Source organism: Saccopteryx bilineata, chromosome 4 (assembly GCF_036850765.1).
Source record: "Saccopteryx bilineata isolate mSacBil1 chromosome 4, mSacBil1_pri_phased_curated, whole genome shotgun sequence".
NCBI lineage: Eukaryota > Metazoa > Chordata > Mammalia > Chiroptera > Emballonuridae > Saccopteryx > Saccopteryx bilineata.
The window spans coordinates 45,092,992-45,323,175 of NC_089493.1; the positions used below are offsets into that span (position 1 = coordinate 45,092,992).

The 230,184-nt window shown below is 41.0% G+C and overlaps 5 protein-coding genes, 1 non-coding gene and 4 pseudogenes across 17 annotated transcripts; 3 read left to right on the forward strand and 7 right to left on the reverse strand.

Moving 5' to 3' along the window:
* Positions 1 to 18,176: 18,176 nt before the first annotated feature.
* TRNAV-AAC (transfer RNA valine (anticodon AAC)) lies at positions 18,177 to 18,252 on the reverse strand. The gene has a single exon. It is a non-coding gene; the product is annotated as a tRNA-Val (tRNA).
* A 10,046-nt stretch (positions 18,253 to 28,298) lies between these two features.
* Positions 28,299 to 41,527, reverse strand: MAPK1IP1L (mitogen-activated protein kinase 1 interacting protein 1 like). The gene is made up of 4 exons (XM_066272128.1): positions 41,345 to 41,527; positions 32,633 to 32,654; positions 31,306 to 32,010; positions 28,299 to 29,582 (listed from the first exon to the last, which is right to left on the reverse strand). The coding sequence occupies exons 2-4, from the start codon at positions 32,648 to 32,650 to the stop codon at positions 29,571 to 29,573; spliced, it is 735 nt and encodes a 244-aa protein (XP_066128225.1). The 5' UTR covers positions 32,651 to 32,654; positions 41,345 to 41,527; the 3' UTR covers positions 28,299 to 29,570.
* Positions 41,528 to 53,486: 11,959 nt separating this feature from the next.
* Positions 53,487 to 94,573, reverse strand: LOC136335213 (suppressor of cytokine signaling 4-like). Of its 9 annotated transcripts, XM_066276335.1 has the most exons (7): positions 93,603 to 93,741; positions 85,108 to 86,806; positions 84,352 to 84,412; positions 82,789 to 83,035; positions 80,906 to 80,952; positions 74,602 to 74,710; positions 55,852 to 56,032 (listed from the first exon to the last, which is right to left on the reverse strand). In XM_066276335.1, exons 2-7 carry the CDS (start codon positions 86,457 to 86,459, stop codon positions 55,986 to 55,988), a joined length of 1,863 nt encoding a protein of 620 aa, XP_066132432.1. In that variant the 5' UTR covers positions 86,460 to 86,806; positions 93,603 to 93,741; the 3' UTR covers positions 55,852 to 55,985. The 9 variants fall into 9 exon arrangements, 8 of the variants coding, with proteins under 8 accessions (XP_066132440.1, XP_066132436.1, XP_066132432.1 ...); XM_066276339.1 differs by lacking the exon at positions 80,906 to 80,952 and having other exon boundaries at positions 55,827 to 56,032; XM_066276344.1 differs by lacking the exon at positions 85,108 to 86,806 and having other exon boundaries at positions 93,603 to 94,573.
* Positions 71,307 to 72,570, reverse strand: LOC136333870 (cyclic AMP-dependent transcription factor ATF-4 pseudogene; annotated as a pseudogene).
* Positions 94,574 to 97,132: 2,559 nt separating the features above from the next.
* SOCS4 (suppressor of cytokine signaling 4) lies at positions 97,133 to 128,487 on the reverse strand. Of its 3 annotated transcripts, none has more exons than XM_066277875.1 (3): positions 128,196 to 128,487; positions 104,181 to 104,287; positions 97,133 to 102,347 (listed from the first exon to the last, which is right to left on the reverse strand). In XM_066277875.1, exon 3 carries the CDS (start codon positions 102,253 to 102,255, stop codon positions 100,930 to 100,932), a length of 1,326 nt encoding a protein of 441 aa, XP_066133972.1. In that variant the 5' UTR covers positions 102,256 to 102,347; positions 104,181 to 104,287; positions 128,196 to 128,487; the 3' UTR covers positions 97,133 to 100,929. The 3 variants fall into 3 exon arrangements, with proteins under 3 accessions (XP_066133972.1, XP_066133973.1, XP_066133971.1); XM_066277876.1 differs by lacking the exon at positions 104,181 to 104,287 and adding an exon at positions 118,027 to 118,162; XM_066277874.1 differs by lacking the exon at positions 104,181 to 104,287.
* LOC136335270 (ubiquitin-conjugating enzyme E2 L3-like) lies at positions 107,787 to 108,251 on the forward strand. Of its 2 annotated transcripts, XM_066276465.1 has the most exons (2): positions 107,787 to 107,813; positions 107,910 to 108,251. In XM_066276465.1, exons 1-2 carry the CDS (start codon positions 107,787 to 107,789, stop codon positions 108,249 to 108,251), a joined length of 369 nt encoding a protein of 122 aa, XP_066132562.1. The 2 variants fall into 2 exon arrangements, with proteins under 2 accessions (XP_066132562.1, XP_066132561.1); XM_066276464.1 differs by having other exon boundaries at positions 107,787 to 108,251.
* LOC136335420 (cyclic AMP-dependent transcription factor ATF-4 pseudogene) lies at positions 109,166 to 110,424 on the reverse strand (annotated as a pseudogene).
* WDHD1 (WD repeat and HMG-box DNA binding protein 1) lies at positions 127,983 to 196,697 on the forward strand. Its single transcript, XM_066277873.1, has 27 exons — positions 127,983 to 128,140; positions 128,478 to 128,642; positions 128,852 to 128,944; positions 140,525 to 140,636; positions 145,232 to 145,383; positions 146,082 to 146,193; positions 146,365 to 146,415; positions 148,142 to 148,237; positions 153,042 to 153,134; positions 154,340 to 154,446; positions 155,658 to 155,799; positions 157,556 to 157,763; positions 160,893 to 161,080; positions 163,879 to 164,063; positions 164,172 to 164,413; positions 167,166 to 167,303; positions 169,188 to 169,344; positions 175,561 to 175,675; positions 176,923 to 177,054; positions 179,625 to 179,842; positions 179,942 to 180,060; positions 181,176 to 181,232; positions 183,918 to 183,961; positions 184,376 to 184,543; positions 185,146 to 185,276; positions 187,830 to 187,968; positions 195,939 to 196,697. Exons 3-27 carry the CDS (start codon positions 128,868 to 128,870, stop codon positions 196,134 to 196,136), a joined length of 3,381 nt encoding a protein of 1,126 aa, XP_066133970.1. The 5' UTR covers positions 127,983 to 128,140; positions 128,478 to 128,642; positions 128,852 to 128,867; the 3' UTR covers positions 196,137 to 196,697.
* Positions 196,698 to 211,272: 14,575 nt separating this feature from the next.
* On the reverse strand, positions 211,273 to 212,304 carry LOC136335194 (GTP-binding nuclear protein Ran-like; annotated as a pseudogene).
* A 12,071-nt stretch (positions 212,305 to 224,375) lies between these two features.
* LOC136334963 (WW domain-binding protein 11-like) lies at positions 224,376 to 226,815 on the forward strand (annotated as a pseudogene).
* Positions 226,816 to 230,184: the final 3,369 nt, after the last annotated feature.

A 230,184-nucleotide genomic window follows, 5' to 3' on the forward strand; every position in this document is an offset into this window, starting at 1 on the left:
AGCATACCTTAAGGCTCAGCTGCCACTTCTCCGATGACCCTACCACAACATAGAAAGGTACAAAAAGGACAGCTATTGTCCCTCTGTCTATTTGGAAGAAAGAAAGAAAGAAAGAAAGAAAGAAAGAAAGAAAGAAAGAAAGAAAGAAAGAAAGAAAGCCACTGCCTTCAAATGCAATTCAGGTGGAGAAAGCATGAGAGCGGGAGTCCATCAAAGTGGTTTCCAAGGTTCTCTTTTGCTCCTGGGATGGAGTGAGAGGCTGTAAGGGCGGTGAATCACTGACATAGAAGATACTGAAGTGGTGGTAGAAGCTCTCCAAAGCAGCAGAGGGAGCAAAAGGAGTGGTGTGTATGTGAGTGTGAGTGTGTGTGTGTGAGCAAGCACATGCATGTGTGTGTTTAGCCCTGAACCAAATGTCCTTGGCCCATGGATGGAGAGAACCAAACCTGGATCTAATGTGTTGTACGTTTTGTCCCTTAAGATTTTTAAGCACCCTGGTCCTGCAAGAAGCAATAAGGGCTAATGAGAAGCAGGCCGTACTCCGGCAAACAGGATATCTGGTTCCATTTATGACTTCACCAGGGCCTGCCGTGGAATGTTCAGCAGCTTCAGTTTGCTGCCCCATGCTTCCGGTCTCTCTTGTCAAAAGGTGCCGTCTGCACCTTCGGGATACAGGAGTTAGGTTTCTTGTTTTTCCTGCAAAGTAGTGCTAGTGACATTGGCTGTTTAAAATGGGACCAGTCCTTTGGACAAGACGTTTGCTATGCTTGGCATCCTTCTTCCTTACTTTCTGGACGCACAGAAAGAACATATGTTTGTGGTCTTGGAGGCAGGGGGTGAACCTCCTGTGTGGCAGCCCTCCTGAAATGTATTCTTGCACACACAAATGCAAAGGCAGATGTTGACTCGCTTTCTCAACCCTTCAGAAATTCTTTCAGGGAATTATAGTGTGGTCACTGTCAGAGTAAAACAATAAACAAACCCGCTTTAATCAGGGATAAGCTACATTTGGGCAGTTTAAGCAAAATGAAAGTTTGCTCATGGAAAAGTAATTTATTTAGACGAATCAGGATTGTAAAACTTTTTATTGAAGTGTAACATACATTTAGAAAAATGCATGCATCATAAATGTACAGATTGGTGAATCTGTACAAAGTGAACACTCCTATGTTATCCAGGTAACCACTACCTGGGTCAAGAAGTAGAACATTAACGGCACCCTGAAGACCCTCGTACCCCCATCCCAGTTACTAGTTCTCTGAAGTATAACCACAACCTGATTTTCCACACCTTTTATTAATTATACCTATTCTTTTTTTAATGGTTTGTTATACTATTTATTTAGTTATTAAATGGACAGTCTATTTTATGCAACATTACAGGTAGCTTTCAAAACTATAATAAAATAGAGTCCACTATTCAGCTCAGGAGAAAACAATAAGATCATTCTTCCAGTAAGTGTCACATAAGCACTCATAGTAACAGTCCCTTTCTTGGTCCTCAAAGGGAATAATCAATCAGAGAGTTCTTTACCTCCATTGGTTTCTTTTTAATTGATTAATTTTAGAGAGACAGGAAGGCAGAGAGTATGTGTGTGTGAAAGAGAGGGAGAGAGGGAGAGAGAGAGAGAGAGAGAGAGAGAGAGAGAGAGAAGCATTGATTTGTTCAACACATTTATGTGTTCATTGGTTGACTCAAGTATATTCCCTGACTGGGGATTGATCCCGTAACCTTGGTGTATCAGGATGACACTCTAACCAACTGAGTTACCTGGCCAGGGCCTCCAACTTTTTAAAAACTTTGATTTATTGATTTTTAGATAGAGGGCAAAAAGAGAGAGAAGAAGAAGAAGTGGGAAGCATCAACTTGTAGTAGTGGCTTCTCATATATGCCTTGACCAGGCAAGCCCATGGTGACCTCAGCATTCCAGGTCAACACTTTATCCACTGCGCCACCACAGGTCAGGCTCCATTAGGATTTTAACATTCTTGAACTATAGCTGTTTCAAAATCAAAAGTCTAACTTCAATCACCCTAGAGATGTACACTAATTATGCCTGTTCTTGAACTTTATATATATGAAATTTATTCACGTTTTGTGCATTCTTGCTCATTTATTCTCATTACTACATGGTATTCCATGAAGAACTATATCACATTTATTTATCCACTCTATGCTAGTGGAATTTGGGGCTGTTTTTGGCTAGTTCATACAATGCTGCTATAGACAGTTTTGCACATTTCCCTTGGTGCTTACGTGCAGACACTTTTGTTGTGGACATTCCTACAAGTGGAACTGTTGGGTCACAGTATCTGCATACAGTCAGCTTTAATGGACCTTGGAAAGAGCAGTGAATGGGAGTTAGGAATGTATTTTTGACAGGTGAAAAATCACAGAGCCATGATCAGGCCCTCAGGCCTCTGGTCCCTTCCCAGGCTTGGATTACAGGGCAGCCAGAGCAAACCAGTTATCCTCTGTGTTTCCTCAACTGTAAACTGGAAATAATTAGCACCTGCTCTATTACTTGCTGGGGATGGGAAAGCCCATGGTAAAGTCTCAGGCTGCACGGATGTAAGCTGTTATTAAAAGGGAGGTTTTTAATTATTAATGAGAACTAAAGACAAACTATACTTATGTGCTCTTCCATTTCGAATTAAGAATCTAGAGATTAGATTAACTGCTCCGTGGGGCGCCCAGCTGCAATGAGTAACCTCCCAAGGCTGTCCTCTGCATCTCACCAGAAGATTCCTCTACTGCCTGGAGCTCCCAGGGGTCCTCCCAGTTCTTTCTCTCAATCGCCAGCTGCCCCAGCTTTCCCTCCAGCCCCAACAGCCTGAGTTGGCTGAATCTGGAAAAACTGGTTGGACGCAATCATTTCATGTCTGCGTTATTGAACGTAAAGTTTGAGTATTGTCAATGAGATGCTTTGATCTCACAGCGCAAAAGTTCATAGGCACTTATGAGCTTATTCTACCAAAGTTGAAACCAGGGACTGTAAAAAATAATTAAGAGAAGTGTCAAAATCTCTTTCATCTTATTGGCTCCCATGCGTTACACAAGAAGAAGACAGCGCCCTCTTCTGGCTAATGTCACACTTGCATGGCTTGCCAACACTGGACTGTTTTTTCACTTGGGAGCGGGCTTATCTTGGGGTGAGTACTGAGTAAACCATGTTTGGGCATACACTTCCTTCAAAAGAGAAAAATCAAAGCTGTGATGCTTATAATTGTATTAAGAAGTACTAATTGGTACTTTCAAAATGGGCAGGGGGGTATAAGGTAAAGTTTAGAGAATATAGTCAACAATGTTATAATAGTGCCAGGTGGGCACTTGACATATAGAGAAGGGACCCCTTTATAACCTATATGACTGTCTTCTTCATGTGCTGTACACCTAAAATTAATACAAAATAGTGTTGAATGCAAACTGTAATCAAAAAATGAAATAAGCCTGACCAGGCAGTGGTGCAGTGGATAGAGCGTCAGACTGGGATGAGGAAGACCCAAGTTCGAGACCCCGAGGTTGCCAGCTTGAGCGTGGGCTCATCTGGTTTGAGCAAAAAATTCACCAGCTTGGACCCCAGGTCTCTGGCTCTAGCAAGGGGTTACTCAGTCTGCTGAAGGCTCACGGTCAAGGCACATATGAGAAAGCAATCAATGAACAACTAAGATGTCGCAATGCACAACGAAAAACTAATGATTGATGCTTCTCATCTCTCCTTTCCTGTCTGTCTGTCCCTGTCTATCCCTCACTCTGACTCTCTCTCTGTCTCTGTAAAAAAATAAAATAAAATAAAATAAATAAAAATAATTTTTTAAAAAAGTGAAATAATAATAAAAAATCTGTGATGGTTCATTTTATATGCAATTAACATTTAAATATAATAGGTACTTTTCTTTTAGCTTCTGTAATGGGGTTGGGCCTTATCTAAGGATAAGAGTAAAAACTGAGGTTTCCCAAAAAAAGATATTCTGCTTCAAACTGCAACATCAACTCTCCCCTGAATTTCTAGCCTGCTAGCCTGGCTTACAAATTCTAGACTTGTCAGTTCCCACAACTGCAAGAGTCAGTTCCTCAAAATAAGTCTTAAAAGAACACACACACACCCTATCGGTTCTGTTTCCTTGGAGAACCCTAACTAATACAAAACCTAACTCCAGAACCCATTTTATATCAGTGACATCTCCTTTGAAAGAACATGAAGTATAGCAGATGATTATTTATTTATTTAGACAATTAAATTTAACAGGGCGACATTGGTCAACTAGAGTACATAGATTTAGAGAAAACATCCCCACATCATTTGGACAGTCGATTATGCTGTATACCCATCACTCAAAGTGAAATCACCTTCTGTCACTGTATATTTTTGTTTCTCTTTAAGCCCCTCCCCTTCCCCCCACTTCCCTCCGGCGCCTCCCACAGTTGAATTTTTGAGTTCAGGTTTAAGTCTTAGTCCCTAGCTACTTAATCATACTCAACTTTGGTTTCTTCATTTGTAGAAAGAATAAAATAGTAATATTTACTGGAATAGGGTTCTATAAAGATGAAATAAGAGAAAACATGCTCAGAACAGTGTCGGGCTCCAAGTAAGTACTTGATAAATGCAAGTAGTTACTGTTATTATTAAAGTCACTGAGGGAAGCTGTCAAGGAAGAGAGAAGGGCACCTGGAGGGGTAGCTGGTCTTGTTCACTCCCTGCCCCTTGTCTCCCAAAGCTCTCCTGTACAGGCCATCTCTGCTTTTCACCACCTGTTCCTGGGGACATTATAAAGCAATTTCTTGTTAAGTGTTAGATGCCTTCCCATTGGAAGATTAAAAGTTAGATTCCAAATTAAGGACTAAGTCATAGAAGAAACCATTCTTGTCACAAAAGCCAATTGCGGTAAATCTTGGTAATCATTGAAAACAGTAAAATTATTCTTTTAACACTTACCATGGGCCCTCTATAAAATTTAATCTTTTCTCCATAATATAATTTATTAAATTAATTAGAAGTTTTGTTTGCTTCTCATAATTTTTTTTTTAACAGAGACAGGGAGAGAGTCAGAGAAAGGGATAGACAGGAACAGAGAGAGCTGAGAAGCATCAATCATCAGTTCTTCATTGCGACACCTTAGTTGTTCATTGATTGCTTTCTCATATGTACCTTGACTGTGGGACTTCAGCAGTCTGAGTAACCCCTTGCTCGAGCCAGCTACCTTGGGTCCAAGCTGGTGAGCTTTGCTCAAACCAGATGAACCTGTGCTCAAGCTGGCGACCTTGGGGTCTCGAACCTGGTCCTTCTGTATCCCAGTCCTACACTCTATCCACTGCGCCACTGCCTGGTCAGGCTGCTTCTCATAATTTAAAGGACTTTGGCAAGATGATTTGGTTGGGAAAAACCTGTTTTTAAAGCTAGCCAGTGATCTCTAAGTGGATGAATTTTGGCTCATTTATATTTTCTTTGTTATATATATATATATTTGTGTGTGTTTCATGAAGTGATTCATGAGAGGACTCATAAACGTAAACAGCAGGTTATAGACTCCTGAGATTTAGTATAATAAAAGATACATAGCAAAAAACAGTAGAAAATGGTATGCATTAATGGAATCCAGAGAGATTCAACACAGACTTCCAAGATCATTTCTTGTCTGAGGCCACACAAGGTCCTCTTTCTCTCGCCGCCAACGATAGGCACATGTGCGGAACTTATTTGTCCATGGAAGCCTGTTCGAGTCTCAGAGTCCAAGGCTTTTATGGGAACCTGGTCACATATGTATATTTTGCTATGCAACCAACTCTGGCAAACAAAGCTCAGGAGCCTAACAATGAAACCAGGTGCACAGTGTCGAGCTTGATGTTTGTACAAAGAAACCTGACAAGCAGGTATGCCCATTGCTCTGGGAGTATATATCCGACCCACCAATCACTAACATAAAGAACACTCTGGGGCCCACATTCCCAGTGGTTGGCTAAGGGTTAATCACAAGTCCCTTAGAGCAATGCAAGGAGTAAGCAACCAGACCTGCTGCGTTAACTCTTTCCTCAGTCTGTATTTTCTCAAGTGCCTGTAATTAACCCATATTACCTTTATAATCAGAGAAGTAACTATTACTATAAAGGCCTCCAAAGTTAATGATTTTCTTTTTGAGCGATTTAATGATGCTGCTTTGTAATCTCAGTACATTTCCCTGCACCAGCGGAGCTGCTGAGAGAAGTAAAGTCACCCTACTGGACGTTTCATTGATGCACATAGCCCTTTATGGAAAATCATAAAAATAGGCGGGACAGGGCATGTGAGGCCAAGGAGGAAGCACAGCAACGCCCAGTCAACCTCCCCAGCTTAGAGATGAAAAAGTTGGAACAGGAGCAGTGAAAGGACTCACTCAATCTTAGGAGTTTTCTGTTTAAAATTTCTCTCAGAACTCCTGAAGTGGAAGAAGGCAATGTGTGTTTAGTTGCTTCAGATTGTCTTTTACACGGGCAGAGACTGGAGGAGTCCTGGCTGGCGGAGCTGCCGGAACCAAGTGCCCATGGTCTCCCGTCTCCTCTAGCCTCGGCTCTAAGCCTCCCATCCCTCCCCGGGACTCTGGGGCCAGGGCATTGCCCGTGCTCATGCTACTGTGTCAATGGTCCAGTTTGGAACCGAGCAAGACACTAGTTCATCTTCACTGAAATTTCCCCTTCTCTCCCCTTCACTGACTCTCCTATTGGCTGGGGTGGTATCTGTCTCCCATGGGACTATATGCACCTTGAAGGCCTCCTGGGGCCAGGTGATACAGTGGCTATGATGGCGGGTAGTGAAATAAGTTCTGGTTTAGTGTCTCACTGACTGTGTGATTTGAGTTACTTAATGGAAATAATAGTACCTCTGTCAGAAGGTACTATTGAGGGTATGGGAGGGAGTAATAATTCTTAACTAGCATAGAGTTTGGCATATAAAAATTGTTCAGTAGCCTGACCAGGTGGTGGCGCAGTGGATAGAGCGTCGGACTGGGATGTGTAGGACTCAGGTTTGAGATCCCCAGGGCGCTAGCTTGAGCGCGGGCTCATCTGGTTTGAGCAAAAAGCCCACCAGCTTGGACCCAAGGTCGCTGGCTCGAGCAAGGGGTTACTTGGTCTGCTGAAGGCCCATGGTCAAGGCACATATGAGAAAGCAATCAATGAACAACTAAGGTGTCGCAACGAAAAACTGATGATTGATGCTTCTCATCTCTCCGTTCCTGTCTGTCTATCCCTCTCTCTGATTCTCTCTCTTTCTCTGTAAAAAAATAAAATAAAAAAAAATTGTTCAGTAAATATTAGCTATTTAGCTATTATTTTCAAAATAAGTACTCCATTTATTTTGGAAAACTCTATTCTCTGATCTTCTTTAACAGTTTATTGAAGTAATTGACATACAATATACACTGTACATGTTTAAAGTATACATTGTCAGCCTGGCTTGTGGTAGTGCTGTGGATAGAGTGTTGACCTGGAACACTGAGGCCACTGGTTTGAGACCCTGGGCTTGCCCAGTCAAGGCACATACGACAAGCAATCAGTGAACAACTAAAGTGAAACAACTATGAGTTGATACTTCTCGTCCCCCCTCCCCTGTAAAATCAATAAATAAAATATTTAAACAAATGAAGTGTATATTGTCATAAGTTTTGACATGTGCATACCTGTGAAAACATCACCACACTCAAGTTAATGAACACACGCACAATGTCCAGAAGTTTCCTTATATCCTCTGTCATCCTTTTCCCTGTCCTCAGGCAGCCACTGTTAACTGTCTGTCTCTACACATTAGCGTACACTTTCTCAAATACTATACGAATGGAATCATATAGTATGCACTCCTTTTTGGCTTCTTCCGTTCAGTGTTACTTTGAGATTCATCCATGTTGCTGAGTCTATCAGTTGCTCAGTAGACATACCACAATTTGTTTATTCATTCACCAATTGATGGCCATTTGGGTTGTTTCCAGTTTTGAGGTCTTAGAAATAAAAATTATATGAAGATATGTGTACAAGTCTTTGTATAGACATGTACTTACATTTCTCCTGGGAGTACAATGGGTGAGTCATAAGCATGTATCTGTTTAAATTTTTAAGAAACTGCCAACTTGTTTTCCAAGTGTTTGTATTATATTATTTTGCATTCCCACTAGTATAGGAGAGGTCCAGATGTTCCACACCCTTGAAAACAGGAAGACCCAAAGGTAGTCTTGCTGTAGAAATGTAGTTATTTAGACAAAGAGTTCCTGTAGTTAAATACATGAGGGAAATATTGGTTTTCTTTGCAATAGGACTTCTTAATGCCTTACTGTACGAATGTGTTGGTACCTTTCCACCAGTGGACACATGCACTCTCCTCAAACTTACTGATCCACGGAAACTTTTATTTGAGGTATACCTCTAGCAATTAGCATTCTACAGAGCGCATCTTGGGAACTGTGTCTTGGGAGTTGCTTTGTGCAAAGGTTGGCAAATGTAGATATTACTATAGCCGCCACAGACCAAGCAGTTGATCTGAAATCCCCTTGTGCATCTTTTAAAGCAGGGGTCCCCAAACTACGGCCCGTGGGGCACATGTGGCCCCCTGAGGCCATTTATCCAGCCCCCACCACACTTCCGGAAGGGACACCTCTTTCATTGGTGGTCAGTGAGAGGAGCATAGTTCCCATTGAAATACTGGTCAGTTTGTTGATTTAAATTTACTTGTTCTTTATTTTAAATATTGTATTTGTTCCCGTTTTGTTTTTTTACTTTAAGATATGTGCAGTGTGCATAGGAATTTGCTCATAGTTTTTTTTATAGTCTGGCCCTCCAATGGTCTGAGGGACAGTGAACTGGACCCCTGTGTAAAAATTTTGGGGACCCCTGTTTTAAAGTATAAACATTCTGCTTTTCTGGCTTAGAAAGAAAAGTATGACAAGAAGCCAGATAGGGATATTGAAGTTACTTGGGGGGGTGAGCTGACCAAATTATTCAATCGAGTGTTTCTCTAATATCTCTTTTGAAGTAAGTTCAGGGGTGAAACCCCATCCTCCAATCAGCACAGTGCTGACATTTTTCCACAAGTGGCTTATAGATTGCTACATAATCAGGCACTTTGAAAGATACTAAGATTAGCCTGACCAGGCGGTGGCGCAGTGGATAGAGCATCAGACTGGGATGCGGAAGGACCCAGGTTCAAGACCCCGAGGTCTCCAGCTTGAGCGTGAGCTCATCTGATTTGATCATAACTCACCAGCTTGCACTCAAGGTCGCTGGCTCGAGCAAGGGGTTACTCGGTCTGCTGAAGGCCCACGGTCAAGGCACATATGAGAAAGCAATCAATGAACAACTAAGGTGTCGCAACGAAAAACTGATGATTGATGCTTCTCATCTCTTTCTGTTCTTGTCGGTCTGTCCCTATCTATCCTGTAAGGTATTTTTCCCCGCCGAGAAGGAAGGAACGGGCCGGAGCTGCAAAGTGTGGAATAAGTAAATGGCTTTATTGAGTACAGAGCGCACATCCCGCCCGGCAAGGTTCCCTGGCCCTGAGGAAAGAAAGATGGAGGAGAGATGGAGGTCAGGGAAGTTGCATGGATTAAACCGCGTGGGAGATATTTAAAGGGTCCCTCTAGGGAAGTGGAGCTACTATGACGTGGTGAAATTTCACTGGCTGGCGGATGATCGCTTCTTTCCAAATGGTTCCTGGGAAGCTTCCTTTGGCGGGCTTGATTGTGGGCAGTCCTAGCCAAAGTGGGCGGGTCTGAGTTCCCCACATGACCATCCCTCATCCACCGACCTTACATATCCCTCTCTCTGAATCTCTCTCTCTGTCCCTGAAAAAAAAAAAGAAAAAAAGAAAGAAAGATATATATATATATATAAAGAGACTTTATATATATATATACTCTTTATATATATATATAAAGAGACTTTCTTTTCCAGCAGTCTGGGTAAATATGTCTAATGAGACTTCAAGAAACCCAGGTCTTTATGCAAAAGATCTCCCTGATGCAGTTACCCTGAGGATCAAGGGATTTCAAAGAGTTATAAGTGGGTTTACTGGAGCCCTCTGCCTTTGTTGATGGGAAGAAGCTAACTTAACCTAGTAGACAAAACAGAGGAAAAGAAGCAGAGCTGATGGTAGTTTTCCTACCCTACTGCATTCCATTCTACCTCTTCTGTCTCAACAACAACTTGCAGGCAGGTTCCGCGCTCCTGGCCCATTCCTTCCTGCACACAAGGGACACCTTTTTCTTGCTCCTCTTGCATCCTCTGCCTGGCCCCCTCCCCACAGTTTGTCACATGTGCTTTCTCTGGTGAGCTTTACTCGACTCCTATATACTGGGTTATTCTTTTTGCCCACCATTTATCATAAGTGTAATTAATGTTATTTAATGATTGTCTCTTCCACTCGCTTGTTAGCTGCATGAAGGCAGAAACAGTTGGAGAAGTTCACTACCAAATTACCAGCACCTGGCACTGAGTAAAGTACCAGTTAACTGATTGAAACATCTAGGTGCTGATAGATTTTTGCTCATTTAATTTAGGGCTGTCTTGTCTTCCTTTGTCCTAGGTCAAAGTCTTCGCAATTCCCTTGTTCCAAAGTTCAGCTCCTCCCATACTCATTCCAGGAAATGCCCCTGTTATCTATTCCCTCATCAGAATAGATGACGTCAGTGAATACGGGCTAAAGTCTCTCCTGTCATCTGGAGCCAAGGAGCCTGAGAAAAGCAGTGCTCTCCTTGTAAATATGATGTGTTCAAGGGGCTGGGGGAGGGTAAAGTGGGTAAACATGGTGACAGAAGGAAACTAGACTTCAGGTGCTGAACAGGCAATGGAGTAGAAAGATGTCAAATTATAATGTTGTATACTTGATATTTATATAATGTTCCTAACCAAGTTACAGCAAAAAATTTAAATTATTTTTTTTAATTTAGGTTTTCAGAGTTCTTAGTGAGTCTGAGACTCTAATAAATGGCTCATGTGTACTCCCAAACCCAGCAAAAAGGAATGGTGCAGCCTGACCAGGTGGTGGTGCAGTGGATAGAGCATCGTATTGGGATGCGGAGGACCCAGGTTTGAGACCCCAAAGTCACCAGCTTGAGTGCGGACTCATCTGGTTTGAGCAAAGCTCACCAGCTTGGACCCAAGGTTGCTGGCTTGAGCAAGGGGTTACTTGATCTACTGAAGGCCCACGGTCAAGGCACGTATGAGAAAGCAATCAATGAACAACTAATGATTGATGCTTCTCATCTCTCTCCATTCCTGTCTGTCTGTCCCTATCTATACCTCTCTCTGACTCTCTGAAGGAGTGGTGAAGCCGTGGGCAGTGTAAAGCCAGAAGGCACGGCCACCATCACAGCAGCCTGGCCCATGCAGGTTTGCATTGGATTCGGACAGTCGGTAAAGAAACAACGGAGCCAAAAACTGATGGGCCATCTTCTTTAATCCTAGCTTGCACCCAGTGGGCAAGTAAAAACACACACTGGGCTCCAAAACCCACTCACATTCAGTGCTCACAAAGCTACTGACTTATCCGAGTTTCCTAGATGTAGAGCCAGAAGCCAGGGCCAGGGCCACTATCACAGCAACCTTCTGGCCCATGCAGGTTCGCATTGGATTCGGACAGTCGGTAAAGAAACCATGGAGCCAAAAACTGGTGGGCCATAGCCTTTAATCCTAGCTTGCACCCGGCGGGCAAGTAAAAATACACACTGGGCTCCAAAACCCAGTCACACTCAGTGCTCACAAAGCCACTGATTTATCCGAGTTTCCTAGAATCAAAGGTTTCTAGCTCACCAGCCTTATTCTCCTCAGTTCCCCATCTCCTTCCTTATCACAGATACAAACTCTGCACAAACTGGCATCTCACTCAGCACTCCGCCATCTTGGCTGCTTCTCCTGGCCTACTCCACGTGGCCTCCTTCTGCGGCTGGCTCTACTCTCTCCTCTAATCATCCCAGGAACCAAGAGTGCAAGCTCCCGCTCCTATTTTATAGTGTAGAAATCCAAACTCTTAATCCAATATACAAAATAGGGAAGTCTCTAATACAAAGTCACTTCTCTGAGGCATGATTGGATTGTACCAACCCACATCAAAAAAGGGTGGGAAAGGCTTAATCCCAAAACCAAGCCCCAGGCTACAAGGAGTCTCAACACACATTAATATCACTTGGGCAACGGCCTCACATGGGCAGCGCCTATTTTTAACAAAGTGAGCATAATACATTTTATCTGCCCAACACTAGAACAAAGGTTTCTAGCTCACCGGACTTTATTCACCTCTGTTCCCCATCTCCTTTCTTCTCCCTATACAAACTCTGCACAAACTGGCTTCTCTCTCAACACTCCGCCATCTTGGCTGCTTCTCCTGGCCACATGGCCTCTTTCTGCTCTCCTCTCTTCTCTTTCCTCTAATGATAATCTCAGGAACCAAGAGAGCAAGCTCCCATTCTGCCCCATTTTATAGTGTAGAAATCCAAACCTTTAATCCAATATACAAAATAGGGAAGTCTCTAATACAAAGTCACTTATCTGGGGCATGATGGGATTGTACCACCCCACATCAAAAAGGGTGGGAAAGGCTTAATCCCAAAGCCAAGCCCCAGGCTACAAGGATTCTGCCTTCCCACAGCCAGCCCCCAACACACATTAATATCACCTAGGCAACAGCCTCCACGTGGGTAGCGCCATCTTTAACAAAGTGAGCATAATATATTTCATCTGCTCAACAGGCAGCCATGAGGCAAGTTATGTTGGTATACTGCTGACGTCACTGGGGACAATATGTGGAAAGCTGTTCAGTGCCTTGGCTGAGTGGCTCAGTTGGTTAGAGTGTCTTCCCAATATGCCAAGGTTGTGGGTTTGATCCTGAGTCAGGGCACAAACAAGAAGGCTGTTCAGAGTGCGCCATTCTCTGCAATGTTGGGAACGTGGCTACTCAGAGGAAGAACAGTTACACTCAACCACCACAATCAGTTCCTTCCCCGAGTACTTACTTGCCTCCCATCTCTCCCCCAAACTCACTCACATACCCATGCCTGGGGCTTGAGATTTCCTTAGTCCATCTCCAAAGTCAATTCCTTTCAAACAGGATATGGATGTGATTGGGAAAATATGGCGAGGGTCAAAGTAGCTGGAGATGCGGGCAGGCTCCCTCTTGTCCACTCTCTGGGATGGCAGTTTCTACTCAAGGTACTTTGAAGCAGCAATGGAGACCTGTATCCTAATGGAGGAGGAAGGGGCGCTGCTTCTGACAACTGGGTTTCACCCCCCGCTTGAAGTTGTTGCAAAGACTCAATGAAAGAATGTCATTAAATCCCTTAGGACACCGCATGGTATGTCGTCAGTGCTTAGAACATGGCAGCTGGTGAACTGGGAGGTGCTCCCTGGTGTTCACGGAGCAGCTGGGCCTCCCATGCCAGCAGCCTCCCACGGGGTGAAAACGGCTGCTCACTGTCCTCTTTCCTCTGCTGGACTAGCACCCTTGCCTGCCCAACACCTAGAAAAACACCTTCCAGGTCTCATAGCTCACACCTGTTGAGTGCTTTATGTCGATTACTTCATTTAATTCTCAAAACCCTATGAAGTTAGGAATTATTGTTATCCCCATTTTACAGAGAAAGAAATGAAGGCACGAAAAGGTTAAGTACCTCCCCAATGTGTTGTACAGCGTGGGGCAAATGTAGGGTTACAGTTGTGAGTACGTAAAACAGTTTGCTCTTGCATTATTATTTATTAATTATTAGATTGCTTTCCATATGAACAACTGTAAACCTACCAGTACTTTTGCCCCAGCCCATATCCAGTAAGCGGAGGAGCCGGTATTTCAACACCGCCTGGCAGGTCCCAGAACTTCCAGAACCCATGCTCTGCACCGCCGCCCCACTCCATCGCCAGCTGCACTCTGGTGATGGCCTCCTCATTTCTCTTGGCTTGCCTAATACCACCTTAGAACAGATCATCCCTACTGTCTCCTCCTGTGTTTTTTGTGGGGCTCAATTTCTTCCGTGATTTCTCACTGTGTTGGCCCAACACAATGCCTTACACCAGGGGTCCCCAAACTTTTTACACAGGGGGCCAGTTCACTGTCCCTCAGACCGTTGGAGGGCCAGACTATAAAAAAAAACTATGAACAAATCCCTATGCACACTGCACATATTTTATTTAAAGTAAAAAACCAAAACAGGAACAAATATTTATACAATATTTAAAATAAAGAACAAGTAAATTTAAATCAACAAACTGACCAGTATTTCAATGGGGGCCATGCTCCTCTCACTGACCCCCAATGAAAGAGGTGCCCCTTCCGGAAGTGCGGCGGGGGCTGGATAAATGGCCTCAGGGGGCCGCATGCAGCCCGTGGGCCGTAGTTTGGGGACCCCTGCCTTACACAAAGGAAGGCTGTACAGTAGCCTCCGCATCGGTCTAGCGCTGGGTTTGGCAGGCTAGGTTTATGTTGCAATAATGCTCTTTCACAAAAAGTCTCTTGGTGCCATTGTTAGACTCTACAGAGGCTCAACGGCCCACTGCACAGACCCTTTGTGCTTTGTGCTCTTAATGACAACCATCTGCTTCCTAAAACAACTGTGACTTCAATTTTACCCTCAAGGAAATACCTGGCTGCAGGGTGACCTCATGCTCCCGTGCGTGCCTGGGGACCAGTCACCACTGAAGTTCAGCCTGTCTACCTGCCTCAGAGACAGTCTGGGTGCAACAGTAGCTGCTCAGATTCCATATACTTTTCAAAAATAGGCAAATTATACCTACAAGAGAGTATTACATATTTTTGGAGTTAAGTAAATATAACGAATACTCATCTATAGCCAGCGCCGCCCTGGACAGAATATTTGCGGACTCCGTCCGGTCCTCCATGGCGGCTCTCCGGCTGCGTCCCTCTCACAGCCCTCCCCTGGTGATGCTAGTGCGCTTCTCATTAGACAAAAGCATGTGAGTTGTTTGAGAGGTGATTTGCTGATGAATAAGTCAGATGTGATTCCTGACTCCTTTGTTATGCAAGGTGCTAACAGCGAATGAATATTCAAACTTGGGGTATTTTGAGGTTTGCCTTCTATTCGGAATGATGTTTTTCAGCAAGCTGTTTCCAGTTGTAACTTCATGATCACTGCAGCATACTAGTGTTCTGAGAACAGATGTGCCACAAAATTGTGGTCAACGTGCAAAATTAATTTTTCCACAGTTGGGGACATGTACTTTCATGGCCATGGCTGTCAGAATGCTAAGCTGAGAGGCCGCTACAGATGGTGGAAATCGGGATTCAAACTGCAGGCAGGAAGAGGGAGTTGCCCAGAAAGCCAGCAGCAAAGTAACAGTGTTTCCTGCAACATGAAAGAAATTTGTGGTGTACCTACGCGAAAGAACTTGGTCCTGGTAGTAGGTGATCTACTCAAACAGCCTGATGAGGACCGGTGTGCTAACCCATGAAGCATTAAGCCCTAGAAGAGAGCTATAGGTTCTAGTATATGGAAAAGATGTGCCCCAGACACCAAAAAAACAGAGAACTGTTACTTCAGCCCATAGATATTTCTGAAGTGGTTCAACAAGTTTTCATCGCTTACTTCCTGTCACTAATGAACCCTGTGAAATCATTTCACTGTATCCTCCCCACCGCCCTTACTGTGATTTAGAAACTCATGTCAACCCAGGTCTGGAGGAAACAAAATGCAATTCAACCATAGATTTGGTAATGAATGTATGCAGCAGTTAACCACTGCCTCCCCCCCAAAAAACTGGACATAATTTCAGTGCTACTCTGTTTATGAGAGGATTAAGATAGGAAAAAGCTTGAAACTTTTAAGGGAATTGTTTTCAGAATTGGGGAGAAAAAGACATGAGCCATGAGACAGAAACTGTTGGAGAGAAGCCCAGAAAAGTAGGAAACCTTATTTCCATCACTCTTTTTCTATCTAGCTTCTCTTTTCTAAAAAAGGCCTAGCCCTGGCCGGTTGGCTCAACAGTAGAGCGTCGGCCTGGCGTGTGGGGGACCCGGGTTCGATTCCCAGCCAGGGCACATAGGAGAAGTGCCCATTTGCTTCTCTACTCCCCACCCCCTCCTTCCTCTCTGTCTCTCTCTTCCCCTCCCGCAGCCGAGGCTCCATTGGAGCAAGGATGGCCCGGGCGCTGGGGATGGCTCCTTGGCCTCTGCCCCAGGCGCTAGAGTGGCTCTGGTCGCGGCAGAGCGACGCCCCGGAGGGGCAAGAGCATCGCCCCCTGGTGGGCGTGCTGGGTGGATCTCGGTCGGGCGCATGCGGGAGTCTGTCTGACTGTCTCTCCCCGTTTCCAGCTTCAGAAAAATACAAAAAATAAAAATAAAAAAGGCCTAGCTTCCCGTCCTCTGACTGGAATGTGCTCTCTTCTTGTTTGGGGGATTTGCTAAAGATAATGTGGCTGCAGTAATTTTTCTTCCCCTTTAAAAAGATGAAGTATTATGATAGCATCCTAAATAATATATGTGAATCAAAGGTTAACTTCTATGCTAAAACATGATTTTTAGGATGAGTTTCTTATTTCAGAAAATAAACCCAGAAAATCTTCATTTGTATTCTTTTGTTGTTGTTGTTATCATTATAATAACCATATAATGAAGCCTTAAAACCAGGACATTTTTGAGAATGCATGGAGTGTGCTATTGATAATTATACCTGGACAACATAAATCAGAATTGTCCAGGCAAAATGGAATATATGACCACTTACAGTGCAAGCTTGACATTCAATAAATATTAATATATTATGACATTGTGTAACTTTTAGCCCTTAAACTTGATAATCTGGGGGGGGGGAAGGCACATTCATGTAGATACTATTATTAGATGTATATTTTTTTAGTTATGCTAATACACCAAATAGACCCTTTTGTCTAGAGGGAAGGAAGAATGTTTCATTTTCCTGCACTGGTACTTTGAGCAATATTATCTGTCTTACAGATATGGTGAGTGAGCACAGGACGCTAGTCAATTGCACCAAATCACGCTGCAGAGCTAAACTCAAAGCTAAAAACTCTGCCCCCTAAACTCCAGCAATTGCGTTGCTCACTGAGCCATGAAGGGCTGCTTGATAGAATTTGATGGGGTTCTTACTACGGATTCACCAGAGATGGAGACTGGTTACTACCTTTCCGATTAAGAAATCTACCATCGCCTTGACCAGGCGGTGGTGCAGTGGATACAGCATCAACCTGTATCCAGCCTGGGAAGCAGAGGAACCAGGTTCAAAACCCTGAGGTCATCAGCTTGAGTGCAGGTTCATCCGGCGTGAGCATGGGATCATAGAGCCCCAAGGTCGCTGGCTTAAGCAAGGGATCACTGGCTCCGCTGTAGCGCCCCCCCCCCCAAACCAGTCAAGGCACGTATGAGAAAGCAATCAATGAACAACCAAGGTGCCGCAGCTATGAGTTGATGCTTCTTATCTCTCTCCCGTCCTGTCTGTACCTGACTGTCTGTCTTTCTTTCTCTCTCTCTCTCTTTGGAAAAAAACCCATCTACATCTGACCAGTTGTGGTGCAATGGATGGAGCATCGACCTGGGATACTGAGGTCCCAAGTTTGAAACTCCAAGGTCACTGGCTTGAACATGGGATCATTGATATGATGGTTGCTAGCTTGAGTCCAAGGTAGCTGGCTTGAGCAAGGGGTCACTGGCTCAGCTGGAGTGGTCAAGGCACTTGTGAGAAGCAATCAATGAACAACTAAAGTGCTATAACTATGAGTTGATGTTTCTCATCTCTCTCCCTTCCTGTCTGCCTCTTTCTCTCTCTCAGAAAAAAAAAAAAAAGGTTCTTCCTAGTAATCCTTCTCATACCACTTCTATAAAAAACCCTAGTATGAGTCCTGATCATTAGTCATGTAGTTTGTTCTTTAAAAAAAAATTATTTTTTTTTTTGCATTTTTCTGAAGCTGGAAACAGGGAGAGACAGTCAGACAGACTCCCGCATGCGCCCGACCGGGATCCACCCGGCACGCCCACCAGGGGCGACGCTCTGCCCACCAGGGGGCGATGCTCTGCCCATCCTGGGCGTTGCCATGTTGCGACCAGAGCCACTCTAGCGCCTGAGGCAGAGGCCACAAAGCCATCCCCAGCGCCCGGGCCATCTTTGCTCCAATGGAGCCTCGGCTGCGGGAGAGGAAGAGAGAGACAGAGAGGAAAGAAAGGGGGAGGGGTGGAGAAGCAGATGGGCGCTTCTCCTATGTGCCCTGGCCGGCAATCGAACCCGGGTCTTCTGCACGTTAGTCCGACGCTCTACCGCTGAGCCAACCGGCCAGGGCTAAAAAAATTTTTTTTAAAGATTTCTTTGGGTATTCAAGGGATCCAGGTATTCATTAAGTATAGTACTTAGATTTTATGTGTTGCGGTAACTAAGCAACAGTTGAGATGTTTTAACTTAGCGTGTCCTGTATTGGCAAGTTTAAAAAAGAACTGTCAAGCCACACTTGGCAGAACCTCCCTTGGACTCCCCCACTCTCTGTCCAGTTCCTGTACATTTTGGCTGCTCATCCACAGCTAAAAGAGACCCCTTCTGCCTCAGCGCCTCTGACAGCCTTGTCTATGCTGTCCCCACTGCAAGGCAGCTGGACCCAAAGTGTCTTCAATAATTGGTAGGACTGGAACTAGTGATCTGATCATTTGGTAGCTTTTACAATTCTCACATCCATATCTTAAAACCTACTCTCAACTGCTACCCCCCCCCCTTTTTTTTTTCTGAAGCTGGAAACGGGGAGAGACAGTCAGACTTCCGTATGCGCCCGACCGGGATCCACCCGGCACGCCCACCAGGGGTGACGCTCTGCCCACCAGGGGGCGATGCTCTGCCCATCCTGGGCGTTGCCATGTTGCGACCAGAGCCACTCTAGTGCCTGGGGCAGAGGCCAAGGAGCCATCCCCAGCGCCCGGGCCATCTTTGCTCCAATGGAGCCTTGGCTGCGGGAGGGGAAGAGAGAGACAGAGAGGAAGGCGCGGCGGAGGGGTGGAGAAGCAAATGGGCGCTTCTCCTATGTGCCCTGGCCGGGAATCGAACCCGGGTCCCCCGCCTGCCAGGCCGACGCTCTACCGCTGAGCCAACTGGCCAGGGCCTCAACTGCTACCCCTTTGAATTTTATTTGCTTTTGTTTATGAAAATATCACTAAGTTCTTAGTTTAAGAACTGTGATGAGTTGGCCCTGGCTGGTTAGCTCAGTAGGTTAGAGTGTTGTCCCAAATCGACAAGGTTGCAGGTTTGATCCCCAGTCAGGGCACACACAGGAAGCAAGCAATGAATGCATAGCTGAGTGGAACAACAAATGAATGCTTCCTTCCCCAACCCCCTTCCTCTCTCTGTCTCTCTAAAAATCAATCAATCAATCAATCAATCAAAAATTAAGTCCTGGCCAATAGCTCGGTTGGTTGGAGCATTATCCTGAAGCACAGAGGTTGCCGGTTCAAACCCTGGTCAGGGCACATACAGGAACAGATGGATGTTCCTTTCTCTCTGTCTCTCTCTCCCTGCCTCTAAAGGAACGGTGCTGATTCACTAAACTATAAGGATATGCACTTCAAATACAAACACTACCTTTTAAAAATGAATATTCAATGATATTTGTAAGAGTTGAGATTTTTTATATTTTATTTATTCATTTTTAGAGAGAGAGGAGAGGAGAGGAGAGGAGAGAGAGAGAGAGAAGGGGGGAGGAGCAGGAAGCATCAACTCCCATATCTGCCTTGACCAGGAAAGCCCAGGGTTTTGAATCCACGACCTCAGCATTCCAGGTCGACACTTTATTCACTGCGCAGGTCAATGATATTCATTCAGAGAAAAATGTTTGAAAATGTCTGCTATAAAACGTTTGATAAATGTTAAATGAATTTGCCTTCCAGGTATACAATTTTAGAAGCAGAACTACAGCACTAAAGCAACCATGGCAGGCACATGTAATACAGAGAACATGTTCTTAGGAAAGCAGCATTCTGTAGTGTAGTTTAGAGCAAAAGCTCCAATACCTGTCGCACCTAAGATTCTGTTCCACAACATATGACCTGTGTGATCTCTATAACTTCCTAACCTTAGTTTCATCATCCACAAAATGAGAATAAGAACTGTCCTTGTCTTAGAGGTTTGTTGGGAGGGTTAACTGAGTCTCTCTCTGTTTAGTGTCAGCAAGATTTATTTCTGTCTCCTCCTAGATTGTACCACAAAGGCAGGAGCATTAAGAATTGAATGAAGATCCTGGCCAGTTAGTTCAGTTGGTTAGAGCGTCATCCTGAAACATCAAATTTATGAGTTTGATCCTGGGTCAGGACACATATAGGCAATGACCAATAAATACACAACCAAGTGAAACAACAAATGAATGCTTCCCTCTTTCTATCCCTCCCTTCCTCTCTCTCTAAAATCAATCAATCAATCAATCAATCAATCAATCAAAAAAAACTAAATAAAGAGTGTAAGGTATACCTAAGAACTCTCATTAGCTGCCAGGAGATGAAGCTGTGTAAGAATTAAAAACAATGCATGAAGCTCAGCTTAACTCAGCCTCTTTTATTTTTAATTCAGTGAGAGGAAGGGAGGCAGAGACAGACTCCCGCATGTGCCCCAACCAGATCCACCCAGCAAGGCCACCAGGGGGCACTGCTCTGTTGCTCAGCAACCAAGCTCTTCTTAGCTCCTGAGGCAGAGGCCATGGAGCCATCCTCAGCACCCAGGGCCAACTAGCTCCAATCGAGCTGTGGCTGCAGGAGGAAAGGGAGAGAGAGAGAGAGAGAGAGAGAGAGAGAGAGAGAGAGAGAGAGAGGAATGAGAGGGGGAGGGGTGGAGAAGCAGATGGGTGCTTCTCCTGTGTGCTCTGACTGGGAATTGAATCTGGGACATCCACAGACCAGGCCAATGCTCTACCACTGAGCCAACCGGCCAGGGCCTTAATTCAGCCTCTTTAAGAATTTAACTAGTTATCTTCAGAAAGTTTTCCAAAGCTTTGGAAACTACTCAGTGGTCTCTTAAGAGGACAAGAACAAATCAGGATGTCTTGTGGAAGGAATACCAGTCTACCAAAAGTCTAGACTGGTATTCAAGGAACTGCTTAAAAATGGTATTGGCTTGAGCAAAATATAACGTAGTGGAAAAACCTTAAATACTTCTGATTAAAGAGTTGGTGCCGCCTGACCTGTGGTGGCACAGTGGATAAAGCGTCGACCTGGAATGCTGAGGTCGCCGGTTCAAAACCCTGGGCTTGCCTGGTCAAGGCACATATGGGAGTTGATGCTTCCTGCTTCTCCCCCTGTTCTATCTATCCCTTTCTCTCTCTCTCTCCCCTCTCTCTCTAATAAAAATGAATAAATAAAATCTAAAAAAACAAAAAAAAGTATATTTAAAAAAAAAAAGAGTTGGTGCCCTCATTTATGTAGTATGACCATGGGAATTTACTTAGCTTCTTTAAAGGTTTTCTTTTTTTTTCTTTTAGGGTAAAGAGAATATCTTTTTAATCTAAGCTTTAAGGAATGTGTAGTCTAAACGATCATTTAAAAATATCTAACTTAAGGCCCTGGCTGGTTGGCTCAGTGGTAGAGCGTCAGCCTGGCGTGCAGGAGTCCCGGGTTCAGCTCCCGGCCAAGTCACACAGAAGTGCCCATCTGCTTCTCCACCCCTCCCCCTCTCCTTCCTCTCTGTCTCTCTCTTCCCCTCCCACAGCCAAGGCTCCATTGGAGCAAAGTTGGCACGGGCGCTGAGGATGGCTCCATGGCCTCTGCCTCAGGCACTAGAATGGCTCTGATTGCAGTGGAGCAATGCCCCAGAAGGGCCGAGCATCACCCCCTGGTGGGCATGCCAGGTGGATCCCAGTCGGGCACATGTGGGAGTCTGTCTGCCTCTCCCCAGTTTCTCACTTCAAAAAAATACAAAAACAAAACAAAAAATAAACTCAACAAAAATATCTAACTTAAGACATGACCACAGCCAAAAGTAACAAAATGTTAAATTTCCTCTGCAAGCCAGAAAGTGCCCTCACTGGGGTATCAAATCCGCCAGTGCCTATCTGGGACTTCCCAGTCTCCAGAACTTTGAGAAATTAAATTGTTCTTATTTAAACCACCCAGACTGTTATTTTGTTATGGCAGCCTAGTGGGTAAATTACATAAAATATATAAGGAATGGAATTGATCTAGTGAAAGCAGGGAACAGTGACAAAATAATCTCTACCTGCTTGGTCTCTTCCTCGGCTGGAGCCGCAGAGCACCACAAAACATAGTATGAGAATAGGTTAACGCACCAACAAAAAAACCTGCCCAAACAATAAGACTAAATGTTCAAATGCTATAGGAACAAACTGTGGAATGGCCCAAATTCTCTCCTGGTATTGAAATTCTATTGCGTTGTCTTATTTAAAATAATGAAGCTAAGACTTCTACCCCAGATTACTTGGTAGTCTGGTCAGTTGGAGGTCCTTGTCGCTGTCCCCTCACCTTCTCTAGCACCGTAGAGCCCTACAAGTTGCAGTTATACGTAAGTGCATCTCCATCCATGCTGTCCAGGCTAATGTCCAGATTGGCAATGCCTGCTGGGAGCTCTACTACCTAGTACACAGCACCTGACCTAATGGCCAGGCGCCAAGTCACAAGACTATTGGTGGGGGAATGACTCCTTCAACACCTTCAGTGAGGCAGGCGCTGGCTTGTGTCTAGGGCAGTGTTTGTATACCTGGATTCGTCATTGATGAGCCACTGGTACCTACTGCCAGCTCTCCCACCCTGAGCAGCTCATCACAGGCAAGAAAGATGCTGCCAGTAACTGTCCGAGGACACACCACTGGCAAGGAGATCATTGACCTCATCTTGGACTGAATTTGGAAACTGGCCAACCAGTGAGGTCTTCAGAGATTCTTGGTTTTCCACAGCTTTGGTGGAAGAACTGGTTCTGTTCACCTCCCTGCTGACAGAATGACTCTTTTGTCAATTACAGAAAGAAGTCCAAGTTGGAGTTCTCTATTTACCCAGCCCCCACCCCATCTCAACAGCTGTAATTGAGTCCTGCAACTCCATTCACACCAACCACACCACCCCAGAGCACTGATTGTCTCCATGGTTGACAACAAAACAATCTAGGACATCTGCTGTAGAAACCTCAGTATTGAGCGCCCAACCTACACTAACCTTAACAGTCTCATTTGCCAGATTGTATCCTCAGGTTTGATGGAGCTCTGAATTGATCTGACCAAATTCTAGACCAACCTGTTGCCCTATCGCTGCTGAGAAAGCCAATGTGCGCTTTGAGCCAGCCGACCAGGTGGTGAAATGCGATCCTTGCCACAGTAAATACATGGCTGCTGCCTGTTGTACTGTGGTGATGTGGTTCACCAAGATGTCAGTGCTGCCATTGCCACCATCAAGCCCAAGTGCAGTAGTTTGTGGCTTCAAAGTTGGCATTACCAGCCTTCCACTGTGGTACCTGGTGGAGACTTGGCCATCCTACAGCGAACTGTGTGCATGCTGAACAAAACCACTGCTGCTGCCGTCTGAGCTCTACTGAACCACAAGTTTGACCTGACATATATCAAGCGTACCTTTGTTTACTGGTATGTGGGTGAAGGAAGGTAAGAAAGAATGAGGCCCGTGAGACATGGCTGCCTTTGAGAATTATGAGAAAGTTGGAGCAGATAGTGCTGAGGGATAGGGTGAGGGTGAAGAGTATTAATCTGTCGGCTGCAATGTTACACTCTGGTCTCTTGGGAATGTCTTTGCGCTGTTCCGAGTTTATTTTATCCCAAACTTGTCAATAGTGACCTTTTTACTTTAAGTGCAAAAAATAAATAAAGTTGAGGTAATAGGTAGGGTTCTTTATTGCTTTAGAGATCTGTTGCAAAAGGGTTGGTGCTAAGTTTTAGTGTGGTGGTAAAAAAAAGGATATGATTGAGTTATGTACCCAGGGAAGAACGTTTATTAAAGCAATGCCATTTCACAATGGGAGAAGAGAACTGCTCTGCTCTAGAATGGTCTTATATTTCATGACTCCATTTTAGGTGGCTCCTTTAAGTCAGTGGTCCCCAACCTTTTTTGGGCCATGGATCGGTTTAATGTCAGAAAAATTTTTTTTCCTGAAGTTGGAAACGGGGAGGCAGTCAGACTCCCGCATGCCCACCAGGGGGCAATGCTCTGCCCCTCTGGGGCGTCGCTCTGTTGCAACCAGAGCCATTCTAGCGCCTGAGGCAGAGGCCACGGAGCCATCCTCAGCGCCCAGGCCAACTTTGCTCCAATGGAGCCTTGGCTGTGGGAGGGGAAGAGAGAGACAGAGGAAGGAGAGGGGGAGGGGTGGAGAAGCAGATGGGTGCTTCTCCTGTGTGCCCTGGCTGGGAATCGAACCCGGGACTCCTGCACACCAGGCTGACGCTCTACCACTGAGCCAACCGGCCAGGGTTAATGTCAGAAAATATTTTCACGGATTGGCCTTTAGGGTGGGACAGATAAATGTATCACGTGACCAAGACAAGCGTCAAGAGTGAGTCTTAGATGGATGTAACAGGGAATCTGGTCATTTTTAAAAAATAAGACATTGTTCAGACTTAAATATAAATAAAACGGAAATAATGTGTTATTCTTTCTCTGCAGACCGGTACCAAATGGCCCACGGCCCGGGGGTTGGGGACCACTGCTTTAAGGGATATAAGACATATCAAGTGCAATGAAAAAATTTAGAGTTGCCTTACAGTCCAACTATAAGGCAAAAGGAAATCTTTTGAAAGTACGGTAGAATGTACTACAAATTATCCATTCAGTCACAGCCCCCTCCACACTGGGTTGAAGGCTAGTACCTCCCCCCTTTCTGGGGAAAGGAAATGGCAAACTATAACAAGTTTAATAATGATCATAACAGCACGGTGGTTTTATGGCAACAGCAAAACTGTGTTTCATAAAAGAAAGTGGGAGTAGTGGCAGCAGGGGCATATATATAGGGAAGGTCCCCCAACTGTATTTACAGATAACCTGGTTACGAAGAATAGTTTGGCCTTGAAGAAGAGGAGGAAATCCTCACACTGGATACCATGTTGCTGAAAGAGGGTTTGTGGAAGAAGGGGTGCTCCTAGATAGCTTACATAAATGCCATAGTGAATGCAGGTCACATACAGAAAGGCATTTCAGGCCCTTTGTCTTTATGTTAACAAATTTTCAGTTAATTAAGCTTTGGACTTGCTCAGGAAGCTCAGAATTGGGCCTGAAGGATAAAATACACGGAAAAACTGTGAAAGCATAAAAACACATTAAAAAAGTTTTCAGATAGAATACACAAAAGCAAACAAGTTTATCTTTAAAAATATCAAGTATCACATCCATACACTATTCTTAATTATAATTACTTCTTAAAGCAACATTTGTCTTTGTTTACAAATACAGCAGCAGGTGATAAAACCTAACATCTCAAACAGATTGCTTACAGTTCATAACACAAACAAATGTATATGTCTCAAATCACATTTTAGGCAGTTTAACTTAAAATGCATAGACAATTACATACATTAAATTTGTCATTATGTCAATGAAAAAACAGTATCAAGAAAAAAAATACAAAAAACCTTTATAGAGCACAAAGAAATCAAGTTTACTTAATGGCAACAAATCAGTTTCTGCTAATTAGTGACAGGCAGTGAAAGTGCCTTTATCCAGGGGAGAAATCGAGAGTAACATCCCATTACTTTGCATGCTTGAAAAGTTACACTGACAAGACTGCAATCTTGTAAAATAATTTCTTATATATATAAAAAAAGCATAGCATACTTTGCTTTTCAAGACTATAATCTTGGAAAACACTAATTTACTAAAAAAAAAAAAAAGGTATAGCACACTTTGCTCTTTAAATGCCCAAAGGCTAGTCTGAAATTTCCACCAGTGGGAATACCAAAATAGTCTATTGAGGCTAAACTAATAATGGTATATTAATGAATTATGTAGTGCCACCCCTAGACTGTGAACTCCTAAAGGACAGGCATTCTCTTTCATCTGGCAAAGCACCTGGATCAGACATTTAAGTGTCTGCTGAATCAATACAGTTCCCAGAAATATTTTACAGCCAGAAGCTTGCATGGCATTTCTTTAATACTGATCATTTTATTGGCAGTTGTTTTACTTGGCAGAATTCTGAAAATATGAAGTGTCTTCATACTAAATATTGCTCTATTAGGAGTAAATTATAGTCTTCCCTGAAAGCCACCCACCACTTTCTATGCAAAGCACAGTGTATCGGTGTGAGTCATCTGAATTTAGCCTTTTGCTCAAAAACATCAACACTGGAAGGTCTGTGCTTGAGTTCCCAGGGTTTATACCCACGGCATTTTAATAAAGCTAGCACTAGATTATCAGGGTGAGGAAAGAAGACGTGGCACTCATCATTTAAACGTGTAAGCAACTGATTGACAGGCAACTTAGGCACAGTATTTTTATTGAAACTTTGAGCAGAGCTATGTTCATCTACACAGTTTCATAAGCTGTACATCTGAGTACAATAGGTAGCACTAATTATTTATGAGGTAAAATATCATGGGCACAACTGATTTCTTTCCTAGAAAATATTCCAATACTCCACTGTAATGGTGTGACAGACCAAAGCCAAAAATTCACCCCTTTTCTTCTCTGCCCTATTACTATTCTCTACTGAAAACAATACACAGTAAAATGAACAAAGGAGGAAGGAGGCCCTTGGGTAATTAAAAGCTGTCTTGTCTGTTTCTGAATCATCAATATACAACTTTAAACAGAACAGGGCTGTGTAGTTAGAGCTGTAAACAGCCATCCTTGGGCATGAAGAGGGATCAGGCTGAGTCCAGACAGACAAGCCAAGGTATTTTTAAAATCCTTTTAGGGAACCTTCATTCTTGAGAACTGAGTGTGTGAATATAAAGTCTATATTCTAATTTTTCATTATCTTTTTTAGATTCAACATTGCAAAGTCTAACATTCCAACTCCAGAAACACTATTCAACATATCTCAATTATCTCCAAATTTATTTTAAAATTTTTGCTCTTAAAGTCCAAATGCTAGCACATTCCATACCTCACAGTCCCTTAAGACCAAACATACTTGATAATTAGTCTTCCATAAACTCGTTTTAGCATAACATTTTTGAAAGTAAATTATTCCCTTGTAAAAAAGACAGAGAAATCTTCCTTAGATGCTTCCATTGAAGCTTCTGATTTTAACTCCACCCTGAACCTGAAATACTTTCAGCTCAGAGTACTGTTGAGAATTGAGACACTTTTCCCGACTTGAGAACTGATGCTCTAAAGAATTACAAATATAAATCTTCCCTAAAAAAAAAAACACACAAAAAGAAAAAACCAACAACCACTAAATATCAGTTGGAAAGTCACTGAACTGCCTAGGGCAGTGATTTCAGCCACCTGTCACCTCACCTTCATAAAATATTAGCATGGTTAACTCTTCAGGGACTGGTCCACAGGCTGGCGGTTGGAAAACCACTGGTCGAGGGCACAATTACAATTAGCAGTATGAGTCACTAGCAAAGTTAATATACTCACTGGGAACAGTCATTTCAAATCTTGTGTTCATGGTCCTTCAAATCCTTTAACAAAATATTTTCTCTGATAATAAAAGGGCTCCTTAATTACAGACTCGCAAACTTACATCAAATACCACATCTAAAGCCAGATTTGCCAACTTATTCTAATGCAGGAGAACCAAAATAGACAGAGAGAGATCTTTGCTGCCATGTCACTTTCCCTATTATCTATGCCTCCAGAGTTAGCTGACATGATACTAATAATTTAAGATAGGTCACCTTCTAAGGCTACCCGCCTTGTAAATTGGAGACTACTTTGGCAACAGAGTCCAAGTGCTGTAGATAGCTGCCACTTGGCCTTGCAAAGAAGTGAAAGATAAAAAGACCACTTGTGCCACTATGTTAGAACTGTCTAACAACATTCACCAGCGATACCTAACGATATTAGTTTCAATTCTGGAAGCTTGAATGTCATCTACTTAAAAAGGAGGTATAAAATATTCCTCCCAAAGGTGACCATCTTGTTTTCTTAGAAAGAGGTAGCTATCAAACCATTAAATTGGCAGCATTTGGCATTTTTGACATTTTAACTATAAGAGAAATAAACTACCAAATGTTTTATTTCTAAGCAAAAATAAGAGCTATAGCATAAACCTGTCCTATACTGAAGAAACTCACAATACATTTTAGCAACCCAATGGCTACATTAAATTCCAAAATGTTATTTCACAAATAACATGGGTTGGCTGGACCCTAAAATTAAGAATCTTGATTTGAATAAGGTGCTGAGAAACTACTTGCAACTATTTCGGTGGTTACAAACACTTGTAATACAATCACACTTCTTGAAACTCAACTGCACAGATCTACACTTTATTTTCAGTGTCAGAGGATAATTTTTAAGGATGGCACTTATTTCTACCTATTTACCTGTCAGTAAATACAGAACTGAACCGTCAGCCTAAAACAGATCCAGGTCACTATGCAAGAGACAATGACATAGCTTAACCAGACTCTGAAAGACATACATATTCCAATCTCACTTGTACAAAGGAACAGTCATGCCTGTGATTAAGGTTTCAGAACATAACTGCTATATGTGTTTATGACAGACCTCTAGAGTGTGCCAGTTTTCCGTATCAGGGAGGAATTAAGGGTTGTGCTCAAGAACCGAGGGAAAAGGGGGTACAAGAAATGGTCTGGGGCAGAGTGTTCTGTGGGAATGCAAACTGTTTGTCACTATGAAGCAACTCCCAAGGTTTCCTTTAATTTGAGGTTCAGGACAAAGGAGAGAATTATTTTCTTCCTTGAGCTCTTCCTAAAGCAATATGGACATTTTAATCTATTCTAAAGTGATATGGAAATCATCAATTCTTGAAGAGCATAATTTACATACACGTTGGCCTGTATTAGAAAGAAAATGTTCCAAAAATGGCAGATTTTAGAGCTGTTTGACCCATTTGGCTAAAAGTAAAAATCAAGTGGAACTCAAAATGAAAGTTTTTACTAAAAATCTCAAGGATAAAAATGAATACTGCCTAATAAACTCAACAGCTGACAGTAATCACTGCCAGTTTTAAAATGTATATTCAAAACATAACCTCAAGAGGACTAGGTTTATTTATTCTACAGATGGAGCTGCTCAAGATGTTGAGAGGCATCATTTGTTTAAATTATGACAATGTGAATATTTTCAAAGTGTGTTTATTTAGGGAAAAAGTGATTATAAAAAATACTTGAAATAACTTGCCAATGAGGTTGCAGAGTCTAATAATCTACATCATCTTAGATTTTTAAGTGTAGTTTCATAATTTAAACAAATCCAAAACTTGTTTTAAACAAATTATATCAGAGCTATTCAATATACTTATTTTAACTTCCCATAGAAACTGAATAAAAATCACATTTGAATGATTTACTTTTACATTTTTATCTGATTGTATCCATCTGATATATTATACATCCAAGTACAGGAGGCAGGTATCTTCTGAGGGGTGCAAGAGTTGTTCTTTCATGAATGCCCTCTAATAGTGAAACCAGCAATTTTTATATATGCATTCATGTGCATATATATGTACTTCAAAAAGCAAAGCATCATCTCTTCATCCATTAACTTAATGGTAAGACTGCAATAGAAAAAGAAAAAGTAAACCTCTAGATTTGTAAACGGAGTTTATTAACTCCTGGCTGTGGTTTAAACTTATTGCTTAATAAATTTAAACAGTAAATTGTCTCATGTATTTTGGCATAACGTTTATAATTTTTACAGAGAATATATATAGTAAGTTACATTAATAAAAGGAAACTTTGGGGGCAGTGAAGATTTTCTTACAGTTGACGTGGATGTTTGGTTAATCTAACTGGAAATCTGACTGGTTATTTTGTTAAGAGTAAAGAGGTATTTTCCCTTCAAGGATAATCTTGACTGTGTCTGAGTATTTACTTGGCTTACTTCATGGGAGAAAAGGGGTGCTTTTCTATTTGGCTATATGCCCAAGACAGGCTCCTCAACTAAGGTGTCAACCCTATTCTAGTTTGGCTAACAAACAGTAAAGCATAAAGAGTTATATACATAATTGATCATTTAGAACAGTGGTAGAATCTTGAGCTGAATGTTGCTAAGAATCTAATAACCCCTTAGCTGAAAAACACTATGAAGTGCTGCTTGAAAGTTGGGCAATACATATTCACTGCCCTGGATGCTCTGAAAATCTACCTCTGGTAAGCATCTCTTTGGTCTGTTTCTTTCAAACTCTGTATTTTATGGTATAAAGCCTATATATATATTTTTGTATTTAAAATTTTTTTCCTTTTTATTGACTTACTTGGGTTGATACTGGTTAATTAAAATATAAAGGTTTTGGCCCTGGCCAAAACACAGCAGTAGAGTGTCAGCCTGGCATGTGGAAGTTCTGGGTTTGATTCTGAGTCAGGGCACACAGGAGAAGTGCCCATCTGCTTCTCCACCCCTCCCTTTCCTCTCTCTCTTCCAAGCCATCGCTCCAACAGTCCGAGCAATTTGGCCCCAAGCACTGAGGATGGCTCCATGGACTCACCTCAGGCACTAAAATAGCTCAGTTGCTGAGCAACAGAACACTACCCTGTAGGGGGCTTGCCAGGTGGATCCTGGTTGGGGCACACGCAGGAGTCCGTCTCTGCTTCCCTGCCTCTCAATTTAAAAAAATTAAAAAAAAAAAAAATATATATATATATATATAGATATAGATATATATGTTTCAGATACACAATTTTATAATACATTATCTGTAATGTATTGTGTGTCAATCACCCCAGGTCTCTGTTTCTAATAGAATTAAATTTTGTGTATAAATGTTACACAAAAATAAGCTGTAAAACACTGATTCATCATCTATGCTTCCTAAAAAAAAAAAAGAGTGACCCTGGACCCATTTGAAGCTTTCGTTATACTTTTGAATGTCTACTATAACTGGAAAAAAATCTATCACTAGATTAAGCCAGAGATTGTTTTATTGAACTCTGCTTTGGTGTGATGCTATAAAACACTATCGAAAAATGTTTTTAAAAAGTCTAATATAATGCATCTCTGAGTTGACCACCTCAAGGATGCTGTTGAGGACACAGCTTACTGAATTACAAAGTCTTCGGCTGGAAAGTTTTTCTATTTTTAGTACCAGGAATACATAACTTGTGTTTTCATTATTTTAAATACTTTACCTGAAATTTGAAATTTACTCTTTATACACACCCACCCACCTTATTTTGGTAAGTTTTAAAAGCTTTCTAATCTCTCCCAAACTGGAGACAAATAATTTTCAGTTGTGCTTATGTGACTATTAGTGCATGTTAAGTAACAAATTAAACACTCACATGGGGGCCACCAGGCATTGGTGGAGCACCGGAAGGTCCTGAAGGCACTTGAAAAGGATTACTGGGAGTGGGGTAGAGTCCTGGGGTGGGATAGGATCCTGCAGGGGCAGGGTATGGTGCTGGTGGTCCCCAGGCTCCTGGCGGAACAGTGCCCCACGGAACAGGTGGCGCTGCCCCTGGTGCTTGGGGAGGAGGTGCAGGATATGGCCCTGGAGATGGATATGGCATATTAGGGGTAGGATACTGCCCTCCCATTCCTGGTGCCCAAGGTCCAGAAGACATGGATCCCCATGGACCTAATGGACCAGCTGCAGCTGGATCAGTGGGTGCACCATATGGTCGTGGAAGCTCTGGAAAGGGCATATTTGGTGTAGAATATGGCCCTGTGGGGCCAGGACCTGGCACAGTTGGGGCTGGATAAGGACCACCAGGTGGGGGGCACGATGGTCCAGAAGGAGGAAAGGGTGCTGGGGGTCCTGGAGGTGGTCCAGTGGGAGGCACAGAGGGATACATTCCTGTTGGTGCTGGTCCGAAAGGCACAGAAGGGGGTGTTGCACTTGGTGGGAGTCCAGATGGCACAGAAGGTGGAGCACTTGGGTTATTCCAAGGGTTGGAGCCTGGCCAGCCTTGATGAGGTTGGCCAGGTTTTGTATTGCTCACAGCAGAGGTTTTGGCAGGGGAGTGGTCAGGTAGCGCATCTGCCAACTGGAATACAAAAAAGGCATGTTTTACTGATCTTATTTGGGAATAAGTTACACCAAACATGACTATAAACCTCTATAACATCTTCAAAAGCCAAGCTGTTCAGTTAAAAACAATTAATTCATTTAATAAAAAACTTGTGTGGTTACCTTAACTATCAACTTTACAATGCAAATTCCTCAGAGAAGCTCAAGGTTTCTAAATACAGCTAATAAATACACTGTGGATTTAAATTGCTTTACCTTCTCTGAGCTTTAGCTTTCTCATTTTCAAATAACAGTTTTAGGGATAAGCTTAAATGGGATAATTTATGTAATGCAGTTAACACAGTGCCTGGTATTTAATTTTCAATGAATACTGGCTATTACTAATATGAAGTTAAAAGAGAACACAATACTTAGAAAACTTTTAACTTAAGGATTCATACTGAAATATTTTAAAATGTATTTTCAATGTTATATATAAGTAAATTAAGGCAAATAACCTAACAAAACACATACCCCCATAACCACCAAGAATCACAGAAAGCATTTCTTTTAAATTGAAAGACTTATGGCCTACTACTGTTAGGACTATGTTTTCTTAAGAGCTAAAACATTTATAAAGAATAAATGCATCAACTTACCGAAAATTCATCAGACATTTTCCTAAAAACAAACGGAAAGAAAGGAAAAAAGAAAAAGAAAGGAAGAAGGAATATTTCAAAACCAGTGTTTACTATTTCTTATATAGTCTTTAAGGAACTTTCTATGCATATATTATTTTTACTTAAATGGAATCTTAATCACTCGTGTGAAGTGTTTTTTTCCTTATATAGGAAACATTTCCGTAACAGTTCATATAGCTCTATCAATTTCATCCTTTTTTACTGGTTGCACAAGTGATCCATAATTTAGTTTACACACTGATTTGGGTTTCCATTTAGGTTTGTTTGCATTTTGCGTTTGAAACAATGATAGAGTTAACATGTCTAACCATAACATATCTTTGCTTGTGAGTTTATCACCAGGAAAAAGTACTAGAAGTAAAATTTCCATGAAACAGGTAGTTATCTAAATTCCATCTCAAAAGTCCATGCCAATCTAAAAATCCCTTGCCAATTTACACTGCCTATCTTCCTTCTAACTTCTCTTCACCACTGGATATTGCTAAATATACAAATCAGTTTCAATTATAGTAGATTAAAACTGGCATCTTGTTTTAACTTAGATGTCTTTAAGTAGAAAGTAGAGCATCTTTAATACTTATTTTCTGTAAATTTGCTCATGTCCTTGGACCACTTTTATCAATTTTTTTAAACTGGAGTATATATTAACACAATAAAATGCAAGGATCTTAAGTGTTCAGACAATTAGCTCTGACAAGCGTCTGTGTCCAAGAGAGAGGTTTACTCATGCTCCTTAACAATCAACTCCCCTTCCCATCCAGCAATCTTTCTTAGTTTTTGCTTGTTCTTTGACTTCATATAAACCAGGGGTCCCCAAACTTTTTACACAGGGGGCCAGTTCACTGTCCCTCAGACCGTTGGAGGGCCGGACTATAAAAAAACTATGAACAGATCCCTATGCACACTGCACATATCTTAAAGTAAAAAAAACAAAACGGAAACAAATACAATATTTAAAATAAAGAATAAGTAAATTTAGCCCTGGCTGGTTGGCTCAGCGGTAGAGCGTCGGCCTAGCGTGCGGAGGACCCGGGTTCGATTCCCGGCCAGGGCACACAGGAGAAGCGCCCATTTGCTTCTCCACCCCTCCGCCGCGCTTTCCTCTCTGTCTCTCTCTTCCCCTCCCGCAGCCAAGGCTCCATTGGAGCAAAGATGGCCCGGGCGCTGGGGATGGCTCTGTGGCCTCTGCCTCAGGCGCTAGAGTGGCTCTGGTCGCAACATGGCGACGCCCAGGATGGGCAGAGCATCGCCCCCTGGTGGGCAGAGCCTCGCCCCTGGTGGGCGTGCCGGGTGGATCCCGGTCGGGCGCATGCGGGAGTCTGTCTGACTGTCTCTCCCTGTTTCCAGCTTCAGAAAAAAAAAAAAAAAAGAATAAGCAAATTTAAATCAACAAACTGACCAGTATTTCTTTTTTTTTTTTTTTTATTTTAGTTGTTAATTCTCAGTATATCAGAGAATTTGCATTTCCCTTTTATTTATTCATTTTTAGAGAGGAGAGAGAGACAGAGAGGGAGAGAGAGGATAGAGAGAGACAGAGAGAGAGAAGGGGGGAGGAGCTGGAAGCATCAACTCCCATATGTGCCTTGACCAAGCAAGCCCAGGGTTTTGAACTGGCAACCTCAGCATTTCCAGGTCGACGCTTTATCCACTGCGCCACCACAGGTCAGGCCAAACTGACCAGTATTTCGATGGAAACTATGCTCCTCTCACTGACCACCAATGAAAGAGGTGCCCCTTCCGGAAGTGCGGAGGGGGCCAGATAACTGGCCTCAGGGGGCCACATGCGGCTGTGGGCCGTAGTTTGGGGACCCCTGATATAAACAGAGTAAGACAGTATTGTACTCTTTTGCCCTTGATAATTTTACTACTTAGTAATACACATATTTCTAAAAACAAAAAGCTTTGTAAGTCAGAGACAAAAAAACAAAAAAAAATTATCCCAAGTTCCTTCTACAGGATACAAATGTTTTAAATTCTGTGTAACCAAACATCAATCTTTCCAAACTACATGGGGCTTCTGTTTTATAAATGCCTTGTCTACTCTGAGTTTACAAAAAAATTAACCTATGCTTTCTTATAGTATATTTTTATGGTTGAATTTGTTTAAACTTTCTGTTCTTCCAAACAAAATTACTGAATAATCTATCCTTTCTCAACCCATCTGACAAGCTACCTTTATACCTTGAACACATACATTCTACCGCTATTAACAACTAGTATTTATTGAACATCGATGGAACAGGCACCATGCTAAGTGCATAATCTCATTTAATAGCCCCAGAACCCTACAAATGCAAGTTCTACCACCACAGCCAGTTTACAGGTGAAGAAAGGCTTACTAAATTAAGCTGTTCAAGGTCACAGAGCAGGGGTTTGAACCCAGAAGCAGTCCCACTCCAGAACTAAGCCTCTTTACCAGCAGGCCTCCATCATTTCCCTCAGTATTTTGGACTATTCTTTTCTACTGATCTGCAACGTATAATTCTATTTTAATTATGTCAACTTTAATTTTTGATAAATTTTAACACCAGCTGCCCTACGATTACAGTTCTTTTTTTTCAGATTTTCTCGAATATTCTCATGTTTTCCAGGTCATTTTGTAAAAAAAAATCTAAAAAAATATGTTGCTGTTTTGGTTGGAATTGCATTATATTTACCAATTAATTTAGAGGACATATGATAGATTTAAAATATCAAACCTCATTCAAGAACAAGGTATGTAGTCTTAGTTTTTATAACTGTCTTACCACTCAGTAGTTTTTAAAAATCATGTTGCCTACACATTTCTTGTGAGACAGATTTCTAACTGATAAAGCTTTTCTTGTGTTTATAATATTGGCTCTTTTCTTTCGCTGTATTTTTTTTTTCAGAGACAGAGAGTCAGAGAGAGGGACAGACAGGAATGGAGAGAGATGAGAAGTATCTAATCATCAGTTTTTCATTGCGACACGTTAGTTGTTCATTGATCACTTTCTCATATGTGCCTTGACCGTGGGCCTTCAGCGGACCGAGTAAACCCTTGCTCAAGCCAGCGACCTTGGGTCCAAGCTGATGAGCCATGCTCAAACCAGATGAGCCAGTGCTCAAGCTGGAGAGCTCAGAGTCTCGAACCTGGGTCCTCCACATCCCAGTCCGACACTCCATCCACTGCGCCACTGCCTGGTCAGGCTCGCTGTATTTTCTAATGGGTTGATCATATATGAGAAAGGCTTTTTAAATTTTTAGTGTATTACTTTTGTAAGCAGAGAATTACTGAATTATTTTATTCTTGAAAGTTTCTCAGATAATTCCCTGTGATTCCCGGGAAAGAATTAAGGTATTTGCAAAAAATAATTTTACCTTCTCTTTTCCATATTTTTATCTTTCTCTTTTGCATCAACTAGGACTTAAACAATAAAAAAAAGTTAAATAGTGAGAGTACACAGAACTCTCCTGGGAATGGCTTCTAATGTTTAAGTTGATTCCGATTTTTAGTTTGAGATTCAAACAATTACATTAAAGAAGTTTCTCTTTATGTTTATATTGCTATATTTATTTATTCCTATTTTGCGAATTACAAGAAAATGAAAAAGACATTAAATTTCTTCAGATCTTTTGGCTTCTAATGAGCTGCTCTTAGTTTTTCTCATTTGACTCTATCAACAGTTAATTACATATATATCTCTTAATGTTGATCCATCCTTGCAATTGTTATCATAAATAATGTTAAAGAAACAGAACACGAGACCTACTAAGTCACAACTGTTATAACCTTGCTTTTTAAGAATAGAAAGAGGCCCTGGCCGGTTGGCTCAGTGGTAGAGCATCGGCCTGGCATGCAGGAGTCCCGGGTTCAATTCCCAGCCAGGGCACACAGGAAAAGCACCCATCTGCTTCTCCACTCCTCCCCCTCTCCTTCCTCTCTGTCTCTCTCTTCCCCTCCCGCAGCCAAGGTTCCACTGGAGCAAAGTTGGCCCGGGCACTGAAGATGGCTCTATGGCCTCTGCCTCAGATGCTAGAATGGCTCTGGTTGCAACAGAGCAACGCCCCAGATGGGCATGCCGGGTGGATCCCCGTAGGGCGCATGCAGGAGTCTGTCTGATTGCCTCCCCATTTCCAACTTCGGAAAAATACAAAAAAAAAAGAAAAAAAGAAAGAGCCTGACCAAGTGGTGGCGCAGTGGACAGAGCATCGGACTGGGATGCAGAGGACCAGGTTCAAGACCCCAAGGTCACCAGCTTGAGGGCGGGCTCATCTGGTTTGAGCAAAGCTCACCAGCTTGGACCCAAGGTCGCTGGCTCAAGCAAGGGGTTACTTGGTGTGCTGTAGCCCCAGGGTCAAGGCACGTGAGAAAGCAATCAATGAACAACTAAAATGCCACAACAAAAAACTAATGATTGATGCTTCTCATCTCTCTGCGTTCCTGTCTGTCTGTTCCTATCTATCCCTCTCTCTAACTCTCGCTCTGTCTCTGTAAAAAAAAAAAAGAAAGAAAAAGAATAAAAAGAAAGCCCCCACATCTTGAATGTACAGCAAACACAATTATCCATTCATTCCTAAGTTAAGGTCTGTATTATACTAAAATGTCACTCACACAATAGTAAATTCTTAGGACTAACACCTGAAGAAACTTTACCAGTGAATGACAAGTTTAAAGTCCATATAAGACTACAACATGTTTTTCAAATAGTGAGCCTTTCTGAAATAGAAAATGGTTTTCTATCAAAGTTCATATTAATTCTGGAGCAAAAAAAAGGGAGAACAAAGCAATCAATTCAATTTCATGTTGTCTTGATGTTCAGATTTTCAGAATTATTCTTTTACCTCTTAGCTTTTGAAAACCATACATGTGTGTGATATAAAGTTAACTAGTCACAGAATTTCATAAAAATACGTTATCCCATAAGTTAACAGTATTAAACAGATTTATAATTCTTTCAAATTTTAAAATTCAAAATAAAATCCTGGCAATTAGAGGAAGTACTAGAATCTTATCATTAAAACAATGAAGCTTTGATCAAAGGAACTAGAAATAGGTCACTTCCTGTTTTACATCGCTCCACAATAAAGTGACCTGCCCTCCAAGCCTAGAATGAACAGTGCTCAAGCTCTAGTTAATTGGAAACATTCCAATTTACATTTTGGGGAATACGTTCATCATAAAGAGGTAAAAAATCAAGCAGGACAGTGTCTCAATACAAGAAGAGTTGCAGAATGTTAAAATGAAATTTAGATTCTCTGAACAACCATTTCAAAGCATCTGGATTCTACTAATTATTAAGAAGCAGCCAAAGTAACCCTAAACTGGTAAAAAAAAAAAAAAAAAGTGTAATCAAGAAAGACCCCCCCTTCTTGAAATAATCTGAAGCTTTTCCTTCCAAAATTTTCACCATCATCTGAAGAATTATTTTATGAGCAGCAAGAATAGTAATTTAAAAGAGAGCATAAAATTTCTTTTAACATACACTAAAAAAGTTAACACATTTCTGTAACTTCTGTGGCCTTTAGAGTAAAAAATGGTAATTCAATTACAGGAAGGTTTAAGAAAGCTGAACTCCATAAATTACTAGTTGACTATTAGACAAAAAATATTTCAAAAGGCCACCAAATTGTGTAGGGCGTAATAAACAGCTTGCGACAACTTAGTTAAGAAACTTGGACATCCTTCCTTTTAAATGAGTCTTTTGAGAAAGGCAAGCGTTACCAGAGACATTTTCATCTGCCAATCAGTTATAATTCCTATTACTTCACAGAGAGAGTAACATTTCATAATCTATAAAGTACTACAGACATGTAAGATGTTTATTAAGAGAAATCAGCATTTTTACTTGAATATGTTTAGTTGGGGTAGATGATGGTAATATTGTATTGAAGATATAAATTTTGAATTAAAATGTCTGAGTTTTTACTATTGGCTCTTTTATCTATTCTATATTCGGGTAACTCAAGAAATTGGAGATTTGAAAGTTTTGAACATTTTAAATGTCTTTAAAATGTAATTTTAAAAATAATTTTTTCATCAACCTCCTGTCAGCCATATTGTCTACGTTTATTCAGCTATTTCTTAGAACCTAGGTGCTAAGCACTGTGCTGGGCTTTGGAAAAATGAATAGCATTGCATGCAGTCAACATTTCAGGAGTTCAGTCTTGTGGAGTTTAAATTTTACATGGGGTAAGCACAGCGTACCAAAGGGAATACTTCAAGAGTTCCTAAAGGAATTAAGGAAGGGAGTGTCATGGAAGGAATCCTGAGAAGTGGTGCCTCTGCAATCTGGACCAACGGTGGATAGGAGATGGTGGGATAGGCCTAGGGAAAGAAGAGCAGTATTCTGCAAAAATCCAAGAGGGAGGATAAAAAGGATCTGTGGGTAGGGAGTGTTAGCAGGCCAGGTGGGTGAGAATATAGAAAGGGGATGGATAAAAAAGGCTCAGCAGAGAGACTTTAGACCAGGGGTCCCCAAACTGCGGCCCCCTGAGGCCGTTTATCCGCCCCCCGCCGCACTTCTGGAAGGGGCACCTCTTTCACTGGTGGTCAGTGAGAGGAGCATAGTTCCCATTGAAATATTGGTCAGTTTGTTGATTTAAATTTACTTGTTCTTTATTTTAAATACTGTATTTGTTCCCGTTTTGTTTTTTTACTTTAAATTTTTTTTAATTTATTTAATTTTATTTATTCATTTTAGAAAGGAGAGAGAGAGAGAGAGAAGAGAGATAGAGAGAGAAGGGGGAGGAGCAGGAAGCATCAACTCCCATATGTGCCTTAACCAGGCAAGCCCAGTTTTGAACCGGTGACCTCAGCATTTCCAGGTTGACACTTTATCCACTGCGCCACCGCAGGTCAGGCTTGTTTTTTTTACTTTAAAATAAGATATGTGCAGTGTGCATAGGGATTTGTTCATAGTTTTTTTTATAGTCTGGTCCTCCAACGGTTTGAGGGACAGTGAACTGGCCCCTGTGTAAAAAGTTTGGGGACCCCTGCTTTAGACCAAGGTCTGAACAGCTCAGTCAGTCTCAGCTCACCTGAATGAACCTGTTTCTTCAATTATATCAATGGACTAGAAATGTGAGACAAAACAGGACTCATAAATCAAGAGCCTGTAACAGCAGTGCTAGGAAAATAGCGGGTGGGCAACAGATATATTCTTTTGACTTCCTTTGTATATGGGCATACAATATGTGGTTAAAAGAGTGAATGCTGAAAGTATGACTGGCCAGATAAAGCTGCAGCTCCTCTTTGGCTGGCTCTGGATAAGCTGAGCTCCCCAAACCTCAGAGGTAAAAGGAGACAGGAACAGTATCCACCTCACGGATTTGCAAACAAATCTCTTGGGCACAGCCTGGCATATCGGAAAACCTGAACAAATGTTAGCGCTTGCCATCGCTATGACAGATCCATAAACCTTTATCAGAAATTGAAAAAAAAAAATCGGCTAAGTTTGGCATAAAACTTATTTGGTGTCAAAACCTGACCTGAAGCTATTTATATAATACTTTCCATTAATTCACACATACGGCTGCATAAATATTTATATTAATGCTGTGTTAAGGGATGCTGCCCCAACACTACCAGGGGTGTTATGACCACACTTTATCCTCCTCCTAAAATCGGAAGATAAAACCCAAAGACTTCTGAACTTCAAAACACACTGGGCCCCAGGATTTTGGTTAAGAGACAGATCTGTGTTTCTCCAGGATAGAGGAAAAGAACACGCCAATATTCGCAGCTCAACTTACGTTCTGAGACCTCCTAGTGTTGACCAAGAGGTTCAGAGACGCCTGCAGCAAGAACAGTGTTCTTCCTGCCCAGTGAACACTACCGAACAAAGAACTGAAAGATTTCTGAAGACTACCTTCGCCTATAATGGGGGTTCGCTTTCAAAACAGGCCTTTAAAAATCACCAGGTTTAAAAGTATTTTAGTCATAAGGGTTCAAAAACACTTTTCGGCCTGGGCAGTATGGTTTGATGCTTCAACATTAAGATCTTGATACAGTAAAAGTACTACTCTTAAGTTTCCAAGAGGAAAACGGCTCAGCTATTTATAAGCTAACCACGCATAATATGCGCTCCTAATGCTAAAATACAGTCTAGCAGAACTCAATAGTGTTTCTAGACGAATGGGTATTCGTCTAATATGCTTTATTTGCGAGCAAGACCTCTAGTAAGAATGACCGGAACACTGTCACACTGCGTCTCAGGACCGCGTCCTTAAACAAGGGGCTAAGATTCCTAGAAGAATCTCTTCAGGCCTAGCTGTTCTCTTTTATTAGAAATTAATGAATGGGGGGAAGTCGGGGCTGACGCCGCGCGGATGGCGGCCGTTTAGGGCCAAATGAACAAAGGGAGCCGGGAGCAACCGGAGCGAACCGGCCTCGGAGCGAGTCGCGCCCGCACGCACGCACGCACGCCAGGCAAGGTGTGGGGGAAGGGCCGGGCCCGCTCCCCGCCCCGCCCCCCACCAGGCCTGACGTCATGCGCGGAGGAACGCGTCAGGCGCGACCTCACCCGCCGCCGCCTTCTGCAGGGGCCGGAGGTGGGGTCGAGACACGGCTCGCAGCCCCGAGAAAGACGGGAAAGGCACGTTTAGCTTCCGAAGAGCGACCCGAGGGTCCTCCGTTAGCGCGCCCGCCTCCCGCTCGGGCACGTTCCCTCGTCCCCCGCCGCGACCCCTATTACGCCGAAGCAGCCTCACCCGCCAAGATCCGAGCACGCAGCAAGGTGTAGAAGCAGCGATGCGTCCGAGGAAACCGAAAGCTGAAGAACCAAGCGCAGCCTGACTGACAGCAGCGACGACGATGGCACCAGCAGCGGAAGCAGCAGCACCAGAAGCAGCACCAACAGCGCGCACCTCCTCCTGGCGCCGGAACAGGAAGCGCCAGCGCCGAGCGCACCGCCCCTACGGGCGCTCCTCCCTGCCCTCGGGGCTGGCCCGCGCGCGCCCCCGGCAGGCCCTCGGTGGGACTGCGGCCGACCGGCGCTCCAGCGCGGTGGCTCCTCGCGCTCGCCCCCGGGCGGCTGTTTTCTCCCGAGGACGATAGGAAAGCTCCTGTTTTCCCGAGTTCTGAGCCCTTAGGTGAAACTCCTGTGGTTAGTGACGTTGGTAGCAGCCAGCCTGATGGAAATCTCCAAATTGTTTTCTGTAATGGCTCGAGGGCAGGTTCTAGATTCCCTACGCGGGGCCGTTTTTAAAGCCGAAGCCTTGAAGCTCGCTGTGTAGGTGGCCCAACTGGGGGACTCGGACCTCCAGCCCGTCTTGGGGAAAGAAAGCTAAAGGAAAAATACAGGAAAGGGAAGACGTTTGCAAATGGCTTGACAAATTGATATTAACTAAATAACAGCCGTCTTTGCAGACATTTCCTGATCAATACTTTAACCACGTTTTTTGGTTTTTTTTTTTTTGTTTTTTGTTTACTGATAGAGAGAGGGATGTACAGGGACAGACAGGAGCAGAGGTGAGAAGCACCAATCTGGCCCTGGCTGGTTGGCTCAGTGGTAGAGTGTAGGCCTGGCGTGCAGGAGTCCCGGGTTCATTCCCGGCCAGGGCACACAGGAGAAGCGCCCATCTACTTCTCCACCCCTCCCCCTCTCCTTCCTCTCTGTCTCTCTTCCCCTCCCGCAGCTAAGGCTCCATTGGAGTAGAGTTGGCACGGGCCCTGAGGATGGCTCCTTGGCCTCTGCCCCAGGCGCTAGAATGGCTCTGGTCGCAACAGAGCAATAACACCCCAGATGGGCAGAGCACCGCCCCCCTGGTGAGCATGCGGGAGTCTGTCTGACTGCCTCCTGGTTTCCAGCTTCAGAAAAATACAAAAAAAAAAAAAAGCATCAATTATTAGTTTTTCATTGTGCATTGTGACACCTTAGTTCATTGATTGCTTTCTCATATGTACCATGACGTGGGCCTTCAGGAGACCTAGTAACCCCTTGCATGAGCCAGAGACCTTGAGTCCAAGCTGGTGAGCTTTGCTCAAACCAGATGAGCCATCGCTCAAGCTGGTGAACTCAGGGTCTCGAATCTGGGTCCTCTGCATCCCAGTCCCACGCTCTATCCATTGCGCCACCGCCTGGTCAGGCCCACATTCATTTTTGAATAAACCTTTAAGTACATATTTTGTTAGCCCTGAACAATTGACCCATGGCCCCAGACATCAAAGACCCTGCTTCAGGCATCCCCAAACTATGTCCTGCAGGCTGCATGCGACCCCCCTGAGGCCATTTATCCGCCCCCCCCCCCCCCGCACCTCCTTGAAGGGGTACCTCTTTCATTGGTGGTCAGTGGGAGGAGCACTTTATGTGGTGGCCCTCCAACTGTCTGAGGGACAGTGAACTGGCCCCCTATGTAAAAAGTTTGGGGACCCCTGTATGATGCCGTAATTATATGGTGTGCAAAATATATACGAAAAATGTTTTATATACAAAAGTATGCAATATTCTTACAGCACTTTCCTTCTTTGTGTAAGCTGATAGTGGGTCAGTGGATGGGCACTTTAATGTAGACTACTTAAACGAAGACTTACCTCTGGATCTGTGGCACAGCACACATAATTTTTATACCGAAAAATGAGCTACAGAGGAAGTTCAACAACACAAGCCTGGGGAAGGCATATTTTCGGTTAAGGGCAGTGGTCTTTGAAAAAAGGTATCACTAGTATAAACAACCTAACCAACCCTCATAGGAGGCAGTGAAACAGCAGTTTCTTGTGGAGCAATAAGGAAGCCTGAGGCTATATAACACAAGTCAGTGACTATTATCTTTAAAATCTTTTACTCATCAAAGTGTTTTGTTGTTGTTGTTGTAGTTTTGTTTGTTTTTTTGCATTCTGATTTTAAAATGTTGCACCAAATTATTTTTTTTCGTTACTGAGTTTCTTTGGTCGAAATAAATTTTGTGTAACTCACATAACATCACCCTAATCTTGATTGTGAGTATCAGAGTTACACCTTCCAGCCTCTCCCATTCTCCCAGCCAATTATTTGAGCAGGATGGTAATTCTAGCCCTAGGTCATTCCTGTCCGTTGTTGGCTTGTACAGGCAACATTTGCTTGGGAACTAAATCACCATCTAGCTAGCTCTTTTAAAACTGCACAAAGTCTGAAGCCCAAACAATTAAATCCTTCCATTTCTTTCACAGATGTAAGACCTGTAATATGGTATGAAGACTTCACCTTCTCCAGCTACATTCACCTTTATCCTTCCTAGATATCCCTACCCACCCTCACCCCAATAAATCTCTTGCACTTTTATTTTTTGTATTTTTCTGAAGTTCGAAACAGGGAGGCAGTCAGACAGACTCCTGCATGCGCCCGACCGGGATTCACCCAGCACACCCACCAGGGGGCAATGCTCTGCCCATCTGGGGCGTCGCTCAGTTGCAACCAGAGCCATTCTAATGCCCGAGGCAGAGGCCACAGAGCCATCCTCAGTGCCCGGGCCAACTTTGCTCCAATGGAGCCTTGGCTGCGGGAGGGGACGACAGAGACAGAGAGGAAGGAGAGGGGGAGGGGTGGAGAAGCAGATGGGCACCTCTCCTGTGTGCCCTGGCCAGGAATCGAACTCGGGACTTCTGCATGCCAGGCCGAAGCTCTACCACTGAGCCACTGGCCAGGGCCAATCTCTTGCACTTTTAATCACATCTCGACATCTGATTCTGGAAGACCCAGAATGACACACTAAAAACTGAAAAGTATATAAATTAGAAAATGTGTAAGAATATGTAACTTTTGGCCTGACCTGTGGTGGCGCAGTGGGATACAGCGTTGACCTGGAACACTGAGGTCGCCGGTTCGAAACCTTGGGCTTGCCTGGTCAAGGCACATATGGGAGTCGAAGCTTCCTGCTCCTCCCCCTTCTCTCTCTCTCTGTCTCTCTCACTCCTCTCTCTCTAAAAAATCAATTAATAAATAAAAAGAATATGTAATTTTTAAACTTCTTTTTCAGATTCTAAGGACTGTGAGGTAAAGGTCTACACTGTTTTTAAAACAAAATACAAAGACTTTAGTTTTTTTTGTTTGGTTTTGTTTTGAGACAGAGAGAGGGATAGATAGGGATAGACAGGAACTGAGAGAGATGAGAAGCATCAATCATCAGTTTTTTGTTGTGGCACCTTAGTTGTTCATTGATTGCTTTCTCATATGTGCCTTGACCGTAGGCCTTCAGCAGACCGAGTAACCCCTTGCTCGAACCAGCGACCTTGGGTTCAAGCTGATGAGTTTTGCTCAAACCCGATGAGCCCCCGCTCAAGCTGGAAACCTCGTGGTATCGAACCTGGGTCCTCCACATTCCAGTCCGATGCTCTATCCACTGCACCACCGCCTGGTCAGGCAAAGACTTTAGTTTTTATATATGAAGTTTTAATTAAGAGGAAATAAAAATTTATTAAGATCAATTTATTTGAACTCACATCCAAGAAACAATCATCTTCAGATTTGAAATAAAAATGGCAACAGTCTTCTTTTTGGTAAGGGGTGGATCACACAAGCCTCACTGACAAAGGTATTAATATCTTTGTGAAGTCATTACTTAAACTCTGTATATTCAAGTGTATATCAAGTTGATACTTGGCTTATACAGAATTTATCCAATTATAGCAAAGTTAGCACAATTTAAGTAACCTTCCTTGAGTTTTACACTCTCTCAAGTCTAGAAGTTTCAATTTGTTTATAACCACTGCACAGTGATTACAGGCATACCGTGGAGATATTGTAGGTTCAATTCCAGACCACTGCAATAACGCGAATATTGAAATAAAGCAGTCACATGAATTTTTTGTGTTCCCAGTCATATAAAAGTTGGTTTATAATATGCTGTATTAAGTGTGCAATAGCATAAGGTCTAAGAAGTATATACCTTAATTAAAAAATATTTATTGCTAAAAAATGCTAACCATTGGCTGAGCCTTGACAAAGATCACATCACAAATCATCATAACAAATATAATAAAGTTTGAAATACTAAATCACAAGATATGACATAGAGACACAAAATATGCGTATGCTGTTAGAAAAAAGGTGCCAGTAGACTTGCTCGACACAGGGTTGTCACAAATCTTGAATTGAAAAAAAAAAAACAAAAAACAAGGCCCTAGCCGGTTGGCTCAGTGGTAGAGCGTCGGCCTGGCGTGCAGGAATCCTGGGTTCAATTCCCGGGTTCGATTCCCGGCCAGGGCACACAGGAGAAGCGCCCATTTGCTTCTCCACCCCTCCCCCTCTCCTTCCTCTCTGTCTCTCTCTTCCCCTCCCATAGCCGAGGCTCCATTGGAGCAAAGATGGCCCGGGCACTGGGGATGGCTCCTTGGCCTCTGCCCGAGGCGCTAGAGTGGCTCTGGTCGCAGCAGAGCGACGCCCCGGAGGGGCAGAGCATCGCCCCTGGTGGGCGTGCTGGGTGGATCCCGGTCGGGCACATGCGGGAGTCTGTCTGACTGTCTCTCCCCGTTTCCAGCTTCAGAAAAATACAACAAACAAACAAACAAACAAAAACAATACTTGTGAAGAATAATAAAGCAAAGAATAATAAAATGAAGTATGCCTGTCTTTACTTTCTGCAAATGTAATCAAGTTTTAAAATAACTTAGGCAGACATCAATTTTACTTAAACCATATTAAGAGGTGGAAATTGCAACTCTTCAACTAAATTGCATAGTTTAGACTTGTTCTTTTATCTCTACTGTCATATCAAGCCAAGGAAACTTATTAGACTAAAAGAAGTGAATGTGAATTTGCAGGGTCTGCTAAGGGAAACTTTGAAAACCTATTATCACATTAGCACTTAACAGCTGTACAAAAATTACAAGTATGCTCCAAGGGTCACCTATTTTTTTTTTTTTTTTTTTTTTTTTGTATTTTTCCGAAGCCGGAAACGGGGAGGCAGTCAGACAGACTGCATGTGCCCAACCAGGATCCACACAGCATGCCCATGAGGGGGCGATGCTCTGCCTATCTGGGGCGTCCCTCTGTTGTGACCAGAGACACTCTAGAGCCTGAGGCAGGGGCCACAGAGCCATCCCCAGCGCCGGGGCCATCTTTGCTCCAATGGAGCCTCGGCTGTGGGAGGGGAAGAGAGAGACAGAGAGGAAGGGGGGGGGTGGAGAAGCAGACGGGCGCTTCTCCTGTGTGCCCTGGCCGGGACCCGGGACTCCTGCACACCAGGCCAACACTCTACCACTGAGCAAACCGGCCAGGGTCCAAGGGTCACCTCTTTTTTTATATATATATATTTTTCTGAAGCTGGAAACGAGGAGACAGTCAGACAGACTCCCGCATGCGCCCCACCGGGATCCACCTGGCACGCCCACCAGGGGGCGATACTCTGCCCACCAGGGGGCGATACTCTGCCCCTCTGGGGGCGTCGCTCTGCTGTGACCAGAGCCACTCTAGCGCCTGGGGCAGAGGCCATCTTTGCTCTAATGGAGCCTTGGCTGCAGGAGGGGAAGAGAGAGACAGAGAGGAAGGAGGGGAGGGGGTGGAGAAGCAAATGGGCGCTTCTCCTTTGTGCCCTGGCCGGGAATCGAACCTGGGTCCCTCGCACGCCAGTCCAACGCTCTACCGCTGAGCCAACCGGCCAGGGCCAAGGGTCACCTCTTAATTGAAGAATTAACCTCCAGAAGTCAAGTGACAGGCATTATTATCTACATTTTATATGCTAGGAAATGATGACAGGTTTAGCATTGAGTAACCTATTCACAATTTAAAAATTAAAGAAGATATATGTGCCCCAAATGCCTTTCCATTGGGTTATATCAATTGGTCTACATTTCTACTTTGAAACCAATGCATTTGAAAAAGTTACTTCCATTTTGTGTCCAATATCTTAATGTATTACAATAGTATAGACAGATTCCTGTAGTGTTGCTCATTCTCTAGTAGGCCATAAAAAACAAACTTTGTGCTGTTTAATCTTCAGAAATAAAAATGAATGTAAAGCTGATTATATTAAAACCAAACTTGTAAAGACTTTCTTCCCAAAGTAGAAACAATCTGTTTGACTTAAAATCTTTTATTCATTTGGGCATTAAATTACCTAACACCAGGCTATTTTAAATTTCAGCAGTTTTCCTTGTGTCATCTCCAGGAATCTTATAATTATTATAAGTCTACTTCCCTATGAAATTTGCTCTACCAAAATCAATACATAAGTGATTTGACTACAGCTAAAAGTGACAAAAAATACTTTTAATGAAAACTAAGCATATATTCATGAGTTAGGTCTCAAGGTTTCTGTTTCATTGGAAGGAAGCTCTCTATTATGTGGATCTATAAAATGATCCAAACTTCAAAAGCAGGAAGCTGATAACTTGATTTATCTTAATGGCTTTGGCTCATGAATAAATGATAATGGATTGTGTTTTTCTTATAAAAAGAAATGGAATTTGTACAATAGTATGAGTCTTAATTGACATATTTGCTCTACTTTTTTAAAGGATTCTAATTTCTAAGACATTCTTTGTATTATTTATAATGAGCAGTCAAAACTTTAACGGAAAGCCATTCTTTGACCACAGTTTGCCATCAGCCGAAACTGAGGAAAGAACACAGGTCTGATCACCAAATCAATAAATCTAGCCACAGGCTGATTAAAAGCTTCCTTTAATCTTCTTTCTATTAGGTCTTCCTTTAAATTAAACCATTCCCTTTATGAATTTTTTTTTAAATTTTATTTATTTATTTATGTATTTTTTACAGAGCCAGAGAGTGAGTCAGACAAGAGGGACAGACAGGGACAGACAGGAACGGAGAGAGATGAGAAGCATCAATCATTAGTTTTTCATTTTGCGTTGCAACACCTTAGTTGTTCATTGATTGCTTTCTCATATGTGCCTTGACCGCAGGCCTTCAGCAGACCGAGTAACCCCTTGTTGGACCCAGCGACCTTGGGTTCAAGCTGGTAGGCTTTGGCTCAAACCAGATGAGCCTGTGCTCAATCTGGCGACCTCGGGGTCTCGAACCAGGGTCCTCTGCATCCCAGTCTGATGCTCTATCCACTGCGCCACCGCCTGGTCAGGCCCTTTATGAATTATTTAAGTGAATGGCATGATTACAGAAAGATTACACACAATTTTTAATACAAAAATGCTCAAGAAACCTAAAAATATCCATCAACATATTTTCAGAATCATAGTATGAATCAAGATGCTGTAGGTTCAAAAAAGAGGGTTAATGTCCTGAAAAGCTTCAGAGAGAAATAGAAAAGTCAAGTTTATTTCCTGACTAGTGCAGGATGACTCCCAAAGCGCAGTTAAGTGTCTAGTCCAGACTAGCTATTAGCGATTAAGTAGTTCCCTTCCACTGTCAAGGCTTTTCCCTGAGGTAATGCCTAAATTCTTAATTTTAATATTTTATCTTGTTACTTTTAGCTTCTTCCTCTCTTACCAATAAGCTCTACACATTTCCACCATGCTGAATGCTTTCTCAACTCTAGAATTTACTTTTCAAATTGTCACACTGTCTTAGAGTTACAAAATTTATATTTAAACATATTGATATCTTCCCATTGTTCTCAAAACTTACTCATTTTTCTTATATAGGCCATAATTACATTTTAAAATGAGTTCGTTTCTGAATGTTGCTTGCTTTTCCCAATATAGTCTCATAAAGTAATTGAGAAAGGGATTGACCTTTCTAAATTCTGATCTCTAAATGCTTTAAAAAATTATTTATTATTCTTTTTTTTTTCTTCATGGTAAACAATTTCTTTCTCAAATCTTTATATTTCTACTTTCCAGATTTCTTTTTACCGTAGCAAATAACAAAGGGAGAGTACAAACCATTTCAGAGTAAGAGAGTCTCTGCCCTGCTCTCATTTATTATAGATCAGGGGTTGGGAACCTTTTTGGCTGAGAGAGCCATGAACACCACATATTTTAAAATGTAATTCCGTGAGAGCCATACAACAACCCATGTATGTTACGCATTATCCAATAAAAATTTGGTGTTGTCCGGAAGACAGCTGTGATTGGCTCCAGCCATCCGCAACCATGAACATGAGCGGTAGGAAATGAATGGATTGTAATACATGAGAATGTTTTATATTTTTAACATTATTATTTTTTTTTTGTTATGCTTTTTATTTATTTTTATTCATTTTTAGAGAGGACAGAGAGAGGGAGAGAGGCAGAGAGGGAGAGAGAGGAGAGAGAGACAGAGAGAGAGAGAAGGGGGGAGGAGCTGGAAGCATCAACTCCCATATGTGCCTTGACCAGGCAAGCCCAGGGTTTCGAACCGGCGACCTCAGCATTTCCAGGTCGATGCTTTATCCACTGCGCCACCACAGGTCAGGCTAACATTATTTTTTTTAATTAAAGTTTGTCTGTAAGCCAGATGCAGCCATCAAAAGAGCTACATCTGGCTCACGAGCCATAGGTTCCCGAACCCTGTTATAGATAATCTATTTCAACACTATATATCTGGCAGTATTTTGAAAATGTTAACAGCTATTAATATCTTGAAATTGAGAAATAAGAAAGGCAGAGAAAATACATCACAAACAACTAGTTTGACTATATTAAAAGCTGCTTAGATCTTGATTTTTATATAAACACCAATTTTTACCATTTTAAAAGACACCGTAATTCTTTCATTTTACAAAGAAATTATATAAAATTACCTTTGGACAAAATTGCTGTTAGTGTGTTATCTCTTAAATTTTTCTGTACTGATAGAAAGTTATTTTTAAAGTAAAATATTTAAAATAAGTGTTTCATAGAAACAGAAAGTCTCATTATCAAATTCTGATAAAAATTATAGTCATACGTGGAGTCTTATCATACTATTCGTTTTCTTTAACCAAAGATGAATATTTAGGAGCGTTTCATATATACACACACACACACACACACACACACACACATATATATGTATATATATATATTCTTTCTTTTTTTTTACAGAGACAGTCAGAGAGAGGGATAGACAGGGACAGACAGACAGGAATAAAGAGAGATGAGAAGCATCAATCATCAGTTTTTCATTGCGCATTGCGACACTTTAGTTGTTCATTGACTGCTTTCTCATATGTGCCTTGACTGCGGGCCTTCAGCAAACCAAGTAACCCCTTGTTCGAGCCAGTGACCATGGGTCCAAGCTGGTGAGCTTTTGCTCAAACCAGATGAGCCCGCGCTCAAGCTGGTGACCTCGGGGTCTCGAACACGGGTCCTCCACATCCCAGTCTGACGCTCTATCCACTGCGCCACCACCTGGTCAGGCTAGGAACGTTATATTGGTAAATTAGATAAGCTTCTCAGTGATCTACAAAAGTGCCATAACAAAGATGAGGTAGTAAGAAACTTTCGTTTTCTAAAAGGAAAATATCATCTGTAGAAGAGATATTTATGCTGATACTGGTGTTGAGATCCTGAGCCTCATCACTGCTAAAAGAGGTGCTATTCTAGTAGCTACGCTTCATTGGAATCAAGACAATTGTGAGATCACCGAGAAAAAGAAATGCTAGAAGATAATGGGAACACATTTTCTTGGTTTAATTTTGTGATAATTGCTAAAAAGTTATTTTTACACTATTATTGAAAAATCCCATCTTTATATTAGCTGCAGAACTGTAGGAAAGAGAAACATTACTTCAACATAAAAGCAATGACACCTAAGAAACACCTGTTGCCTGACCAGGTGGTGGCGCAGTGGATAGAGCGTCGGACTGGGATGCAGAAGACCCGGGTTCGAGACCCCGAGGTCACCAGCTTGAGTGTGGGCTCATCTGGTTTGAGCAAAAGCCCACCAGCTTGGGCCCTGGCCGGTTGGCTCAGCGGTAGAGCGTCGGCCTAGCGTGCGGAGGACCCGGGTTTGATTCCCGGCCAGGGCACACAGGAGAAGCACCCATTTGCTTCTCCACCCCTCCGCTGCGCTTTCCTCTCTGTCTCTCTCTTCCCCTCCCGCAGCCAAGGCTCCATTGGAGCAAAGATGGCCCGGGCGCTGGGGATGGCTCTGTGGCCTCTGCCTCAGGCGCTAGAGTGGCTCTGGTCGCAACATGGCGACGCCCAGGATGGGCAGAGCATCGCCCCCTGGTGGGCAGAGCGTCGCCCCTGGTGGGCGTGCCGGGTGGATCCCGGTCGGGCGCATGCGGGAGTCTGACTGTCTCTCCCTGTTTCCAGCTTCAGAAAAATGAAAAAAAAAAAAAAGCCCACCAGCTTGAACCCAAGGTCACTGGCTCCAGCAAGGGGTTACTCGGTCTGCTGAAGGCCCGCGGTCAAGGCACATATGAGAAAGCAATCAATGAACAACTAAGGTGTTGCAACGCACAATGAAAAACTAATGATTGCCTGACCTGTGGTGGCGCAGTGGATAAAGCGTCGACCTGGAAATGCTGAGGTCGTCGGTTCGAAACCCTGGGCTTGCCTGGTCAAGGCACATATGAGAGTTGATGCTTCCAGCTCCTCCCCCCCTTCTCTCTCTCTGTCTCTCCTCTCTCTCTCTCTATCTCTCCCTCTCCTCCCTAAAAAAATGAATAAATAAATAAATAAATAAAAATTTAAAAAAAGAAAAACTAATGATTGATGCTTCTCATCTCTCTCCGTTCCTGTCTGTCTGTCTGTCTCTGTCTATCCCTCTCTCTGACTCACTCTCTGTCTCTGTAAAAAATAAATAAATTTAAAAAAAAAGAAAAACCTCTTCTAACTTGGAAATTTAAGTCAAATTTCTTTCAACACAGGTAATAAGCAGTATCCTACTAGAGCTTAACTAGCATCAGGAAATTAATTACTATAATATCAAAAATAATGGCAATTTACAAAGGGGTAAACAGCTCATCAGAAGAAACAACTGTCTTGGAAATTTATTATTCACTGAGTGTTTTAAAAAGAGAGGATGGATAGACTATCCATCACTTCTCTTATATTGGGGATAATGATGTTTCTAAGAATGCTTTCCTGTTCTTGGGTTAGTAAGTTTAAAATATGACACCTGTTGACCAGTACTGTTCAGTATGGCATATCCATATAGCTCTTAAAATGTTTTACTTGCCTGATCTGTGGTGGCGCAGTGGATAAAGCGTTGACCTGGAAATGCTGAGGTCGCCGGTTCGAAACGCTGGGCTTGCCTGGTCAAGGCACATATGGGAGTTGATGCTTCCAGCTCCTCCCCCACTTCTCTCTCTCTGTGTCTCCTCTCTCTCTAAAATGAATAAATTAAAAAAAAAATGTTTTACTTTTCTTGAAGTTACAATAAAGACATGTTAATTATGAAAATAGGGATATTTGGAACCTGAAGAAACAATATTAAGCTTTCTGAATACAGTAGTAAGCTCTACGTTTACTTCTTGAATGTTTACTCAAGCTCAACTTAAAATGATGAAAAACTACTTAAAGGAACAATGAAATTTTATGGCTGTTCATAAACTGTGGCAACTCCCCAAATAATAGGCTCAGAGTTTTTATAAAGGAGCTAAGTAGAGGCAATAGTTCAGAAGTAAACACAGAAAACCCCACAGTTGCTTTAGTATTTTATAACTACTAGTTACTGTGATATCAGTATTTTTTTTTTGTATTTTTCTGAAGCTGGAAATGGGGAGAGACAGACAGACTCCCGCATGCGCCCGACTGGGATCCACCCGGCACGCCCACCAGGGGGCGATGCTCTGCCCCTCTGGGGTGTCGCTCTGTTGCGACCAGAGCCACTCTAGCGCCTGGGGCAGAGGCCGAGGAGCCATCCCGAGCGCCCGGGCCATCTTTGCTCCAATGGAGCCTTGGCTGCGGGAGGGGAAGAGAGAGACAAGAGAGGAAGAAGAGGGGGAGGGGTGGAGAAGCAAATGGGCGCTTCTCCTGTGTGCCCTGGCAGGGAATCGAACCCGGGACTTCTGCACGCCAGGCCGACACTCTACCACTGAGCCAACCGGCCAGGGCCGATATCAGTATTTTTAAGGCTCCCAGCAAGAAAGGAACTTCATGTTCTGAAATGGTAACTCTTCCAGGTTTCAAGAGAAAGCAATTCAAGGCATAACAAATGACCATCCACTTTGTAGAATAAATTCACTTCCAAAAATATCACGTTCTCATTTGATTCTTACTGATCAGATTAATTAAATTTAGCCATCCTGCTTTATAGTTAAATTAAAATAAAAACACATCAAGTTTGATTGTAAGCCATTTTGTCATCTTTAACATCCCAATTAGTAAATTACAAAAGTCAATTACATTAGTATGAGTTGTGAATTACAACACTCAGCTTTACTGAAGACCTTTAAAACAACTCTGAAAAAGAGGGATGGGAAGCCATATTTTATGTATAGGAACACCAATGTAATTGGCTAACAAAGCATTTTATATGTAGGAATGGACATAGAATTATTTTGAAAGAAAATTAAAATACAGATTAACTGTGTTTATAATGCCTACCAAATTTTAAATATCCCTGTTTCATATGAAAATTAAGAAAAGAAAGAAAAAGTATACACTCTATATACCAGGTTGGTAGTTAACCTGGTCCCTCCCGCCCACTACTGGGCATTCCAGCTTTATGGTGGGCAATAGCAGAGCAACCAAAGTATAACTAAAAAGATAGATTTAACTATACTAAGTTGTTTTATAAAGATTTATTCTGCCAAACTTAACGAAAATCCAATATAAAGTACTTGGTAAGTAATTATTATTATATGCTTTACCTTGCTGTAACTCTGTCTTTTAAATTTATAAAGTAAAGTTACTTCCCTACTTCATAACTTACCATTACTGTGGAACCGGTGGTGTTTTAGAAAATTTTACTACTAACAGATATACAAAAGTGGGAGGTAGGTATAAAAAGGTTGACTATCCCTACTCTATATGATAAAAACAAAAAGCAAACACTTGATCAAAAATATCCATTGTTAGTGTGTAACTTTAAACAATTAACGTATCTTAAGAAAATAAACTGACCTGGGAAGCAAAATTTAGGGCAGAAGTTTATTTTGGACTCTAATTTGTAGAGAAATTCAAAGTAGCATTAGAAAAAATAAAATATTAAGTTCCTGTGTTCCTACCCTTTACCTAGCATTGCTGTTCTGGTGCATCAATCCTGAGTACTCTAACTTTTGATTTATAGTGATATTCCTTCAGATATAATTTCATAGAAGAGGGAATTGGAAGGCCATCAATGCCATCATAAGTTGTACAGTTACAAATAACTGTTCTGCATATATGCTGCAGGGAAAAGGGGAAAGTCCGAATTAAAGGAGTGGATAAAAGTGGTTCAAAGAACATACAAGCAGTTGGGTTCTTATAGTGTTCTAGGAGCCCAGTAATGTCAGGAGAATGGAAGACACAAGGATCATGTGCATCAAAGCTAAAGTTATGATTCCACTGTTCAATTCTAGCATGAAGAGAACAACTATAGCGTCTAAAACTGACAGAGAATAAATAATCTTCCTGTGCTGAGTCTCGAAGTAAAAAGGTACCCTCTGGTTTTCCTTCTAGTAGAGCTTCAGCTGCATATTTATCCATTACTCCCCAGTAACATGGATTGTTATTGATCTGAAGGAGGTCTGGTACAAGACAGTGGACATAATCAACTTGGGTGTGGTACTTAGGAGTTGCTTCCAACTGCAGGATTTCTTCATCCATTTCCCATTTGGGTTTGTTTCTTTTCCTGGAACTTGTGCAAAGTGTTATAATTTCATCATCTGAATCCATATCACTATCTTCTGTACTGTTATTTGAAACCAGGTTCATCACAGAGCCAGTCATAGGACCATCTCTACAAGAAGCATTGTTGGTAGTTACCACACAGGGCTGAACACTGGTATGCGAGAAACAGTTTGCTTCATCTTCCATGTTTCTTCTTTGTTTTAGCTGATCATCCCTCAATTCATTCTGAAACAGGTCTGTGCTTACCAATTCATCTGATTTGGGATTGATAGGAGCAGTGTGTCGTTTAATAAAATGCCACCTAAAGGCTAGATCTGATCGAGGTGGGAAAGGACACTTATCTAACATGAGTTCACTGATATGAATTTTCCTTTTAGATGGAAGCCCTGAAGAGTGCCGACTACTACAATTCTTTATTGGGAAACACTGCCCCACAGCATCTTGAAGTTTCTGTTTAAGAGATCGGCCCAAAAATCTATGCCCGCAGGAATGATCTAAATCCAGCTCAATGGATGAACAGCTGTGCTTTCTTTCTTGGCTCTGTAAAGGAACTTCAGTTTTCTCTGCTGCATTTACTGTTTCAGCATCTGAACAACTTTCACTCTTTTTTGACCAAGATAACTTCTTTCCACTCCATATATAACCGTCCTTTCTGTCAGCACTTCTACTCCGACTAGTTTTGGGCCTGACATCTAAAGTTTTACTATTACTTTCACTATTTTCTGCCATTTTAATAACTTATCCAAAAATTCCAGTGTTATAAATACTGCATTTTCAGTTTTTCTGGCAGGAAGTTTCTTCTGGGTACTTTCTGGATGTACCTAAGGAGGGAAAACATCATTAATCATTTGTCATTTATACTGTATAGTTTACATATTAGGCCCCATTTAGACCCAAGATGAAAAAGCATAATTAGTACATGAAGAAGATGGGATATTCAAATAAAGTGCTTCACCATATACTAATAATTTCATAGTTCCATGGAGTCAAGAATCTAAGTTACTTTCCCATAAGTAATTCCCACAGTATTTTAATGTGAATTGGTAAAAGGCAAGCCTCCTTCATTATCCAAAATATATGCTCAAAATGTGAATATATACCCGAACGCCCTACGCAGCAACAGCAGAGAGGGTGGGGGGCCTGAAGAAAGACCACACCTAGGGAACACAGAGGCCACACCCAGTGGATTCCAGTGGCCGAAACCTTCTTTTACACAGACAAAATGAGAAAGCAAAGAAATGCAACAGAAATTAATCAAGAGAAATTCCCAGAAAAGGACCTGAATGAGTCAGCTATAACCAAATTACCAGATGCAGAGTTTAAAATAATGATTGTTAGGATGCTCAAAGATCTTAGAACAACAATAGATGGTCATTACAAACACCGAAATAAAGAGATAGCAAATATAAAAAAGGACATTGAAATAATAAAAAAGCATCAGTCAGAAATGACAAATACAATATCAGAAATTAAGAACACAATGGAAGGAATTAAAAGCAGGAAGGATGAAGCTGAGAATCAAATCAGTGTGTTAGAGGACAAAAAATGAAGGCATGGAAGCAGAGCAGAAAAAAGAAAAGAGACTCAAAAAGTTTGAGGAAAATCTAAGAGAACTCTGTGACAACATGAAGAGAAATAACAACTGCATCATAGGGGTTCCTGAAGAAGAGAAAGAACAAGGAATAGAGATATTGTTCAAACATATCATAGCTGAAAACTTCCCTAAATTAAGGCAGGAAAACGTCTCACATGTTCAAGAAGCACAGAGAACTCCACTAAAGAGAAACCCAAAGAAATCTACCCCAAGATGCATTATAATTAAAATACCAAGTGATAAAGAGAAGATGTTAAAAACTGCTAGAGAAAAAAAGGCTATCACCTACAAAGGAGCCTCCATAAGGATGACTTCCGACTTCTCAACAGAAACACTTGGGGCCAGAAGGGAATGGCAATAAATATTCAAAGTAACACAGAACAAGAGCCTACAACCAGCAAGGTTATCGTTTAAAATTGAAGGAGAAATAAAAAGCTTTCCAGACAAAAAAAAACTCAAGGAATTCACTACAACCAAACCAATGCTGCAAGAAATGCTAAGGGGCCTGTTGTAAACAGATCAAAGGGGAAAAAGAATATTGCAAAAGAGGAATACAGTTTTAAAGAATAAAATGGCAATAAACAACTACATATCAATAATAACCTTAAATGTAAATGGATTAAATGATCCAATCAAAAGACATAGGGTAGCTGCATGGATAAGAAAACAGGACCCATACATATGCTGCCTATAAGAGACACACCTTAAAACAAAAGATGCACATAGATTGAGGATAAAAAGATGGAAAAAAATATTTCACGGAAATGGAAATGAAAAAAAAGCTGGAGTAGCAATACTTATATCAGACAAAATGGACTTTAAAACAAAGGCTATAGTAAGGGATAAAGAAGGTCACTACATAATGATAAAGGGAGCAATCCAACAGGAAAATATAACCATTATAAATCTGTATGCACCTAATATAGAAGCACCTAAATATATAAAGCAGACTTTGATGGATTTAAAGGGCAAGATCAACAGCAATACTATAATAGTAGGGGATTTCAATACCCCACTAACATCACTAGATAGATCCTCAAGAAAGAAAATTAACAAAGAAACAGCAGGCTTAAAGGACATACTAGATAACTCAATTTAACAGATATCTTAAGAACCTTTCACCCTAAAGCAGCAGAATATACATTCTTTTCAAATGCTCATGGTACATTTTCTAGGATAGACCACAGTTAGGGCACAAAAGCGGTCTCAACAAATTTAAGAACATTGAAATCATATTTAGCACTTTCTCTGATCACAATGGCATGAGACTAGAAATCAACCACAACAGAAAAACTGAAAAATACTCAAACACTTGGAAACTAAATAGCACGTTATTAAATAACGAATGGGTTAACAATGAGATCAAAGAAGAAATAAAAAAATTCTTAGAAACAAACAATAATGAGCATACATCAACTCAGAATTTATGGGACACAGCAAAAGCAGTCCTGAGATGGAAGTTTATAGTGTTACAGGCATACCTTAATAAGCTAGAAAAAGCTCAAATAAACAAATTGACCCTGCATCGAAAAGAACTAGAAAAAGAAAAGGAAGTAAAGCCCAGAGGTAGTAGAAGGAAGGAAATAATAAAGATCAGAGCGGAAATAAATGACATAGAGGCTAAAGAAACAATACAGAGGATCAATGAAACCAGGAGCTGGTTCTTTGAAAAGGTAAACAAGATCAATGAACCTCTAACCAGACTGACCTAGAAAAGAAGAGAGAGGACTCAAATAAATAAAATTAGAAATGAGAGTGGAGAAATAACAACTGACACAACAGAAATACAAAATATTGTAAGAAAATACTATGAAGAACTGTATGCCAAAAAACTAGACAACCTAGATGAAATGGACAAATTCCTTGAAACATATAATCTTCCAAAAATTAATCTAGAAGAATCAGAAAACCTAAACAGAACAATTACAACAAATGAAATAGAAACAGTTATCAAAAAACTCCCAAAAAAGAAAAGTCCTGGGCCTGATGGCTTCACAAGTGAATTCTACCAAATATTCAAAGAAGAACTAACTCCTATCCTTCTCAAGCTCTTTCAAAAAATTCAAGAGGAAGGAAGACTTCCAAGTTCCTTTTTTTTTTTTAATTACAGAGACAGAGAGAGAGTCAGAGAGAGGGATAGACAGGGACAGACAGACAAGAACGAAGAGATGAGAAGCATCAATCATTAGTTTTTCTTTGCGCGTTGTGACTTCTTAGTTGTTCACTGATTGCTTTCTCATATGTGCCTTGACTGCAGGCCTTCAGCAAACCGAGTAACCCCTTGCTGGAGCCAGTGACCTTGGGTCCAAGCTGGTGAGCTTTTTTTTTTTTTTGAAACAGATAACTCTTTTTTTTTTTTTAAAAGATTTTATTTATTCATTATAGAGAGGGGGGGAGAGAGAGAGAGATAGAAGGGGGGAGGAGCAGGAAGCATCAACTCCCATATGTGCCTTGACCAGGCAAGCCCAGGGTTTTGAACTGGCAACCTCAGAGTTTCCAGGTTGACGCTTTATCCACTGCGCCACCACAGGTCAGGCTGGTGAGCTTTTTGCTCAAGCCAGATGAGCCCGAGCTCAAGCTCGTGACCTCGGGGTCTTGAACCTGGGTTTTTTGCATCCCAGCCCGACGCTCTATCCACTGCGCCACCGCTTGGTCAGGCCCCAAGCTCCTTTTTTGAGGCGAGCATAATTCTGATTCCAAAACCTGGCAAAGACAACACAAAGAAAGAAAATTATAGGCCAATATCCCTTATGAATTTAAATGCTAAAATCCTCAACAATGCCTGACCTGTGGTGGCGCAGTGGATGAAGCGTCAACCTGGAAATCCTAAGGTCACCGGTTTGAAACCCTGGGCTTGCCTGGTCAAGGCACATATGGGAGTTGATGCTTCCAGCTCCTCCCCTCCTTCTCTCTCTCTGTCTCTCCTCTCTCTCTCTCTCTCTCTCTGTCCTCTCTAAAATGAATAAAAAAAAAATTAAAATCCTCAACAAAATATTAGCAAACCAGATTCAGCAATATATGAAAAAAATCATACACCATGATCAAGTGGGATTTATTCTTGGGAGGCAAGGCTGGTTCAATATTTGCAAATCAATCAATGTGATTCTTCACGTAAACAAAAGGAAAGAGAAAAACCACATGACAATTTCAATAGATGCAGAAAAAGCATTTGATAAAATCCAGCACCCATTCATGATCAAAACTCTCAGCAAAGTGCCTGACCTGGTGGTGGCGCAGTGGATAGAGCGTCAGACTGGGATGCAGAAGGACCCAGGTTCGAGACCCCGAGGTCGCCAGCTTGAGTGCGGGCTCATCTGGTTTGAGCGAGGCTCACCAGCTTGGACCCAAGGTCGCTGGCTCCAGCAAGGGGTTCCTCGGTCTGCTGAAGGCCCGCGGTCAAGGCACATGTGAGAAAGCAATCAATGAACAACTAAGATGTTGCAACGCGCAATGAAAAACTAATGATGATGCTTCTCATCTCTCTCCGTTCCTGTCTGTCTGTCCCTGTCTATCCCTCTCTCTGACTCACTCTCTGTCTCTGTAAAAAATAAATAATAAATAAATAAAATTTAAAAAATAATAGAGGTTATTATTAAAAAAAAAAACTCTCAGCAAAGTGAGAATACAGGTAACATACCTCAACATTATAAAGGACATCTATGACAAACCCACAGCCAACATCATACTCAATGGGCAAAAATTAAAAGAAACCCCCTTAAGAGCCTTACCAGGCGGTGGCGCAGTAAATAGAGCGTTGGACTGGGATGCAGAAGACCCCAGGTTCAAGACCCCAAGGTCACCAGCTTGAGCGCAGGCTCATCTGGCTTGAGCAAAAAGCTCCCCAGCTCGGTTGGACTCAGGGTCGCTGGCTCGAGCAAGGGGTTACTTGGTCTGCTGAATGCCTGTCGTCAAGGCACATGTAAGAAAGCAATCAGTGTACAACTAAGGTGTTGCAATGAAAAACTGATGATTGATGCTTCTTATCTCTCTTCGTTCTTGTCTGTCTATCCCTCTCTCTGACTTTCACTCTGTCCATGTAAAAAAAAAAATCAATCCCCTTAAGATCAGGAATAAGGCAGGGGTGCCCCCTTTTACCACTCTTATTCAACATAGTTCTGGAAGTCCTAGCCAAAGCAATCAGACAAGAAAAAGAAATAAAAGGCATCCAAATTGGAAAAGAAGAAGTAAAGCTATCATTATTTGCAGATGATATGATATTGTATATAGAAAACTTTAAAGTCTCAGTCAAAAAACTACTGGACCTGATAAGTGAATTCAGCAAGATCGCAGGATATAAAATTAATACTCAAAAATCAGAGGCACTTTTATACACTATGAACTGTCATAAAGAGAAATTAAGGAAGCAATCCCCTTCACCATTGCAACCAAAAAAAATATAGTACCTAGGAATAAATTTAACCAGGGAGATTATAGACTTGTACTTGGAAAATTAAAAAACATTGATAAAAGAAATAAGGGAAGATACAAACAAGTGGAAGCATATACCGTGCTCATGGTTAGGAAGAATAAACATCATTAAAATGTCTATATTACCCAAAACAATTTATAAATTCAATGCAATACTGATTAAAATACCAATGACTTCCTTCAAAGATATAAAACACATATTACAAAAATTTATATGGAACCAAAAGAGAACACGAATAGCCTCAGCAATCTTGAAAAGGAAGAATAAAGTGGGAGCTATCATACTTTCGGATATCCAATTATACTACAAGGCTATTGTACTCAAAACAGCCTGGTACTGGCATAAGAACAGGCATATAGATCAATGGAACAGAACAGAGAAGTCAGAAATAAACCCACACCTTTATGGACAACTGATATTTGACAAAGGAGGTAAGAGCATACAATGGAGTAAAGACAGCCTCTTCAACAAATGGTGTTGGGAAAATCCGACAGCTACCTGCAAAAAAAGGAAACTAGACCACCAACTTACACCATTCACAAAAATAAACTCAAAATGGATAAAAGACTTAAATGTAAGCTGTAAAACCATAAGCATCTTAGAAGAAAACATAGGCAGTAAGCTCTCTGATATCTCTCACAGCAATATATTTTCCTATTTATCTCCATGAGCAAGTGAAATAAAAGACAGGATAAACAAATGGGACTATATCAAACTAAAAAGCTTTTGCGCAGCTAAAGACAATAAGAACAGAATAAAAAGACAAACTACACAATGGGAAAACATATTTGACAATACATCTGATAAGGGGTTAATAACCAAAATTTATAAAGAACTCGTAAAACTCAATACCAGGAAGACAAACAATCCAATCAAAAAATGGGCAAAAGAAATGAATAGACACTTCTCCAAAGAGGACATAAAGATGGCCAATAGGCATATAAAAAAATGCTCAACATCACTAATCATTAGAGAAATGCAAATTAAAACCACAATGAGATATCACCTCACACCAGTCAGAATGGCGCTCATTAACAAAACAACACATGATAAGTGCTGGCCAGGATGTGGAGAAAAGGGAACCCTCCTGCACTGCTGGTGGGAATGCAGATTGGTGCAGCAACTGTGGAAAACAGTATGGAGATTCCTCAAAAAATTAAAAATCGAACTAATTTTTGACCCAGCTATCCCATTTTTAGAAATATACCCCAAGAACACCATAGCACTGTTTCAAAAGAAGAAATGCACCCCCATGTTTATGGCAGCATTGTTCACAATAGCGAAGATCTGGAAACAGTCCAAGTGTCCATCAGTGGACAAGTGGATTAAAAGGCAGTGGTACATATATACTATGGAATACTACTCAGCCATAAGAAATGATGACATCGGATCATTTACAACAACATGGACTGACCTTGATAACATTATACTGAGCAAAATAAGTAAATCAGAAAAAACTAAGAACTATACAATTCCATACATAGGTGTGACATAAAAAGGAGACTCAGAGACATGGACAACAGTGTGGGGGTTACGGAGTGGAAGGAGGAGAGAGAGGGGGTTGGGGAAGGGGAGGGGCACAAAGAAAACCAGTTAGAAGGTGATGGAAGACAAGTGGATTTTGAGTGATGGGAATGCAGCATCATCAATTGTCAAAATAACCTAGAGATGTTTTCTCTGAACATATGTACCCTGATTTATCAATATCACCCCATTAAAGTTAATTTAAAAAAATGTAAAAAAATATATTCCGCAAACAGCAAATGCTCAAAAATATTTGTTTCTGCCTGACCAGGCGGTGGCGCAGTGGATAGAGCATTGAACCGGGATGCAAAAGACCCAGGTTCGAGACCCCGAGGTCGCCAGCTTGAGTGCAGGCTCACCTGGTTTGAGCAAAAGCTCACCAGCTTGGACCCAAGGTCGCTGGCTCGAGCAAGTGATTACTCGGTTTGCTGAAGGCCCGCGGTCAAGGCACATATGAGAAAGCAATCAATGAACAACTAAGGTGTTGCAACGTGCAACAAAAAACTAATGATTGATGCTTCTCATCTATCTGTCCCTGTCTATCCCTCTCTCTAACTCTCTGTCTTTGTAAAAAAATAAAATTAAAAACTTGTTAAAAAATATTTATTTTCAAAAAAAAATATTTGTTTTCATGTTTGTTGTGTTAACATAAGAAATGTTCAAGCCAAGTGAATATTTTATGAATTTATTTGAGCCAAAATGATGACAGTTGCCAGAAAGAAAAAATCTCACTAGATTGAGAGAAAAGTGCAGAGAACGGCACATTTTTATTTTATTTTGTACATTACAGTCAAAGGAGGAGGCACGGGGGTTATGGTGGTAAAGTAGGGAGGTGGGAAAAAAATGTAAATAATTTCTCGTCTTGAGGTACATCTTATGCCTATCTCCTTTCCCTTTATTTTTTAGAAAAATTCATGGCAGATCAGTGAATTCAATGTAAGAGATCGAAATCTATAAGCTGGTATTGGAAGGCTACTACCCTATATAGTTCCCTTACTCCTTATTGACCAAAAATGTGAACAGTCTTAAGTTATATAGCTACTAAGAATTTATTAAATACAGGGGTTCCTCGTGTTACAACAGTCTTGACCTATGACGTTTCGAGTTTATGATGCTCACTCCCACAAAACCTTCGTACAGGTAGAATCATCTCCAGTGTTTCCTGCATGTTCCTTAGGTAATCCTGATTCACCTGACTCAGTATCTCCAGCACCTTCTGCAGGTTCTCCAGGCTCTCCAGCTTCCTCCTCCCAATAGGTCACTCTCTCCCACCTTGCAAAGCCCCTTCAATGTGCAAGCCAACCACAGGAATAAAGGTAAGGAATTTATTTTACACACATTTTTATAATTCTTTCTGTTAGTGTAGTATAGTATATTTATGTCCTGTTCCGTTTTCTGTGGCTTTGTTATGTCTTTATGTTATAGACTGTGATTTAACAACTGTGTTAGGATAGGTAAGTGATTTAGGCTAGGGTGTGTTTCGACTCACACCAAAATTCAGGTTACGTCACTGTCATAGGAAAGAAACTGTGTTGTAACCCGAGGACCCCTGTAAATAATTACCACTGAATAGTACAAATGCCACACAAGCATTCCCAATGCAGTTCTTTTTTGGGGAATGAATTCTAACTTTTCTTTACAAAAGACACAAATAATAGCCACATATATTTCAGATCCCTCTGCAATAACCTGTGTTATTAAATTCCAGCACCCCCCAAAATATTTTTTTTAGCTTTACTTCTCACAGGAAAATGTAAAATATCCACTGAAGTTTTGAAATGTAAAAATGAAAAGACATAAATAAAAGAGGGAGGTAGGGAGGGAAAGAAGGAGGAAAGAAAAGAGTAGGAATGAAAGAGAGAAAGAAACTAAGGGATGGAGAGGGGAAGACGAGTAAGTCTGAGACCCATTATGACTTACTAGGTCCTTGGGATTCAGAGGCCCTGGTGTTGAGAAACACAAATTTTAGAGGAGTCTATTTGATTAGAGTTGGCTAGTTATTTTCCTTTCCAAAGTAGGACAGGCATAGAGCTTCTTTATCTACCCTTAGGTTGGGGAAAAACTAAGTAAGTGTTGAAGAAATTTATCTCGGTCAAGCTCCTAATAACAAGTTCTCCACCAATGATAAATTTTTTTTTTTTTGACAGAGACAGAGAGATAGTCAAAGAGAAGGATAGATAGTGACAGACAGACAGGGAGGGACAGAGATAAGAATCAACAATTTTTCATTGTGGCACTTTAGTTGTTCATTGATTGCTTTCTCACATGTGCCTGGACTGTTGGACTACAGCAGACTGAGTAACCCCTTGTTCAAGCCAGTGACCTTGGGTCCAAGCTGGTGAGCTTTGCTCAAACCAGATGAACCCATACTCAAGTTGGCGACCTCGGGGTCTCGAACCTGGATCCTCCGCATCTCAGTCCGACTCTCTATCCACTGCACAACCGCCTGGTCAGGCCAATGATGAATTTTTTGCAGTTGGAGTGGTGATATTTGCTGCCACAAGCTTTGGGGGAAAAGTCACGCCAGTTAGATGCAAACTGAAGTTAAGAACTTTGACATGGTAGTGATCTTCTGGAATTCAGCGACTCTATGTCACTTTCTTTTTATCCAGTATCACTACAGAGGTTGGCACACAGTGTAAGTGTATTGATGATAATGTATTAAAACCATGAGTCCTATAAGCCACCTAATGAAGAAAGCATCAATTCTCTAATATATGGCTATTATGGTACCTGGGGAAATGGGCAATGTACTATGCATCCGTGACTAACATATCTGATTCATTTTTAATGCTCAAGTTAAGACTTTCACGGTTGACAAAACTCAGAATCCCAATGCAGTTTTGTCAACTCATTTCAGTAACTGCCTATCAGTATAGGCAGTTTTAGGAAAACACAGAATCGGACAAAGATGTTGTATTACACACACACACACACACACACACGTATATTCTTGCTAATTCTGACAAACAAGAGGATAAATTTCTATAGGACAGTGCCTTTCCTATGAAATTGGCTAGGTATACTAAAATTTACAATATGAAATATTGAGTTTTATTAAGTCTGATACTAATGATTGGTCATAGATGTAATTTACTTAACTTTTTTTTTTTTTGGCGAGTGAGACACAGAGAAACAGAGAGGCAGACAGACCAGAAGGGAGATGAGAAGCATCGATTGATAGCTGCAGCACCTTAGTTGTTCATTGATTGCTTCTCATATGTGCCTTGACTGGGGGGCTTCTGCAGAGCCAGTGACCCTTTCTCAAGCCAGCAACTATGGGGTTTCAAACCTGGGTCCGCAGCCTCCTAGGCCAATGCTCTGTCCACTATGCCACCACCTGGTCAGGCTACTTAACTATTCTTACATAGAATAAGATTTAAGTCTAGAATTGAGGGGAAGAGCTCATAATTTCAAATGTTTTGAAATTAAAGTTGAATTTTGTGAGTAAGAAAATCAATCACATGTGACATTCTGATTCTGATTAAATTTCTGATTATATCAGAGGAACATTAACAATCTTAGCACTCAAGTACTGTATTTCCCCACGTATAAGACGCACACCTTCCAAAAAAATTTGGGGTCTAAAAACTGGGTGCGTCTTATACAGTGGTTGTAGATTTTTTTACTTGCATTTCCCACTTTTTCATGCTTGTTTTTGCGCTCATTGTTGAAGACAGTGATTTGTCATCAGACACAGATGAGGACAAGATAATGGATGGGAGTTTTGACAGTGATGAGGAGTTGTATGAATTTTATGATGAATAAAACTTGAGTTCAGTATCTTTATGTAATACTTTGTTTTTCACATTTCAGGCCCCAAAATTAAGGTGCGTCTTATACATGGAAAATATAGTAAATGTTTAGAGCCACTTGAATTCTTTTCAAGTAAGATTTTGAAACAAGCATTTGCAATGGCAAATATAATTGTTACATGCTTAAAAGGGTGAACTAATGATACAGATTTACCATATAAAATACCCCCTTTCTAAACACTGAATAGCACTAGTGATTATACTTACTATTTTGATGTAGTAAGCGTGCAGATATATTGAATATAATCATTTAAAGTCCATAGGGAAAAATATTTTAAAATCTTATTTTGAAAGAAACATCATCACTTAGTACACCAAAATTATGTATATCCAACAGTAAGCTTTGGTAGTTCACAGACTAAATTCCACTGAACAAAAATAAACAGAAGTAACAAAGTAGGCTGAAGAAAATGAGGTCACTGATTAGAAGAGACACTTATTACTGCTTAAGAGCTTATACTTGAATATCTTTTTCAAGATAAAATAAAAAAGGCACAAGGCAGGTAATTTTTCTTAATACTACATAACTTCAACACTTTTACTCAGCACAATAATGTAAAAGAACCTATCTAACGTTTGAAATGCCTGCTTTTACCTTCTAGAAAAATACCAAAATAGCATTAGATATATGACCAGTTTTATTCCACTGGGTGTGACCTCCATTTTCCCTCCCTGCTACCTCTACATTGTGTCATTTCTTCCTTCATTTCTATGATCACAGCTAAGTTCTCTACCTCTATTCTTTTTTTTTTTTAATTTTTTTTATTTATTTATTCACTTTAGAGGAGAGAGAGAAAGAGAGAGAGAGAGAGAGAAGGGGGGAGGAGCAGGAAGCATCAACTCCCATATGTGCCGTGACCAGGCAAGCCCAGGGTTTCGAACCGGCGACCTCAGCATTTCCAGGTCGACACTTTATCCACTGCACCACCACAGGTCAGGCTCTACCTCTATTCTTTTTTTTTTTGTTTTTTTTTGGTTTTTTTTTTTTTTATTTTTTTTATTTTTTTATTTTTTTCTACCTCTATTCTTGATAACATTTCCCACCTTTACCAGGGCCTACTTCAACTTTTCTCTGCCTTAAAACACAACCAAGTCTCCCATAAAATCTTCCAGTGATTCTAATGTTTCCTTTAGTTGCAACTGCTGCTTTCCATTACTAAATTTTTAAATGAGTACTATAACTTGATTTCCCCTTGAAGTGAAAACAGTTGTTTTTTTCTAATAAGAAAAGAAATAGTTATCTGGTTTGAAAATGGCTTAAGTGAACGTCTTTCTTTTTTTTTTTTTTAATTTTGTTTATTGATTTTAGAGAGGAGAAGGAGAGAAAGGGGAGGGGAAGCTTCAACTCATAGTAGCTGCTTCCTGTACATGCCTTGACCAGGCAGCAAGGAGTACCTACTACACCCCTGGTAGGTCTGCGATTTTTTAAAAATTAATTAATTATTTTTTTTGTATTTTTCCGAAGTTGGAAACGGGGAGGCAGTCAGACTCCTACATGCGCCCGACTGGGATCCACCCGGCATGACAACCAGGGGGCTATGCTCTGCCCATCTGGGGCATCACTCTGTTGCAACCAGAGCCATTCTAGCGCCTGAGGCAGAGGCCATGGAGCCATCCTCACCGCCCAGGCCAACTTTGCCCCAATGGAGCCTTGGCTGCGGGAGGGGAAGAGAGAGACAGAGAGGAAGGAGGGGGGAGGGGTGGAGAAGCAGATGGGTGCTTCTCCTGTGTGCCCTGGCTGGGAATCGAACCCGGGACTCCTGCATGCCAGGCCAACGCTCTACCACTGAGCCAACTGGCCAGGGCCTGCTATTTTGGGACATAGGGGTGGATGTTCTCTACAGCAGAGATGGAAATGCTAACTGCCATTGCCACGTGCTCCTCTTTGGGACAGTGTAAGACCTGCCAGGACTGCAGGGATGAGGAGGGTGCCTAGGCCCCATGTGCGTGGACTGATTTCCTGGACTATGACTGAAGTGGGTACCGGCTCCTTTGTTGGATGGATTTACAGATTTTGGACATTGTGAAATACCCTGATGGGGGTGGGAGGTAGCTTTGCTGGAAGCTTTTCCCATGGCTAGAAAGAAGGCCGAGGACATTTTGCACTTTTGGCAAAGTGCTCAGAGACTGGTGAAATGTACCTTTGTAATTGTTGAAATTGTATGATTTGTGATGTATTTGTAATTTGTGTAATGTGCCTAATATCCTTGTACAAGGATGCCAGTGGTGTGGATTGTGGGTAGTAAAGTGAGCATAGGGGTGGATTGTTGGGCAGATAAAATATATTATGCTCCGTTTGTTAAAGATGGCGCTGCCGCCTGACCTGTGGTGGCGCAGTGGATAAAGCGTCGACCTGGAATGCTGAGGTCGCCGGTTCGAAACCCTGGGCTTGCCTAGTCAAGGCACATATGGGAGTTGATGCTTCCAGCTCCTCCCCCCTTCTCTCTGTCTCTCTTTCTCTCTCTCTCTCCCTCTCTCTCTCCTCTCTAAAAAAAAAAAATGAATAAAAAAAAAAATAAAAAAAAAAAAAAGATGGCGCTGCCCACGTGGAAGCCTGTCGCCCAGGTGATAATATTAGTTGCCCTTCTTGCTTGGGATGGTTGTGATTATATTAATGTGTGTTGGGGGAGGGCTTTCGCGCCATAAGGTTTTAAAAGGAAGAGAGATCACGTTGTTCCGGGAGAAGAGTGATTACATTCTAGGAGGAGCCCATGCTGTAGGAGAGCAGTAAAGGCCAAGTGGAGGAGGCCAGGAAAAGCAGCCAAGATGGCAGAGTACTGAAGGAGAAACCAGTTCGTGCAGTTTGTGCAGAGAGAAGGAGATGGAGAACAGAGGTGAATAAGGCTGGTGAGCTAGAAACCTTAGATTCTAGGAAACTCGGATGAGTCAGTAGCTTTTTGAGCACAGAGTGAGTGGATTTTGGAACCCAGTGTGTGCTTTTACTTGCCCACCGGGTGCAAGCTAGGATTAAAGCTAAGGGCCCACAAGTTCTTGTCTCCATTGTTTCTTTACCAACTGTCCGAATCATATGCAAACCTGCATGGGCCAGGCGGCAGTGATGGTGGCCGTGGCCACTAGCTTTACACACCCAACATCGACGAAAAGGGGCAGGTCTGTTTCCAGTAATTAGTGCTGAAAACTGGAAGCCAGCAACCAAGACTGACCAAGTAATCCAGTCCCTCATAGCACTGGTGAACGACCCACAGCCCGATCACCCGCTTCGGGCTGACTTAGCTGAAGAATACTCCAAGGACCATAAAAAGTTTTGTAAGAATGCTGAAGAGTTCACAAAGAAATACGGGGAAAAGCGACCTGTGGACTAAAACCTGCCGCGACTGATTCCAGCGAGAGCGAGCACAGACCCCAGCAGTGCAGTCAGATACCCCACTATGCAGGGCTGTGGAAAACAGACACGTGCCACCGCCTGCGTTCGCTGGTGGCAGTTATTTCCTGCAGTTTTTTTAAATCAAAAGTGGTCTGCCTGACCAGGCGGTGGCGCAGTGGATAGAGCGTTGGACTGGGATGTGGAAGGACCCAGGTTCGAGACCCCGAGGTTGCCAGCTTGAGCATAGGCTCATCTGGCTTGAGCAAAAAAGCTCACCAGCTTGGACCCAGGGTTGCTGGCTCCAGCAAGGGTATACTCAGTGTGCTGAAGGCCCGCGGTCAAGGCACATATGAGAAAGCAATCAATGAACAACTAAGAAGTTGCCACGCACAACGAAAAACTAATGATTATTGATGCTTCTCATCTCTCTGTTCCTGTCTGTCTATCCCTCTCTCTGACTCTCTGTCTCTGTAATAAAACAAACAAACAAACAAAAAAAACAAAAGTGGTCTAAGTAACCTGTAAAGAAAGGATTAAAAATTTAAGATGTTCTAGTTTTGCTTTCTTTGTTTTAAAAATCACTGCTTCTCGACCTGGAACACTGAGGTTGCTGGTTCAAAACCCTGGGCTTCCCTGGTCAAGGCACATATGGGAGTTGATCCTTTCTGCTCCTCCCTCCCTTCTCTCTCTGTCTCTCTCACTCTAAAATGAATAAATAAAATGTAAAAAAAAAAAAAAAAAATCACTGCTTCAATCTAAATAAAGGATCAATACAGACATTTCACAGAAAATAGTAATATGGAGGGGAAAAATGATCAAAGAAACTATATTAGAAAATATTCCAGAACCGAAGGACATCAGTCTCTATATTGAAAGAGCACCAAACAACGTGGGGGGAAATATACATAAAGTTACATTATTCTAAAATGTTAGAGCCCCTGAGATAAGGAGATACTAGTCTTCCTACCTTATAGGCAACACTATTATTCTGTATGCTTTTAAGAGGGTAAATCTCATATAAAGTGTACTTACCACAATAGAATAAAATATGTAAATAAAAGTAGCCCCTCGCCACTAAAGTCTTCTTGAGAGAGAAAAATCACACACACAAAAGAATGGCATTTGGTTTCTCAACAGTATCACTGGAAGCTACAGGCTAGTTTCCAACCTTGAAGAGAAAACCAACCAAACATGAGGATAAAAATAAAGAAAAACTCAGATGTATAAAACATCAACAATTTTACCTCATATTGGACAATGTGCTCTTTTAAAATTAGGGTGTAAAGCCAAAACAAAGGAAGCAACACAGGAAACAAGAAAACATAGGAGAGAGGAAAAGTGAATTCTGGAGATGATGAGGAAGGGAGGTCTCCGGGCAACAGGGTATCAAGAGCTGCTGGAGATCAAGTCATTCACATAACCACACAAGGACATAAGGCTCCAGGGTGGAAGATCTTAAGAAAAAAGAAACAATTGACTTTTGGAAAATTCAACTGAGAAAATAAGAAAGCAATGTAAAAAGAATTGGGTAATTTGTTTTTTTTCACTACAAAATAACTTATTACAACATACAACTCCAGCACATCCTCCTATGTGCAAGCACACACTGACTACCCTAACTAGGGTCCCCTTGTTTTCCCCTTGCCTGTGGAACTCTTCCATCAACTCTACCAGATAATGTATCTCCTTGGCCAAGGAATCTGCCTTCTTTCCGAGCCTCATTTCTCTTTTCCAGATCTTTCCATTCCTCTGTGAGGGTCTCCTGCTCTGCCCTCTTTTTCTGGCAGTACCTAGTGGCTGCTGTCTTGTCCTGCTCTTTTTTTCAGCTTTTTATCTAGTTTTACACCTTCTACTTTTGTTGCTACCACCTCTTCTCCAGTAGGGTAATAGGGTTCGGGGTGGGCAGAGCCATAGAGGGCACCTGCAGACAGCGGGCTCCTATTTGGAGAGGCCTTGGAGGTAGAGGAACTATTTTGGAGAGAGCCCAGATAGGACTCAGGGCTCATACAGATGCCACTATCATTGTCCGAGGTGGCATTCTCCTCCTTACTCATTACGGCAATATAAACAGTGGAATCTGATTTCCAATCTCCTTCAGAAATATAAATGTCAATGTCCAGCTCTAAACTAAAGGAATGATCTGGAATTGAGGACCGGGTCCCTGGTGAAAGAGAAAGAGGTTGCAGGAAGGTGAAGGAGGCAACCTGGTCAGTTTTTGGTAAACTTTCTGGAAGATAGCCAATTGGGTTATCTGTCTGGAGTGGGGGATGGTTCTTTATTAATATCCTGGTTTAGCAGGTCAAAGAGATCACACGTGTCATCCAAAATGGCCAAAAACTCATTGGGCATGGCTTCCAGGTCATTTAAACTGAACAGGGTATCAAAGTCAAATTCCTTGAAATCCATTTTCTCCACCATCCAACCTGTCCCAGAGAAGGTATCCTGGCATCCTCCTTTCCCTTGTTTGAGGTATTGGCCAACCCACTCACCTACAAGCCATTCATTCATCTGAGCCTGCCTTAGCCTTGCTGCTGGAGAACCCATGAGGTTTGAAGTGCTTGGCCACCTCCAGATAGTCCTCAGAAACTTAGGCTTTGTTTAGCCCCCAACCACGCCGGGTGGAATGGGGACATCAAGTCCCCTACCAACACCTCGCTGCTCAGGAAGCTCATTTGGTCATGTTGTGGGGTTTTGCTGGAATCAAGGAATGTGCTTAATTTGAAGGTGTCTTTGTCGGTTATAGCAGTGCCTCTGCTGGATGCTGTGAAAAGCGCTGTCTATGGCTTCAGCCATGGTGAGCCAGGAGGTCCCGCTACTGCCGCTGCCAAGGCCAATGCTGCCTCTAATGCGCCATGGCAGCTGCGGACCTGGGGGAGCGGAGGAGGGAAGGGACACTCTGGCAGAGGGACTCTACGTCAGCTGATGGAAGCAGGAGAAATGCAGAATTGGGTAATTACTGGTTAAAGTCTAACATGCCTGACCTGTGGTGGAGCAGTGGATAGAGTGTCGACCTGGAATGCTGAGGTCACTGGTTGGAGACCCCAGCCCTGCCCAATCAAGGCACAGAGGAGAAGCAATTGCGAGTTGATGCTTCCTGCTCCGCCTATCCTGTCTTTCTCTCACTCTCTCCAATCACTAAAAATCTTGAAAAAAAAATTGAACATTATACAAGAAAGAAAACAGAATTATGAATTACATGGCTCAGCAGTGAATGATACTTAAATATTCACCCAAACTGTGATATAACTAAATGTAATAAAAGTAAGAGCAGGAGACTAAAAGAGAGGTAAATCCTCATCTATCGTAAGAACTCAACAGATAATGTCTAATAATTGATGAATCAAGAAAGCAAAATATAAACATATTATTTAGAAATATAAAGGTAGCCTGACCGGGTGGTGGCACAATGGATAGAGCGTCAGACTGGGATGCAGAGGACCCAGGTTCGAGACCCTGAGGTCGCCAGCTTAAGCGTGGCTCATCTGGTTTGAGCAAAAAGCTCACCAGCTTGGACCCAAGGTCACTGGCTCGAGCAAGGGGTTACTTGGTCTGCTGCAGCAGTACAGTCAAGGCACATGAGAAAGCAATCAATGAAAAACTAAGGTGTTGCAACAAAAAACTAATGATTGATGCTTCTCATCTCTCTCCATTCCTGTCTGTCTGTCCCTATCTGTCCCTCTCCCTGTCACTGTAAAAAAAAAAAAAAAAAAAAAAAAGGAAGGTAATTAGCAGAAAAAGTTAAAAAATTTGAAAGTAGCCTGACCTGTGGTGGCGCAGTGGATAAAGTGTCGACCTGGAATGCTGAAGTTGCCGGTTCGAAACCCCAGGCTTGCCTGGTCAAGGCACATATGGGAGTTGATGCTTCCTGCTCCTCCCTCTGTTCTTTCTGTCTCTTTCCTCTCTCTCCTCTCTCTTTCTAATAAAAATGAAAAAAAAAATTGAAAGTAGATGCCTTTGGGGTGGGTCGGAGAGAAGTGCAGTGTTTCTTGGCTTATCTAAGTTTTTCAGCTTAGTTTTTTATTTTCATTTAAAAAAATTTTTCTGCAGTGAGAAGCAGGGAGGCAGAGAGACAGACTCCTGCATGTGCCTGACAGGGATTCACCAGGCATGCCCACCAGGGGTGATGCTTGGCCCATCTAGGGCATTGCTCCATCGCAACCAGAGCCATTCTAGCACTTGAGGTAGAGGCCACGGAGCCATCCTCAGCACCCGGGTCAACTTTGCTCCAATGGAGCCTTGGGTGCGGAAGGGGAAGAGAGAGAAAGGAGAGGGGGAAGGGTGGAGAAGCAGATGGGTGTTTCTCCTGTGTGCCCTGACTGGGAATCGAACCTGAGACTTCCACATGCCAGGCCAACGCTCTACCACTGAGCCAACTGGCCAGGGCCAGTGTTCTTAGCTTTAAGCTTATACATTTTAAAGGAGAGAGGCAAGGCACGGTATATTTTTATTGTGCATGGTAATTGAACAAAATATCCCACTTCTCTTAAGAAACAGGAACATATCTAAAACACATTTTGATGGGGAAAAAAATAACACACACTGATGAACAATGAATATTAAAACATTAGAGAACACTATAAAAATGGACAAAAATACAGTCTTCAACCTTTCAATATTCTAAGAATTTACCACAGCATCGATAACATGAAAGAAAAATGTTTGGAATTATTTTTAAATTCAAACTTCTTCCGGCCGTTCCTCACCGAGGGGCCTCAGAGGTGAGAAGGCAATCAGGTTCCCACCGAAGGAAACGTGCTTGGCGCGCTCTCCCCTCTGCACGAAAGTGACCAGCTGGCTGCAGCTCAGGCCTGGCTGGAGAGTAAACTCAAGTCACTGAGGGAACCGTTAAGAATGTCAACAATCGCCCTGGCCGGTTGGCTCAGCGGTAGAGCGTCGGCCTAGCGTGCGGAGGACCTGGGTTCGATTCCCGGCCAGGGCACATAGGAGAAGCGCCCATTTGCTTCTCCACCCCTCCGCCGCGCCTTCCTCTCTGTCTCTCTCTTCCCCTCCCGCAGCCAAGGCTCCATTGGAGCAAAGATGGCCCGGGCGCTGGGGATGGCTCTGTGGCCTCTGCCCCAGGTGCTAGAGTGGCTCTGGTCGCAACATGGCGACACCCAGGAGGGTCGCAACATGGCGACGCCCAGGATGGGCAGAGCATCGCCCCCTGGTGGGCAGAGCGTCGCCCCCTGGTGGGCGCATGCGGGAGTCTGTCTGACTGTCTCTCCCTGTTTCCAGCTTCAGAAAAATGCAAAAAAAAAAAAAAAAAAAGAATGTCAACAATCGACTTCAATATTGCAAGTTAACAGTAACTTAATAATATAAATAACATTTTCCCACATAATAAAATTTTCAATAACAATGATTGTGTAACTTTCCAGCAGTTCTAATTTCAAATATCTAGTTTTTTACTGAAAAGGTATATTAAAAATATATACCTAAAATGGTAATTAGTAATATATAAAAGCACTGCACATTACTTATGGATCCTGCAGCACAGGCAGGATGAATAAAATTGAAGCTGCATCTTAAATAACATATGCAGAGGCCCTGGCAGGTTGGCTCAGTGGTAGAGCATCGGCCTGGTGTGCGGAAGTCCCAGGTTCGATTCCCGGTCAGGGCACACAGGAGAATAGCCCATCTGCTTCTCCACCCCTCCCCCTCTCCTTCCTCTCTGTCTCTCTCTTCCCCTCCCGCAACCGAGGCTCCATTGGAGCAAAGATGGCCCGGGCGCTGGGGATGGCTCCTTGGCCTCTGCCCCAGGCGCTAGAGTGGCTCTGGTCGTGACAGAGAGATGCCCAGAGGGGCAGAGCATCGCCCTCTGGTGGGCGTGTCGGGTGGATCCCGGTCGGGCGCATGCGGGAGTCTGTCTGACTGTCTCTCCCCGTTTCTAGCTTCAGAAAAATACAAAAAAAAAAAAAATACATATGCAGATTTCACAACCTTATTCTAATCATACAGCAGCACTGAATAGGCCTTTCACTAGAATGTGATCCTGCTGAGATTTTTTTCTTTCCCCCTCAAACCCTATTTTGTGTTCAAATGATGCTACAGAGTAATATTTTGGTCTAAACTAGACATATGAACCTGTAAAAAAATTTTTAAATATAATTTCTAATATTTATGAAAGTAAAAATTCACAAGGAGACTAAATTATAAGGCACTAAAATTTATCGACAAGACAATGTATAAGATAATTGTGTACTCTGACATTTTTAGATGGAATGTTCTGTATATATCTATTAAATCCACCTAATCTAATGTATCATATAAGTGTGATGTTTCTTTTTTCCCCCTATCCTTTTACTTTTATTAGCATTTATTTTAATCTGAATTTACACCTGGGCCATAGGTTTTTGTTTCTTTAGTTTCTACTTGGTATCTTTTTCTTCTGTGCAACCTCCTCTTCTGGTTTGGGAAAATATCTTTTTCAGTAACGATCACTCAACGTGGCAGGGAGAGCTCACATATGGGTTCATGTGCCCATGAGTGCTATCAGCTTTGCTCCATATCTCGGGAGCTTTGTTCACCTGGATGTGTGCTCAATGACCAGAGAATCTACATCTAACCCCTTGAGTTCAGCATTACTCTGCATTTTTAAGAATGTGCAGCAGTCTGAACAGGCGGTGGCGCAGTGGATAGAGCGTCGGACTGGGATGCAGAAGACCCAGGTTCAAGACTCCCAGGTCGCCAGTTTGAGTGCGGGCTCATCTGGTTTGAGCAAAGCTCACCAGCTTGGACCCAAGGTTGCTGGCTTGAGCAAGGGGTTACTTGGTCTGCTGAAGGCCCGCAGTCAAGGCGCATATGAGAAAGCAATCAATTAACAACTAAAATGTTGCAACGTGCAACGAAAAACTAATGATTGGTGCTTCTCATCTCTCCGTTCCTGTCTCTCTGTCCTTGTCTATCCCTCTCTCTGACTCTCTGTTTCTGTAAAAAAAAAAAAGAAAAAAAGAATGTGCAGCAAAAATTCAGCACTATTTTTGGGCCACTGTCCTGTATCCAGCCCACAGTTTGGCTCACTTACCAAATTCACCACTGTAACAACGGAATGCCATACATTGCTTCTGAAAGTGACATCCTTTAGGTACTTTGTGGCTTTTCGGATATGCATATTTTTGATGGCCTGGGCAGTTTTGCAAGTGTTCAAAGTGAACACAAAGATCTGAACCTCTTGATTTGCATGATTTTGTGGGTGGGGTTGTCTGGGTCAAGTGAATAATGATCCATTTTCAGAAGTCACCTCTGACCACTTTCAGGAAGAGTAGTCCAATGTCTCTTAATTGATTTTTTGTCCAAACAATGTATCCATTGCTGTAAAGGTGTGTTAATGTCCCCTACAATAGAGTTACATGTTGCTTTCATTTTCTCCTGTTAAATCCACTAATATTGCATATATATTTATAAATGTTCTATCTTCCACTAGATTGAACCCTCTATGATTATAGAGCCCTTTCTGTCTTTTATTATAGTCTTTGTTTTAAAGTCTATTTTTTTCTGATATGACACCAGCTTTCTTTTCTTTTCCATTCCCATTTCCATGGAGTACCGTTTTCCATCCCTTCACATTCACTCTGTGTCCTTACTTCTGAAGTCTCTTGTAAGGCAGCATTTAGAAAGGCCTTGTTTGTTTTAAATCGATTCAGCCACTCTGTCTTTTGATTGGCAAACTTGGTTCACTTACATTTAAGGTTGTTATTGATAAGTGTGTACTTACTGCCATTGTACTGTTTTCAGACTGTTTTTGTAATTTCTCTCTGTGCTTCTTTATTTTTTCATTCTTTCTTGTGGTTTGATGGCTTTCTTTAGTGTTGTGTTTAGATTCCTTTCTCATTTTCTTTTGTGTGCTAACTATAAGTTTTTTCTTTGTGGTTACTATGAGGTTCAGATAAAACAACCTATGTATATAACAGTCTCTTTTAAGTTGATAGCAACTTAAATTTGAATATATTTCAAAGCTTTACACTGTTGCTCCACACACCATAGGTTTTGTTTTTGATAACACATTTGACATCTTTTTATTTACTGCTTCCCTTTACTAATTATAGTACTTTTAGTCAATTTTATAAACTTTTGTCTTTTAACCTTCATGCTTGCTTTATAAAGGAATGATCCATTACCTTTATTATATATTTATATTTTTCAGTGAGATTTTTACTTTCCCATTTTCTTATTATTTAGTGCCTTTTCTTTTCAGCTTAGAAAAGTTCTTTTAACATTTCCTGTAAGGCCAATTTAGTGGTGATGAACTCCTTTAGCTTTTGTTTACCTGGAAAACTTAATCTCATCTCCAATTCTGAATGATAATCCTGTTGGATAGAGAATTTTTGGTTGGATATTTTTTTCCTTTTAGCACTTTGAATGTCTTGTCACTCTTCTCTGGCTTGTAAAGTTTCTGCTGAATTCTCTTTTAAAATTCTCTCTTTATTCTTAACTTCTACCATTCCTTTTCCCTTTTCCAAGTGAGAGGAGGGAAGATAGACAGACTCCCGCATGCTCCCCGACCAGAATCCACCTGGCAACCTATCTGGGGCCAAGGCTCTGCTCATTTGGGGCCATGCTCAGAACTGAGTTAATTTTTTTTTTTAATTTTTATTTTAATGGGGTGACATCAATAAATCAGGGTACATACATTCAAAGAAAACATATCCAGGTTATCTTGTCATTTAGTTCTGTTGCATACCCATCACCCGAAGACAGATCATCCTCTGCCACCCTCCATCCAGTTCTCTCTGTACCCCTCCCCCCCCTCCCTCCTTCCCTCCCCCCACCCCCATAGCCACCACACTCCTGTCCATGCCTCTTTGTCTCGCTTTTATGTCCCACCAATGTATGGAATCCTGCAGTTCCTGTTTTTTTCTGATTCGCTTATTTCACCCCGCACAATGCTACCAAGACTCCACCATTCCTCTATAAGTGATCCAATGTCACCATTTCTCCTAGCTGAATAGTATACCATGGTGTATATGTGCCCCATCTTCTTCATCCAGTCCTCTATTTTTTTTTACAGTGATTAAAAGCCTTTAAGCAAACTCTTGGCCAATACAGCAAGAATCCCTAAAAGAGTAGTGTCCTTAATATGTTCCCCAAGTTCAAGTTGGCCCCATCACCATGCCAAATCCCTGAAAAATGCAACCCAACCACAGTTCAGTCTTTTAGGAGCTGTCTCAGGGAGCAGGAGTCCAGGAAAGTTCCCCACAGGAAAAGTCCGCATGGCTCTGGAATTGTTGTCACCAACTGAGTTATTTTTAATGCCTGAGGAGGAGGCTCCATGGAGCCATCCTCAGCGCCCAGGGCCGATGTGCTAAAGCCAATCAAGCCATGTCTGAGGGAGGGAAAGAAAGAGAGAAAAGGGGTAGGAAGAGGGGTGGGGAAGCAGATGGTCACTTCTCCTGTGTGCCCTGACTGGGAATTGAACCCAGGACATCTACATGCCAGGCTGATGCTCTACCACTGAGCCACCTGGCCAGGGCCTCTGCCATTTTAATTATAATGTGTCTTGGTGTGGTTCTCTTTGGGTTCATCTTCTTTGAAACTCTCTGGGCTTTGCAGACCTGGATGTCTGTTCCCTTTTCCAGGTTAGGGAAGTTTACAGCTATTATTTCTTCAAATCATTTCTCTGGTCCCCTCTCTACTTCCTCCTTCTGGGATCCTTACAATGCAAATGTCGTCCTGCTCGATGCTTTCCCAGAGATCACTAAAGGTATCTTTACAAAACTTCTTTTACATTATGCTGTTCTGGTGTGTTCCACTGCTTTGTCTTCTAGCTCCTTAATTTGTGCTTCATTTTTATCCAGTCTGCTGCTGAACATCTCTTGTATATTTTTCATTTCAGTTAAAGTTCTGTTTGGACTACGTATCTCCCTGTGAAAGTTCTCACTGAATTCTTCCATTCTTATCCCAAATCTGTGAGCATCTTTACGACAATTACTTTGAACTTTATAAGGAAGGTTGCTTAGCTCTGCTTCATTAAGGTCCCTGAGCCATTTGGCAGTGAGCCTTGAACAATTTCAAGGTAAAGCTGTAAATCAGAGTTTTTGACTCCTGCTATGCATTAAAAACCACCTGATGATCCTACTACAGATGATTGAAATAAAATAGCTCGGTGTAGAGCTGTAAACCAATGCTATAAACACTTAGTAGGCAACAGAGCACTTTCTCATTTGTGACAGTGAATATAAATCACATAGTTCTGCCTACAGAGGAATTTACAGTTAATAAGGGGAACAGATTACTAAAATTATGTTAAGAATATAATATATTCATTTTATTCTCTAAATAAGGGATTAAACATGTACATTGTATACACTATATGTCTATGTGCACCTGTGCCTATACATAAGTTAACATGGGAGTAATGAGAGCTTTTATAGGAAGGCTTCATAGAAGGTTCATGTTTGAATTGGACTAGAGGCAAGAGGTCAGCACAGGTAAAGCCTAGGGAGCTTCCAAATAAATATAGTGATCTAAAAAAAATAGAATAGGGGGTTGGGGGCAGGGAGGGGAACAAAGAAAACCAGTTAGAAGGTGATGGAAGACAACTGGACTTTGGGTGATGGGAATGCAGCATAATCAAATGTCAAAATAACCTAGAGATTTTTCTCTGAACATATGTACCCTGATTTATCAATGTCACCCCATTAAAATTAATTAAAAAATAAAAAAATTAAAAATAACCAATGTTGACTAAAGCTAAGACAGAAATTATCTCCCCAGCTGCATGCTTTAGATGAGCAGAAACTATGCTTTATATTTTTTCTTATATCACTTAGAAATACCTAACATAATCGAAGCCATATATCATCTAAGTATTCAATCTGTCATAGCAAATTTGATACATAAATCATATAGAAATAAATCATTTTGTTGCCATTCTGATAAAATGAAGTAATAGATTTTTCACAGTAAAGAAAACAGTGACAAGATATAAACTTTAATCTTTGTACACAAATTAAGAAGTAATTAAATCTAGAATATAAAGAAACTTCAAATTTAGTTGAAAAACTTAACTGAATCAAGAAGAGGGCACTCAGTAGTAAGGCTTTTATTATCAAATACTGCAAAACAAAAAAAAAGTATTTTTTTTTTAGCTTTTTTTTTTTTTCCTCTTTTGCATCCTTCTGAAGCTGGAAACAGGGAGAGACAGTCAGACAGACTCCCGCATGCGCCCCACCGGGATCCACCCGGCACGCCTACCAGGGGCGATGCTCTGCCCACCAGGGGGCGACGCTCTGCCCCTCCGGGCATCGCTCTGCCACGACCAGAGCCACTCCAGCGCCTGGAGCAGAGGCCAAGGAGCCATCCCCAGCGCCCGGGCCATCCCTGCTCCAATGGAACCTCGGCTGCGGGAGGGGAAGAGAGAGACAGAGAGGAAGGAGGGTGGGGGTGGAGAAGCAAATGGGCGCCTCTCCTATGTGCCCTGGCCGGGAATCGAACCTGGGTCCCCCGCACGCCAGGCCGACGCTCTACCGCTGAGCCAACCGGCTAGGGCCAAAAAAAAAGTATTTTTTAACTTTAAAGAATATTCTTACATTCAGAGGTTAGAAATAAAGCATTATGAAATATGTAAAGTTCCATATTACCAAATGCTAAGACAAAAATATAGGTTATGATACACTATAACTTTTTTAAATGTGTTTTAATTTCTTAATAAATTTCTTATCCTTAAGTTCAGTATTAAAAGAGTCTTTATAAACAAATCTGATGCTTATAATATTGTATTAAAGGTACTCAAAGGCGGTTAGCAGAAGAACATATTTGGAGTGTATTAAATGTCTGGACAAAATAATCTTCATTTTGCCTTAGGCCCCAGAAAGAACAGCACATAGAATATCAGATGAGAATAGTAGGTGAAGCTATCAGACAACATATTATAACAAAATTACAACTCATTTCCTATTGCAGAACAATCACAACAATGTAGGTAGGAATAAGTATTAGGGAGGAAAAATACGACATTTTAAAGAAAGGTTTGAGGTATGTTGAAAGAAGAACTAAAAAAACTTCAGGGAATTTTTCTGGGTTTGTACAGTGAGGTGTAATGTAATGTTACTTATATCTAATGTGGATTAGCGTCTGTTCTTGATTTGTTTTTTGTTTTTTTCAGAGACAGAGAGAGAGTCAGAGGGATAGACAGGGACAGACAGACAGGAACGGAGAGATGAGAAGCATCAATCAGTAGTTTTTTGTTGCGCATTGCAACACCTTAGTTGTTCATTGATTGCTTTCTCATACGTGCCTTGACCGTGGGCCTTCAGCAGACTGAGTAACCCCTTGCTCAAGCCAGCGACCTTGGGCTCAAGCTGGTGAGCTTGTGTTCAAACCAGATAAGCTCTTGCTCAAGCTGGCGACCTCGAGGTCTCGAACCTGGGTCTTCCGCATCCCAGTCCAACGCTCTATCCACTGTGCCACTGCCTGATCAGGCTATTGTTGATTTTTAATAGGTCTACCTCAAAAGGTTTGGGTTACAGAATGGGGTACTATGCCTGACCTGTGGTGGCGCAGTGGATAAAGCGTCGACCTGGAAATGCTGAGGTCGCCAGTTCGAAACCCTGGGCTTGCCTGGTCAAGGCACATATGGGAGTTGATGCTTCCAGCTCCTCCCCCCCTTCTCTCTCTTTCTGTCTCTCCCTCTCCTCTCTAAAAAATGAATAAATAAATAAAAAATAAAAAATTTAAAAAAAAAAATAAACAAACAGAAAATGGCAAGTGTTTAAAAAAAAAGAATGGGGTACTATCACAAACTAATTCTCATAATATATTTACTGTGACTGTCCAATTTTTCAACCTTTATTCTTAGAAACTGGTACCCAGCAGTATTTACAATAATCCATATATCAGTGCAATTTCATTTATTTAACAAAGCCTCATTAAATGTATTAAAAAGTCCTCACCTGACTGGAAAACGTTAGGCTCTTCTTCCTGTGACATGTTATTTTGTGACGGTATATTTTTTTCAGGGCTACTCATCAAAACATCCTGGGTTGTAACTGAAGAAGTTAGTTCCATGCCTTCCACAACATCTGAAGTTTCTTCCTTTCTGTTAGTATTAATATCATATGCCATTTCGCCAGCAGATAGAAGCAAATTCATTATTTCACTGGGTAAACAATCCATCTCAAAGTTTATTTTACTCATATCCTGGAAGTAAGAATGATTATTATATTTAATTACCAAGCACTGAAACAATTAGAAAAAGTCTTGTTGCTATTAATGATAAAACAAAAAGAGGCCCTGGTCGGTTAGCTCAGTGGTAGAGTGTCGGCCTGGCGTGCAGGAGTCCCGGGTTTGATTCCCGGCCAGGACACACAGGAGAAGCGCCCATCTGCTTCTCCACCCCTCCCCCTCTCCTTCCTCTCTGTCTCTCTCTTCCCCTCCCGCAGCCAAGGCTCCATTGGAGCAAAGTTGGCCCGGGCGCTGAGGATGGCTCTATGGCCTCTGCCTCAGGCGCTAGAATGGCTCTGGTTGCAGAAGAGCAATGCCCCAGATGGGCAGAGCATCGTCCCCTCATGGGCATGCCGGGTGGATCCTGGTTGGGTGCATGCGGGAGTCTGTCTGACTGCCTCCCCGTTTCCATCTTCGGAAAAATACAAAAACCAAGAACAACAACAAAAAAACCCCCAGAAAGATGACATTCTGAACACAGTCTAAAGAATACTCTAAATCCTACTAGCTTGCTTCTTAAACAATTAGTTCGGATAATATGACAAAATAGTGTGACTGAAGGAAAGTTTCTCAGGAAGTGTTTGTACTCACTTCAGAGACTGGCAAACACATTCTGTGACTGCCAGACAGGTCCTTTTTTAAGGCTTTTTGAGCCATAGACTCTACCACAACTACTCAACTCTATTCTGCAAAAGCACCCAGATATAATACATAAATAAATAAATAAATGTGGCTGTGTCTTAATACAATAATTTACAAAAATAACTCTTGAGGTGATTACAAAATAGCACTATGGTCTCAAACAAGCTTAAGGCCTTTAAAATAAGAACTATCATCTTATATTACTGATTGTAGATTTTCAATGGAAATTCTGAAAGTTGTTTACACAGTAACAATTGTATTTTTCATTCCATAAAATGCACTTTTTCACCCCAAAAGTGGAGGAGAAAATGCTCATGCGTCTTATGGAGCAAATGTTTATTTCTTTTAGCTGTTGCGGGTTCCAGGAAAACTACACGAGTATTTGAACATTAAAGTCTCTTCTCATTGTTAGTAACAGTGCTAATGGTTAATACTGCTGTTGAGTTTACATTGTTGAAATATCACTGTAGTATATTTCATTAAATATCCTAACACACCATTTGGTTCAGAATTTTTTTCATCTTATTTTCCTCCTTAAAACCCTAGGTGCGTCTTATGGTCAGGTGCGTCTTATGGAGTGAAAAATATGATGTATAATAATATAAATAGACAACAGACTAGGCTATCTAGTATACTAGAACAGGACTTACATGATTTACTTCTATTAAATCTTGTAATCTAGGACACTGAGCATCTTCTACTATGCTGCTCCTGGAAAAAAAGAAAGCATTGTACTTAGATAATCCAATATTTTGCTCTTTTGTGTTTGAGACTATCCTTTATGGTCAAAGATGGAGACTGGTCCAAGATCAGGTCTGACCCAAATATATATATTAATTTGGGATTATAGATACTACAGGATGGTCTTACCAAGCAAATGTATTCTTTCCCAGAAAGCTTACAAGCCTGTTTCAGTGCTGGTTAGCTCACCAGCAATTCTTTGAACCTCAGCCAAATCCAGAGCTATGTGCTAGAGAAAGTGCATTTCTGGGGAAAAGGGGGTGTGTGTGAAGCAACAAATCAATTCACTGGGAAACAAAATTTTGTTACATCCACAAAAACACTTGTTCTTACCTAATTCGAGTCTGCTGATCTCAAATCTTGACACTAGTTTTTCTCTGTAAGCTAAGGTTTTTTTTGCAATTCAAGATTTTAGGTTTTCATCTTATTGTAAAATTTTCAACATTTAGTTTAACATAATGAAGTAGAATGTCTTCTTGGGAATCATCTTTGTGAAAATATAATAATTTATATAATGCAGTAAATACACTAATACACAAAAATATGCGATTGCATCAGAATTTGTCTACAATTTCTAAATAGAACATAATAAAACACTTATTTTAATCATAAAATTTGCACAAAACTTATTTAAATTCTATTCAGGCAAAAATTTGCGTTTGTACCTCTTGCGTTTGTGTACTTGTTGAACACAATCTCGTTTGATGCTCCAGCAGTAGTCTGCCATCATATTTCTGTCCCATCGCCCCTGATAACGCTCTTCCATTGTCTTCAGATCTTGATGAAAGCATTCTCCCTGCTCGTCACTAACAGCTCCAAGATATTCAGGAAACTTATCAAGGTGACTGTTCAGGAAGTGAATCTTAACGCTCATGTTACATCCAATGTTGCGGAAAGATAACAGCATCCTTTGAACCAGAAGTTCATAGTTTTCTGCTTTTTTGTTGCCAAGGAAGTTCTTTGTAACTGCCACAAAAGACTGCCATGCTGCTTTCTCCTCCTTATTCATCTTCTTGGCAAATTCTTTGTCACGTATGAGGGTTCGAATTTGAGGCCCATCGAATACACCTGCTTTTATCTTCTCAAAAGACAAGGCAGGAAAAGTGGAAATAATATGTTGAAAGCATTCACTTTCTCTATTCAAAGCCAGAACAAACTGCTTCATTAAGCCAAGTTTGATGTGAAGTGGGGAAAAAATGATCCTGTCTCGATTAACTACAGGTTCATTCACAATATTTTGCATCCCTACTTCCAGAGCTTCACGTTTCGGCCACTCTTTCTGTGTCCAGTGTTTCTCCAGAGCTCGGCTGTCCCACAAACACAGAAAGCAAGGATACTTCGTGAAACCTCTCTGTTGTCCTAGCAGGAAATTTACCATTTTAAGGTCCACACAAATGATCCAGTTATGCTCCTCATACTTCAGTAAGTTGAGGACAATTTTTATGTCATTATAATCTTCTCGCAGATGAGTTGAATAACCAATTGGGACCGCTGCATAAACATTACTGTTGTGTAGGAGAACACATTTCAGACTCTGTTTAGAGCTGTCAAGAAACAGCCGCCATTCTGTTGGACTGTAAGTGGTAACACCTAGCTGGCTGAGAAGACTACTGATGTCATGACAGTAAACAAAGTGTTTGTCTTCGGAAAAGAAGTCCACAAAAATTTGTTCACGCTTCCTGAAACGGGATACTTTAGCTGACCGGTGAAGTACATTCTTTTCTTGAAGCCTGGAGGCTAATAACTCAGCTGCTTTCTTTGATAGGCCCAAATCTCTTACTAAGTCATTCAATTCGGGTTGGCTAAACTGCTGAGGGGTTAATGACTGCTTGGCATCAGAAGAAGACCCTTCAGATTCTACAACCATTTCCTCATGCATCTTATCAAAATACACTTGATCACCATGTTCACTTTCTTCGTCCTTAGAAGAAATAAAACCATTGAAAACCGGAACTGGGAGTGTCTCAGAGTGTGGGATAGGTCGTACTGCTGAAGGAATATTAGGATATGTGATCATATGCCGTTTTTTCTTGCCGATGCCCTATGTATGGATCAGACAGAAATAACAGTCACTATTGTGGTCCTTAGGTTCGCGCCAAACCATGGGAATACCAAAAGGCATTCCTTTGCGTTTTCCTTTTGTCCAGTCACGAAGCATTTCCTCACAACTATGACACACAATATGAGGAGCCCAATTCTTGTCTTGATCGCGAAGGGGAACTTGAAAATAGGCAATATATGCACGTGTCACAAATGATGAAATATTGCGCCTTTGATGTTGCAGTGTGTAACAGCCACATATATAACAGAAGGTGTCAGGACTATTCTTACATTTACGCCTACTTGAAGAAGCCATGATTCAATCTGAAAACAAAATAAGAGGGTGTTTTTTATCAGATGAGAATGTTTTACATTTAAAAACAACTACAATTATGAAAAAGTGATGTTTGTAAAACATTAATTGCCTTGTGGTTATGTTCAATCCAAGAGTCGTTGCCCTTTAACTCCAATTTAAAAACCAATGCATGGCCTGACAAGGTGGTGGCGCAGTGAATGGAGCGTTGGATTGGGATGCGGAGGACCCAGGTTCGAGATCCCGAGGTCGCCAGCTTGAGAGCAGGCTCATCTGGTTTGAGCAAGAGCTCACTGGCTTGGGCCTAGGGTCGCTGGCTCAAGCAAGGGGTTGCGCGGTCTGCTGAAGGCCTGCAGTCTGGGCATATATGGGAGAGCAGTCAATGAACAACTAAGGTGTTGCAATGAGAAACTGATAATTGATGCTTCTCATCTCTTCATTCCAGTCTGTTTGTCCCTGTCTATCCCTCTCTCTGACTCTCTCTCTGTCTCTGTAAAAAAACAACAACAAAAAAACCAATGCATGTTATTAACTTTAACAAAAAGATATTAAAATTGCATAAAAAAGCCTGACCAGGTGGTGGCGCAGTGGATAGAGCGTCGGACTGGGATGCGGAAGGACCTAGGTTCGAGACCCCGAGGTCGCCAGCTTGAGCGCGGGCTCATCTGGCTTGAGCAAAGAGCTCACCAGCTTAGACCCAAGGTCGCTGGCTCAGGCAGGGGGTTCCTCGGTCTGCTGAAGGCCCGCGGTCAAGGCACATGTGAGAAAGCAATCAATGAACAACTAAGAAGTCGCAAGGCGCAACGAGAAACTGATGATTGATGCTTCTCATCTCTCTCCGTTCCTGTCTGTCTGTCCTTGTCTATCTCTGCCTCTGTAAAAAAAAATAAAATAAAAAAAAATTGCATAAAAAGTATAGCATGCACCAAAAAACGGATTCAGATTTGGAATCAGCGATGCAGAAATATACAGAAACAGTTCTAAAACCTCATGCAACAGAAAATGAAAAAAACACACACAAAACTGTTCCTCAGTAAGAAGAGGCCAAAGTAACCCTGAACTTTCAAAAACAAAACAAAAAAAAGTGTGTAATCAAGAAAGGCCTCCCTCCCCGTTCTTGGAATAATCTAAAGCTTTTCCTTCCAAAATTTTCACCATCATCTGAAGAATTATTTTATGAGCAGCAAGAATAGTAATTTAAAAGAGAGCACAAAATTTCTTTTAACATACACTAAAAAAGTAACACATTTCTGTAACTTCTGTGGCCTTTAGAGTAAAAAATGGTAATTCAATCACAGAAAGGTTTAAGAAAGCTGAACTCCATAAATTACTCGTTGACTACTGGACAAGAAATATTTCAAAAGGCCACCAAATTGTGTTGGGCGTAATAAACAGCTGTGACAACTTAGTTAAGAAACTTGGACATCCTTCCTTTTAAATGAGTCTTTTGAGAAAGGCAAGCATTACCAGAGACGTTTCATCTGCCAATCAGTTATAATTCCTATTACTTCACAGATAGAGTAACATTTCATAATCTATAAAGTACTACAGACATGTAAGATGTTTATTAAGAGAAATCAGCATTTTTACTTGAATATGTTTAGTTGGGGTGGATGATGGTAATATATATTGTATTGAAGATATAAATTTTGAATTAAAATGTCTGATAGTTTTTAGTATTGGCTCTTTTATCTATTCTATATTCGGGTGTTGGTCAGGTGGGTTTGTGAATATGATATCTATGTTTGCTCGCTGTAGGTTTGTGTTGGGTGTGGGGGACTGTTGGGCAGATAAAATGTATTATGCTCACTTTGTTAAAGATTACGCTGCCCACGAGGAGGCCGTCGCCCAAGTGATATTAATGTGTGTCTCTGTGGGCAGATAGAATCCTTGTAGCCTGGGGCTTGGTTTTGGGATTGAGCCTTTCCCACCCGTTTTGATGTGGGGCAGTACAATCCAATCATGCCTCAGAGGTGACTTTGTATTAGAGACTTCCCTATTTTGTATATTGGATTAGAAGTTGTGAAGCTTCAATATAAAATGGGGGTAGACTACATGAGGGCTGGCGCTCTTGGTTCCTGAGATTATCATTAGAAGAGAGAGCAGAGGAGAGCAGAGAAAGGCCACGTGGAGGAGGCCAGGAGAAGCAGCCAAGATGGTGGAGTGCTGAGTGAGATGCCAGTTTGTGCAGAGTTTGTATCTGGGATAAGGAAGGAGATGGGGTACAGAGGTGAATAAGTCTAGTGAGCTAGAAACCTTTGATTCTAGGAAACTCAGATAAGTCAGTAGCTTTGTGAGCACTGAATGTGACTGGGTTTTGGAGCCCAGTGTGTGTTTTTACTTGCCCGCCGGGTGCAAGCTAGGATTAAAGACTATGGCCCACCAGTTTGTGGCTCCGTTGTTTCTTTACCGACTGTCCGAATCCAATGCGAACCTGAATGGGCCAGGCTGCTTTGATGGTGGCTCTGGCCGTGGCTCCTGGCTTTACAGGGACCGACTGTGGGCGGGCAGGGTAGTTGTAACCTAGGGTTTAGTTTTGGAACTGGGCTTTTACCCACACCCTGGACTAATTGTATGATCTGGGTGGTGCACTCTCATGAGGAATCCAATTATGCCTCGGATAAGTGGCTTTGTATCAGAGACTTCCTTGTTTGTATATTGGATTAGGGGTTTTTGGTTTTCTACACTATAAAGTGGGACAGACCAGGAGCTGGCTCACACAGTTCCTACTATCACAATTGCAGGGGTTTCCCTGATCCCTTGCCCTTCATGGGAAAAGCTGGTTTTCTGCTTTTCCCTTGTCTTCTTTTGTGGTTTGCCTGTCTTGGGGAGACACCAATAAATAGGATGGCCCACCATCCTCCGACTCCGCCATTTCTTTATCGTCTGCCCGAATCCAATGGGAACCTGAATGTGAATGGCCACGATGGCGGCTCCTGGCCTTTGTTGGGCAGATAAAATGTATTATGCTCACTTTGTTAAAGTTAACGCTGCCCACGTGGAGGCCGTTGCCCAGGTGATATTAATGTGTGTTGGGGGCAGGCAGGATCGTTGTAGCCTGGGGCTTGGTTTTGGGATTAAGCCTTTCCCACCCTTTTTGATGTGGGTGGTACAATCCCATCATGCCTCAGAGAAGTAACTTTGTAGTAGAGACTTCCCTGTTTTGCATATTGGATTAAAGGTTTTGAATCTACACTATAAAATGGGGGCAGAACAAGAGCTTGCTCTCTTGGTTCCTGGGATGATTAGCATGAGAGAGCAGAGGAAGCAGAGCAGAGAGCAGAGGGAGGCCATGTGGCCAGGAGAAGCAGCCAAGATGGCGGAATATTGAGTGAGAGGCCAGTTTGTGCAGTTTGATGCTGGGATAAGGAAGGAGATGGGGAACAGAGGTGAATAAGGCTGGTGAGCTAGAAACCTTTGATTCTAGGAAACTCGGATAAGTCAGTGGCTTTGAGAGCACTGAATGTGAGTGGGTTTTGGAGCCCAGTGTGTATGTTTTACTTGCCTGCCGGGTGCAAGCTAGGATTAAAGACTATGGCCCACCAGTTTTTGGCTCCATTGTTTCTTTACCGACTGTCCGAATACAATGCGAACCTGCATGGGCCAGGCTGCTTTGATAGTGGCCCTGGCCGTGGCTACTGGCTTTACAGCCTTACATCGGGCAACTCAAGAAATTGGGGATTTGAAAGTTTTTTTTTTTAAATTTAATTGTTTTTTAGTTTATTCATTTTTAGAGAGAAGAGAGAGAGGAGAGAGAGAGACAGGGGGGAGGAGCTGGAAGCATCAACTCCCATATGTGCCTTGACCAGGCAAGCCCAGGGTTTTGAACCGGCGACCTCAGCATTTCCAGGTCGACGCTTTATCCAATGCGCCACCACAGGTCAGGCTGATTTGAAAGTTTTTGAACATTTTAAATGTCTTTATTTTAAATGTCTTTAAAATGTAATTTTAAAAATAATTTTTTCATCAACCTCCTGTCAGCCATATTGTCTACGTTTATTCAGCTATTTCTTAGAACTTAGGTGCTAAGCACTGTGCTGGGTTTTGGAAAAATGAATAGCATTGCATGCAGTCAACATTTCAGGAGTTCAGTCTTGTGGAGTTTAAATTTTACATGGGGTAAGCACAGGATACCAAAGGGAATACTTCAAGAGTTCCTAAAGGAATTAAGGAAGGGAGTGTCATGGAAGGAATCCTGAGAAGTGGTGCCTCTGCAATCTGGACCAACGGTGGATAGGAGATGGTGGGATAGGCCTTAGGGAAAGAAGAGCAGTATTCTGCAAAAATCCAAGAGGGAGGATAAAAAGGATCTGTGGGTAGGGAGTGTTAGCAGGCCAGGTGGGTGAGAATATAGAAAGGGGATGGATAAAAAAGCTCGGCAGAGGCCCTGGCCGGTTGGCTCAGTGGTAGAGCGTCGGCCTGGCATGCAGGAGTCCTGGGTTCGATTCCTGGCCAGGGCACACAGGAGAAGCGCCCATCTGCTTCTCCACCCCTCCCCCTCTCCTTCCTCTCTGTCTCTCTCTTCCCCTCCCGCAGCGGAGGCTCCACTGGAGCAAAGATGGCCCGGGCGCTGGGGATGGCTCCTCGGCCTCTGCCCCAGGCGCTAGAGTGGCTCTGGTCCCAACAGAGCGATGCCCGGGAGGGGCAGAGCATCGCCCCCTGATGGGCAGAGCGTCGCCCCCTGGTGGGCGTGCCAGGTGGATCCCGGTTGGGCGCATGCGAGAGTCTGTCTGACTGTCCCTCCCCGTTTCCAGCTTCAGAAAAATACAGAAAAAAAAAAAGGCTCAGCAGAGAGCCTTTAGACCAGGGGTTGGGAACCTTTTTGGCTGAGAGAGCCATGAACGCCACATATTTTAAAATGTAATTCCATAAGAGCTATACAACGACCCGTGTACAATACGCATTATCCAATAAAAATTTGGTGTTGTCTAAGAGGACAGCTGTGATTGGCTCCAGCCTCCCACAACCATGACATGAATGGTAGGAAATGAATGGATTGTAATACATGAAAATGTTTTATATTTTTAACATTTTTTTTATTAAAGATTTTTCTGCGAGCCGGATGCAGCCATCAAAAGAGCTGCGACTGGCTCCTGAGCCACCCGTGGTTTAGACCAAGGTCTGAACGGCTCAGTCAGTCTCAGCTCACCCGAATGAACCTGTTAATTCAATTATATTGATGGACTAGAAATCTGAGACCAAAAGAGACTCATAAATCAAGAGCCTGTAACAGCAGTGCTAGGAAAATAGTGGGTGTGAAACAGATATATTCTTTTGACTTCCTTTGTATATGGGCATACAATATGTGGTTAAAAGAGTGAATGCTGAAAGTATGACTGGCCAGATAAAGCTGCAGCTCCTCTTTGGCTGGCTCTGGATAAGCTGAGCTCCCCAAACCTCAGAGGTAAAAGGAGACAGGAACAGTATCCATGTCACAGATTTGCAAACAAATCTCTTGGGCACAGCCTGGCATATCTCAAAAACAGAACAAATGTTAGCGCTTGCCATCGCTATGACAGATCCATAAGCCTTTATCAGAAATTGAAAAAAAAAAATCGGCTAAGTTTGGCATAAAACTTATTTGGTGTCAAAACCTGACCTGAAGCTACTTAATTCAAACGTACAGCTGCATAAATATTAATGCTGCATTAAGGGATGCTGACCCAACACTACCGGGGGTGTTATGACCACACTTTATCCTCCTCCTAAAATCGGAAGATAAAACCCAAAGACTTCTGAACTTCAAAACACACTGGGCCCCAGGATTTTGGTTAAGAGACAGATCTGTGTTTCTCCAGGATAGAGGAAAAGAACACGCCAATATTCGCAGCTCAACTTACGTTCTGAGACCTCCTAGTGTTGACCAGGAGGTTCAGAGACGCCTGCAGCAAGAACAGTGTTCTTCCTGCCCAGTGAACACTACCGAACAAAGAACTGAAAGATTTCTGAAGACTACCTTCGCCTATAATGGGGGTTCGCTTTCAAAACAGGCCTTTAAAAATCACCAGGTTTAAAAGTATTTTAGTCATAAGGGTTCAAAAACACTTTTCGGCCTGGGCAGTATGGTTTGATGCTTCAACATTAAGATCTTGATACAGTAAAAGTACTACTCTTAAGTTTCCAAGAGGAAAACGGCTCAGCTATTTATAAGCTAACCACGCATAATATGCGCTCCTAATGCTAAAATACAGTCTAGCAGAACTCAATAGTGTTTCTAGACGAATGGGTATTCGTCTAATATGCTTTATTTGCGAGCAAGACCTCTAGTAAGAATGACCGGAACACTGTCACACTGCGTCTCAGGACCGTGTCCTTAAACAAGGGGCTAAGATTCCTAGAAGAATCTCTTCAGGCCTAGCTGTTCCCTTTTATTAGAAATTAATGAATGGGGGGAAGTCGGGGCTGACGCCGCGCGGATGGCGGCCGTTTAGGGCCAAATGAACAAAGGGAGCCGGGAGCAACCGGAGCGAACCGGCCTCGGAGCGAGTCGCGCCCGCACGCACGCACGCACGCACGCCAGGCAAGGTGTGGGGGAAGGGCCGGGCCCGCTCCCCGCCCCGCCCCCCACCAGGCCTGACGTCATGCGCGGAGGAACGCGTCAGGCGCGACCTCACCCGCCGCCGCCGCCGCCTTCTGCAGGGGCCGGAGGTGGGGTCGAGACACGGCTCGCAGCCCCGAGAAAGACGGGAAAGGAACGTTTAGCTTCCGAAGAGCGACCCGAGGGTCCTCCGTTAGCGCGCCCGCCTCCCGCTCGGACACGTTCCCTCGTCCCTCGCCGCGACCCCTATTACGCCAAAGCAGCCTCACCCGCCAAGATCCGAGCACGCAGCAAGGTGTAGAAGCAGCGATGCGTCCGAGGAAACCAAAAGCTGAAGAACCAAGCGCAGCCTGACAACAGCAGCATCAACAGCGCGCGCCTCCTCCTGGCGCCAGAACAGGAAGCGCCAGCGCCGAGCGCACCATCCCTGCGGGCGCTCCTCCTTACCCTTGGGGCCGGCCCGTGCGCGCCCCCGGCAGGCCCTCGGTGGGACTGCGGCCATCCGGCCGGCGCTCGCTCCGGGCTGCTGTTTTCCGAGTTCTGAGCCCTTAGGGGAGACGCCTGTGGTTAGTGACGTTCCGGGCAGCCAGCCCAATGGAAATCGCCAAATTGTTTTCTGTAATGGCTCGAGGTCAGGTTCTAGATTCCCTACGCGGGGCCGTTTTTAAAGCCGAAGCCTTGAAGCTCGCTGTGTATGTGGCCCAACTAGGGGACTCGGACCTTCGGCCTGTCTTGGGGAGAGCTAAAGGAACAATACAGAAAAGGGAAGACATTTGCGAATAGCTTGACAAATTGATATTAACTAAATAACAGCTGTCTCTGCAGACATTTCCTGATCAATACTTTTCCCACGTTCATTTTAGAATAAACCTTTAAATACATGTTTTGTTAGCCCTGAACAATCGACACAAGGCCCCAGACATCAAAGAACCTGGTAGCTAGTAATGATGCCATAATTATATGGTTTGCAAAATACATACGAAAAATGTTTTATATAAAAAAGTAGCCTGACCTGTGGTGGCGCAGTGGATAAAGCGTCGACCTGGAAATGCTGAGGTCGCCGGTTCGAAACCCTGGACTTGCCTGGTCAAGGCACATATGGGAGTTGATGCTTCTAGCTCCTCCTCCCCTTCTCTCTCTGTCTCTCCTTTCTCTCTCCCTGTCTCTCCCTCTCCTCTCTGAAAAAATGAATAAAAAAAAAGTATGCAGTATTTTTACAGCATTTTCCTCCTTTGTGTAAGCTGATAGTGGGTCAGTGGATGGGCACTTTAATGTAGACTACTTAAATGAAGACTTACCTCTGGATCTGTGGCACAGCACACATAATGCTCATACAGGAAAATGAGCTACAGAGGAACTTCAACACAAGCCTGGGGAAGGCAGATTTTCGGATAAGGGCAGTGGTCTTTGAAAAATGGTATCACTAGTGTAAACCTAACCAGCCCTCATAGGAGACAGTGAAACAGTTTCTTATGGAGCAATAAGGATGCCTAAGGCTGTAACACAAGTCATTGTTATTTATCTTTAAAATCTTTTACTCATCCAAGGTTCTTTTTTTGCATTCTGATTTTAAAATGTTGCATCAAATTATTTCTTTTCGTTACTATTTTGGTCAAAATAAATTTTGTGTCACTCACATCACCCTAATCTTGATTGTGGGTATCAGAGTTACACCTTCCAGCCCTAGGTCATTCCTGTCCATTGTTGGCTTGTACAGGCAACATTTGCTTGGGACTAAATTACCATTAGCTAGCTCTTAAAACTGCACAAAGTCCGAAGCCCACACAATTCAATCCTTCCATTTCTTTCACAGATGTAAGACCTGTAATATGGTATGAAGACTTCACCTTCTCCAGCTACATTCACCTTTATCCTTCCTAGATATCCCTGCCCACCCTCACCCCAATAAATCTCTTGCACTTTTAATCACATCTTGACATCTGATTCTGGAAGACCCAGAATGACACACTAAAAACTGAAAAGTGTATAAATTAGAAAATGTGTTAAGTATATAATTTTTAAACTTCTTTTTCAGATTCTAAGTAGACAGCGAGGTAAGGACATACAATGTTCTTAAAACAAAATACAAAGACTTTGGATTTTATATATAAAGTTTTAATTAAGAGGAAATCAAAATTTATTAAGATCAATTTATTTGAACTCACATCCAAGAAACAATCATCTTCAGATTTGAAATAAAAATGGCAACAGTCTTTTTGGTAAGGGGTAGATCACACAAGGCTCACTGACAAAGGTATTAATATCTTTGTGAAGTCATTACTTAAACTCTGTATATTCAAGTGTATATCAAGTTGATACTTGCCTTACACAGAATTTATCTAATTCTAGCGAAGTTAGCATAATTTAAGTAACCTTCCTTGAGTTTTACACTCTCTCAAGTCTAGAAGTTTCAATTTGTTTATAACCACTGCACAGTGATTACAGGCATACCGTGGAGATATTGTAGGTTCAATTCCAGACCACTGCAATAACGCGAATATTGAAATAAAGCAGTCACATGAATTTTTTGTGTTCCCAGTCATATAAAAGTTGGTTTACAATATGCTATATTAAGTGTGCAATAGCATAAGGTCTAAGAAGTATATACCTTAATTAAAAAATATTTATTGCTAAAAAATGCTAACCATTGGCTGAGCCTTGACAAAGATCACATCACAAATCATAACAAATATAATAAAGTTTGAAATACTAAATCACAAGATATGACATAGAGACACAAAATATGCGTATGCTGTTAGAAAAAAGGTGCCAGTAGACTTGCTCGACACAGGGTTGCCACAAATCTTGAATTGAAAAACAAACAATACTTGTGAATAATAATAAAGCAAAGCACAATAAAATGAAGTATGCCTGTCTTTACTTCCTGCAAATGTAATCAAGTTTTAAAATAACTTAGGCGAACATCAATTTTACATAAACCGTATTAAGAGGAGGAAATTGCAACTCTTCATCTAAATTGCAGAGTCTAAACCATAAATTTAAATTGTACTCTTATCTCTACTGTCATATCAAGCCAAGAAAACTTATTAGACTAAAAGAAGTGAATGTGAATTTGCAGGGTCTGCTAAGGGAAACTTTGAAAACCTATTATCACATTAGCACTTAACAGCTGTACAAAAATTACTTTCAAGTATGCTCCAAGGGTCACCTCTTAATTGAAGAATTAACCTCCAGAAGTCAAGTGACAGGCATTATTATCTACATTTTATATGCTAGGAAATGATGACAGATTTAGCATTGAGTAACCTATTCAAAATTTAAAAATGAAAAAAGACTGGCTTTATTTGAAATAAGATTTATGTGCCCCAAATGCCTTTCCATTGGGTTATATCCATTGGTCTACATTTCTACTTTGAAACCAATGCATTTGAAAAAGTTACTTCCATTTTGTGTCCAATATCTTAATGTATTACAATAGTATAGACAGATTCCTGCAGTGTTGCTCATTCTCTAGTAGGCCATAAAAAACAAACTTTGTGCTGTTTAATCTTCAGAAATAAAAATGAATGTAAAGCTGATTATATTAAAGCCAAACCTGTAAAGAGTTTTTTTCCAAAGTAGAAACAATCTGTTTGACTTAAAATCTTTTATTCATTTGGGCATTAAATTACCTAACACCAGGCTATTTTAAATTTCAGCAGTTTTCCTTGTGTCATCTCCAGGAATCTTATAATTATTATAAGTCTACTTCCTTATGAAATTTGCTCTACGAAAATCAATACATAAGTGATTTGACTAATTACAGCTAAAAGTGACAAAAAATACTTTTCATGAAAACTAAGCATATATTCATGAGTTAGGTCTCAAGGTTTCTGTTTCATTGGAAGGAAGCTCTCTATTATGTGGATCTATAAAATGATCCAAACTTCAAAAACAGGAAGCTGATAACTTGATTTATCTTAATGGCTTTGGCTCATGAATAAATGATAATGGATTGTGTTTTTCTTATAAAAAGAAATGGAATTTGTACAATAGTATGAGTCTTAATTGACATATTTGCTCTACTTTTTAAAGGATTTCTAATTTCTAAGACATTTTTTGTATTATTTATAATGAGCAGTCAAAACTTTAACTGAAAGCCATTCTTTGACCACAGTTTGCCATCAGCCAAAACTGAGGAAAGAACACAGGTCTGATCACCAAATCAATAAATCTAGCCACAGGCTGACTAAAAGCTTCCTTTAATCTTCTTTCTATTAGGTCTTCCTTTAAATTAAACCATTCCCTTTATGAATTATTTAAGTGAATGGCATGATTACAGAAATATTACACACAATTCTTCATACAAAAATGCTCAAGAAATCTAAAAATATCCATCAACATATTTTCAGAATCATAGTATGAATCAAGATGCTGTAGGTTAAAAAAAGAGGGTATGTCCTGAAAAGCTTCAGAGAGAAATAGAAAAGTTTATTTCCTTCCAAAGCGCAGTTAAGTGTCTGGTCCAGACTAGCTATTAGCGATTAAGTAGTTCCCTTCCACTTAGGCTTTTCCCTGAGGTAATGCCTAAATTCTTAATTTTAATATTTTATCTTGTTACTTTTAGCTTCTTCCTCTCTTACCAATAAGCTCTACACATTTCCACCACGCTGAATGCTTTCTCAACTGTAGAACTTACTTTTCAAATTGTCACAGTTACAAAATTTATATTTAAACATATTGATATCTTCCCATTGTTCTCAAAACTTACTCATTTTACTTATATACGCCATAATTACATTTTAAAATGAGTTCGCTTCTGAATGTTGGATGCTCTTCCCAATATGTCCTCACAAAGTAATTGAGGAAGGGGTTAACTTTCTAAATTCTGATCTCTTAAATGCTTTAAAAATTTAATTTATTATTATTCTTTTTTTTCCTTCACGGTAAACAATTTCTTTCTCAAGTCTTTATATTTCTACTTTCCAGATTTCTTTTTACCGTAGCAAATAAAAAAGGAAGAGTACAAACCATTTCAGAGTGAGTAAGTCTCTTCCCTGGTCTCATTTATTATAGATCACGGGTCGGTCAGGAACCTTTTTGGCTGAGAGCCATGAACACCACATATTTTAAAATGTAATTCCGTGTGAGCCATACAACGACCCATGTACATTATGCATTATCCAATAAAATTTGGTGTTGTCCTGGAGGACAGCTGTGATTGGCTCCAGCCACCTGAAACCATGAACATGAGCAGTAGGAAATGAATGGATTGTAATACATGAGAATGTTTTATATTTTTAACGTTATTTTTTTTATTAAAGTTTTGTCTGTGAGCCAGATGCAGCCATCAAAAGAGCCACATCTGGCTCACGAACCATAGGTTCCTGAACCCTGTTATAGATCATCTATTTCAATGCTATATATCTGGCAGTATTTTGAAAATGTTAACAGCTATTAATATCTTGAAATTGAGAAATAAGAAAGGCAGAGAAAATACATCACAAACAACTAGTTTGACTATATGAAAAACTGCTTAGATCTTGATTTTTATATAAACCAATTTTTACCATTATAAAAGACAATGTAATTCTTTCATTTTTCTTTAATTTTATAAAGAAATTTTATAAAATTACCTTTGAACAGAATAGTTGTTAGTTTGTCATCTCTTAGGTTTTTCTGTACTGATAGAAAGTTATTTTTAAAGAAAAATATTTAAAATAATTGTTTCATAGAAACAGAAAGTCTCATTATCAAATTCTGATAGAAATTATAGTCATGGGTAGTCTTATCATACTATTAGTTTTCTTTGACCAAAGATGAATATTTAGGAGCGTTATATTGGTAAATTATACAAGCTTCTCAGTGATCTACAAAAGTGCCATATCAAAGATGAGGTAGTAAGAGACTTTCGTTTTGTTAAAAGGAAAATATCATCTGTAGAAGAGATACTTATCCTGACACTGGTGTTGAGATCCTGAGCCTCATCACTGCTAAAAGAGGTGCTATTCTAGTAGCTACGCTTCATTGGAACCAAGAGAATTGTGAGATCACCGAGAAAAAGAAATGCTAGAAGATAATGGGAACACATTATCTTGGTTTAATTTTGAGATAATGCCTAAAAATTTATTTTTACACTATTATTGAAAAATCCCATCTTCATATTAGCTGCAGAACTGCAGAAAAGAGAAACATTACTTCAACATAAAAGCAATGATACTTAAGAAACACCTGTTTTAACTTGGAAATTTAAGTCAAATTTCTTTCAACACAGGTAATAAGCAGTTTTGTACTAGAGTTTAACTGGCATCAGGGAATTAATTACTATAATATCAAAAATGGCAATTTACAAAGGGGTAAACAGCTCATCAGAAGAAACAACTGTCTTGGGAATTTATTATTCACTGAGTGTTTTAAAAAGAGAGGATGGATAGACTATCCATCACTTCTCTTATATTGGGGATAATGATGTTTCTAAGAATGCTTTCCTGTTCTTGGGTTAGTAAGTTTAAAATATGACACCTGTTGACCAGTACTGTTCAGTATGGCATATCCATATAGCTCTTAAAATGTTTTACTTTTCTTGAAGTTACAATAAAGACATGTTAATTATGAAAATAGGGATATTTGGAATCTGAAGAAACAATATTAAGCTTTCTGAATAGAGTAGTAACCTCTACGTTTACTTCTTGAATGTTTACTCAAGCTCAACTTAAAATGATGAAAAACTACTTAAAGTAACAATGAAATTTTGTGGCTGTTCATAAACTGTGGCAACTCCCCAAATAATAGGCTCAGAGTTTCTATAAAGGAGCTAAGTAGAGGCAATAGTTCAGAAATAAACACAGAAAACCTCACAGTTGCTTTAGTATTTTATAACTACTAGTTACTGTGATACCAGTATTTATAAGGCTCCCAGTGAGAAAGGAACTTCATGTTCTGAAATGGTAACTCTTCCAGCTTTCAAAAGAAAGTAATTCAAGGCATAACAAATGACCATGCCACTTTGTAGAATAAATTCACTTCCAAAAATGTCACGTTCTCATTTGATTCTTACTGATCAGATTAATTAAATTTAGCCATCCTGCTTTATAGTTAAGTTAAAATAAAAACACATCAAGTTTGATTGTAAGCCATTTTGTCATCTTTAACATCCCAATTAGTAAATTACAAAAGTCAATTACATTAGTATGAGTTGTGAATTACAACACTCAGATTTACTGAAGACCTTTTAAACAACTCTGAAAAAGAGGGATGGGGAAGCCATATTTTATGTATAGGAACACCAATGCAATTGGCTAACAAAGCATTTTACATGTAGGAAAGGACATAGGATTATTTTGAAAGAAAATGGAAATACAGATTAACTGTGTTTACAATGCCTACCACATTTTAAATATCCCCGTTTCATATGAAAATTAAGAAAAGAAAGAAAAAGTATATACTCTATATGATAAAAACAAAAAAACACTTGATCAAAAATATCCATTAATTGTTAGTGTGTAACCTTAAACAATTAATGTATCTTAAGAAAAATAAACTGATCTGGGAAGCACAATTTAGGGCAGAAGTTTATTTTGGACTCTAATTTGTAGAGAAATTCAAAGTAGCATTAGAAAAAATAAAATATTAAGTTCCTATGTTCCTACCCTTTACCTAGCATTGCTGTTCTGGTGCATCAATCCTGAGTACTCTAACTTTTGATTTATAGTGATATTCCTTCAGATATAATTTCATAGAAGAGGGAATTGGAAGGCCATCAATGCCATCATAAGTTGTACAGTTACAAATAACTGTTCTGCATATATGCTGCAGGGAAAAGGGGAAAGTCCGAATTAAAGGAGTGGATAAAAGTGGTTCAAAGAACATACAGGCAGTTGGGTCCTTATAGTGTTCTAGGAGCCCAGTAATGTCAGGAGAATGGAAGACACAAGGATCATGTGCATCAAAGCTAAAGTTATGATTCCACTGTTCAATTCTAGCATGAAGAGAACGACTATAGCGTCTAAAACTGACAGAGAATAAATAATCTTCCTGTGCTGAGTCTCGAAGTAAAAAGGTACCCTCTGGTTTTCCTTCTAGTAGAGCTTCAGCTGCATATTTATCCATTACTCCCCAGTAACATGGATTGTTATTGATCTGAAGGAGGTCTGGTACAAGACAGTGGACATAATCAATTTGGGTGTGGTACTTAGGAGTTGCTTCCAACTGCAGGATTTCTTCATCCATTTCCCATTTGGGTTTGTTTCTTTTCCTGGAACTTGTGCAAAGTGTTATAATTTCATCATCTGAATCCATATCACTATCTTCTGTACTGTTATTTGAAACCAGGTTCATCACAGAGCCAGTCATAGGACCATCTCTACAAGAAGCATTGTTGGTAGTTACCACACAGGGCTGAACACTGGTATGCGAGAAACAGTTTGCTTCATCTTCCATGTTTCTTCTTTGTTTTAGCTGACCATCCCTCAATTCATTCTGAGACAGGTCTGTGCTTACCAATTCATCTGATTTGGGATTGATAGGAGCAGTGTGTCGTTTAATAAAATGCCACCTAAAGGCTAGATCTGATCGAGGTGGGAAAGGACACTTATCTAACATGAGTTCACTGATATGAATTTTCCTTTTAGATGGAAGCCCTGAAGAGTGCCGACTACTACAATTCTTTATTGGGAAACACTGCCCCACAGCATCTTGAAGTTTCTGTTTAAGAGATCGGCCCAAAAATCTATGCCCACAGGAATGATCTAAATCCAGCTCAATGGATGAACAGCTGTGCTTTCTTTCTTGGCTCTGTAAAGGAACTTCAGTTTTCTCTACTGCATTTACTGTTTCAGCATCTGAACAACTTTCACTCTTTTTTGACCAAGATAACTTCTTTCCACTCCATACATAACCGTCCTTTCTGTCAGCACTTCTACTCCGACTAGTTTTGGGCCTGACATCTAAAGTTTTACTATTACTTTCACTATTTTCTGCCATTTTAATAACTTATCCAAAAATTCCAGTGTTATAAATACTGCATTTTCAGTTTTTCTGGCAGGAAGTTTCTTCTGGGTACTTTCTGGATGTACCTAAGGAGGGAAAACATCATTAATCATTTGTCATTTATACTGTATAGTTTACATATTAGGCCCCATTTAGACCCAAGATGAAAAAGCATAATTAGTAAATGAAGAAAATGGGATATTCAAATAAACTGCTTCATCATATACTAATAATTTCATAGTTCCATGGAGTCAAGAATCTAAGTTACTTTCCCATAGGTAATTCCCACAGCATTTCAATGTGAATTGGTAAAAGGCAAGCCTCCTTGATTAGCCAAAATATATGCTCAAAGTGTGAATAATTTCTAGTCTTGAAGTACATCTTATGCCTATCTCCTTTCCCCTTATTTTTTAAAAAAATTCATGGCAAATCAGTGAATTTAATGTGAGAGATCAAAATCTATAAGCTGATATTGGAAGGCTACTACCCTATATAGTTCCCTTACTCCTTATTGACCAAAAATGTGAACAGTCTAATGTTATATAGCTACTAAGAATTTATTAAATACAGGGGTTCCTCGGGTTACAACAGTCTTGACCTATGATGTTTCAAGTTTATGATGTTCTCTCTCACAAAAACTTCGTACAGGTAGAATCATCTCCAGTGTATCCTGCATGTTCCTTAGGCATCCTGATTCACCTGACTCAGTATCTCCAGCACCTTCTACAGGTTCTCCTGCCTCTCCAGCTTCCTCCTCCCAATAGGTCACTCTCTCCCACCTTGCAAAGCCCCTTCAGTGTGCAAGCCAACCACAGGAATAAAGGGAAGGAATTTATTTTACACTCATTTTTATAATTCTTTCTGTTAGTGTAGTATATAGTATATGTCCTGTTCCGTTTTCTGTGGCTTTGTTATGTCTTTATGGTATAGACTGTGATTTAACAACTGTGTTAGGATAGGTAAGTGATTTAGGCTAGGGTGTGTTTTGACTTACACCGAAATTCAGGTTACCTCACTTTTGTAAGGAAAGGAACTGTGTTGTAACCTGAGGACCCCTGTAAATAATTACCACTGAATAGTACAAATGCCACACAAGCATTCCTAATGAATTTTTTTTTGGTGGTGGATTCCAACTTTTATTTACAAAAGATACAAATAATAGCCACATACATTATAGATCCTTCTGCAATAACCTGTGTTATTAAATTCTAGCATCCTCTCAAATATTTTTTTAGCTATACTTCTCACAGGAAAATGTAAAATATCCATGAAATTTTGAAATGCTAAAAATGAAAAGACAAAGAGGGAGGTAGGGAGGGAAAGAAGGAGGAAAGAAATGAGTAGGAATGAAAGAGAGAAAGAAACTAAGGGATGGAGAGAGGAAGACAACGAGTAAGTCTGAGATCCATTATGACTTCCTAGGTCCCTTGGGATTCAGAGGCCCTGGTGTTGAGAAACACAAATTTTAGAGGAGTCTATTTGATTAGAGTTGGCTAGTTATTTTCCTTTCCAAAGTAGGACAGGCATAGAGCTTCTTTATCTACCCTTAGGTTGGGGAAAAACTAAGTAAGTGTTAAAGAAATCTATCTCAGACAAGCTCCTAATCACAAGTTCTCTGATTTTTTTTTTTAGTTCCCTGTCGAGTTTTGAGTCTTTTTTTTACAGAGACAGAGAGTCAGAGAGAGGGATAGATAGGGACAGACAGACAGGAATGCAGAGAGATGAGAAGCATCAATAATCAGTTTTTCGTTGTTACACCTTAGTTGTTCATTGATTGCTTTCTTATATGTGCTTTGACCATGGGCCTTCAGCAGAGCTAGTAACCCCTTGCTCAAGCCAGCGACCTTGGGTCCAAGCTAGTGAGCTTTGTTTAAACCAGATGAGCCCGCACTCAAGCTGACGACCTTGGGGTCTCGAACCTGGGTCCTCCGCATCCCAGTCCGACGCTCTGTTCACTCTGCCACTGCCTGGTCAGGCCAATGGTGAACTTTTTGCAGTTGGAGTGGTGATATTTGGTGCCACAAGCCTTTGGGGGAGACATGAAGCCAATTAGAGGCAAACTGAAGTTAAGCACTTTGACATGGTAGTAATATGCTGGAAGTCAGGGACTCTAAGCCACTTTTTTTTTATCCAATATCACTACAGAGGTTGGCACACAATGTAAGTGGATTGATGATAATGTATTAAAACCAAGCCACCTAATGAATAAAGCATTAATTCTCCAATATATGACTCTTAAGGTACCTGGGGAAATTGGCAACATACTATGCATCCATGACTAACATATCTGATTCATTTTTAATGCTCAAGTTAAGACTTTCACAGTTGACAAAACTATGAATCCCAATGCAGTTTTGTCAACTCATTTCAGTAACTGGTCAACTTCACTATCAGTATAGGCAGTTTTAGGAAAACACAGAATCGGACAAAGAGGTTGTATTACACACACACACACACGTATATTCTTGCTAATTCTGACATACAAGAGGATAAATTTATATAGGACAATGCCTTTTCTATGAAATTGGCAAGATATACTAAAATTTACAATATAAAGTATTGAGTTTTGTTAAGACTAATACTAATGATTGGTCATAGATGTAATTTATTTAAGCATTCTTTTTTTTTGTTTTTTTTTTTTGGCGAATGAGAGAGACAGAGAGATAGACCGGAAGGGAGATGAGAAGCATCGATTGATAGTTGCAGCACCTTAGTTGTTCATTGATTGCTTCTCATATGTGCCTTGACTGGGGGGCTTCTGCAGAGCCAGTGACCCCCTTGCTCAAGCCAGCAACTATGGGGTTTCAAAGCTAAGTCCTCAGCCTCCTAGGCTGACACTCTGTCCACTGTGCCACCACCTGGTCAGGCTACTTAACTATTCTTACGTAGAATATGATTTAAGTCCAGAATTGAGGGGAAGAGCTCTATAATTTCAAATGTTTTGAAATTAAAGTTGAATATTGTAAGAAAATCAATCACATGCGACATTCTGATTCTGATTAAATTTCTGATTACGTCAGAGGAACATTAACAATCTTAGCACTCAAGTACTGTATTTCCCCATGTATAAGACGCACACCTTCCCAAAAATTTTGGGGTCTAAAAACTGGGTGCATCTTATACAGTGGTTGTAGATTTTTTTACTTGCTTTTCCCACTTTTTCACGCTTGTTTTTGCGCTCATTGTTGAAGACTGATTTGTCATCAGACACAGATGAAAACAAGATAATGGATGGGAGTTTTGACAGTGATGAGGAGTTGTGTGAATTTTATGATGAATAAAACTTGAGTTCAGTATCTTTATGTAATACTTTGTTTTTCAAATTTCAGGCCCCAAAATTATGGTGTGTCTTATACAAGGAAAATATAGTAAATGTTTAGAGCCACTTGAATTCTTTTCAAGCAAGAGTTTGAAACAAGCATTTGCAGTGGCAAATATAATCATCACATGCTTAAAAGGGTGAATTAATGATACAGATTTACCATATAAAATACTCCATGTCTAAACATTGAATAGCACTAGTGATTATACTTACTATTTTGATGTAGTGAGCATGCAGATATATAATCACTTAAAGTCCATAGGGAAAAATATTTTAAAATCTTATTTTGAAAGAAACATCATCACTTAGTACACCAAAATTATGTATATCCAACAGTAAGCTTTGGTGGTTCACAGACTAAATTCCACTGAACAAAAATAAACAGAAGTAACAAAGTAGGCTGAAGAAAATGAGGTCACTGATTAGAAGAGACACTTATTACTGCTTAAGAGCTTATACTTGAATATCTTTTTCAAGATAAAACAAAAAAGGCACAAGGCAGGTAATCTTTCTTAATACTACATAACTTCAACACAATAATGTAAAAGAACCTATCTAACGTTTGAAATGCCTGCTTTTACCTTCTAGAAAAATACCAAAATAGCATTAGATATATGACCAGTTTTATTCTACTGGGTGTGACCTCCAACTTCCCTCCCTGCTACCTCTACATTGTCATTTCTTCCTTCATTTCTATGATCACAGCTAAGTTCTCTACCTCTACTCTTGATATCATTTCCCACCTTTACCAGGGCCTACTTCAACTTTTCTCTGCCTTAAACACAATCAAGTCTCCCATAAAATCTTCCAGTGATTCTAATGTTTCCTTTAGTTGCAACTGCTGCTTTCCATTACTAAATTTTTAAATGAGTACTATAACTTGACTTCCCCTTGAAGTGAAAACAGTTGTTTTTTTCTAATAAGAAAAGAAATAGTTATCTGGTTTGAAAATGGCTTAAGTGAACGTCTTTCTTTTTTTTTTAAATTTTGTTTATTGATTTTAGAGAGAGGAGAAGGAGAGAAAGGGGAGGGGAAGCTTCAACTCATAGTAGCTGCTTCTTGTATGTGCCTTGACCAGTTTTTGAACCAGCCACCTCATCATTCTGGGGGTATGCTCTATCCACTGCCCCACCACAGGTCAGGCATAAGTGAAAGTCTTTTTGCTCCATCCTTTATTCAGAAGTTAGCCCAAAACAAGAAACAATGAGAAATAAAAACACAAATCTCATCTTCCGTGAAACAGGAAGATATCTATAACTTGAGTCATAAAAGATGAGGGCAGAAAATGAACAGAGAAACAATAACTGACTCAGTATTGTAGAGGCAGGTAAAACCAGGCACAGAGGCGGCATGGATGAGAAGCCAGCCAGGAGAGCAGGAGAAGTTCCGGATTCAAAGGCTGTGCTATAGAATGTGCGGGGGTGTGGGTGGAGAACAGGTGAAAAATGGAGAGGTAGGTTGAAAATCTTCAAGAGTAGTTAGATCCCTCCAATTTTTACTCCCACACTTTGAGTAGAAGAGATACTGATTATTTGGAAATGCTGAACCAGAGAGGCGCGGACTTGGGATACCACACATAGCAAGGACAGAGGGGAGGCTTCGGACTACAATAAGAATGAAAGTCCCCTGCTCCCTCAGTAGCCAGACTTATGCCTCCTAATAAGACTGGAAGATAGATACTTGGATGTACAAATAAAATGTCCAAAGAGAAAAAAGACCTATAGATACTGCTATCTGGGAATATTGCTAGGTCAGCCAAACACGCAGTGAATTTAGCACTCTACAAAAGCCTCACCTACTCACACGCAGCTTTCCCGTGGCATTGTTGTGCTTTCACTCTAGAACATGCATGCTCACAGATTATGTTTTGAAGAAAGCCTCTAACACAAACAACAGACACTAAAACATAAAGAACTTGGAGAAAACAGTAATTATAAAAGCAGGAAAAAAATTATTCTTCCAAATTAAGAGAATAAATTATACCTACAAATGAGTAAGAAGGTGGGGACAATTAGAGTTAGAAAGTTTTGGCAATTAAAAATGATTGCAGAAATATTCAGTAAGGAAAGTTAGAGGATAAGTTGAGGAAATAACAGTAAATAGAAAAAAATGGTTAACGACAAAGAAAACTATAGGATTGAGGAAGTACGAGGTATCCAGCAGCCCGCGATGCACACTGGGAAAGCACAGCACCAGATCCAAGATGGCTGCCAGCAAGAGGCTGTTGAAGGAGCTTGAAGAAATCCGCAAATGTGGAATGAAAAACTTCCGTAACATCCAGGTTGATGAAGCTAATTTATTGAGGTGGCAAGGGCTTATTGTTCCTGACAATCCTCCATATGATAAGGGAGCCTTCAGAGTCGAAATCAACTTTCCAGCAGAGTACCCATTCAAACCACCGACGATCACGTTTAAAACAAAGATCTATCACCCCAACATCGACGAAAAGGGGCAGGTCTGTTTGCCAGTAATTAGTGCTGAAAACTGGAAGCCAGCAACCAAGACTGACCAAGTAATCCAGTCCCTCATAGCACTGGTGAACGACCCACAGCCCGATCACCCGCTTCGGGCTGACTTAGCTGAAGAATACTCCAAGGACCATAAAAAGTTTTGTAAGAATGCTGAAGAGTTCACAAAGAAATACGGGGAAAAGCGACCTGTGGACTAAAACCTGCCGCGACTGATTCCAGCGAGAGCGAGCACAGACCCCAGCAGTGCAGTCAGATACCCCACTATGCAGGGCTGTGGAAAACAGACACGTGCCACCGCCTGCGTTCGCTGGTGGCAGTTATTTCCTGCAGTTTTTTTTTTTTGAAAAATCAAAAGTTGTCTAGGTAACCTGTAAAGAAAGGATTAAAAATTTAAGATGTTCTAGTTTTGCTTTCTTTGTTTTAAAAATCACTGCTTCAATCTAAAAAAAAAAAAATTCAATACAGACATTTTACAGAAAATAGTAACATGGAGGATGGAGGGGGAATATTATCAAAGAAACTATATTAGAAAATATTCCAGAACTGAAGGACATCAGTCTCCATATTGAAAGAGCACCAAACAACGTGGGGGGAAATACACATAAAGTTACATTATTCTAAAATGTTAGAGCCCCTGAGATAAGGAGATATAGTCTTCCTACCTTATAGGCAACAGCACTATTTGGTATGCTTAAAAATTTTTTAAGAGGGTAAATCTCATATTAAGTGTTCTTACCACAATAGAATAAAATATGTAAATAAAATAGCCCCTCCCCACTAAAGTCTTCTTGAGAGAGAAAAATCACACACACAAAAGAATGGCATTTGGTTTCTCAACAGTATCACTGGAAGCTACAGGCTAGTTTCCAACCTTGAAGAGAAAACCAACCAAACATGAGGATAAAAATAAAGAAAAACTCAGATGTATAAAACATCAACAATTTTACCTCATATTGGACAATGCGCTCTTTTAAAATTAGGATGTAAAGCCAAAACAAAGGAAGCAACACAGGAAACAAGAAAACATAGGAGAGAGGAAAAGTGAATTCTGGAGATGATGAGGAAGGGAGGTCTCCGGGCAACAGGGTATCAAGAGCTACTGGAGATCAAGTCATTCATATAACCACACAAGGACATAAGGCTCCAGGGTGGAAGATCTTAAGAAAAAAGAAACAATTGACTTTTGGAAAATTCAACTGAGAAAATAAGAAAGCAATGTAAAAAGAATTGGGTAATTTGTTTTTTTTCACTACAAAATAACTTATTACAACATACAACTCCAGCACATCCTCCTATGTGCAAGCACACACTGACTACCCTAACTAGGGTCCCCTTGTTTTCCCCTTGCCTGTGGAACTCTTCCATCAACTCTACCAGATAATGTATCTCCTTGGCCAAGGAATCTGCCTTCTTTCCGAGCCTCATTTCTCTTTTCCAGATCTTTCCATTCCCCTGTGAGGGTCTCCTGCTCTGCCCTCTTTTTCTGGCGGTACCTAGTGGCTGCTGTCTTGTCCTGCTCTTTTTTTCAGCTTTTTATCTAGTTTTACACCCTCTACTTTTGTTGCTACCACCTCTTCTCCAGTAGGGTAATAGGGTTCGGGGTGGGCAGAGCCATAGAGGGCACCTGCAGACAGCGGGCTCCTATTTGGAGAGGCCTTGGAGGTAGAGGAACTATTTTGGGGAGAGCCCAGATAGGACTCAGGGCTCATACAGATGCCACTATCATTGTCCGAGGTGGCATTCTCCTCCTTACTCATTACGGCAATATAAACAGTGGAATCTGATTTCCAATCTCCTTCAGAAATATAAATGTCAATGTCCAGCTCTAAAGGAATGATCTGGAGTTGAGGACCGGGTCTCTGGTAAAAGAGAAAGAAGTTTTAGGAAGGTGAAGGAGGCAACCTGGTCAGTTTTTGGTAAACTTTCTGGAAGATAGCCAATTGGGTTATCTGTCTGGAGTGGGGGATGGTTCTTTATTAATATCTTGGGTTAGCGGGTCAAAGAGATCACACGTGTCATCCAAAATGGCCAAAAACTCATTGGGCATGGCTTCCAGGTCATTTAAACTGAACAGGGTATCAAAGTCAAACTCCTTGAAATCCATTTTCTCCACCATCCAACCTGTCCCAGAGAAGGTATCCTGGCATCCTCCTTGCCCTTGTTTGAGGTATTGGCCAACCCATTCACCTACAAGCCATTCATTCATCTGAGCCTGCCTTAGCCTTATTGCCGGAGAACCCATGAGGTTTGAAGTGCTTGGCCACCTCCAGATAGTCCTCAGAAACTTAGGCTTTGTTCAGCCCCCAACCACGCCGGGTGGAATGGGGACATCAAGTCCCCTACCAACACCTCGCTGCTCAGGAAGCTCATTTGGTCATGTTGTGGGGTTTTGCTGGAATCAAGGAATGTGCTTAATTTGAAGGTGTCTTTGTTGGTTATAGCAGTGCCTCTGCTGGATGCTGTGAAAAGCGCTGTCTATGGCTTCAGCCATGGTGAGCCAGGAGGTCCCGCTACTGCCGCTGCCAAGGCCAATGCTGCCTCTAATGCGCCATGGCAGCTGCGGACCTGGGGGAGCGGAGGAGCGAAGGGACACTCTGGCAGAGGGACTCTACGTCCGCAGATGGAAGCAGGAGAAATGCAGAATTGGGTAATTACTGGTTAAAGTCTAACATGCCTGACCTGTGGTGGAGCAGTGGATAGAGTGTCGACCTGGAATGCTGAGGTCACTGGTTGGAGACCCCAGCCCTGCCCAATCAAGGCACAAAGGAGAAGCAACTGTGAGTTGATGCTTCCTGCTCCACCCTATCCTGTCTTTCTCTCACTCTCTCCAATCAATAAAAATCTTGAAAAAAAAAAAGAACATTATACAAGAAAGAAAACAGAATTATGAATTACATGACTCAGCAGTGAATGATATTCACCAAAACTGTGATATAATTGTAATCAAAGAATGCTAAGAGGAGACTAAAAGAGAGGTAAATCTTCATCTATCATAAGAACTCAACAGATAATGTCTAATAATTGATGAATCAAGAAAGCAAAGTATAAACATTATTTAGAAATATGAAGGTAATTATCAGAAATAGTAAAAAAGTTTGAAATTAGATGCCTTGGGGTGGGTAGGAGAAAAGTGCAGTGTTTCTCGGCTTACCTAAATTTTTCAGCTTAATTTTTAATTTTTAAAATGTTTCTGAAATGAGAAGCGGGGAGGCAAACACTCCCTAATGCACCCAACTGGGATCCACTGGGCATGCCCACTAGGGGGCGATACTCTGCCCATCTGGAGCATTGCTCTGTTGCAACCAGAGCCATTCTAGTGCCTGAGGTGGAGGCCATGGAGCCATCCTCAGCACCTGGGCCAACTTTCTCCAGTGGAGCCTAGGCTGCGGGAGGGGAAGAGAGTTAGAGAGGAATGAGAGGGGGAGGGGTGGTAAAGGAGATGGGTGCTTGTCCTGTGTGCCCTGACTGGGTATTGAACCTGGGACTTCCACACGCCAGGCCGACGCTCTACTGCTGAGCCAACCGGCCAGGGCCTTCAGGTTAATTGTTAACTTAGGTGCATGCATCATTTTGATTAATGTAAATTTAAAAAAGTAATTCATAGTCACTGTAAAAATTCACAGTAGACAAAGTTGAGTAGGAAAATGTAGAAACTATCTATAATCCTACCATGCAGTAACAATCTTTAAACATTTTCAGTATCTCTATTCATGTATATGACAAGGACAAAACACAGTGACAGCAGGCATCAAAAATATGGTTTGAGTGTAGTTTATTTTATACTAGCATATGACCTTGAAATCTCAGTTTCTTTATCTGTGAAAGTACTGATGCTATTTCTTTTTTATTTCTTTTTTAATTTTTAATTAATTAATTAATTAATTATTAATTTTTCTGAAGCTGGAAACGGGGAGAGACAGACAAAATCCCGCATGCGCCCGACCGGGATCCACCTGCCACGCCCACCAGGGGCGGGAGATGCTCTACCCCTCCGGGGCATTGCTCTGTCGCCTGGGGCAGAGGCCAAGGAGCCATCCCTAGCGCCCGGGCCATCTTTGCTCCAATGGAGCCTTGGCTGCCGGAGGGGAAGAGAGAGACAGAGAGGAAGGGGGGGGGTTGGAGAAGCAAATGGGCGCTTCTCCTATGTGCCCTGGCCAGGAATTGAACCCTGGTCCCCCACACGCCAGGCCGATGCTCTACTGCTGAGCCAACCGGCCAGGGCCTTCTTTTTTATTTTTAAAGATTTTATTTATTCATTTTAGAGAGCAGAGAGGTAGAGAGAGAGAGAAGAGGGAGGAGAAGGAAGCATCAACTCCCTTATGTGCCTTGAATGGGCAAGCCCAGGGTTTCAAACTGGCGAGGTCAAGTGTTCCAGGTCAACGCTTTATCCATTGTGCCACCACAGGTCAGGCCGATGCTGTCTATTTCATTGGCCTGTGAGGATTAAACGAAATAATGTATGTGAAGTACTCAACTCAGATTCTAAATGTATTATGTGCTTAGTACATATTAGCATAGTTTTTCTTTTTGAAAAAAGAAACAGATGTTAAAAGCACCTAAGCCAGTATTATAGAAATAGCTAATGATGAAATTATAGACTACTTCTGTCTCTAATCCAATGTAAACCACAGTTTATGAGCAAATACAATTTTTGGGAGGATAACTAATTCTTCAAAGTCAAAAAGGATCAATATGCCAGATATAGCTGAAACTCAACAGACCATAAAGCTATATAACAAATTGACATTTTCCCCAAGAGAACTAATTTCCAGGCTTCCTCTAGACCAGTGGTCCGCAAACAGAGCCTCGCTAGCCACATGCGGCTCTTTGGCCCCTTGAGTGTGACTCTTCCACGTGCGGGTACAAAGGCCAGCTTAGGAGTACCCTAATTAAGTTAATAACAATGTACCTACCTATATAGTTTAACTTTAAAAAATTTGGCTCTCAAAAGAAATTTCATTCTTTGTACCGTTGATATTTGGCTCTGCTAATGAGTTTGCCGACCACTGCAGTCTATACCAATTTACATGCTAACCTAACAGATTTACTTTGGCAAGGCTTATCAACTTGCATATAGAGGGTACTAAACAATCACCTCTAAATTTTAGGTTAACCATTCTTACAAGTGTTAATGCTGCAACTGTCCATAAAATAAAGTGAAAAATATCATTATCTTAGATAAATTTTCCATACATTTAACCTGTAATTAAAGAGTTAATGCACAGAAAATCTTCTGATTATCTTTCTGTATCTAATAATTATAGCCTTATATAAATTTTATATAGCTATTCTTTTGCTAGAAAAATGAGTTCATGTTTCAGAAGTCCTTTTTAAAATTATGATGGTAAAAAGTGATTTGGCAAAACATAGCATATCTATATATGAGCCAGGATGTCATTTAATGTTATAGTTTGGTTTTTTTAAGAGTTTTTAAAATTGATTTTTGGAGAGAGGAGAGGGAGAAAGGAGACGGAGGGAGAGAGAGAAAGAGGAGGAGAGTTGAAAAAGAGGGGGAAGAAGAGGGAAGCATTTACTCATAGAAGTTGCTTCCTGTATGTGCCTTGACTGGGCAAGCCCGGGATTCGAACTGGCAACCTCAGCATTCCAGGTCAACACTCTATCCACTGTTTCACCACAGGCTAGGCAATATTGTAGTTTTCAAAGTAGGAATAAAATTTATTTTCCATGTATATTTGTCTGAAAGTTAGGAAAATTAAATTTATTAGTATTGGCTACACGACTGGCAATGTTCCAAACACTCGCTGTCAGATTTGTTACTTGTCTGAAGGTGTGCTGTTCCTAAGGGAGAGTTCCAAAAAGCCGAGACCTTGACTGTACTCTCTCCATTTCTTTGTTCACTTTCAGTGTACCACAACAGCTTGCATGTTTCTGGAATAGATTTGTGGACTGTATTATCTTTTTTTATTTTACAGAGACAGAGAGAGAGGGATAGACAGGGACAGACAGACAGGAATGGAGAGATGAGAAGCATCACTCATTAGTTTTTCATTGCGACACCTTAGTTATTCATTGATTGCTTTCTCATATGTCCCTTGACCTCGGGCCTTCAGCAGACTGAGTAACCCATTGCTCAAGCCAGCTTGGGTCCAAGCTGGTGAGCTTTTGCTCAAACCAGATGAGCCTGCACTCAAGCTGGCGACCTCGGGGTCTGGAACCTGGGTCCTCTGCATCCCAGTCCGATGCTCTATCCACTGAGCCACTGCCTGGTGAGGCTAGCCTGTATTATCTTAAATAAGAGAATACTCATAATACTTTGTAAATAGACATAGTACTGGAAATTTTATAACATGTAAAGTTTGCTAATTATCTCAGGGCAAAATATTTAAATAAGTTTTAAACTTTTTTTTTTTTTTTGTATTTTTCTGAAGCTGGAAATGGGGAGAGACAGTCAGACAGACTCCCGCATGCGCCCGACCGAGATCCACCCGGCACGCCCACCAGGGGCGATGCTTTACCCACCAGGGGGCAATGCTCTGCCCCTCCGGGGTGTCGCTCTGCCGGGACCAGAGCCACTCTAGCACCTGGGGCAGAGGCCAAGGAGCCATCCCCAGCGCCCGGGCCATCTTTGCTCCAATGGAGCCTTGGCTGTGGGAGGGGAAGAGAGAGACAGAGAGGAAGGAGGGGGTGGGGGTGGAGAAGCAAATGGGTGCTTCTCCTATGTGCCCTGGCCGGGAATCGAACCTGGGTCCCCCGCACGCCAGACTGACGCTCTACCGCTGAGCCAACCGGCCAGGGCCCAGTTTTAAACTTTTAAGATGAGTTATGCATTGTTCTTTTACAAAATGACAAATGTTCTAAGTTTGATTAACTTTACTAGAATAACAGGTGGCTCTTAGAAGCTACCTAGCAGATATATTAAGAAAGAAAGGCAACCCAGGCCTGTGGTGGCGCAGTGGATAGTGTCAGCTTGAAACGCTGAGGTAGCTGGTTCGAAACCCTGGCCTTGCTCGGCCAAGACACATATGGGAATTCTTTTTTCCTTAAATTGAGGTATAATTGATATACTACAGTATTTGTTTCCAGTATTCTTGAAATCTTTATTTTTATTTTTGTATTTTTCTGAAGCTGGAAACGGGGAGAGACAGTCAGACAGACTCCCGCATGCGCCCAACCGGGATCCACCTGGCACGCCCACCAGGGGGCGACGCTCTGCCCACCAGGGGGTGATGCTCTGCCCCTCTAGGGCGTCGCTCTGTTGCGACCAGAGCCACTTTAGCGCCTGGGGCAGAGGCCAAGGAGCCATCCTCAGCACCGGGGCCATCCTTGCTCCAATGGAGCCTCGCTGAGGGAGGGGAAGAGAGAGACAGAGAGGAAGGAGAGGGGGAGGGATGGAGAAGGAAATGGGCACTTCTTCTGTGTGCCCTGGCCGGGAATCGAACCCGGGACTTCTGCACACCAGGCCGATGCTCTACCACTGAGCCAACCGGCCAGGGCCTAAAGGCCTTTTTTGACAAACCAAGTTCCCAGATTCAGTAGCCATTTGTTCCCTCAATCTAGAATCAATTGCAATGACAGTTATTAAATGAATACCAGACATGGACACTGTACACTAATAAAAGACTTAAATAACATTTTGTTAGCTCTACTGATGCCTGGATTGTGGTTTAAAGTGAAGATCTCTATAAAAACTGTTAAAAAAGCCCATAATTAAATGGTTAACCTTTATTTACCTCGAAAATTCATTTATATTCTCTCTGATATTGAATAAGGAATCATTATTGTATATATTAGTTATTCATTGGACAACTACTATATCTACAATGGTAACATACATGTAAAGCCAAAATTCATGTTAATACTAAATTAAAATAAATTTCATCCTCTAAAGAATATTTATTACATAAAGAATTCACAAATAAAGTATTATTCTAATAGTAATGCAGCCCAGAAACTTCCTTACCAAATTGATGATTCCAAAGTTTACCTGCCATTATGTGCCCCAAATCTCCTTGACAGCATTCTAATCACAGTCTGTAATATTTGAATTAAATTCTGTGGGTCATAGTTGGTGATATTTAATTATAGTATGATGTTTGTGTTGGATTCTGTGGAATCATTTAGGTTTTACAAATGGAATATACTGGATAGTAGACAACAGATGAATTTCTTGAAATGGTACAGAAAAAAATATATAAAAAATGGCTTTGTTCATGTGAGAAAAATCTCTGAGCTAAAAAAGTTCTTTCCTGAGGTCGCCGGTTCGAAACCCTGGGCTTGCCTGGTCAAGGCACATATGGGAGTTGATGCTTCCAGCTCCTCCCCTTTCTCTCTCTCTGTCTCTCCTCTCTAAAAATGAATAAATAAAATAAAAATAATTTAAAAAAATAAAATAAAATAAAAAAGTTCTTTCTTGCCTGACCTGTGGGGGTGCAGTGGATAGAGTGTGGACCTGGAACACTGAGGTCGCCTGTTCGAAACCTTGGGCTTACCTGGTCAAGTTCTTAACGACAAGCAGGAAATGAACTAAAGTGACTCAACTATGACTTGTTGCTTCTTGCTACCCCCCTCCCTCTGTAAAATCAATAAATATAATTAAAGGTTTTTTTCCCCCTCATTACAAAACGAATACAAGTTCATATTCCAGTATATTTTAAAGTACAGTTGATCCTTGAACAATGTGGGGGTTAAGGGCATTGACCACCCATCTATGCAGTTGAAAATTTGTATATGACATTTGGCTCTCCCAAAACTAAGCTAATAATAACTTACTGTTGACCAGCAGCCTCACAGATAACATAAACAGTCAACACATATTTTGTTATGTTATACATGTTATAACATGTATATGTTGTAATATATGTTACAGTATTACAGGGGTCCCCAAACATTTTACACAGGGGGCCAGTACACTGTTCCTCATACCGTTGGATGGCCGCCACATACAGTGTTCCTCTCACTGACCACCAATGAAAGAGGTGCCCCTTACGGAAGTGCGGAGGAGGGGTGGGGGGGGCGGATAAATGGCCTCAGGGGGCCGCATGTGGCCCGCTGGCCGTAGTTTGGGGACGCCTGCAGTAGTATGTATACCATATATGTATTATATGCCATATTCTTACAGTAAAGTAAGCTAGAAAAAAATGTTATTAAGAAAGGTGTAATGGGTCCTGGATGGTTAGTTCAGTGGTAGAGCGTTGGCCTGGCGTGTGAAAGTCCCGGGTTCAATTCCCGCCCAGGGCACACAGGAGAAGTGCCCATCTGCTTCTCCACCCTTCCCCCTCTCCTTTCTCTCTATCTCTCTCTTTTGGGAGAGAAGAAGGGGAGAAAAGAAAAACAGACATCAATTTGTTGTTCTACTTATTTATACATTCATTGATTGATTCTTGTATGTGCCCTGACCAGGGATAAAACCCTGTAACCTTGGCATATTGGTACAATGCTCTAACCAACTGAGTTAATGAGGCCAGGGCCATTACAACTTTCTTTTTTGTATTTTTCCAAAGTTAGAAGTGGGGAGGCAGAGAGACAGACTCCCGTATGCACCTGACCGGAAACCATCTGGCATGCCCACCAGGGGGTGATGCTCCCTGTAAAAGAACATATGTAGGCCCTGGCCGGTTGGCTAAGCGGTAGAGTGTCGGCCTGGCGTGCGGGGGACCCGGGTTCGATTCCCGGCCAGGGCACATAGGAGAAGCGCCCATTTGCTTCTCCACCCCCCACCCCCTCCTTCCTCTCTGTCTCTCTCTTCCCCTCCCGCAGCCCAGGCTCCATTGGAGCAAGGATGGCCCGGGCGCTGGGGATGGCTCCTTGGCCTCTGCCCCGGGCGCTGGAGTGGCTCTGGTCGCGGCAGAGCGAGAGGGGCATCGCATCGCCCCCTGGTGGGCGTGCCGGGTGGATCCCGGTCGGGCGCATGAGGGAGTCTGTCTGTCTCTCCCCGTTTCCAGCTTCAGAAAGAAAGAAAGAAAAAAAAAACAAAACAAAAAAACAAACCATATGTAAAAGATGTAGCCTGACCTCTGGTGGCGCAGTGGATAAAGCGTCGACCTGGGAATACTGAGGTCGCCGGTTCAAAACCCTGCACTTGTCTGGTCAAGGCACATATGGGAGTTGATGCTTCCTGCTCCTCCCCTCCTCTCTCTCTCTCCCCTCTCTAAAAAAAAAAAAAAAAAAAAAGATGTAAAAGAAATTCCTATTTATTTACAGGTATAATGATTCATGCAATGATAATGAAGCACCAGCAACATCAATGCTTTATGGTAGTCTTGTATAATTGATATCACTGCATCACAGCAGCCGAGCTTATATACTAATGAATGGTTATAAAATTTTTATGGCATAGAGTATTACAGTCATTCGTAATACAGTATCGTAAACATTGTTACATAAAGTTTTAAAATTTTTATTCCTTTTAATGAGAGAGGGAGAAAGAGAGAGACAGGAACATGGAGCTGTTCCTGTATGATGTTATATATTTTTGTAAAACCCATGATGATAGGCTAAGCAGTTTCTCCAATTATGAGAGGCACGCTGTACACTAATGTAATTCTTGAAAAGCAAAGTTATAAAACAGTAAGAAAACTAGCACATAATTTTATACTAAGTATCACTCACCCAGGCCTATGCAAGGATAGGCTATCTACTTTGCAAATTTTGCACATGATGCTCCACACGATGAATATTTAGACAATTATGATGACACAAAAACCTCTCATACAGTTCCTGCTGTACAGTATTAGATTTTCACATGAAGACACTCACACATACACACAACAGATAAATTTATTAGCTGTACAACATGATACTATTTACTATTAACTGAGTGGGAAGTGGATCATCATTAAGGTCTTCATCTTTGTCTTTAGATTGAGTAGGCTAAGGAATAAAACAAGAGGAGGGTTTGGTCTTGCTATCTCAGGGGTAGCAGAGGCAGAAATGGGAGAGCTACAAGGGGAGGTGAGAGACCTATATTTGGTGTAAGTTTATGAAAATACATTTTCATTTTTGTCTGATAATTTTCCTTTTTCATTTCTTTAAAAATATTTCCTGCCCTGGCTCGCTGGCTCAGTGGGAGAGTGTCCGCCAGGCGTGTGGAAGTCCTGGGTTCAATTCCCAGTCATGGCACACATAAGAGCCCATATGCTTCTCCACCCCTCCCCCTCTTCTTCCTCTCTGTCTCTCTCTTCCCCTTCTGCAGCCAAGGCTCCACTGGAACAAAGTTGGCCCAGGAGCTAAGGATGGCTCCATGGCCTCCGCCTCAGGTGCTAGAATGGCTCTGGTTTCAACAGAGCAATGCTCCAGATGGACAGAGTATTGCCCCCTAGTGGGCACGCCAGGTGAATCCTGGTCAGGAACATGCGGGAGTCTGACTGCCTCCCCGCTTCTAACTTCAAAGGAAAAATTTTCCCTAAGTCCTCTGCCACCATTTATTTTAGATGCAGTGCTGTATCATAGAAGGGTCTATGTGATAAAAATGTCAAAAGCCACCTTGAATTATCAAAATCCTTCTGCCAGATTATCTATTGTAAATTTGTTTTCTAATACTGTTTCTTCTATATCTTTTTCCTCATATCTAGCTCTGATTTGTAAATACTCATCTCCATCAAGTCATCTTCTGTTAATTTCTCTGGAGCAGTATCTATTACCTCTGCATTAAAAACCTGTTCAAGTAAGCAGATATTCTTTCTCCTCAATGATTTTTTTTCCCCTCAATGATTTTCTTAATGACATTTGTTGCCTCTTGATCAGCAGAAACTGCTTCTCCTGTTATCTTGACATTTTTTAAGCCAAATCTATTTCTGAAGTAATCAAACGATCCTTTGCTGGCATTACATTTTCTAGCTTTAGATCCTTCACTTTCCCTTTGCTTTAAGTTGTCATATAATGGCTTTGCTTTTTCTCAAATCATATTAGTTTATAGGTATGCCTTTCTTACAGCAATTCTGTACACATATAAAAGCTGCATTTTCTTTTCTTTTTATTCATTGATTTTAGAGAGAGAGAACGACAGAACATCGATCTGCTCCTGAATGTGTCCCAACCAGGGATCCAACCCGCAACCTCTGTGCTTTGGAAAGATGCTCTAACCAATGTAGCAATCGGCCTGGGCAAAGCTGCATTTCAATATAAGACAAAAAGGTTATTTCATAGGGAGTTGAGGGGATTGGATCACAGACAGTGAAGAGATGAGCCAAAAAACATGTGTGTGTATATACTGCTCACAAAAATTAGGGATGTTTCAAAATAAATATGAAACGATAAAATATCCCCTAATTTTTGTGAGCAGTAAAACATATATAGAGACAACAAAACAGCAATAGCCAGAGGGAAAAGGCAGAAAGAAGGAAAAGAGGAAAAGGGAGGGAAATGGTGGTGGAAAGACTTTGCATGGGACATGGGGGCATGATGAGGTGTTTAGATGGTGTTATACTGAGTTGACTTGAAGCCATGTCAACACAATAAATTAAAAAAATATTTTAAAAAAAGGTTATCTTGCAAAAAGTGCACTGTTTTTACACCTGTTGGCATAGCAGTAGTGACAGTTTCACAAATTTCCTCTTCTGTTTTACAACGGTCTTTACACTGATTCATTTACCTTGAAATGTTACAATTTATTCCTGATTATTGGGAGCTCTTCTAGAATCACTAGTGGCACTTCGTACAGGTCCCATGTTGTTATTCAAGGTTTATGGCCTGACCATGTGGTGGCACAGTGGATAGAGGATCGGCCTGGGATGCTGAGAACGCAGGTTCAAAACCTGGAGGTCACCAGCTTGTGTGGGGTCTCCAGCTTGAGCATGGGATCACAGACATGACCACATGGTCTTTGGCTTGAGCCCAAAGGTCAATGGCTTGAAACACAAGGTCGCTGGCTTGGGCAAGGGGTCACTGGCTCAGCTAGAAGCCCCCCTCCCCATCAAGGCACATATGAGAAGCAATCAATGAACAACTAAGGTGCCACAACTATGAGCTGATGCTTCTCATCTTTCTCCCTTCCTGTCTGTCCCTTTCTCTCTCTCTCTCTACAGTATTGCACTAAATGATGGGAAACATGCAAGAATCACCAGAGATTATTTTTTATTGCAATTTACTGGAGACAAACTGCTCACAATGAGATGATTAGTGTCACAGATCTTTTAAAGCAGATATTCACAACACTTGAGCTCACCACAATAGCAACAGGAAGTGGCTATGAAATTATTACAATGGTACAGAATATACTAATTTTATGCAGTTATGACTTAATACTACAACTTTATGCTTGTTTACATTTCTCTCCACTGTGAATGACATAATGTACAGTCTATAAATGTGTGCCTAAGTTTTAATTAATTTTTTATAATGGATTTCTGTATATTTTATGGTAGTAAATGTTAAAATAGACTAGTAGCTATTTTATGCATTTATAACATCCCTAACTTTTTCTTAATTGTTCAATTTTTCTTGGCTATGCTATTTATCTGTGAGTTTTTTCAAATTCTCAGAAATCTCCAAAAATTTTTCCAGTATGTTTATTGAAAAAAATCTGCATAGCCCTGGCTGGTTTGCTTAGTGGTAGAGCGTCGGCCTGGCGTGCAGGAGTCCCAGCTTCGATTCCTGGCCAGGGCACACAGGAGAAGCGCTCATCTGCTTCTCCAACCCTCCCCCTCTCTTTCCTCTGTCTCTCTCTTTCCCTCCCGCAGCCAAGGCTCCACTGGAGCAGTTTGCCCGGGCGCTGAGGATGGCTCTGTAGCCTCTGCCTCAGGCGCTAGAATGGCTCTGATTGTGACAGAACGACGCCCCAAGATGGGCAGTGCATCGCCCCCTGGTGGACATGCCGAGTGGATCTCGGTTGGGCGCATGCGGGAGTCGGACTGCCTCCCCGTTTTCAGGTTCCGAAAAATACAAAAAAAATAAAAATAAAAATCTGCATATAAGTAGACCAATGCAGTTCAAACTTGTGTTGTTCAAGGGTCAACTGTGTTTCCTTTTTCATGCTACCAGTCACGATTAAACAACAACAACAAAAAGGAAACCATAAGTACTACTGTATGTTCAGTACTCTCCTTCTGTTTTCCCACTTTCTCCACTTACTTTCTTAATAATACTCTGCTTGTGCCAGTGTTCCCCAACCGGTAGTCTTATGGACACTAGTCCTAAAAGATGTTAATACATTTTCCAGGGAAATAGGAGTTTCCTTGTCAAACAAGTTTGGGAAATGTTTCTCCTCTTAAAGATTGTAATGCATATTCGGCAAAAGGTTCCAAGAGATCCTTCAGTCAAGAAATCTGTTTAAGCCATAGTTTTCCTATATTTATCTTACCACAAGTCCTTTTTGGGGAATAAATTTTGAGAAAACATTTAACTCATGCAAATATTAAAATGAGTGTATATTTCCTGAGAAGGCTAGCTAAAAATAAAGAGAAATGTCCAGGAACCTGTAATTGAAGAAAGTTAATCTACAGCAGCGATTTTTAATTGGTGTGCTGCAAGGTATTTTAAAACATGCAATACCTGGCCCTGGCCGGTTGGCTCAGCGGTAGAGCGTCGGCCTGGCGTGCGGGGGGCCCGGGTTCGATTCCCGGCCAGGGCACATAGGAGAAGTGCCCATTTGCTTTTCTACCCCCCCTCTCCTTCCTGTCTCTCTCTTCCCCTCCGGCGGCCGGGGCTCCATTGGAGCAAGGATGGCCCGGGCGCTGGGGATGGCTCCTTGGCTTCTGCCCCAGGCACTGGAGTGGCTCTGGTCCCGACAGAGCAACGCCCCGGGGGGCAGAGCGTTGCCCCCTGGTGGGCGTGCCGGGTGGATTCCAGTCGGGCGCATGTGGGAGTCTGTCTGACTGTCTCTCCCCATTTCCAGCTTTGGAAAAATACAAAAAACAAAAAACAAAAGAAAAAAAAACAAAAACAAAAACATGCAATACCTGACTATTTAATCAGGGGCACTGACCCTCTTTCTCCTTAGACTGTCAAATAAAATAATGACAACAGCTAACAGAACAATAGCCATTTCATGTGAATGAATCAAAACTATATGTATTTTTTTGTCAGACTGGCAAAATATATATATATTTTTTGGTGTGTCGCAGAATTTTAGTAATTAGTTTATGTGTACCATGAGATGAAAAAAGTTGAAAATTACTGATCTAGAGTAAAGAGAGCAGAAAATGAAGAGCTGGCAGGCAGTATGTGGACTTCTAAAAGTGGAAGGACCTTAACAGAATCTTAAAAACTAGAATATTTAAGATATACTATTATAATACTTTATGGAATAAACTGAATTGTACAAATATATTTTTTACTTGTAATTTTTAAATTATAAAACAATACATGCTCATTATAAAATATATGGAACATTAAGAAAAGTTTTAAAAAGAGGAAAAACACTATACAGTTGATGCTTGAGCAACATGTTTGAACTGCATGGGTCCACGTACGTGCATGCGGATTTTCCCCAATAACTATGTACACTACTGTAAATGTATTTTCTCTTCCTGATAATTTTCGTAATAACATATTCTTTTCTCTAGCTTACTTTATTGTAAATAAATACATATACATACATATTAAATATAAAATGTGTTAATAGATAGATTCATGGTAAACAGCTCTCCCTCTCCCTCCCCCTCCCCTCTCTCTCCCCCTCCCTCTCCCTCTCCCTCTGCCATGGCTCAAATGGTTTGAGCAATTGGCCTGGGCACATAGGACAGCCCCATAGTCCCTCTCTTCAGGCACTAAAATAGCTCAGTTGCCAAGTAATGGAGCAGTGGCCCCAGATGGGCAGAGTATTGCTTGGTACGGGGCTTGCCTGGTGGATCCCAGTCAGGGTGCATGCTGGAGTCTATTTCTCTGCCTCTCCACCTATCACTTAACAAAACAACAACAACAACAACAAAAAAATAAAAAACAAAAGAAGAAGCATGAGCTGCTAAGTCATCAAACAGGCTAAAATTAAGACTTTGTCACTTACTAGTCAACTGACTTTAAAAATCTTTTAGCTTCAATAGTCCCTTTGTAAACTTCTAGATAATGCTAGCTGCCTTATGTTTTTACTGCCAGGATTAAAATGTACAAAAACAACATATACATTCAGCTTAATAAAAATACATATTAGCTTCTTTCCAGTATTACTCATAACTTTTCATGTAGAAGCTAATTTCTAAAAATAAAAGGTGGGAAAGTAGCAAAATTAAGATTAAAAAAGAGATAAAGGCTATAAAAATCTTTACAAAGACATACTTCGAAAAGCTGAGGCCAAAGAGGCTTCAGCATTTCTGAAATATCCTAAAGCACTTTATACCAGTGGTCCCCAACCCCTGTGCCGCGGACCGGTACTGGTCTGTGGGCCATTTGGTACCGGTCACAGAGAAAGAATAAATAACTTACATTATTTCTGTTTTATTTATATTTAAGACTGAACGATGTTTTATTTTTTAAAAATGACCAGATTCCCTCTGTTACATCCGTCTAAGACTCACTCTTGACGCTTGTCTCGGTCACGTGATACATTTATCCGTTCCACCCTAAAGGCCAGTCCGTGTAAATATTTTCTGACATTAAACCGGTCCGTGGCCCAAAAAAGGTTGGGGACCACTGTTTTATATTACTCGTGATAATAACCACACTATTTTTAAAAAGTCTTACATTCTTTTCATTTTTTTAGCGGGGTGGGAGGGGATAGGAAGGAAGAGATGTGAAGCATCAAATCAATTCTTCGTTGCAGCACCTTAGTTGTTAATTGATTGCTTTCTCCTAACTGCCTTGACTGGGGGTTCCAGCAGAGCCAGTGACCCCTTGCTCAAGCAAGCGACCTTGGGCTTAAAGCCAGTGACATTTGGGCTCAAGCCAGCGACCATAGGGTCATGTTTATGATCCCACGCTCAAGCTGGCAACCTTGGGGTTTCGAACCTGGGTCCTCAGCATCCCAGGCTGACACTCTATCCACTGCACCACTGCCTGGTCAGGCAAGTCTTAAATTCTTTAAAAATATTATGGTTGTATATAAACAAACTTTGATTATACAAATTTTGTAGCTTTTATAAGCTAATTTAGTAAATAAATAGATGTCAAGAGAAACAGTTGGCAAAATATTTTTTAAACTGATTATAGATTATTCTTTCCATTGCATTATAATTATTACATATGGTTACATTTAAGCTTGAAAACAAGTTTTACCTATAAACTAGTGTAAGGTAACTATAGGCTTAAATAAAATATCCTGGTATGTTTCACTAACTTCTAAATTTTATGGCAACAGTTACGATTTGAAGAGGAAGTGTGGTCAGACTACCTCGGATTAGAAGGTAAAAGACTTAGGTTCTATTTGTAGCTCAGACATTTGGTAGGAGTGTGACTTAGGACCTTTCTGAGTATCCAAGTGCTTTTCATCGATAAAACACTGATTATATTTGTCTTGCTGTGGTAAGGATTGTATTTGAATCTTGTGTTGTTAATTGTAACAACACAAGATTCAAATACTGGCCTGACCAGGCAGTGGCGTAGTGGATAGAGCGTCGGACTGGGATGCAGAGGACCCAGGTTCGAGACCCCGATGTCGCCAGCTTGAGTGCGGGCTCCTCTGGCTTGAGCAAAAAGCTCATCAGCTTGGACTCAAGGTCACTGGCTCAAGCATGGGTTACTCGGTTTGCTATAGCCCCACGGTCAAGGAACATATGAGAAGGCAATCAATGAACAACTATGGATGTTGCCAGGAAAAACTGAGGATTGATGCTTCTCATCTCTCTGCGTTCCTGTCTGCCTGTCCCTATCTATCCCTCTCTCTGACTCTCTCTCTGTCCCTGTAAAAAAAAAAAAAAAAAGATTCAAATACTGGCTGTTTTTAGGCAGAGGAACTAGGTAGCTAGGAGTAGGACTTTTATTGTACTCCCTTTTATACCCGAGGTTTATACAATACATGTGCAAGTATTACCCCAAAATAAATGTAAAAGGCTGGTGAGTTTAGGATGCTTTCAGAGATATAACAATCTTCAGATTTCTAAACTACTTTGTGTTATTTTTCCAATATCTGTTCTGTTATTGTTATTTTCTCTTTCAGCCTTTCCTTTCATAGGATTAATGGAATTTATATACATATTTTATTGAAGAGGTATTTTTAAAACTCCTTTCATAAGGCAATATTGGTATGTCTCTTGGATAAACTGACTCTCTAAGATTATATGGTATTATTTATGTAGATAATACCACCATCAGTGGAATAGTAATAAATATATCCATGTTTTCTCACCTTATTGCCCTTGAGACCAACAATATTTGTGAGCGCAATGGTACAGTGAGTGGTTACAACAGAGCAGGGCTAACTGAACTTCATGGCAATTGAATCTGCGCCATTGGCATCATTTTCAGTGAGTTCATTCAGCTACCTACTTCAGTGAGACATGCGCTGTTAATGATAAATCCATTTGGAAAATTTTGACAGCCACATCAGTGACAGACAACTATATTGGTTTCTTTTTTAAAAGCTATGTGATCTTAAATTACTAGAAATTTTGCTAACATTTAAGTTAAACACATTACATTACTGCACTATCATCTCGTACATATTATTTGAATGTCTTTTTTCCTCAGGAAGATCATGAACTCACTGAAGACATTAAAATGTACAGCCATTTGACTAAAACAGAAATGGAATTGTGAAAATATACTAGCAAACACAGAATGTCTTTTAATATTTGAAAATTTTAACTGGATAATGATGTAAACTGACTCCATTTTAAATGAAACCACTAAATGCCCACCCAAAGCACTCTGTTAATAACACAAGACATTAATAATTAGTTTTATACATCTAAATTTATCTTCTATATACTTCAGCAATTCGATGGAGGTAAGTATTATCTACATTTTAGGGATGAAGAAAAAGTAAAGGAGTGTATTCAAGGTCAGGTAAGTAATTGTCAAGAGTCAAAATTAAAACCTAGGGCTTTTTGACTGTAGGGCCCAAGCTCTTCTCATTCATATGAAATTTGTAAAGGAAAATTGTTTTATCTATGAATCAAATGGTTTGACTGCTAAGCAAAGTGAAAGGACAGAAGTGTGGACACAATTCATAACTTTCAAGTCAAATAGTATTATAGATATAGTTAAGGCATTTTATAGCTGTAACGTTAGTTCCAATTTGTAAATTCTTATGCTCAACTCTGAAGAGTGCTTATACTGAAAGCTCATCATGATTTATTCAATATAAAGATGAACAATGTCAGAGTTCAGCTTGAATCCTGAAGTCTAACCAATGATATCTACTTTGATAAAAAAAATTTTTTTATAAATCAGTCTATCTTTAAAAAAGAATGATCTAGAGATACCATTCAGTCACTCAGAAAGAATTGTCTCAGGTATCTTTTGCTGTAGAGGGAATTCAACAATAGGTTGGTTATTTTCCCATAAATCCCAAGTTCTTTTTCAGCCAATCACTTTTCTTCTTCATTCATACACTAGCCTCCGTGTCTAGCAAGCCTATTTGGAGCCCCAGTACTCAAAACAACCCTTCACACAATGCCACCACGATTAGAACAATACCACGGTTTATCTTAACTATAAACGTCTTTGCAACCTTTCAAAGTGGAACGAGTTTGAAAAACAACGGGGAAATCTCTACCACAGAAAAATGTCTCATGTCATAAAAAAGGTATTACTGCGACCAGGCAGTGGGTAACACACACACACATTTGTGAAGGTTTTCATCAGAGAACGGTCTACTAACATGAAGAACGTGAAGACACAAGCAAAGCATAAACTTAATGGCCAAGACCTTAAAAGAGATTGCAGGGACCGAAGTATTCAATAATACACTTTAGTTCTAGCTTCTCTTTTAGATCCAAATACGCACTTTGGTGAACTTTAAGTGGGGTCTGAACAGGGAAACCCAAGTTACTTTATTCTTAAGGGATGTAGAGTCTCCAAGATTACGCGTTAATGTACACGCCATACCTTCAGGGACCGCAAACTGAAAGTAAGTATTCTTTCCTTTCATGACAAGGTAAGGGCGCGAAAGATGCCAAGATTAAAGGCTTGAGAAGGGTCTCGCCTTTCTCTTCTCTAGAGAAGATGCCCAAAGATCACATTCTCCAGCCGGACGTCAAGGAGGGGCTGGGCCGGTTCAACGTCGCGAGTACGGTTGCCTTTCAGAGCCTGAAAGGTAGGAGCGGACACCTTTCGGCAAGGCCGGCAACAACCACCCTTCCCCCACTCACCTCTCCCAGGGCTGTTTTACAGGAGCTGTCCGAGTTTTTACCGCCATCACCATCGCCATCAGTCTTGGTGCTCGCTAAGGTGAAGGGAGGCCCAGGCACTCCTGCACCTCATATAGGTCCTGTAAGGCAGTTGCCCTTCTGCCAGCTCCCATCCGTTGGCGCTGGGTTCCCGTCTCAGACGTCCCCGTCACCGCCTCCACTTGCTCCCAAGACGTTACCACCACTTCCGTGTTCTCCTCCCTCCCTTTCTCACTCCCCCGGCCACCGGCTTTTTCTTAGCAGCCGGCGAGCAGCTGACGTCACTAGCCTGCGACCTGGGTCCGGATCGGCGCTGGGAGTGGGCGGGCCGGCGCAAGCGCATTGTGGAGAGCGCGCTTGAGCGCGGGAAGCATCCTTTCGCAGGCTTTTTCTTATCCTTTCTTCAGTATCGGAGGCTCAGGCACGTCGGTGAGTCAGTCCTTTTACCGCCCTTGCCGAAGAGAGTGTGCCGAGTTGTTGTCTGACAGACCCTTCATTTTTTTCTGTTTGTGCCACTCGGGTCGGGGAACAGCGGGGCTGTCGAGAGCGTGCCCAGGGAGAGACTAACCCCTTTCTTTCCCGGCTTTCGGCTTTCCTCTCCTCTAAAATAATACTAGCTATTATAAAACCTTTTTCAGGTAGGTGAAGGAAAAGATGCCTGCCACACAGAAGCCGATGAGATATGGACATACAGAGGGACACACAGATGTCTGTTTTGATGATTCTGGGAGGTAACGTACTTTGAGAAGCAAAAAAAAGTTTCAGGTGTAAATATTAGAACATTTATTCTTGTGTGTCATAGACGTAGTCAGCCTAAAACAATTCATACAAATATAGAGAAATAAGGTTAAAATGTAAAATGGCAAATGTTTTCCTTAGATTTATTGTTCTATACGGACCGTCATGGTAATTTAAGAATATCAAAAAGAGTAACGAGTGTAAAATCTAACAGGGAAGTTGGAAAGATGTGAAGAGCTTTTCTCTGCATTTTACTTTTGTTCTCTTCCTCACTGCATCTCACATTATTGTACCTAGCGGTCTGACAGGTACCTACTTGTCAAATTCAGTACCCTCCCCCCCTTTGTATTTTATCCTCCCTTCGCTCTCCTGATGCTATTTCCTTTTTTGTTTTCATGGTTGTTGTTATGATTTTTAAAAATTTTCTATTGATTTGAGAGAGGAAGGCAGGGAGGGAGAGAGAAAGGAAGAGAGAAGTATCAGATCATTGTTCCATTTAGTTGTGCACTCACTCATTGGTTGCTTCTCCTGCCTGCCCTGGCCCAGATGGAACCCGCCACCTCCCTGTTCCTTACACAGAGGGACAACGTTCTAGCCACTGAGCAATCCAGCTGGGGCCCTCTTTTGTTGTTTTTAACTTTCTGATGACTTTTTTTCTCCTAATGTATTTCATCTGCTTGATTCCTGTGGTGATAATTTCCCAGGGTTATGTTGGTCTCTTTCATCTTTCAAAATCCCATTCCTATGCAGCACTGTCCAGTTATGTGGCTTTCTCTGTCACTTCTGTGTTGATTTATTCATTGAAAAAAATATTACACTGAGGGCTAGAGATATAACAGTGTCAACAAAGCACAGTCTTTTCCTTCCTTGACTTTAAAGTCTTTTCAGGTTGATACTGAATATAAAATAATCACAGAAAATGTACACTTAGAATTACACTTATAAATATTAAATGATATGTGCAATGATAAGCCTAAATGAGGGGAAGTTGATTTAATTTGAAGAGTCATGGAAGGCTTCTCTGAGGAAGGGTTTCTTGAGATGAGATCTGAAGACTTGAGTCGTCATTAAGAAGTATAAAGAGATAGGCGGTGCCTATGGGTTGGTGGTGTTTGTATTCAAGGAGGAGGGAACACCACGTGCAAAGGCCCAGTGGGACTAGGGACTGTGGTATGTTTAAAGAACTGCTTTACCCACAGTGGGTAAAGCATAGACCTGAAATGCTGAGTTCCCTGGTTAGAAATCCTGGGCTTGCCCTATCAAGGCACATATGACAAACAATTAATGAACAACTCAAGTGAAGTAACTATGAGCTGATACTTCTCGCTCTTCCCTCCCCTTTCTCTCTTCTTTCTGTAAACTCAAAAAATAAGTAAAAAAAAAAAAAAAAAGGAAAGCTATTGAGCCTAAAAGGTAGACAGTGGTGCAGAGATTGACACTAGATGAATTTGTGAAGGTAGGCAGCGAACATCCTATCCAAGGCCTTCTGGGCTTTATTAAGGAATTTTGATTTTAAAATAAAAGTAGTATGAAGAGCCCTGGCCTGATAACTCAGTTGGTTGGAGTGTCCTGCTGAAGTGCAGGGGTTGCCAGTTTGATCCCCAGTCAGGGCACAAGCAGGAACAGATCCATGTTTCTCTCACTTTTTCGCTCTCTCCCTTCCTCTCCCTAAAACCAGTGAAATATTTTTTAAAAAGTGGTAGGAAGATACTAAAGATTTGAGGCAGAGAGGAGGTATGATGAGATCCGTGTTTTTGAGAAGATATGTGGAAGAAAAAACAGGAATGGATGCAGAGACCGTTAGAAGATGTCTGTATTAGTCTGGTTCGTGTGATGGAAGCCAGGACTAGAGGAGACATGGGTATATAGAAAAGAGAATACAGTCAGGAAATATTTAAAAGGTAAAATCAACGGGATAGATCAGTTAGTTATTAAGGTTAAAGGAATAGAAGGTGTCTAGGATAACATTATTTTTTAAGGTCAAATTTATTCCTCAAGTTTTTTTATTTTAATTTATTGGGTGTACATAGATTCTAGTAGGATCACATTTGTAATTTTGGATCTTACATTTGGGGAAGTGATTATACCATTTATAGACATTCAGAAAGCTTGGAGAGGAGCATATTTCAGAGGTAGAATGGGGGTGGAGATTATGAGTTTGCTTTGAGACATGATTTTTTTTTTTTTTTTTTTTACAGGGACGGAGAGAGAGTCAGAGAGGGATAGACAGGGACAGACAGACAGGAACGGAGAAAGATGAGAAGCATCAATCATCAGTTTTTCATTGTGACACCTTAGTTGTTCATTGACTGCTTTCTCATATGTGCCTTGACTGCGGGCCTTCAGCAGACCGAGTAACCCCCTGCTTGAGCCAGCAACCTTGGGTCCAAGCTGATGAGCTTTTTTGCTCAAGGCAGATAAGCCTGCGCTCAAGCTGGCGACCTTGGGGTCTCGAACCTGGGTCCTCCACATCCCAGTCCGATGCTCTATCCACTGCGCCACCGCCTGGTCAGGCTAGACATGATTTGTGCTAGAATTTCTTTGAGATATTCAACTAGAGATGTTGACAGCTGAAGAAATAGGTCTAAAGCTCAGAGAAGAAATGTTAACTAGAGATAGAAATCTACAGCTTTAGCTGATGCCTCCTGGAATTCGGGATTGAGGTCTTAGCTGGAAATCTAAATATGGAGTTGTCAATATAGAGATGATACTTAATGCCAGAAACTTGGATAAAACCACCTAGGGAAGGAATGAAAGTACTTTAGAAAAAAGATTCAAGGTCTAAGCCCTCGAACAATTAAAAATATTTAGAATCACCTGACCAGGCGGGGCACAGTGGATAGAGCATCGGACTGGGACGTGGAGGACCCAGGTTCGAAACCCCAAGGTCACCGGCGTGAGCATGGATTCATCTGGTTTGAGCAAAGCCCACCAGCTTGAGCCCAAGGTAGTTGGCTTGAGCAAGGGGTCACTCACTCGGCTGTAGCCCCCGGGTCAAGGCAAATATGAGAAAGCAATCAATAAACAACTAAGGTGCCTCAGTGAAGAATTGATGCTTCTCATCTCTCTCTCTCCCTGTCTGTCCCTATCTGTCGCTCTCTCAGACTCTCTCTCTGTCTCTGTCAAAAAAAAAAATTATAATCAAGTTAGAGAAGAAGGATCCAGTTAAGGAAACGAAGAAGGGGTGGCTAGAAACGTAGAAAAGTAAGATATAAGAATGATATCTGAAGGCCAAATGAAGTAAACATTTAAAAAAATTTTTGATTTTGGAGAGATAAGAAAGAGAGAGAGAAAAAGAGAAACATCTACTTGTTCCACTTATTTATGCACTTGTTGGTTGATTATAGTATGTGCCCTGACCAGGGATCAAACCCATAACCTTGGAGTATTGGGACAATACTCTAACCCAGTGGTCCCCAACCTTTTTTAGGCCACAGACCAGTTTAATGTCAGAAAATATTTTTACGGACCGGCCTTTAGGGTGGGACGGATAAATGTATCACGTGACCGAGACAAGTGTCAAGACTGAGCCTTAGACGGATGTAACAGAGGGAATCTGATCATTTTTAAAAAATAAAACATCGTTCAGACTTAAATATAAATAAAACGAAAATAATGTAAGTTATTTATTCTTTCTCTGTGGACCGGTACCACATGGCCCATGGACCAGTACCGGTCTGCAGCCCAGGGGTTGGGGACCACTGCTCTAACCAACTGAGTTACTTGGCCAAGGCTGAAGTAAGCATTTTGAGGTGGAAATACTAAAATGTATACGAAGTACTTAGCATGGTAACTGGTACGTAGTAAGGACTTGATAAATGGTAGCTGTTGTGTTTGTGGTTGTCATCATTATCATCATTGTCATTATTGGTTGTGGGTCAGATTTAGGACTGGGATTTCACCATTAGCTTTAGGGATGTGCAGGCCGTGGATGAGCTTTTTTATGGAGTGGTAAGACTGAAAATCTAGTTGGTATTGGATTCAAGAGACTGGAAAGGGAGGAATCAAAGTTAATGAGTATGCCACTCAAAGAATGAGGGTAGTTGTATAGGAGTGTGGGGTCAGGAAAGATTTTTGTTTTGTTTTAGGGTGAGAGAGATTACCACATCTGTATGTGAATGGAGATGATCCAATAATGGAGAAATAGCAATTGACTTTATAGAAGAAAGGGGGAGTAATCCTGAAGTGATGTCCTGATTAAGTGTGAGAGGCTAGTGTGTTGTACACAAGAGGGAGAGATTGGCCAAAGGTTGGAGAAGCACAGTCAGATTCGTATGTGGAGTGATAAAAGCTATCTATAGAAATTAGCCACATGTATACAGGGGGTCCTCCGGTTACTATACAGTTCTGTTCCTGTGATAGTGACATAACCTGAATTTTGGTGTAAGTCGAAACACACCCTAGCCTAACACAAATGAAACACTTGTGCTTTTAACAGTCCAAATGGCGTAGGTAAGTGTACTGGGTGATGCCATCTACCTCACGTATAAGCTGTTACTGTGTCACGTATAAGCTGTTACTGTGCTGCACAACCAAACTAGTTTGCCCATGTCGTCTAATGGTGTAAGCTAAAACACCATTTTTTTTTTTTTTGTATTTTTCTGAAGCTGGAAACGGGGAGAGACATTCAGACAGACTCCCGCATGTGCCCGACCGGGATCCACCCGGCACGCCCACCAGGGGCGATGCTCTGCCCCTCCAGGGCGTCGCTCTGCCACGACCAGAGCCACTCTAGCGCTTGGGGCAGAGGCCAAGGAGCCATCCCCAGCGCCCGGGCCATCTTTGCTCCAATGGAGCCTTGGCTGCGGGAGGGGAAGAGAGAGACAGAGAGGAAGGAGGGGAGGGGGGTGGAGAAGCAAATGGACGCCTCTCCTATGTACCCTGCCGGGAATCGAACCCAGGTCCCCTGCACGCCAGGCCGACACTCTACCGCTGAGCCAACCGGCCAGGGCCACGTCTCAATTTTTTTAAGTGTTTATGAGAGTGAGCACTGTAAACTTAAGACGTCATATGTCAAGACTGTCGTAACCTGAGGACCCCCATATATATGCTGTGGGGAGAACATGTGGCTAATTTCTATAGATTGCTTTTGTTTTCTCAGTGAATAGGAGTGAAGTGATTAGTTGGGAGTGGGGAGGAAGTGGAGGTTTGAAAAAAGGAGATATGGGATAGGTAGAAGAGAGGGAAAATTGAATGAACAAGGAATATAATTGAATTGCTGGGTAGCACTAATGGCCTACCTTAGGTTAGTGATCATGAATTTAAAGTGAGACCTGTAACCTAGTTACTGTATATGTTTTTCTCCAGCCTTATTTAGTTCTGCAAGTGTAAATTTATTTATAGAGAGATGTAACCAGGGTTGGGGTTTTGCCTGGTAATTATGACAAAGTCAGCGAGGGCCAAGGGGTTTGAGGGTCATGCAGAGAAATGATTTTAGTAACAGACTATGGAATCTAAGCCAGGTTAGGAGGAATGAGAACTTGAAGGGAAAGGCAGTGAAAAGGTAGTTTCAAAAGATTGTAGATCCTGGGATATTAAGAATGTCATGTGAAAGTGATTAGGATAATTGAAGTTGAGATTATGGAGCAGTGCTCTATTGGTAAAGACAAAATCTAGACTACAACTGTGGGAGTCTGAGTGAGACATAGGACAAGATCCAGTATCAGAAGATTTCTCCAATACGCATACTGAAAATTCTAAGAATTGTAATAGGAATAGTGTTGTTAGAGAACTACAATGAGCATTGTACTAAAAATTCTTAGAGAAGTAGGGGGGGGTTTCTCCTTAAGAATCTATAGGTGGTCTAAAGGCAGCTTCAAGCTTTTTTTTTTTTTAAGAGAGAGGGGTTGACAATAGAATGCATGTGGTAATAAAATGCAGGGAAGGTCCACCTCTAGGACCCAGAGGAATGTAGAAGAGAAATCAGCTACCACTTAAGAGAGATTAAGAGGAAGCAGTGTCCTTAGAGGAATGTTGAGAAAAAGAGCTGATGATATAGAAATTTTGCTGGTGCCTGACTATGAATCTCATGAGACCCAGTGAAACGGTCAAGAAGGGGTGATCCGATGAGCGAAGAACATTGCTCTGTGAGGATAGTGAATCCAGATGGTGAGAATGCTTTCATAATCATTGGCTTTTTGTAGTTACTTACGAAAGAAGTTAAAAGCATTGATGGAATTAGTCCTTATGATCAGAAACTTACAGTGGATTTCTTAATTTATCATCCAAACTAGGACGCCTTTGCTCTGGCTGGGTAGCTCAGTTAGAGTCATCCCAGTAAGCCAAGATTGTGAGTTCACTCCCCAGTCAGGGCACATACAAGAAACAACCAACAAATGCTTAAATAAGTGAAACAACAAATTGATGTTTCTTTCTCTATCCCTCCTCTCTCTCTAAAATCAATAAAATAAAAAAGTTAGTAAAAATAAACTGGGATGCTTTTCAGAATCGAGAGGAGGATTTCAAGAGAATTACAACTAAAACTATAATATTTTGAATTACGTATTTATTGATTGGCAAATTATTCTGTTCTTGTAGGTCTATAACATTTCTTTTCTTTTTTCTTTAGATTTTATTTACTGATTTTAGAGGGAAGACAGAGAGAGAGGATGGGGGGAGGAGCAGGAAGCATCAGTTAGCAGTAGTTGCTTCTCATATGTGCCTTGACTGGGCAAGCCCAAAGTTTCCAGCTGGCAACCTCATCATACCAAGTTGATGCTTTATCCACTTTGCTACCACACACAGGTCAGGCTGTAGGTCTATAACATTCAGACAGACTCCCGCATGCGCCCGACAGGGATCCACCCAGCACGCCCACCAGGGGGTGATGCTCTGCCCCTCCGGGGCGTCGCTCTGTTGCGACCAGAGCCACTCCAGTGCCTGGGGCAGAGGCCAAGAAGCCATCCCCAGCGCCCAGGCCATCTTTGCTCCAATGGAGCCGCGGCTGCGGGAGGGGAAGAGAGAGACAGAGAGGAAGGAGAGGGGGAGGGTTGGAGAAGCAGATGGGCGCTTCTCCTATGTGCCCTGGCTGGGAATCGAACCCGGGACTTCTGCACGCCAGGCCGACGCTCTACCACTGAGCCAACCGGCCAGGGGAAAACTATTTTAAAACCATATTTCCTAAAAAACATTTGTGACATCTCTTTACATTGATTATCCAAACATGATTAAAGTAATAATCTAGGCATATAATCTAAACACTAACACGTAGAACAGTCTTGGTACATATTCATGTACTTGAATTGGTTTTTTTTTAGCCTGTCTCTAACATTGTGTTGCTGATATTTTTTTTGAAAAGAAATTTTTTTTCAATATGGTCTTATTTTTATTTTTCTTAAAAAAATTGACTGCAGTCGTTTTCAGAATTGTATTTTATGGTTAATAAATTTGAAGTGAGACCTTCAGTTAATTCTTTTCTTAAGATCACAGTATTTTTCAATAAGAAAATACTCTATTATGGTTCTCATGTACCTTGTAAATTCAGAGCAAATTCTACTAAATGGAAGAGTCTGAATTTAAAAAAAAAATTATTTTATAAATATTTTGGTTTCAGTATTTTTTTTCTTTTTGAGGCAGAGAGAGAGAGAGAGAGAGAGACAGAGAGAGAGGGCCAGATAGGGACAGACAGGCAGGAAGGGAGAGAGATGAGAAGAATCAGTCCTTCGTTGTGGCATCTTAGTTCATTGATTGCGTTCTCATGTGCCTTAAGGGTGGGGCAGGGGGCTGCAGCCGAGCCAGTGACCTTTTGCTCAAGCCAGCGACTGGGATCTTGTCTATGACTCCACGCTCAAGCCAGTGACCCCGCTCTCTAGCCGGATGAGCCTATGCTCAGGCTGGTGACCTCAGGGTTTCGGACACTGGGTCCCTTGTGTCCCAGGCCCGTGCTTTATCCACTGTGACATTGCCTAGTCAGGCTTGGCTTTAGTATTTTTTAGGTTCTGTCTTTTTACCAGCATTCAGATTATCCTTTTTCAATAATAAGGTGTTCAGTATTTTTAAAGACAAAATATAATCAAGTGAGTTGTCTATTTATGATTCTTTTGAATATTTCACAAACTTTAAGCCTACTTCATTTTATTCTGGCATAGAACATAAATTTATACTATTAAAAAGAGTTCTGTCAGATCTCATAAGCCAGTATATTCCAAAGTGCAGTTACAGAATTTCAAACTTACCAGTAGTCATTCAGTTTTTCAGCTTTTAATGTATAATTTGTTCAATTTTTATTTGCTTTTGTAGGGAAAAATTTCAATGTCTTTCTGTACAGTTTTGTTTTCATTAATTGCATTTCACTAAAAGCTTCAAAGGCTTAAGTTGAAGGCTTTGATTAAAGAGTTCTAATTTTGAACATAATGCAACTAGAATTTAAAGTACTTATTTCCAATAATAATAATACCATCATTATATGACACAAGTTTTTTTTTTTCCTACAGAGACAAAAAGAGAGTCAGAGAGAGGGATAGACAGGGACAGACAGACAGGAACAGAGAGATGAGAAGCATCAATCATTAGTTTTTCGTTGCACACTGCAACACCTTAATTGTTCATTGATTGCCTTCTCATACGTGCCTTGACTGTGGGCCTTCAGCAGACCCAGTAACCCCTTGCTCGAGCCAGCGACCTTGGGCTCAAGCTGGTGAGCTTTTGCTTAAACCAGATGAGCCCTCGCTCAAGCTGGTGACCTCGGGGTCTCGAACCTGGGTCTTCCACATCCCAGTCCAACGCTCTATCCACTGCACCACCGCCCGGTCAGGCTATGATACAAGTTTTATAAAGTCACTCTTCAAAGGCTCAGATATATTAAAGATATAGTTGATGATAGATGACAGAGAAAGAAGTATTTTTGAATGTTTAATATCAGTTTGTTACAAAATTTTTGTTGTCAAAATGTGAACATGTCAGGTGTATGGATGGCTTCTGTTTGGTATATTATCACAGCTCATTTGGGCACAATTATGAATTATAATTCCAGTTCCAAATAGATTAATTAGTAAGAGCATTGTTTATATAAGTGTTATGCTCCATGAGAATGTGTATTACTGTAAAAATTAAGAATTTTATCTTTAGCATTGAACTTTTCAAATGAAGTTGGATAGAATTTCCAATGATGTCAGGTGATTCACGTTCAACAGAGTGAACTTACAGAGCTGTACTTTGTTTCCATGAACTGAGGGGAACACTACACCACTATTGGAATAAATCTGACTGACTTTCTGTTTCAGACTTCTGATGACATTAATATAAAACCAGTATCATTTAACTGTTTGAAAAGCTCTTTTACCAACGGAAACAACCATTAACAGCTATCACTTCACTTTTCAAACTTCTACTAGAGAGCTTAGAGTGAAAAATGAACAAAATTTATTTAAAATAACTGTCATTTGTTTTAATGCTTCACTGTTCAACACAGTAGTTATTAGCCACTTGTAACTATTTAGATATGTTATTTAATACTAAGTAAATTAAAACTTTATTTACTGTATAACCTGTGGTGGTGCAGTGGATAAAGCATTGACCTGGAACCCTGAGGTTGCTGGTTTGAAACCCTGGGCTTGCCTGGTCAAGGCACATATAGGAGTTGATGCTTCCTGCTCCTCCCCCCTTTCTCTCTCTCTCTCTCTCTCTCTCTCTCCCCCCTCTCTAAAATGAATAAATAAAAATTCAGTTCTTCAGCCCCACTAACCACATTTCAATTGCTCAGTAGCCAGATGTAGAACATTTCCATCCTTTCAGAAAGTTCTTTTGGGCAGCAGTTATGATTGACCAGCTGCACACTCTGCAGCTGCGGAAGCATGGCTTTCAGGCAGTCTCAAGTTGACTGCGGACTTACAGTGTAAATGCTGATGCTTCTTCAGGAGTTGTGTCTCTTCAGACTTTCCTGTGGTTGGTGTTATTAGCCCCCATGTAAAGTCAACTAAGATTTTGTTTTAAATTATACTTTTATTAACAAGTGCTTAAGAGGCAAATGTTTATTATTTTTTATTAAACACATATTTGATATATTTTTCTACAGTTTATTGCTACTGAAAATGTTTTGTTTTTCTGCAAAATTTAAAAATCAAAGTCAATGTTAAAATTAGTAAGTAGTACCCTGGCTGGATAGCTCGGTTGGTTAGGCATCATCCTGAAGTGTAGAGGTTGCTGGTTCCATCCCCGGTCGGGGCTCATACAGGAGCAGATCTGTGTTTATATCTCTCTCTCCCTTCTCTCTCTAATGTCAACAAAATAAACATTTAAAAAATTAATAAGTTGTTATATTCCTACAGTAAATTGACAAAAACACTGTAGGAAGACTGTTCAAACAACTCTAAAAGCTCTTCAAAGGAGTACTTAACTATTTCCTGCATATATTTCTCATTAATTCCACTGTATTTCACTATTATTTCCCACTGGCCCCACCAATTGGCATCTGCAGCTTGGTACATATCCTTTGGCTGATAAACCAAATAGTTGGTAGGTACAATAATATGAAATATTTTCTCTCATCACCATTGGATACTGGAAGAAATTACTTTTTCTAAGGGCTCACATTTGACTCGCTTGATTTTTATCAGTTCACACCTGTTATCCTTGAAAGGAGTAATTTTGCATCAAGAAAGGAGTTATCACTGTTTTCACATTTACCTGTGTATTAAAGTGAGAACTTTATTCATTGCACTTTTTACAATACTAAAAAATATCATGACAGAAGCTGGAAGTGCAAAGAGGTTTGTCAAACCCACTCAAACCAATTTTGACACAAGTTATAATCGAGGACAGATGCTCAGTCGTCTAGATGCATAAAACAGGAATGTCCTGGGCAAACTGATAACTTAACAGTCCTTTTTATTTTCTATAGAAGGGAGTCCAAGTTCCTCACGCTGGCATTAAGGTTATCCTAAATATAATAGAATGATCTCAATCCACATTTTCTTTCTCAATTTCTTGGACTGTCTGCTCTAGGTAAACTCCCCCAAGCTTTACTAATTTCATATTTTGGTTCATATGCTTTGTTTGAAACTGCTTTTTTCACCAGTGTCAGCTTATCTTTCTTGTCCTTTGACTTCCCAGTGTAAATATAATACCATCCTTCTGATTTTCAGGTGGGAGTTAATCTTTTTCTTCTGAACATCCACAGTACTTTTTATGACTTCTCTTTGTCATTTTTTGTTTTATTTTTATATTTCATTTGCTTTTCTAGATAGGACACATACCTGATGAATAAAAGCACTTGAAAGACAAGGTATAAAATAAGATTTGAGAGTGAAAGGTAGTGATTTCTATAATCAGCTATGGATAATTGAGCTCTTGCATTCTTTTATTCATTCAACAAACATTTATCAAGGTTTCTATACAGCAGAGACTGCTTTATGCTAGAGACATGATCAGCAAGGGAGACCTGGTTCCTGCTTTTACATAAAACTCATGTTTTATTTTTTCGCATGGGAGGTTGGCAGTCTTTGTTATTGAGGTTTATGAATGTAAAATGTAAAAACATATTGTCTAATACCTTGATTTTATTTAAAAAACTAAGCATTCCAAACAAATAGGCCTGAAAACAGAGTGACTTTTTAATGGGTGTGTTTCCTTTACAGTTGTATTGTGACTTGTGGAAGTGATGGTGATGTGAGGATTTGGGAAGACTTGGATGATGATGATCCTAAGTCCATTAATGTCGGAGAAAAGGCATATTCATGTGCTTTGAAGGTATTAAAAGCAATTACAGCAACTGATGTGAAATTGTACTGCTATGTGATTTTTTTTATGCTTGGATGAAAAGTATTTTTTTTTCTCTATTTTTCTGAAGCCGGAAACGGGGAGAGACAGTCAGATAGACTCTCGCATGCGCCCGATCGGGATCCACCCTGCACGCCGACCAGGGGGCTACGCTCTGCCCACCAGGGGGCGATGGTCTGCTTCTCCGGGGTGTCGCTCTGTTGCGACCAGATCCACTCTAGCGCCTGGGGCAGAGGCCGAGGAGCCATCCCCAGCGCCCGGGCCATCTTTGCTCTAGTGTAGCCTCGACTGCGGGAGGGGAAGAGAGAGACAGGAAGGAGAGGTGGAGGGGTGGAGAAGCAGATGGGCGCTTATCCTGTGTGCCCTGGCTGGGAATCAAACCCGGGACTTCCGCACGCCAGGCCGACGCTCTACCACTGAGCAAACCGGCCAGGGCCCTGAAAAGTATTTTTATAAGTTTTGAATATAGATATATCTTGTTTCTTTTTCTTATGAAATAGTATTTTAAAATGTATAGTGCCATAACTTGTCGCAAATTTTTACAGATATAATCTGAATGGTTTAATAAAGGTGATTAATGGATATTAATGGTGAACCAATTAAAGTATGCAAGATGTACCTTTTTTTTAAAGAAAGATTTAAATCTTTAGGTTTTTTTTTCTTTGTGGCACACCTCAGTTGCATTTTCAGGTTTTCAGATATAGGTTACGTGGAGAATGAAGATATGTTTTAAGAAAGACTTTACAGGCCCTGGCCGGTTGGCTCAGCGGTAGAACGTTGGCCTGGCGTGTGGGGGACCCAGGTTCGATTCCCGGCCAGGGCACATAGGAGAAGTGCCCATTTGCTTCTCCACCCCCACCCCTCCTTCCTCTCTGTCTCTCTCTTCCCCTCCCGCAGCCAAGGCTCCATTGGAGCAAGGATGGCCTGGGCGCTGGGGATGGCTCCTTGGCCTCTGCCCCAGGCGCTAGAGTGGCTCTGGTCGCGACAGAGCGAAGCCCCGGAGGGGCAGAGCATCGCCCCCTGGTGGGCAGAGCATCGCCCCTGGTGGGCGTGCCGGGTGGATCCCGGTCGGGCGCATGCGGGAGTCTGTCTGACTGTCTCTCCCCTTTTCCAGCTTCAGAAAAATACAAAAAAAAAAAAAGACTTTACAAACTAAGTATCTAAAAACCACTAAACTTTTTATTTGTGAAGAATTTTAAGATGGGTGTGTATTGTATTTGGGTTGAACAAAATCATTCCACAGAATTCATGTTTTTTTAAAACTCAGGCTCATTCAGGTAGATGAGTTGGTCTTTAGATATTTTAGATATTCTTTTTTAAATGGTCATATATAATGGAAAATACATTCCCAGAAGAAAAATGACCGGAAGTTAAATGACCAGCATACATTAAATCAAGCTGAATTTTACTAATCAGCAAAGAAGTGCAAGTTAAACAATTGGATTTTTTGCCCTGGCCGGTTGGTTCAGTGGTAGAGCGTTGGCCTGATGTGCAGGAGTCCTGGGTTCGATTTCCGGCCAGGGCACACAAGAGAAGCGCCCATCTGCTTCTCCACCCTTCCCCCTCTCCTTCCTCTCTGTCTCTCTCTTCCCCTCCCGCAGCCAAGGCTCCATTGGAGCAGCGTTTGCCCGGGTGCTGAGGATGGCTCTGTGGCCTCTGCCTCAGGCACTAGAGTGGCTCTGGTCGCGGCAGAGCATCGCCCCCTGGTGGGCATGCCGGGTGGATCCCGGTCGGGCGCATGCGGGAGTCTGTCTGACTGCCTCCCCGTTTCCAACTTCAGAGAAATACAAAAAAGAAAAAAAAATTAAAAAAAAAAAATTGGATTTTTTTCCTCGAAGATTGGCAAGGATGAAAAATATTGTTAATTCCAGCATTAGTGAAGACTTGAAGTATCTATAAAAGAAAAACACTCCTGTTTGTGTATGATTTTTTTTTTTTTTTTTTTTTACAGAGACAGAGAGGGATAGACAGGGACAGACAGACAGGAACAGAGAGAGATGAGAAGCATCAATCATCAGTTTTTCATTGTGGCACCTTAGTTGTTCATTGATTGCTTTCTCATATGTGCCTTGACCGTGGGCTTTCAGCAGACCGAGTAATCCCTTGCTTGAGCCAGCGACCTTGGGCTCAAGCTGGTGAGCTTTTGCTCAAACCAAATGAGCCCTCGCTCAAGCTGGTGACCTCGGGGTCTCGAACCTGGGTCTTCCGCATCCCAGTCCGACACTCTATTCACTGTGCCACCACCTGGTCAAGCACCAAAATTCTTATTTTTGGTTTAGTTTTGTTTATGTTTTATCAAAATTCTTTAATAGAGCTAAGGATGATTAGTTTAATATTCTGCTAAGAAAAATGTCTTCAAGAAAAGCATAGCCAGGTTGCAACATTCCTGTAGGTATGCACATGTGAGTAGTTGTTGTATCTACAATTTTTTTTTTTTTTTTTCATTTTTCTGAAGCTGGAAACAGGGAGCGACAGTCAGACAAACTCCCGCATGCGCCTGACCGGGATCCACCCGGCACGCCCACCAGGGGCGATGCTCTGCCCACCAGGGGGCGATGCTCTGCCCATCCTGGGCGTCGCCATTTGCGACCAGAGCCACTCTAGCGCCTGAGGCAGAGGCCACAGAGCCATCCCCAGTGCCCGGGCCATCTTTGCTCCAATGGAGCCTTGGCTGTGGGAGGGGAAGAGAGAGACAGAGGAAAGCGCGGCGGAGGGGTGGAGAAGCAAATGGGCGCTTCTCCTGTGTGCCCTGGCCAGGAATCAAACCCAGGTCCTCCGCACGCTAGGCCGACGCTCTACCGCTGAGCCAACCGGCCAGGGCCTGTATCTACAATTTTGCCAAAGGACTCTGAACATCATCAGTATTATCTTGAATTGGTTAGTTTTTTGTTGATTCTTTTCTTGTTTTTACTTAAATTATTGTCAGTTTCGCTTCAACCTTATATGTTTAGTTTATTATGAATTGTTTAAAGACTTATAGTAGTTACAGTATAGACATAAATAGTACTTTTTACCAGTCTTCCAGTAATTGAACTTGATAATATACATTGCAATTTAGGTTTGAATTGTCTTTACTATTATTCAAACAGATGTATGTTTTCTCCCAAGTTTTGCTATGTGATAACTTGTTATTGTTATGAAGTTCTCTTTGCAGTGGAGTGGAAGCAAGTGCTATAGGTAGGCTAAGGGTCCTAAATGTGCAAATATGGCTGAGCTTTATTGCTATATGATTAACAAAATTTAATCATTTGTTTCTCTTGGCATTTATCATTCAGTCTAAATTAATAAATTGACCTTATGATTTATCAGAGCTTGTATGGAGTTAGTAGGCTATGATTTAGTTGTTGTTTTTTTCTTAAGTGAGTAGCAGGAAGGCAGAGAGACAGATTCCTGCATGTGCCCCCAACTGGGATCCACCTGGCAAGCCCCCTACTGAGCAATACTCTGCCCATCTGGGGCTGTTGCTCCATTGCTTGGCGACTGAGCTATTTTTAGTGCCTGAGGCGAGGCCATGGAGCTATCCTCAGTGCCCAGGGCCAACTTGCTCCAACAGAGCCATGGCTGCAGGAGGGTAAGGTAGATAGAGGGAGAGGAGAGAGAGAGGGGTGAATAAGTAGATGGTTGCTTCTTCTGTGTGCCCTGACTGGGAATCAAACCTAGGATGACCCTCTACCACTGAGCCAACCTGCCAGGGCCTGATTTAGTTTGTTGAGATTTAATCTCTTGGAAGGGTACAGATCCATGACCTTTTATGATTCTTAGCTAAAAGCTCTGCAAAGCAATCATTTCAAAGCATGAAACTTTTTGTTTAGTTACTGTTTTTAAGCAATCACACTGAGTTCTGCATTTAGGTTTTATTCTATTCCAGTAAGACATGTAGTACATACTGTGATTTTGTTTTGGAAACTGTAGTGAGGCCATTGTGGGCTGTGCTTTTTCTTTTCCTTCTTATATAGTGAGACCGACAAAAACAGAGAAGAGAGGGAGATAAGATACATCAACTCATAATTGTGGCACCTTAGTTGTTCATTGATTGCTTTCCCATATGGGTCTTGACTGGGGACTCCACCCAAGACAGTGACCCCTTGCTCAAGCCAGTGACAATGGGGTCTTGTCTATGATCTCATGCTCAAGCTGGTGAGCCTGTGCTCAAGCCAGGGTTTTGAACCTGGGACCTCAACGTCCCAGGCTGATACTCTATCCAGTGCACTACCCTCCTGGTCAGGCTGTGGTTATGCTTTCTGATGTGCTCGTCCCTCACTGAAACTAGGTATGTTTTCTCTGAAAAGCTCTCTGTATCATTTTTTTTTTTTCTTTCATGACACTTGGAAATCCAAAAAGGTACTCATTAAATATTTTTGGCTAGTCAAGGGGGAATTAAATTTTCTAAAGGTAGCAAATATTTCTTACTAATGTACATTTGAGGAAAGTTATACATTGATAATTTTTCTCTTGACATGAACTATATTTATCAGTTTTTTTTTCAAGGATGTTTAACTATGGAGAGGTTCCCAATCAATTTAGACTTGTCTTGACAATATTTCCTACCTTTATTTTCCTTGTAGAATGGAAAATTGGTCACTGCTGCATCTAACAATACTGTTCAAGTTTACACATTTCCTGAAGGAGATCCAGATGGCATACTGACTCGCTTCACCACAAATGCAAACCATGTGGTCTTTAATAGTGATGGTGCAAAAATCGCTGCTGGATCTGGGTAAGGCTTTGATATCAGAAAAGGAAATAATGGTAGAACAGAATGACCTCATTTATTGCTTCCAGGGTAATGTTTTCAGGACTTAATGTTTTTGTTCACTTAATTTTTGTATTAAAGTCTTTAACTAGTAAAGTTTTGGGGGATAAACTTGTGCTTCTTGTAAACTGAGATATATATATAATAAATAATAAATTATATATATATATATATTGTTTTGCAGACAGTCTATTTATCAAATGAAAAAGATTGAGGAAAGATGATAGTTTGATACAAAATTTAAAAAATATTTCAGGTAGAACAGCCTGTAGGGTCAGGATGTTTGTGGTTTCCCTTGGTGGTTATTTGTTACGGAAAAAATGTAATTGGTGAGTTGCAGAGGTGGAGTAAAAGATATAGTCCTTCTAACAATGGTTAGGATTGTAGTTAGTTAGATAAGCAAATAACAGAAGCCTAAAATGTAACTCTGGGAGCCACTTAGGAAGTGTTTGTATTTTAACATAAAGGGAAATCTTGACTTGTGTTTTTAGCATGTTTATAGAGCAAAACTAAAAGGTCAGTTCATTAAATTTGGCTGTCATTGTCACAAGTTGCTATAAAGAAATTATGGCATTCTTGTGATTTTAAAATATTTGGGTCATAGCTTTTAAGAGAATCTTGTATTGGCTTTTATTCATGTCCATTACTCTTATTGTTAATAGTGACTTTCTAGTCAAAGTTGTGGATGTGATGGATTGCAGCCAACAGAAAACATTTCGAGGACACGATGCCCCTGTTTTAAGTCTTTCCTTTGATCCTAAGGACATCTTTCTGGTAATACTTTTCTGCTCTCTTTTTCGCTTTTTGATTGTTTAAAATTGTAGGAGAATTAGCAGAAAATTTCACACAGTTGATAAATTTCACACTTTGCTTTCTTAATTGGACCAGCTTCTGTATAGTATTGTGGTTATAACTATTGAGAAATGTATTGTTGTATTCCTGCAGGCATCAGCTAGTTGTGATGGATCTGTCAGAGTGTGGCAAATTTCAGATCAGGTAAACTAATCAATTTGAATTGAAAACTTTTAACCCATTTCTGTAATATATTGAGTGTCACATCATATTATTTGGTCAAATTAATAATACTTTTTCTTTATAGTTTCTTTTGAGTAGCATTAAATATGGTTTTGTGATAAAATTCTTAATCAGACTAATCAAAAAAAGACTAATTGCTTTTTTACTCAATCACAATATAGATTTGTATGTCATTTTTAGGTCTTCTAAATCAATGGGGGAAATTCAATTATTGTTTATTTACAAACTCCCTACCATCTGCTAGGTCCTAGATGTTGGAGATACAAAAATAAAATAAAAAATGGACCTCATTGATTTGGAGAGTCACATAACAACTATTCTTTTTTTCAAGTGAGAGGAGGGCAGATGGACTCCTGCATGTGGCCCAACCAGGATCCATCTGGCGACCCCCATCTGGGGCCAATGCTTTGCCCATTTGGAGCCATGCTTGCAGCTGAGCTATTTTTAGTGCCTAAAATGGAGGTTTCATGGAGCTATCCTCTACACCCAGGGCTGATGCGCTCAAAACAATTGAGACCTGGCTGCTAGAGGAGAACAGAGAGAGAGAGAGAGAGAGAAGGGAGAGGGAGTGGGTGAAGAAGCAGATGGTCACTTCTCCTGTGTGCCCTGACTGGGAATTGAACTGGGACATCCACACACCAGGCTGATGATGCTCTGCCACTGAGCCAGCCAACCAGGGCACATAACTATTCTAACTCAGCTTGATAAAAGTCCTTTTTTTTTTTTTTTTTTTTGCTTTTTTAAAAATATTTTGCTTGTGGCCCTGGCCGTGTGGCTCAGTGGTAGAGCATTGGCCTGGCGTGTAGGAGTCCCGGGTTCGATTTCCGTTCAGGGCACACAGAAGTGCCCATCTGCTTCTCCACCTCTCTTTCCCCTCCCGCAGCCGAGGCTCCATTGGAGCAAAGTTGGCAGCCTGGGCGCTGAGGATGGCTCTGGATGCAACAGAGCGATGCCCCGGATGGGCAGAGCATCGCCCCCTGGTGGGCGTGCCGGGTGGATCCCAGTCGGGCTCATGCAGGAGTCTGTCTGACTGCCTCCCTGTTTCCAACTTTAGAAAAATACAAAAAAAAAAAATATTTTGCTTGTGGTTTTTTTTTCCCCTTTATCTATTCTTGGTAAAAGTTTTAAAGGAGGTATGAAGAAAGTGCTCTCCTACATTGGCAGAGGAGACAGTTAATTCTTCCTGAGGCAATTAGAGAGGCTTTGGCATTTGTAGATATATGACTGATGAGAAAAATATCCCCCACCAATATGCCTAGATAGCCACAGTTTCTTTCTCAAATTGTTGAACTGTTTAGAAGGGTTGACTTTGACACTGTAACATTTTATAGTAAATCTCTAAAGTTTATTATTGTAAATACTTTAAGATTTTAATGTATTGGGGTTTTTTTGGTGTGTGTGTATGTATGTTTATTCAGTGAGTATAGTGTCTACTTATTCTACATAGAAAATGTTTCTTTTAATTATTTAAGAATTTTGCTCTTTAGAAAAGAGAGATTTTTGTTCTTTGTATGTCTGAAGTACTTTAATTTAGATAAATCAAAGTGTCATAATTAGATTAAAGTGAATTAAGTTGCCATTTTTGAGCTATATGTAAATTTAAAGAATACACCTATTAAATACATTTAGTTCTGAATATCTCTTGGGGAGAATTTTTATAAAGAGAAATAATTTTTATTTTAATCAGACATGTGCTGTTAGTTGGCCCCTGCTACAAAAATCGAATGATGTGGTAAATGCAAAATCAATCTGCAGACTTGCTTGGCAGCCAAAAAGTGGGAAGGTAAGTAAATCTTATATTTCAACCCTTTAAAAATTATTTGTTTTCGTTTTTATCAACTTTTAATGTAAGAATAATTTGAAAATTATAACTTTTTTTTTGAGCCCCTGGCCAACTAATTAATATTGAAACACTTTTAAGAAACATTCCAACCTTTTTAAAGAACATTTCAACTTTAAAGTATACACTTTGCATGATTGAATTAATTTTTTTATATTTCTTATATTCATGTTTAATAGAAGGACTCTGGAAATAGTCTTGCTGTGTACACACTATCACCTCTGTTTGACATTTTGGAGGTGTACTAGCAGATACAGGTAGACACTAGAAAGACATAAGTGTGACTGGAGGAAGAATATTGCTCTTCTGTAAATTGAAATGCTTGTATATAAGGAAATTCCAAGAAAATGAACTGGAGGAAAATATTAATAAAAATAATTGAGTAAGGTAGGTATATTCAAAACCAATAATTTATGTATAAACAACAGCCAATTAGAGACAGCCATTGTGGAAGAAACTAACACACTTTTTTTTTTTTTTTTTTAAACAGAGACAGAGAGTGTATCTCAGAGAGAGGGGACAGACAGGAACGAGAGAGATGAGAAGTATCAATCATTAGTTTTTCGTTGCGACACCTTAGTTCATTGATTGCTTTCTAATATATGCCTTGACCTTGGGACTACAGCAGACCAAGTAACCCCAGGCTCAAGCCAGTGACCTTGGGTCCAAGCTGGTGAGCCTCGCTCTAACCAGATGAGCCCACGCTCAAGCTGGCGACCTCTGGGTCTTGAACCTGGGTCCTCTGCATCCCAGTCTGACTCTCTATCTGTTGCGCCACCCCTTGGTCAGGCAACACACTTATTTTTTTAAAAATGTATATAAAATAGATAAATAGGGATAATTTAGTAAGAAATAGAAAAGCTCTGGATGAAGAGAACTTTAACGTGCTAGCAAGAGTTGAAGATTTGTTAAATAGAAAATTATATCCTATTAAAAAGAAAAATTTTTTTGAAGATTTTATTTATTTATTTATTTATTTTTGTATTTTTCTGAAAATACAAACAGGGAGGCAGTCAGACAGACTCCTGCATGCGCCCAACCAGGATCCACCTGGCATGCCCACCAGGGGTCGATGCTCTGCCCGTCCGGGGCGTCGCTCTGTTGCGACCAGAGCCACTCTAGCGCCTGGGGCAGAAGCCAAGGAGCCATCTTTTGCTCCAGTGGAGCCTCGGCTGCGGGAGGGGAAGAAAGAGACAGAGAGGAAGGAGAGGGGGAGGGGTGGAGAAGCAGATGGGCGCCTCTCCTGTGTGCCCTGGCCGGGAATCGAACCCGGGCCTTCCACACGCCAGGCCGACGCTCTACCACTGAGCCAACTGGCCAGGGCCTAAAGATTTTATTTATTGATTTTACAGAGAGAAGAAGAGGTGTAGAGCGAGAAATATCAATTCATAGTTGCTTCACTTTAGTTGTTCATTGATTGTTTGTTGTATGTGCCTTGACCAGGCAAGCCCAAGATTTCAGACCAATGTCCTTAGTGTTGTTGGTCGACACTTTACCTACTGCAACACCACAGGCTAGGCAAAAAGGAAAATTTTTTTTTAATTTATTTTTTATTTTTTGTATTTTCCTGAAGTTGGAAACCGGGAGGCAGTCAGACAGACTCCCGCATGCGCTCGACTTGGATCCACCCAGCACACCCACCAGGGGGCGATGCTTTGCCCATCTGGGGCGTTGCTCTGTTGCAACCAGAGCCATTCTAGAGCCTGAGGCAGAGGCCATAGAGCCATCCATCCTCAACACCCGGGCCAACTTTGCTCCAGTGGAGCCTTGGCTGTGGGAGGGGAAGAGAGAGACAGAGAGGAAGGAGAGGGGGAGGGGTGGAGAAGCAGATGGGCGCTTCTCCTGTGTGCCCTGGCCAGGAATCGAACCCGGGACTCTTGCACACCAGGCCGACGCTCTACCACTGAGCCAACCGTCCAGGGCCCAAAAGGAAATTTTTGATGTAAATATTTAGATATTCCATTAATGTTTCTGTAATATGGACAACATTCAAATATAGAATATCAGTAAGATGTTTGGGGAAATCATAATATGATTCTAAAGTCCATATGGAAAAGTAAAGTCTTAAAAAAGAACAGGAACAAAGTCTAATCCAGTAAGGATATAACATATTATGATGTTATGGAAATTAAAAGTTTGCTACTGACTTATGAATAAACAGATAACTACTAAACAGAGAAATGGATCCAGTATATATGGCAATTTAGTGTATGGTAAAGGTAGAGAAAAGGAGACTTAGTAACTGTATTGGCAAAGGGCATAAACCAGCAAGTGAGAGTCATTGAGGACCAACTTGGAGGCGTCCTACCACATGGTGAATCTGTTGTATTCTTTCAACTTTTCTGTATGTGTGAAATATTTCAGGAAAGATTAACATTTAATGATATAAAAAGTAAGTATTTTTGTCGGATAAAATTTTTCAGAGTCAAAAGACCAATAACAAACTGCAGGGGAAAGTTTGAAACAATATGAAAAAGCTAATTTCACTAATATACAAAGAGTTCTTATAAATCAATAGGATCCCAATAGAAAGATGGGAGGAGTACCCTCCTAGTTGCTGCTGCACAAGTCTTGAGATTTATGGATTGCTTGATAAAGCTAATTAGGTCTTCAGAAAGAAGAAAATGAAAGGTAGACAAGGACATGAGCAGATAGTGTACAGAAAAAGATAAAGCAGATGTTTTTTAAAATACTTTTTAAAATTTATTGATTTTTAGAGAGACATCCGTATGTTGTTCCACTTATTTATGCATTCATTGGCTGATTCTTGTATGTGCCCTGATTGGGGATCAAACCCACAACCTTGGTGTATTGGGATGATGCTCTAACCAACTGAGCTACCAAGCCAGGGCTTACAGGTGGCTTTTAATATGTGAAAATATATGCAGCCTTTCATATTAAAAAAATACAAATTGAAGCTACAGTGATAGTCTATTTTTCATTTGTCAGATGGTCAAAGATCAAAGTTTTGATTATATACTATGTGGAAGAGAATGTGGTTGTTTTTTATCAGAATTAAAGACCAACATTACAACTTCTAGGCTTATATTCTTTTTTTTTTTGTATTTTTCTGAAGCTGGAAACAGGGATAGTCAGACAGACTCCCGCATGCGCCTGACCGGGATCCACCTAGCACGCCCTCCAGGGGTGATGCTCTGCCCACCAGGGGGCGATGCTCTGCCCCTCCGGGGCGTCGCTCTGCCGCGACCAGAGCCACTCTAGCGCCTGGGGCAGAGGCCAAGGAGCCATCCCCAGCGCCCGGGCCATCTCCGCTCCAATGGAGCCCTGGCTACAGGAGGGGAAGAGAGAGACAGAGAGGAAGGAGGAGGGGTGGAGAAGCAAATGGGCGCCTCTCCTATGTGCCCTGGCCGGGAATCAAACCCGGGTCCCCCGCACGCCAGGCCGACGCTCCACCGCTGAGCCAACCGGCCAGGGCCTAGGCTTATATTCTATAAGCTTCTTTATGCATATGCACTCTTATAACAAAAATGTTGCACCATTGTTTATAGGATCAAAAGATTGAAAATATTCAAAAAGTTCATTAATAGGAGATTAGTTAAATAAATTGTGGTATTCTTGAAAGTGAAATATTCAGCATCTGTCAGAATGAGGTATATCTGTATGTCCTCACATGGAATAATCTTCAGTGACATTATGGTAAGTAAAAAACATTAAGCTGTAGAACAGTAGGTTTAGAGAAATGCATCTGTTTATTGTGTGTATACTTGAGTATATGTACATAAACATTCTTGTATAGCTTATGCTTATATTTGCCCTCAGGAAGTAGAAACCAAATTTAGGTATGAAAGGGGGACTTGCTTTTCAATATATTCCCTCTGTGTCGTGTGAACTTTTACGAGTGCACATCTGTGTTAAGATAATAAATAGTTGGGAAATCCAGTATGCATTTTTTTTTTGCTTACAAAACATTAATCCAATTAATTTAAAATTAATAAAATTAAGTTTCCTGTTTGTAAATAATACTTTTTTTGACAAGCATGGAAGAATATACCATTTTTATTTTTTCTACTAGTCTATTTGGAAGAATATATAGGAAGATAAATTTTCTGTTTTTAAGATTTTCAAAGTATTCTGTCTCTGTTCTTTTCTTCCAATAAATTAGATGAATTTTTTGATTCGAAAGGCTAAGATACATTAAGAAATAGTATTAAAAATACTAGTAAATACAAGTACTCTGTTTTTCAATATAAGCAGTAGAACAGGGGTCCCCAAACTACGGCCCCCTAAGGCCATTTATCCGGCCCCCACCACACTTCTGGAAGGGGCACCTCTTTCATTGGTGGTCAGTGAGAGGAGCACATTGACCATCTCATTAGCCAAAAGCAGGCCCATAGTTCCCATTGAAATACTGGTCAGTTTGTTGATTTAAATTTAGTTGTTCTTTATTTTAAATATTGTATTTGTTCCCATTTTGTTTTTTTACTTTAAAATAAGATATGTGCCGTGTGCATAGGGATTTGTTCATAGTTTTCTTTGTAGTCCGGCCCTCCAGCAGTCTGAGGGACAGTGAACTGGCCCCCTGTGTAAAAAGTTTGGGGACCCCTGCAGTAGAGTGACCATCACCTGTTCTTTGCTTGTCAGAATTTTAAGTAATTTTCTGGGTTTTGTTTTAGTTGCTAGTTACAATACACATATGTTTTATAAACTTATTTAGATGAATTTTCTGCCTTCTTTCTCTTCAAATTTAACTTAATGTAATGTTTAATCTGTTCATCTTTTCTAATAGTTACTAGCAGTTCCTGTGGAAAAATCTGTTAAGCTATATAGAAGAGAAACTTGGAGTAATCAGTTTGATCTTTCAGATAATTTCATATCTCAGGTAGGTTTTTTAAGTGACACTTTCAGTAGGCTAAAGGGAATATTCAGTGGATACTTGGCCTAAATACAGTTGCAGTTAAATATTGTTAAAAATGGAGAACTCTAGACTGTTGTACATGTGTCTGCATTCCACCTTCTTCCGTTCTTCAGTTAGCCATAACTGGACAGTAGGTAGGACTTTGCTAGGTCCTGACTCTTCTTCTTTGTCAAATTTATAACAAAATCTTTTAATTTGTAAGAATTCAAATTTAACCCTAGCATAATGTTAGAACAAGTTATCCTCACATTCTCAGTAATCAACCTTTAATTAATTAATTAATTAATTAACAGACAGAGAGAGGGACTAATGGAGACAGATGGGCAGGAAGGGAGAGAGATGAGAAGTATCAATTCTTGGCTGTAGCACCTTAGTTGTTCATTGATTGCTTTCTCAAATGTGCCTTGACTGGGGGGCTACAGCAGAGCAAGTGACCCCTTGCTCAGGCCAGTGACTTTGGGCTTCAAGCCAATGACCTTTGGGCTCAAGCCAGCGACCATGAGCTTATGTCTATGATCCCATGCTCAAGCCAGCAACTCTGTGCTTAAGCTGGTGAGCCCATGCTCCAACCAGATGAGCCCGCACTCAAGCTGGCAACCTGGGGGTTTTGAACCTAGGTCCTCCATGTCCCAGTCAGACGTTCTATCTACTGCGCCACCACCTGGTCAGGTCGAGAGGCTTGACCTTTATTTTTAAATGAGTTTTACTGAGACTTGCAATCATAGGCTCTGGAATTTTAGAGTAGAAAGAGTTGTTGGTCTATATTCTCACCCTCTCACACAACACCTATTTTGCAGCTAAGGAAATAGAGGCCTAGTAGGTGAGCATTGGTGCTTACTAAGGTTGACTTCACTTACTAATTCTCTTTATCTTGATGGTAACTGCTAACAGGATACCTTGTGTTATATCTTTCCAGGATAATAACATTTTATTAGATTTTTCTTTTAAAAGTGTACTAGTATAATTTTCTCATGATAAATTAATAGCTGCTCGTGATAAATGAAAATTATTCAAAGAGAACAAAGTAAGCAAACTTTCTCTTTTCATTTATATATCATCTAATTAGAAGTTACATGGAATATATTGAATAAGGTTATAAATATTTGAATTTGGTAAGATGAGTGTTTAGTTTTAAATTATAAAAAGTTGTTATTTGTTTTTTTTTATAGACTCTCAATATAGTAACATGGTCTCCTTGTGGGCAATATTTAGCTGCAGGGAGTATTAATGGTTTAATTATAGTTTGGAATGTGGAAACCAGAGATTGCATGGAAAGGTATGATTCAATATGTCTTTTGCCTCTTATTTCAATTAGACTTTTGTTTGTCTTATGAGACATTTCAAATTTGTAATGATTAGATTGTCAAAATGCAAATGAAAACCTATTGGTGTGTCAAAAGTCATGTAACTTTTTTATTGATTGGTTGGTTTGACCATTTTATTTTTTAATTACAGTTGACGTTTAGTATTACTTATTTATTTTTTCTTAAGTGAGAAGCGGGGAGGCAGAAAGACAGACTCTCGCATGCACCCCAACTGGAGATCCACCCAGCAAGCCCCTTACCTGGTGATGCTCTGCGCATCTGGGCTGTTGCTCTGTTGCTTGGCAACTGAGCTTTTTTAGCACTTGAGATGAGGCTATGGAGCAGTCTTCAGCGCCCGGGGCCAACTTGCTCAACCATTCAAGCCCTGCTGCTGGAGTGGAAGAGAGAGAGAGAAAGGAAGGGGAGTTGTTGTGGAGAAGCAGATGGTCACTTCTCCTGTGTGCCCTGACTGGGAATCAAACGCGGGACATCCATATGCCAGGCCGATGCTCTACCACTGAGCCGGCCAACCCCCCCCCAGTCTGCCCTCCCCAATATTTAGTATTATTTTATATTAGTTTCAGGTTTATAGCATAGTGGTTACACAATTATATAATTTATGAAGTGATCCCCCCAATAATTCAGGTATTAATCTGGCACCATATATACTATAGTTATTAATATTTAACATTTTTTAACTAAAATTTACCTTTTAAAGAAATGTATAGTTTATATTTTTCTTTTCTTTTTTTTTTTTTTTTTTTTTTTGTATTTTTCTGAAGCTGGAAACTGGGAGAGACAGTCAGACAGACTCCCACATGCGCCCGACCGGGATCCACCCGGCACGCCCACCAGGGGTGACGCTCTGCCCATCCTGGGCGTCGCTATGTTGCGACCAGAGCCACTCTAGTGCCTGAGGCAGAGGCCACAGAGCCATCCCCAGCGCCCGGGCCATCTTTGCTCCAATGGAGCCTTGGCTGCGGGAGGGGAAGAGAGAGACAGAGAGGAAGGAGAGGGGGAGGGGTGGAGAAGCAGATGGGCGCTTCTCCTGTGTGCCCTGGCCGGGAATCGAACCCGGGACTTCTGTACACCAGGCCGACGCTCTACCACTGAGCCAACCGGCCAGGGCCAGGTTTATATTTTTCTTGACAGTATTTTAAGAACTTATTTTTTTCATTTTTAGGGTGAAACATGAGAAAGGTTATGCAATTTGTGGGCTGGCCTGGCATCCTACGTGTGGTCGGATAGCTTATACTGATGCAGAAGGAAATCTGGGGCTCCTGGAGAATGTTTGCTACCCCGATGGGAAGACATCAAGCAGTAAGGTAATGAGGAATATGGTAGAACAATTTTTCCAAAGTCTTTCTGTGGGTGTATGGATTTGGAAAGCAGCACAAACTACATTGCTTTCTTGGAAAATTACAATTTGTGTGACTATATTAGGTGCTCGGTAATGATCCTGTAGTAAAGAAAACTGTTTAAACTTGTTTAACCTAATGTTTCCCAAATACATTTTACTAAGAAACTGTTTTTCCTCCAAATAATGCCTATTAATATTCTTCAACTTCCCAAAGGATACCTTTTGTGAAATACTGTTGTTGTTTTTTTTCTGTCCGGGTGTTCTGGGGATTGTTAATTAAATACAGACATGCTTCGGACATATTGCGCGATCAGTTCCAGACCGCTGCAATGAAGCCAATGTCACATAAAACAAGTCACAAAAATCTTTTGGTTCTTCCACTGCATTTAAAAATTATGTTTATACTATACTGTAGTCTGTTAAGTATGCAAAGCATTATGTCTAAAAAACAATGTACATATTGCACTTAATACTTTATTGCTAAAAGATGTTAACCATCTTCTGGGCCTTAAATGTGTCATAATGTTTTTGGCGATCAAGGGTTTTTACCTTTAATTTGTAAAAAAATGTGATATCTGGGAAGCACTATAAATTGCAGTGTGCCTGTAAATGTTTTATAGATAAAAATTAGAGGCTGTGTAGAGGACTTTTTATTTTTATAATGCTGTTTAATTTATATTCATGTATCACATTGATAAAAACAAAAAATGAATTGAGAAAACATTTTTAGTTCAAAGGTCGTATAAAACCTATCTACTACCCAGAATGGCTCACTTTCTCCTTTTTTCTTTTATTTATCACAGTACATAATTTTTTCTCACAAGAACTTAACACTTTATGGGCCTCACCATAGATGTAAGGGAAAAACCCTTATTTTCCAATTAAGAAAAACCCAAAATTTTTTTTTTACTAACTTGACTACATAAACTTTTCGAACTATGGATGAAATACTTACATAACTTCTTATAACATGTAGTTTTTCATTACTTATATTAAATTAAATATGTGAATTTAGAAGTATTTCTTGTCCTCTCATTTTATTAAACATTTGTTTTCCAGAACACAATCATGTACTTTGACCCAAAAGGTTGTGCTAGTCTCTTTTGAATTTATTTGATTTTCTTATACCAAACTATAAGTTTTTATTGGCTTGACATTTGTACAGTGTTCATTCATCCTATAGGAGTAATTTGTGATCTCTACAATGTACCTGCTTACTATTTCACTTTTTTAAGTGATCTTAAAAGCTATTTATAATGATATTCAGTACATGCAATGGTATGTTTATATTTCTAGGAATCAATGACTAACTCACTTGAATTTCTTTGCCTCTTTTGTTTTTTTTGTTGGTTCTATTCCTTTTACTTCTATAAGAAATTTAAAAAAAGTATCTTACCGAATTAGTATTTTGTTCAAAATTAAAGTAAATGAGAGAATATTTTATAATTAGGGACTTGTGACTTCTTTTCTGGAGAATGACTTTTGAGGAATAAAGCCTTGCCTCACTTTACCTGTCTGCCCTATACTTCTGCCCCATTCATAGACTATAAGACATTTAAAGTAAGGACTCTTATATAAACATAATCTTCATAAATACACTTACTAATTTATCAGGGCATTTGTTTAGTAGAGTTTATAGGTGCATATTAAAAGATGGCCTTTTGAGTAAGTTTATCAAAATAGTTCACTAATACCTTCTAATTTGTATTAATTTGTTCAAGGTACCTAGCAGAGTGGAAAAGGATTACAATGATCTTTTTGATGGAGATGATATGAGTAATGCTGGTGATTTTGTAAATGACAATGCAGTTGAGACCCACCCTTTTTCAAAAGGGACTTTCAATGACGATGAGGATGATGATATCATGTTGGCTTCAGGTCGTCCTAGACAGCGAAGTCACTTCCTCGAAGATGATGAAAACTCAGTTGGTATGAATTGACTTATGGGTGTGATGGTTCATCCTGTCGATTAATCTTTTCAATTTTTTAAAATAATTTATTTACTGATTTTAGAGAGAGGAGAAAGAGAGAAAGGGGGATCGGAAACATCAACTCATAGTCATTGCTTCTCTTATGTGCCCTGACAGGACAAGCTTGGGGTTTTAAACCAGCAACCTCAGCATTCCAGGTCAATGCTTTATCCACTTATTTAAAGTCATAATTGACTTTATACACTGGAGCTAAAGTAGTACATACAGTGAAATTTGTAGCATTAAGTACTTATGTTAGAAAATTTGTCAGATTAATGAGCTAACTTTTTGCTTTGGCAAACTAGAAAAAGAAGAGGAAACTACAAGCAAGCATGAGAAGGAAATAATAAAAGTAGAATTCAATGAATTTGACAATAATAAAACTATTTAAAAAGTCAATGAAACGAAAAGTTATTTCTTTCAAAAGATTAGTAAAGATGGATAAATATCTTTTTTAGCTGATCAGGAAAGAAAGAAAACACAAATGGCTGATACAGGTAATGAGAAAAGGGTCATAACCATAGATCCTATAGACATACATAGTCTAGTGTGGGAGCCACTAGTCTCATGTGGTTAATGAGTCCTTGAAATGTGGCTCCTACAAATTAAGAGGTGATGTTTAGTGTATAATGCAACCAAGTTGTCAAGAATAGTATATACAAAACAGCCCTGGCCAGGTGCCTCAGTGGAGCACCTAGGTTGCACTCATCTCGGTGCACCTACGTTGTGGGTCCTCCTGGTCAGGGCACGTATGAGAAGCAATGATAGTACAACCAGATAGGACAACTGGGTGGAAGTGCAAGCTGATACTTCTTTCTCACTCCCCCCAAATCAATGGAAACTTTTTTTTAAAAAGAATAGTATGAAAAAATAAAATATCTTAGTCATTTTTTACATTGAGTACATGCTAAAATTATATTTTAAATTCAATTTATTAGAATTGTCCCTGTTTTTGCTTTTAAAAATATGGGTACTAGAAAATTTTAAATTACATATGTAGCTCATGTGTTTCTGTAAGATAGCACTGCTATTAATATCATAAAGATAATAGAATATTACGAGCAACTTTGTGCCTATAAATTTAACAACTTAGATGAAGTGGACAAATTATTTGAAAGATACAAACTCCCAAGCTAACTCAAGAAGAAATAGTAACCTGAATAGTACTATATTTGTTAAAGAAATTGAGTTTGTAATTAAAAACCTTCAAATAAAGTGCCTACTATAACAACTTACATGCTAAAATTATGCATTTGAATTTTGCCCGGTAAAATGCCAAGGTACTGTGGTAACTGTGCTGTATTTAAATCATATTGGCTTTATATAATAACAGTCCTCAAATGATTTGGTCTCAAGAGCTCATTATACTTATAAAAATGTTTGAGGACCCCAAAGAGCATTTTTTTATTAAGTTAAGCTATTGCTATTTACCATGTTAGGAATTAAAACTGAGAAATTTAAAAAAATTTTATTAACTTTAAAATGACATTAATAAACTTATTATAGGTAAACAAATAATATATATATCTTACTTTTTTTATTCAGTGAGAGGAGGGGAGGCAGAGACAGACTCTTGCTTGTGCCCCAACTGGGATCCACTGGCAAGCCCACTAGGGGGCGATGCTCTTCCCATCTGGAGTGTTGCTCTGTTGCTAAGCAGCTGAGCTCTTCTTAGAGCCAGAAGCTGGCCTTGAAGCCATTCTCAGCACCTGGGCCAATTCACTCCAATCAAGCCAAGGCTGCAGAGGAGCAGGGGGAGAGAGAGAAGCAAGAGGAGGAGGGGTGGAGAAGCAAATGGGCATTTCCCCTATGTACCCTGACCAGGAATTGAACCCAGTACATCCACGTGCTAGGCCAACGCTCTACCACTAAGCCAACTGGCCAGAGCAAGTAAATAATATTTTTTAATGAGAAACAAAAAGTAAGAAATATAGCATTATTTTCCTTTTTTTGCACATTTCTGTAATGTCTGGAATAGAAACAGCTAGATTCTCATCTGCTTCTGGATTCAGTCTATGACTATATATTATTTTTGTAGGAAGTATATGAATAAAAATCAGTCACACACAAATACAGTGTGTCCGTAAAGTCATGGTACACTTTTGACCGGTCACAGGAAAGCAACAAAAGACGATAGAAATGTGAAATCTGCACCAATTAAAAGGAAAACCCTCCCAGTTTCTGTAGGATGATGTGGCAGCATGTGCGCATGCACAGATGATGGCGTAACATCATGTATACAGCAGAGCAGCCCACGGCCATGCCAGGCGCGATGTGGATGGTACAGAGGAAAGTTCAGTGTGTTCTGTGGCTCGCTAAATTCAAATCCGTGACCAAAGTGCAATGTGAATATCGACGCGTTTATAACGAAGCGCCACCACATAGAAATAACATTACTCGGTGGGATAAGCAGTTGAAGGAAACTGGCATTTTGGTGGAGAAACCCCGTTCTGGTAGGCCATCAGTCAGTGACGAGTCTGTAGAGGTTATACAGAATAGCTACCTAAGGAACCCTAAAAAATCTGTGCGTGAGCCCACATCGAACTGCACTGAGTAGGTATGAAACTGGGAGAGTCTTTCTTTTATTTGGTGCAGATTTCACATTTCTATCATCTTTTGTTGCTTTCCTGTGACCGGTCAAAAGTGCACCATGACTTTACGGACACACTGTATGTAGTTTGAAAAGGAAGAAGTATTTTACTAGCCTATTCAAACAACTGAGGATGTTCTTTGATACATCATACTTATTTATGTACACTTCCCATTTTAGCACAGAGAACATGTTTTAAAAATGTGTGCAAGGATCAAGATTTAATAAGATTATATTTTTACTGCAATTGAGTGGTGGTTAACAAAGGCATTGACCACTGCTACTGATTGGTGCCCCATCTCGGTTAACGCTAAGGCCTCAGCACTTTTACCTCCATCGCTTTTGCACCATCGCTGCGAATGTTAACACAGTGAAGGGGGCACATAGCATGTTAGTATTACTAAGTCTGAGTGGAAAGGCAATTAGATTTCATTATGGTTTTCTTTTTCGCAGTCATTGGCATTTATTATTCTCCAATTATAATCCTTTGTGTTTTAGATATTACAATGCTAAAAACTGGTTCTAGTCTTCTCAAAGAGGAGGAGGAAAATGATCAAGCAGACGGCATTTACAATCTACCACTTGTTACATCCCAAAGGCCAGTGTATGATGGGCCTATGCCAACTCCCCAGCAAAAGCCCTTTCAATCTGGTTCCACACCTTTGCATCTCACTCACAGGTTCATGGTAAGCCTTGGTCTACAACTTAACTTTAAGTAATTTTATCTCACTACAGCTAATTAGTTTGGTAAAATATATTTAATTTTTAAAAAATATTTTTAAAACTGTCCTGGAGCCTGACCAGGCGGTGGTGCAGTGGACAGAGCATTGGACTGGGATGCATAGGACCCAGGTTCGAGACCCCAAGGTCGCCAGCTGGAGCCCAGGCTCATCTGGTTTGAGCAAAGCTCACCAGCTTGAACCCAAGGTCGCTGGCTTAAGCAAGGGGTCACTCAGTCTGCTGTAGCCCCATGGTCAAGGCACATATGAGAAAGCAATCAATGAACAAGTAAGGTGTCGCAACACGCAACAAAAAACTAATGATTGATGTTTCTCATCTCTCCGATCCTGTCTGTCTGTCCCTGTCTATCCCTTTCTCTGACTCACTGTCTCTGTAAAAAAATAAAAATAAATAAAACTGTCCTGGAGAACTTTGGTTAATTTTGTGGTAGAATTACTTTATGATTAACTCACAGCCTTTGTCTTAGTTCAACTTTATTATTGAAAATTGTGTTAAATAAAATTTTGCTCTGCAAAATGATATATAATGAACCTAACTAAATATAACTGTATATCTTATAATACCTCTTGGCTATACTTCTAAACCTTATTTCTTATATTAGTCTTTATATAAGAGATTGTACTGACTCCAAAATGCTACTTGTTAGAAGGCAGCTCTTATAGTTCATTAGGTGACACATCTATAAAAATAACAATTTGCCACTTTTCCCCCACCCTACCCTCAGGAATGAGAGTTCCCCAAAAATAAAGATTTTTCTGTTTTGTTTACTGATAACACTTAGAACAAGTCATGCATGACACAGTAGGCATTAAATATATATTTCCTGAATGGTTAAATAAATACTAGCTTTTTGTCTTAAGTTTGAGAGCTAAAAAGTTTACTGTTTTGATTTGTTAATTATTTGAGGTTTTCCACTGAGGACTTGTCCTTTTTGAACAGTGTAGGCCTGGGAGAAATTTGTATATAAATACTAAAGGTGATATTTTATTTTATTTTATTTTTTTACAGAGACAGAGTGAGAGTCAGAGAGAGGGACAGACAGGGACAGACAGGAATGGAGAGAGATAAGAAGCATCAATCATCAGTTTTTTGTTGCAACAACTTAGTTGTTCACTGATTGCTTTCTCATATGTGCCTTGACCGTGGGCCTTCAGCAGACCAAGTAACCCCTTGCTCAAGCCAGCGACGTTGGGTCCAAGCTGGTGAGCTTTGCTCAAATCAGATGAGCCCACACTCAAGCTGGCAACCTCGGGTCTTGACCCTGGGTTCTTCCACATCCCAGTCTGATGCTCTATCCACTGCACCACTGCCTGGTCAGACGATGTTTTATTTTAATAAAACTTTGTGTCAGTAATCAAGTAAAGTTTTAAATTTTTATTATTGTCAACTATTATTTATATAAAGTTATATTTGTGGTAGAGAAAAGGAAACACTAGGGCAGGGGTCCCCAAACTTTTTACACTGGGGCCAGTTCACTGTCCCTCAGACCGTTGGAGGGCCAGACTATAAAAAAAACTATGAACAAATCCCTATGCACACTGCACATATCTTATTTTAAAGTAAAAAAACAAAACGGGAACAAATACAATATTTAAAATAAAGAACAAGTAAATTTAAATCAAACTGACCAGTATTTCAATGGGAACTATGGACCTGCTTTTGGCTAATGAGATGGTCAACGTGCTTCTCTCACTGACCACCAGTGAAAGAGGTGCCCCTTCTGGAAGTGTGGCGGGGCCCGGATAAATGGCCTTAGGGGGCCGCATGCGGCCCATGGGCCATAGTTTGGGGACCCCTGCACTAGGGCCTGTTGTGAGTCTGTAGTGTGTGTATATCAGTAGAACGTAAGTTTTCCAAAATAATATTGATTTATGTTGCCTTAGAATGTATTTATTTTTGTAATATAAACCAGTTATTTGAAACAGAAAAATATGCTGTCATTTACAACCATACTTTAAATAAATTTTTGAAATGTTCCTTTTTGAGGAATACTATATAATGGTTTGGTTGTTCAAAGGCCAGTTCTAAAGTGGGTTTTGTTTTGTTTTGTTTTATTTTTTTGTATTTTTTTTTTGTATTTTTCTGAAGCTGGAAACGGGGAGAGACAGTCAGACAGACTCCCGCATGTGCCCGACCGGGATCCACCTGGCATGCCCACCAGGGGGCAACGCTATGCCCACCAGGGGGCGATGCTCTGCCCCTCCGGGGCATCGCTCTGTTGCGACCAGAGCCACTCCAGCGCCTGGGGCAGAGGCCAAGGAGCCATCCCCAGTGCCCGGGCCATCTTTGCTCCAATGGAGCCTCGGCTGCGGGAGGGGAAGAGAGAGACAGAGAGGAAGGAGAGGGGGAGGGGTGGAGAAGCAGATGGGTGCTTCTCCTGTGTGCCCTGGCCGGGAATCGAACCCAGGACTTCTGCACGCCAGGCCGACGCTCTACCACTGAGCCAACCGGCCAGGGCCCTAAAGTGTTTTTTAAATGAGAATAATGTAATTAAACATAATAAATGAAATATCCCATTTCCTAATAAATTTGTGTGTATGTACCTTCTTTTCATGAAGAGCAGAATAATTAGTTATTGTAACTGATGATACTACCGTCAGCTAAAACTATTTAGAAGTAGATGAGCTGTGTTTGCCCCTATAACTTAAACCTTGATACAGACTGAATTTTATACCACTTTAGCCTACTGATTCTCAGAGCTTCAGTTTTTCTCAGATTTGTATTTAACCTTACATGTTTTTAGGTGTGGAACTCTATTGGAATCATTCGCTGCTACAATGATGAGCAAGACAATGCCATAGATGTGGAGTTCCATGATACGTCCATACACCATGCAACTCACTTATCAAACACTTTGAATTATACAATAGCAGATCTTTCCCATGAAGCTATTTTGTTGGCATGTAAAAGCACGGAAGAACTAGCCAGGTAAAGTTGGCATTAGGAAGAATTTGTTACTGGGCATCATGATTAGTTTATTTATGTGTAACGTCAAATATGAAAGTTTGATTGTTTCTACCTTGTTTTAATTTTTAGCAAGCTTCACTGTCTACACTTTAGTTCTTGGGATTCAAGCAAAGAGTGGATAGTAGACATGCCGCAGAATGAGGATATTGAAGCCATATGTCTTGGTCAGGGATGGGCTGCCGCCGCCACGAGTGCCTTGCTCCTTCGGTTGTTCTCCATTGGAGGTGTTCAGAAAGAGGTCTTCAGTCTTCTGGGGCCGGTGGTGTCAATGGCAGGACATGGAGAACAGCTTTTCATTGTATATCATAGAGGTAGACTTTTTCAGTCTCTTATAATTTTACCATAATTTAAAGTTAATGGGAATTACTTGAGCTTTTTTTTCCTTTCTTTTTGTTTTGCATTATAAACCTCCTTTTGCATTTATTTTAGCATTTGGATCTGTGTAATTTTTAGATGTATAGAATTTTATTGTATTCACTAATAATGAAAATGAAAACATTTTGTTTATAGAACTATATTAGAGAAAAAATTTCAAGATAGAGTTTTTGGGTTTTTTTTGTATTTTTCTGAAGCTGGAAACAGGGAGAGACAGTCAGACAGACTCCCGCATGCGCCCGACCGGGATCCACCCGGCACGCCCACCAGGGGGCGATGCTCTGCCCCTCCGGGGCGTCGCTCTGTTGCGACCAGAGCCACACTCTAGTGCCTGGGGCAGAGGCCGAGGATCCATCCCCAGTGCCCGGGCCATCTTTGCTCCAATGGAGCCTTGGCTGTGGGAGGGGAAGAGAGAGACAGAGAGGAAGGAGAGGGGGAGGGGTAGAGAAGCAGATGGGCGCTTCTCCTGTGTGCCCTGGCCAGGAATCGAACCCGGGACTTCTGCACGCTAGGCCGACGCTCTACCACTGAGCCAACCGGCCAGGGCCAAGATAGAGTTTTGTTACTTCCATGTCTGTATCTTAAAAGACTTTTCAGAGTTTAAATGCCTTGATAATTAAATTAGCTAGTATGAAAGACCAAAATAGCTTTGATGTGCCTTTTTAAAAATTGCTGCTTTCTTCTTCTCACCTCGTAGTCTCTCTTCAGTCCCCACAGGTACGCTCAACCTGGTTTTATCAAGGTTACCAATGATTTCTTTATGCTTATTTTTTAGAATAATTCTATTGGAAATATTTTCTTATCTGGATTTCTGTGACATCACTCTCCCAGGTGTTTTTTTTCTCACTGATAGATCCTTTAGCTATAGTATTTTTCTGGCTTCTCCTTCTGTGCTGACCCATGAAGTGCCCTAAAACTCTTTAGCACTCTCTTGGTCAGGAACTTTTAGTCTTTTGACTGCTTAGCCATAATAAGAAATACATTCTATGTTCTGAATGTACCTGCAAATGTAACTGAAATAAAAGTCTAATGGGCAATATTTACTCTTTTAGGTGAGAGATGTGAAGATAGTTAGGCAGATTCCGGTATGTGCCCCTACTGGGATCTACTGAGCAACCCCCATCATGGGCTGATACTCAAGTATGGAGCTATTTTTAGCACCTGAGGCTGACGTGCTCAGACCAACCAAGCCATCCTCAGCATCCAGGGCCACGCTGAAACAAATAGAGCCACTGGCTGCAGGAGTGGGAGAGAAGCAGATGGTCACTTCTCCTGTGTGCCCTGACAGGGAATCAAACCTGGGACATCTTTACTTGGGCCGATGCTCTATCCACTGAGCCACTGCCCAGGGCAATATTTACTCTTGGATTTCAGTTTTCTTTAAATGATGGTTGCAACTCTAAATTTATTTCATGACTCATAAGTCAAAAAATGTTTGAGAAACTATACTAGGGAATCTCATTATGACCCACATCTTTAAATACATCCATGTGTTTGTTAATATCACCAGCCCTACTCTCTTTTTGTGTTTTTAGACTTCCCACTTGAAATCTATATAGGTTTGATACACATCTCAAACTTGACTCAGCCATAATAAAACCTTTGATAGAGGTTTTCCCTCCAAACTTGCTTCTTTCTTAGTTACCCCATCTTGGTAAACAGCATACTGTCAATCCAGGTGCTCAAGCTAGGAATCTAAGAGTTATCCTTGAATCTTCTCTTTCACTCATCTCCCAAATCAGCTCTTGTCAATAAGATCATGTCATCATGTCAGTTCTTTGGAATAACACATTCCAAATCTGTCTGTCTCCTCCATTAAAATCCCAGTCCAGCCCGGATTTCCTCTTGGGCTATTGCACCAGCCTTCTTACCAGTATTTCAGCATCAATTCTTGCATTCTGTAATTCATTCTCCACATAGCAGCCTGGGAATCTGTTAAAAACATGAACCTCTTCACGTAGATTCCTCTGATGACCTCCCTGTAGTTTTAGAATAAAAATCAAACTTCTTACCACAGCTGACAGGGCCTGCTTCTTCAGTCTCATCTCTTGTTACTTTTTCTCTTGTTACTCATTCTAGCCATACTTGCTTTTAGTGTTCATCAAACTCACCAAGTTTGCTCCCTCCTTACGACCTTTTCACTAGCTGTTCTCTCTGCCTACTAAAGTGCTCTTCTTGCTAACATTTGCATGGCTGGCTGCAACTTACAAGCATATTTAGGCTTAAATTTCACTTTCTCAAAGAGGACACCTCTGGCAAGCCAATCTAAAGTAACCACTCAGTCTGGCATTCTATAACACATTATTATTTTAACTCTTTGATAGCACTTAGCAGTTTTTGTTCTAATGTTTTTTAACTCATTGGTCTGTATTCTCCTACCTGAATATGAATTTCGTGAGAATAGTGATTTTATCTTGTTTACCATTGTAGCCCCAGTGCCTGGCACATAGTAAGCTCTCAGTAAACATTTCTTAAGTGATTGATTTACCACTTATAACCACTTTATATAAACAGCCCACGTAACACAGTATTCTGCCTTTTATACATGAATGTTGCCTCAGGTGGGTTATCCATAAAAATTAGTACTAGTAATCTAAAACAAAGTCAATTCAATTCACAGAATATAATTTAGGCTGCATTATAGCGAAATAACCTTTGTTACCTGACTTGTATTTATGTTTTCACTAGGCACAGGATTTGATGGGGATCAGTGCCTTGGAGTTCATCTGCTAGAGATGGGGAAAAGGAAAAGACAGATTTTGCATGGGGATCCTCTTCCTCTTACAAGGAAATCTTACCTTGTATGGGTTGGATTTTCAGCTGAAGGCAAGACAAATTCATTCCTTTATATTAAAGACATTTTTCAAGAAGAAAATGGTTTCACTGTTTTTTCTAATTTCTCTATAAATTGTTTAAATCTCTTTATTTTAATATGTTGGCAAAACTAGAAACTGGAATTGTTAGGTAAGGTAACCATTGCTTTATGTACAAGGTCTCTTTTTCATGAGAATTCTGATTAGAAAGCTAACTAACTAAGAGGAAATATATTTTTATGCAAGTTAATTAAGATATCAAGGAGGAGATACAGATAAATGGTAAAGTTGTGACTGTTCCAGCAGATTCTACATAAAAATCAGGAATTTACTATTGCTATACTGTGTGCACAGTAACTACTAGCCACATGTGGCCTGAACACTTGAATTGTGGCTCCTCTGAGTTAAGATGTGCTGTAAGTGTAAAATATCAATAAAATACTCTTTGAGGCCCTGGCCGGTTAGCTCAGCGGTAGAGCGTCGGCCTAGCGTGCGGAGGACCCGGGTTCGATTCCTGGCCAGGGCACATAGGAGAAGCGCCCATTTGCTTCTCCACCCCTCCGCCGCGCCTTCCTCTCTGTCTCTCTCTTCCCCTCCCGCAGCCAAGGCTCCATTGGAGCAAAAGATGGCCCGGGCGCTGGGGATGGCTCTGTGGCCTCTGCCCCAGGCGCTAGAGTGGCTCTGGTCGCAATATGGCGACACCCAGGAGGGTCGCAACATGGCGACGCCCAGGATGGGCAGAGCATCGCCCCCTGGTGGGCAGAGCGTCGCCCCCTGGTGGGCAGAGCGTCGCCCCCTGGTGGGCGTGCCGGGTGGATCCCGGTCGGGCGCATGCGGGAGTCTGTCTGACTGTCTCTCCCTGTTTCCAGCTTCAGAAAAATGAAAAAAAAAAAAAAAAAAAATACTCTTTGAATTTTGAAGAAGTAGGAAAAGAGAATGTAAAATACTCTCATTAGTATATAGATTACATGTTAAAAGAATTATATTGGATTTAATAAAATATGTTAGAATTAACTTCCTTTTCTCATGTGGCACTAGGAAATGAAAGATGACACTGTGGCTCATGTGTTTCTGTTGGACAGTGCTGTTGTAAATTCATTCATTAGTGGCTCTGACAGATGATCCGAAGGACACTGAAGATGATTTTAAGGAGCCTATTAACTCATTTTCTTGCTTAAATATTTCTATTATTGGAAATTTGTGCTCTTCAGTTACATCATTAGAAAGTTCAGTTTTATCTTTAAAACATCAACCATTTCTGGATGTGTTTTTTGTTGGGATATTATTAGTCATTTATGCTTTAATAATGTAATCATGAAAAACTTACATTCATATAGTTTTAAGTAAGGAATTCGCTGTGCACTTCCTGAGATGGGAAACAAGGATGCTCACTTGTTTCCTAGGCAAGAATTGCTTACCTTGGAATTGGGGGACAAAACAGTAATAAACCCAAGAAAGAGAAGGAAGAAGAGTACTAAAGACAGATTCTGTACATCTTCACCTTGTATCAGGGTTTGGTATTTTTCCAAGTCTCTCTTGACCAGGGAGACTTCAGCTTTAAGTTTAATTTTTTTTACTGAAATTGGCTTTTGAAAATATTGCTATGTTCCAGCAGATGGCATAGTTTTCATGAAGCTATTCGTTTTTTCTCTTTATTTGAGTAAATTTCAGTCAGATCCTGGGCATTTTTCCACCTTTCTTCTGTTAAGTCTTACTCTATGTGGTTATTGAAATTTTGTGAGAAAACAAACTTGAATTATTTGCCATTTTGTTGTTTGTTTTTTGCTGTTTACTTTTGAATTGAAAGTTGAATCATTAGTGTATATTTTAAAAATAATATTTATTTAACAAATACGTAGCTATGTCTCCAAGTAATATGCTTTTCTTTGATGTATAGGTACCCCCTGTTTTGTGGATTCAGAAGGCATTGTTCGAATGCTTAATAGAGGGCTTGGTAATACGTGGACTCCTATATGTAATACAAGAGAACACTGCAAAGGAAAATCTGATCACTACTGGGTGGTTGGTGTCCATGAAAATCCCCAGCAACTGAGGTGGGTGATTAGAAAATGCTTTTTAAAGTGTATTTTAATTTGTCTTTTACCTTAGTTCATTCGTTTGCTTTCTATATTCATTAAATTAGCAATTTGTTTATATTGACTCTGAAGTTCCCAAACAATTGATTGACTTGATACTTATTAAACAAAATAGGAGTTAAGTTTGTTAGTGTGACTATAACATCATTTCAGCCTGATAGGGAAGTGAGTCCTGGTTAGACATGGCATTTCATCTTTTATTACAGCCTCTTATTTTTTAACTGTGATTTAGAATTGAATATATAATTTAGCTGCTTTTTGAGATTTTTAGCTTAATTATTGTAATAGAGGAGAGAGTTGATAATTTATTACAGGTGTAGAATTCTCAGTACATAGTCTTCATTCAACCTTGTGTTGAAGATATCCCTCTTTTTTTGATACCTAAAGTCTTTTTGGTCTAAGATATTGTCAATGACATAAAGGTACTTGGTGAACAAAGAGGTCTCTGCTTCCATGGATCTTTTAGTCTGGGGAGACAGATAACAGAAATAACTAAATATTAATTATTACTTGAAATAAATGCCATTAATTCATTTGAGCCAGACCCATAATAGAGAATAACAGAAGGGCATATTTTAGATTGAGTGATCACAAAAGACTCTTAACTGGAGGTATCATTTAATATGAGACTTGGAGGCCAAGGAGTCTGTTATGGAAGAATGGTGTGAAAAGCAATTCTTGCAGCATAAACCGCATGTACAAAGGCCCTGTAGTCAGAAATAACTCGATATATTTGAGAAATTGAAAGGATCTAAATGTGGCTAGCACATAAGAATCAAGGGATGATGGGTGCATAAATTCCAAGATGATTTCAGAAAGTTAGACACGTTACATTATAATCCATGATAGAGAAGTTTGGATTTTATTTGAAATGTACTGGAAAGCCATTTAAGGATTTTATCCAAGGGGATGGTGTAATCTAATTTATGCTATAAAAAGAAAAATAGGCCTGACCTGTGGTGGCGCAGTGGATAAAGCGTCGACCTGGAAATGCTGAGGTCGCCGGTTCGAAACCCTGGGCTTGCCTGGTCAAGGCATATATGGGAGTTGATGCTTCCAGCTCCTCCCCCTTTCTCTCTCTCTCTCTCTCTCTGTCTCTCCCTCTCCTCTCTAAAATGAATAAATACATAAAATTTTTAAAAAAGAAAAATAGGATCTGAAATAGATTGGAAGACTTAAGACTGGAAGTATCATAATAAGACCAGTTTTCAGTGAGGGGATTTATCCCTCCTGGGGCTGTTTGGAAATGTGGGATATTGTTCTTACCTATCAAAATGATAGGGGTTACTCTGGCATTTAGAGAGTTGGGGCCAAGGGTCTGAAACATCTCACAGTATGTAGAGTGGTCCTTTTCAACTACAGATTATCCTAAATGCTTCACTGAGAAACACTGAAGAAGATTTTGTAGTCATCCAGCTGAGCTAAAACAATGGCTGGAACCAGTGTGGGGGGCATGGAAATGAAGAGAAGCAGATACAAGATAGAAACAGTAGGATTTGCTGTTAGATTGAGGACTGGGAGGGAGAGAAAATAATAATGACACACATCTTTCTAGTTAAAAGCAACTAGATTGGTAGTTGAACCATTTATAGAAATAAGGGAGATAAAAGTGAATTCTCTCTTGGGTGTGTTCAGTTTGAAATGGAGAGTATCCAAATGGAGCTATAACAAGGTATTGGATATGTAATTCGAATTTAGAGGAGATTATAAATTGATACTAGAATATAGCAGGTATTTAAAGTCATAGAAGTAAGTTAGATGATTTAGTAAGAAGAGAAAGAAAGAGGAAAAAGACCGCAGAACCTAACCTAAGATATTCTAACATTTAGAGGTCCGGTATTAGAGTAGGGACTTTTACAAGAGAAAAAAGGATTAGCTAGGTAAGTAGGAGAAAAACTGTCTGAAGCGGGTCTTATAAGAGATGCTTTAAGTAGATACTATTTCAAGAAAGAGGCAATTGTGTGAAAGGGGAATTAAAATGGCTCTTAGGTATATGAAAAGATGATTGATGTCACTAAAAATATATAAATACAAATTAAAACTGAAAAAGATAATTTTTTTTTTTACTTATACTGGAAAAAGTCTTTAAAAAATTGTTTTTGAGAGAAAGAGAAGCATCAACTTTTTCCACTTAGTGGTGCACCCATTGATTGCTTCTCATATGTACCCTGATCAGGGCTCAAACGGGTGACTCTGAGATTAAACAGGCGACCTTGTGCTTTGGGACAACACTTTATCCACTGTGCCACCGGCCAGGGCAAAATTCTAAAAAGTTGATAATGCCCTTGGTGTTGGTGAGGCTGTGGTGAAATAATCATGTTTATATGTTGCTGAAGGAAGTGCACATTGGTTAAAATCCCTATGGGCCAGACCAGGTGGTGACTCAGTAGATAGAGTGTCGACCTGGGACATTGAGGACCCAGGCTTGAACCTGTGAGGTCGTGGGCTATATGAGAAAGCAATCAATGAACAACTAAAGTGCCAAAACTACGAGCTGATGCTTCTCATCTCTCTCTCTCTTCCTGTCTGTCTGTCCCTGTCTCACTTCCCTGCTCACTAAAATTAAAAAAAAATCCCTAAAAATGGAAGACAATTTGTTGATAACTATCAGGACTGAAATGCATATGTGGCCCTGGCCAGTTGGCTCAGTGGTAGAGCGTTGGCCGGGCGTGTCAAAGTCCTGGGTTTGATTCCCGGTCAGGGCACACAGGAGAAGCAACCATCTGCTTCTCCATCCTTCCCCCTTCTCTCTCTCTCTCTCTTCCTCTCCCACAGCCATGGCTTGATTGGTTTGAGCACATCAGCCCTGGGCGTTAAGGATGGCTATGTGGAGCCTCCACCTCAGTTGTTAAAAATAGCTTGGTTGTGAGCATTGCCCCAGATAGGCAGAGCATTGGCCCCAGATGGTGGTTGCCAGGTGGATCCCAGTAGAGTCTGTGTCTTTGTCTCCCCTCCTCTTACTTGAAAAAGAAGAAGGAAAAAAAAAAGAAATACATACGGCTTTTAACCCAATAACTATGATTTTAGAATTTGTCCTACAGATATACTAGTACTTGTTATTTACAGTATGATCCATGGACAGCATCAGCATCCCCAGAGAGAGTATTAGAAATCCTGAATCTTAGGCATTACATTAAGACCTACTGAATGAGAACCTGCATTTTAACAAGATCTTTAGGTGATTTGTGTACACATTAAAGTTTAGGAAATACTGCTGCTAGCAAATATGGGAACTGAAAAATGTAAAAGATACCCTACCTGGAAGGATTGTTAATATTAGCAAAAGACTGGAAACCTAAATTTCCATTAGAGGAGTAGAGATATATTCTGTACATTTATATACTAGAATACTCTAATTTTTTAAAAGGGTGAAGTAAATCATATATGTGATGAGTGATGTTTATCTAGAATATATAAAGGACTCTTACAGCTTAAAAAAAGACTCAATTTAAAAATAGGCAAAGATTTTAAATAGATATTCTTATATGTGTATATATATATATATATGGCAATAGCATATGAAAAGATATTCAACATTATAGTCATTAGGAAAATACAAATCAACACCAAAGAGATACCACTTCACACACATTAGAAAGGCTATAATAACCCCCCACACACACACACACAATAACGGGTGTTAGTGAGGATGCAGAGATATTCGAACCCTCCACCATCCCTGGGTAACGGTGTGATATGGAAGGTTTTGGCAGTTCCTCTAAGGATAAACAGAGTTACCATATGAGCTGTTCTTCTCCTCGGAATATACCCAAGAGAATTGAAAACACATCTATACAAAAAATTGTAATTGAATGTTCATCATAGATTTATTCATAATAGCTAAGAAGTAAAAACAATTTCAGTGTACATTAGCTGATGCATGAATAAGTTAAATGCGGTATATCCATACAAGGGAATATTTCTGGGCTATAAAGAGGAATGGAATACTGACACCTGCTACAACATGGACGAACCTTGAAAATGTTATGTTAAGTGAATGAAGCCAGACACAAAAGGCCACATATTATGATTATTTATATGAGATCTTCAGAACAGGTAAATCTATAGAGACAATAAGTAAATTAGTGATTGCCAGTGTCTTGCAGGGGAGGGGCAGTGGACAATAGGAAGTGACTGCTGATGGGTGTGAGGTTTCTCTCTAAAGTGATGAAAATATTTTGGAATTAGAGAGTAGTCATAGATGCACCACTCTGAATATACTAAAAACTGAGTTATACACTGAAATCGTATGGCTACAGTACATTCTATGTGATCTTTGATGTTCGAATTATATCTTAATAAAGCTGTTAATAAAAAGGGTGAGTTGGGTCCTGACGAGGTGGTAGCACAGTGGACAGAGTATTGTCCTGGGATGCAGAGAACCCAGGTTCAAACCCCGAGGTTGCTGGCTTAAGTGTGGACTTGAGCCCAAGGTCGCTGGCTTGAGCAATGAGCCACTGGCTCAGCTGGAGCCCCTTGGTTAAGACACATGAGAAAGCATTCAGCGAAGGTGCTGCAATGAAAGAACTGATGGTTCTTATCTCTCTCTTTCTGTCTGTCCCTATCTGCCCCTCTCTCTGTCTCTTTCGCTAAAAAAGAAAACAAAAGATAAATTGGGGTGGTGAACAGTGTACAAATGAGGTGTTGTAGAATTATGCACCTTAAACCTGTATAATTCTGTTAACCAGTGTTACCCCAATAAGTAAAATAAAATACTTCCCCCCATAAAAAGAGTAAGGATGCTATATGTAATGATGTGGAAAGATCTGTAAGATGTGGCAAGTGAAATGAATACCATTTGTGTACAAGGGAGAGAGAATAAGAGTACATAATAATATATGCTTATATATGCCAAAGAATTCCTGGAAGAGTAAAAAAGAAACCAACAATAGAATAGTAACAAAAGAAACTCAGGATAGTATAGAAAATTTCTCTATTCTTTATTACACTTTGTGCATGTAAATGTATTTCTTGTTTAAAAATTCAATAAGTTGAGTTTGTTTGTTTTTTAATGAGAGAGTTAATTCAGTAACCTGAATCAAATAAGACTAGAAGTTAAGTTCAAGACTTCTTAGTTTGGATACGTGGAAGTTACTTGTAACCCTTATAGCAGTGCTTTTAGTGACATGATAAAGTGTTAAGCTCCAGATTGGGGTGGGCTGACAGCATAGTACGTAGATAACTCTTCAATAAGAAGAGGACCAGAGATGGGGGCGGAATCTAAAGAAGGCTGTTAAGTCAGCAAAGGCATCATTTAGTTTAGATGATTCTAGACCATTTTTGCAATCTTTTAGCAATAAATTTGGTAAACAAGATGAGATTGACAATGTAAGAAAAGGAGACAATAGAAGGAATGAAATCCTAAAAAACGAAAAAGAAGTGATAGGTTTTAGACTACCTGTCTAAAATAGGAGGGTGAGGCATTTTAGCAGCAGTGAAAGGAAAGATAAACAATTGCAGATACATTTGGTAGTTGAAGGGTGACAGAAATTGCTGTCTGATGGCGTCTGTTGTGTTGGAAGGCTAAGAAGCAGTGTATTGGGTATTTTTGAAGGCCGTGGTTGGGATGTTTGAGAAAACATGGTCGTAGAAAATATGAAAACAAACTTAGTAGACAACTATAGAGGAATTGCTAGTTATTATTTCTGTGTCTTTTCAGAAGCCTCAAGTATTTCCTTAGGGACATTTTTAGTATCAAATGGAATATATTAGTTACTGCTTTTTAAAAAAAAAATTTATTGATTTCAGAGAGAGAGGAAGTGAGAGAGAAATATCAACTCGTGGTTGCTTCACTTGAGTTTTTCATTGATTGCTCCTCATATGTGCCTTGACTGGGCCAGGGGTTTCAAACCAGCAACCTCAGCATTCCAGGTTAATCCTCTGCGCCATCACAGGTCAGGGTAGTTGACTGTTTTTTAAGTTCTTAAGGTGTAGGTTGTTTTCAGGAATTTTTTGCATGTTATTTCCAGGAATCAAGTCATTTAGTAATTTGAATAAAATAATTTACATTTTGATCTTAAGAGGATAAGTTTTGAACCTATAAGGATTTTTACTATTCCATCTAATGTTCATTCAAGTAAGATGGTTTATTTCATTCATGAATGTCATTATTTTGAAGAGGTATATTTAATATTATACATATAAGTTTTATGGCAAGACTTTTTTTACTGACAGGTGCATTCCTTGTAAAGGCTCTCGGTTTCCTCCTACCCTTCCACGCCCTGCAGTAGCTATACTATCCTTTCAGCTTCCTTACTGTCAGATTGCAACAGAGAAAGGACAAATGGAGGTATGTGGAAATCTTGCATAGACACTCTGAATTTGATAATGCACTGCCTGTGACATAGCCAGTTAAAAATAGCCTGATGATCAGTGTTGAGTATTCATTACTTTATAATTAGAGAGAGGAAGCAGAGAGGAGGGGGACTGCTATGGTCACCAGACAGAGGAAGCAGAGAGGAGGGGGACTGCTATGGTCACCAGACAGAGGAAGCAGAGAGGAGGGGGACTGCTATGGTCACCAGACAGAGGAAGCAGAGAGGAGGGGGACTGCTATGGTCACCAGACAGAGGAAGCAGAGAGGAGGGGGACTGCTATGGTCACCAGACAGAGGAAGCAGAGAGGAGGGGGACTGCTATGGTCACCAGACAGAGGAAGCAGAGAGGAGGGGGACTGCTATGGTCACCAGCGCACCTGGTTGCCATCACTGCTGGCAGGGACTTTGTCTGTGAAGGAATGGGTTGTATCCTCAGTGCCTCGCTCATGTAAGGGGCTCACTGTCAGGGTTGGGCAGGTTCTAAGAGGGTGTGCCTCCATACACCTGGCTTGATTCACCCTAGTCTTAGCCCTGCATCATCAAGTCATTTGAAGTCTTACAATTACTTATTCTAAACCAGGGGTCCCCAAACTTTTTACACAGGGGGCCAGTTCACTGTCTCTCAGACCGTTGGAGGGCCGGACTATAAAAAAAAACTATGAACAAATCCCTATGCACAATGCACATATTTTAAAGTAAAAAAACAAAACGGGAACAAATACAATATTTAAAATAAAGAACAAGTAAATTTAAATCAACAAACTGACCAGTATTTCAATGGGAACTATGGGCCTGCTTTTGGCTAATGAGATGGTCAGTGTACTCCTCTCACTGACCACCAATGAAAGAGGTGCCCCTTCTGGAAGTGCAGCAGGGGACCAGATAAATGGCCACAGGGGGCCGCATGAGGCCTGCTGGCCGTTGTTGGGGACCCGTGTTCTAAACAAGAAGCAAATTGGCTTCTAAAAAACTGATTTACTGGGTTCTCTGAGCATTAACTATAATAGTTAGGAAACTGTTCAAATGCTATATTCCCCCCAGCCCCTTTTTAAGGATAGGAGATAAAGTCAAGCCATAGTATCACAGTTAGAATTTGATGTTATAGAAATGAGTATTTCAGAAAATATTTTATTCAGAAACTGGCATGTTAAGATAAATATTTAACACTTGCCTGGTATTAAGTGACAGTTGACTCGAAGCAATTTTTCCCACTTTTGCAGGAACAGTTTTGGCGTTCAGTTGTGTTTCACAACCACCTTGATTATTTAGCTCAAAATGGTTATGAATATGAAGAGAGCACTAAAAATCAAGCAATAAAAGAACAACAGGAACTTTTACTTAAAATGCTTGCAGTAAGTAAAATAAATATACTGAAAAAAATTAAAGTTAAATGCTTTTCTCCGTTTGAATCTCTTAAAGGTATTTGAATTAGGACTGAGTTCCACAGCTTGTATGGTGGTGTTTTTCTCCCTTAAAAATGTTTTTTCCAGTTCACTATGTATTTAAAATACTTAGAACATTACCTTGTATCATAGGTGGTATTAAACTGTACTGGTGCAACCTCCCTTTTTGCTTTTTGCAAACACTTTTAATGGGTCTTCCAAGCAGTTTAGATGATGCTTAATAACGTTTGAGAACCAGGAGCTCTGGTTCCTGTTCTTATCCTGTGCAACGAAGTTCCTGGGCTTCTAAACCTCCAATGATGGCAGTCTTAAGAGCTTTCAGAAGGCTTTTACATATTCCTATTTTTGTCATCCTCTTAGGTAACTGTGTACGGTACATGTTTGTGCCTGGGATACTTAAGTACTTTTACCTTTGGAGATAAATGAACTTTTTTAAACATTAGGTTCACACTTGTGTTGTCACTCTAGGTTGGTTTATGGACAGGAGTATAAAATGGTTTCTTCTCCGCTCATCGTGACTGAGGCTGTAGCCCCTTGAAGGCAGTGGCCATGCCAGGTACTAAGTGGGATCTAACACACAGCAGACCTCAGTATTTCTTGAGAGAGTAAATAGTGCAGACTTTTCATTTTGAAATTGAGGGAAGAGTGAAATCTAAGATCACAGAGCTAAGTGCAGTCTCCAGAAAGTGGTATTTGCTATGGCCACCTCTGTGCAGCACTGCCTTGAGTTTAATACTAAAGAAATTTAATTGGTTTATTATAAAGTAAGTTTTGTTCCTTTTATAAAGTGTCATTTGTGGTCTAGGAACCAGTAGCCTTTTTACTTCCTACAGCACATTTCAGGAAGCGTGTTGAATCTGCTTACCATTTAGGCATACGGGAGCTTTTCCTTTGGAACAGGGTTTCTCAGGAGGGTACCGGTAGCTTTGGGGACTGCTCTTTAGCATTCCCGGCCCCCTGGCAAATGCCTGTTCAACCTAGTTACTGTGATAATCTTTTACAGCAGGTCCTAGAATAACATCATTTCATTCGATGTCAGTAAGGTATAATTGGGGGGAGGGGAATCCCAAACTCCTAGCAGAGGCCACTGTGTGGAGTTCGCATGTTCTCCTCATGTCTGCATGGGTATTCCCCAGGTATTCCAGTCTCCTCCCACATCCCAAAGATGTGCATGTGCGGTGAATTGTGTGTCTACACTGTCCCAGGGTGAGTGGGTGTGGGTGAGTGCATCCTGCAATGGAAGGCCATTCTTTCAAGAGTGGGTTCCCTCCTTGTGCCCTGAGCTACCAGGATGCGTTCTGGCCACCCATCATTCTGAATTAGAATAGTGGGTTGGAAAATAATTATCTCACACATTTATTTCAGTTTAATTTAGGTTTTGGGTATTTATTCAGAAGTTTGGTAATGTTTTTGTGACTGGAAATATGTGGTAGAAACATTTTTTTACTTTTGAGAAAGAACGATAGCAATGGGAGAGAGATGAGAAGCATCAACTCATAGTTGTGTCACTTTTAGTTGTTCATTGACTGCTTCTTACATGTGCCTTGAATTGGGGTCTCAAGCCAAGCCATGACCCCACACTCAAGCCAGTGACCCTGCGTTCAAGCTGGATTAGCCTGTGCTCAAGCCGGAGACCTTGGTGTTTCAAACCCTGGGTCGTCAGCGTCCCAGGTCGATGCTTTATCTACAGTGCCATCACCAGTCATGTGGAACTTACTCTTATTTATATCAATTAGCCTATGGTAAAATTGGTTTAAAGTCAGTTTCCAGGAACCCATCATCATGTTAAATGAGGACTTATTGTACTCCCTTTTATTTCTAAATGCCCCTGAGCAGAGTATCACCCTCATTGAGAAGTACTGCTTATAGATAATTGATACTAGAAGACTTGAGAAGAACATGTAGATGAATATCAAGTTTATGTGGATGAATCTGAAATAGGATGTCTAAGTAACAAAATAATCCGTCTACCCTCTGAACTATGAGACCCTTAGTAGTCTTTGAAGTACTAATTTTTTTCACATTGTACTTGAGTTGCCTCACTTTGAGTTATCAAAATTCCTTCCAAAATAAGACTAGACATTGTTTTCTTAGAGATGTTAAATGAATGCCCTTTGTTTCTTATTGTGAGTATAAAAAAAACAAGAAAAAGGAAGTTGTTTGCTAATGTGGAAGTTGTAAAACTGTTTCTGGTAATTGGAAATCATAGACAATCACACTTTAAAACTATGGGAGCCCTGGCCAGGTAGCTCAGTTGGTTAGGCTTAGAGCATTGTTCCAGTACTACAGGGCTGCTGGTTTGATCCCTGGTCAGGACACATACAGTGGAACGACAGATAAGTGCTTCTCCTTCTCTCTCCTTCTGTGCATCTTAGAATCAGTGAGATACAGTATCTAGAAAGCTCTTTTCTTAGCTTTACTAGTAGTTTCATATTTTTATTTTTAATAAGTTTAACTTAACATGATTTGATTGTTATTATTATTGATTTTTGGTTTTGTTTTATTTCCCTTTGGGCTAGCTTTCCTGTAAAATGGAGCGGGAATTTCGTTGTGTGGAACTTGCTGAGCTGATGACTCAAAATGCTGTGAATTTAGCCATTAAATATGCTTCTCGTTCGCGGCGATTAATATTGGCCCAAAGGCTTAGTGAACTGGCTGTCGAGAAGGCAGCAGAATTGGCAGCCAGCCAAGCAGAAGAGGAAGAAGAAGAAAATTTCAGAAAAAAACTGAATGCTGGGTAAGAAATATTCAGTTGTTTGAGTTTTTCTTTACCATATTGAATATTAGTTTGGTCTTTGCATACAGTTCTTTATTAAATAATATTACTGTCTTTTAGTTACAGTAATAGTCCTACAGAGTGGAGCCAGCTGAGGCTCAGAAATCAAGTTGAAGAAGCAGCAGAAGATGCTGGAGAAGCTGGTGATACAGAAGAAAAATTAGAACTACCCAAGCATGGTAAGATATAGCTTTAAGGCAATTTAAAGACAAGAAATGTCATGTGTAGGGCTTTCCCTAATTTACTTAGCAAGGAAAATTAAGTACAGTAGTCCTGCCTTATCCATGGTTTTGCTTTTTGCGGTTTCAGTTACCTACAGTCAACTGCAAGTCTCAAATATTAAGGAAAATTCCAAAAATATAGGGTTCGTAAGTTTTAAATTGTATCATTCTGAGTAGCATGATGAAATCTTGCACTGTCTGATCCATACCACCCAGGATGTGAATTATCTCTTTGTCAACAGTATTTATACTGTATATACTACCCACCCATTAGTCACTTAGTCACTCATATCAGATTCACTGGTGTTGAAGTGCTTGTGTTCAGGTTAACTCTCATTTTACTTAATAATTTCCCCAAAGCACAAGAATAGATGCTGGCAATTTGGATATGCTAAAGAGAAGCTATAATGTTCTTCCTTTGAGTGAAAAGGTCAAAGTTCTCAACTTTATAAGGAAAGAAAAGATCATATGCAGAAGTTGCTATGATCTACGGTAAGAACAAATTTTCTGTCTGTGAAATTGTGATGAAGGCAAAAGAAATTCGTGCTGGTTTTGCTCTTGCACCTCAAACTGCACGTCATCGTCACAGTGTGTGGTAAGTGCTTACTTAAGATGTGGACGGAAGACACGAACAGAAAACATATCTGGTTGATGGCAGTGTTTTGCACCAGAAAACATAGAACCTTTAGAATACTTCAGCAAGGATCCCTGGGAATGAGTGACCACATTCACATAACAGTGTATTATTATAATTGTTCTATATTGTTGTTAGTTACTGTTGCTCATCTCTTACTGTGCCTAATTTATAAATTAAACTATCGTAAGTATGTACAGAGTGGGAGAAAGGTAGGTTTACAGATGTGAGTACATGAAATAGAGTTTATTCTTGTATTATTTATTAATTATTATATTATTTTCCATATGAACAACTATATCAGGCATCTACAAGGGGTCTTGGAACGTATCCCTCATGGATAAGGAGGGAGTGCTGTACTCATACTTTTTCAAGACATCTGTTGATTGTAGAGGATGACTTTATTTTCCCATTTACATTGTATTATCTTATTTTATAGGACAGAACCCATTTTCCAAAAGTTCAAATTTCTCTGATGTGCCATCTGTTAAGTCAGGTAAAAAATATTTGTAATTTTGTGATACCAAGAGAATTTTGCAAGTGATCTTTAAAGCAATACATCTGCTCAAATACTTTCCCCTTTAGGGCCTGTTTTTGTGTGTGTTTGGGTATTTTGTTATCAGAGATGTTTGTGAAACTGGGGTCATTTAACAAATACTTACTAAGCACCTGTTGTGTGTCAGGTATTGACTAGATGAGTGATAACAAGTCAAACAGACATGAGTTGTTGATCCCTGTATAAAGCTTGTAGTATTGGTTGGCTTTAAAAACTATGTACATGTATTACTTTGACTTAAAAAATTATCTTTAAAAATGTGTACAGCCCTGGCTGGGTAACTCAGTTGGTTTGAACATTGTCCCAGTGCACCAGGGTGGCAGGTTTGATCCCCAGTCAGCACATACAAGACTCAGCCAGTGAATGCATGAATAAGTGGAACAACAAATTGATGTTTCATGAGTCTTACTTTCTCCCTCTCTCCTTCTCTTCCACTCCCTTCCTCCTTTCTCCCTTCTCTCTTTCTAAAATCAATTAATAAAAAATATTTTAATGTTTGCAAAGTATTAAAAAAGCATAACAGGTGCCTGTAATTTATTTGTGGTGGGAGGTGGGTTGAGACTGTAAGAAAGGCCTCATGAAGTATTTAAAGCAGATAACCAAAATGAAAAGAACAAGGTAGGCAAAGGTGGGTTGGGGCAGAAGCAGAGACAAAACCTGTGGGCTCACAGAGCATGTGTGAAAGCTGTTAAGAATGGTGTGAAGAGCACAGAGAGCAAAGAAAAAGTGGTGCTGAATGGTTTTGGAGCAGTGGACAGGAACCAAATTATGTATATTCCCAGAGTCCATAGAAAGGATTTTGACTTATATTCTAAGATTGCTGGGAGGTTGTAGGTGTTAAACAGGGGCATAGCATGCCACAGTGCAGAGGAGGAATGCATATAAAGAGACTACCAAGGCAGTCCAAGTAAGATTAAGCGGTAGCTGGGGCTAGGATCATGGTGATGGTAGGAAGAATGGGAAGAATTGAAGAGGTAGATCAGGAAATGATGTAGAGAGTTGGAAGTTGAGGTGTGAAGAATGACTGTTTCTTGGCTTCAGTACTTGAATGAATGATGATGCCATTTACTGAGTCAGGAAACACTAGGAAAATGCAAGTTTAGATAGGAAGATAGTGCATTACTCTTGGATATTTGGGTCAGGAGCTCAGGAAAGCAGTGTCTGTGGAATGGAGATGTAAAGTGAAAATCATCTGGTAAGTATAACTACACCATGGGTATGGGTAAGGGAGCATTGGGGGAGGATGTAAAGTGACAAGAAAAATGAATGTAGGCCTAGGGAATCCCCCACATTTAAATTGGGATAGAAGTAGAGGAGGAAGAGGAACCATTGAAAGAGATTAAGACTAGAGAGGAAAGAAGTAAGCTAGGGTAATGCAATATCTGAGAAGTCAAGGAAGGAGACAGTATCAAGAAGAAAGGAACACTCAGCTATGTGGAATGCTGTTGAGAGGGCCAATAAGACAATGACTGAAATGTATCCACCATATTTGACTACAAATAGTTTCATTGAGTTCTTAGCAACAGCAGATTCTGTAGGGTAGTAGTTGGAAGCCATATTATATTGGATGTTGGAATATATGAGCAGTAAGGAAATGAAAACAGCCATGTAGATAGATAGCTCTTGAGAAATTTGGCTGTATGTAGGGAGTGAGAGAAAATGGTGGCTAGAGGGATGTAGGTAGAGAAGGCTTGTTTTTTGTTTAAGTTGGAAAACCTAAGTATAGCCATTGGCCCTGGCCAGTTGGCTCAGCGGTAGAGCGTCAGCCCGGTGTATGAAAGTCCTGGGTTCAATTCCTGGCCAGGGCACACAGGAGAAGTGCCCATCTGCTTTTCCACCCTTCCCTGTCTCCTTTCTCTCTTTTTCTCCCCCTCCTGCAGCCAAGGCTCTATTGGAGCAAAGTTGGTCCAGGTGCTAGAATGGCTCTGGTTGCAATGGAGCAACGCCCCAGATGGGCAGAGCATCGCCCCCTGGTGGGCATGCTGGGTGGATCTCAGTAGGGCGCATGCAGGAGTCTGTCTGACTGACTCCCCGCTTCTAACTTCGGGGGAAAAAAAAGATGGTATAGCCATTGGTAGTACAAGTTCCTTCCTTCCATCTCTCCTTCCTTCCTCCCTCTCCATCCATCTTTCCTCCCTTCTTTCCCTTTCCCTTTTTCTTTCCCTTTCCCTTTCCCTCTTTCCTTTTTTTTTTTTTTTTGAATTTTTGTAAGAGTTTATTTGAGCACTGAGGACAGTGGTGGGGAGCAAGATCTCAAATTCCCCAGGACAAGTTTCTTGACAAAGTAGGAGGGGATGAGATTGAGAGCACAAGGAGAAGAATCACTAACCTTAGCTAAATAAACTAAGACCCCATTCTTCCATGGTTCTGGGAGACAAGGCTAGAACTATATGTATTGAGGAAGTATATTTTATAGTGGCAAGTTGCAATAGTTTCATCTAAAAGCTTTTATTTTGTCTTGGAAATAGGAAGGAGGTCGTATACAGTTATTAATTGTTTTAAAGTTACAGAGTACATTTATTTTTATATAGTATAGATTAAAATATTTCATGTTTTATTACAGAAGTCTGACGTCTTCTGTATTTATTTTACCATTATTAAGTGAGGGTTTCTTTCTTATGCAAGGTGCAGTTACCTCTAGCAACCAAGGACGAGCAAACCCCTTCAAGGTAAGCTCTTTCCAGTAATACAGTATTGTCTATTTAAATGCATTTCCATACAGAGAAATATTTTCAAAGCACCTGCTTGATGACCCTCCCCAGACTGGAGGCATTGAAGACTGCAGAAGATCTTTGTGAAAACAAAGACAAAAGCAGCACAGGCTCACATTTGGGCTATAGGTTACATTTTCTACTTATCCTCTAAGTACCTAGGGTTCTGAAAGATACTCCCTGTTTTTCTTGAGGATGTGGTTATTTGGGAATTTGTGGATCAGTCTTAATTTGGATTGTACCAAATGTACTCCATTCCAAAAATGAGACCGCAATATAACCTTAGCAGAAATTTTAAGGAAAAATAAATGTATTGGGATTCTTTTTCTTCTTTAAACATAAAATGCTAATACATACAAGTTTGCTCTTTAGGTATCGGCCAATTCCAAAGAGCCAGCCATTTCAGTGAATTCAGCACGTTCTGTCAATATTTTAGACAATATGAACAAATCATACAAGAAATCTGCACTTAATCGAACTACAAATGATGAAAAGTCTCCAGTAATAAAGCCTCTAGTTCTAAAGCCAAAGTCTAAGCAGGTACTGTTACAACTACCCACATCTGCAGTAAGCATCACGAGATCTGTTTGTCTTACTTTAGTTTTGTCTGCTGTTTTGGGTGTGGGACAGGAGACTGCAGTGTTTATAATTGTCTAGGGAGGGCATAGTTCTCCGTTCTGGTTTTGCTCAGAATCACTTTTTAAATATAATATATACATACCCATGCCCTGGGGACTCAGGCATCTATTTGGTTTTTGTTTTTTTATTTGTTTGTTTTAACATCTCAGGTGGTTCTGATGCGTATCTCTATTTAATGACAACTGGTATATTACCTGGCTCCTAGTCTTTCCTTGTTTTGTGTTCTCATTTTGCCTCATCCTATGTATGTCATCAATAAAGTGGATCTGTTGAGTATCCTTTCCATTTCATACAATTTTCTTCATTTAGAAAACTTAGAATTTGAAATATAGTTTTTTGGGGTTTTGTTTGTATGCATGCTTATTTTCAACTGAGAACTTCAGGACATGTTGGTGTAAGAATTCTAAATAATTACAAATATTTTTCTGCATTCCAAAACCTGTTTGTAGCATATGAAACCGTACTAAATTTTGTTGCAGTGCTCATTATGTTTGCTTTTACAGGTCTCGGCAGCAGCCTATTTCCAGAAAAGAACTTCCCAAGCTGATAAGACGGAGGAAGCAAAAGAAGAAAATCCTAAAAATTTATCATCTGAAACCCCAGCTATTTGTCCTCAAGACACTGAACACCAAAGGTCAGTACATGGAGAAGTTGAGTATTCTCTGCGTGCAGTCTCTCGATAAAAGGCACACAGAAGCAGCAGTACAGTTCTGCAGCTCTGCTAGTCATTATTATAAATCACACGCTGATAACTTCTTAATACTTAGAATGTTAAGGAAGTTACAAGTACCGATTGATGTCTATTTACATATCAAAGTATGCTTTGTAGATTGGATGTGTTTTAAATTGTAGAAACATTTTATTAGGATACTCTATTTTATAATTCTTTGTTGTTGTTTTTCTTCCTTTTTACTGAATTTATACAAGGGACACTGGCTAACAAAATTAAACGGATTCAGGAGCACAGTTCATCGTCTATACGCTGCATTGTGTGTCATCCCCCAAGTCAGGTCTCCATCCATAACCATTTGTCCTCCCAAATTGCTTCTTTTTTAGTAGATAAAGTACGTATGTAGTTACATGGGAGAAACATAATCAAGACAGGTGTGATGAAGAGTAAATCTCTTATCTGCCCTGTTCCTCTCTCCACAAGTAGGCACTGTAACAAGTTTTTTATGTAGCCTTCCAGACTTGATGCACGCACAAATACTTGCGTTGATCTATTTATTTTTAGTTTTACAGAAATTGTGGCATACATGTTGTTCTATATCTTGCTTTTTTTCATTTAGTAGTTTTTGTAGGTCATCTCAGATTACTACACAGAGTTTCTTTCATCTTTTTATACACATTGAATGGATATATTATAATTTAGTTCTCTTTTGGTAGAGAAAGGTATTTTGCTAATATATATAGTACTGCAGTGACTAACTTTATATGTATATAAATGTCATTTCTCACAGAGATATATAGCTCTGTATTTCTGTATGGTGTAAATTAATGAGCACTGTAATTCTGACAGATTTTGCAAGGTGGTTCTGCATTGATGTTATCATTTTATACACCCTAGCAATAGGAGAATTCCTGTTTGTCCACAGTTGCAGTATGTTACTGAATTTCTTGATTTCTGTTATGCTAGATTTATTTAAAGTACATGAAAAATGAAAAAGCCATCACTTTATTTTTACTATTGTATATCATTTAATCAGTATTTTATACTAACCAGTTTAATTTGAGGGGGTAGTAGCTATATTTTTACTTGAAATTTTTTTAAATTAATTTTGGAGAGAAAGAGGGCAAGGGGGAGAGAAAGAGACAAATATTGATTTGTTCTACTAATTTTTTAAAATATTTTTTTATTGATTATTTTCAGAGAGAGAGAAATAGATTGATGTTTCTGTATGTGCCGTGACTGGAGATTGAACCAGCAGCTTTTACATATCTGGACTATGCTCTACCAACTGAGCTACTCGCCAGGACATTGTTGGTCCACTTATTTATGCATATATTGGTTGATTCTTGTATGTACCCTGACCAGGGATCAAATCTGCAACTTTGTCATGTAGGAACTACATTCTAACCAACTGAGCTACTGGGCCAGGACCCCTATATGTGGTTTTTTATTTATCCTATTTTATTTTGAATTTAATTCAGATACTAAACAGTGAAAATTTTAAGAAGATTCAGGTTTTTATACTATGAACTGGACGTACAGAAAAAAAATGCTCAGTAAATAGTAAATGTTTGCATTGAATCCTCACTTGTGACCTAAAGACAATTGTGTGAGAAGTGAAATCTAATAAAGTCCTAGCTGGATAGCGTGGTTGGTTGAAGCATTGTTCCAAAACACAGAGGTTGCCTGTTGAATCCCTGGTTAGGGCACATACAGGAACAGATCTATGTCCCCACCCCTTTTCTCTCTGCCAAAATCAGTAAATAAAATTTTTTTAAAAAATCTAATAAAATTGCCTGACCTGTGGTGGCACAGTGGATAGAGCATCAACCTGGAGCGCTGGGGTTTCTGGTTCGAAGCCCTTGCCTGATCAGGGCACATACAACAAGCAATCAATCAGTGACCAACTAAAGTGAGCAACTATGAGTTGATACTTCTCGCTCCCTATTTCTCTCTCTCCTCTTTCTGTTAAATCAATAAAAATCTTTTTTAAAAAATCTAATAAGATTGACAAGTATGCTGTGTCCATGTTTTATATAATGATGATACAAGAAAGGACCCACACACCCAGGCCAGCTCTAAGAGCCAGGGTAAGAGGATGGCTCAGATGGTTGGGAGAAGTCCTGCAGATTTCAAATAGCTTGTTTGGGAAATAGAGAAAGAGCCTACCAAGGATACATGGAAGAATTTTACTGGGCTCGAGGAGCTAAGTGAGATTGGAGACGTTGAGCAAGAGTTGAAAGTACAGAATTCATGGTTGCTTCACTTGGAAAATACAGGTGTATAATCCCTTTGAATTGAGCTTACAAAAAACTTTTCAGTTCATTATTTCTGCAGACTCCAGAAAGTTTTAAGTAATGTGTAATATGAGCATTAACAAGTATAATTAATTGTATCTCTTCCTTTTTATAGGTATGCAAAGAATAATGGTTAATTACTAACCTGAAAAATCATAAAGCACTTTAAATTATATCTCAAGTCTGTGTAACATTTTTTCACATGCTTGTGCCATTTTAGGCCAAAGACTGGGTTCCAGATGTGGCTAGAAGAAAACAGAAGTAATATTTTGTCTGACAACCCTGACTTTTCAGATGAAGCAGACATAATAAAAGAAGGAATGCTGCGATTTAGAGTATTGTCCACTGAAGAAAGGAAGGTAAGGATAATGATGCTGAGATTGAGATCTTAGTGATTTCACAAGTCCTAAAAATTCTGATAGAAAATACCTTTTTCTGTTTTGAAAACTGAATACATTTTGATAAACTTTGGGTGGAGAAGAAATTAAATAACTGAAATGCCAGTTATTTAATGGAACATACAGCTATGTAGTAGTTATTACCGAGTGCTAATGGTTAATTTGGGGGCAGGTATATTGTTTACCTCCGATTAAGTTCCTATGTACTATAAGGAATACTGACCTGACCAAGTGGTGGTGCAGTGGATAGAGTGTTGACCTAGGATGCTGAGGATCCAGGTTCAAAACCCCGAGGCTGCAAGTTTGAGTATGGGCTCATTGGGCTGGAGCATAGGGTTGCTGGCTTGAGCCCAAAGGTCACTAGCTTGAAGCCCGAGGTCGCTGGCTTGAGCAAGGGATCACTGGCAAGGCTGGACACCCCCACCCCCTAACCCTGGTCAAGGCACATATGAGAAAGCAATCAATGAACAACTAAAGTGCCACAACTATGAGTTGATTCTTCTCATCTCTCTCCCTTCCTCTCTTTGTCTCTCTCTTGCTCCCTAAAAAATAAATAAACTAAAAAAGAGCATTAGTTATAAATTAACAGCAAATAAAATTAAGTAAAAATGAACTTAATTCACATTTTTAGATGGGAACTTTATAGGGTCTTGTAAGCAGAATTTTTAAAAATGCTATTATACTGAATTCTGAGAATACAGTACTGCCTGGGGGGGCGGTGTTCTCTTCCAGCCTTTCACATGGAAATTAGAACAGGTGCTGGTACCTGTTGCTCCGTATATAAATTTCTTCCATGTGAAGGAAGGCTAGGTAGGAGCAGCTTTCTTTGCAATGGGAAGGAACGTGTGTGGGTGTATCAATTAAATCCTAGGGCTTCACTTTCCCAGGGATGGCAGTGTGCAACGTGGGCACCTAGCAACAGATTCTTGCCCTGATAAACTCGGTTTATGAGTAAAGGTATTGCAAAATGAGGAAGCTAGAAACTGGTCTAACCACGTCTAGCCTCATTTAGAGTCCTGCCAGCAACTTTGTGTTTCACAGTTTTTATAATATTTATAAAGGGATAAAAATTCTAAAGAATTTGGAGAAATGGCATCTGAATGAATCAGACTTTATGTAGGAAAAGAGGAAGCAACTTGGCAAAGTTGTGATTGTTTTTGAATACTTAGAATTGTAATATATATATTAATATTTTTAAGATAAACCTTAAACATTTACTTATAGTCAATTCATATCAGAAATTCTATAGCTCAAAGGGTCCCTGTTCTATGATAAATAAATGGGGAAGAATATAAAGGAGAAGAAAGTATTATAAATTAAAACAGATTTAAGAGACAGATGAAACAAGTGGAGCTTGTTAGGTTCTTACTTAGTGAATAGAGGCCCGTCCTAAAAGAGTGTATACTGTATATAAGACCCCTGAAATGGTCGCGTCACAGGGGTGAAGACCAGAGTGCTGGTTGCCAGGAGCTAGGGCCTGGGTGAGGAGTAGGGGCTACCTGATGGACCCTTGTGGAGATGGATCTGTTCTGTATCTTGAATGTGGTTGGTAAGTACATGAACCTGCAATAGAATTAAACACACAGACATACATGGTTAGAAGTAAAAAGGAATTGTCGATGTTAATATCTTGGTAGTGATACAGCAATACAGTTTTGCAAATTCTACTGTAAGGGTAAAGGGTACATGGGATCTTATCGTTTCCTACAACTGCACGTGAATCTACAATCTCAGAATGAGAAGTTTCATTTTAAAACGCATTTTGCACTTAATATGGTTAAATACAAGCAGAGTTTAGATTGAAATATGAGAGGTTTAATGTAAATGTTTTTTTTTAATAATATTTTTTTATTAAATTTAATGCAGTGACATTGATAAATCAGGGTACATATGTTGAGAGAAAATATCTCTAGATTATTTTGACATTTGAATGTGCTGTATACCCCTCCCGCAAAGTTAAATTGTCTTCTGTCACCTTCTATCTGGTTTTCTTTGTGCCCCTCCCCTCCCCTAACCCCTCTCTCCTTCTTCATCCCCTCCCCCCTCCCCCAACCCCCCCCCCCCCCGCCCCTGTTGCCATCACATTCTTGTTCATGTCTCTGAGTCTCATTTTTATGTCCCTTCTATGTATGGATTCATCTCAGTTTTTTTTCTGATTTACTTATTTCACTCCGTATAATGTTATCAAGGTCCATCCATGTTATTGTAAATGATCCGATGTCATCATTTCTTATGGCTGAGTAGTATTCCATAGTATATATGTACCAAAGTTTTTTAATCCACTCGTCCTCTGACGGACACTTGGGCTGTTTCCAGATCTTCGCTATTGTGAACAATGCTGCCACAAACATGCGGGTGCATTTCTCCTTTTCGAGCCGTTCTATGGTGTCCTTGGGGTATATTCCTAAAAGTGGGATAGCTGGGTCAAAAGGCGGTTCGATTTTCAGTTTTTTGAGGAATCTCCATACTGTTTTCCACAGTGGCTGCACCAGTCTGCATTCCCACCAGCAGTGCAGGAGGGTTCCCTTTTCTCCACATCCTCGCCAGCACTTATTCTGTGTTGTTTTGTTGATAAGCGCCATTCTGACTGGTGTAAGGTGATATCTCATTGTGGTTTTAATTTGCATTTCTCTAATGATTAGTGATGTTGAGCATTTTTTCATATGCTTATTGGCCATCTGTATGTCCTCTTTGGAGAAGTGTCTATTCATCTCTTTTGCCCATTTTTGGATTGGGTTGTTTGTCTTCCTGGTGTTGAGTTTTACAAGTTCTTTATAAATTTTGGTTATTAACCCCTTATCAGACGTATTGTCAAATATGTTCTCCCATTGTGTAGTTTGTCTTTTTATTCTGTTCTTGTTGTCTTTAGCTGTGCAAAAGCTTTTTAGTTTGATATAGTCCCATTTGTTTATCCTGTCTTTTATTTCACTTCCCCGTGGAGATAAATCAGCAAATATATTGCTCCGAGAGATGTCGGAGAGCTTACTGCCTATGTTTTCTTCTAAGATGCTTATGGTTTCACGGCCTACATTCAAGTCTTTTATCCATTTTGAGTTTATTTTTGTGAGTGGTGTAAGCTGGTGATCTAGTTTCATTTTTTTGCAGGTAGCTGTCCAATTTTCCCAACACCATTTGTTAAAGAGGCTGTCTTTACTCCATTGTATTTCCTTACCTCTTTTGTCAAATATCAGTTGTCCATAGAACTGTGGGTTTATTTCTGGGTTCTCTGTTCTATTCCATTGATCTATATGCCTGTTCTTATGCCAGTACCAGGCTGTTTTGAGTACAATGGCCTTGTAGTATAACTTGATATCAGGAAGTGTGATACCTCCCACTTTATTCTTCTTTTTTAAGATTGCTGAGGCTATTCGTGTCCTTTTTTGGTTCCATATAAATTTTTGGAATATGTGTTCTATATCTTTGAAGTATGTCATTGGTATTTTAATTGGTATTGCATTGAATTTATAAATTGCTTTGGGTAATATAGACATTTTAATGATGTTTATTCTTCCTAACCATGAGCACGGTATATGCTTCCACTTGTTAGTATCTTCCTTGATTTCTTTTATCAATGTTTTGTAATTTTCCGAGTACAAGTCTTTAGTCTCCTTGGTTAAGTTTACTCCTAGGTACTTTATTTTTTTGGTTGTAATTGTGAAGGGGATTGTTTCCTTAATTTCTCTTTCTGACTGTTCATTGTTGGTGTATAAAAATGCTTCTGATTTCTGAGTATTGATTTTATATCCTGCCACTTTGCTGAATTTATTTATCAGGTCCAGTAGTTTTTTGACTGAGACTTTAGGGTTTTCTATATACAATATCATATCATCTGCAAATAATGATAGTTTTACTTCTTTTCCAACTTGAATGCCTTTTATTTCTTCTTCTTGTCTGATTGCTGTGGCTAGGACTTCCAGGACTATGTTAAATAAGAGTGGTGAAAGGGGGCACCCCTGCCTTGTTCCTGATCTTAAGGGTATTGCTTTTAATTTTTGCCCATTGAGTATGATGTTGGCTGTGGGTTTCTCATAGATGGCTTTTATCATGTTGAGGTATGTTCCCTGTATTCCCACTTTGCTGAGAGTTTTGATCATGAATGGGTGCTGGATTTTATCAAATGCTTTTTCTGCATCTATTGAAATTATCATATGGTTTTTCTCCTTCTTTTTGTTTATGTGATGAATCACATTGATTGATTTACGAATATTGTACCAGCCTTGCCTCCCCAGAATAAATCCCACTTGATCATGGTGTATGATTTTTTCCATATATTGTTGGATCCGGTTTGCTAATATTTTGTTGAGGATTTTAGCATCTATATTCATCAGAGATATTGGCCTATAATTTTCTTTCTTTGTGTTGTCTTTGCCTGGTTTTAGAATCAGAATTATGCTCGCCTCATAAAAGGAGTTTGGAAGTCTTCCTTCCTCTTGAATTTTTTGAAATAGTTTGAGAAGGATAGGAGTTAGTTCTTCTTTGAATATTTGGTAGAATTCCGTTGTGAAGCCATCGGGCCCCGGACTTTTCTTTGTTGGGAGTTTTTTGATAACTGTTTCGATCTCCTTTGGTGTAATTGGTCTGTTTAAGTTTTCTGATTCTTCCAGATTGATTTTTGGAAGATTGTACGTTTCAAGGAATTTGTCCATTTCATCTAGGTTGTCTAGTTTTTTGGCATACAGTTCTTCATAGTATTTTCTTACAATATTTTGTATTTCTGTTGTGTCAGTTGTTATTTCTCCTCTCTCATTTCTAATTTTATTTATTTGAGTCCTCTCTCTCTTTTTCTTGGTGAGTCTACTTAAAGGTGCATCAATCTTGTTTACCTTTTCAAAGAACCAGCTCCTAGTTTCATTGATCCTCTGTATTGTTTCTTTAGCCTCTATGTCATTTATTTCTGCTCTGATCTTTATTATTTCCTTCCTTCTACTACATTTGGGCTTTACTTGCTGTTCTTTTTCTAATTCTTTTAGATGCAAGGTTAAGTTGTTTATTTGAGCTTTTTCTAGCTTCTGAAAGTGTGCCTGTAGTGCTATGAACTTCCCTCTCAGCACTGCTTTTGCTGTGTCCCATAAATTTTGAGTTGTTGTATGCTCATTGTCATTCGTTTCTAGGAATTTCTTTATTTCTTCTTTGATCTCATTCTTAATCCATTCATTATTTAACACCCTGCTATTTAGTTTCCATGTGTTTGAGAATTTTTGAGCTTTTCTGCTGTGATTCATTTCTAGTTTCATGCCGTTGTGATCGGAGAAAGTGCTTGATATGATTTCAGTCTTCTTAAATTTGTTGAGAGCACTTTTGTGCCCTAACATGTGGTCTATCCTAGAGAATGTACCATGAGCACTTGAAAAGAATGTATATTCTGCTGCTTTAGGGTGAAAGGTTCTGAAGATATCTATTAAATCGAGTTGATCTAGTGTTTCCAATAAGTCTGCTGTTTCTTTGTTAATTTTCTTTCTTGAGGATCTATCTAGTGATGTTAGTGGGGTATTGAAATCCCCTACTATTATAGTATTGCTGTTGATCTCGCCCTTTAAATCCATCAAAATCTGTTTTATATATTTGGGTGCTCCTATATTAGGTGCATAGATATTTATAATAGTTATATCTTCCTGTTGGATTACTCCCTTTATCATTATGTATTGGCCTTCTTTATCTCTTACTATATCCTTTGTTTTAAAGTCCAATTTGTCTGATATAAGTATTGCTACCCTAGCTTTTTTTTCATTTCCGTTTGCATGAAACATTTTTTTCCATCCTTTTACCTTCAATCTGTGTGTGTCTTTTGTTCTAAGGTGTGTCTCTTGTAGACAACATATGTATGGGTCCTGTTTTCTTATCCACGCAGCTACCCTATGTCTTTTGATTGGATCATTTAATCCATTTACATTTAAGGTTATTATTGATATGTAGTTGTTTATTGCCATTTTCTTCTTTAAAGGTGTATTCCTTTTTCTTTTCTTTTTTTCTGTATTCTTTTCCCACTTTATCTGTTTACACCAGGCCCCTTAATATTTCCTGCAGCATTGGTTTGGTTGTAATGAATTCCTTGAGTTGTTTTTTGTCTGGGAAGCTTTTTATTTCTCCTTCAATTTTAAACGATAGCCTTGCTGGATAAAGTAGTCTTGGTTGTAGGTTCTTGTTCTGCATTTCTTTGAATATTTCTTGCCATTCCCTTCTGGCCTCAAGTGTTTCTGTTGAGAAGTCAGATGTCATCCTTATGGGGGCTCCTTTGTAGGTGATAACTTTTTTTTCTCTTGCAGCTTTTAATATTTTCTCTTTATCGCTTAGCTTTGGTATTTTAATTATGATGTGTCTTGGTGTAGGTTTCTTTGGGTTTCTCTTTAATGGAGTCCTCTGTGCTTCTTGGATTTGTGAGAGTTTCTCTTGCATTAATTTAGGGAAGTTTTCAGCTATGATATGATTGAACAAAGTCTCTATCCCTTGTTCTTTTTCTTCTTCTTCAGGAACCCCTATGATGCGGATGTTATTTCTCTTCATGTTGTCACAGAGCTCTCTAAGAGTTTCCTCTGACTTTTTGAGTCTTTTTTCTCTTTTCTTCTCTGCTTTCATGCCTTCATTCCAGTTGTCTTCTAACTCGCTGATTCGATCCTCTGCCCTATCTATCCTGTTTTTAATTCCTTCCATTGTGGTCTTTATTTCTGATATTGTATTTGTCGTCTCCAACTGATTCTTTTTTATACTTGCTATTTCTTTATTTAGATTTTCAAACTCCCCCTCCATTGTTCTAAGATCCCTAAGCATCCTTACAATCATTATTTTGAACTCCGCATCTGGAAGTTTGATTATTTCCATATCACTCAGTTCATCTCTCGAAAGTGTCTCTTGTGGTTTCATTTGGATTGCACTGCTTTGTTTTCTCATCTTCTTCTTCTTTTTTTTTTTTATTTGTAGAGTTGATTGAGTCTAGGCTTGGTGTTGTCTGCCTCCAGTTTTCAGTTGTGTTATTTTTAGGTCTTCGTGGGTTGGTATCAGCTATTATTTGTAATCCACTTTCGGATTTGGGCAGCTTTGAAGTCTTGATTTGTTTGTTTTCTTAACAGGTGATAGTCTTGTTAACTGATCTCAGCAGGGGGCTTCCTTGAAACTGTATCCAGGAATGCTGTGGGTGTAACCTGAGACGCTGAAGGTCTCTTCCTCCAACTAATCTCACTGGGGGCAGGGTTTTTTCTCTCAGCTTCAGTAGGGGGAGGTGTATCTCAGATCTCCATGGAGACCTGAGTTACTGCCCCTCCTCCCCACTTCTTGTTTTCAGCTGTGTCTTATTGTGCTGATTGGAGCTGGATAGATGTCCGGAGATCTCTGATCCGGAAGCACTTCAGCTCTGTTTTGTGAAAGGTTCAGTCCCTCCCCCAGCTATGGCCGCCTCCAGCACGAATGAGTCAGCTTTTTTATTTTGTTTCTTGCATACCTTAGCCCCTCACAGTCTGTCCCTCTCCCTGTCTTTTCCACTTGGGAGATAAGCTGGTCTTTTCAACCCACCTTGCTCCCTGGTCGCCAGGTAAGTGGCTGTGAGCAGTAGTTTCTGCTCTTTTTTCTCTGTGAAATCCTCTCTGGGCTCTCAGCCTCACCCCCCCTCCTTCCCTTCCTGTAAGCAGAGGAGATTCAGGCACTCCTTACCAGGATTATTGTGGCTTCCTCTTTGCTCCTTGGTTTTTGAGAGCTGTTCTTGCAGTTCAGTGTTGGTTTTTCATGCTGATTTTTTCTAAATTGATTTGTATTCCAGTTTGGTGTTGAGAGCTGGGTGTCTGTGCATCTGCCTACTCTGCTGCCATCTTCCTCATTCTGTAAATGTTTTTAATGTGCTCTGCAATTAAGTAATAAGAAATAAGAAAAATAGAACAAATAATTTCCTACCTATTTTTTTTTGTTACTGAGTAAAAAATCTTTTCTCCAACATTTTTACAAAGGCTTGGGCTACCAAGGCCAAAGGTGGCACTGCAGGCGATGGGGCTGAAGCAAAGAAGCGGAAACGGGCCGACCAGAGTCCAGACACTGAACCCCAGAAAGAAACAGCAAAGGAGAATCGGAATTTGCCGAAAAAGCAAAAACCTTTAGATATTTCTACAAATCAGAAACTGTCAGCTTTTGCGTTCAAGCAAGAATAGAGTAAGGAAGTGGCCTTAGGGAAGTAATAGGGTTTTTTACTCATCTTTGATAAATCTGGACTTTAAAAAAAATCTCTAGGAAACGCCATATATTTTTTCAAAGACAGTTGTTTGTCATTGTAAGCTAATGTAGTATTTATAGTGGTGTAGTAAGCAGGGAATGTATAAAAACTATCATTTCTGCGGATTGCTCTGATTCCCACATGAAGGGCCATTCAGAAACTTTGTAAGGTGGTCACTGATGTGAGGCCACTAGTATGTCCCAGTGGTAACCAGTTTGATTTTGTTTCTTCAAAACCTTCAAAACCAAGGTCTTAAAACCTCTGAGCATTGAAATACCTTGTAGGGAAGTACTATAGTAGCTCTCTTCCCAAGTGTGTTTACATAGACGCTCTCTATACTGACCTAGGGGGCTGTGTTTTCTTTAATATGGGCCCTAAACATGTAAATAATTTTGAGAATGAGAATTTTTTCTTTTGTTTTGGAATTTTTTTTAATATGTGGCTTTTAATTGTCTGCATAGCCTGGTTTTAAAAAAAATAAATAAAACTTTCACATTTCCATATTCAGCTCGATATAGGCTTAACATTGTATTACCAACGGATGAAAATGTTTCTAAAAAATATATTTTATATTTATTATCATGAATTCCTCCACCACCCCATCCTGCTATATATTATACACACAGGAGAGAAGAATTGAAGATAGTGTTTTGATAGTATGCAACCCAGGGCGTAATGTGTTCCTGGTAGGGTGTTCTGGTTATCAACATCAACAGCGCTTTTCTGTCTGAGCAAGTATTTGAAGCCTTGATAAGACAGTAGTTAGAGAAAATGTTTAATTTTTTTTCTATATTGAGAAACAAGATTTAATTATTTCATACTTTCTTGGTTATTATTCTAAGCAGACAGCTTAATAAAAACACAACCACTTAATGAGGGCAAGGTACAGGGGGAAGGATGGGTGGATAGTAAAATAAAATCAGGTGGCTCAAACTTGAGGATACTTTTATAGATTGGAAGAAACAAAATATGTTGAAAATTTAGATGTATAGGAGCCAAAGGATATTTCTTAACCCATAATAATTAAGGTTAGGAACAAATACATTTCTGATTTTTTAATTAGTATCTAGTGCTGAGAGACATTATAGCACAGTGATTAAGAGCACAGATTTCAATGCCAGACTTCCCAGATTTGAAAACCCACTGCATTATCTATCAGCTGAATAACCTTGGGTAAGTTCTGCCTTTGTCCACTCACCTGTAAAATGGGTGTAACAATAGTATCTAATTGATAGGGTTGTTAGAATTAGATGAGACAAAAGCACTTAGTTCCTGGCACATAGTGATGTTTAATATAAATATCAGTTATTATTATACTATTGGCTATTTCATCTTTTGTCTTTCGGTTTAATTGTGAGTACAAATTTGATTTCAAGATCCTAAAGTAAATGTTTATTCATAATATTTTGGAAAGCATGTTTGTAGACATGTATTTCATTATTTCCTTAAGTTGCTTATTGTACATAGTATATAATACTTACAGATAAAATCCTTGAGTATTCTATTTCAGATCCATAGGAACCTGATAATACTAAGGATTTACAAAAGGTTTTTTTAATCCCCTACTTTTATTTGGCTGAAGGGAGGTCTTTGTATTGACTTGGTTTAACTTACAAATCAGAATATTGAAACCAAGAAACATCATCCTTATTCCTTTGCTGTGTAAGATTAAAACTCTTAAAAAATGTTTCAGACTGACCAGGAGGTGGCGCAGTGGATAGAATGTCGGACTGGGATGTGGAGGACTAAGGTTCAAAACCCTGAGGTCACCGGCTTGAGCCCAAAGGTCACTGGCTAGAAACCCAAGGATGTTGGCTAGAACCCAAGGTCACTGGCTAGAGCCCAAGGTCACTGGCTTGAGCAAGGTGTCACTTGCACTGCTGGAACCTCCCGGTCAAGGCACATATGAAAAAGCAATCAATGAACAACTAAGATGCCACAATGAAGAATTGATGCTTCTCATCTCTCTCTCCCTGTCTGTCCCTATCTGTCCCTCTCTCTGACTCTCTCCCTGTCTCTGTCAAAAAATTGTTTCAGAGAATTAGGGCTTAATGGTAGGAAAATGGAAACAATTTATTAACGACCATCATTATATCAGTAATATTATCTATTAGCTTATTATGTAGCGTAGAAAGTTGTCATATGCTTGTTTTCCAGTAGCAAAAACTTCTCAAAGAGGAGGTTCTATAGCTTTACACTCATCATAGGAGCATTATCTAATTATTCCAGAGAGCCAGGGAGTGAGCGCTGGATTCTGCCTGCCAACTCCGGGGACTGTAATCTACAGCCTCTCCTATCAGTGCAGCAACCTGTGGCGAGCCACCGTCACTAACCTGGGACAGATGCCTTCGACAAAAGTATGAGAGCTGTCCATGTAGAAAACATTTTAATCAGTGTCTATGGGCTTTTTGTTTTTCCAGCTGCTTTATTATGGAAGGATACCATTTTCCCCCAGGTTTTAATTTTGAATATTTTTAAACTTACAGAAAATTTCAGATAGTACTTTATACACAGTTATACTCTTTATCTAGATTGACTTATTGTTGAGATTTTCCCGTATGTGTTTTATAAACAAGGTTTTTTCTAAACCGTTTGAAATATGCATGATGCTACTTCATCCCTCAATACAACGTGTGTCCTCTAAGAACAAAGACCTTCCACATAACCATAATATCATTATACCAAGAAATTTTTTTTTTTTTCATTTTTCTGAAGCTGGAAACAGGGAGAGACAGTCAGACAGACTCCCGCATGCGCCCGACCGGGATCTACCCGGCACGCCCACCAGGGGTGGTGCTCTGCCCACCAGGGGGCGATGCTCTGCCCATCCTGGGCGTCGCCATGTTGCGACCAGAGCCACTCTAGCGCCTGAGGCAGAGGCCACAGAGCCATCCCCAACGCCCGGGCCATCTTTGCTCCAATGGAGCCTTGGCTGCGGGAGGGGAAGAGAGAGACAGAGAGGAAAGCGCGTTGGAGGGGTGGAGAAGCAAATGGACGCTTCTCCTGTGTGCCCTGGCCGGGAATCGAACCCGGGTCCTCCGCACGCTAGGCCGACACTCTACCGCTGAGCCAACCGGCCAGGGCCTATACCAAGAATTTAACACAAGAATATTGCTGCCTAACATGTTTCATATTAAAATTTTTCTCGAGGTGCCCTTTAGCCTTCCTTTCCCCCCACACCAGTGTAGGATCAGTCAAGAATCCTGCATTGCATATAATTACTAGAAGTACATATTTTTTTTTTTTTTTGAATGAGGGTGTTCTTTATTTTTGATAGGTTGAGAAATCAATTACAGTTTTGGAGATCCCTTCTGGAGACCTACTGACTCTTGGTTCTAGAAAGCTACCTGCCTAAAACAACTCCATTACCAACTAGAGGAAATGTTATTCTGTAGGAAGTCCTCTTGAAAACATCTGAACTTATACTTGCTGGGGACATTCTGTGTGCTTTTCCTGGGTTTGGCATTAAGACTTCACTTCAAATCAAGGCTTAGAAGCACTCCTGAGTCTATCATGGTTCCTCAAGGCAGTTATAAAGATTAAATTTGAAAATCCACAGGGGTTCCATCAGAAGTACATATTTTTTAATATAGGAAAGAATGAGAAGGAACATCATCCCCAATTCAGAGACAACCACTTTTAATATTTGGGTGTATGTCATTAGACCTTTTTCTGTGCATTTCCCCCCCCCACACACACACACACACATAGGTGTGCAGTCCAAATTCATGCTCCATAGAGATGTTTAAAAAAGAAAAAAATAGCCCTCGCCAGTTAGAGCGTTGTGCAAGGTTGCAGGTTTGATCCCTGGTCGGGGCACAAACAAGAATCAACCAACGAATGCCTAAATAAGTGGAACAACAAATCAATGTTTCTGTCTCTCTCCCTCTCTCCCCTTTGTTCTAAAATCAATACATTAAAAAAATTTTTTTTGAAAGGAAAACAAGTCTAAAATTTGAAGTGTGGCCTTTTTTCTGGTAGTGGTCCTGTGCTTGATATACCAAGTCCTATCTCACCTGGGGCTGTATGGTAAAGTGCAAAAACTGTCGCAGTAGAAAATAAACAGGATCATAGAGCCAAAAGTTGCTTTTGGGTTTTTGTGTGGGTTTTTTTTTGACACACTAATAAATTAGAAAAATACCTGGCAAGATTAATCAATTAAAAAAAACCAAAAGTGATATTAGGGCTACAAAGGAATTAAGTATAGATGGTACAGATTTTTATTTATTTTTATGTGTTTGAGAGACAGAGAAAGGAGGAGCAGGAAGCATCAACTTGTAGTAGTTGCTTCCCATAGGTGCCTTGACCAGGCAAGCCCAGACTTTCAAACCAGCGACCTCAGTATTCCAGGTTGATGCTTTAGCCACTGTGCCACCACAGGCCAGGCACTGGTACAAATTTTTAAAAGGTAAGAGGCTTATGATGGTTAGTTTTAGGTGTCAGTGATCCCGGCTCCCACTACCATTACCAGTTATTTGATCAAGCACTAACTTTTGGTTATCCTAGAGAATGTGTGGGGGCCTGATTCAATCAGTTGAAAGCCCTTAAGAGCAGAACTGAGGCCTTACTGAGGGAGAAGAAATTATAGTTACCAGCTTTAGCTCATGCCTGAGATTCCCAGCCTGCCCCTCTTGAAAGTTGACCCAATGGGTTTAGGGTTTTAGATTTACCTTCCAGCCTCCACATTTGTGTGAGTTAATTTTTTGTACTACATCTCTTAATATACACTGCTCACAAAAATTAGGGGATCAGGGAATGTGCAGATTTTTGTATAGTTCATTTTCACCAATGAAAAAAATGGTTTTGTATTTCATTTGCATAATTGAACAACTTTCTTTGACTTGTTTGCTTTTTTGATATTCTTGTTTAAAAAAATCAAATGCTTTTTTATTGCTTCATATTCATTTTGAAATATCCCCTAATTTTTGTGAGCAGTATATATCTCCTACTGGTTCTGTTTCTTTGGTTGAACACTGACTAGTTCAAGGCTATTTTAAATAACAATGACAATAAACTGGAAAATGAACAAGTACCTACAAAAGCAGAGCTTATTAAAACTGACTCAAAACATCAAAAAGACAAATACTTATTAATAAGTTTAACAAATAAGTGTAAAACTTATACTTTGAACTACTAAGCATGTTGAAAGACATAACAGAAGACCTAAATAAATGCAAAGAGATTTATGGATCAAAAAACTTAATATTGTTGCCTGACCGGGTGGTGGCACAGTGGATAAGAGCATCGGACTGGGACGCGGAGAACCCAGGTTCAAAACCTCAAGGTCACTGGCTTGAACACAGGTTCTGGCTTAAAGCCCAAGGTTGCTGCCTAGAGTCCAGGGTCACTGGCTTGAGTAAGGGGTCACGCACTCTGCTGTAGTCCCCCAGTCAAGGCACATATGAGAAAGCATTCAATGAACAACTAAGAAGACTCGGCAAAGAATTGATACTTCTCATCTCTCCCTTCCTGTCTGCCCGTCTCTCTGATTTGTCTCTGTCAAAAAAAAAAAAAAAAAAAAGCCAATCACAAACGACTGTATGTTATGTGGTTCCATCTATATAAAATGTTCAGCTGACCAGGCATTGGTGCAGTGGATAGAGCGTCGGACTGGGATGCAGAGGACCCAGGTTCGAGACCCCGAGGTCGCCAGCTTGAGCATGGGCTCATCTGGTTTGAGCAAAAGCTCACCAGCTTGGACCCAAGGTCGCTGGCTCCAGCAAGGGGTTACTCGATCTGCTGTGGCCCCACGGTCAAGGCACATATGAGAAAGCAGTCAATGAATAATAAGGTGTTGCAATAAAATGTTCAGAATAGGCAAGTCTGTAGACAGATTGGTGGTGGCCTAGGACTAAGAGTTAGGAGGACAGTGAATGATCACCAGTGGGTACAGGGTTTCTTTTTGGAGTGATGAAATGTTCTAGAATTAGTGGTGGTGATTGTACAACTCTGAATTTACTGAAAGAACTACTGAATTGTACAGTTTAATAAGTGTATGCAAATATGGTATGTGAAGAATGTCTCAAATCATAGAAAACCAAAGAAATAGAAAATCTAATTTTAAAATGTTTATATTTAAAATTTTTAAAAAAGAAAACACCAGGCTAAATAAATTTGGAGTCAAGTAAAAATCCCAGTTTTATACATATTATTGAGGACAACAGCTGTCATAATTTTTTTTTTTTCGTATTTTTCTGAAGCTGGAAATGGGGAGGCAGTCAGACAGACTCCCGCATGTGCCTGACCAGGATTCACCCAGCACGCCCACCAGGGAGCGATGCTCTGCCCATCCGGGGCGTCGCTCTGTCACGACCAGAGCCACTCTAGCACCTGGGGTAGAGGCCAAGGAGCCATCCCCAGCGCCCGGGCCATCTTTGCTCCAATGGAGCTTCAGCTGCGGGAGGGGAAGAGAGAGACAGAGAGGAAGGAGAGGGGGAGGGGTAGAGAAGCAGATGGGCACCTCTCCTGTGTGCCCTGGCCGGGACTTGAACCCAGGTCCCCCGCACGCCAGGCCGACGCTCTACCACTGAGCAAACCGGCCAAGGCCAGCTGTCATAATCTTGGTATCAAACCCTGTCAGGGTTGGCCCTGGCCGGTTGGCTCAGTGGTAGAGCGTCAGCCTGGCGTGCAGGGGACCTGGGTTCGATTCCCGGCCAGGGCACATAGGAGAAGCGCCCATTTGCTTCTCCACCCCCACCCTCTCCTTCTTCTCTGTCTCTCTCTTCCCCTCCTGCAGCCGGGGCTCCATTGGAGCAGGGATGGCCCAGGCGCTGGGAATGGCTCCTTGGCCTCTGCCCCAGGCGCTAGAGTGGCTCTGGTCGCGGCAGAGCGACGCCCCGGAGGGGCAGAGCATCGCCCCCTGGTGGGCAGAGAGTCGCCCCTGGTGGGCGTGCCGGGTGGATCCGGGTCGGGCGCATGCGGGAGTCTGTCTGACTGTCTCTCCCCGTTTCCAGCTAAAAAAAAGAAAAAAAAAAAAAAAAACCCAAAAAAACCTGACAGGGTTAACTCAAGAAATAAAATTATAAACCAGTCTCCCTCATGAACATAAATGAAAACTCCTAAGTAAAATTTTTAGTATGCCAAATTCAACATTGTATAGAAATATACTACTTACCCAATTGACTCAATCTTAAGAATAAGATGTTTTTAACATTAGATATAGTTAATGCACTTGAAACCTATATACAGTGATGCCTTGGTTTTCGTCAATGATCTGTCAAAAATGATCGGTGAAATCCGAAAACGACAAACACTGAGGCAATATTTCCGTATGAATCAATGTAATTTCAATTAATTCGTTCTAGACCAGGGGTCCCCAAACTACGGCCAGTGGGCCGCATGCGGCCTCCTGAGGCCATTTATCCGGCCCCTGTCGCACTTCCAGAAGGGCCACCTCTTTCATTAGTGGTCAGTGAGAGGAGCATAGTTCCCATTGAAATACTGGTCAGTTTGTTGATTTAAATTTACTTGTTCTTTATTTTAAATATTGTATTTGTTCCCGCTTTGTTTTTTTACTTTAAAATAAGATATATGCAGTGTTCATAAGGATTTGTTCATAGTTTTTTTTATAGTCTGGCCCTCTAACACTGAGGGACAGTGAACTGGCCCCCTGTGTAAAAAGTTTGGGGACCCCTGCTCTAGACACTCCAAAATACATACCAAACACACATTTTAAAGAGAACAAATGTGTTTAATACTAAAAAACAATAATTAATGTAAAATGAATATAAAAGACTAATGTAAAGAATAAATGAACATTTAACATGCATTTACCTTTCTGAACACTCAGCATATGGAAGACAGGAAGGGAGAGAGAGGTGTAGATATTATTGTTTGGAAGGGGAATCCCCCTCCATAAGGACCTTAGGTATCAAGACACCATCTAAGGTCACTTCCCTTCTTGGTCTTTTGGCACTAGGACCAGCTTCAGAGTCAGTGGACCCATGTCCCATAAGAAAGCTGTCCAAAGAGGTCTGTTTCTCCTGCCTCTAAGATTTGCCTAAAATGGGGCAAGACATTATCATTAAACAAGTTGCAGACAGGGCCTGCAACAGCTTCGAGTGATTTTTCTCCATGAACCCCCTGTACCTTGCTTCACATGGAGATGTCCTTAATCCCTGAAGAAGGCACATTCTCCCGTCTCTTCCTCCTCGTCTGAAACAACTTCTTCATCTGCCGTCTGCTGCACTTCTAGGTGAAGGTCTTGCAGCTCTTCAGTGGTGAGTTCTTCACTGTGGTCATCCACCGGCTCTTCCACATCCTCACCACTCGCCTCTAAACCCATGGAGTTCCCCAAATCAACAATTGACTGACCACATGTGTGGGGTCATCAGGGGAAGGCTCAAACCCTTCAAAATCTCTCCCATGCACACATCCTGGCCATAATTTCTTTCAGGCAGAGTTCTTTAGCCTGGATGTCACTCCCTGCCACGCCTTCTCTATGAGGCTAATGCAGTTGAGAATGTTGACATTTTTTCCAGAAGTCTCTTAAGGACAATTCTTTCAGCAATCTTGAAGCTGCTCTTGTATTTTTCAATGATTTTCTTCTTCAACTCAATCATGTTCCTGGCCTTCTTTTTCGAAGGGCTGCTGGCTCTGGAAACTTTCTTTGGTCCCATGATGGAGCTAAAAGGAAAGCGTTAACATATTATCAAGGGAAACACTAAACAGGGCCAATGAGATTTGATCACATGTGATTTTATCTTATGTGCGTTACGTACATTTTGAAATTGAAAAATGCAAAATAAACACATTACACCCAATACTGTATACACACTTACATGTAATTGTAGTATTAGCACTCTAAATCAATATTAAAAGCACAAAAACATGAAAGCAATGGAATTGTTTGGCTAGATGTACAGGGTGATGCTCACACAACTAGAAACAACACCACACTGAGCAGGAGAATGCGTGGGTTGCCCTTTGTTTTGCAAAATTAGCAGCAAGGTCACATGGGGATGCCTACGAAATCCGAGGCAACCAACGAAAACAAATATTTTGTGGAAAAAATCGACGAAAATTGAAACTGATGCTAACCAAAGTCAATGAAAACCAAGGTATTACTGTAATTTTATTAACCAATGTCACCCAATAAATTCACTTAAAAAATTTAATGCCTCCTGACCAGGCGGTGGTGCAGTGGATAGAGTGTCGGACTGGGATGCGGAAGGACCCAGGTTCGAGACCCCGAGGTTGCCAGCTTGAGCGCGGGCTCATCTGGTTTGAGCAAAAATTCACCAGCTTGGACCCAAGGTCGCTGGCTTGAGCAAGAGGTTACTTGGTCTGCTGAAAGCCAGCGGTCAAGGCACATATGAGAAAGCAATCAATGAATAACTAAGGTGTCACAACAAAAAAACTAATGATAGATGTGTCTCATCTCTCTCCGTTCCTGTCTGTCTATCCCTCTCTCTGACTCTCTCTGTCTCTGTAAAAAATAATAATAAAATTTAATGCCGATTAAAGGACAAAATTGGGAGGTTCTTGCATAAAAGCAGGCACCTTGTTCAAAGCAATGCTATTCAGTTTTTTTCCTGTCACTTTATAGAATTAACTTTGTCACTGAATCCAAAGGGTCATATCATAAAAACACAAAAGTTTTTTTTACACTAAAGTTTTTATGAGGAAGATAATGTAAACATAATTTTAAACTACTGCAAAACTTGTTAAAAGGGAATGATGCTATTGTTTTAATTGTAAATTGTATTTCATCTAATAGGTCTGTATCTTCTGTTTTCTCCTGGTAGGGTTTTCTGTTGAATTTATGTGTCTTGCCTGACCTGGTGGTGGCACAGTGAATAGAGCATTGGCCTGGGATGCTGAGAACCCAGGTTTGAAACCCCAAGGTTGCCAGCTTGAGCGTGGGCTCATCCGGCTTGAGCGCAAGATCGCTGGCTTAAGCGCGAGATCACCATATTGAGCGTGAGATCGCCGGCTTGAGCATGGGATCATAGACATGAGCCCCATGGTCTCTGGCTTGAGCCTAAAAGTTGCTGGCTTGAAGCCCAAGGTCACTGGTTTGAGTCCAAAGTCACTGGCTTGAAGCCCAAGGTCAGTGGCTTGAGCAAGGGTTCACTGGCTTGTCCTGAGCTGCCTGGTCAAGGCAGATATGAAAAAGCCATCAATGAGCAACTAAGGTGTTGCAACTATGAGTTGATGCTTCTCACCTTTCTCTTTCCTTTCTCTGTCCCTGTTTGCCCTACCCCTTAAAAAAAAAGAATTTATGTATCTCCATTGTTATTGTGGATGCTTGATCTCACCAAGAAACCTGGGTTTTTGAGGTCAGGAACCATGTTGGGGTGATTGCCATAGTTCATACAGTACAAGCTTTATAGCTTGATATGCCCAGGGTTTATATCCCGCCTGTACCACTGGAGCTGAAGCTCTGGGAGCCTCTTCACCTCTGACTTTTCTGTTCTCTAAGGTTCTTTTAATAAACATGACAATAACTTTCTGTTCATACCTTCTCAGAGAACCTCATAGGCCACATCCCCAAAAGGATAGCCGCATATCCCCTGCCATCACTTCCCCAGGCCACAGCTGCATTAGAAGTGCACAACTGACCCCAATATTCAGGGGTGCAGTATCTCCCAGAAATTTGGAATTACACAACAGAAGCAGAATCAATTCGTCTGAGGAACTGAGCTGTGCAGGCAGGTAGAGGTGAGTGCCATACCCACAGCAGGGGGTAGCAGAGAAATGAGTAAGCGGAGGAAACCCATCTAGTGAAAGTGGCGGGGAAATTAAAAACAGAAAAATTGTTATGTCAGCATCACAGCTGCTTTCATGGCTCTGATAACACTGTAGAGAAGAAGATGAAGTGCTGGCTCTCTAATTCTTAAAGAATCCTATGCAACCTGGCCAGGTAGCTCAGGTGGTTAGAGCATCTTCCTGATACACCAAGGTTGCGGGTCAGTGCACAAAGAAGAATCAGCCAGTGAATGCATAAATAAGTGGAACAACAAATCAAGGTTTCTCTTTCTCTCCCTTCCTCTCTGTCTCTAAAAGTCAATTAAAAAAAAAAAAAAAAGAGTGCAGAGCAGATTAATGGCAAATAAAATGTTTTGCAAAAATAAAATGTTTTGCCCAGAGTTGGAACCTGGCCCCCACAGAGTATTCCTCTCTGAAGACAGCTGAGTTGGAGTTGATATAGACGGTTTTGCTAAAGAGGGAGGAGTATTAATGTGGTTCAATGAGATAGAGACTTTTCATGACATCATTTGACCCTCAAATGTTATAGCAGCTGATTAAAAATAGCTGGGTATCCAACTATAATGTAAAAAAACAGTAGCTGGATATATTTAGAATATATAAAGAACTCTAACTCAGGATTAAAAAATAAAATTTCAATTATAAAATTAGCAAAAAAACAGACATTTCACTAAGAGGATATACAAATTGCAAATTAACACATGAAGAGATTGTCAGTATCATATACCATTAAAGAAATGCAAATTAAACTGTGGTGAGATATCACTATATGCCTAACATAACAGCTAAAATGAAAATAACGATAACACCAAAGGCAAGTGAGGATGCAGAGAAACTAGATCACTTTTCTCTGCTGGGAACCTAAAATGGTACTTGTCAGTCTCTAGAAAATACTGTACTTTGGCACTTTCTTTCAAAACTAAATTAGACTTATAATATGGCCAGCAGTTGCCCTCTTAGGCACTTATCTTAGATTAAAAAAAAAAAACATTTTCACACAGAAACTTGTACATGACTCTTTGTGGTAGCGTTATTTTTAATAGCCCCAAGTCTGGAAACTACCCAAATGTCCCTCAATAGCTAAATGGTTAAACAGACTATGGCACATTGACACCATGGTGTACTACCTTGCAAGAAATAGGAATGAAATTGATAAATGCAACAATTAAGATTAACCTCAAAGAAGTTATCCTGAGTGGAAAAAAAAAGCCAGTCTCAAAAGGATATTTTGATTCCATTCTACTGCATTATTCATTTATATAACATTCATGAAATAATATAGAGATGGGGGACAGATTAGTGGTTGTCAGAGTTAAAGAGGGGGAGGGGACCAATAAAGGTGAAAAGAACAAGTCTTGTGGTGATGGGTTTGCTCTGTTTTTTTTTGTTTTTGTTTGTTGTTTTTTAATTTTATTTTATATATCTTCAGAGCATGGCACCTTGCTTTTCCTAAATAAGGTAATCAATACGTTTCTCTTGCCCTGACCAGCTAGCTCTGTTGGTTAGAGCAGCAGTCCCCAACCCCCGAGCCGCGGACCAGTATCGGTCCGTGGGCCATTTGGTACCTGTCCGCAGAGAAAGAATAAATAACTTACATTATTTCTGTTTTATTTATATTTAAGTCTGAACAATGTTTTCTTTTTTAAAAATGACCAGATTCCCTCTGTTACATCTGTCTAAGACTCACTCTTGACGCTTGTTCCGGTCACGTGATACATTTATCCGTCCCACCCTAAAGGCCGGTCGTGAAAATATTTTCTGACATTAAACCAGTCCGTGGCCCAAAAAAGGTTGGAGACCACTGGGTTAGAGCATCATCCTGTCCACTGAAGGTTGTGGGTTCAATCCTCAGTCAGGTCCCTGGTCAGGGCACATACAAAAATCAACCAATGAATGCATAAGTAAGTGAAACAACAAAGCGGTGGTCTTTTCTCTCTCTCCCTTTCTCTATCTCTTGAAAATCAATTTAAAAAAATTTAAAAATAGTCCTGGCCCGATGTCTCGGTTGGTTAGAGCATTGTCCTGGAGCGCAGAGGTTGCTGGTTCAATCCTCAGTCAGGGCACATGCAGGAACAGATTGATGTTCTGGTCTCTCTCTCTCTCCCTCTTTCCCTCCCTTCTAAAATCAATAAATAAAAAAATATTTTTAATTAAAAAAATTTTTTAAATGTTTCTCTTGTTGACACTGATAAAGGACTCTGAGTCTACAACTGGGTAATCTGAGTGATCTCTGTCATTAGACTAAGAAAAATAGTCATCACCATTTTGAAGTAATTTTATGATGACTTTCCAAAAGAATAAATATATAGTAAGAAAAAAAATTGTTAAAAAAAAAAGAAAGAAAAAAAAATTGTTAGAGATGCTAACAAGAATTTAACCAGAAATCTTCAAATAAATATTGGTACACAAACAATAAAATAGATTGAAGAATACCATCATACATCCTTTTAGCAAAACAAGACAGTCCAGGTTCTTGTCAGAAAATATTAGGTGATGATGTGCTTCCTGTTGAATGACTAACAGGATGGAAATTACCACATTTCCTTTTTTTTACCTAGAAATACATAGATGACTTATTGATTCTTGAGTTTGAGAAAATTCATCTATAATATCATCTGAGTGCTTGCTTCAAGCAGCACATATACAATGTCATCTGAAAATTCATAATCAGTTTCATTTATATGATCAATTGTACCATCATTATATTAGAGTCTTGAGTGTTGATATCTGCCTCTGCATCTATTTTCTGATTCATCTAGTAATTTGGAAACATCATCCTCTGCCAATTCCCTTTCCTTTGCCACCATGAATGGAAAATGAAGAACTCTGAATTCTTAACTTGTTCTATGAAACTTTAAAGTAAACTATAAAAATACATAGTTTTTTTAGTCTTTTATTCCTGCTGCAACTCTTTGGGCAGTGCACTAAGAAAACTGAAGGGTTACAAATTTTTTTTTTTACCATTGCATCGTCCCTTTAGGTGGTTCCATTATTATTATTTTTTATTTTTTCATTATTTAATTCCTTTTTTAAATGTAGCTGGGAAAAATTGAAGAATGTGATAAAATAATTTCTTAAATGATGAAATGGCAAAGCAAGAGGTAAGAAAAATAAGATTAGTAAGCTCCCGTAATGTATTTTAGATTTATAAAATTGTCAATTGAGCCATATATTAATCACCAAGGTAAAATAATTTTACTCCCCCACTCTTTTTTTTTTGGTGTGTGAGACACACACACACACACACACACACACACACAAAGAGACAGACAGGAAAGGAGAGTGTTGCAAAGCATTAGTTCTTTGTTGTGATTCCTTAGTTATTCATTGATTGTTTTCTCATCTGTGACTTGACCGGGGGCTCTAGCAGAGTGAGTGACCCCTTGCTCAAGCCAGTGACCTTGGGCTTTAAGCCAGAGACTTTGGACTCAAGCCAGTGACTTTGGGCTTCAAGCCAGTGACCTTTGGGCTCAAGCCAGAGACCACGGGGTCCTGTCTATGATCCCACACTCAAGCTGGTGACCTGACTCTCAAGCTGGTCAGCCTGTGCTCAAGCTAGATGAGCCCATGCTCAGGCTGGAGACCTTGAGGTTTCAATCCTGGGTCCTCAGCATCCCAGGCTGATGCTCTATCTACTGTGTCACTGCCTGGTCAGGCCTGATTTAAAAAAATATATTAGTGCCTGACCAAGAGGTGGCACAGTGGGTAGAGCATCGGACTGTGATGTGAGGACACAGGTTCGAGACCCGAGGTCGCCAGCTTGAGCACAGGCTCATCTGGCTTGAGCAAAAAGCTCACCAGCTTGGACCCATGGTCGCTGGCTCAAGCAAGGGATTGCTCAGTCTGCTGAAGGCCCACGGTCAAGGCACATATGAGAAAGCAATCAATAAACAACTAAGGTGTCCCAACAAAAAACTAATGATTGATGCTTCTCATCTCTCTTTGTTCCTGTCTGTCCCTATCTATCCCTCTCTCTGACTCTCTCTCTCTGTAAAAAAAAGAAAAAAGTTATTTGTAATACTGTACAACTTTATTCTGATTCTAAATGAAAAGGAGTGGGAATGACGGTAACAAACAAGGTTTCACCACCAGATGTTGTGATGTGACTGCAGCAGTCTTAATAGCTGAAACTCAATAAAGAAACAACTGCATTCCAAAATGGCTAAATGTACAGGTCCAAAAAATGAAGGTATTTTTTAACTGGCACATTCATTCTGTAGCCCATTTATCTCTTCCATCATCCAAAAGATCAAGCACAGGTTCATTTTAGCTAGATAATCAAGTGGCAAACGCGCTAACGCTGATATCATGTGACAGTTGCCTATGGAGCTAGACTTCTGACACTGGGCTCCAGCTTCCCTTGCTCACAGGTCGTCGTCCTCATCCGGGATTGCGGTGGTCAGAGCAACTTCTAGATTGTGCTCATATTGTGCTGCCAAAGTTGGGTCCATGACAACCTCTGGTACGGCAAGAGCAAGCATGGGGACCGACTCCAAGTTAGGGTCTCCAGTTAGTTTCCTAGCAAGCCAGGGAAGGGCTCTTCAAAGTTGTGGTTACTTTTGGCAGAAATGTTGTAAGACTGAAGATTTTTCTTTTGATGGAAGACGATTGATTTGGCCTCAACTTTCCTGTCCTTAATATCCATTTTGTTGCTACACACATGATGGGGACATTTTCAAACACTCATACCAGATCTCTATGCCAGTTAGGCACATTCTTGTAAGTAACTCTTCAAACAGTACATCAAACAGTATAATGGCGCAGGGGCTTGGATGTAATAGACGTCTCTCAGCCCGCCGAACTTCTCCCAGCCCACTGTGTCCCACACCTTGAACTTACTAGGCCCTCTGTTGATACGGAACACAAGGGGATGGACCTCAATGCCCAGAGTGACTAATACTTCTTTTTTTATTTTTTTGTATTTTTCTGAAGCTGGAAACGGGGAGAGACAGACAGACTCCCGCATGCGCCCGACCGGGATCCACCCGGCACGCCCACCAGGGGGCAACGCTCTGCCCCTCCGGGGCATCGCTCTGTCCCGACCAGAGCCACTCTAGCGCCTGGGGCAGAGGCCAAGGAGCCATCCCCAGAGCCCGGGCCATCTTTGCTCCAATGGAGCCTAGCTGCGGGAGGGGAAGAGAGAGACAGAGAGGAAGGAGAGGGGGAGGGGTGGAGAAGCAGATGGGCGCCTCTCCTGTGTGCCCTGGCCGGGAATCGAACTGGGGACTTCCGCATGCCAGGCCGATGCTCTACCACTGAGCCAACCGGCCAGGGCCTGACTAATACTTCTTGAACTCACTAGTCAGGTGGTGTTCCACAAATGTGGTTTCCCTAGTCCCACCATCATCAACCAATCCAAGTTTGAATTGAACTCAGTGTTCTCCTTGGATGGCCATGGCAATGTTACTTCCAGAAGCACTATTAGGCCCATCTTAAATTTTATCTTATTTTTAAATTAAATTTTCTCTTTGTTCAGAAGACTTTTAAGAAAAAATTAAAGTCACAAAATCATTTCCCACAAGTTAATGATGCCTTATTGCCAATTTGTTTTGGATAATAGGGTTACAGAGATAGATACTGTTGGATGGCCCACCTAACAGCCATTCCCTCCTTTTATTTAACAGCAACGTGGTAATTGACATAAGCCATTCTCCTTTGCCAGCATCTGGTCTATGGGTGGCTGTGTTCTAGCCAATGAAATAGAGGAGAAATTTCTGGTAGTGGTGGAGGTGGGGGTTCCTAGAAAGTTTTTATCACTGACAGAAGTGAGAGGAGGAGGTGGTTTTGACCTCACTGCCTGCCATGTTTAACACTTTATGGCTGGAGCTACAGCAGCCCTCTGTGTCTGAGAGGGGAGGAGACACTGCTCACACTCTAAGAATAACTAAGGAGAAAGTTGAAGAGCCTGGGTCCTTGATGACGTTACTGAGTCCTGAACCATGCCTGCAGCACCACCACCAGACTTCCGATTTAAGTGGAACAATAAGTATCTGCATTGTGTGAGCCAGTTCAAGCCACTTTCAGTTGGGTATTCAGTTTCTGGTAGAACAAAAAAATTTTCTCTGTGGTAGTTTCTGATTGAAGCTACTTATTTTCAGGCAGATAAAACCCGTTTCCAAAATGGTGAAAAGATCAGAACCAGTTTGTTTTCTCATCAGCTTTGGTTCATCCATCTGTGAAACATTCATAACATTGCAGTTAACTTCCACAAATACTTGGAATACTGCCTGGGACAAATGTACGGTAGCAGTTGTGATACTAAAGACAAAAATATACCCAGAACAACAAAGAAACACGGTTTTGTGAGTCTCTGCCAAGCTGTCCCATTCCCTTCGTCTTGATCGTGTAGGGCAGCGGTTCTCAACCTGTGGGTCGCGACCCCCGCCGGGGTTGAGAACCGCTGATCGGTGACCCATGTTTTGGTTGTTCAACCCCCGCCAGGGTCGTGACCCACAGGTTGAGAACCGCTGGTGTAGGGCCTCAGAAAGAGCCACTCCACCATGCACCTCGGTGATATGCAGACTATTTTGAGCTATAGGCAACCGAGACCCTGCAGGCTCAAGAGAAACCTGTCTATTAGAGGAATGGAAATGAGAGACCTTGCTCATAATAGGGTATTTTCAGAAATAATCTATCTTTTTGGCAGTGCAAACTGCTTATTACTGAACATGTGTTATCCCCCTAACTACCTTCTGAAGCCACAGGTGCTTTACCTCATCCCTAGCTCAGAATGTCATCTATACCTCATTTCCCCTTTCTGTCTCTGAACCTCTCATGTGTGTGGGTTCCCATACATATGTATGTATTAAATTTGGTTATTTTCTTTTATTCATCTGTTTCATGTCTATTTGATTATTAGACCAGCCAAAAGAACCTTTGGGGTAGAGGAAAGTTTCTTCCTCCCCCACAACCGTAATTTCCAATTTGCTGGAAATGACACTGAGTCCATGCTGGGCTGCATGGACGCAGGAAATAAGTTACGGAGGTGAAAGAAAGCCCGTGGAGCTCAGGAGAAAGAAAGGCAGAGAAAAGGCGCCTGGAGGAAGAAAAGGGGGAAAGGCGCAGGCCTGGTTGAGAAAGCAAGAGAGAGGGAAAGAGAAAGAAACACCAATTTGCTTTTCTATTTATTTGTGCATTCATTGGTTGACTTTTTTTTTTTTTTTTTCTGAAGCTGGAAACGGGGAGAGACAGTCAGACAGACTCCCGCATGCGCCTGACCGGGATCCACCCGGCACGCCCACCAGGGGCGACGCTCTGCCCACCAGGGGGCGATGCTCTGTCGGGGCGTCGCTCTTTTGCGACCAGAGCCACTCTAGCGCCTGGGACAGAGGCCAAGGAGCCATCCCCAGCGCCCGGGCCATCCTTGCTCCAATGGAGCCTTGGCTGCGGGAGGGGAAGAGAGAGACAGAGAGGAAGGAGGGGGGGGTGGAGAAGCAAATGGGCGCTTCTCCTATGTGCCCTGGCCGGGAATTGAACTCGGGTCCCCCACACACCAGGCCGACGCTCTACCGCTGAGCCAACCAGCCAGGGCCCATTGGTTGACTCTTGCATGTGCCCTGACTAGGGATCGAACCCACAACCTTGGTGTAGGGGGACGGTGCTCTAACCAAGTTACCAGGCCAGGGCTCCAATTTGCTTTTATAATGCTGTTGTTTCTGGCAGGATGATAGCTGCCAGTGTATAGGCAGCAGTGTTCTCTGAGTTTTCCAGGTGTCAAGTAATCAAACCACAGGCACCAGGAGACTCCCACATGAAGAATTGTTTCATCAGGTTTGTAAACATCGTGCTCTTATTGAGAGCATAGCGGTAAAATACAAACAACGAAACAGAAACAGGGCGTGGCATGCTCTAGTATTTTAAGACTAGAATTGCTTGCTGAATTACTGACCACACAAACATTTTTTCCCCTTTGCCTCTCGAGATCCCATTAAATAATGGAAAATAAAATAAAATAAAAAGCAAACAAACTCACAAAAATCAATAATAAAGTGAAAGAAGTGACGGACATCCATGCATGAGAGAATTCAATAAATTTAGGAAGAAAAGCAAAGCAAAAAAAAAGATGCCCAATGAAACAAGACAGGAAAACTACAGTCTAGACCAGTTCTTTTTTTAATTGGCCTACAAATCACCAAGAAATCTCATTAAACTACAGAAAATAATTTAATAGGGTAGGCATGAGATTCTGTATCTCTAACAAGCTCCCAGGCGATGCCACCGAGGCTGTCCTGGTCTGGACCACACAGTGAGTAAGTAGGAAGCGGAGAGGCTATGGCCCAGGACAGGCACAGGGGGGCCTGTGGACCCTGACAGAGGCTACAGGGCAGGGATGAGACAGGTGGCCGGAGCCAAGGAGATTAAAGGCAAGTGTATTTCAAGTATTGCAAACTGCCTCAGGGCCCAGGCAGGTGAAAGGAAGGGCCCTGGTACTGTTGCACCACAGCCCATTCATTGCTGCAGAATTCCAGTCCCCAGTTACCCAATCTCGCCCCTTTTCAGTAGATGACAGAAATCTAGAATTTCTTTGAACTCTCCTGAACTTGTTTCATTCTTGGCAACTAATGAAAATGCAAGGCTGCCCTAAAGAAAGTGAGCAAGATTTCTGGGGAGAACCAGAGCAGCACACGTGGGACTCCAGGTGTTCCGCGCTCTCACAAAGCCCCAGGAAGAAGAAGTGAGTCAGAGACAAAGCGCGGAGGCCAGGGCAAGGACTGACCGGGTAGTAGCGAGAAGTTGGAAAAACATGCAGATTTGATTAAGGGGTTTCGTGGAGCTAAAAGATAGAATCCCCACTTATATTCGACATGGAAAACATTCTCCATCAAGTGACAGGTGGTCATGATCTGGCCCTATGGAGATCTCCTAATAGGCTGCTTGCTGTGCACTGACCCATGGTCACATTGTCATGGAAATGCCATTCTTACTAGTTTTCCATCTTGTAAGATAAACTCATAGACAAATTAAAGATGTTAGAATGGTGGGTTACAGACCAGAATAAGAATGTTATAAATTGACAATGTGAAAGTAAAGGAACAGCCTTTAGAGGGATGGAAGGGAAGGAATTAGAGTGCTGATGCCCTCTGCTAACGGAGCAGATCAGTTCCAGTTCGCTCTCGGTGGCGGCTGACGCGAAAGTGGGGCTTCAGCACGTTGACTGAAGATATAGAGGGGACCAGGAGAAGAACTAAGAATAGTGATGTCATTATGGCAGAGAGGGAGTAAATGGGCTAAATTCTTGTCATTCATGGTAGAGAGTTGAAACTAGATGTTCAAAGTTAATTAATAAGAGATTTAATATTTAGAGATGTGTAGGTTTGAGAAGAATCCAAAACAAAAAGGATTGTTTAAAAGATGTTGCCTCTGAGGAGCAGAACTGAGGGTGGACCTGTGGCTTTCCATTATAAGATCATCTTTTCTACTTGATTTTTTGACCTTTTGTGTCTTATCACTTTAATTATAAGTGTGTATGTGTGTGTTTAAAGCACATGATGAGCTGTAAATGATAGGAAATAAGTACCATAGAGAACATCCCAGTTCACAGGAAGGAAGTGGTTGTAAAGAAAACATATTGAGTCTTGGCCAGGTAACTCAGTTGACTGGAGCATTGTCCTGATACACCATGGTTGTGGGTTCGATTCCCAGGCAGGGCACATACAAGAGTCAACTAATGAATGCGTGAATAAATGGAACAACAAACTGATGCTTCTCTCTGTCAAATCAATCAATAAAATAAAATAAAACATGTTGAACTCGTACACAGTAGTAAGTGACAAAACAATGAGAGAGTAAATGACAAAGCAAGTGTGGGAAACATTAACCTTATAGGATCTTCTAGAAGGGTGTATGGGAAATCTTGTGCTGTTTTTGCTAATTTTATTTAAATTTAAAATTATGTTTAAATGAAATTTTAAAAAAACACTGGATTATCTAGTAGTCCTCCCCACCCACTGGCCTCTCGCCTTTCTCCCTGAACAACATAGCTTTAGCACCTGCTCCACCTTCTCCACAAACTACCAGACCCTGGGCTCCATGCGGTCACCCAGGCACCGGTCTGGCTAGGCAGCAGCAAGGCCAGCATCTACGCAGGAGCTGGGGCTCGGGTTACCCATATCTTCATGGGGTAGTTTAATTAGAATATCAGCTTTGGGTGTTGATGGCGGGGCTTGCGCTCTCTCCTTGAGGTCTTTGGGGGAGGTTAAATCCCCTTTGTTGGTTTACAAGACCAGAGTAATTAAATATACTACAAAGACTCTTCATTTTAAGAATCGGTTTTCTATAACACTAGCGATAGGTATAAAGATTAAGATAATTGAGAAATATAGGATTGAAGCTAATTGGCCAATAATGACGTAGGGGTGTTCTACTGGTTGGCCTCCGATTCATGTTAGTGTAATGAGGTCTGCAACTAGGAGTCAGAATATACATTGGCTAAGGGGACGGAATGTTATGCTTCGTTGCTTCGAGGTGTGGAGTATTGGGACTAGGGCTAGGATTAGGATTGATAGAACTAGTGCTAGAACACCTCCTAGCTTATTAGGAATAGACCGTAGAATAGCATAGGCAAATAGGAAATATCATTCTGGCTTGATGTGGGGTGGGGTATTTAGTGGATTAGCTGGAGTGTAGTTGTCTGGGTCTCCTAGCATGTCTGGAGCGAATAGTACAAGTGCTAATAAGGCAGTTAGTATTAGTAGAAATCCTAGGATATCTTTAATTGTGTAATAAGGGTGGAAGGGAATTATATCTGCGTTTGAGGGAATACCTGTTGGATTGTTAGATCCTGTTTCGTGAAGAAATAGGAGGTGAACTATGACTAAGGCTGCAATAATGAATGGTAAGAGAAAATGGAAAGCGAAGAATCGGGTCAGGGTAGCTTTATCTACAGAGAAGCCTCCTCAAATTCACTCAACTAAATCTGTTCCAATGTAGGGGATAGCAGAGAGGAGGTTGGTAATAACTGTAGCCCCTCAGAATGATATTTGGCCTCATGGTAAAACATATCCCTATAAAGGCGGTAGCTATAACTGCGAATAGTAGAAGAATTCCTACATTTCAAGTTTCTGTGAAGGTGTAAGATCCGTAGTAGAGACCTCGTCCTACATGGAGATATAAGCAGATAAAAAATATGGAGGCACCGTTGGCATGGAGGTAGCGGAGGAGCCAACCATAGTTTACATCTCGACAGATATGCGTTACAGAATTGAATGCTGTAGCAGTATCAGAGGTATAATGTATTGCAAGAAATAGGCCTGTTAGGATTTGTACTGCTAGACAGATACCTAGAATAGAGCCAAAGTTTCATCAGGAAGAGATACTTGAAGGTGCGGGGAGATCAACGAAGGAGTCGTTGATGATTTTAAATAGTGGATGGGATTTACGGATATTTGTCATTATTCTTATAGTTGAAGTACAACGGTGATTTTTCATGTCATAAGTCATGGATAGAGGCCATGTAGGAATTATGATGACATATATTGCGTTTATTTTGAGTATTATTTTTGTAATTGGGATTTGTGGGGTTTTCTTCTAAACCGTCACCAATTTATGGGGGGTTAGGATTAATTGTGAGTGGGGGAGTGGGTTGTGGTATTGTGATTAGTTTTGATGGGCCATTTTTAGGTCTTATGGTGTTTTTGATTTATCTAGGGGGTATGTTGGTAGTTTTTGGTTATACTACGGCTATAGCTACTGAGCAATATCCGGAGGTATGAGTATCTAATAAAACGGTTTTAGCTTCTCTTATTACAGGTCTACTTATGGAGGCAGGGTTAATTATTAGTGTGATTGGGAGTGAGGGGGCTGAGTTAGAGGTAGTGTTAAAATTTAATGACATAGGGGATTGGGTAATTTATGATACGGGTGATACTGGATTTTTTAGTAAAGAGATTATGGGTGTTGCGGGGTTATATAGTTATGGAACCTGATTGGTGGTGGTAACGGGGTGGTCCTTACTTATTGGAGTCGTAGTAATTATAGAAATTACTCGTGGAAATTAAATATGATTATGGAAAGGGTTAGTGTAATGAGGAAGGATAGGAAGTATAGTTTAACTAAGCCCTTTTGACTAGACACTGTGATAGAAGACTTTATGTGTATATTTGAGATTGATTTTGGTAATAGTATTTCTAGTCAAGTTTGATCTAATAGAAGGGAGGCGGATTTTTGGCCTGCTGTGAGACTTATTTGTGGTTGGAAGCGGTGTATAATGGTAGGGAAATAGCCTAGGAGGCTAGAGAATTTAAATATGCTTGAGGGTTTGTTAAATTTTAGGTTGTAGGTAATTTGATTAAGTTCTAAGGCTATTATAAATCCTGTTAAGGTTACTCCTAGGGCTATAAGTTTTAGGTATAGTGGCATTGTTATTTGTGGGACAGTAGTTGGAGGAATATTGTTTGATAATAGGAACCCTGCAAAAATGCTTCCAATCAGCAGGCGTTTAATAGAATTAGTTAAGAGGGGGTTATTTTCGTTAATTAGAATAAGAGTAGGAAATCGTGGTTGTCCTAGAAGTGCGAAGAAGATAATTCGTGTGCTGTAAACAGCTGTAAGGGAAGTGGCTAGGAGGGTTAGTAAGAGGGCTCAGGCGTTGGTATATGAGATGTTGGCTACTTCGATAATGAGATCTTTAGAATAAAAGCCCGTTAAAAAGGGGGTGCCTGTTAAGGCAAGGCTTCCAATGACCAGGGCGCTAGTAGTGAAAGGTAGAGTTTTGAATAAGCCTCCCATTTTTCGGATATCTTGTTCATCACCTAAGCTGTGAATAATAGATCCCGAGCATATAAATAGTATTGCTTTGAAGAATGCGTGGGTGCAGATATGGAGGAATGCTAAATGGGGCTGGTTAATACCAATGGTAACTATTATTAGACCTAGTTGACTAGAGGTGGAAAAGGCAACGATTTTTTTAATATCATTTTGGGTTAAGGCACAGATTGCTGTGAATAGCGTTGTAATGGCTCCTAGACATAGGATTATTGTTTGTACTAGTTTGTTATTTTCTATTAGAGGGTAGAATCGAATTAATAGAAACACCCCTGCAACAACTATGGTGCTTGAGTGCAGTAGAGCAGAAACGGGTGTGGGACCTTCTATAGCAGAGGGAAGTCATGGGTGAAGTCCAAATTGGGCGGATTTTCCAGTGGCAGCTAGGAGTAGGGCTATGAGTGGGAAGTTTGTATTTTCTAGGTTTAATGCGAAGATTTGTTGGAGTTCTCATGAATTGGAATTTATTATAAATCATGCTATGGAAGCGATAAAGCCAATATCTCCAATTCGGTTATATAGAATTGCTTGGAGGGCGGCGGTATTCGCATCTGTGCGACCATATCATCATCCGATGAGTAGAAAAGATATAATACCCACTCCTTCTCAGCCAATGAAGAGTTGAAATAGATTATTGGCTGTTACTAGGATTATTATTGTAATTAGGAATATTAATAGGTACTTAAAAAAGCGGTTAATATTTGGGTCTGAGTGTATATATCATATTGAGAACTCTATGATAGATCAGGTCACAAATAATCCTACTGGTATAAATAGCATTGAGAAGTAGTCAAATTTAAAGCTAAGGGTTAGCTTAATTGTTTGAATTGTAATTCAATGTCAGTTGGAGATTACCACTTCTTGATGGGAGCTAATGAATAATAGAGTTGGAATCAGGCTGACTGCAAAGGAATACGAGACCATAGTTTTGATGTAGTCTGGGTAATTTGGCTTTTTGTCTATATTGAGGGTTGTTGCTATGATTGGTACAGTTAACAGAAGTAACACTAATACGATGGATATATTAAATAGGTTTATTACTTTTATTTGGAGTTGCACCAATTTTTTGGTTCCTAAGACCAACGGATAACTACTATCCTTTAAAAGTTTGAAAAAGCCGTGATTTTAAGCACGGAGGCATGAGTTAGCAGTTCTTGCATACTTCTTCGGTAAATAAGGGGGTTTTAGACCCTATTGCTAGATTCACAATCTAGGGTTTTCATTAAACTATATTTACAGTATAGTGTGCCCAGAATAATTTTTGGGTTGATTGATAGGAGGAGTAGGGGTACTAGGTGTATTGCTATTAGTGTATTTTCTCGTGTATAATTAGGTTTGATACTATTAATGTGGTGGGTGTGTTTGCCTCGTTGGGTTGTAATTAACATATATAGGGAGTAAAGAGCGGTGAGAATAATATTTAGTCCTATGAGGATAATGGATATGTTTGATCAAGAGTATGTTGCTATAACTACAAATAGTTCTCCAATTAAGTTAATAGTAGGGGGAAGGGCTAAGTTAGTAAGGCTTGCTAAAAGTCATCAGGAGGCTATAAGAGGTAAAATGGTTTGCAGGCCACGAGCTAAGATTATAGTTCGACTATGGATTCGTTCATAATTAGAGTTGGCTAGGCAAAATAATATAGAGGAGGTTAATCCATGGGCAATTATTAGAGCGGTAGCTCCTATATAACTTCATGGTGATTGGATAAGAACTGCTACGATTACCAGGGCTATATGACTTACTGATGAATAAGCGATTAGAGATTTTAGGTCTGTCTGACGTAAACAAATTGAGCTTGTCATAATCATGCCTCATAGTGAGAGCATTATAAATGGGTAGGCTATGTTACTTGTAAGAGGATTGAGAAATGTTGTGATTCGCAACATTCCGTAGCCCCCTAGTTTTAATAGCACGGCTGCAAGGACTATGGAACCCGCAATAGGAGCTTCTACATGTGCTTTTGGGAGTCAAAGGTGGAGTCCATAAAGAGGTATCTTTACTATAAATGCTAGCATGCAAGGCTAGTCATAAAAGGGAGTTACCCCAAGAGTTTTAAACTCCACCAGCATGCGGGGTGGCTGGGGGCCCAGGGGCCCCCCGGTGGGGATGGCTAGGGCTCTGGAGGGCATAGGGGGCATTCAGGGCGAGAAGGAGACTATACAATGCCTGAATGACCACCTGGCCTTCTACCTGGAGAAGGTGAGAAGCTTGGAGACTGATAATCAGAGACTGCAGAGCAACATCCAGGGACACGTGGAGAAGAAGAACCCCAGGTCAGAGACTGGGAGTATTATTTCTTTTTTTAATTAATTAATTAATTATTTTTGATATTTTTCTGAAGTTGGAAACGGGGAGGCAGACAGACTCCCTGCATGCGCCCGACCGGGATCCACCCGGCACGCCCACCAGGGGGCGATGCTCTGCCCCTCCAGGGCGTCGCTCTGCCGCGACCAGAGCCACTCTAGCGCCTGGGGCAGAGGCTAAGGAGCCATCCCCAGCGCCCGGGCCATCTTTGCTCCAATGGAGCCTTGGCTGCGGGAGGGGAAGAGAGAGGCAGAGAGGAAGGAGAGGGGGAGGGGTGGAGAAGCAAATGGGCGCTACTCCTTTGTGCCCTGGCCGGGAATCGAACCCGGGACTTCCACACGCCAGGCTGACGCTCTACCACTGAGCCAACCGGCAGGGCCCAAGGTAGAAGATTTTTGTGTGTGTGTATTTTTCTGAAGCTGGAAACGGGGAGAGACAGTCAGACAGACTCCCGCATGCGCCCCACCGGGATCCACCCGGCACGCCCACCAGGGGCCACGCTCTGCCCACCAGAGCATGGGGGGATGTTCTGCCCCTCCGGGGTATCGCTCTGCCGCAACCAGAGCCACTCTAGCGCCTGGGGCAGAGGCCAGGGAGCCATCCCCAGCGCCCGGGCCATCTTTGCTCCAATGGAGCCTTGGCTGCGGGAGGGGAAGAGAGAGACAGAGAGGAAGGAGGGGGGGTGGAGAAGCGAATGGGCGCTTCTCCTATGTGCCCTGGCCGGAAATCGAACCCGGGTCCCCCGCACGCCAGGCCGACGCTCTACCGCTGAGCCAACCAGCCAGGGCGGTAGAAGATTTTTAAGCCAGCCTTGTCCATTGTTCTTGAACATCACCTGTGAAATGCCAGAAGTAACCCTTTTCCCCTGACCTGTCAAGGGGGCACATAATCTTGTTAACTATCCCATACCTTGCTTTCTTCTACCTTCATGTAATCTCCCTTATTTCCTCTCCTTAATTCCAAATGTATAAAAAAACCTGCAATAATTAATTAATAAAATAAAGAAAAGTTGTAAAACTGTCATTCTCCAGAGTATTAGAGATCTTGCTTCCCAACTATTGTCATTAGTTTTGGCTCAGATGAATCTGTAAAAATTCTCTACAAGTTTGGATGTTTCTTATGTCAATAGTACATTGGAAAACTGTTAAAAAGAAACACAGCAAACTGATAACATGTTGGTGAAATTATGTAAGATTTTAATTCTAACAAAAAATTGTCATTATTTCTCAAGTTAAAAAACCATATTATTATTAAAATATATTTGTTTGTTTAGTACTCATAAAAACCTACATATTGAATATTAAAGTAAATGTCTTGCCTGCAAGGATTCAAATAAGAAATTTAAAAAAAATCAGACCTTGAAGGGTAAAGGGAATTTAAAGTGAAGAATATCTATACTTAAAACATGGAAAATTTATACATTGTTTGCTAAATGGTTTGGCAATAACCCCTGGCTGTTGCTTGTCTTAAAGGTACTTGCCAACCTACTCCCAGTGGAAAGAAAAGAAAATGTCAGAGCTGACCCCTGTGCAGGAAACATCAGATTTTTCCTGGGCTTCTCCTGTTCATTAACAATAGCTGTTGAGGGCTCATTGAAGGATTACTCCTTTTCCTTCAGGTCAGAAAACCCTGGGGACAAATAAATCTTTTCTGCTCTGTTTGCATAGCACAAAAATATCCAGCCAACTGCCTTCAAAGAGATTGTGGTGGCCTCAGTGCATGGTTTTTTGTCCAGCATTGTAAAATCCCAAGAGAAAAAACGGCGTATAAACATAACATTTGGTCATTTCCCTTAAGCAAGCACAATCCCAATATTTATATAAGGCTGTAAGGAGTCACTTGATGCAGGAGTCAGGTGACCATAAATGACAGAGGAAATTCACCTGAATTGGTTCAAGATGTTGCCAGGAAACTATGTCTACGGGCAAATAATTGTATTGATTCCCGAGAAGTGGTGACACTAAGTGAATAGACAGGTGCAGCCACACAAACACCATTTAACCCCCCCCCCCCTTTAGACAGATGAAAGGCTTGTTTTTACTTTGTATTAAAACTGATGGAACACTTTGAGGGAAAGGAGAATAGGAATGGTTCTTTTCTATAACCATCGTTATAGTTAATAAGGTACATTTATAAGGTCTTTTGCATATATTTATTTTTAATTCTCATAACAATTTTCCCCTTTTGTAAGTGAGAAAATTGTAGCCCAGAATTCTCCAAGGGGAAATTTATGAACCCCACAGACCAAGCTTGAAAAGGATTTGGAATTAGGATTTGGAACCCAGATCTGTTTGAATTCAGCCTGGACTCTTTTCACCATCGCTGCCAAATGATCATTTCCTTGTGGTCAGAAGAAAATATAAAGATAAACTAAAGGCGAGGTTTCTAGATAGCAGTTGCTGGCTAGGTCACCGGCCGCAGAGGTGAAGGCCCCTGCGAAGTAAAAGAGGCCCAGAATCGCCTCCTCCCGGCTTCTCACAGACCTGGAGCCCAGCAGAAGTGTTTGGACATTCTTGCATTGATACTGGGTTGTTTTATTTTAATGAACAAGTGAACTGAACAGATTGTCAACATGGGACAAAGATCTACATCATCCACCAAGAGTGGAAAATTTATGAACCCCAGAGACCAAGCTTGAAAAGAAGCCCGGAAGAGAGAATTAAAGAAGAACAAAATGCAGAGCATGATGGTACGAGCTGCGGTTTTAAAGATGAAGGATCCCAAACAGATTATCCAGGACATGGAGAAATTGGATGAAATGGAGTTTAACCTAGTGCAACAGCCAGTTAAATGAGAAGGTGCTGAAAGACAAGCGTAAAAAATTGCGTGAAACCTTTGAACGTATTCTATGGCTCTATGAAAAAGAGAACCCAGATATTTACAAAGAACTGAGGAAGCTGGAAGTAGCATATGAGCAGAAGAGGGCTCTACTTAGCCAATATTTTGATGCTGTCAAGAATGCTCATCATGTGGAAGTGGAGAGTATTCCTTTGCTAGATATGCCGCATGCTCCTTCCAACATCTTGATCCAGGACATTCCGCTTCCTGGTGCCCAGCCACCCTCCACCCTTAAGAAGACCTCAGCCTATGGGTCTCCAACTTGGACAGTTTCTATTCGTCCTTTTCTTGGACATGGTGTCCCACGCTTGCCTCCTGGCAGGAAACCTCCAGGTCCGCCCCCTTGTCCACCTCCTCCTCAAGTCTTGCAAATAAAGTGGGCTTTGCCCTAGACCTTTCCCCTCATCGGCAAGATGAAGACATGTTATATCAGGGGTCCCCAAACTACAGCCTGCGGGCCTCATGCGGCCCCCTGAGGCCATTTATCTGCCCCCCCCCGCCGCACTTCTGGAAGGGGCACCTCTTTCATTGGTGGTCAGTGAGAGGAGCACTGTATGTGGCGGCGCCACGGTCACTCACATACAGTACTATTTCCAGTGATGCGGGACGCATGCGTCCTGGCTCCTGAAGCGCGTCATATCACTTGTTATGGCTAGCAGTGACAAATATGGAACCGGACATTGACCATCTCATTAGCCAAAAGCAGGTCCATAGTTCCCATTGAAATACTGGTCAGTTTGTTGATTTAAATTTACTTGTTCTTTATTTTAAATATTGTATTTGTTCCCGTTTTGTTTTTTTACTTTAAAATAAGATATGTGCAGTGTGCATAGGGATTTGTTCTTAGTTTTTTTTATAGTCCGGCCCTCCAACGGTCTGAGGGACAGTGAACTGGCCCCCTGTGTAAACAGTTTGGGGACCCCTGTGTTATATAGTCCTGAACTTGCTCAGCAGGGTCATGATGATGATATCTCCAGCACCAGTGAAGATGGCGTCTGTCCTGAGGACAGGGATCAGGATAAGCATGATGACAGTACTGATGACAGTGACACTGACGGGTCAGATGGAAAAAGTGACAGGGATGAATTTGTGCACCGTGATGATAACAAAAGAAACAACAACGAAGAAAAAAAAAATCAAGCCTGAGTGTAAGATTTGCAGATATGCCTGGGAAATCAAGGAAGAGAAAGAAGAACATTAAGGAGCTGACTCCTCTTCAAGCCATGATGCTTCAAATGGCAGGTCAAGAAATCCCTGAGGAGGGTGGGGAAGTAGAGGAATTTTCAGAGGACGATGAGGAAGGTGATTGTGATGATTCGGAAGCAGAAGAACAATCACAAAAACAACATAAAGAGGAATCTCTTTCTGATGGCACGTCTTCAAGCAACAAGCTGCCCCTAATCGGTTCCCCCTTCTCAGATACAAGCACCGCCTATGCCAGGACCACCTCCTCTTGGACCACCTTCTGCCTCACCTTTATGTCCACCTGGGCTGCCTACAGGCCTTCCTCCTGGACCACCTCCAGGAGCTCCTTCATTCCTGAGACCAGCTGGAACGCCAGAACTCCGAGGGCCTTTACCCGGACTTTTACCTCCAAGCCCGCCACCAGGCAGGCCCCCCCAGCCCTCCCCTGGGCTTTTCCCACCGGCTCCCTTGCCAAACCCAGGAGTTTTAAGTGCTCCACCCAGCTTGATTCAGCGGCCCAAGGCGGACGACACCAGCGCAGCCACCATTGAGAAGAAAGCCACAGCAACCATCAGTGTCAAGCCACAAATCACTAATCCCAAGGCAGAGATTACTCGATTTGTGCCTGCTGCACTGAGGGTCTGTCAGGAGAATAAAGGGGCAACTGCTGCTCCCCAAAGAAAGTCAGAAGATGATTCTGCTGTGCCTCTTGCCAAAGCAGCTCCCAAATCTGGTCCTCTGTTCCTGTCTCAGTACAAACTAAGGGTGATGATGTGTATGAGGCTTTTATGAAAGAGATGGAAGGGCTGCTGTGACGACGTTTGCTGCCTGAACACATTTCTGTTCGCATCATTGGTTTGTGGAGAAAGAGGCTCTTAGGAAACTTAACAAAAGAGCTACTTTTTTGTCAGGGTATTTTCTAATTTTACTTGAAGGAACATCTTAAAGTTTAGCCTGGTTCAGGCCCTGGCCGGTTGGCTCAGTGGTAGAGCGTCGGCTTGGTGTGCAGGAGTCCCGGGTTCGATTCCTGGCCAGGGCACACAGGAGAAGCGCCCATCTGCTTCTCCACCCCTCCCCCTCTCCTTCCTCTCTGTCTCTCTCTTCCCCTCCTGCAGCCAAGGCTCCATTGGAGCAAAGTTGGCCCGAGCACTGAGGATGGCTCTATGACCTCTGCCTCGGTCGCTAGAATGGCTCTTGTTGCAACAGAGCAATGCCCTAGATGGGCAGAGCATCACCCCCGGTGGGCATGCCGGGTGGATCCCAGTCGGGCGCATGCGGGAGAGTGTCTGACTGCCTCCCCGTTTCTAACTTCAGAAAAATACAAAAAAAAAAAAAATGTTTAGCCTGGTTCAGAATTCACTGCATATGAGAGGGTATTTCACTCAGAATAGGTTGGTTACTGAAGCAGTTCTGCTAACATCCATACCCGGTCACACCACTGTTTTCTTTTTTTTTTTTTTAATTTTATTTATTTATTTATTTATTTATTTATTTACAGAGACAGAGAGAGAGTCAGAGAGAGGGATAGACAGGGACAGACAGACAGGAACGGAGAGATGAGAAGCATCATTTAGTTTTTTGTTGCACATTGCGACACCTTAGTTGTTCATTGATTGCTTTCTCATATGTGCCTTGACCGGGGGCCTTCAGCAGACGAAGTAACTCTTGCTGGAGCCAGCGACCTTGGGTCCAAGCTGGTGGGCTTTTGCTCAAGCCAGATGAACCTGCACTCAAGCTGGTGACCTCGGGGTCTCGAACCTGGGTCCTTCCGCACCACAGTCCGAGGCTCTATCCACTGCGCCACCACCTGGTCAGGCCACACCACTGTTTTCATCCCATTTCTTCCTCTCACCAATTCTTTGGAAACTTGTGATCAGGGATGTTTGTTACTTATTTGTTTTGATTCTCTTCTGTGCTCTGGGCACTGGGGCGGGGGGGAACACGTTTATTTCACCCCATCTTGCCTATTGTGTTTATTTTTAATATTTTCTTGTAAATATTTTGTAATATTGTAGTGAAATGGATCACAACGTCATTTCCTAATACAAAGTGAGATGTGTGGGAAGAAAATGTACACTTCTTTGGTTAAAATTACTTCCTACTGATTTAAACTTTGACTGTTTCATGGAATAAATAAATAAATGTTCTACCCCCCCCCCAGATAATAAAAATAAAAATAAACAACAAGAAGAAACTTCTTTATTCATGGAACCAAAAGGATGTTGAACATGGCTTTAGATTCTGTTTCTGGGAATAGAATTGAATGTACATTTGCCAGTGGAAAAATTTTTGATGTTTTCCTAATACATACTAAGGAAAAAGTATTTTGGGTCCCACTTAGATTTCAAGTGGGTAGAGGCCACCACCACATCTCTGTTGTGTCCCTGATGCCTACTGCAAAATAAGAGCAGATGGGAATAACAACGCCTCCAGGTTTGGAGCCAGCGAGGTGTCACCTGCTAGCTGTAGGACCCCGGGGGAGTCTCTTAGGCTGTCTGAGCTTCATCATATATGGTGATATTGTACCCAAATCACAGAGGTGTTAAAGGGGTCTGGATTTTATTCCACAGTCCTGGAGACAAAAGTCACATTTTTTTTTTTTTTTTTTTACAGAGACAGAGAGTGAGTCAGAGAGAGGGATAGACAGGGACAGACAGACAGGAACGGAGAGAGATGAGAAGCATCAATTATTAGTTTTTCATTGAGCGTTGCGACACTTGAGTTATTCATTGATTGCTTTCTCATATATGCCTTGACCGTGGGCTTCCAGCAGATGGAGCAACCCCTTGCTGGAGCCAGCGACCTTGGGTTCAAGCTCGTGGGCTCTTGCTCAAACCAGATGGGCCCGCGCTCAAGCTGGCGACCTCGGGGTCTCGAACCTGGGTCCTCGGCATCCCAGTCCGACGCTTTATCCACTGCGCCACCACCTGGTCAGGCAAAAAGTCACATTTTTATAAATCAAATTTATCCTGCCTTTGACCCCTACTTGCCAAGGTGGGGCACTCTTTCTTTGGAGGACTACACCAGAATGGATAGTTGAGGGGCTGCTTGGTTGGGTGGTATGGAAAACAGAGAGAGGTTTTTATTATTCCATCCATCTGACTACCACTGAGAGGCTTGTTGTCTAAGCTGGCTGAGTCTCCCTAAGGCGGGTAGCTCCATCCCTCCTCCAAAGCTCAGATCCTACTCTGCCTCCCTGCCGCTGGGGCCGTAGCTCTTGGTGGCCAGTCTTTAGGTGATCAGGAGTAGCACTGCTCAGGAATGGGTCAAGAGCTTCTAGCACCCAGGACATTTCTCCAAACTCCTCTTCCTCGGTCCAGGACAGTTTCCCAGTGCATGTTAGGTCTGTTGCTATTGCAGCAACCCATGACTTCAGAGGTACACTGAGAGACAAGCATTTTTTATATTAAGAATTATATATTTACTTAATGTGTGTTAACAGTTTGAGCTAATACATATATTAAGTCCATGATATATAGCTTCCTTAAAAAAATAAGTTTAAGGCCCTACCCGGGTAGATCAGCTGATTAGAGCATCACCCTGTTATGCCAAGGTTGCAGGTTCAATCCCTGGTCAGGGCACATATTATACAAGAGGCAACCAAAGTATGCATAAAAAAGTGGAACAACAAATTGAAGTTTTTCTCTCTCCCTTCCTCTCTCTCTAAAATCAATTTTAAAAATTAACTTTAGCCTGAACAGGTGGTGGCGCAGTGGATAGAGCGTTTGACTGGGATGCAGAGGACCCAGGTTCGAGACCTCGAAGTCGCCAACTTGAAAGCGTGCTCATCTGGTTTGAGCAAAGCTCACCAGCTTGGACCCAAGGTCGCTGGCTTGAGCAAGGGGTTACTTGGTCTGCTGAAGGCCCACAGACAAGGCACATATGAGAAAGCAATCAATGAACAACTAAGGTGCCGCAACAAAAAACTGATGATTGATGCTTCTCATCTCCCTCCGTTCCTGTCTTTCTGTCCCCATTTATCCCTCTCTCTCTGACTCTCTCTCTGTCATTGTAAAAAAAAAAAAATTAACTTTAAATAAAAACAAGTCAATGCCTGACCAGGCGGTGGCGCAGTGGATAGAGCATCAGACTGGGATGCCGAGGACCCAGGTTCGAGACCCCGAGGTTGCCAGCTTGAACGTGGGCTCATCTGGTTTGAGCAAAAGCTCACCAACTTGGACCCA

What these genes read in the sequence shown, in the direction of transcription:
- SOCS4 (XM_066277874.1), bottom strand. Translation starts at nt 102,255, where the DNA reads ATGGCAGAAAATAGTGAAAGTAATAGTAAAACTTTAGATGTCAGGCCC.
- LOC136335270 (XM_066276464.1), top strand. Translation starts at nt 107,787, where the DNA reads ATGGCTGCCAGCAAGAGGCTGTTGAAGGAGCTTGAAGAAATCCGCAAA.
- LOC136335213 (XM_066276335.1), bottom strand. Translation starts at nt 86,459, where the DNA reads ATGATCACATATCCTAATATTCCTTCAGCAGTACGACCTATCCCACAC. An exon ending in CAAGTACACAAACGCAAGAG is followed by an intron (nt 84,413 to 85,107) that starts GTACAAACGCAA and finishes CTTTTTTTCCAG; the next exon opens with GAGCAGCATAGTAGAAGATG. An exon ending in CTCACCTCTGAGGCCCCTCG is followed by an intron (nt 56,033 to 74,601) that starts GTGAGGAACGGC and finishes TTCCCTCCTTAG; the next exon opens with GTACATCCAGAAAGTACCCA.
- WDHD1 (XM_066277873.1), top strand. Translation starts at nt 128,868, where the DNA reads ATGCCTGCCACACAGAAGCCGATGAGATATGGACATACAGAGGGACAC. An exon ending in TGTTTTGATGATTCTGGGAG is followed by an intron (nt 128,945 to 140,524) that starts GTAACGTACTTT and finishes TTTCCTTTACAG; the next exon opens with TTGTATTGTGACTTGTGGAA. An exon ending in TGTGCCATCTGTTAAGTCAG is followed by an intron (nt 181,233 to 183,917) that starts GTAAAAAATATT and finishes TTCTTATGCAAG; the next exon opens with GTGCAGTTACCTCTAGCAAC.